The sequence below is a fragment of the Lactuca virosa genome, chromosome 6 (genome assembly GCF_052849685.1).
Source record: "Lactuca virosa cultivar CGN04683 chromosome 6, Lactuca_virosa_CGN04683_v6, whole genome shotgun sequence".
NCBI classification, from domain to species: Eukaryota; Viridiplantae; Streptophyta; class Magnoliopsida; order Asterales; family Asteraceae; genus Lactuca; species Lactuca virosa.
Genome location: NC_136431.1, coordinates 276,670,116 through 276,958,473, shown reverse-complemented (window position 1 = coordinate 276,958,473; position 288,358 = coordinate 276,670,116). Strand labels below are relative to the sequence as shown.

General features: G+C 39.2%; 2 long non-coding RNA genes across 2 annotated transcripts; both read right to left on the bottom strand.

Annotated features, from left to right (window-relative positions):
* Positions 1 to 186,945: 186,945 nt before the first annotated feature.
* LOC145119020 (uncharacterized) lies at positions 186,946 to 188,970 on the bottom strand. Its single transcript, XR_013713596.1, has 3 exons — positions 188,634 to 188,970; positions 188,459 to 188,543; positions 186,946 to 187,106 (listed from the first exon to the last, which is right to left on the bottom strand). It is a non-coding gene; the product is annotated as an uncharacterized LOC145119020 (long non-coding RNA).
* Positions 188,971 to 195,218: 6,248 nt separating this feature from the next.
* Positions 195,219 to 197,180, bottom strand: LOC145120770 (uncharacterized). The gene is made up of 3 exons (XR_013714353.1): positions 196,907 to 197,180; positions 196,732 to 196,816; positions 195,219 to 195,379 (listed from the first exon to the last, which is right to left on the bottom strand). It is a non-coding gene; the product is annotated as an uncharacterized LOC145120770 (long non-coding RNA).
* Positions 197,181 to 288,358: the final 91,178 nt, after the last annotated feature.

Below are 288,358 nucleotides of genomic sequence, written 5' to 3'. Positions count from 1 at the left end.
ATATCATATATGGGGTGGTGATACATGCAACCTTTCCCCACCTACACCATCTCTAATCATTTTCATTTATTTATCTTATCCGCTATATTTTGCCTTTTCCAGACACAATAACATAATAATAACAAAACACAAACCGATTGTGTATTTTGTGAAACACCATAAAATAATAATAATAATAATAATAATAATAATAATAATAATAGAATAGAAACCGATTGTGTTCTTGTAATCTTGGGTACCCACATAAGATCTACCCAGTATTCAAAGACAAAGTTAAAAATATTAAAAATATATTTAGACATATCCTTAATAACCGTTATATCTCAATCTCATAAGTCCCATAAATAATCTATTAAAAGGTTAAAATTTGTTTACTATGTATGTAAATTCTTAGGCGTATAATTTGGCATAAAATTTCTTGCCAATGAGACGAACAATGACGGCTCAATTAGGTTGGGGCTCTAAACGAACCAAAAATATGACGCCTTTTGGTATTTACTATACTTAACGTTATAAACCCTTTTATCCGAACTTGGTACCGACAATAATAAACTAAAAAGTTTATAAATGGCAGAGTTAATTTTTATTATTATCATGTATATGTTTTTTGTGAATCACCAAGACAACTACGAATGAACAAACAAAATATTGGACGTAATGGATTAATGAAAAATACATGCTGCTTGGCAGCCTTGACTCGCTCACTGCTTCCTTGACTTCGTTCCAACCTAAATTCGGAAATTGCAAAAGCAAAATCCACATAGAAATAAGGTTTGACGATTGAAAACATGTATTCTGTAATCAATGTATAATTAAAAATAATTAACCATAACCGGCTAACCCTAATAGATAATGGAAACTGGAAAAAAAATATAACACATACCCTTTGGCGTTGATGATTTGAGCTATTGAGAATCAAGATAGAATAGAAGATAAATGTGACGTTTCAGTTTTCAAGATCGCACTGATGTATCGCATGCGTTTCGTCTTAAAGAATCAAGATCGCTCACTGTGATGTAACCTATCGGACAATTAGTACCGGACTAATTAAGATTTAAGATATATTAATATTGTGTTAAGTTTGGAGAATATGAGACTCTTTAGAATTAAGGGCCGTAAGCTCTAAATTAAAAAAATATAAAGTTAGGCCGCCCGAACCACTTTAATAAACCAATAAAATTAATTAGCGATGAAATTGATATATTTTTTGGTTTTCAAACGAATAATATATGGTGTAGTTGGAGTTAGAAGAATATTATGATATGGGAAATGATTCATACAAAACAGTTTTTACCTATTTGGTTTCTTTATTTAGCTAATTAGATATCTTCCTTTTATTTAAAGCTTTTTTTTTCCTTTCCCAACCATCGTGTCACTTCCACATGTAAATATGAATATATATTTTCCGGTAAATTATATAAATGGTCCTTATGGCTTACAATAATTTGCATATTTAGTCTGTAACTATTTTTTAGCTCGGGCAATCCCTTTAATATGTTTTTTTTGCGTCTATGGTCCCTGTCAAACATAGAAAGTCTATTTTACCTTTAATATTTTTTTTAATTGTTAATTTTATATTTGATAATTGTTATTAGAAATTGAGAAGAATATTAGAAACCACCCACCCTCATGTTACCACCTTTATCCACTCCCCCGTTGAAGTTCATTTCTCCCCAATCTCTTTAACTCTGACGACCAACACAACTCAGCTCCGATGACTGCCATCACCCTTAAAACATTGCCCTTAAATAACAAGTTACAAAACAAAATCATGGATACAAACTAGATATAGAAACAAATTAATATAGAAGATTTAAAATCGAGTTTTTGAGAAAATAGAGTTTCGCTAAGAACTCAAATCAACCATCATATACAAAATAGAAAAAATTCATCGTCCCTAACGCACTACTATAACCAAACACCATGTTTTTCGACGAGCTTGGTGGTAGGGAGGATGATTATGTGATGATACTGTTTAGGAATACATGTAGTGGACTTGTGGATGAGAGGTGGCGTTAGAGTGTTCAAAAATTTTCTTGTTGCCGAGAACAAGAAAAACGTCTAACAAAGGATAAAGAGATAAACAAGAGAGATATGTTTAATGTGCTCTAAGGGAGGTAGTGTAATGGTGATAGTGGGTCTGTGCATTCTAAAACATTAATACTAATTTGATAATAAGAAAAAGAAAAAGATACAAATATTATATAAGGATAAAATAGACTTTTTATGTCGAACACGGATATACTTTTTATGTCGAACACGGATCAAAATTGAAACAAAAACAAACTACATGGATTGTCCGAGTTTAAAAAACATATTTGTGACTAACCATGCAGATTACCCTAAACCACATGGACGATTCATGTAGTTTACCTTAATTATTAAATTAGTTAGTGATTTCGATTTGAACTCATACAAGTCATGAAGTTTTGTTTTGAAAACTGTTTTGTTTTGTAAAATGTTTGGTCTTTGCACTCAACAATGCTTGTCTTTCCCCATTAAATTAGATCTAGTGTCAAGCAAATGAGAGAAAATATGTCATTTTATCTAAGTCTTTTAGTTAAAAACAAATCACATACTTCTCTCATAATTATAAAGTTAGCCTTATCTTCATCACTTTCATCATCTTTATTCTAAAGAAATCAACATATTCTCAATAATAACATAATTAGAAAATCAAATGTTACCAAAATCCAATTAAAGGAAACTTAATTACAAAATAATAAATTCAAACAAAAATAACAATATTGTTCACCGTTGTTGTTTTTCTTATTTAAGCAATAATATTGGTTTATAGCCCCCAAAAGACAAAACCTCAAGCACTAGAATACTATAGCAATCTAAAATTATAAAACTCAATTACTAGAATTATTAGAACAGAATACCGATATGGGTTCATATGTTTCTCTTAATATTTATGCTTCTTAGTGATAAAATTGAAATGAAACAAACTCATTGAGTCTTTTTTTGATAGTTTATTTCACATCCCAGTATTAGGACTTAAGTTTGATAAAGTTTAGCTCAAAACCATTGTTGACACTTCAACTTGAGAATATTCATTTGAAGCTTTTGTTGACTATGTAGTGTCTCTAGCTTTAATGACATCGACAACCAAAATCGGCATTGATTTACTCCTAAAACAACAAACAACTCCCTTTTCTCTCAATTTCTCTCTCTCTCTCTCTCTATCTATCTATCTATCTATCTCTCTCTCTCTCTATCTCTCTCCACCATAGAGATGGGAAACGAGTTGTAACGTCCTAAATTTCAAACCAAATTTTTTATTTTTATAAAACATAAGAAGTGTTTCTAAAAGCATTTTTCATAAAAGACCAAGGTAAAGAATCGTTTTGAAAACATCAAACAGTATTTTAGATATATCAGAATCAACATAAAAACAATGGAAATCTAAATTATGAAACCAACAGTGATGCACCTGCAATACAGTCAAGCTAGGCCATTCAATCTAACAGTAGAAGAACCTGGAAAACATTTAATCCATAACTATAGGCACAAAGCTTAGTGAGTTCTCCAAAATACTACATACTACAATAAATATACAATGCATGCAAACAAATGCTCTCAACTCTAGTGCTGGTCCACCTCATCAATAGCGACTAACGACGTGCATGTATAGTCATCAACGAAGACTAACAACTCTAGTGTATTTCTAGTCATCAGCGACGGTAAACGGCTCTAGTTCACATCTAACCAAAGAAATGAGTATGCTAGGCTCTCAGCTCTAGTGTCGATCCACCACAATCTCCTTAACATAATATGTAAAGATATCATACAATAAATCAATAACAAACAATCAACATGCAGAAGACGATACTAGCCTACTCATCTAACAACATACTATAGTACATCTACATCTTATCATACAAATGATATATATTGTAACCCATAGCATAGAGAGATATCTAACCAAAACACAAAGCTAAAGAATCACAGCTACACTTGCGTATATTGTAACGTCCTAAAATACATAACAAAATTTTCATTTTTAATAAAAAATAAACCATCCTAAAATTTCATTCCAAGATAATTAGGTAACCAAAATATGAGTTTGAAATACCAAAATAAAATATCATAGTAATAAACATAAAGTCATATAGTGTGAAAATCTCCAATGGATGTGATGTAATGAAGCTGGTCCATTCCCTTTGCTACAAGAAGTACCTGAAACATTTAAACTAAAAACTATAAGCACAAAGCCTAGTAAATTCCCCAGATACTGTAGGAAATACGTGTCCAATGTCATAACTGAATGGTATAACTTTGGGAATAATAACAAAGTCATTTTGGGTTGCCCTCAAGAGCTAAAATATATAGAATAGATTTAAGAGATTGAGGAAAATAGTTTATTAAACATGTTTATAAATAACTTAGAAACAAATTAGAATTGATTAGGTTACTTAAAATTAATTTGGAATTAATTGAATTAATTAGAATTAATAAGGAATTAATTAGAGGTGCATGGACTGAATGTTAATTGTTCAATAGTTGACCAGAAAGAACATTATGAAAGTACTCATGGGGTGGACGGTTTTGGGAGCTCTTAGAGCCTTCCAAAATCAATCCAGGTAATAGATAAGGAAAAGATTTGAATCTGGATTAAATCTGACTATCTAAATGATTCAAAACTGCTTTGTCTACAAGCTACCTCAGCTATATAAGGAACCCTCTGGCCTTTAAGAGTTTTGATTGAATTTCTAATAAGGTTGAGATTTTTGGATCTCACTAGCCTTTCTCCTAAATATTATAGGGTTTTAGAATTTTAGGTGTCAACCATTAGAGGCATTCTTATCTTGGGTGCTAGAACTTCCAAGAAGCAACACAAGTATTCGCGATCTTCAAGTGAATACAAGTGTATGCTATTATACTTGATAGGTTAGTATTTTATCTGATTTGTTTATTTATTTTTCATAGTTTTGAAAGTACGTTACCATAACAGTAAAACCTAGATCAATGGTGCATGTACAGTTAGAATTATTATTTGAATGCTTCTGTTGCCTAATTCTAGTGTACAGATGCAAAGAAAATCCAACAGAAGTATTAGAGCCATTAGGTATATATATATATATATATATATATATATATATATATATATATATATATATATATATATATATATATGACATAAGTTTTGAAATACTACAAAGATGGTAAGCTTTCATGACATGTGATTTTTGATAAACATAAAATCATAACATTTTATAGCATGCATCATATGTTAATTTGACTAGTTGTTTCATTTTAAACAACCATAACATGTGTATATATCAAGTTTATACCTAGTTTATTTATATCGAAGTTTTATTTAACAACTAGTCTTAATAAACGAAATGTGTTTTGTTTTGCATAAACGAAATAGTGAGCACATGAATTCCCCCCAAAATATATAAAAGATACAAAAGGGGGCTGTAAGTACTCACCCTTGATGCTTGATTTTGTATTAGGTTCATTTTGTGTAGCTTGTCGTGAGAAAACGTATTTTACACCTTCTTGAATTTGAAATGAACCACCGAGACTATTTTTATAAAATAAAAAGGAATCAGAGTTATTTTGTAATTTAATTAACCAAACAGCATGGTTTTGGTTAATCAAAAAAAATGTGAGGGTTGTTTAGTAAATTAATTAATCACAAGTGACCATTTTTGCTCAATCTTTTCAAATGGGGGGTTGTTTATGTTTAATGGTTCAAACAAAGGGATGATTTGGGTCATTTCATACATATAAATGGTTTTAGGGCTTTTGTGCCCTCATTGGTCGATCAAACGGAAAAGAAACACAAACAAGAGCAGTCAGAAAAAGACGCATGGAGGCAGGAAGGTTTTTTGGTTCGGTGATTGCCGATCGATCGATCGATCGCAAAGAAGGAGTACCTCCGGTGCTTGATAGGTCCGAAGAAGGAAGAGAAAGAACACAACAACGATCGATAGAGGGTTGATTTGTCGAGCAAGGAACGAGCATCCCCGGTACCCTCACTGGTTCGTAAAGAAATGTGAAAGGGAGGGGGAGAGATGGTTCGATGGCAGCAGGGCAGCAGTAACACATCGCAGGTGGGTAGGGGGGCTGCTCCGACGGCTTCCTTTCTTATTCTTCTTTTCTATTTTGGGAAGGAACAACGAGGGAGAGGGAAAGCAGAAACTATGATCCAATGGGTATTTTTGCTACTTAAATCGACAGGAGAGGGACAAATAAAACCAGGTTTGCTACCCCCTTTTTGGCATCGCCAGAAAACAACCCTCCTCCGGTGGTTTCTTTTGACAGGAATGAAGAAGATGAAGGGTGAAGTAGAAGAGTTCACTGGGAAAGAAAACACCCTACTGTGGTGTTTGTTTTTGGCCGATCACAAAAGAGAGGAGGGAGAGATGATAGTTAGAGTGGTTTTATTTTGTGTGTGATTGAGGGCAAATTGAAACATGGAAGAAAACCATAACTATGGTTGTTATATTCCCTATTATTGTGTACCTTGTGATACAATTGAAAGCAATGCGAATGACTTTGGTTGATTTTTGTCTGTCAAATTGAGGAGGCCAAGAGCTCCTTTTAGCCTTAAGCAAGCTTATGCAAGTCACTAGCCATGCCATGCACCATGCATGTACTCTTGGAAAAGTATGCACTCTAACAATTGAGGTAGTGGTCAAAGGCATGGGAGGAAATTGATGGGGAAGGATTTGGACATGGGCAAGGGCAATGGAAGAAGCAATGGGCTAACGTTTGACTCTTCCATGCAAGGTGAAAAATGTTGGGTGATGGCATCAATTCCAAAAAGTCTTTAAAACTTTTCTACATTTGTGTGCCAAAATTCTAACGTCTAATATTTTTTCGAAAGTGGAAAATGTTATAGCCGAGTGAACTGCTTCCAAAAACCCGAATATATTAATTTTTCGAGTTGTAGAACTCTGGAAAATTGCGTTTAAAGATTCGCGTTTAATTGATCCAAAACGTTCGCTTTTTTGACTTTTAAAAATATTTTTACTAAAAATATTACGTGTATGGAATCAAATAATAGAGCATAGTCTTATTCCAAAAATGTTCTTGGAATTTCCATCTAAGGTGTGCAAGTGCTTAAACCGATCGAAACTGTTTATGCAGTTTAAAGAAAACCAGTATTGTACTAGTTTGGTTTCTTATAACGGTCGTATCTTTTGCATATGAGTTCTGTTTTGGACATTCTTTATATTTCCCTACTCAGGTGAACAAGTACTATGAGACTAAAGTGTTTGCATCGCTCACAACTGTTTAATACGGAATTTTAGTTTTTCAGACGTATTAACTAGGGTTACAGTTTATGCTTTATGATTTGTTTGAGATTTTTCACAATTGGAAGTAAGATACCATCTCTATAATGACAGTGTTTATTTTTCAAAATATGCATTAAAGCCCAATAGGTCAGGTTACAAAGAGGTTTGCAGATTGACTGTCTACAGTTTTAGACCTAAATTCTAGGATGTCACATTACCTCCCCGTTAAACGAATTTCGTCCCGAAATTATTTCGTTCCACTAGTGGAGGGAGCACTACTAAACAGTTGCATGTACTTCTGTTTCATCTGATCTTCACATTCCCAAGTAAACTCTGGCCTTCTACAAGAGTTTCATCAGACTTTTACTATAGGTATGCGAATTTGTTTGAGGCTTTTTATTTCTTGATCCATGATCTCCACCGGTTCTTCCACGAAGTGAAGTTTAGTGTTGAACTGGATCTCATCGAGAGGAATAATAAGTTTCTCATCAGAGAGACACTTCTTGAGATTACACTCGTGGAAGGTATCATGAACTTTGTTGAGTTCATGAGGTAACTTGAGTTTGTAAGCCACCGGACCAACCCTTTCCAGGTTTTCAAAAGGTTCGATGTATCAGGGATTTACTTTACCTCGTTTTCAAAATATAATGACACCTTTCCATGGTGCTACCTTTAGTAGGACACGTTCTCCTACTTTGAATTCTAGGGGTTTATGTCTCATGTTAGCATAGCTTTTCTGACGACTATATGCGACCTTTAATCGTTCCTTTATCTAAACCATATTTTCTGTTATTTCATGAATGATCTCAGTACTAGTAAGTAGAGTATCTCCAACATGCTTTCTAGCAAGTTGAGTATTTCCAACTTCTGCCCAGCATATCGGAGAACGACATATGCGTCCGTACAAGGCCTCGAATGGAGCAGCCTTTATTCTAGAGTGATAACTATTTTTGTATGAAAATTTAAGTAGTGGTAAGTGAGTATTCCATGCATTACCGAAGTCTATCACACAAGTTCGGATCATGTCTTCTAGAGTTTGTATCGTCCTTTCACTATGTCCATCCGTTTCAGGATGATATGTAGTACTCATGTCTAGTTTGGTCCCTAAGGACCTCTGTAATGATTGCCAAAATCTGGAAGTGAATATGCTATCTCGGTCCGAGATGATAGATATTGGCACACCGTGCAGTCTGACTACTTCCTTGAGATAGGTCCTGGTAAGTTTCTCTATTTTGTTAGTTTCTTTAGCTAGGAAATGGGCAAACTTGTTCAAACAGTCAGCCACTACCAAAATTAAGGCATAATCGCTTGATGTTCTTGGCAACTTTGTTATGAAGTTCATGGTTATCTATTCACATTTCCATTCCGGGATTGACAGTTGTTGTAGTAGGCTAGATGGCTTCTGGTGCTCTGATTTGACTTTGGAGCAAGTTAAGCATTTACTTACATATGTGGCAATCTCTGCCTTCATGTTGGGCCACCAATAAAGGTTCTTAAGATCGAGATAGATCTTATCTTATCCGGGATGTATCGAATATCTCGACATATGAGCTTCATTTAAGAACAGACTTCTGAATTCACCAAAAATTGGGGTCCAAATTCGGTTCATGAAATATCGTGTTCCATCTTCCTTGAGGTCAGACTATTTTTCCATTCCTTGTAGGTTTTCTTCTACGATATTTTTGAGTTTGAGTGCTTCCAACTGAACATCTTGAATTTGGGTGGTGAGATTGTATTGGATTGTTAGGGTTAGAGCTTTTACACAAAGTGGATTTACTTGTTCTTTCTTGCTTAAAGCGTAGCTACGACATTCGATTTACCAGGATGATAAGAAATTTCACATTTGTAATCATTTAGAAATTCGACCCACCTTTGTGGTCTCATGATGAGCTCCTTCTAATCGAAGATGTGTCGAAGGATTTTATGGTCAGTCAACATGACACACTTTGTTCGGTATAGGTAGTGTCTCCAAATTTTTAAGACAAACACTACAGCTCCCAATTATGAGTCATGGGTAGTGTAGTTGGTCTCATTTGGCTTAAGTTGTCTAGATGTGTATGCAATGACTTTATTTCTTTGCATCAATACGCATCCTATCCCTTGGCGAGATGCATCACAGAATACTACAAAATCTTTTGTTCCCTCTGGAAGAGACAAAATTGGTGCACTGCACAACAATTGCTTTAATTTTTGGAAGGCAGACTCTTGTCTGTCTCCCCAATGAAACATTTTGTCTTTCTGGGTTAGAGCGGTGAGAGGCTTGTCTATTTTGGAGAAATTCTCGATGAATCTCCAGTAATCGCCTCCAAGCCCTAGGAATTGGCATACTTCGGTTGGCATTATTGGTGACTTCCAATCCCTAATTGGTTCGTTCTTTGAGGGATCAACGTGAGTCCCTTTGCTACTGAACACATGGCCGAGGAAATGCACTTCGTTAATCCAGAACTCACATTTAGAGAACTTTGAATAAAGTTTCTCCTTCCTTAACAGTTCCATAAATAATTTCAAGTGTTGGCCATGCTCTTCCTTGGTTCATGAATATATTAATATTTCATCGAATAACATGATCATAAATTTATCCATTTAGGGTTTGCACACTCGATTCATAAGGTCCATGAATACAACTGGTGCGTTGGTCAGTCCGAAGGGCATAACCAAGAACTTGTAGTGACCTTACTCAGTCCTGAATGTTGTCTTTGGAATGTCTGCTTCTTGAACTTTGAGTTAATGATAACCGGATCTCAGATCGATCTTTGAGTAGTATCAGGATCCTTCTAGCTAATCGAACAGGTCATCGATCCTTGGGAGTGCATATCGGTTTTTGATGGTGAGTTTGTTCAACTCTCGATAGTCGATGCACATCCTGAACGACCAATACTTCTTTTTGAAAAACAATACCGGAGCTCCCCATGTTGAGAATCTTGGTCGGATAAACCCTTTGTCAAGAAGTTCTTGGAGTTGACTAGAGAGTTCTTGCATTTTCGATGGATCCAGATGATAAGGAGATCTTGCCACTGGTGTTGCACCCGGGATTAGGCCGATTCGGAATTCGACCTGTCTGACTGAGGTACTCCAACCAGATCTTCTGGAAATACATTCAGGTAGTTGCATAGTTGTAGAATGTCTTTGAATTCCTTACCCTTGCCTTTCACATCCACCACGTGGGCGAAGAAAGCGAAACATCTCTTCTACAAACACTTTCTCACCTTCATGCAAGAGATGACACTTAGATCCTTTCCTGATTTATCTTTGTAAATCACAAGGGCTTTGTTGTTGGTTAAAGGTAGTCGAGTGACCTTTTGTAACATAAAATCTCCGCTCGATGAGGTGATAACCAATCCATTCTGACGATTACATCGAAACTTTCAGTGGTCATAGGCATTAGATCGACGTGAAAGATATGGTTATTCAGGGTGAGAAGGCAATTGGTGAGTATTTCTAAAGTGCTTTCTATATGACTGTTTGCTACTTCTATCGTGTAAACTTCGTTAAGTTTGCATGATTTGTAGCTTATCATTCTTATAAACTCATGGGAAATAAAGATTCTATAGTCATAAATAAGCACGTATGAGTCATATCATAAGATAGTGCATTAGGGTAACTAGTCCTTGAAATCCTACAAATTTCCAAATTATAGAGAGCGATCGATTCCCAAAATCCTATAGATTTCCGAATGATAGAGAGAGAGCGATAGATTTCTGAAATCCTACAGTTTTCCGAATGATAGAGAGAGCGATTGATTTATGAAATCCTATATATTTCCAACTGATAGAGAGAGCGATCGATTTCTGAAATCCTATTGATTTCTAATGTATAAAGAGAGCGATGGATTTCTGAATCCTATAGATTTCCAAATGATAGAGAGAGTGAATGATTTCTAAAATCCTACATATTTCCAACTGATAGAGAGAGTTGAAATCCTTCCGATTTCCAATGATAGAGAGATAACTGAAATCCTATCGATTTCAATTGATAGAGAGAGAATTGAAATCCTACCGATTTCAAATGATATAGAGATAACTGAAATCCTACCAATTACAGATGATAGAGAGAGAATTGAAATCCTACCAATTATAAATGATAGAGAGAGAATTGAAATCCTTCCAATTTGAAATGATATAAAAAGAGAATTGAAATCCTACCGATTTCAAATGATAACGAGAGAATTGAATTCCTATCGATTTCAAATGATAGAGAGATAACTGAAGCTCAACCGATTTCAAATGATATAGAGATAATCGAAATCCTACCGATTTTAAGTGATAGAGAGAGAATTGTAATCCTTACAATTCCAAATCATAGAGCGAGAACTATTAATATTTACGACCTTTGAAACAACTTGATAGGATAAACACTTTTATTCCGGTTATATCTGGTTACACCCAGTTTCCAAATATGGACAGGGTTAGTAATTGAAAAGCTTTGTCCACTGCGAGATATAGCAAGGATAAATGCTTGCATATAATCTCTTTTCCCATGATCCCAAACCCTAACCTAAGGGTACAAATCACCCTAGGTAACCTTGTTAGAGATTTAAAATGTCTGATTAGCATATTGGCTAGCTCCTCGAGTTGATTATGAGTTTCATGTATCTTTTGATTTGTTACAATCGTTTGATACTCAGTCTGCCTTTGGTCAGTTGGCATCTATACTCTAGTGTATAGATTTGTTTTACCATGGGTAACTGTAACGCCCGTAGATCCGGGCTAGTCAATTTAGGGACGATAAGCGTCAAAAAATTACTTTTTGATAGAAGAGTGTTTAGAATAAATAATCTTAACCAAGTTGTAGTATATGTCACAAGGTTTTCGTACATATATAGAACGCTGAAATCCGAGTTATAACGAAGAAGTTATGACCTGTCGAAGTTTTGCGACAGATTCGACACAACGTTGTAGGACGTAAATAGTGAATTTATGATAGAGCAATTTTTAGCCTTAGCGATCTAAACGATGCATAAAAGGAACGTCCAAATCTGACTTCATATGGGGAAGTTATGATTTTTCTAAGTTTCAGCTTTGCAGTATGCAGCCCAAAACTCGATATTTAGATCGAGTGATTTTTAGCCGAAACAATCTAAACGAGAATCGAAGATCTCGTTAATAGTAGTGCACGGTAAAAAGACAGACGAAAACGGACGTCAGATGAAGAAGTTATGAATTTATAACGGACTTTTCCTGTCCCGACCTACTAAAAATATAATATTAAAAATGAATTCAAAATTAGCCGACGGAGTCTAAATGAAAGTTGTAGAGCATAATCTCACCTACGCGTGGATATAAAGACGTCGAAAAAGGAGCTCGTATACGAAAGATATGAATTTCTGAAATTCGGGGCACGGACTTCAACCTGTGTCAGAACTCACGACGTGAACATAGAGTTCACAACGTGAACTCAGTGATTGACACCTTCAGAGCCTGACAGACTGATGTCGCGACTACGCACCTGATGACGACCAAATTCACGATGTGAACAAGCCTGGTTCACGACGTGAATAGCGAAATTCAGCCCTATAAATAGAAATCGAAGGCATCCGGTTTTGGTTACTAATTTCTCAACCTCTCTCCTACTTTTCTCATCATTAAGGCTACTTTTAGCCCCCCGAAGTCCCGATATCATCCCCGACACCCGAAGCAAGTCCTAAAGCCTCGAAGATCCCGAGAAAAAGAGTTTTCGAGCCGAAACTCTGCCCGCGTGAAGATTGATTTTTGAAGATATCCCAGTTTCATCAAAGAATATTACTATAAGAGCTGTAGTGCTGTCCGATCATCGTTTATCAAGTGAGTGTGTAGTCACTTTCATCTAACATATAGATATGAAGTATCTTCTATAAAATACGTGCTATGTGTTTTTATATTATTTGTTTATTTGAGATGGATGTTTATTGAATGATTTATACCTGTTTAGAATGATTTAAACAGTATATGTATTTGTATCTACAAATATGTTGGGTAGAACATGGGTAGATGAAATAATTGATGTGAGATTAAATAAAATAATGAGAAGTTTTGATGATAATGATATTCCAGTTAACTAGTGGAATATAGATGACGACCACAAACTTTTCTAAACAATCCAAAGGATAGTTAACAGGCTCGTAGCCTGTAGGTGTTTTGAACTATATGTTCATTAAGTGATATTGTTCATTAAAGTAATTTTGAACTGAGTATTCACTAGATGTTTTGAACTATGTGTTTACCAGGTATATTTGAACTAAGTGTTCACTAGGTGTTTTTGAACTAGGTGTTCATTAAGTATTTTGAACTGAGTGTTTACCAGCTGTATAAACCTTGGCAGCTATGGATTTAGTGCTTGTTGTATGAACCTTGGGCAGCAATGAACTTTGTGCCAATTCCTTAGGTTAATCCTTAGGAATGAATGAGTGAAGGATGATTGATTCTTAGGGTAAATTCTTAAGAATTAAATGAAATAATGGGGATGGGTAATTGGGTTGATTGTTTGATGATTGAATATAATAATTATATTACTGTGGGTTGAAAACCCTATATGCTCACAAGGCCCCCAAGCCCGACCCACTCAGTTTTTCTTTGTATTACAGGTAGTGGCACCAGTGCATAAGTTGGATGACTTATCAAGATATTTTGGATATAGACCAGTAGTTGTAAATAATTGTTGTAAGGTCTATTTAGTACTGTTTATGCTTTTGGTCTGTATCGGAACATGACATCCCGAGATTTTGTTATTTAATGAAAATACATTTCTTTAAGAAATGTTTTGATAAATTCTTATCATATTTTGTTTTGGGAACAAATTCCGCAACTCTTTTAATCAAAGGATTACTATGATTTTATAAAACAAAGCATAAACAAATCGGTCTTTTCTGGCCGTGAAAATAGGGATGTCACAGTAACAACCTTTCTTTGGTTAATTGACATGATGGCATAGCGTATGGGCAGTGCCATTTTCATCATGTTTTTCCTCCTTGAGTTCTCCGACTCTTTGACCTAGAGTGTGAGTGGCGTATTCTACTACATCCATGTTGCCTATCATGGATTTGATATGATGGCTTAATTTAAACACTCTGTTCTATTAGGAGAAGCACATCGTTATCGACAAACTTGTCGATAAGAGGAACGAACTTGAGGAGTTATGGATGATTTGTCAACTTTGTTCCTTGAAGGTATTAGTTCTCTCTCACAGTGCTCTTGAACTATCCCGACTCTTGTGACGATGTATGCTTCCTTTAGGTGGAAGTATCACATCGGGAATGAGGTGGAATCCTTTCCCTAGGAGTATCCATGTGGAGCGTTCCACCTAAAATTCATCTGTAGAGGTAGTACACTGATGGCGTTTGAATGGTGGACTCTTCATTTGTTAGTCCTTCTCCTTTCATGTTTTCTCCAACTGGTTTCTTATCTTCGATTGTTCCTTTCTCTTCTTCAGATTCATCCTCTTCCGTGGGTTATTTAGATGGTTTATCCTCAGAAGGATCCTTGTCATCTTTGAAAGATAAGGGAGAGAGCAGTTTGGAGACTACCAAATGACCGAGTGGGAACTATGGGTTTCTCTGCTATGAAGGTAGCAGATCAATTGGTTCTTTGTTCTTCTTCGAATTTAGGTAAATCAGGATAACAAACTTGAAGTATTTTTATGATAAAATGAATGTGTTGTTTTGGAGTTGATATAAGGACTCTAAAGTAATAGGTATCTGCAGCGAATCTTGAGAACATTCTTTAATCTCTAAAACTCTCAACCATTATAGCATGTCAAACACCTTGCTCAAGGTTGGTTGTGCACCGGCCTGACGATAAATAATGTAGGTGCACATTCCAGGTTTATTTATGCTATGACCTATGTACGGTACTAACCTTCTTCGAGGTGTCTGACCTAAAGGATTGAGTTTGTAGTTTTAGTTGAAGATATGCTAGAATTTTATTAAGTGTTCTCATCGTGGGTCAAAGTATATATAACTCTTATATATATTGTTGGTGAGATTGACAGTATTATTAGTTTTTGTGTTGTACCTCAAGACTATCAAGTAAGGGTCAGCCAAGTAAGAAGTACCGGAGGGTAGGGCCATTTTGGCGTACAGCCATTCTGAAATCCAGCAACCCAAGAGATAGTTCAAACTAGACACCTCTCCCGTAAGACTTCGAGAAGTAGTGTAATTAATAATAATACTTTTATTAGGAGCCTGCAGCTATAGTTGTTTTCCTCTTTTGAGGATACGAGTTCTCTATAGCCAATTTAGCTTTGATACCAATATGTCACACCCCGGTTGAGGCGGCAAAATATTCCGGGCTATGCGACTTAGTTCATAGATCACAAGCAATTAGATATATAACACAAGTACAATGATAAACAAAACAGTAGTAGTATTTCATCTTGATGTTTGAATACAAGGTTCTTACATATAATAACAGAGTACATGAATTGCCTTAAACAGATAGGCTGATATAACTAATTTAGAAAACTAGGGCTCCTGAAATCCATGACTATCCCGTCATCTGAAATGCTTGTATAGAGATTTTCTGAGAATACATGTAGTTTTGAGGGTCAACACGAGGTTGTTGAGATGTAACGACATGATTTTTCAAAACAAAATTTTCAATTTTAAAACTCATAAAACATATGTCTCATCATAAATTCTCAAAAACAACCAACAAGTTTTCAACACAATTATTCAAATCCAGGATCCTCTAACATTTTCCATCTCGACTGTGTGTGTGTGTACAATCATACCGGCGCCTTCCCGTTATCTCCTGAGGTATCTGAAACACATAACACATAACACGGTAAGCACAAATGCTTAGTGAGTTCCCCAAAATACCACATACAACAAATTCGCCACTCAAGGCTATACTCTGTAGGACCCTCCGACCCATGTGTCTCAGCGGGACCCTCCAGTCCCGTAGCTCGTTGGACCCTCTGGTCCGGTCTAGCTCGTTGGACCCTCCGGTCCGGTTTGATTGAGAACCCCCTGGCCTCATAGTTCGTTGGACCCTCCGGTCCGGTCTAAGCAACAATAATATAGCATACAATACATATCACACAATCATGCATAACTCAACAAGCACATAAGACCCTCTGGTCACACATAACTACCACTCTAGGTAATGTATAGTGAGAAGACTCACCTCGAACTAACTCGGAATAATCTCGGACTCCAATCTCCGGTCTAGCCCCCGCCTAATACATACAAACGAAATTCTCATTTAATAACAACACTCATTAAGCTAGACAACCCTCCCTATGTTCTCACAGAAGGGTAAAAGACCATTTTACCCCTACATGAGTCCAAAAGTCCACTTGTTGCCCAAACCCTAAAAGTCAACAAAAGTCAATGCTTGTGAGTACGTTGCGCGTACTAGATCCTTACGATGGGCGTACTCGACCGCTACGCAGTTATCGGGCTGCTTGACCCCTACGCCCCGCGTACTGGGATTTACGCTCAGCGTACGTCCCAGTTCTACTTTTATCTCACTTATGGTCTTAATCAGTTAAGACCTTACCTCAAAATACAGATCTGGACTCCCTACAGTCTCTTAATCCATAAATTCGAAGACTTTTTGCCTTTGCATGGCTGGTTTGGATTCAAACACTCAAAACCTTCATCCTTTTTCTTCCTTAAGCTCATATCCCATGCATGGCTAGTTCTTAATGACCAAGATTGGATTTTTATGACCTTATAACACGAAATACACTAGCAAGGGACAGATCTCGGTTCTTAGGGCTCATCAACTCACAAAGCCATCAACTTTTGGGACAAAAACCCTAAAACACCTCATATATGTACACACAACGGAAAAGGAAGAAAGTTTGAAGCTTTATACCTCCAAATGAAGCTTCCCACACTGCTAAGCTAAGATCCAAGTGCTTGGGCTCTTACTCCTTCTCCAAAGCTTCCTTTCCACTCCTAAAGCTCAATAACACACCAACAAGCTCTCAAAGGCACTCTCTATTTACAAGAACGAGGATTAGGGTTTTGGATGGACAAGTCTCTGGAAATGGTGGCCAACAATGAGGCCATAACATTCTTTAAATAGGGGGCACATTTAGAATTAGGGTTTCATTCTTGGCCTTGTACGCCCCGCGTACACCTTGGTACGCCCCGCGTACTAGGCAACCTCCGCGTCATGAATACGCTCACGAGTACGCACGGCGTACTCTCTATTACGCCCAGCGTAGTCGATTATCACACAAACTACTCGAGGGCTAAAGTTGACAACTTAAGGAAAGAAGAAGGGCCAAGGAAATATACCTGATTCCGGGATGTTACAATTCTCCCCCACTAGATTCAGACTTCGCCCTCGAAGTCTTGCTCCGCAAATAGCTCGGGGTACTGCTCCCGCATCTCCCACTCCGGTTCCCAAGTGAAATCGGACCCCTTCCGATGCTGCCACTGGACCTGAACCAGGGGTACTTCCTTGTTCCTCAGAACCTTCACCTTCCGATCTAGGATCGCGATCGGCCTCTCGATGTAATTCAGGCTCGCATCCACCTGAATGTCCTCTAATGGTACTACTGCCGTCTCATCAGCCACATACTTCCGCAACTGGGACACATGGAAGGTGCTATGGATCTGGCTCAACTCCTCAGGTAGCTCCAGCTGATATGCTACCTTGCCTAGCCTAGCAATCACCCTGAAAGGTCCAATATATCGAGGCCCCAACTTGCCCCGCTTCCTAAACCGGATTACTCCTTTCCATGGGGAAACTTTCAGAAGCACAAAATCTCCGACCTGGAACTCAAGCTCGGATCGTCGTCGGTCTGCGTAACTCTTCTGATGACTCTGAGCCGTTTGCAACCTCTGTCTGACATGTTGAATCTGCTCAGTCGTCTTCAACACTATCTCAGTGCCGCCCATAACTCTCTGCCCCACCTCTCCCCAACAGATGGGAGTACGACACCTCCTCCCATAAAGAAGCTCAAAGTGAGGCATACCGATGCTCGAGTGATGGCTGTTGTTATAGGAAAACTCAGCCAAGGGTAGGTATGTGTCCCAACTCCCACTGAAGTCCATAATGCATGCCCGAAGCATGTCCTCGAGCGTCTGAATCGTCCGCTCAATCTGTCCGTCTGTCTGTGGGTGGTAGGCGGTACTAAAATGCAATCGCGTTGAACTTCTTCCAGAATCTGGAAGTAAAACGCACGTCCCGATCCGACACTATGGACGTCGACACTCCATGCCGAACTACCACCTCTCGCACATAAATCTCTGCCAATCTCTCAGCATAAGAGCTCTCACTAATAGCAAGGAAGTGAGCACTCTTCGTCAACCGATCCACAATCACCCAGATCGCGTCAACTCCACGCGCCGTTCTCGGTAATTTGGTGATAAAGTCCATCGAGATCTGCTCCCACTTCCACTGGGGAATCTCCAAAGGATGCAATGTACCATGTGGACGCTGGTGCTCTGCCTTGAACCGACGGTAGGGCAAGCACCTCTCTACTACCCACGCGACGTCCCTCTTAATACAGGGCCATAATTGTCTCTCTTCAGATCTAAATACATCTTAGTGGCCCAGGGATGGATCGAAAATCTCGACCTATGCGCCTCCTCCATTAGAGTGCTATGAGCCCCGCCCGTATATGGCACCCAAATCCGACCTCGAAAGGTCATAAGTCCCCAGCTATCCATCACAAACTCGGATACCTGGCCGATCACCCGCTCCTTCCTGTGGTTCTCCGGTCTCATGGCCTCCGCCTGGGCCTATCGAATGGTATCCAATACCGGAGTCATCACTTTCATCCTCATGCATATATCCCGAATCGGGGCACTCTCCGCCTTGCGGCTCAGGGCATCGGCTACCACGTTAGCCTTACACGGGTGATACAGAATCTCACAGTCGTAATCTTTTACCACGTTCAACCACCTTCTCTGGCGCATATTCAGGTTAGGCTGATCCATCAGATACTTTAAGCTCTTGTGGTTCGTGTAAATGTTACACCGAACCCCATACAAGTAGTGGCGCCAGATCTTGAGGGAAAACACCACTGCCCCCAACTCTAAATCATGGGTGGGATACCTCGTCTCATGAGGCTTCAGCTGCCTCGATGCATAAGCTATCACATGCCCTCTCTTCATAAGCACTGCACCTAACCCCGATATAGATGCATCGCAGTAAACCCCGAAGTCCTCCATTCCCTCAGGAAGAGCTAACACTGGCGCTTCGCACAATCTTTGGCGAAGGGTCTCAAACGAGGTCTGCTGATCGGGACCCCAAACAAAAGCAACGCCCTTTCGGGTTAACTTGATGAGAGGAACAACAATATTGGATAAATCTCTGATAAACCTCCGGTAGTAGCCGGCCAACCCCAGAAAACTCCTGATCTCGGTGGGGGATCTCGGCACCTCCCAACTCATAACCGCCTCAATCTTGGCCGGGTCGACTAAAATCCCATTCTGATTAACGATGTGTCCCAAGAACTGGACCTCTCGTAACCAGAAATCACACTTGGAGAATTTGGCATAAAGCCTCTCCGATCTCAATACTCCGAGGACCTCTCTCAAATGCTCCTCATGCTGTTCTCTAGACCTCGAATATACCAAAATATCGTCGATGAACACGATCACCGAACGATCCAACATAGGCCTGCATACCCGGTTCATGAGATCCATGAATGCTGTTGGTGCATTGGTGAGCCCGAAAGGCATCACCACGAACTCGTAATGCCCATAACGAGTTCTAAATGTTGTCTTCTGAATATCCTCCTCACGAACCCTCATCTGGTGATAACCATACCTCAAATCGATCTTGGAAAACCAAGATGCACCCTGCAACTGATCGAACAGATCGTCGATCCTCGGGAGTGGATAACGGTTCTTGATCGTCAGCTTGTTCAACTCCCGGTAATCAATGCACATCCGGTGCGAGCCATCCTTTTCTTGACAAAAAGGATCGGTGCTCCCCACGGCGAGCTACTCAGCCGGATAAATCCTTTTCCCAACAGCTCCTGAAGCTGCGAGAATAACTCCTGCATTTCTGGCGGCGCAAGGCGATAGGGTGCCTTGGCGATAGGTGCCTCCCCTGGAAGCAAATCAATGTGAAACTCCACCTGCCTCTCGGGAGGCACACCCGGTAACTCCTCGGGGAAAACGTCCGGAAACTCGCTAACTATCGGAACCTCATCGACAGTACTCGGTCTCTCCGCAACATCCCACGTATCCGACACATACGCCAGAAAACCCATGCAACCCTGCTTCAAGCTCTGCCTCGCTCAAGCAGCCGAACAAAATGCTGACCTATATCAGGTACCCTCGCCGAATACTGTAAGTACTCCCCCACTAGGGTTTCGGATGGTCACCAGCTGACGCTCACAGTCGATCATGGCTCCGAGTCGGCTCAACCAGTCAATGCCTATGATGACACAGACATCCCCCATCGTGATAGGTACCAAATCTATCGGAAACTCGACTCCAAAAATCTCAAGCACACATCCCCGGATCACATCAGTCGCAAAAACAGCATGCTCATCAGCTATGGAGACTCTCAAAGGTCGACTCAACGCCTCACGTCGGATACTGATGTGACGACTAAATGCTAGGGATACAAAAGATCGACTCGCACCCAAGTCAAACAACACCAAAGCAGGTACATAACTCACAAGAAAAGTACGTAAACATATCCTCCCTATGTTCTCACAGAATAATCTCGGACTCAAATCTCCGGTCTAGCCCCCGCCTAATACACACAAACGCAATTCTCATTTAATAACAACACTCATTAAGCTAGACAACCCTCCATATGTTCTCATAGAAGGGTAAAAGACCATTTTACCCCTACATGAGTCCAAAAGTCCACTTGTTGACCAAACCCTAAAAGTCAACAAAAGTCAACACTTGTGAGTACGCTGCGCGTAACAGATCCTTACGCTGGGCGTACTCGACCACTACGTAGTTATCGGGCTGCTTAACCCCTACACCCCGCGTACTGGGATTTACGCTCAACGTACGTCCCAGTTCTACTTTTATCTCACTTATGGTCTTAATTAGTTAAGACCTTAGTTCAAAATACAGATCTGGACACCCTACAGTCTCTTAATCCATAAAGTCGAAGACTTTTTGCCTTTGCATGGCTGGTTTGGAATCAAACACTCAAAACGTTCATCCTTTTTCTTCCTTAAGCTCATATCCCATACATGGCTAGTTCTTAATGACCAAGATTGGATTTTTATGACCTTATAACATGAAATACACTAGCAAGGGACAGATCTCGGTTCTTAGGGCTCATCAACTCATAAAGCCATCAACTTTTGGGACAAAAACCCTAAAACACCCCATATATGTACACCCAACAGAAAAGGAAGAAAGTTTGAAGCTTTATACCTCCAAATGAAGCTTCCCACACTGCTAAGCTCAGATCCAAGTGCTTGGGCTCTTACTCCTTCTTCTCTAAAGCTTCCTTTCCACTCCTAAAGCTCAAGAACACACCAACGAGCTTTCAAAGGCACTATCTGATGGGTTTTGAGCATTCTAACACTTCCTAAGTGTACATGCAACCCTAATAACCTTGGATCTATGTTTGTCTAATAATCATGGAAAGTTGAATTCCAAGGTTATATTCCTATCTAGCATACATGGGGAACATTTTTAACTTGAATGAAAGATAGAATAACTTACCTTGTTGTTGATTATGATCCTTGAAACCTTGTGAGCCTAGCACCCCAAGTGTTATGCCTCAAATGCTTCACACAACACCAAATGCAAAGGAGTAAACTTTGAGAGAATCTTACACTTGCAAAATCGGCTCTAGCCCTCTTGTTTCTTAGTGTCCCCGATTTTGGTGGAGAACATGTTGCTTATATAGTGTCACATCTAGGGTTACACCATGTAAACCCTAATGTGGCATGACTCTTCATTTCCATGACCCATGGGTTTGTAACTCCCATGGAGCCTCCATGGAGCATTCAATGGGTTTAAACCAACTTGATTATCCATGGAGCCTTTTAGCCCACTATACAAGTTATGGATGATTTACATGATCAACCCACATATTTAATTAGTCATCTTTTGATCACTTAATTAATCCTAGATTAATTCTTGATCAATACTAATTAAATAATACTATTAGAATATTAGAACTTATAATATATTAATAAACCACAAGTGTTATTTCTCTCATTTAGTCTATCCAAATGCATGATGCCATGCAACCCAAATGGACCATGCCGGGTCGGGTCAAGTACATACCAAAAATAGTTATGGACTTAGACACCTTATCCAACAGTCTCCCACTTGGATAAGTCTAATAACTATAACTGTAAGTATGACTTCAGGAACCGATCAGCAATCGTAGCTCTTTTCAAGGTTTCTCGGAACTGAGAAGATGATGATACGCCATTTCAGATAAGTGATCATATAATCCTCTATTCTAGATATCAGCCGGACAAATACATGGAACAGTGTCTTACTTTGTGTCCAACAGTTTGTTTCCCGATTTCCGATTTGTTTGACATAGAACTCAATTGAACACATCAACTTAGTTCTGACCGGGCCCGGTACATAGGTCAAAACAAAATCATCGAGGGGCCCAGATATCAGCTTCTAATCCAAGAAGGAACAGATAAACTTCGACTCATATGTTTGTTCTATCACTCATTGAATTATACACAAGAGCACGTTTTATAACATCGAGTTACCAATGCGTTTTCGTACAATCAATGCATAACCAACTCATAAGTAACAAATCATATATCTAGGTTTGAAGACTTATATGATATTACCGTCTCATGATCACTCGAGATAAATTCCATGAAGTGATTCCAGTGAGCGTGGGTTGAGTCCAATGCTCAGAACTTATGAGCACTCATGAGTGTTGTAGCAATGTCCAACAACTTAGACCTCTGCAACCAATCATGACAGTCTTGATTCATACCTACTTCCGACATATGACCGACTGTGGAGGTTCGAATAATATGATATACCAAACATAATTATTCTGGAAGTCAAAACATGCAAAAGAAATATAGTAAACGATCGACAAGAGATAGCAACACTTTACTCATAAATAAAACACCTTTTATTCATCATCTAATGTCAATTACACTTTACAAATTTCAAGGTTATCTAACTACTAAATCTAATATCATCCTTCAGCCCTATGCTCCGAGCATGCTGGAGATGCTTAACCCGAGTCAGTCCCTTCGTGAGGGGATCTGCTGGATTCTCATCCGATGATACCCTCTTTGCCACGAGGAGTCCTTCTTCTATTCGATGTCTGATGAAATGGTATTTTCTGTCGATGTGTCTGGATCTCCCGTGATCCCTTGGTTCCTTGGCTAAGGCAACTGCACTTTCACTATCACAGAAAATTTCCATTGGCTCTTTAATAGCTGGTACAACTCCAAGGTCTCCAATGAAGTTCTTAATCCATATCGCCTCCTTTGCTGCCTCGCTAGCTGCTATATACTCTGATTCGCAAGTTGAATCAGCCACTGTCTCTTGCTTGGAACTCTTCCAAGAAATTGCTCCTCCATTTAAGGTAAAGACCCAACCTGACTGAGAGCGGAAATTATCCCTATCAGTCTGAAAGCTAGCATCACTATACCCTACAACTCTCAAGTCTTCACTCCCACCGAGGGTAAGGACCCAGTCCTTAGTCCTCCGTAGGTACTTGAGGATATTCTTTACCGCAGTCCAGTGTGCCTTGCCAGGGTTCCCCTGATACCTGCTAACCATGCTCAAAGCAAAGGCTACATCAGGTCGAGTACACGTCATAGCATACATGATCGATCCTACAGCCGAAGCATAAGGTATTCGACTCATTTCTGCTATCTCAGCCTCAGTACTAGGGCTTTGTGTCTTACTCAATCTGGCATTACTCTGGATGGGTAACTCTCCTTTCTTGGAGTCCTGCATGCCTAATCTCTTCAGCACCTTATCCAAGTAGGTACTTTGACTAAGTCCAATTAGTCTTTTACTCCGGTCTCTCAAGATCCTTATCCCTAGAATATAGGCAGCTTCTCCTAGGTCCTTCATAGAGAAACACTTCCCAAGCCAGGACTTAACTTCCTGCAGAGTTGGGATGTCATTTCCTATGAGTAGTATGTCATCCACATACAATACCAAAAAGCTAACTATACTCCCACTAGCCTTAACATATACACAAGATTCATCTTCACTCCTAGAAAAGCCAAATTCCTTGACTTTCTCATCAAAGCAAAGATTCCATCTGCGAGGTGCTTGCTTTAACCCATAAATGGATTTCTCAAGCTTACACACTCTATTAGGGTACTCTGTGTTGACAAAACCCTCTGGGTGACTCATGTAAACATCCTCAGCCAACTCTCCATTAAGGAAAGCGGTTTTGACATCCATTTGCCATATTTCATAGTCATGAAATGCGGCTATGGCTAACAGAACCCTAATAGACTTAATCTTGGCCACTGGAGAAAAGGTCTCATCATAATCAACTCCCGGAGTTTGTGAGAAACCCTTTGCAACCAGTCGTGCCTTATAAGTGTGTACATTACCATCCATGTCGGTCTTCTTCTTGAAGATCCATTTGCACCCTACAGTCTTACGACCTGGTACATTCTCAACTAAGTTCCAAACTTGATTGTCATACATGGACTGTATCTCGCTGTCCATTGCCTCTTTCCACTTGGCTGACTCAGGGCCTGCCATGGCTTCCGCGTAACTGTTAGTTTCATCCAGACCTATCAGTGTCTCATCACTGATAAGTGTATCACCTTCCGCAGTAATATGGAATCCATAGTAATGCTCAGGTGCATTCCTTACCCTTGTGGAACGCCTCAGAGGTACAGACTTGTCAATTGGCTCAACAGAAGTTTCCTCCTCAAGTTGAGTGCTAGGGTTTGAAGTTCCTTCACCACTTGACTCTTGAATTTCTTCAAGGTCAACTTGCCTCCCACTGTCTACTTGGCTTATGAACTCTCTCTCTCTCGAAAGAAAGCCCTCCTAGCTACAAAGACCACATTCTCACTAGGTCTGTAGAAGAGGTAACCAAAGGATTTCTGTGGGTAGCCGATGAAAATACACCTCTCACTTCGAGGTTCGAGCTTATCATGAGTCTCGCGTCTCACGAAAGCCTCGCAACCCCAAATCTTAATGTGGTCTAGTTTGGGTACTTTACCAGTCCACATCTCATGAGGAGTTTTGGCAACTTTCTTTGTGGGAACTAGATTAAGGATATGGGCGGCAGTCTCTAAGGCATACCCCCAAAATGAGATTGGTAGCGAAGCTCGACTCATCATGGAACGATCCATATCCAACAAGGTTCGATTACGCCTCTCAGCTACACCATTCAACTGCGATGTCCTAGGAGGTGTCAATTGTGAGACAATCCCACATTCCCTAAGATAGTCGAGGAACTCTGAACTAAGATACTCACCACCTCGATCGGATCGAAGCATCTTAATGTTCCTGCCCAATTGATTCTCGACTTCCTGTTTAAACTCTTTAAACCTCTTAAAAGTCTCTGACTTATGCTTGATTAAGTAGACATATCCATATCTACTGTAATCATCAGTAAAACTCAAATAATAACGATTAGCATCCCTTGTGGCATGTTTGAAGGGCCCACACACATCCGTGTGTATAAGATCCAACAAACCTTCACCCCTCTCACAAGAACCTGTGAAGGGTGACTTTGTCATTTTTCCAAGTAAGCATGATTCGCAACTATCATCTGACTTTAGGTCAAATGACTCCAATACTCCATCCTTTTTGAGTTGGCCTATGCGTTTCTTGCTTATATGTCCAAGACGACAATGCCATAATGATGCTTTATCCAAGTTATTATCATTAACAGAATCAATACACAATACATTATTTCTTAAGTTATCAACCACAGATACAGTTTCATACACACCATCACAAGGTAATGCTTTAAAATAAAGAACATTATTAAAGAAAGCATTAATCGAACCAACTTCATTATCAAATGAAAAGGTGAAACCTTGTTTATACAACGCATGAAAGGAAATAATATTTCTTGCCATTTCTGGCGAATAACAACATTTATTCAAATCTAAACTAAACCCATTACTTAGCGATAAAGTATAAACTCCAATCTTGGTGACAGGTAAAGCTTTCCTATTCCCCATGATTAAGTTTATTCTTCCATGCTCCACATTCTCACTTCTTCTTAGTCCCTGCAAATCAGAACATATATGAATACCACAACCGGTATCAAGGACCCAAGAGTTAGAATGGGGTGAGTTATTAGATAAGATAGTGTAAATACCTGCATGGTTGGGTTTAACTTTCCCATCCTTCACATCTTGCTGGTACTTTGGGCAGTTCCGCTTCCAATGTGACTTTTCATGGCAATAGAAGCATTCAGCCTCTTTAGGGTCAGAAGAAGGAGTGACAAAACCTTTCTTGGTTCCACTTGAAGAAGAGCCATCAAGGGTCCTAGCCTTGGTACCCTTCGAAGAGCTCTTCCTCTTCTTCCCTCTACCTTTCCGATTGCCAAAACCGGGGCGGAGTTTGGAGTAGGAGTGTTAACAACCGACTTACCCTTAAGACCTGTTTCTGCGGTCTTGAGGAGTCCCTGAAGTTTGCTGAGTGTGACCTCTTCCTTATTCATGTGATATGTCATGAGGAATTGATCATAGCACGATGGTAAGGAGTGCAAAATGATATCTATTGCAAGCTCCTCAGGGAAGTTCACATTAAGCTTCAGCAACCGATCCACATACCTTTGCATTTTCTGCATGTGGCTCGTGACAGATTCCCCGTCTTTCATCATGGTTGTTATGATAGAGCATATGATTTCATACCTCTCTTGTCGTGCACTTTGATGGTATCTTTCCATCAGATCTTGGTGCATTTCAAAAGGGTAGAAGTCCTCATAGGACTTTTGGAGTTCCGCTGTCATGGTGGCCAACATGATGCATGCCACTTTTGTAGCATCCCTTTCATGTGCCCGAAAGTCAGCGATCTCCTGGGGAGTTGCAGTGGTCTCATCAATCTCCTTAAGCTCCTTGTCAAGGACATATTCTTTGTCCTCGTAGCGGGTAATCATCCTGATGTTTCTGATCCATTCATTGAAGTTGGATCCATCAAAAGTGACTTTCCCACACAAGTTCATAAGGGTAAAGGAGCCATTAGGATTAGAGCCAGAAGCAGCATTGTTTGAAGACATCTGAAAGAAGAGAACAAGATTAGTTTAGATATTAAGAGAGTCCTTAATAAAACACCCAAATGTAATATTAAGGCTAGGATCCAATCACAATATATTATAACTTAGAAGAGGTATGCCGTAATCCAAGCTATAACATATTTGAAAGGTAGGTGAATGACGATTCACCAATTTCCACCATGAAAAAGGAAATATAAATATTAGGTTTTTAATTGGTTCTTAGAAATTCCTAGATTCTTTTGAGATTCAATGAACTTTTCAAAGGCATGTTTCAATCTCGAGTGTGCCCTCCAAGTTTTGTGACTGGGATACCGAGGATCACAAAACGAGGTGTGAAGTAACCATGCAAATCACTTGGTACCCTCAAGGTTTATCACTTAATCGATGTGCCGGTAAACCACACACACTCCACTGATGCTATGGTAAACCTTAAGTCACCCTTTACCTACCTTGTTAAGTCCAAGTTAGTGTGCCGGTTAACCACACACGCTCCACCAACGACTTAAACAAAGTGTAAAGTGTAATTTCATGGATTAGCACCTTATTCACATTTTCCTAAAGTAACTAAGATTGAGAATTTAATAAAAGCATTTAGTTACTTTATAATATTCATCATACTTTTAATGAGAATTTATAAGTCCTTGTCTTACCCGTTCGGCTAACGACCCTCCACCGATCAAGGAAGCGGTGGGTGAGAGTGGACACCCATTAAGTTGCCATTTTATAGGCAACAACCTTATACCCCCCTTATGGACCGGCTTCGTGAATGAGGCGTACTAGCGGTAAAATGACTTGACGTTATACATATATATATTAGTAACTTATAATATTATAAAGTATAAGGGTTGAATTTTAACTTTTAAAATTCTAAGGGTTGGAACTAAAGTTTTAATCAAGACTTTACATGTTCCAAAACTTGAGGGCAAGTTTTGTAAACTTCCAAAACTTTTCATTTCTTATAACTTATGAATTAATTAAGTAATAAAAATGAAGACTCTTCATTTTTATAACTCTTGTGTTCTTTTAATGGCTTTAATAAAAGTGAGACTTTTGGTTTTCCATAACTTGAGGACAAGTGATGGACTGCATTAAAACACATTATGATCATGAATTAAACTACCATGAAGGTTACAAACAATTCCTATGATCATCTAATCTTCATAAGTTCAAGAACATGAATATGAACACTTTCAAGAATCAAAAATTACACTTAAAAAAAACTTGTAATTTTAATAATTGCCATTGTAAATGGATTAGCATAAACATTACACCATCTAAAACAAGCTTTAAAACATCAAAACAGTTTAGGGTAATGTTTCTAGTCCATTTACAGCAACAAATGTGCAAACTTTCATACGAGCAGAAAACAGAAAAACGATTTTTTTTCAAGCTGTTTGCACAAAAAAAACAACAACAAACAAACCTAGGCTCTGATACCACTGATGGGTTTTGAGCATTCTAACACTTCCTAAGTGTACATGCAACCCTAATAACCTTGGATCTATGTTTGTCTAATAATCATGGAAAGTTGAATTCCAAGGTTATATTCCTATCTAGCATACACGGGGAACATTTTTAACTTGAATGAAAGATAGAATAACTTACCTTGTTGTTGATTATGATCCTTGAAACCTTGTGAGCCTAGCACCCCAAGTGTTATGCCTCAAATGCTTCACACAACACCAAATGCAAAGGAGTAAACTTTGAGAGAATCTTACACTTGCAAAATCGGCTCTAGCCCTCTTGTTTCTTAGTGTCCCCGATTTTGGTGGAGAACATGTTGCTTATATAGTGTGTCACATCTAGGGTTACACCATGTAAACCCTAATGTGGCATGACTCTTCATTTCCATGACCCATGGGTTTGTAACTCCTATGGAGCCTCCATGGAGCATTCAATGGGTTTAACCCAACTTGATTATCCATGGAGCCTTTTAGCCCACTATACAAGTTATGGATGATTTACATGATCAACCCATATATTTAATTAGTCATCTTTTGATCACTTAATTAATCCTAGATTAATTCTTGATCAATACTAATTAAATAATACTATTAATATATTAGAACTTATAATATATTAATAAACCACAAGTGTTATTTCTCTCATTTAGTCTATCCAAATGCATGATGCCATGCAACCCAAATGGACCATGCCGGGTCGGGTCAAGTACATACCAGAAATAGTTATGGACTTAGACACCTTATCCAACACTCTCTAGCTACAAGAACGAGGATTAGGGTTTTGGATGGACAAGTCTCTGGAAATGGTGGCCAACAATGAGGCCATAACGTTCTTTAAATAGGGGGCTCATTTAGAATTAGGGTTTCATTCTGGGCCTAGTACGCCCCGCGTACACCTTGGTACGCCCCGCATACTAGGCAACCTCCGCTTCATGAATACACTCACGAGTACGCGCGACATACTCTCTATTACGCCCAACGTACTCGATTATCACACAAAATACTCGGGGGCTAAATTTGACAACTTAAGGAAAGAAGAAGGGCCAAGGAAATATACCTGATTCCGGGATGTTACATGAGAGCTACAGGTTTTCTGCTAGTGTAGTAGTGAAACTTTTAAAATGACCAAAAAGTAGTTTCTTTGTAAGTAAAATCATACTTATAAATGAGTTTGTAAAGATCCTTTAGCGAGACTTTTAAAACCAAAAGGTGTTTTTCCATAAGTAAAACCCTATTCATAACTGTTTTGAAGTGGGAAAGAAACCAAATCCTTGGTTAGTAGAGAGACTATCAATGTTTTTAGTGAATTCTATAACCATGCTATACGAATAGAGTACCCTCTACGATGCTTCATTTGAATGTCGTAGAATAGATAAGATAAATATCACCCACTTCAATTTTCCGTCTTCGTTGTAGCTAGCAACCGCATGTGGGGGTGTCAACCCTTATGGATCTATACATATGTATCTCACTCCAATGATTAACGATTATAGTATTAGGGGTATTCTAAGTACTTCTACCTAGGTAATGAATAATGCCTCATTATAAACGCCACTGACAATTGTACACGAATAACCTGCCCTATCTTATACGTGGATAAGCATCTGTGGCGTAATAATCGAGAGTGGAAACCTTTTAATAAAACTTCCTTTTATAGTATAAGGTTTGGAGTTTGATAAGTTTATAAAATCTCAATTTCAAACTTATTCAATTTTAATCGTCGAAATTTGTCGGTATCTAGCTTTAAACGATAAAGCTCATGTTATTGTTGAAACCTTTTTACCATCTCACGTTAAAAGACAAATTTCATTAAAACCATACTCCTTGTGAACATTTTACGTTTAAAATATTATCTAGAATTTTAAAATATAATTATTCGAACATACATAATATAATATAAAAAAAGCATCACAAAGCATAAAACATATGTGAATAAACCAGTCATAAACTAGTGACATTTTACGAGTCATCAAAAAAATGTCAAGTCAATTCCTAAGGGACCAATACTTATTGTAATGTCTTCATACTCCCACTTGCTTCAACACCTTGTAGCAACTTCATTAAAGTAATTTTATAAAGTTTATAAAACTTTAATAAAATTAAGTGCATGAACTTTTGATCTTCAAAATGACCACCATTTTCATTCTTGTTATATATCTTTATAAAAATAAACTATTGTAACTAATCTATTACTTACAAAAAAAAAACTAACTATCTAATTATTACATACAATATGAATAAATAAATATTATAACCATTCTCACAAATCAACACAACTCACATCACAAGAGTTTCGTGGCTAGTTTATGCATATCAAACATTATATATATATATATATATATATATATATATATATATATGTATATATATATATACATATATATAATATTTGATGTGCACAAACTAGCCATGGAACTCTTGTGATGTGTGTGTATATATATATATATATCTATATATATATATATATATATATATATATATATATATATATATATATATATATACACACACACAAAAATGTATAAAACAACACTTTGTTTTTCTAAGATAACTTTTATGACTCATGTAAACTTATAGTCTTAAAAATAATAATTATAATCATTTTAAAGGTATCAAATAAAATATGGATGGTATTTTTTTATAAAAAGAAAATCATGCATGTTTTCTAAAAAAAAAGTATACATAATAATCTAACCAAGAAAAAATGGCTCTGATACCAATTGTTAGGTTTTATTAAAAAAAAATAGTCTATAATAAACTATGAGTTTTGTAAAAGAAGAATTTTAAATGAATAAACTAAAAAACATTGTAACCCACCAAGGATCATTTTACAAATAATGTAAAGATTAAATCAACCATTTAAAGAAAAAGAACTAAAACCCTTGAAGACTCTGATTCTCATGGGAGATTGAAAGTTGATGATGTGAGGCAAAAACTTATAAGTAGAAGCTCTCTATATGTATCCACCAAGCAAGGGTAAACCACCAAAAGATGTCAGTCTTCACTTGTATTATGTAACGCCTGTGTTTCTGGGCTAGTCATTATTGTCGATGTAATAGTCTAGGTTAACCTTTGTAACTCATTTTGAAATAATAAGAATGTATTATTTGAGTATTATGTGTTTTATGCTTAATTGTGTGGCTTAAATGAATTAAGAATAAAAATAAGCGTAAAAAAATAAAATGTTAGATAAAACCGATATCGATACATGAACACGTAATGGTCATGACGAGGTTTCCGAATATATAAAGAATGCTGAAATCCGAGTTATAACGAAGAAGTTATGACATGTCGAAGTTTCACGACAAAACCAACACGACGCTGTATGACGTAAAATATGAATTTAAGATAGAGCGATATATAGCCTTAGTGATCTAAACGAAAGTCGTAGAATACGTTAAACCGAGAGCGTGCATAAAAAGAACGTCCAAATCTGACTTTGTATGAGGAAGTTATGATTTTTCTAAGTTTCAGCTTAGCAGTATGCAACCCGAAGTTCGAATATGAGATCGAGTGAATTCTAGCCGAAACAATCTAAACGAGAATCGAAGATCTCGTCGATAGTAGTCCAACGGTAAAAAGATAAACGAAAACGGACGTCAGATGAAGGAGTTATGAATTTCTAACGGAGTTTTCCTGTCCCGGCCTACTAAAAATAATATAACAAAAAATAAATTCAAAATTAGCTGACGGACTCTAAACGAAAGTTGTAGAGCATAATCTCACCTTCGCGTGGATATAAAGAACGTCGAAAACGGAGCTCGTATGCGAAAGTTATGAATTTCTGAAAGTTCGGGGCGCGAACCCCAAAGCTGTGTCAGGGTTCACGACGTGAAAATAGGGTTCACGGCGTGAACTCAGAGCTGACGTCTTCTGGATCCTGACAGACTAAACATCGCGACTACGCACCTGATGACGTCCAAGGCCACGACGTGAATAAGTGGTTCACGACGTGAAAATCGAAAAATCAGCCCTATAAATAGAATCGAAGGGCAGCCGTCCATGGTTGCTAATTCCTTCACTCTCTCACTCCTGATACCCTCTCTAGCCCTCTTAAAGCACCCTCGAAGCCCCGGTATAATCCCAATACCCGAAGCTCCGAAGATCCCGAGAAGAAAAGAGTTTCCGAGTCGAAGCTCTGCCCGCGAGAAGCCCGGTGTATGAAGATATCCCAGATTCATCTAAGAGTTACTGCATTTAGAGCCGTAGTGCTTTCCGATAATCGTCTTATCAAGTGAGTGCATAGTCCCTTTCATATACACGATTTAATACAAGTATCGATTGAATGTATTAGGTATATGTTTTATGTGAGTGTATTATTGTTATCTTCTAAACGCATAAATATGATTTATTCTCTATGAAATACGTGTTATGTGTATATGTATCATATGTTATTTGGATTGAGTATGAATGAACATGCAATACAGGTTTTAAACTATGTATAAAACAAGTATATTTTATCTACAAATATGTTGGGTAGAACATGGGTAGATAGTGATGTGTGATGAAATAAAAATGATGAGAGGCCTCAATGTGATTGTGATCTAGTCGTCCAGTAGAATATGGATGACGACCACGGACTTTTCTAGACAGTTCAGTGGAACGCTGGCAGGCTCATAACCTGTAGGTGTAGTGAACTTGGGTGTTCATTTGATGTATTCTATCCCCCTCATGGTTGCCTTAGGACATTCATGGCTGAGGAAACCCCTTTGCAGTAGTGTCCGTCCCGATGAAAATCCTAGATTAGGTCTCTTGTAATAGTTGTTGTCATAGGGACGTAAAGTGAGGATAACGGGAATGAGTAATCGGGTTATTGTTGGTTGGTGAAATTAAATATAACTATTTATTGTGGGTTGAAAACCCTATATGCTCACCAGGCTCCCAAGACTGACCCACTCAGTTTCTTTGTATCACAGGTAGTGGCGCGAAAGCATAAGTTGGAGAACTTGTAAATATGTTTTTGTTTATAGACCAGTAGTTGTATATAACTATGTAAGGTCTATGTTTTATTGTTTATGCTTTTGTGTCTGTATCGGAACATGACATCCCGAGTTTTGATATACAATGAAAATACATTTCTTTAAGAAATGCTTTGATCAACCTTATTTTATCATGTATTGTTTTGGGGACAAATTCCGCAACGCTTTTAAATCAATGGATTTACTCTGAAATTATTTTAAAAGCATAAATGAAACCGGTCTTTTCTGGCCATGATTTTGGGGATGTCACATATTATGTACTCCTTAAGCCAATAACTTATACCAGTTAAGCGTTAAATGAGAAGCACATTAAAAAACCAAATCTAGAAAACACTTTGCTAGAAAGAAGAAAGGGAAAGAACACACTTGCTCTCGGTTTTAGAGAGGAAAAAGAGAAGAAAATGACTTGAAAAACTAGTTACAAAGTCTTGCAAATCTTTTCTTTGTACACTTGCATGCATGTAAGAAGGTTCATACCTCTTAATGAATGAAAACATGGTGAAAGGAAGAGGCATGGTGGTGTAAGAGGTTGCTTTACAAGCAAACTCACACATACCATCGGCGACCCATGGTAATGATCACAAAAAATCATAGCTAGTTTGTCTTTTATTCCATATTATTTTATAACATTATATAAATGAACTAAAACTAGTAAAAATAATGTACACAACTTGTAATTCAAACCTTATGAATTATTAGTTGTTTTCTCACTAGAATATATTATTTTCATAAAATAATAATTTCCAATTAAATATTATTTTCTACAATATAATAATTCTCCATTAAAATACAATAGTTTATTATATTTATTAATATTCAAACTTCTTTAAAAAATAATCAATAAGTGCTAACTTGCTATAAGGTGTGACCTTATAGGGCCATATATCATTAGAAAATATCATTCTATAATGACTATGTGATATATATATATATATATATATATATATATATATATATATATATATATATATATATATAAATTTAAACATTTTCTATTTAAGTTCCTTTTGTTAATTCAAATTAACATGTGAGGGCGCGATGTTACTAATTCATATTTAATATTTTAATTTGTAATTTTTATCATAAAAAATATTCAAATTTTATAAGCCTTACTATAAATAATATTTAAATGTAAAAGAGGTATTATCCAAAATTAAAAAAAAACCAGGTTTATTTTTTGCAAGGCAAGTTAAGAAACTTGTGGAGAAAATTAGGGTTTCAATTGGCAAAATCGGGCAGGACACGCTGCACCCTAATGAAATCACGTCGCGTCTGGACGATTTCCAGGTTTCCTTTTCGATTTATTTCTAGGGTTCTGGTAATCAAATCCCAGCTTAGGGCATAAGCAAAACGGAAATTAACCATACATAAACAAAAATAAAACTTTCGCACCCTGAAAACCATAAATCGAAAAACTAAGGCTCTGAAACCAAACAATAGTTAATATGTGTGCATACAACCTAGAGAATCTAAGTTTCATGTTATTATTTCTACTATTAAAAGAAATAAAGAAAAGTACATACCTCTTTGCAAGCTAATGATCTTCTTGCTTGAGATCTAGTTCTTTACAAATTTTCTTGGATGAGAGGACTCAAATCGAAATCCCTCTAATGGTTTACACCCAAGAACAACAACGAGCAAAACAAAAGAAAAAACTAGGAGAGAGGCTAGATCGAAATTTGTAAAAACGCTAGGAGTGTTAAGAAATTTGATCACCTCAAATGAGACGAGGAGAACGAAATTTTCCAAAGGGAATGAGCATATAAGATTTGATCCCTAGCACCTTATTTATAGGATTTAGTTGCTTAGTCGCAAACCAAATCCAAAACCATGGATAAGCCTAGGAATTTCGTCCACCGTATCCCTTTATGGATTATAAAATATTCCAATTAATTAACTTTTAACTAATTAACATTCAACCCATTAAATTAATTAATTTCCAATTAATTCAAAAATAGATGCTTTTTAATTTATCAAGCCATGACAAAATAAGAAACTAATTTCTCCAAAATTCTTTTTGCTTAATGGGTCATAAGGGAAACCCAAAAGGACCCGACTATAATTATAAATATTACCAATAGATAATAACCTTGAACACTCTTTCTGACAATGTCCCCTCATCCTAAAATCCCACTTTTGAGAGTGTGTTCTACAATTGGGTTTATGACAATATCATCCTTTTGTTTGAGATAAACTTGATTAAAGAACTTTGATTTATGAGCTCATTTTCAGTATTTGCTAATTTAATATTTTTTATTTAATTTCTTTTAAGATGATGTTGTTTTTGTTTTGAAGGTCAATCTTTTCATGATGAGATTTCTCAAGATCAAGACAAAGATACTCAAACATTAAATATTTTTCATTATCTAAGTAACTTAAAAATTTTTCTACCTAATAGAGGGAGGAGAGATCCCATTCTGATCTCCATACTTCCTTGTAGCTTGATCAAGATCTGCTTTAAATGAACTTGAACTGCTACTTTCACTGATCATTTCAACTTTAGCTATCAAACACATATTGTATCTGTCAACCTTTCTTCCATCAGTAGAAAGATCTTCTACTTCCTACTACTCTTTTTCTGCAAGCAACACCTCTAATCCAAGATTTTGCTTGTTTAAACTAGCAACCAATCTTTGTATACTTCACTTCATACGATTTATTCTTTTCATCATTTGAATTGAACTTGAAGTCTTTAGCAAAGTATCGAACACTTCCACATTTGAAGCAGCCATCAGGGGATAAATTCTTGTCATTCTTGTGTTTGAACTTCCATGCGTTCCTTAGTCCTCTGAATTGTTTGACAATCAGGGCAGCCTGGGCAGCGAGCTTAGCCATTCGCTAAAACTCATAGTCTTTTTTCTACATCTTCCCCTAATGAGATCTCTTCAAAATCAATGATATCGTCAACTATCTTTGATTCCTTGACCATGAGAGCATCAATTTTTCACTCTTAATATATTTCACCTACTCAGTGCTTTCCCTTCTCTAAGCCTTGCTTTGCTTATGATTCCTCAGATTACCAAACAGACTAGGTGTAACACCTGGTTTGAGCATTGGTTGGAAACTTGCCAATGGAGAAGTTTCATGCATGGACTCGGCAAGTTGGGAGCTCAACTCATCGAGTAGGGTCGTATTTCAGGGGCACGGATCGGAAGTGACTCGGCGAGTCAGAAGGCTGACTCGACGAGTCAGCGTTATTTAATGAAAACCCTAATTTTGAGGGTTTGACCCTATATAATCCTCATTAAACGCTCTTGTAGCCTCCCTTAACATCATAAGAGACTGTGTACGGCCGCAAACTCCATAGTGTGTGAAGTGTGTGCATTTGAGAGCTTGACTTTGGGAATTTGGGAAGGAATCCAAGTTTGGAGAAGAATACTCAAGGGGAAAACACTGGATCTAGCATCTAGTTCGTCTTGGGCTTCAAATTGAGGTATGAATCTTTTACCTTAAGCCTATATTCTATTTGGGAGTTAATGACCAAACTTTGAGGAAATGGAAGCAAGCCTAGATCTAGACCTATCACAAGGGTATGGTTCCAGATCTGAACCTCACTAGGTCCCAAATATCATAAAGTTGCATGCCTTATAAGCTTATTCCCTCTCCATACATGAAAACCTTGTTAGAGGATTAGTTTTGGTGTTTACGGTTATGAAAGGCCCTGTATGCACGTAAAGTTTGTAACTTTATGTGAAATTTATAATAGGAGATGATGGATCTAAAGTTTGGGACCTTAAGTCCCACTGGAAAGGACCGTAATCATGATGAACTTTGGGGGACTCGACGAGTTGTGGAAGTGACTCGACGAGTTGAGAGGGTTTCCTCGTTTACGGCCAAGGGTTTACGACCAAGGGTTTACGGTCAAAGGTGTACGGCTGGTGGTTTACGGCCGTAAACACCAAGGAACTCGACGAGTCCCTCGGGTGACTCGGCGAGTCGGCGAATTAAACAGGGAACCCGACGAGTGAATGATTGTACTCGGCGAGTCAAGGTCAATATGGACTGTTGACCTTGACTATAGACTTTGACTTTGACTAGGGTTGACCCTGTGGATATTTATGGGATTATGCTGAGATAATTACTCATTGATTGTAAACAGTTTGGGAAGAGCAGCACAGGACATACCTTAATCCAGTTTGCCAGTTCAGCCTTTGAAAGGTGAGTTTTCTCACCATGCCAATGGGTCTAAGGCACCAAGGCCGGCCCATCTTGTGATAGTTGGTTTACTTGTTACGTAGAGGTGTGATATGTATGTGTGCATGATATGTGGTAGAGATAGCTTTTGTGGTTAACGGTAGAGATAACCTTATGGCTAATGGTAGAGATGGCCTTAGGGCTAATGGAAGAGACAGCCTTTATGGCTGATGGTAGAGATAGCCTTTGTGGCTAACGGTAGAGATAGCTTCACGGCTAATTGACATGTGATATGTGGTAGAGGTAGCTTTACAGCTAATGTGATAAGTGGTTTGTGGGGGGTATGCTTTGTGGGACTCACTAAGCTTTCAACTTACCGTCAGTGGATTTGTTTCAGGTACTTTGGAGTCCAAGGGCAAAGGCAAGGCGTGATGATGCGGCATGCACTCTATCTCTCATTTCCGATATGGTTTGGGGAACACTCTGATGTTTTGAAAATAATAATGTTGTAATGTTGATGGTTTTGAAAACAATTATTGGAATCATTATGATTTATGAAAAATGGTTGACTAATTAAAAATGAAAATTTTCTTTGTAAAAATTTGGGTTGTTACAAGTTGGTATCAGAGCCTTGGTTTGAGGGATTCAGACATACTCTCAGGTGTGTCGGGACTCAAACTAAGGAAAGGGTAAAATTGTTTTCAAAAAAATAAAAATCTTTTGAAAGAAGGAAAAGATGAGAATGCAACGCGTGTGATCAGCCAAGCCAAGCAAGTATATCCCCAATACTCTAGTCATGCTATTCTGATATTTGAACTTGGATAATCGTATGGAATTTGCTATGTGTATTCTTTTAAAATTTTACACGGTTAGGAGCTTATAGCCTTAGAATGATCGATTTGGACTTACTTCATGTTCCTTGTTTGGTTGTGGGTAGAGGAAATCTTAGAACAACCTAGGATGTGGGTTATGGGGTGGTTGGTAGTATATGGTTTATTTGGGACAAATTGGAATTATCAGGTCGAGTCTTAGGGAAAGGTATAGGTAGGTGCGGAAGGTAGTATTGGGCCCGTACTACTGGAAGCACATGACCTGTACCCAAGCCAATGTTAGATCTGACAACTCCAAGGAGGGCCGTTGTGGAGAGATCCGTTTTATGAAAATCCTGATCGTTATAATTTATGATATTCCAGTTCAGCATGGTAGTGACACGTTTCGGGGCGGGAGGATCAGGATCGGGATCTGGATCTGGAAATGGATCGGGTGACACTACGGACGGCATAGATGAGAGGCTGCACGAGCTTATTGCAGCCGAGGTTACCAGGGGCATCCTTAACGCTACCCCAGTTATGTTTGGGACGGTGAAGGAGGGCATAATGGAGATCATGGAAGAGAGACTCAGATCATTCAGGACTGAGATTGCTGCGGGCCAGTTGGGGGCCCGAACTCCCTCATTTCGGGAGTTCAAGGTGTGTGGGGCGCCGGAGTTTTTCGGGGTCAGGGACCCCATTGTCAGTCGACGCTGGGTGGCGGATATCGAAAATGCCCAGCGCACGAGTTCTTGCCCAGATGTGGAAAAGGTCGGGTTTGCTTCTTGCATGCGGAGAGACAGAGCCCGGGACTGGTGGGGCGAGGTTACTAGACAGGTGGGACCAGCCGGGGTAGCTGAGATGGCGTGGGCCGAGTTTGTTCGGCGATTTGATCTGAAGTTTGCACCACCCATTGAGGTGCAACGTTTAGTGCGAGAGTTTCATGATTTGCAGCAGACCACCGAGACTGTGGCGGAAATCACCGCCAAGTTTCGGGAACAAGCTTTGTTGATTCCACAATACGCTACTGATGAGGAAATGAGGCGAACCCGATATCATTCCATGCTGAGGGATGATATTCGGGGGTTTGTGAGCATTACGGGGTGTAAGACCCTGAATGAAATGGTGGAGAAGGCCCGGAAACGGGAAATGGAGCTCGAGTCCCGCACGAAGCGGAAGCCTGAGCAGGCTCAGGTAGCAGTAGGACAGGCTAAGAAGCCTAAGACGACAGACACTTCCAGCAAAGGCTAGCAGGGTCGGGGCCGATGTGCCAAGTGTAGCCGGGTACATAATGGAGCTTGCCGTATCGCAGGCTCGGGATGTTATGCATGTGGCCAATAGGGCCATATGAGCAGGGACTGCCCCACGAAGGGCTTAATCTGTTTTCACTGCAACCAGACCGGCCATAAGCGAGTCAACTGTCCGAAGTTGCAGGGAGGAGGAGGAGCGGTGGCAGCGCCTGCGCCCGCCACAATGAGGATTACCGATGGTCGCCCGGCTAAGGCGGAAGCTCCAACAGTGAAGAGCCGTGCATTTCAGCTGACTATAGAAGAGGCACGCGCAACGCCAGATGTCGTGGCTGGTACGTAATTATTCTTCCCTGCTCTATGTATCTGTTTCGCTTATGCGTATTATAGGTTTGTATAGGGACCTTTTTGGTCAATGGTATGTCTGCTCATGTCTTGTTTGATTCGGGTGCTACCCGATCGTTCGTATCTCTTGCGCTTAGCTAGAAGTTTCGGGACGTACCGGGAACTTTGGATTCCCGGCTCGAGGTGGAGATTGTAGATGACCGCACCATTAGTGCTGCGGGGGTGTATCGGCACTGTGTCCTGAGTGTGCTCGCTGAGAGATTTTTGTGTCGACCTCATCCCAATACCGTTGCGAGGGCTAAAAGTGATTATCGGAATGGATTGGTTGGGGGCCAACGAGGCCATGATTGACTGTGAGCAGCAGTTGGTGAGAGTTCGAACCCCAACTGGGGGAGAATTGGTAGTACATGGTGAAAGAGCATCGCAGGGGCCAACCCTCTGTTCGGCTGCGAGGGCTAGGAGGTTCCTGCAGCAGGGTTGTTTGGGATTTCTGGCTTATATCTCGGATACAAGAGTGAAGATCACGAAGGATGTGGGCAGTGTGCCAGTTGTTCAGGACTTTCGGGATGTTTTCCCGGAAGAGTTACCAGGAGTGCTGTAACGCCCGTGTTTCTAGGCTAGGCATTAATGTTGATGCAATAGTCTAGGTTAACCTTTGTAACCCGTCTTGAAATAATAAAGATGTATTATTTGAGTATTATGTGTTTTGTGCTTAATTGTGTGACTTAAATGAATTAAGGATAAAAATAAGCGTCAAAATGAAATGTTAGATAAACCCGATATCTATGAAGGATGTGGTAGTGGTCGTGGCAAGGTTTCCGAATATATAAAGAATGTCAAAATCCGAGTTATAACGAAGAAGTTATGACCTGTCGAAGCTTAGCGACAGTACCGACGTGACACAGCGTGACGTAAATAGTGAATTTATGATAGAGCGATATTTAGCCTTAGTGATCTAAACGGAAGTCGTAGAATAAGTTAAACCGAGAGCGTGCATAAGAAGAACGTCTAAATCTGACTTCGTATGAGGAAGTTATGATTTTTCGAAGTTTCGACTTAGCAGTATGCAACCCAAATCTCGAAATAGAGATCGAGTGATATTTGGCCGAAACAATCTAAACGAGAATCGAAGATCTCGTCGATAGTAGTCCAACGGTGAAAAGATAGACGAAAACGGACGTCGGATGAAGAAGTTATGAATTTTTAACGGAGTTTTCCTGTCCCGGCCTACTAAAAATAATATAATAAAAATAAATTCAAAACTAACGGACGAAGTCTAAATGAAAGTTGTAGAACTTAGTCTCACCTACGCGTGGATATAAAGAACGTCGAAAACGGAGCTTGTATGAGGAATATATGATTTTCTGAAGTTTTTAAATAATTAATATACATAAATTTTATTATATATTCAGATAATATCCGAATTGGTGACTCGTCCGATCTGATTCGAAGGGTACGCCCAGCGTACCTAGGTGTACGCCCCGCGTACATGTCGACAGCAGGTTACGCCCCGCGTAATCTTTGGTTACGCCCAGCGTAACCTCGAAGTTCATCCCTATAAATATGATGCGAGACCTCCGGGTTTGTTGCCCAATATTTCTTCTCTCCCCCCTTATATTTCTTTCTTCTTGGCAATTTATGCCCCCGAAGCCCCGGTATCAATCCCGAGACCCGAAGCAAGTCCCGAAGCCCCGAGGATCCCGACAAGTAATGTTTCTGAGCCGAAACTCTGCCCGCGTAAAGCCTGGTTTTGGAGAAAACGCCTCGTTTTATCGGAAAAGATTATTTTAAGAGACGAGGTGCTGTCCGATCATCGTCTTATTAAGTGAGTGTGTAGTTACTTTCCTCTAACACATAAATATGAAGTATTCGGTATAAAATACGTACTGTGTGTTATGTGTTATTTGAAATGAGTATTGATTGGATGTTTTATACATGTGTTATGTTGTATGCATATATTTTTATCTACAAAGATGTTGGGTAGAACATGGGTAGATAGTGGATGTGTGATGAAATAAAATGATGAGAGGCCTCGATGTTGTTGTTGTTGATCTAGTCATCTAGCGGAGTATGGATGACGACCACGGACTCTTTCTAGACAGTCCTGTGGAACGCTGTCAGGTTCATAACCTGTAGGTGTTGTGAACGATGTGTTCACCGGTGTACTCTATCCCCCTCATGGTTGCCTTAGGACATTCATTGCTGAGGAAACCCCTTGGCAGTAGTGTCCATCCCGATGAAAATCCTAGATTATGTCCCTAGTAATAGATGTTGTTTTAGGGACGTAAAGTGAGGATAACGGGAATGGGTAATCGGGTTATTGTTGGTTGGTGAAATTAAATATAATTAGTTATTTTGGGTTGAAAACCCTATATGCTCACCAGGCTCCCAAGCCTGACCCACTCACTCTTATTTGTATTACAGGTAGTGGCGCGAAGGCATAAGATGGATGAATCATCAAGTTGTTTTGTTTATAGGCCTGTAGTTGTATGTAACTGTTGTAAGGCTTATAATATGCCGTTTATGCTTTTATGTCTGTATCGGAACATGACATCCCGAGTTTTGATTATCTAATGAAAATACATTTCTTTACGAAATGCTTTGATAAATATTATTTTATCATATTTTGTTTGGGAACAAATTCCGCAACTCTATTAAATCAATGGATTTACTCTGAAATTACTTTAAAAGCATAAATGAAACCGGTCTTTCTGGCAGTGATATTGGGGATGTCACAAGTGCCTCCGGAGAGGCAGGTGGAGTTTCGCATCGATTTAGTGTAGGGTGCCGCTCCAATGGCAAAGGCACTATATCTGTTGGCACCACCTGAGATGCATGAGTTATCTACACAGCTTCAGGAGCTGTTAGACCGAGGGTTCATATGTCCGAGCTGTTCCCCGTGGGGAGCACCAATTCTTTTCGTGAAAAAGAAGGATGGATCCCACATGATATGTATCGATTATCGGGAAATAAACAGGCTAACGGTGAAGAACCGTTATCCGTTGCCAATGATCGATGATTTGTTCGATTAGCTGCAGGGTGCGTCTTGGTTTTCCAAGATTGATCTTCGGTCGGGATACCATCAGATGAGGATTCGGGATGAAGATATACCGAAGACGGCTTTCAGGACTCGGTATGGGCATTATGAGTTTGTAGTGATGCCGTTTGGGCTCACCAACGCCCCATCAGCGTTCATGGATCTTATGAACAAGGTGTGTAGACCGATGTTGGATCGGTCGGTGATCGTTTTTATTGATGATATTCTGGTTTATTCTAAGACCAGGGAGCAGCACGAACAACACTTAAGGGAGGTGCGGGAGACCCTAAGGGCAGAAAAGTTGTATGCCAAGTTCTCAAAGTGCGATTTTTGGCTGCGAGAGGTACAATTTCTGGGGCATATCATCAATCAGAAGGGTATTTCGGTGGATCCAACCAAGGTTGAGGCTATGACGCAATGGGAAGTACCGAAGAATGCATTAGAGATTCGTTGCTTCTTGGTATTAGCGGGTTATTACCGAAGATTTATCCAAGATTTCTCCAAGATTGCTGTGCCATTGACCCGGTTAACCAAGAAGAATGTGACGTTCCGGTGGGGCTCGGATCAGCAAGGGGCCTTCGAGACCTTAAGGCAGAAGTTGTGCGAGGCACCAATCTTTGTATTACCCGAGGGCTTAGATGATTTGGTGGTGTACTGTGACGCATCGATTTCCGGATTAGGCGCAGTACTGATGTAGAGGGGGCATGTGATAGCATACGCCTCGCGACAGTTGAAGCCGCATGAGGCGAATTACCCAACTCACAATCTGGAATTGGGTGCAATGGTGTTTGCCCTCAAGATTTGGAGGCATTACTTGTATGGAGTGTGGTGTACCATTTACACCGACCATAAGAGTCTAAAGTATTTGATGGACCAACAGAACCTCAACATGCAACAAAGAAGGTGGTTGGACGTGCTAAAAGACTATGATTGCAAGATCCTATACCACCCAGGGAAGGCCAACGTAGTGGTCGATGCCTTGAGCCATAAGACGGCAGGTTCTCCGATCGGGAATGTGTGTATGAGGATGACGGTGATCTATCCATTGTTGGAGATGATCAAAGAGGCTCAGGTCGAGGGAGTGAAGAAAGAGAATTGGAAGGTAGAGAGGATCCGAGGACAATATCCTCTGTTTGTTAAGGATAGTCGTGGTCTCTTGACGTAGTGTGGCCGAGTGTGGGTACCGGTGACCGGGGGAGTGAGACAGAAGTTATTAGAGGAAGCACATAAGTCCAAGTTCTCTATACATCCAGGAGCTACGAAAATGTATAGGGACTTGAGGCTGAGTTACTGGTGGCTATGCATGAAGCGGGAACTGCTTGGTTTGTAGAGCGGTGCTTGACTTGCAGGAAGGTCAAGGCCGAGCATCGGCGGCCTCATGGTAAGGTCCAACCGCTACCCATTCCCATGTGGAAGTGGGAGGAGATCACAATGGACTTCATTACGAAGTTGCCAAGGACGGCGAGGGGTGTGGATGCCATATGGGTGATTGTGGATAGACTGACGAAGAGTGCCCATTTCATTCCGATATCTGAAAGTATATCCGCAGAGAAGTTGGCTGATATTTACGTGCGGGAGGTGGTGGCTAGACATGGGGTGCCTGTGTCGGTAGTTTCTGACCGTGATGTTCGGTTTACATCTAGGTTCTGGAAGAAATTCCATGAGGAGCTGGGCACTCAGCTACATTTTAGCACGGCGTATCACCCCCAGACCGACAGACAGAGCGAGAGGACAATACATACACTAGAAGATATGCTGCGGGCATGCGTGTTGGATTTTGAAGGAAGTTGGGATACATATCTGCCACTGGCAGAGTTTTCGTATAATAACAGTTATCATGCCAGTATCGATCGAGCTCCGTTTGAGATGTTATATGGTCGGAGGTGTAGGACCCCGGTTTGTTGGGATGAGGTTGGACACCGAGTCATGGGGAGCACTGAGGTAGTGCTCAAGACTACGAGACTAATTCAGCAAGTGCGAGACCGACTGCGAGTTGGGCAGAGTCGCCAGAAAAACTATGCTGACCGACGATGGTCAGACATAGAATTTTAGGTGGGAGATTTCGTGTTATTGAAGGTGTCACCTTGGAAGGGAATCATCAGATTTCGAAAGAGGGGTAAGCTAGTACCCCGATATATTGGGCCGTTCAGGATATCGACACGAGTGGGTAAAGTGGCCTACCGTTTGGATTTACCGGAAGAGCTTAGCCAGATTCACAACACATTCCATGTGTCGCAGCTTCGGAAGTGTGTCACCGACGAGGCCGCGGTCGTCTCTCTAGGCGATATCCAGGTGGATGAGAGTTTGAACTATATTGAGAAACCCGTTGCGGTGCTGGATAGGAAAACCAAGGTTCTTCGCAATAAAGAAGTAAGACAGGTGAAAGTGCGATGGCAGCATCGGAGAGGCTCCGAATAGACTTGGGAGCCGGAAGAGGAGATGCGAGAGCATTACCCAGATTTGTTTGGGTCAGCAGACTTCGAGGACGAAGTCTAGTTCAAGTGGGGGAGATTTGTAACACCTGGTTTGAGAATTGGTTGGAAACTTGCCAATGAAGAAGTTTCATGCATGGGCTCGGTGAGTTGGGAGCTCAAATCATCGAGTAGGGTCGTATTTCAGGGGCACGAATCGGAAGTGACTCGGCGAGTCAGAAGGCTGACTCGACGAGTCAGCGCTGTTTAATGAAAACCCTAATTTTGAGGGTTTGCCCCTATATAAGCCTCATTAAACGCTCTTGTAGCCTCCCTTAACATCATAAGAGACTGTGTACGGCCGCAAACTCCCTAGTGTGTGAAGTGTGTGCATTTGAGAGCTTGACTTTGGGAATTTGGGAAGGAATCCAAGTTTGGAGAAGAAGACTCAAGGGGAAAACACTGGATCTAGCATCTAGTTCGTCTTGGGCATCAAATTGAGGTATAAATCTTTTACCTTAAGCCTATATTCTATTTGGGAGTTCATGACCAAACTTTGAGGAAATGGAAGCAAGCATAGATCTAGACCTATCACAAGGGTATGGTTCCAGATCTGAACCTCACTAGGTCCCAAATATCATAAAGTTACATGCCTTATAAGCTTATTCCCTCTCCATGCATGAAAACCTTGTTAGAGGATTAGTTTTGGTGTTTACGGTTATGAAAGGCCCTGCATGCACGTAAAGTTTGTAACTTTACGTGAAATCTATAATAGGAGATGATGGATCTAAAGTTTGGGATCTTAAGTCCCACTGGAAAGGGCCGTAATCATGATGAACTTTGGGGGACTCGACGAGTGGTGCAAGTGACTCGGCGAGTCGAGAGGGTTTCCTCGTTTACGGCCAAGGGTATACGGCCAAGGGTTACAGTCAAAGGTGTACGGTTGGTGGTTTACAGCCGTAAACACCAAGGAACTCGACGAGTCCCTCGGGTGACTCGACGATTCGGCGAATTAAGTAGGGAACCCGATGAGTGAATGATTGTACTCGGCGAGTCAAGGTCAATATGGACTGTTGACCTTAACTATAGACTTTGACTTTGACTAGGGTTAACCCTGGGGTATTTATGGGACAATGTTGAGATAATTACTCATTGATTGTAAACAGTTTGGGAAGAGCAGCACAAGACATACCTGAATCCAGTTTGCCAGTTCAGCCTTTGAAATGTGAGTTTTCTCACCATGCCAATGGGTCTAAGGCACCAAGGCCGGCCCATCTTGTGATTGTGAGTCCCCAATCTGCTTGTGTATCAATCAGATCCGTTTGATGGTGCGGTATCCCAATCAAACGGATGATGCCAGATCAAATAGAAGAGAAGGAGAAGAAGAATAATATGAATCTTGTATGATATGATTAGAATGAAGTTCATTACAAGATTCCCACACTCAAAATACTATCTTTTTCTCTCTAGTTTCTCTCTCTAAAACACCTTGGATTAGACACACTTAAGCTCCTAAATCCGTACACTCATATGCACTCCTCACCTTATATATATGAGACATGGGCCGTGAACAGGTTCACGGCCGTAAACCCGTTCATGGCCGTAAACACAACCGTAAACACGTATATAGCCGTAAACACTGAGTTGTTTATAGTCCTAGACATAAAAATACATTTTCCTAGAAAAGTAAAGTATAAACCATATTTTTACAAGATTCCCACACTCAAAGTACTCTCTTCTTCTCTATAGTTTCTCTCTTTAAAACACCTTGGATTACACACACTTAAGCTCCTAAATCCGTACACTCATATGCACTCCTCACCCTATATATATGAGACATGGACCATGAACAGGTTCACGGCCGTAAACACAACCGTAAACACGTATACAGCCGTAAACACTGAGTTGTTTACGGTCCTAGACATAAAAATACATTTTCCTAGAAAAGTAAAGTATAAACCATATTTTTGAACTAAAAATCTCCCCCTTGGTTTATAACTTTCTTTTCTAATTGACCCAACAAGCTCCCCCTAAAAAGTCGTTGGCTTTTCTTGTTAATCTTCATTGGGAGCTTGGCTTCAGCATTAATCTTCAAATTCTTTGCAGCTTCAAGATGAACTTGATGAATCTTCAATGAATGACTTCATCTTGAGCAGTTGGGAATTTCTTCAAAATTTGACATTGAACGCACATTGGGTGAGGAGGCTTCTTGATAAGATTCTTGAAAGATAGCGCTTTCAACTTGATAATCTTCAGAGAGAACAAATCTTATGGATCACTTCAGCAGGTTCATAGATAGCAACAGATTGATTGAGGAGGCTTCAATGCAATCCGTCACATAATCTTCAAGTAGAGCCTCATGTTGCTTCTGGGGTTGAAAGATTGAATGTTGGAAGAATAATCTTCATTTCTTGCGCCTTCGAATGAGAATTCTTCGATGCTCACGGATGAAGCCTTGGCTCAGAAATTTTCGACACAAACTCCATGAGTTTCATCTACATCTGAATTCACTTTTCAAGACAACACAAAACTAAAAGAAAACTTAGCACACAATATTTTTGGATTTTTCATATTTTCTGAAAAAAAATAAAACAGAAACAAAAATATTTTTGGATTTTTGATTTTTCTTAACAAGAAATGAAACAGAATATAACACTATTTTTGGACTTTTTAATTTTCTGATTTTTTTTTTAATTTTTTTTTAATTTTTTTTAAATTTTCTTTTAGTTCTCCCCCTAAAATTTGTGCATAGAGGAAACTATGGACAAATTTAACAAAAACAAAAATATTTGGGATCAAAGTTGTGAGACAGTCTTAACTTTGTTTATCAGTACCTTCACCTTCATGAATAGATCTGGTCAATTGTCGGTATTGTGGTCCACTTAAACACGAAGGATATTGACAAACTTTTCCAAATATACCATTTAGCTGACGACGACCACGAGTATTGTTGTCCACTTAAATTAAGCAATGAGATCTACAGGCAACCTCTAAATGGTTCAATTTTAGTTGCACTAGAACATGTTCCCCACTTCCCGATATACCCTGGTTATCAAGAACTTCCTAAGGACTCCTTACTTTAGGTGAATAGACAATTATTAAGGAGGAAGTCAGATTTAGAAATAGGTGCATATATTGTGTCCTAGGTCGGATCTCTTTCAATCACGCAGAGGGGACACCATATGACTAAGAGAGATAGAGGGATTGAGAGGTAGAATGTTGCATATGCTGTGTTCCAAGTCGGATCATTTCAATCACACAGAGGAGACAACATATGGCTAACAGATAGGAAGAATTTCTTAGATAAGGAGGTGCATAGAAATAGAGTTGCATATGTTGCAATCCAGGTCGGATCTCTTCTAATCACGCAGAGGAAGCAACATTTGACTGACAGATAGAAAGCAAGAAAATAATTTCCTACAGACCTACTTTATCAGAACCCCCCAGTCGCCCTATCAGAACCCGAATTAAGGACATAAGTTCGTACATCAAAGAAAAGTTGAACCACTGTTCTAGATGCGTTTTAATTTAGTGTATCCCGTGGGTTCTCGTGTTTATCTCAATGCTCAATCTACCCGAGCGTCATACGGTCAGTCCAAACAATCCTATCTAAATCTACACTGTCAAATCCTTCGTGCCTACCAGCACATTGAACACAGAGTCTAGACAATTCAGATTCAATCCCTTACACATGTTTTAGACTGCCCGTTATCACTTTATCTTTATATCACTTCCCAAAAACGCCTACTAAAGAAAGACATATAAGGAAATTAAAGAAAAATGTCTTTGAAATGAAACAATGTAAGATAAACTCAGGAGTATAGAGAAGAAAACTCAAACCGTAAGTCACCGATTGAATTTGCATCCAGAAGGTCTGAGAATAGCACGCATAATCTCAGAAAATATCCGAAAATTCTTCACATCGTTAAGCACAAACCCCAATGTGTGATCCCCTCCTTTCTTCCTTTCCCGCAAAGGACACATACTCTCAAACAAAGTTTCAAGTGTTGCACAGTTGAGAGATGCCTCCTATCATGTGCATGGAACAACCACTACCAACAAACTGAAGTCTAATGATATGCCTCCATAGCTGCTCCAGCACAGAGCGGGATCAGTTGGTCTTTGGAACCCAGTCTATTTTGAAACTGGGTCGACATTTGTCATCTTTGCAAGGTACTCTCTCCCATTACATATCCTACTTTTCACAAACAGAAGATGTAGAAATATTAGAAGCATTAGGAGATTTGGGAGAGTGAACCTTCGGAACCCATCTGTAGTTGGGTTTAACCTATTTCTTTTTCGATCCGATGGGTGCCTCGGCACTTGCATTTGAACTTGTAGTCGGCTGTCGAGATGACTTTGACCTAACCGGTCTTGGCTTCACAGGAGCATCTCTTGAACTTGACTTCTTGGCCGACATTCCCTTCTTGTTCTTGGGAGTTGGATTCTTTGCCTTGTGGGTTTGATTCATGGACTTCTGCGCATTCCAGTCACCATTGTTTGAACTTGGCCTCAGATGATTTCTTTTGTAGAATCTCCCACTTTGCGCGTTTTGCCAGCCTTGTGCGTAGTAAGGAAAATATGCACTGTTAGGACAATTTCTGGCAATGTGTCCAGGTGTTCCACAGTGAAAACAAGTCTTTTTCTTCACTGGGAATTTGTTTCTTCCTGCCCCTGGTGGCGTATCCATGCCTTGTCTCTTGTTGTTCCTACAAGCACAATTACAGCAAGCACTTTGTTTCGCTTGTTTTGGTGGCCTGTATTTCTCAACAGCAGGTTGATCAGAAGCAATTGAGTTCGAAGCAACAGATTCAAAGTTCAAGGAGACATTGGTTTGTTCAATAGTTTTCTCCTTGTTCTCATCTTCCATTACTTTACCTGCACACGAAGCAGAAGCATTAGAATCGTTCAGCTCAACACTTTCTGGTACAACCACGGCAGAATTATCAAAGATATCATCAAATATATCAAAAAATTTAAGTCATCAGACTTTGACACAATTTTATTATCAGTTACACTCTCTTCAGCTGCTTGCTTGGATTGACTTAAAGATTGATCTGCATGAGAAGTAGAAACATTAGTATTTTCAACCTGAACACCTCCTGACACAAATTCAGCTGGTTTGCCATATTTGAGATGTGCCTCTCTGTCCATTTCCTCTTTTGTCAAAGGGTTATACTGATAGGTGTGATTAAAAGGAGGAGGCACTTTATCATATCCTAGACCCTTTGACTGATTATCTTTAAATCTCAAACTATTTTCCATCATTGATGCAACTACTTCACTCGACGCATTAAATTTTCTGAAATTAAAATCTGCATTTTCAAACTTATTTTTCAATGTGTCAAGTTCAACAGTTAACTCAGCAAGTTGTTCAGTCATATATCTATAATTTTCACATTTATTGCTATACATTTCCTGAAGCTTCCTAAAGTCTTTGGTTTTTGCTTCTAATTCAGCTTTAAGAGGTTTTTGTCCTTTCTTGAGTTGATATCCTTCGTATTTTAGGTCCTCAACTTCCCTTTTTAGCAAATCATTATGTTCACGAAGAAATTTAATCGTTGCTTCACAAGATGGAGTACATAAAACTTCATTGACCAGGACGTTTGAAGAACTCATTGTTTATCAAAAATGCCCTTTGACTAAAAACTCAAAAGTCAACCTTAAAAGTCAAATTTAAAAAGTCAAACTTAAAAAGTCAAACTTAAAAGTCAAACCGAAAAGCTAAATTTGAAAATTTGAAAGTCAAACGAGAAAGTCAAAGTTTAAAGTCAAAGGTTAAACTTGGAAGTCAAAGTCAAATTTTAAGGTCAAAAGTCAATTTAGAAATTTAAAAATTAAAAGCTAAATTTTTTGGAAGAAAATAGAATTTAAAAATAAAAGAAATTTGAATATTGGGCTAAATGTGTCAAATTTGTGAAATTAGTCGAACTGGAGAAGCCTTTTGAATTAAAACACAAAGGTTTAAATCAACAAGCAGTCTAGCCCAACTTGTAAGACGCCTTTGTTGTGGATGCAGGTGACCAGGGTTCGAAATCTGGCACCCCCAAAATTGGTTCCCCTTTTTTTTAAATGAACACAATGCGAACTTCAGACCCTATGCGAGGATGAGATGCAATGCGAGGACGAGGACCGCTAACGAGCAGGCCGTAAACTCCGAAGACCGTGAACTTCGAGGGTCGTAAACTCCGAGGCCGTAAACTCCGACAACAAACTCTTCGGAAACCCTAGCTGCTGGCCATACACGCCACCACCCCCTCGCTGGTTACGATCAAAAACAGCTTTTTTTCGACTTTGTAGCTCCAAAACTCGATCAAAAACCCTTTTTTTTTTTATCAAAAACACGAAGAACAAACCCCCCTTATTTTGCCAAGATCTATCCAAAAACACAGAAATCCTTCAAAAATAAGATCAAATAAGCTCCGTATCTGACAAAATTGATTGATACAACTAAGCTCTGATACCAATTGTAAGTCCCCAATCTGCTTGTGTATCAATCAGATCCGTTTGATGGTGCGGAATCCCACTCAAACGGATGATGCCAGATCAAATAAAAGAGAAGGAGAAGAATAATAATATGAATCTTGTATGATACGATTAGAATGAAGTTCCTTACAAGATTCCCACACTCAAAATACTCTCTTCTTCTCTCTAGTTTCTCTCTCTAAAACACCTTGGATTACACACACTTAAGCTCCTAAATCCGTACACTCATATGCACTCCTCACCCTATATATATGAGACATGGGCCGTGAACAGGTTCACGACCGTAAACCTGTTCACGGCCGTAAACACTGAGTTATTTACGGTCCTAGACATAAAAATACGTTTTCCTAGAAAAGTAAAGTATAAACCATATTTTTGACCCAACAGTGATAGTTGGTTTACTTGTTACGTAGAGGTGTGATATGTATGTGTGGATGGTATGTGGTACAGATAGCCTTTGTGGCTAACAGTAGAGATAGCCTTATGGCTAATGGTAGAGATGGACTTAGGGCTAATGGTAGAGACATCCTTTATGGCTGATGGTAGAGATAGCCTTTGTGGCTAACGTTAGAGATAGCTTCATGGCTAATTGACATGTGATATGTGGTAGAGGTAGCTTTATAGCTAATATGATATATGGTTTGTGTGGGGTATGCTCTGAGGGACTCACTAAGCTTTCAGCTTACCGTCTGTGGATTTGTTTCAGGTACTTCGGAGTCCAAGGGCAAAGGCAAGGCGTGATGATGTGGCATGCACTCTATCTCTCATTTCTGATCTGGTTTGGGGAACACTCTGATGTTTTGAAAATAATAATGTTGTAATGTTGATGGTTTTGAAAACAATTATTGGAATCTTTATGATTTATGAAAAATGGTTGACTAATTAAAAATGAAAATTTTCTTTGTAAAAATTTGGGTTGTTAGACTAGGTCGATCCATAGTTTCTATCTTCTCACTATTTTCTAAGATATCCACCTGATTTTCCCAACTATCGTCGAGAGAATCAAGGAACTTATAGACCAACACATCATTTTCCTTTGTGATATTAAAATTTCTAAAATCATTTATTAGATAGTTAAGACGATTGAAAGTATTAGTAAGAGACTTATTCTTATAAGCAAATAAGTAATCATACTTACGAATCAGTGAGTTCTTCAAGTTGTTTTTTACTTCATCATTCCTTCATATGTGACTTTGAGCATTGTAATGATCTCTTTTGTAGAGGACTTTCATGATGCACATCCATCCTTTTGGCAGCCGGATAGGGGTAGTTTACCAATCTTCACTAGAGATCCAACAGAAAGAAATTCGTCAATGTTGAAGAAAAAAAGGGAGATCCGGAACAGCTAATCTTGGAACTTGCAATAAAATTAAAGATATTAGAATTTTATGATAACATGAAAAAAAGCTCTTTGATTCTCACTAGTTGACATCTTAAGAGATGAAAGCCTGTGAAGCAAGTGACGAATAGCGTCTTCCTCATAGCTATGTTCTCCAACAAGTTTGAAGACCATCTTCTCCTTAGGTAAGGCTAAGAATTTAGTCAATCTACAAATCTTTTCTACATTGTCCTTGCATTGCATGAATAAATCCTCAAATTCAGGAACTGTTGTAAACATGTCATCAATTAGTATTCCATATTCAAAATATAAAACCCTAAAGAAAAAAGAACCCTAACCAAACTAATCCAATCAATATGTAGAGAATCCCTATTTTCAAGAGATTACCTAGCAACAAAAAAAATATTTTCTTTGCAACCAACTATTATGGCAAGATGTGCTAACAACTTGATTATTTTTCCATGCTTTATTCTAAAGATAATTGATATGACTTAACTATGTATTTTAGACAATTATACTTATATATATATATATATATATATATATATATATATATATATATATATATATATATATATATATATATATATATATATATATACGAGTAAACATGTTATATTTTAAGATATATGGTACTGAAAATGCTTTGAAATGTTCAATTACAGTTAAAATGAGAGTTGGGATGCAAAAGGAGGAGCAATGAGCTGAAAAAGACGCAAAACTGATATTGTTGGCATATTGACCTATCGTTAGTGTTTTCGCCATATCTCATGAAAATTAACTCTGACTAACGAGATTCAAAATATTTCGGAAACTATACAAAATTTCGGACGACTTTTGTGTTTATGAAAAAATTATGATTTCTAGTTCCCACGTCGTTGCAAAGCCATTTTCACGACATGGTGACATCAGAAAATTTTGTGGACGTGAAGAATCCACGTCGTGGCGACCATGAAACCCATAAATAGAGCCGGAAATTATCCCTAATGACATATCTTCAACCCTAATTTGTTCCATACGAAAATAAACCCCAAATGGAGCGAGGATCTGAAGGATTAAAGAACTGATTCATGTCAAGAACCATTTGGTTTTATTTTCTGATCACGATTAGTATTCCAATTGTGTTCCTACTGTGTTTATTTTCCGAATTAGGGTGTTAAAACCTTTTTCTTTCGTTTGGAGATAGGAACATCGATATTATGCATTGAATTCAATAATTTGGGTTTTATTAGTTTGGTTATTAATTGTGTTTGATTAATCGCACCACCTATCATGTTAAAGTTATGATTTTTATTGCCTATTATTGAGTTATGTGTAGTTTAGATGAACAATCTGATTACATTGACTTGAATCTTAACTGTTTTATGGTTATAAATTGTTAGATCTAGAGATCAAACAAATCCTAGGGTTAGGTAATATTAATTGATGATTTTGACTATGTTAGAGAGTTTAGATATCTATTCTATGCTTTGATTTGTTGGCATGACCATTGATGAGAAATCACTAGATCATATCTTTCATATTTCGAATATACACCAAATTATGTGTTCACTAATTACATGATCATTGTGTTGGTTGTTCATTAATTATTAGTACTAGAAATCCGATGAAGATACTAATCAAATTAGAAAGAATATGGTAACCAATTAATAAATCCATTGCACTATTAACAAAGTTAATCATGATTTTGAGAAGTAATTCAATCTAAACTTGAGTACCAAAAGTGATTTGTTTCCAGTCAGTTTATCTGTTTAGGTTAGTTATTGGTGTAATTGAGTTTTAATAATCAAAACCCCCCAGTTTATTACTTTCTTTAATTTAGTATAACCTGTAATCAACTATTATGATGTTAATTCAATACCGTTCCCCTTAAGTTCAACAACCTTGCTTATCAAAACTATATTATACTCGATCAGGTTCACTTCCTGTTAGGTGTGGTTTATATGAGATAGACTTGGAATTGTAAATAAAAAACTAGTGCATTAAAAATACACATGAAGTTTTTGGCACCGTTGTTGGGGAATGATTTTCAATTAAGTTAGTTGATTTGATTATTCATTATTTGTATTTGCATTTCTAGTTTTATTTTTTATTTTCTTTGATATTGATGTGTATATAAATGCACTAGTTTTAGTCCTACTTCTAAGATATAATTTAGACACACAAAGGCAGCGGACCTGTCAATTGGTGGTATAGTTGAATAAGCAGGGTATCGAACACAGGGAACAATAATTAAACTAATGACTAGAATTAACTAAAACAAGTAATAAAAGTAAAAGGTTTTCTCTAGTTTTGCAAGACTAGAAACTTAAACAATTAACTAATACGCTAATTAAGTAACTAACAGCTAAAGCAAGTAGAAACCAACTAAATTCAATAGTAAGGAGACTTCTGTTTAGGTTCGAATCATTTACTCCTATGGTTGATTTTATGGAAAGTGCAATGGATTAATTGTTATTGGCTACCGATTAAAGTGATTAGGTTCACATTCGCTATTACCAATCCTTAGAAAACAGATTAATTTAAGTAGTGATCAAGTGATAAACTAATGAATTTCCTAGTTTATTTGTTCGGCTTAGATAAGACTTGTAGTTAGCTAATCAAATTACTAATTCAATTAACCTCTTGTTGATGGTTTATCACACGAGCTCACACACTAATTTACCCATTTTCTAGTTAACCCTAGTTTCACGTTCGCTATTCCTAGGCACATAACAATGTTTTCACATAAATCATATGAGATAAGCAATTAAGAGATGTTCATGCAGCTTAATTACTTGTTAATTAACGGAAAATAGTTGCGGTTAATGCATAAGGTTCTTTAACAAGCTTAATAAAACAAAACTCACCAATAAACAATTAATCCAACCATAAATAAAGCCATAGTTATAAATTTATCTACCCTAAGCATAAGATATAAGGCTTAGCTCATAATTACAGCAGAAAGTAACTCACAAACAAGATCTAGTAGTTCACACATGGTTCAAACAAGAGATAAAGTAAAGAGTAAACTTAGATTGCCTTTAATCTCCTTAAAATCGAAGTTTAGGGTTTTCTCCACGAATTCCAGAGCTCCAGCTACACCTTTAGTCACAAATTAATCCCCAAGGGTTCCAAAGAGAGATTTAGTTTCGGTAATTGGCTTCTATTTATAGACTTCAGAAAACATGGGCTACTCGCCGAGTAGATAACCGACTCGCCGAGTCCCCTATTAAAAATCCGTATACGGAAAGGATTTGTATTTGCTTCGCGAACATTCGTGTGGACTCGTCGAGTAGACATCCAACTCGCCGAGTCCTTCAGGATTTTTACTCTTTTTTCTCCTTTATTCAATTCCCGAGTTCCCGATTGCATTTCCTGCTTCCTTTTGCTTCTGAGCACATCTGTTAGACTGAAAATACAATTTAAACATAATTAAGTACCATTTGTCCATCAATTGCAATGAATTAAACAAAAAGTAATAAAATTCTAATCGAAATATATAGCTAAATATGCACATATCAAAATACCCCACACTTGACTTTTACTTGCCCCCAAGCAAAACTGAATTTTATACAAACTAGCATCACATAAAACAATCCCAATCGAACCCAACCATTATGCCAAGACTGCAATGCATGCATTTGTGTCTAAAATTTTTCCTAAGGACCCCCTCAATTCAAAATACTCACAATCCTCACAAACACTCGCCCACTTCTTTTGAACAACGCTCATTTTATGCATCCCTCTCAATCCATCAGCAGAAAATTCCTAACCTCAAGGCATTTTTGGTTTAGCAACCCAAGCATACATAATCTAGACAATTACAAATTTTTGATACCACTATGGAGCTCTTTAGAATTCTTCATTTCTTTGATAATTTGATCTTGATTTCTTTGAATTCGCCACCTTTTTGTTTGATTTTTTGGTATCTTCAATTTTTGAACTTTGATCTTTTGATCTTCACTTTGATTGCTCCAAAATTCTTACAACTTTTCTTGTAATTCTCTCCTTTTTTTCATGTATCTCACTTTTTTTTTCACTCAATACCTACATGCTTAAGCAGGGGGCGCTCAACTTCAACCTTTATTGGTTAAAGTATTAGTCTTCCTGGATACATTTCAAGTACACGATGCTAAACATGTTGCATCCCTCAAACTAAGCGAGGTTGTGTTTTTGTCCCATGATTTCACTAGAATAAAGGAGGTCACAAATTCATTATAACGTATATAGGCTCACCTAAACATTTGGGTCTTCAAGAAATCATCAAACATAATACTAGCATGGAGTTCTAATTGCTTTACCAAAATTTTCTAAATTAATCCTAGCAATTTTAATGCAAAAATTTCAAAATTATACCTAAATTAGGATTATAATGTAACTAATATGATCAACCCCCTACCCCACACTTAATTTATGCAATGCCCTCATTGCATATTATGCATGATAAAGAAAATGACAAAATAAAGAGGGAATTGGAACAAACTCCCCTGGGATAGTAGTTGCGGGGTTGATGTTCTTCATTTAAAGCTCCATCTTCAATTGACTTTAGACATGGGAACAACTCATCCATGCCTTGGGTGTCATTCGTCTTGGGTGGTATAGCTCCAATTATGCAGGAAAAGTCTCAGAAAATGCTTGGAAAATGATCCTCAAAGAATACCATCAATGGTCGTGCCAACTATTATCAAATCATCAGCTTGATAGTAGAAGAATGAGTAACTCGTCGAGTAGGTATGGGAACTCGCCGAGTTGTAGCGTAATTGGCAGAAAAGTTGTGGATTTTAACTTGGACTCGTCGAGTCCATAAAGTGCACTCGGCGAGTAGACCGCTGAGTGAAAAAAAATGTATTCTGCCCAATCCATTTCTGATGTATGTGGGGAATACTAGACTAATATTTTCCCTCATTTTGCTTCAGTAAATAATCACTTAATAACTCCTCTCTCAATCGGACTCATAACATGACACAAAACTTCGTTTTCTCTCTCGCCTAGACTCGATTTCTCACTTGGTTAGCCTTGACTCTAGACCCTTGCATGCATCCCTGAACCTCAACTAAAAAGATCAAAAACAAAACAAAAGGGATAGGAAAGGAAAACAATAAAAATTCCTACTTAATCCTAACTACTAAAAGTTTAAACATCAACCAAACACACAAAAACAAATAAAAACAATTGTCTTTAATCAAACCAAACAAATAAAAATCAAAAGATATCAATCTTTATCTTCATCTTCAGCTCCTCCAACTCCGCTTCCTCCGGCTTGATTTTGGTGTTGACTAATCCGCTCATCCCAGCTTCGCACATAAGGATACCCCGGTCCATCGTTGCAAGATTCAATTGATTGAACAAGTGAACGAATGACTCATTTTGATAGTTCATGCTTCGCCCGAGGTCATCTTGGTACCTACGTAGCTCCATGTTGTACCAATCCATGGGGATTTCGTCATCAGCCGGAATTATCGGCGGTTCCTCTCGGACATGTTCTCTTCGTGGCCTCACCCGTCGTCCCGGCTGATGGGTTTTGCGCATTTTAACACTCCTAAGTGTACATGCAACCCTAAATACCTTGGATCTATGTTTTCTCTATTATACATGCAATTATGAACTTTCCAAGGTATTACCCTATCTAGCATACAATACTTGATACTTGGGTAATCAAATGGATATAATACATACCTTTGTTTGATGTAGCTTGTCTCCATGAAGCTTGAGTGCCTAGTGCCCCAAGTGTGACACCTCAAATGGTTCACACAACACCAAATGCACATGGAATGACTTGAGAGAAATGGAACACTCCTTGAAATCGTCTAGCCCTCATATTCACACATTAGTGCACGATTTCTTGAGCCATGGGATTCTTTTATATGGTGGCTATTAGGGTTACACCACGTAACTCATAACTTTACCCATTCCTTATGCTCCATGGATTTTAACCTCCATGGAGTATCCATGGGTCACCCCATGGACTTAGTCCAACATAAGAAATCTTGGATCACAAGCCCACATATATAAGAATGAATGATTTACACAATCAACCCATATATTTAATTAGTCTCCTTTTGATCACTTAATTAATTCCAAATTAAATCTTGATCAATACTAATTAAATAACCTTATTAATATATTAGAACTTATAATATATTAACCAACCTTAAGTGTTATTTCTCTCATTATAGTCTATCCAAATGCATGATGCCATGCAACCCAAATGGACCATGTCGGGTCGGGTCAAGTCTTACCAATTATAGTTATGGACTTAGACATTAATCCAACAGTCTCCCACTTGGATAAGTCTAAAACTATTATTGCGTATGACTTCAGGAACCGATCAGCAATCGTAGCTCTCAAAAGCTTCTATCGAACTCTGAACTCTGACCTTTGTCAATGACTTGTCCATTAGATAAGGGATCATATATTCCTCCATTCTAGATATCATATGGACTGAGACATGGATTATCAATCATTCTCTCTGTCCATTTGTTGTTTCCCAATTTCCGATTCATGATGACTGACTGATTGAACAAATCAAATCAGTCCTGGCTTGGCCAAGCACTCACATGTATCATCTTTAAATCATCGAGGGGCTCACAGATATCGCTTTTATCCCGAAGGTAAAAGGAATGGATAAACTTCGACTCATATGGCTTGTTCTACTACTTGTTGAATCATACACAAAGGCACGTTTTATAACATCGAGTTACCGAATGCGTTTTCGTGCAATCAATGTACAACCAACTCATAGTAACAACTTATATCTCTAGGTTTGAAGAATATAAGATATTATCGTCTCATGATCACTCGTGATAAAATCCATGAAGTGATTCAAATGAGCGCGGGTTGAATCCAATACTCAGAACTTATGAGCACTCATGAGTGTTGTAGCACCACTTTTTCCACCAACTTGGACCTCTACAAACCAACCCATGACAGTCTTGATTCATATCTACTTCCAACATATGACCGACTGTGGATGGTTTGAATAACTTAATCATTCAGGAAGAGCGACTTAGTTATTCTGGAAGTCTATGCAAAGTGAAACACAAGAATAAATGAATCAAATATGGTATCAAACCCTATGAATATAAATAAACACTTTTATTTATCACCATACTGATTACTCATTATTCATTGTTTTGGTTTTATCAACTTTATACTTGAATTAAAAACCCTAGTTGTCCCATGCTCCAAGCATGTACACTATGTTTTTCTTAAACAATAGCTTTGCCATACACCAAGTATGTACTCTATGTTTGTCTATGATCCTTACTTTGTGAAATAAACCAATTGAACATAATTTCAATGATTCTAATTTCACACTCCCAAATCCTTATCGAAAAATGTGAGAATTTCAAATTCCTATCATTTATCGAAATCTGTTTAGATTTTAATCTTATATGCACTGACCCTCCTGTAATAAATATGTACAAAGTCACAAAGACTTGTCAACAGTCATTATAAGGTATTCCAATGGAGATCAACTCCATGGAAACTAAGTCTCATATTCAAAGTACATTGCTTTGGACATGCTTCTTGCATTAAGTTTTCTAATCTTACACAGATAACTTCCACCTATGGAGACAACTCCATATTATCATTTTGACTATCACTTCTGAATAAGAGATGCCTCTTTTCAGAATATGTCAATATGGTCCTTCCAAAATTAGCACTATACTTCCAACTGTCCCTGAGCAACCAATCTTTGGTAAACCTCAAATTGTCCTCGACAATTGCTTAATCATTTTAGTCATATCCAATTCTAGACCTTTTCCCTTCTTAATGCCTCTGGGCATTTGGAAAAATTTAGAAATGACAAATATTATAGCACATGCAATCGATCCTGTACCTAAAGCAAATGGTACATGATTCATGATGTCTCACATAAAGACATGATTCTAGACCAGTCTTTTGCTACAATATTTTTATTTGCCATGTTTTCAAAATTTGACTATGAAGAGGGATGCCGTAATCATAATCGAATTTTGAGAACGCAATATATAGAATTTCCTTAAGTTGAACCAATCCAACATGAAATTCATATATATATTCTTGACTAAAGATGATTAAGGTCTCAATCTAAGGCTTTAGAACTGAAATGAAGTATATCCTCTCCCTTAATTATAGCAAAACAACTCTTTCAACCCCTGCAGCCTCACGAATTGAAACTTTTGTTTTCTATAATTAACATTGCTAACTTGCAACACTAACAATAATTATCATGCTCCCACTAACATGATGATTATTAGCATAACACTTATGCTCCCACTAGCTTTGACACATAGTCAGAAATCAACTGGACTTCTAGAAGTCAATACTTTACAGACTTTCTTACCAAAGTTCAGATTTTTGAGACGAGATTGCCTTGATAAGACTTTATCAAAATCATACACCTTTCCTTAGATAGCATGCATGTGTGTCTAAACAATTTCAGAACTATGAAAAGGGATGTCGTAATCATAGTCTCAATTGTTTAGACCTTTTGCCATCTACTTCAAATCTACTTGGTGGAAGTGTTTCCTCACCATCATTTTCATGAATAAAAGAGAAACCTTATGACCCTTAGATTTTATGGTGTATGTGTTCTTATCCATGTGAATCTGTCAAAACCATAATCACAAGACAAGGTCAGTGACAAATCCAAACTCATATGGATTGAACTAAATCTTAATTTCTTGCCACCTGGCAGCACAAGGGCCTGCCATTGCTTCCAAGTTGTTATGCAACCAATTGAGAACTCTAAGAACTCATATGCAAAACCAACTTTAACTGGAATGGGCACAGAAATAGAAGTATGTCAACACGATAGGTTATAAACCTCAAGTCGTGTGCTAGTGAAGAACCTCAGGTTTTACTCTTGATTAGTTCTTGAGACTTTCAAGACCTTTAAGACTCCCACTGTCCTCTTGACATATAAGACTCTCTTGTCAAATATTCAAGGGATAGTGCAGATTCTTTATCAAGACAAACACTTCACACAATTGGCCTTAGTTGGTCTTTGTTTAATCCAAAACATCACAACTTACCAACTTCAAATGTACAAGAGTAGGAGACTTTTACTCTTACATTTGCCAAGTGTTATGAACCTTTCTTTAAGATATGTCACTCAACTTATAGTCATAAGAATGCAATAAGATGTCCTTAGTAGACCAATTGTGATGTGGTTCTTAAATCATTAAGATGATCACAAAACATGATACTAAAGTACCCTCCCATCTTTTCAGATTTGAGAAACTTTTATCTTTCTGCCTAATTTGATTCTTCTCATTCGTTCTGCCATACATCGAGACTTTTCCAATGTTTCAGAATTATACTTAATCTTGTAAGTATAACCATATTTACTAAACTATAGTAAATCATGACGAATAGTCTATCGATCTTTGTGGTGGACTTGACCAGTGCACAAGAATGTGTACTCGATCCCTTTAGTCCTTTACTTGATTCACACATCCATGTGAACAAGTCTTAATTTTCCAATGCTTGAAAGTTCACATTCATCATACTATTCAACTTGCATGATTCCAAGTTTCTATCCAACTGAAGCCTTGGGAATGATAATCTTTCCTTATTTGGTAAATTATGACACTACCACAAACGAAAGAATCAAGTCCATTTTTTTTCTAAATATTGCTATTAATGGAATCATATAAACAACCATTTTTCACAAATGCCACTTGTAAGGATATTTTAAAATAAATATAAAATTAAAACCTTTTATTTTATTTCAAAACTTTGCGGAAAAAACTTATCCTTACAGTGCAAATGCATATGAAAAACTTGTTGTTATCTATTCCTAAGCAATATATCATAACTCCTAAGTAACAGCTTCAAAAATTCTGATCACTGAACCATGCGATTGAAATCCATCTTCGCGATCAGAATCAGCATATACTTCCTTTAAGTTTCTTCACTTTTCTTTGATTCTTAAAACATCAACATGTGACCCAGTCACATCATGTAATAAGAATCTCAAAATAGAAACTTAACAGAGTTAGATAGTGGACTTTTACCTAAAGTAGAGTCAAACTTCTTGACTTGATCAACCTTATGATCTTTCAGGTAAATAGGCACCTTCGCAATCAATGTCCCTTCCTTTGGCAAGATAAACATATGGACTCTTTGGTAATGGGACTATCTCAGACTTAGCCTTTCTCTTTACCATTTGGTCAACCGGGTTGACTATGACCAATCCCTTTCCATTGGGAAGAGAATGCTTTTTCTGGGTATCCAACGTTACCATTGTCAATGTCCATTGAGAAGTTGATCTCCTAATCAGATTTGCTCTGCCAGTGCTCCAAATCATTGCTGATTAAGCACCCCAAAGCAAATAGATAAGATCATTCTGGGTCATGTCATAGTCCTTTACATGGTAGTTCATAAGGAACTTACTATGTGACTTAGAAAGTGATTGAGCATCCAATTTTCTCAAGACTTTGACACCCAACTCTCCCGGCTTGTCAATATGTGACTTCATCTCCAAGATGTGATCACACATAGACCTTGCTTGCCAATAGGGCTTGAGTGACCTTAAATTTTTCAAGAACTTGTGGGTTAGGGAGAATAATTGGAGGAGGAGAAGGAAGTGAAGTTTCAAGAGATTTGGGAAGATCATAGATGTCTGAACTAGACATCTTTTGGGAGATATTCAAGATAGTTGATTTAAGTCCTTAATATAACACCCAATATGAGATATTAAGGCTAGGACCCAACACAATATTTTATAACTTGGAAGAGGGATGCCGTAATCCAGGCTATAAAATATTTGAAGGTAGGTGAATGACGATTCACCAATTTCCACCACGAAAAACGAAATGTATTATTAGGTTTTAATTGGATTTGAAACTCCTAGATCTTTTGAGATTCATTGAACTTTTCAATGGCATGTTTCAATCTCGAGTGTGCCCTTCAGGTTTTGTGACTGGGATGCCGAGGATCACAAAACAAGGTGTGAAGTAACCATGCAAATTACTTGGTACCCTTAATATTTACCCCTCAATCGATGTGCCGGTTAACCACACGAGCTCCACCGATACTATGATAAATATTAAGTTACCCTTTGCCTACCTTGTTAAATCTAGGTTAGAGTGCCGGTTAACCACACACGCTCCACTAACGGTTTAAACAAAGTGCAAAGTGTAATTTCATGGATTAGCACCTTATTCACATTTTCCTAAGTAACTAAGATTGGGAATTTATAAAAAGTTTAGTTACTTAGTATTTATCATTAATACTTTTAATGAAGGGAGAATTATAGTCCTTGTCCTACCCGTTCGGCTAACGACCCTCCACCAGTCAAGGAAGCGGTGGGTGAGAGTGGACACCCATTAAACTGCCATTTTATAGGCAGTAACCTTATACCCCCCTTATAGACCGGCTTCGTGAATGAGGCCTACTAACGGTAAGACTGACTTGCTCTTATACATATATTTATTATTAACTTATAATACTATAAAGTATAAGGGTTGAATTTTAACTTTTAAAATTCTAAGGGCTAACTTGGAATTAAAGTATTCATGGGGAAAACTTTACAAATTCCAAAACTTGAGGGCAAGTTTTGAAAATATTCAAAACTAATTAATTCCATAACTTATGTGTTTAAAGTAGTTTTAATTAAAAAAAAACTCTTCAAGTTCCATAACTTGAGGACAAGTTATGGAAGACTTTAAACTAATAAAAGAACGTAACTTTTCTTTATTTTTGTAACTTATGGAACTAATTAAGGTTACACATTTTATCATTTAATGAAGTGACTCTTGAACCTCCATAACTTGAGGACATGTTATGTAGTCATAAAACCATTTAATGAGGACAAGACTCTTCATTTTTGTAACCATTGCCAACTTTTTATGAGTTTTATGAAACTTAAATGTGACTTTTCATATAACTTGAGGACAAGTTACAAAAACACATTTTAGAATCAACTCTTAGATTAAAATGGATTGAAAACACATAATCAATTAACTTTTCTATTAATCTAATAAACTCATATGTATAAAGATAATTCACATCAAATTTTTTTCAAGTAATTAGCATAACTTTTAAACTAATACAATTCGATTTTTCAGCTAATTTTGCAAGTATAACAAGAAAACAAGCCTTGGCTCTGATACCACTGATGGGTTTTGCGCATTCTAACACTCCTAAGTGTACATGCAACCCTAAATACCTTGGATCTATGTTTTCTCTATTATACATGCAATTATGAACTTTCCAAGGTATTACCCTATCTAGCATACAATACTTGATACTTGGGTAATCAAATGGATATAATACATACCTTTGTTTGATGTAGCTTGTCTCCATGAAGCTTGAGTGCCTAGTGCCCCAAGTGTGACACCTCAAATGGTTCACACAACACCAAATGCACATGGAATGACTTGAGAGAAATGGAACACTCCTTGAAATCGTCTAGCCCTCATATTCACACATTAGTGCACGATTTCTTGAGCCATGGGATTCTTTTATATGGTGGCTATTAGGGTTACACCATGTAACTCATAACTTTACCCATTCCTTATGCTCCATGGATTTTAACCTCCATGGACTATCCATGGGTCACCCCATGGACTTAGTCTAACATAAGAAATCTTGGATCACAAGCCCACATATATAAGAATGAATGATTTACACAATCAACCCATATATTTAATTAGTCTCCTTTTGATCACTTAATTAATTCCAAATTAATTCTTGATCAATACTAATTAAATAACCTTATTAATATATTAGAACTTATAATATATTAACCAACCTTAAGTGTTATTTCTCTCATTATAGTCTATCCAAATGCATGATGCCATGCAACCCAAATGGACCATGCCGGGTCGGGTCAAGTCTTACCAATTATAGTTATGGACTTAGACATTAATCCAACACCGGCTCCTTGGGTACCAAAACCTCATCCTCATCTGGAATGCCAATGTGTCCCCCACCATAGTCTTTTATGATTCGCGCCCTCCTATATAGTGTGACTCTAAAAGTTGGTGTGGGTACCATTGTCAAAAATTTTCCGGCCCCCCTTTCCAAGATACCATACGACCTTGCCAACCGGGTCACAAACATTCCACCGTTGATTTTGGACGTGATTCTGTCTTTAACCGCCCCTTCCCCCAAGTATTTTGCCAAATAGTAAGGGATGTTGCAAAACACATATGGTGTAATAATACTCCAAAAGTAAAAGACATTAAGTGTCGGAACCTTGTCATCATCCTTGCACATGTTTATGGAGCATGCGATAAGACGATGGATCAAACGGTGGATTGGTGAGAGGATACTTCCCTCCTGGGCGGAAGATGGAATGTACAACCGGTTAGCAATAATATTCCACCAAGTGGAAGTAACTACACCATCGAGTAAATCTTTGTGGTAATGCTCCAAAAAAGTACCAAACTCTTCAGTCATGACCAAAGATTGGTCATAAATTGATGGGTTTTAAGCATTCTAACACTCCTATGGTGTACATGCAACCCTATAAACCTTGGATCTATGTTTTCTCTATTATACATGCAAATATTCAATATTCCAAGGTTTCATCCTAACTAGCATAATATGAAGCAACTCTACTACAAAAGCCTAGTTAGATGACATACCTTTTGATGGAGCTTGAAGTCTTGATCTTTAAGAGCTTAGCCCCAATAGTGTGGAAGCTTCAAGTGGAATCACAAATCACCAAAAACACCTTGAAAACTTGAGAGAATAGAATGCACACTAGAAATTGGCCCACTCTTGTATCCTCACACACTAGTGCCATTTCATGTGCCAAAGACCTCTTTATATAGTATGGAGGATTAGGGTTACATTCATGTAAACCCTAATACCCATGACCTTTCATTTCCATAGGATCCATGGGTTAAAAAGTCCATGGACTATCCATGCAAGCTTAGTCCAACCTAAATGAACTTGGCCCATGCTATATATATAAGAGTCCATATTTAATTAGTTCCTTTTTTTATCACTAAATTTATTCTAAATTAATTCTTGATCAATACTAATTAAATAATATGATTCCATATTAATATATTAGAACTTATAATATATTAATATAAATCATAAACATACTATTCTCAAAAGTCTATCCATATAAATTGTTCCAGTGAAGTGCAACCCAAATGGACCATGCCAAATCGGGTAAAGTAAATACCAATTTTAGTTATGGACTTAGACACTAATCCAAAAGTCTCCCACTTGGATAAGTCTAAAACTATTATTGTGTATGACTCCAAAACCCGACTAGCAATCATAGCTCTTACAGCCGCTGTCGAACTCTGACCTAGTCAAGGACTTGTCCATTAGATAAGGGATCATATATTCCTCCATTGTAGATATCATATGGACTGAGATATGGATTATAATCATTCGCTCTGTCCATTTGTTGTTTCCTGATTTCCGATTTATGACGACTGACTAATTGAATAAATCAAATCAGTTCAGGCTTGGCCAAGCACTTAGGGGTGTCGTCACTAAATCATCGAGGGGCCCACATATATCGCTTTTATCCCTTCAAGGGTAAAAGGAATGGATAAACTTCGACTCATATGCTTGTCCTACTATTTGTTGAATCATAAACAAAGGCACGTTTTAGAACATCAAGTTACTGATGCGTTTTCCTGCAATCAATGTATAACCAACTCATAGTCAACAAGTCATATCTCTAGGTTTGAAGAATATAAGATATTATCGTCTCATGATCACTCGTGATAAAATCCATGAAGTGATTCAAATGAGCGTGAGTTTAATCCAATACTTAGAACTTATGAGCACTCATGAATGTTGTAGCAACTCTTGCTATGTCCAAAACCTTAGACATCTACAAGCTAGCTTCATGATAGTCTTGCCATAATACCTACTTCCAACGTATTATCGACTGTGGATGGTTTGAATAACTTAGTCATTCGGGAAGAATGACCTAGTTATTCTGGAAGTCAAAACATGCAAAGTGAAACACAAGAATAATCAAATCCAATATGGCCCCAAGCACCTTTGAGAGTAAATAGAACACCTTTTATTCAAACACCATATCGATTACTCATTATTCATTGTATAATGTTTCAAATAATCAACTTTATACTTGAATATGAAACAATAGTCATGCCATGCTCTAACCATGCACACTATGTTTATCCACACTATAGTTATGCCATACACCAAGTATGCACACTATGGTTTTCTATGATCTTTAATTTGTGGAATAGATTAATTGAACATAATTTCAATGATGCTCATTTCACAAAACCAAATCCTTACCATAAATGTAAGAATTCTAAATTCCTGCCATTTACCAAAATCTATCAGATTCTAAATTTATATGCATTGATCCTCTTGTAATGACTATGCACAAAGTCACAAAGTGTAACGCCCGCAGATCCGGGCTAGTCAATTTAGAGAGAATAAGCATTAAAAATGAATTTTTGATGGAAGATTATTTAGAAGGATTAATCTTTTCCAAGTGTTAGTAAATGTTACAAGGGTTTTGTGCATATAATGAACGCCGAAATCCGAGTTATAACGAAGAAGTTATGACCCGTCGAAGTTTTTCGGCAAAACCAGCACGACGTCGGGAGACGTAAATAGTGAATTTATGATGGAGGACTTTTTAGCCTAAGAAATCTAAACAAAAGTTGTAGTATATGTTAAACCGAGAACATACAAAAAAGAACGCCCAAATCTGACTTCGTATGAGGAAGTTATGAATTTTCTAAGATTTGGCATAACAGTGCATGACCCGAAAGTCGAATTTTAGATCGAGCGGTTTTTGGCCTATGTGACCTAAATGAGAATTGAAGATCTCATTAATAGGAACTCAACGGTAAAAAGATAGACAAAAACGGAGTCCGTATGTAGAAGTTATGAATTTTACACGGACATTTAACAGTATAATCTCCTCGTACTGTTAAATTAAGATCGGTCGAGAATTAGCCGACGGAGTCAAAATGAAAGTTGTAGATCTTATTTTTACCTACGCGTGGATATAAACAACGTCGAAAGTGAAGCTGGTATGCGAAAGTTATGAATTTTTCAAAATTGGCTGATTTCCACCTTATGTGCAATGCCACGTGTCAGCACCAGGCGAAGCCTTGGAGCCTACGCATGTTCATGACGTGAATTGAAGTTTCGTGACGCGAATTCGCCCCAGACAGCCTATAAATAGAGGGTCGGAGGTAGCTCATTCCTCACACTTTTTACTCTCTCTTTCTCTCTCTAAACTCTCTCTCTCTAACCCCCACCCCCCCCCCCCCCCCAAACCCCCTAAAAGCCAAGGTAAACCCCCTAGCACCCGAAGGAAGCCCCGAGGCTCCCGAAGTCTCGAGAAAAGGAGCCTTTCGGCTCGGAAACGCTGCTCCAGCGAAGTCCGGTTTTGCAAAAAACCGGCTGTAAGTGAGCTACGCCTACCCTATCTTCTAATATAGTAATGTTATTAGGACCTTATAATGAGTATTTGGGCTATTATTATGAGTTATATAAGTGTCGTTATAATATCTTTTTAACCACTCACGGTACGGGGAATCTGGTTTAAAGGGCCACATAGGGTTGTTGGATTTCAGAAGTGATATATGCCAAAATGGTTTTGCCCTCCGGTGTTTTATGTCTAGCCCTGTCTGTATATACTGGTTGAGAAATATTGTTTCGTGCTTCTATAATAGTAATAATAGTAAGACTATTAATTAGTTTCGGTGAATATTAGACTAAACTCTAGTGGTAATGATACTAGGTTTTGTCAAAGGAAAATTGTGTTAAGAGTAACGAAGTGCTGTCCGAGTGCCGAGTCACCACCTTTTCAAGTGAGTGCATAGTTACTTTCATCTTACACATAGATATGAAGTATTTTATATAAATTACGTGTTATGTGTGCATATTATCTGAATACTTGCTGTCTATGTTGGATGAGTGATTTTATATAAGTTTTATATGATTTAAACTGTATATGTATTTATATCTACGTAATATGTTGGGTAAAACATGGGTAGATGAAATATGAGTTGGATGATGAGTTGAGAGGTGATAAAGACCATGAGGTAAGGGTGAGAGGTTGACGATGTGAGAAGCCTTGTTCCCAAATGCTGACCCCGTCATCTAGCTGATTATGGATGACAACCACGGACTATTCTAGACAGTCCAGTGGAACACTAGCATGCTCGCAACCTGTAGGTGTTGTGAACGATGTGCTCACCGATGTACTCTAAAAACCCATTGACATGTATTGCGAGTGGAATCTCGAAAATGATACTTTCAGTAAACGAGATAAACCCGGGCGACTATGCAGACTTAGTGCCCGAATCCTGGCGACTATGCAGACTTAGTGCCTAAACCCCGGTGACTATGCAGACTTAGTACCTAAACCCTGGCGACTATGCAGACTTAGTGCTTGTTGTATAAACCCTGGCGACTATGCAGACTTACTGACTAAACCCCGTGACGATGGACTTCGTGCCAATTCCTTAGGACGATCCTTAGGAATAAATGAACGAGGAATAGCTAATTCTTAGGGTAGATCCTTAAGAGTAAAGAAGATAATGGGGATCGGTAATTGGGTTGATTAATTGTTTGAAGATTAAACATAATAATTATATTATTGTGGGTTGAAAACCCTATGTTGATATGAAGTTACATTACACTGAGAGATTAAGGAGATATAAATCACTAGTGATAATGAATGTAAGTTCTGTTTATGCTTATGTTTCTGTATTGACGATGACATCCCAAATGTTTTTAGAAGAATAAAAATAATTTTCTTCGGTAATGCCTTGATAACATATTTATCATGTTTTACTGGGAACAAATTCCGCAACTTTTTTATTAAAAGAGGTACTCTGATTTTTATAAAACATAAACAAAATCGGTCTTTTCTGGCCGTGAAAATGGGGATGTCACATTTGGTATCAGAGCATTAGTTTAAGCGAACTAGGAATAAGGATTTATTTCTAGACTTAAACTTAGAATGCTAAGCGATGATCGTGAGAAGTGTGTCTAATATATTTTAGGTGGTACACCTGAATAGACACAAGCACTAGCTTATTAAGGAAAGATGTCTAAAATGCTTTTATGTGCTAAATGATTTGTGATGCTTTGTGCTATCGTCTGATCGGATCTATGGTCTGTTGCCAACCAGATCTGGAAATTTTATGTGTTCAGATTTCTAAACGTTAAATTACAGTATTAGAACTGGCATGTAACTTTTCGGAGTAATAAGGAGATTTTCACGTCAATCGTAAATAAAGTCTTTCCTATCTAACTTCTCGTCACTGGACACCGAACGTCTGAATCGGTGTATAGATCGACATGGTGAGAACTCGAAGCGGATTGGGAAGCGGTAACCCGCAGCTTGAGCCACAAGTGATTGAGCGTGCGCCAGAAGTAGCAGCCACACCCGAGCCAATCACTATGGCTGGGGTAGAAGCAATGATCCAGATGATGTTAGATCGTCAAATAGAAGAAACAAGGCGTTTGCTTCAACAGAATCGAGATGAACCTACGGTGCCTGTTGAGCAGCCCGAACTGAATGAAGAGTTATCAGAAGAGGGAAATTACAGTCGTACGGTGAGTCAAGTTGGACCCCGAGCAGTTAGGAGAAACGACCCGGACAGAAGGATTGACCAGGATGGGCGCATGTATAAGAACTTCTTGAGTGCCAAACCACCAAGTCTTGCTGGAAGCACAAAACCAGTGGAGATTATGGACTGGATCTCCGATATGGAGATGGTATTCGAGAGCTGCGACTGTAGCGATAAGCAAAAGACGGTCTTTGCAGTCAGACAACTAAAGACTGGAGTGCTAAGTTGGTGGAAGTTGTTGTCGGATACAATGACACGAGGAGAAGCCATGCGAATGTATTGGGAAGCATTCGTGGAGCAGTTGAACATGCAGTACTGCTCAAAGATAGATCTGATAGACCTAAACAACGAGTTTCAGAACCTGAAGAAAGTGAAGATGAGTGTCGATGAGTATGCCACCGCATTCACCGAGAGGATGAAGCTGTTTCCCTACTTGGTGCCTACTGAACTCTCCAAGATAGATAAGTTTGCTAACGAACTACCAATAGACTTTGGCCCAACGGTTAAAATGGCAACTACTTTAAAGACAGCCGTTATAGCAACTAAGAATGTAGAGACCCAGATAAAAGAAAAGGGTCTAGAAAGGGATAAGGCGGGAGAAAAGAGAAAGTTTGAAGGATCTTCAAAATCCAACAAAGAAAGAAAATTCTCAAAATCTAAAGGAGGAGGAGGAGGTGAAGCTAAGTGGTGCGGGAAGTGTAAAAAGAAACACTTCGGGAAATGTAGCGAGGAGGTGACTTGCTACACATGTGGAAAGACAGGGCATTACGCCAGCAAGTGCACGTCCAACAAGAAGGTGTGCTACGGATGTAACAAAGAAGGGCATATTTCTAGAGTTTGCCCAAAGAAAAACGAGGCAGCAAGGCCAAACACGCCACCAAGGCCAAGGGAATTCCACATGATCCTCGACGAAGCAGAAAACAACGCGAGGAATCGAGGATGAGGACTTCATATCCAAAGATCGAGTTATGCAGTAGCCGTGTCGATAGTATCGTATGGTGTAGCCTATTAGAAGCATAGTCTAGGGTGAACTTGAACACCTATGTAATCGTTTCAAGGAATAATAAAAAACCTTCATTTTGTTATCTGGTGTGTTAAGTTGTTATGTGCTTTTCTTCTATGATGACTTGGAAAACTGCGAGACAATACTTGGGACGAGTATGAGTAGGTGTGAATGGTAGTAGAGGCCTATACTACCGGAAGCATAGGACTCGCACTTGGATCGGGGAAAGTCAGAAGGTTACCAAGGCACTAGAAATTGATTTTGTTTTGTTCATGTCTGTCGTTACCATCGTTTCGGTAATGACTAAGAAGATTGTTGTTATTCCGACCCTAGTGGTCATATCATATCGAGTCCAACTAAGATGAGTATCTTACGTGGTTCAGAGAACCAAGTTTAATTGTAGCATCCGACTTAAGCCAGAAGATTGAAGTGAAAGATAATCAAAGCGATTGTGATCGTTGTTAAAGTAAGAAACTTGTAGCTATAAATGCTACATGCTAAAAGGTGATTATATCACATTAGAACATGAAGGAAGGTATATTCCATTTGACTCTAAGAGTGCTGAGTCTAAACGTTGCATCATACGATGAGAGGTCATTAGGACATGACCCATCGGTCTATTGTGGTAATCAAAGAACTTATCATAAGTTTGTTAAGAAGAAGGAGTCTCCAATAAGGAATCAAGATTGTGACTCGAAGGTCATGATTGGAAGAATAACGTGAGATAGAGAGTGGGTGCACAATCGAGTACTACTTGCAGCCAATAAGTCCAAGAGTTAGATACTCATTCGAAGGAATAAAGAAGTTACGATTATTACCTAGGATGAATAGATAACGTATGGAGTCATTATACTGCCCTGTTTCGTTGATGATTCCGGGACATAATTATCCTAAGGGGGAGATAATTGTAACGCCCGTAGATCCGGGCTAGTCAATTTAGAGACAATAAGCATCAAAAATGAATTTTTTATGGAAGATTATTTAGAAGGATTAATCTTTTCCAAGCGGTAGTATATGTTACAAGGGTTTCGTACATATAAAGAACGCCGAAATCCGAGTTATAACGAAGAAGTTATGACCCATCGAAGTTCCGTACATCTAATATTAATTCACTATCATTCCACTTGAGTTCGACACCCTTTCTTATCAAAACTATATTATACTCGATCAGGTTCACGACGTGTAAGGTGTGGTTTAGATGCGATAGACTAGTAATTATAAATAAAAAACTAGTGCATTAAAAATACACATCAATAATACCAAAAGATCCAAATTTTTTAAGATCATAAATACTATAAATTGTTGGTAAACCAATATCAAGATCCTCGATTTTGTTAAGATAGTTAACCCAAAAAAAATATATGCCAAACCATTGGCATGGTTTGGGCATAGGGAAACTGGGTCATATAAAAAAAATAGTAATCAAAGATGGAAAGGAAAAATAAAACCCAATCTGAAAAGGTAGTTAATAAAAACAAATCCATGCTGAGGACAAAATACTGGGTTTTAACTTCACATCATAAGGTTTCAAAATAGTTTGAGGAGGAAATTTCTTTCGGAATAAAACAAATCCATGACGTGGACTCAATCGTGGTATTCGAAAAGTTACAAGCTTCCTTCTTGCCTTAAGAAAGAATACCTGAATCAATAAAATCTTAATAGATGAACCCCACATTATCAACTTTGGAGATAGTTTTATCCATTACTCTAAAGAAAACAAAAGCAACAAAAAAAGATTTACCTAAAGGATTAATTGATCATGAAAGTGAGGAAGAATGAAAGATTATCAGATCAACTTATAATACATAAGCCAATGGGATGATATGAATTCAATTTTCCTGGGAAATCGAACAGTCACCCTGTCCCTTCAGTATATAAAGGCTAAGTTTCAGAAATCTCCAACGTCCAGGGTCATGGATTGAAGATTTTTGGGGGGAAATGTTATGGGTACAAAAAGTTACTCCTATTTTTATTATCTTGAACTTATGATAACATCTTGGGTTGCCTAATATCTTGGATTTAACCAATATCTTGGGATTGTCATTGTGTTTCTTGTTATCTTTTATGAAGGTATTAAAGACTTTACCAGAAAGGAAGAGACTAGGTCAAAGGAACATGGTCAAAGCACAATACCACTAAAATCCTTCGAGAATACCAGGTCAATCATGGATCAAGGAAGATCCCTAGAATTTAGGAATGTTTGTTATACACACATGTATAAATAAGGCTAGCTGTTCCACTACTCACACACATGTTGTAACATTCAAATTTTGGTAAGTTTCACTTTTAGCCCTTAATGCAAATTTGTTATCAATTTGGTCCCTTGTTAGTACGTGTGGCGTACTAGCCCATTGTTGGTCACGGATTCCACCCACGTACGTGGGGCGCACGTGGAGTACGAATGGTGTACGTAAGGCTGGGACAAAACCTAATTTTAAGGGTTTGTGCTCTATTTAAACGACTTATTCATCTCGTGGACACTTTAGACTAGTCTCCATCTCCCTTTTCCTTGAAATCGAAACCGTAGAGTGATTTTGTGAGTTTTGAGCTTGCAAGAGTGTTTGTTGGTGGTTTGTGAAGGAAAAGAAGAAAAGGAACACTTGTAGGAGTGGCTTGAGCTTGTAGATCCAGGATTACCTTCTCATTTGCAAGATTTTTGAGGTAAAAATCTCACACCATGATGATTATTTATGTTAGATCTACTTTGTGATGTTACTTGGGCATTTTTGGGTCTTATAAACAACAAATATAGCTTTTGATCTACTCTAGAAGTACTGGATGTCAGATCTAAGCTCCATTTAGGCCCTATGTTCATAAAAATGCAAGCTTTATGGATGTTTTTGGTCCATGCATGTATTAAGACCTTTGTTAAGCTCTTTTTGAGATTTTGAGTCCCATTAAGCCATGCATGTATGTAAAGTTGCCAACTTTACGTGATAAGTCCCCCTTTAGGATCATATCTGAGACTTTTGACTTAAGGTCTCAACCGATTAAGTGCTTAATGGAGTTGGTGGCAAACTGGGGAGTACGTTGGGTGTACCCAGTTGGTACGCTATGCGTACTAGCCCCAGATGGAGTAAGCTAAGCGTACGAGCTGAGAGTTCCCTGCTTACTTAGTATATGGGCTTTTGTGCTTGACGTTCACGATATTGGGCCATAGTTTGGGTTTGTACGTTTGAGCCTTGTTGGGCCATTAGACTTTTGTTTTGGACTTCGGTCTAACATGTTGGCCTTCCTTAGATTTAGGCCCATGATGGGTTTTGGTCCCAATTTGGAATATTGGGCCATATATTGGGCTTTGGGTTGCCATTAAGGATTTGGGCCTTTTGAGTGGTTGAGTTGGGCCTTGGCTTTGGGCCAAGTTACATAAAGGGTAAAATGGTCTTTTACCCTCTTTATGGGACAAGTAGCTTAGACTTTTGGTTATGGGTCGGAATCTAATTAATAATTGGATGTTATTGATTTTGATAGTGTGGGGATTTTCTGGGCCAATAGTCAGAGATTCATTCGAGTGATTCAGTAGGTAGAGGTGAGTTTCCTCACTGTGTTTAGCGGGTCGAAGGCAGCAATGTCGTCCCATGGTTTGCTATGTTAGAATTCTAGATGTCTACGTGACTCTTGCATGTTTTATGGTTTTGTATGTTTATCGGGCAGGCCCAATGCCGGGCGGGGCCCGATGATCATTTTGTATGCTATTTATCTTTGTGGTTATTGCATGTGTTATGTGTTTATCTGTTATGTGATTATATGTATGACGGGCGGGGCCCATTATGTGTTTATTATGTATGGTATGTGGTATTTTGGGGAACTCACGAAGCTTTGTGCTTATGATTTTCAGTTTATGTTTCAGGTACTTCTGGTTTGAAAAGCAAGAGCCCAAAATGATTGCAGTGCACACACGACCACGTTCCATATTTTATTATTTCTCTGATGTTCCATGATGTATTTGATACACTTTGTTTGATCTTTGTTTTATGATGATTTTTGGATTACAGTTTTATTAATTTAAAAACAAATATTTTTGGTCTTAATTTTTGGGACGTTACAAGTTGGTATCAGAGCCTTAGTTTGCGGGATTCGGACGTACTCTCGGGTATGTTTGAACTCAAACTGAGGGTGAGGTAAAACATTTCAAAAATAAATGTTTTATGAAAAGAGTTTCAAATAAAAGAAATGGGTGTGGTGCATGCAATCGACCAAGCTTAAGTAAGTTTTCCAAATATACCCATACATGATTTATGATATGCTTTGATTTATGAATCTGTGAATCACATGCTAGTTAGGGCTAAGGATATGCTCAAGATTTGCATGATAGAATGCTAGGAGAGATGCCTTTATATGCCTGCTGTATGAGCTTGTAGACTTACATGCTAGTACTGATCAGTTAGTGATAGGATGACGTGATTAGGTTATGCTTGATTCCGATTACTCAATGCTCGAATGCTGCTTGCTTTGTTCTTTTTAGGAGTTCTCACTAACTTCAGCTAACTAGTAAGCGAATATGTTAAGTTACATATTACGAAAACTAAATAATTTTAGAAGGTTAGGTTTTAACTCTATTGCACAGCTCTTGTTTGAGTCCAACCGTTGTAGTGTGAGACCTTTCATTCAAAGAATTATCTCGTGTGAGTGATATGTATTTGTATTCGTGAGCTAGTTAGAGGGTGCTGGTAGGAGTTCCTTCCACAGCTGATGGCGGAGAGTGGTGTGGCGGTTGCCTTAAGAAAACCTAGGAAGAGATTTAGTGTTGTGAGCCTTGTCTTGTGTAGGATTACTTGTGTGGATAAGGAGTGACTTGGGGGATTCAAAGCGATCCTTGAGGAAAGTATGAATAGATGTGGAAGGTAGTATGGGCCCGTACTACTAAAAGTAGAGGATCCGTACTCGAGTCAAGGAGAACTGCAATGAAACTAGGGAGCTTCTAGAGTATGAGACTCCTCGATAAATATATATATATATATATATATATATATATATATATATATATATATATATATATATATTGATGCGTATTCTTTTGGTTTATATGGTCTATTTTCAATATGGTGACTCTTCGAGGCATACCTGTGGTTCTGGAGCTGGTGAGGGCTCACGCTCAAGTTCTGTTGTGACATCCCCATTTTTACGGCCAAAAAACACCGATTTTGTTTATGCTTATTTGAAAACCAAAGTATCTTTTTTGAAAAATAGTATTGTGGTATTTGTTCCCCAGAAAACATGATAATGGTATTATCAAAGCATTTCCGAAGAAATGTATTTTTATTTTTATTAAAACATGGGTATGTCATCGTCAATACTTCTACATAAGCATAATGAAATATTACAAGCCTTACAATAATTAAACTAGTTGCCTATTACTCATTGAATATCTCAGCAGAATGTATCTTTCATATAGCCACCTGTGATATAATAAACTGAGTGGGTCAGGTTGGGAAACCTGGTGAGTACATAGGGTTTTCAACCCACAATAATATAGTTAATATTTTTCTTCACATATTTCATGTCAAACAATTAACCCGGTTACCCATCCCCATTTTCTTTATTTAATTTTCCCTAAAAATTAATCCTAAGGGTCATCTCCTACATCTTATTTACCTCTCAGCTCCTTACATCGCATTTCCTTATATGTTTGTTCCTAAGGACTTTTCCTAAGGATCATCGCCTACATCGCATAGATAGTACTGATTCGGGGATTACTCCCCCAACACGTGTCCAATAAGGGTTAGAGTATCATCGCATGAATAAGTAGTTACTATATCTCCTGAAATCGTAATTCATCACCTACAGGTTATGAACCTGCCAGTGTTTTGACATGAGTTGTTTAGATTAGTCAGTGATCTCCATTTATACTCTTGTAGATGACTACATCGCAACATCGTAGGTCAAGGTTATGTCATCTCCTAATCATCTCTTAACTCGCATCACCTATTCATCATCGCATATCTATCGTCGCCTAGTTATCATCACCTATCTCTTATCATCCGTCGCTACTCAATACAGATTTGTAAGTATATAATACATATATGATTAAATTAGTTAAACACCATCACATAATATCTTATCTAACACATAATATCACGACACAGATAATAAGCACATAAGCATGTAATTATCCAGATACTTCATATCTATGTGTAAGACGAAAGTAACTATGCATTCACTTGATAAAGTGACGACTCGAAATTCGGGCAACGCTTCGCTTCTAACAATTGTCTTTTCCGTTGACGAAACAGGGTTTTAGCGAAAACTTAAAACTTCGTGGTCAGAACTTCTTCGCTGAATCTTTTTTCTAAAAAGATTCTTGTAGCGCTTCGGCGCTCACTTTACTATACTAAAATGACAGAAAGAGAAGTTGAATCATGAGTGACCGAAATGCTTGAGGATAAGAAGAGAAATACTCTTGAATCAAGAGAATGGTGCAAGAAATATGAGAACCTAGAGGCTCTTATTTATAGTAATTGAATTTTCAAAAACCGCCCTCTATAGTTACTTAAATGACCATATAATTATTTAAAGGACTAAACACTCATTTATAATACTATTTTAAATAGGTTTAACGATATTTGTATTAAACTAATGTCGAAAGTACTCAACACTAGTCTTATAACGACCATCGTCAATACCTTTCTAATGACATATATATATATATATATATATATATATATATATATATATATGATTTATACTTTATTTTAATACGTATATATGATTTATACTTTATTTTAATACGTAAATATGCTATTATAAATTTATAACTCGTTCATACGAACTTCGTTTTTGACGTTCTTTATATCCATGCGTTGCTATCGACGAGATCTACAACTTTCGTTTAGACTCCGTGGGCTAATTTTGACTTTATTTTTTGTCCATATTTTTATAAAATTAAATGATTTTGCTAAAATCATAACTTTCTCGTACAAACTCCGTTTTTGACATTCTTTTTTTCTCAAAATTCTCATTTTAAAGAGCACTACAATTTTCTTTGTGGTGGCTTTAGCTAAAAGTCAACCATTCTCTTCGTAGCTTTTTACGTCATACATTCATTGTGCGGCTGACTTTTATATCTTATAAAAATCATATCTGATTAATACTGGGTTAGATTTTTATATGAAATTTATATTTTCGGGATCGAGAAGATGTGTACTTTCTATATATATATATATATATATATATATATATATATATATATATATATATATATATATATATATATATATATGTTTTGGCGCACTTATTTTTACGATTTACGGACGATTCGACTGATTTTTCCTATTTTATTATATTATAATAATCATGAAACACATAATATTCATATAATTCTTCATTATTACGTCCAATAGGTTACAATTGTTGACCCTAACTATTACATTGGTTAAGATTATTTATCCTAGATAATCTTCTATAAAAAATCAGTTTTAAAGCTTATTATATCTTAATTGACTAGCCCGAATTTGCGGGTATTACATCTGGAGCCGGACAGTTGGATGATCAGACGCAGGAGTTCATTTCGTCTGATATTACCCGCAACATACTTGAGCAGACTCCTGTGATCTTTGGTACGGTCAAGGAGGGTATCATGGAGGTTTTGGAGGAGCGTTTGGGCTCTTTCCGTTCTGAGATGGTAGCTTTGATTGGGGCACGTCCACTGACCTTCAGGGAGTTTCGGGCATGTGGAACCGGATGTGTTTCTGGAGGATTTGCTTGTGATGCCTCCGGAGAGGCAGGTGGAGTTTAGGATTGACCTGGTTCCTGGTGCGGCTCTCATAGCTAAGGCACCGTACCGTTTATCTCCTTCAGAGATGCAGGAGTTGTCTACACAGCTGCAGGAGCTGTTAGACAAGGGGTTCATTCGACCGAGCAGTTCGCCATGGGGAGCACTGATCCTGTTTATGAAGAAGAAAGATGGGTTTCATCGGATGTGTATTGATTATCGGGAGTTGAATAAGCTAACGGTGAAGAACCGTTATCCACTCCCGAGGATTGATGATTTCTTCAGGGTGCATCTTGGTTTTCCAAGATTGATCTGCGTTCGAGTTACCATCAGATGAGGGTCAGAGAGGAGGATGTACATAAGACGGCCTTCTAGACTCGTTATGGTCATTACGAGTTCTTAGCGATGCCCTTCGGGCTCACCAATGCTCCAGTCGCGTTCATGGACCTCATGAACCGCGTATGGAGGTTGATGTTGGATATGTCTGTGATTGGATTCATTGATGATATCATGGTCTATTCCAAGACTCATGAGCTGCATGAGGAGCACTTGAGAGAGGTGTTAGAGACTATGAGGAGGGAGAGACTTTTTGCGAAGTTCTCCAAGTGTGAGTTTTGGTTGCGTGAGGTGCAGTTTCTGGGCACCTTGTCAACCAGAACAACATTCTAGTCGATCCCGCTAAGGTCGAGGCCATGATAGGGTGGGAGTTTCCGAGGTCTCCCTCAGAGATTCAGAGTTTCCTTGGGTTAGCAGGTTATCATCGGAGATTCATCCAAGATTTCTCCAAGATAGCGGTTCCTCTGACTCGATTAACGAAGAAGACCGTCACTTTTCGCTGGGGGCCTGAGAAACAGGTAGCTTTTGAGACCCTTAGGCAGAGATTATGTGAGGCGCCGATTTTGACCCTGCCGGAGGGTGTTGAGGACTTCTTGGTTTATTGTGATGCTACAATCATGGGTTTAGGGGCAGTTCTGATGCAGATGAGTCGCGTGATCGCTTACGATTCAATGCAGCTGAGGCCTCATGAGGCAAACTATCCGAAACATGATTTAGAGTTGGGGCCTATGGTTTTCTCCCTCAGGATGTGGCGACATTACCTCTATGGGGTCCGCTGTACTATTTACACGGATCACAAGAACCTGAGGTATCTGATGGATCAACTGAATCTGAAGATGAGACAGCGCCGATGGTTGGATGCGGTGAAGGATTATGATTGTGAGATCCTTTACCATCTGGGGAAGTCGAATGTGGTGGACGATGCTCTCAGTCGCAAGGCGGTCGTGACTCCAATCAGGGATATTTGTTTGAGGATGACCGTGATTACTCCGCTTCTAGAGCGGATTCGTGAGGCTCTGATCGAGGCTATGAAGGAACAACACCGGAAGAGTGAGCGCATAGTGGGTCATATGGCTTCCTTTGATTATGAAAGTCGAGGGTTGTTGAATCTTCATCGGAGAGTATGGGTTCCATATTGGGGTGGTGTACATCAGGTTCTGATGGAGGAGGCACACAAATCGAGGTTCTCCATTCATATCGGGGCGACGAAGATATATAGAGATCTTCGTCCTGATTATTGGTATCCTTGCATAAAGCAGGATGTAGCTTGGTATGTGGAGAGGTGCTTGACTTGCTGGAAAGTCAAGGTCGAGCATCAGTGACCTTACGGCAAGATGCAGCCATTGGATATTCTCGTTAGCATGGATTTCATTACAAAGTTGCCTCGGACTGTGCATAGTGGATTTGATCTGGGTCATCGTGGATTGATTGACCAAGAGTGCGCATTTTATTTTGATTCAGGAGAGTATCTGTTGGAATAGGTGTCTAAGCCCATAACTATAATTGGTATGTACTTAACCCAAGAGTAGCATGGTCTATTTGGGTTGCATATCACCAGGACAGTTTGATAGGATGGACTTTTCAGAAGAGGTTATGTATGAATTATTAATATATTATAAGTTCTAATATATTAATATGAAATCATATTATTTAATTAGTATTGATCAAGAATTCATTTAGAATTAATTTTTTGATCAAAAGAGACTAATTAAATATATGGGGATTGATTTGGTAAATCATTCATTCTTATGGTGTGGGCCAATGATCCATGATTCTTTAGGTTGGGCTAAACCAATGTCACAACCCATGGATGACCGATGGGGGTTTAAACCCAAGGAGCCTAAGGAATATGGAAGGTCATGCACATTAGGGTTTACATGGTGTAACCCTAATCTTGCCACACTATATAAGAATCCCCTTAGCATCCAAAATTGGCTACTAGATACACTAGTGATCTTTGGGGTCCATGAGCCGATTTTTGGTTGCTAGAATATTCTCTCAAAAGTCTCCTTTGTCCAAAGGTGTGTTGTGATTCCATTTGAGGTGTAACAGTTGGGGCACTAAGTTCTTAAAGGCCAAACTCAAGAAGTTCTACAAGCTACAACAAAGAGGTAACTCTATAACTCTCTTTTATATTGATTATATTATTTTGTATGCTAGTTGTAGACTTAATGCTTTGGAAACAATATTGCATGTATAATTAGAGAAAACATAGATCCCAAGCATTTAGGGTTGTATGTGCACCATAGGATGTGGTAGTATACTAAAACCCTTCAGTGGTATCAGAGCCTAGGATTGTTTTCCACTATACTTGATGTTTTATTGGTTTTCAAAGAAAAAAAACGAATTTTCTGCATTCTGGACAGTGAACTTGCCGAGTCCACTCAGAAAAAGTCCAACTCGACGAGTCCAGTTCATGTACTCGCCGAGTTGGTGCTCCAGTGGGCAGATTTTCGAGTTTTTTTTAGCCTATTTTGGATTAGAATCATTACCACAAAATGTTTTAGTTCATAAAATCTAATTTTGTTGATATGGTAATGATTATTCTCATCTAAATAAAAGATAATTGTCAAAGTTTCATGATTTGTATTAGTTTATGTGATTAGGCTAATTTCTTGAAACTTGTTTGATATGAATTATCTTAACTTATGAGTTTAATTAGATCATAGGCAAATTGTTTGATTTTGTTAGTTGGACTTTTTGATCTAATTGTTTTTGATGAAATCCATAACTTGTCCTCAAGTTATGGAAAATGAAAGGTCTCCTTTTAAATGTCATCATAAAATGGTTTTAAGTCTTCCATAACTTGTCCTCAAGTTATGGAACTTGAAGAGTCTTTTACATAAAAGTTTTTATGAACTCCATAACTTGTCCTCAAGTTATGGAATGTCAATAGGCTTTTCATAAAACCTATATTAAACTCATAAGTTACGGAAACCAAAGTTTTTGAATAGTTCAAAACTTGCCCTCAAATTTTGGAATTTATAAAGTTTCACTTTTGAATACTTTAGTTCCAAACCCTAGAATTTTAAAAGTTTAAAATTTAACCCTTATACTATTATAATATTATAGGTTTAATATTTATATATATGTATAAGAGTAAACTCAGTCTTACCGTTAGTAGGCCTCATTCACGAAGCCGGTCTATAAGGGGGGTATAAGGTTACTGCCTATAAAATGGCAGTTTAATGGGTGTCCACTCTCACCCATCGATTCTTTGACTGGTGGAGGGTCGTTAGCCGAACGGGTTTGACAGGACATTTAAATTCTCATTAAAAGTATAATGAAATACTAAGTAACTAAACACTTATAAATTCCCAATCTTTGTTACTTAGGAAAATGTGAATTTGGTGCTGACCCATGAAATTGCACTTTGCACCTTGTTAAGTCGTTAGTGGAGCGCGTGTGGTTAACCGACACACTAATCTGGGACTGACAGTGCGTGGCAAAGGGTAGTTTGATGTTAATCATAGATCAATGGAGCGTGTGTGGTTAACCGACACATTGATTAGGTGGTTGTAACATTGGGTGTACCAAGCTAATTTGCATGGTTATTTAGACCTTGTTTGTGATCCTCGGCATCCCAGTCACAAACTTGAAGGGAACAATTGAGATTTTAACATGCCATTGAAAAGTTCAATGAATCTCAAAGGATCTAGGAATTTCAATCCATTTAAAACTTAATAATCAATTTCGTTTTTCATGGTGGAAATTGGTAAATAGTCATTTACCTACCTTCAAATATTTTGCATTCGGATTACGGCATCCCTCTTCTGAATTGTAAAATATTGTGTTGGGTCCTAACCTTAATTGTAACATCCCAAAATTTGAGGCCAAAAATTTTGTTTTTAACTTAAGTAAATCATAATTTATGTTACCAAAACATTGTCACTATTTCATCATTCATAAAATCATAAAATCATGTCTCGAAAACCATATCATCAGGAACAATGAAAATCAGAGTATAATCCCAGAAAATCCGATGCGGAAACCATGTGTGTGATGCGCTGCTACGCCCCCGACTCCTTCCCCTTGGACGAAGAGGTACCTGAAACCAAAACTGAAACTGTAAGCACAAAGCTTAGTGAGTTCCCCCATCATACCACATACCACATAACACCATCAGTATCTTTCAACCGGTAACTGCCATCGGTATCTTTCAACCGGTAACCATCATCGGTATCTTTCAACCGGTACACACCATCGATATCTTTCAACCGGTAACTGGGGACTATCTTACCCCCTAGCACTAGCATGCCGTAACGAGAGATAATCATACAGTCAGGCATAGCTGGGTAGGGAAAACTAATCCCTTCTACACACATAGCATATCATACAAGCATATCTCATGACCATAACACATTAGCATACCAAGATAATTATAAAAAAGACAATCATCCCAAACATAACTACTCACTAGTGGGCCGACATTGGTGCCTTAGACCCACCCCTACTGGAAGGTAACTCACCTCGTAGTAGTAGCTGCCGATCTGTGCAGGAACTCTCCGTCTGCTGCTGCTGCTCCGGAAATCTTCCGGCTATAATTCCCACAAAACACTCAATCAGAGTCTGATAACTACTCTTATGGAGGAATGACTATTCTACCCCTGGCCTAGTCAAAGTCAAGCCAAAGTCAACTTCCAGCTGACCTGACTCGCCGAGTTGGGCCGCCAACTCGTCGAGTCCTTATCCATCTAATTGTCCTCATTTCCGTCCCTACTCGTCGAGTTAGGCAATGACTCGATGAGTTCTCCTCCTATTCGAACATCGAATGATCCTTCATCCGACTCGCCCATTTTTATGAACAACTCGCCGAGTTCATCTTCATCTGAAGAACAAGTCCTGTCCTTGACTCGCCGAGTTGTATGAACAACTCGTCGAGTTCATCTTCATGTGCTCGGAGATTGCCTTGGAGGCGCCGAGTCTGTTCATGTACTCGCCGAGTCCCATGAACTCCAGGTCTAAGGCTAAGTCCAATACATTGGGTCACTCCTTTGGATCCTCTAAAACTCTTACATCACCCAACTGAGTTCCTTCGAACCCTAACAGAAAAAGGGAGTCAAGTCTCAGACTCGCCGAGTCCCAAGAATGACTCGCCGAGTCGATAACGTCCAACTCTATTTCTTCGATTTCTGGTGTGCAACTCTTGTCGAAATGATAGATCTATGCCCCTAAGATCGATCTAGCACGTAAAGTTACAAACTTTACGTGCATGCATGGGACTTTGAGCCTAGAATGCCCAAAAAGAAGCTCTTAAGATGCATGGAGCCTTCCATGGGTGCAAAAGCAACCCCTAACTGCCTTGAGACCCCTCCAAGGTCCTAGATCCGAAGCCTTGACCCCCCAACCATGCTTGCAATCATGGTTGGTTACAAAATATGGCTTAAAAGCCCTAAATCTCCCCAAAAAGGGATCTAACAAAAGAACAAGCAAGGTATAGACTTTATACCTTCTGGAAACTGCAAATGATGAACCAACAAGGACTCCTTTGGTCTTCTCTTGATCCCTTTATGTTCTTCCTTCTTCCTTGTGATCAAAACCACCAAAAATCACCACAAATGCCTTAGATTTTCACACACACAATTAGGGTTCGCTATGGAGGGTTTCTGGAAGCAATAGGGACGAGTGGAGGCTGAATGAGATGATTAAATAGGGTGCAAACCCTCAGATTAGGGTTTTGTCCAGTCAGAGTCTACTCGTCGAGTCCGGACGCCGATTCGACGCGTCCACCACTTAAACCCCGGGTCTAAACCGCTTCTACTCGACGAGTTGGGCCGCTAACTCGCCGAGTCCCAGGCCAAAATGCAAAATTCTTAATTAAAAGAAATACATACCAGGAACTAGGTGCTACAAATCTCCCCCACTTATTTTAGACTTCGTCCTCGAAGTCTGCTGCTCGTTCCTGGAAAAGCTCTGGATAATGCTCCATCATCTCATCCACCGGCTCCCACGTCCATTCCGAGCCCTTCCGGTGCTGCCATTGCACCTTTACTAGCTCGACCTTCTTGTTCCTCAAATCGTTCGACTTCCGGTCGAGGATCGCCACATGTCGCTCAATGTAATTCAGGCTGTCATCGACCTGAATATCCTCCAGGGGCACCACTGCTGAGTCGTCCACCAGGCACTTCCGCAGCTGTGAGACGTGAAAGATGCTATGAATCTGACTGAGTTCGGCTGGCAGATCCAGCCTATACGCCACCTTGCCCACCCGGGCTATAACCTTGAAAGGTCTAATATATATAGGGCCCAACTTGCCCCGCTTCCTGAATCGGATGACTCCCTTCCATGGCGACACCTTCAGGAGAACCCTATCCCCGACCTGGAACTCCAGGTCTGATCCGCGCTTATCGGCATAACTTTTCTGCCGACTCTGTGCAGTCTGAAGCCTGCTCCAAACCTGCTGAATCCTCTCTGTCGTCTTGAGCACCACTTCGGTGCTCCCCATGACCCTCTGGCCAACCTCACCCCAGCATATCGGGGTCCTGCACTTCCTCCCGTATAGCATCTCGAGGTAAGTATCCCAGCTACCCCAGCATGGTTACTATTGTTGTAAGAGAACTCCGCCAATGGGAGGTAAGTATCCCAGCTACCACCAAAGTCTAGCACGCACGCCCGCAACATGTCCTCTAGAGTCTGGATGGTCCGCTCGCTCTGACCATCCGTCTGTGGGTGAAAGGCGGTGCTGAAGTGCAGACGAGTACCTAACTCGTCATGGAATTTCTTCCAAAACCTAGAAGTGAACCGCACATCCCTATCTGAAATCACGGAGACTGGCACTCTGTGCCGAGCCACCACCTCTCGAATGTATATGTCGGCCAACTTCTCGGCCGAGATACTCTCCTGGATCGGTATAAAGTGAGCACTCTTGGTCAACCGATCCACGATGACCCAAATGGAATACACTCCCTGCGTGGTCCTGGGAAGTTTGGTGATGAAGTCCATAGTAATATCTTCCCACTTCCAAAGAGGAATATCCAACGGCTGTATCTTGCCGTATGGCCTCTGGTGCTCGGCCTTGACCTTCCTGCAGGTCAAGTTCCGCTCCACGTACCATGCTACATCCCGCTTCATGTAGGGCCACCAATAGTCTAGACGAAGATCTCTATACATCTTCGTCGCCCCGGGATGAATGGAGAATCGGGATTTGTGCGCCTCCTCCAACAGCACCTGGCGTACACCCCCGAGGTACGGTACCCACACCCTACGGTGTAATGTCAATAATCCCCGGCTATCATAGTCGAAGGAGGAAACCTGTCTCACAATCCGCTCACTCTTCCGATGTTCCTCCTTCATGGCCTCCTGCTGGGCCTCCCGAATCCGCTCCAACAGCGGAGTCACCACTGTCATCCTCATACAGATATCCCTGATCGACGCTGCCTTGCGGCTAAGCGCGTCGGCCACCACATTGGCCTTCCCCGGGTGGTAGAGGATCTCACAATCATAATCCTTTACCACATCAAGCAACCAATGCTGCCTCATATTCAAATTTGGCTGGTGCATGAGATACCTCAGGCTCTTGTGGTCCGTGTAGATAGTACAACGAACCCCATATAGGTAGTTGCGCCAAATCTTGAGGGCGAAAACAACAACCCCCAACTCCAAATCATGTGTCGGGTAGTTCGCCTCGTGAGGCTTCAGCTGCCTCGAAGCGTAAGCAATAACATGCCCTCTCTGCATCAATACTGCGCCCAAGCCCGAGATGGACGCGTCATAGTATACAACGAAATCCTCCATGTCCTCTAGCAGGGCTAAGATTGGCGCCTCGCACAATCTCTGTCTCAATGTCTCGAATGCAGCCTGTTGCTCAGGCCCCCAGCAAAAGACCACGGCTTTCCTCGTCAGCCTGGTCAGGGGCACAGCTATCTTGGAGAAGTCCTGAATGAATCTCCGATAGTAGCCTGCCAATCCCAGGAAGCTCCAAATCTCGGATGGAGACCTCGAAACCTCCCACCTCATCACGGCCTCTACCTTGGCCGGGTCAACTGAACTCCCGTCCTGGTTGACGAGGTGCCCAAGGAATTGCACCTCGCGCAACCAGAACTCACACTTGGAGAACTTGGCATATAAGCTCTCCCTCCTCAAGGTATCCAGAACCTCCCGCAGGTGTTCCTCATGCTGCTCTCTCGTCTTGGAATATACCAAGATATCATCAATAAAAACTATCACAGACCGATCCAACATCGGTCTGCACACGCGGTTCATGAGATCCATGAATGCGGCAGGAGCATTGGTGAGCCCGAAGGGCATCACCACGAACTCATAATGGCCATAGCGCGTCCGGAAAGCAGTCTTCTGCACATCCTCCTCTCTGACCCTCATCTGATGATACCCCGAATGCAAATCAATCTTGGAGAACCAAGATGCTCCCTGTAGCTGGTCAAAGAGGTCATCGATCCTCGGCAGTGGGTAACGGTTCTTTACCGTTACCTTATTCAGCTCCCGATAATCTATACACATCCAGTGCGGCCCGTCCTTCTTCTTCACAAACAGAATCGGGGCTCCCCAGGGTGAACTACTCGGTCTAATGAATCCTTTGTCTAACAGCTCCTGCAGCTGTGTAGACAACTCCTGCATCTCAGGAGGAGCCAACCGATACGGTGCCTTGGCTATTGGATCCGCACCAGGGACTAGGTCGATCCTGAACTCCACCTGCCTCTCCGGAGGTATCCCAGGCAACTCCTCGGGGAATACATCCGCAAACTCTCGCACCACGGGTACATCGCCCACCGTCACCTTACCCGCCTCCCGGGTATCCATAACATAGGCGACATATCCTGCACAACCCTGCTGGAGGTAGCGCCTAGCCCTCGCTGCCGAACATAAAGTTGGTCCTTGCTCTGGCCTCTCGCCCTGAACCACCAGCTCTCCCCCACTTGGGGTCCTGATCCGCACTAACTGTTGCACGCAGTCAATCACTGCCCCATTGGGGCTTAGCCAATCCATACCAATAATAACTTTGTTCCCCTGCAAAGGTATGGGAACCAGATCTACCAGGTAACACTCCTCGAACAGCCTCAAAACACAACCTCGGTAGACCTCTGATGCTCGCACTGACCGGTCGTCTGCAATCTCGACCTCAAGGGGGCAATCCAACATACCCGAAGACTCAGGAAACTTCTTGCTAAGCGCAAGAGAGACAAACGATCGGGTAGCACCCGAATCAAACAATACCTGAACTGGGATACCGTTCACATGAAACGATCTTAAACAGAACACATACATATAACATATCAAAATCATGACAACATAACATAAACGATCTGGGAGGAGAAATCATACCCGTCGCCACATCGGGTGCAGCGCGTGCCTCCTCGGCTGTCAGCTGAAATGCTCGGCTCCGCACCACTGGAGCCTCCGTCTTGACCTTCCGGCCATCCGTAACCCGCGCAGTCGCCGGAGTTGGCGCCACTGCCCGGGGCCGTGCTGCTCTTAATCTGGGGCAATTGGCCTTTTTATGGCCCCTCTGATTGCAATGAAAGCAAATCAGGTCTGATGTCTGTATCGCAGGACTAGGGTCAGTACAATCTTTGCCAAAATGCCCAATCTTGCCACACTTATAGCAGTCGGAGCACGACCCAGTGCGGCAAACACCCTCATGTGACCGACCGCATTTCCCACAGCGGTCCTGTCCTGACTGGCCCTTCGGCCTAGCATCGGAGCCCTTGGGCTTCTTCCCCAAAGCCCCTGCCGTTTGTGCCTCCTCTACCTTCCTCTTCCGTATGTGCTCCAGATCAATCTCCCTCTCCCTTGCCCTGGCAATCATGGAATCCAGGGTAGGGCAGGCTGAAAAACTGACATGCTCCCTGATATCGGCTCGTAGCATGTCATGGTAGCGGGTCCTCCTCATGTCCTCATCACCCGCATACTGGGGCACCAACAAAGCCCTCTCCTGGAACTTGGCGGTGATCTCCGCCACAATCTCCGTAGTCTGTCTCATATCCAAGAACTCCCTGGCCAGCTGTTGGAGCTCCACAGCTGGCACAAACTCGGCCCTGAATCGGGTCACAAAATCTGACCACGTCATAGCCTCAATGGCAGGGGCTCCCAACGTATCACCAATCAACTCCCACCAATCTCTGGCTCGATCCCTCAAACATCCCGCAGCGAAACGGACCTTCGACCCTTCCGGGCAGAAGCTCGTCAACTGCGCAGATTCAATCTTTGCGATCCATCTCCTAGCAGTAATGGGGTCCTTCACCCCATGGAAATCCGGCGCAGCACTCCCTCTAAAGTCCTTAAAGGACAATGTGCACGTACTCGCCTGGCTAGACGCCAAATCACTCCTGAATGATCGGAGGCGATCCTCCATTAGCTCGATGATCCCTTCCTTGATTGACCCGAAGATGACCGGGGTCGACTCAAGGATACCTCTCGTGATCTCCGACGCGATGAACTCGCGTAGTCCACCATCCACCTGCTCGGATCCTTCACCCGAGCCCGAACCTGATCCTGACCCCGAGCCTCCCGCTCCATGTCGCGTGGTCACCATACTGAAAACAAACATACAAACATCAGGATCATACATACTCCCGAGAGGTCTCACACATTCTCCAAGTCCCCTGGTTCCATCTCAGCCCTCCTTGACTTGAGTATGGATCGACTGCTTCCAGTAGTACGGGCACATACTACCTTCCACATCTATCCGTACTTTCCTCAAGGATTACTTCGACTTCACCGAGTCCCTTTTTCTGATACCCTTTCCACTGATCTCATACTAGGATTTCCTAGGGCACTCTTCGACCTACTCTCCGCCTTCAGCTGCACTAGGAGTCCTTACCAACATTCCCTAACTAGCTTGCGGATATTGTTACATATCCGCTCACTAGTTAGTTAAAGTTAGTCAGGACCCCTATAGCACAAAGCAAGCAACATTCGTGCATTGAGTAACCACTTCAAGCATAACCTAATCAGGCTATCCTACTGCTGACTAGACAGTCCTAGCATACAGCTCATACAACAAGCAGTCAAGGCATCCTCCTAGATCCTTAGCCCTAGTCTAGCATGCAGTTCTCAAAATCATATATCAGGCATACAAGGCATCCCCCTAGATCCTTAGCCCTAGTCTAGCATGTAATTCTCAAAATCATATATCACATGACATAACATAACAAGTATGGGTATCTTGGGGAAAACTTACTTGAGCTCGGTCGGTCGCACACATCACATACCTTATTCTTTCTCCAAATTCCTTGACTCAGATTTTAGAAAATTGTTTTCTTTGTGAAAAATCTTTTAATCCCTCGGTTTGAGTCCAGACACCCCCGACGGTGTGTCCGAATCCCTCAAACCAGGGCTCTGATACCAACTTGTAACATCCCAAAATTTGAGGCCAAATTTTTTTTTTAACTTAAGTAAATCATAATTTATGTTACCAAAACATTGTCACTATCTCATCATTCATAAAATCATAAAATCATGTCTCGAAAACCATATCATCAGGAACAATGAAAATCGGAGTATAATCCCAGAATATCCGATGCAGAAACCATGTGTGTGATGCGCTGCTACGCTGCCGGCTCCTTCCCCTTGGACGAAGAGGTACCTGAAACCAAAACTGAAACTGTAAGCACAAAGCTTAGTGAGTTCCCCCATCATACCACATACCACATAACACCATCGGTATCTTTCAACCGGTAACTGCCATCGGTATCTTTCAACCGGTAACCATCATCGGTATCTTTCAACCGGTACACGCCATCGGTATCTTTCAACCGTTAACTGGGGACTATCTCACCCCCTAGCACTAGCATGCCGTAACGAGAGATAATCATACAGTCAGGCATAACTGGGTAGGGAAAACTAATCCCTTCTACACACATAGCATATCATACAAGCATATCTCATGACCATAACACATTAGCATACCAAGATAATTATCACAAAGACAATCATCCCAAACATAACTACTCACTGGTGGGTCGGCATTGGTGCCTTAGAGCCACCCCTACTGGTAGGTAACTCACCTCGTAGTAGTAGCTGCCGATTTGTGCGGGAACTCTCCGTCTGCTGCTGCTGCTCCGTAAATCCTCCGGCTATAATTCCCACAAAACACTCAATCAGAGTCTGATAACTACTCTTATGGAGGAATGACTATTCTACCATTGACCTAGTCAATATCAAGTCAAAGTCAACTTCCAGCTGACCTGACTCGCCGAGTTGGGCCGCCAACTCGTCGAGTCCTTATCCCTCTAATTGTCCTCATTTCCATCCTTACTCGTCGAGTTAGGCAATGACTCGACGAGTTCTCCTCCTATTCGAACATCGAATGATCCTTCATCCGACTCGCCGAGTTGTATGAACAACTCGCCGAGTTCATCTTCAACTGAAGAACAAGTCTTGTCCTTGACTCGCCGAGTTCTATGAACAACTCGTCGTGTTCATCTTCATGTGCTGGGAGATTGCCTTGGGCTCGCCGAGTCTGTTCATGTACTCGCTGAGTCCCATGAACTCCAGGTCTAAGGCTAAGTCCAATATGCTGGGTCACTCCTTTGGATCCTCTAAAACTCTTACATCACCCAACTGAGTTCCTTCGAACCCTAACAGAAAAAGGGAGTCAAGTCTCGGACTCGCCGAGTCCCAAGAACGACTCGCCGAGTCCCAAGAAAGGCTAAGTCTGAGGTAGTCCCGTGTACCATTCCCAAAGAGTCCATATGTTTCTGTTGCCAAGAGAAGGGGCATTTGTTGCGAAGTTGTCATATTTACCTGAAAGATCGCAAGGATGGTAAAGTCAAAATTTTTACTCTACTTCAGGTAAGTCTACTGTCTAACTCTATTAAGTTCCTATTTGAAGATTCTTAATACATGATGTAATGCAATTACATTTTGATGTTTTATAGAATCAAAGGAAGCTTAAAAGAAGAGTAGGCTGAGTCTGATCGTGATGAAATGGATTTCGATCGCATGGTTCGATGATCAGATTCTTGAGCTGCTGGTTAGGAGTTATGATAGATTTCTTAGAAATATTTAGAAACGTAGTTTCATTTGTAATTGCATTGAAGGAAAAGTTTTCCGCGTTTTATAAATAAATAAAATTTTGATTTTGTTTTATTTTATATCTCCTGACAATGGCTTTTGTGAAAATTGATGTTTATGTATATTCTAGCAATGTTCAATATGGATTTGATTCTTTCGTTTGTGGTAGTGTCATAATTTACCAAATAAGGAAAGATCCTCATCATCCAAGTTTCAGTTGGACAGAAACTTGGAATCATGCAACTGGTATTGTATGATGAATGAGAATTTTCGTCTTTGGGAAATTAAGAGTAATTCCTTGTTCACATGTATATGTGAGTCAAGTGAAGGACTAGGGGATCGCGTACACTGGGTGTGCGCTGGTCAGGTCCACCACAAATAATGATAAGACAATTCGTCATGATTTACTAAAGTTTAGTAAATATGGTTATGCTTACAAGTTTAAGTATAATTCTGAACATTGGAAAAGTTTCAATGTATAGCAGAACAAATGAGAAGAATCAAATTAGGCAGAAAGATAAAAGTTTCTCCAATCTGAAAAGATGGGAGAGTACTTTAGTATCGTGTTTTATGATCATCTTAATGATTATGAAAAACCATATCACAATTGATCCTCTAAGGTCATCTTACTGCATTTCTATGGCTAAGAAGAGGAATCGTGAATTGTTGGAATGGTTAAATCAAAAAGGTGAATCATACTTCGTTCCAAATCGAGTCTTAGAGTCATACTCCAAGATTGAGCCTTGAGTGACATAATCTTAAGAAAGGTTTATAATAGTTATCAAATGTAGAGTAAAATGTTTTTTACTCTTGTATATTTGAAATTGGTAAGTTGTGATGTCTTGGATGAGACAAAGACCAACTAAGACCAATTGTGTGAAGTGTTAGTGTTGATTAGAATCAGCACTAATTCTTGAATATTTGTTTGTCAAGTAATGTTCCTTGACAAAGTGAATCTTATATGTCAAGAGGTCAGTAGGAGTCTTAAAGATCTTGAAGGTTTCAAGAACTAATCAAGAGTAGACCGATTGTTAAACACTAGTACACGACTTGAGGTTTGTAACCTATCGTGTTGACATATCCTTGTTTCTGTACCCATTCCAGTTAAAGTTGAATATACATGTGAGTTCTATGAGTTCTAAATTGTTTGCATAACAACTCGGAAGCAATGGTAGGCCCTTGTGCTGCCAAGTGGCAAGAAATTAAGATTAAACAAGTTCAGTCCATATGGGTTTGGATTTGTCACTAACCTTGTCTTGTGATTATGGTTATGACAAATTCACATGGATAGGAACGCATAAACCATAAAAGCTAAGTGTCATAAGGTTTCTCTCAAATTCATGAAAATGATTATGAGGAAACGCTTTCACTAAGTAGATTTTAAGGAGATAGCAATTGTGGTATTTGCATTCTCAAATTCGATTATGATTACGGCATCCCTCTTCATAGTTCGAATTGTGAGAAATGGCAAAGGGTCTAAACATTTGAGACTTATTGCTGTAAGTTCTAAAATTGTTTATGATGGGTTTAGGCCATAAGAACATCCTATGTGCTCATGCAAACCCTAATGCTTGGATCTAGGTTTCTCTATTGTACATGCATTCATCCAACACTATAAACCCTAGATCTAGCATGTGATAATCAATATTAACATATGAATTAGGGTTTAGATCATACCTTAATTGTTATGTAGCAATAACAATCTCAAAAACTCCTTGTAATGGCTTTAGAAAGCTTAGAGTCACAAATGTCACTCCTCTAATGGTTCACAAACACCAAGAGCAAGAGGATGAAGAAGAGAAGAGAAGGAGGCTACCAAAAACGTGTGGAAACCCTAATCAACAAGTTCACCACGTTTTTGAGTCATAAGGGTCCTTTAAATAGAGAGACTATTAGGGTTATCAAACAAGGAAACCCTAATTTGGATGCTTAAGCCCTAAGCAACCCATGGACTCCTTCCTTAAAGGCCTAGGACGATTTCTAATGGGTTTCCCCATAGAATTCGTCCACCCCTTTAATATGTAGTCCATTAGCTCAATATTCAATTATCATACAATTGACAGTTCTAGTCCCTTAAGTTTAATTAATCTCTTTTAGCCACAAAACTAATTACCAATTAATTCTTGACTAATATTAATTAAACAATATGATTTCTCCTTTAATATATTATTCTCATGATATATTAATAAATCATATTTAATCCTTTCTCTCCATAATTCATCCTATCAAGTTGCTTTGGTGAAGGCAACCCAAAAGGACCATGCACCATCGGGTCAAGTACATACCAAAATAGTTATGGACTTAGACACTAATCCAACAGTCTCCCACTTGGATAAGTCTAATAACTATTTTGCGTATGACTTCAGATCCTGATCTGCAATCGTAGCTTTCCAAAGCCGCTGTCAACTCTGATCTTATCAGATACGCGTGTCCTTTAGATAAGGGATCATATATTCCTCCATTCTAGATATCGTATAGACTGAGACATGGATTTAAATCATTCTCTCTGTCTATTTGTTGTTTCCCGATTTCCGATTTATGACGACTGACAACAGACTACAATTGAACACATCAAATTAGTCCCGGCTTGGCCAAGCGCTTAGGTGTCATCACTAAATCATCGAGGGGCCCACAGATATCGCTTTCATCCTACTTTGGATAAAAGGAACGGATAAACTTCGACTCAATGCTCGCTTGCACTCACTCACCGAATCACACACAACAATATGTTTTATGACACCAAGTTACTGGTGCGTTTACATATTATCAATGTGTAACCGACTCGCAAGATACAACTCACACATCTCGGTTTCAAGAATATAAGATGTTATCGTCTCACCAATCACTCGTGATAAAATCCATGAAGTGATCCAAGTGAGCGTGGATTTAATCCAATGCTCAAATCATATTCATAAGCACTCATGAACGTTGCAGCAAACATTTGATTATGTCTAATACACTTTAGACAATCTACAAACCAATTCATGACAGTCTTCATTCATACCTACTTCCAACATATGAACGACTGTGGACCATTTGAATAATTTGATTATTCTGAAATAATTTAATTATTCAGGAAGTCAAAACATGCAAAGTGAAACACAAGAATAATACTAATCCTATATGGTCCCAAACCTTTGAGTATAAATAAAACACCTTTTATTTATCACCATATCGATTACTCATTATTTGTTGTTTCGGGTAATCAACTTCTTACTTGAATTATTACTACACTTGTTCCATGCTCTCAGCATGCACACAATGTTTACCTACGGTCCTTTCTTTGTGAAATAGATCAAATGAATACATTTCCAATCATACTCATTTCACAACTTCCAATCCTTTTCATAAGTATAAGAATATCAAATTCTTGTTACTTATGCTAGATTCTAACATTTTATGCAATGATTCTTTCGTAAAGTCATAGCTCAAAATCATCAAGACTTGGCCAATCTCTATCAGAAACAATTCTATAGATATGATGTCTCTCACTCAAAGTACATTCCTTTGAACATCCTTCTTGCATAAAAGTTTCTAATCTAGACATAGATTCTTAATATCCAACTCCCAATATGGAAACATTTCCATATTTGGCATATGGCAATTCATTCTTAATAGAATCTTATCTATTCATATTAATGTCATCCAATACCATACTTCCAACTACTCACAAGCGACCAATCCTCAGCGAGCTTTGGATCGTCCTTTGATAGTTGTTTAATTATTTTAGTCAAAACCGATTCTAGTCCTTTTTCCCTCTAAATGCGCTAGACATTTTTGAAAATTTTAGAATGGTCAAATATTATAGCACTTGCAATCGATCCTATACCCGAAGCATATGGAACACGATGCATAATGTCTTACATAAAGATATGATGCTTTATCCATCTTCTGCCATAATATTTTATGTGTCTCGTTCTTACAATTCGAACTATGAAGAGGGATGCTGTAATCATAATTGAAATTTAAGAACACACTATGTATCCTTTGACTATTTTTATTAAAATTTCTCAATCTAAGCTTTAGATTTTGAAACGAAGTACAATATTCTCTCCCTTAATTATAGCAAAACAACTTTTCAACCCTTACGACTTTGCAAAGTATAACTATTGTTTTCTATAATTAATATTGCTAACTTGCAATACTTGCCTTAATAATCATACAAGCACAACATTTATGCTCCCACAATCATGATGATTATTATCGTATAAGCATAACACTTATGCTCCCACTAGCTTTGACATGTTTTAGAAAACAACTGAACTTCCAGAAAACATTACTTATTGAATTTCTGAAGTTCATATTTCTAATACCTAATGCTTTGATAATCCTTTATCTAAGCTTCTTAAACTTATACACCTTTGCCTTAGATAGCTCATATGTGTGTCTAAACAATCTAGACTTATTGCCAAATCTCACAATCGAATTATGGAAAGGGATGCCGTAACCATAATCGAATTCGAGAATACAATTTCACAATCACTATCTTCTTAAAATCTCTCTTAGTGAAAGCATTTCCTCACAGTCATTTTCATGAAGGAGGGAATCTTATGACACTTAGATTTTAATGGTGTATGTGTTCCTATCCATGCGAATTTGTCAAAACCAAAGTTTGCGACAAATCCAAACTCATATGGACTGAACTTTCTCAATCTTGATTTCTTGCCTTATGGTAACACGAGTGCCCACCATGTCTTCCAAGTAGTTAAGCAGCTCACCCTTTCAAATGAGAACTCATAGAACTCACATGCATAATTAACTTGATTGGAATGGCACAGAAACAAAATAATGTCAAAACGATAGGTTGTAAACCTCAAGTCGTGTGCTAGTGATGATCGATAAGGTTTATTCTCGATTAGTTCTTGAAACTTTTCAAGACCATTAAGACTCCCACTGACTCCTTGACATATAAGATTCTTTTGTCAATAAACATTTCTCGACAAACAAATATTCAAGAGTTAGTGTAGTTTTATCAAGACAAAACACTTCACTAAATTGGCCCTAGTTGGTCTTTGTCTTATTCAAGACATCACAACTTTCCAATTGTGCAAGAATAAGAAAACCTTTTCAAATTTCACATTTGATGAATGTTATAAACCTTCTTAAGACTTGTCACTCAATTCACAATCTTAACTTTAAGACTTGGTTTTGGAACGAAGTATGATTGACTTCTTGATTTAACCATTTCTTCAATTCTTGATTCCTCTTCTCAGACATACAATTGCACTAAGACTCACTTAGAGGATCAATTGAGATATGGTTCTTAATCATTAAGACCTATCATAAAACATAATAAAAAGGTACTCTCCCTTCTTCTTAGAATAGAGAAACTTTTATCTTTCTGCCTACCTGATTCTTCTTATTCGTTTTGCTATTTATTGAAATTCTTTCAATCAATTGAGAATTACACTTAATCTCATAAGTATAATCATATTTACTTGACCTTAGTAAATCATGACGAATATCTTTGTTACTCTTGTGGTGGACTTGATCAACACACAACCTTGTGTACTCGATCTCCTAGTCCTTCACTTGACACTTTGTCAATGAATTACTCTAATTTCCAAATATGAAATTTCTCATTCATCATGCAACCCTGTTGTATGATTCCAAGTTTCTGTCCAATTGAAACTTGGGCGATGAGAAACTTTCCCTATTTGGTAAATTCTTGACCTTTCCACAAATAACATAATTAAGAATCAAATCCATTATTGCTAATAATAGAAACTTACATCAATTTTTCATACACGCCATTGCAAGGATAAATAAATAATATAAAATCAAAATTTATATTATTGCGGAAAAATTTGTCCTTACAATGCAATTCAACTGAAAAACTATGTTGTTAAATATTCCTAAGCAATCTATTCTAACTCCAAGTAGTAGCTTAAGATTCTAATCTTCAAGTAATGCGATCAAAATCCATTTCTTCACGATTAGATTCCGCTCACTTCTTCCCTTAAGATTCCTCTCTTTTCTTCGATCCTACAAGACATCGAAATGTAATCTTATCACATTATGTATTAAGAATCTAGAATAGGAACTTAAAAGAGTTAGTTAATGGATTTTACCTAAAGTAGAGCCATACGTTTTGACTCTCCCATCTCTTAGATCTCTTAGGTAAATAGCGCAGCTTCGTCTCCAATGCCCCTTCTTTTGGCAATAAAAGCAAATTGACTCTTTTGGAACAACACACGGAACTACTTCTGACTTTGCCTTTCTCTTATGATCAAACTTTTCGATCATGGCATGCCTTTCGTTGCCATTGTCTATATCCATAGAGGTCTGGAAGGCAGATTCACCAATCAACTTTGCTTTTCCAGTGTGCCAAATCATTGCTGATTCAGTAGCAATAAGCATATAGGTGAGATCGATGAGGGTTACGTCGTGGTTCATCATATAGTACTCTCTTATGAACTCACTATATGAGTCAGGAAGTGACTGAAGGACCCAGTCAACAGCCAGCTCCTCACAAACAACAGACCCCAACATTCTTAACTTATCAATGTGCGACTTCATCTCTAGGACGTGTGCACACACTGACTTTCCTTCTTCATGTTTACTTGCCAAAAGGGCTTGAGTGAGTTTGAACTTTTCAATCTTTTGAACTTGTGGGTTAGGGAGAACAATAGGAGGAGGTGGAGGAAGTGAAGCATGATCTCGTGTTCCTTGATCGAATCGTGGAATATCATCTTCATGTGAAAAGCTTTTTCCACGGGATTTGGGAAGACCATAGTTGTCATACTTTGACATCTACAAAACGGGAGAAAAATTCAAGTTAGTTGATTGATTGAGTCCTTAATAAATCACCCAAATGAGATATTAAGGCTAGGACCCAACACAATACTCTACAACTTGGGAGAGGGATGCCGTAACCCAAATTGCAGAACATTTGAAGGTAAGTGAATGACGATTCACTAATTTCCACCATGAAAACCGAAAAAAAAAAGTTTTAAATCTGTTGAAAATTCCTAGATCTTTTGAGATTCATTGAACATTTCAATGGCATGTTTAAATCTCGATATGCCCCTCGATTTGTGACTGGGATGCCGAGGATCACAAAACAGGGTGTGAATAACCATGCAAACTTACATGGTGCCCCCACATGTTACAGTCACCTATTCGATGTGCCGGTAAACCACACACGCTCCATCGAACTATGACAAACATTGAGTCACCCTTTGCTACCTTTGCTTGGAACCATTTAGTGTGTCGGTAAACCACACACGCTCCACTAACGTCTTTGCAAAGGTATAAAGTGTAATTTCATGGAATTGCATCAATTCACTTTTGCCTAAAGTAACTAAGATTGGGAATTTGTAAAACATTTAGTTACTTTTGTACTTCATTATACTTATAATGGAAGGTTTCTGTCCTATCCTACCCGTTCGGCTAACGACCCTCCACTAGTCAAGAGTACGATGGGTAAGAGTGGATACCCATTCAATCGCCATTTTATAGGCAATTTCCTTAAACACCCCTTATAGACCAGCTTCGTGAATGAGGCCTACTAACGGTGAGACTGACTGTTTACTCATACATATATAATACTAGACTTTTAATGTTATATATAGTATAGGGTGTATTTTATACTTTTAAAATACTTGGTGGTCAAATTTAATAATTACACTTTTAATTTAATTAAATTGTAAACCAAAACTTTTATGGATTTATTAAATCTCTCTTAATTATACACTTTAATTAATTAATAAAACCATAAGGGTGTGAATTGAACTTTTCAAAACAATACTAGGGTTTTAGAATTTAACATTTCAAAATTAAACTTTTAATCAACTTTTAAATTCCAAACTTGAGGGCAAGTTTTGAAACATTTCAAAACATTAGGGTTTAGAATTTAAATATTTCAAATCAAACCTTTTAATCAAAATTTAAATTCCAAAACTTGAGGGCAAGTATTTGAAACATTTCAAAAACACAAGGATCAAATAGCAAATAATTTAAATTAAACAATTAATTTAATGATATCTAAATTTGACTTAATTTCAATTTCTTGCAAGATAAGTTACCCAATTAATACAAATAATTAATCTTTAATCATATAAGGAAGTTATTATCTAATCAATTGGTAATTATCTTTTGTTTAATCAAGGATATACTCAAAATATGTTTAAAATCAGATTTTAATGACCCAAAACAGTTAAGGCAAGTATCCTCAAGCAAAACAGCAAGAAATCCCGAATTTCCCTCTTTCTAACGCTCGAACTCGCCGAGTTCCTCTATGGACTCGCCGAGTTGGAGCAACTCGCCGAGTCCACATTGGAACTCGCCGAGTTCATCAGTCAGGGAGCCAAAAAATCGATTTTGAAGCTTGAACAAATAACCAAGGCATCAATACAATAGAAACCAATCAAGGCTCTGATACCACTGATGGGTTTAGGCCATAAGAACATCCTATGTGCTCATGCAAACCCTAATGCTTGGATCTAGGTTTCTCTATTGTACATGCATTCATCCAAGACTATAAACCCTAGATCTAGCATGTGATAATCAATATTAACATATGAATTAGGGTTTAGATCATACCTTAATTGTTATGTAGCAATAACAATCTCAAAAACTCCTTGTAATGGCTTTAGAAAGCTTAGAGTCACAAATGTCACTCCTCTAATGGTTCACAAACACCAAGAGCAAGAGGATGAAGAAGAGAAGAGAAGGAGGCTACCAAAAACGTGTGGAAACCCTAATCAACAAGTTCACCACGTTTTTGAGTCATAAGGGTCCTTTAAATAGAGAGGCTATTAGGGTTATCAAACAAGGAAACCCTAATTTGGATGCTTAAGCCCTAAGCAACCCATGGACTCCTTCCTTAAAGGCCTAGGACGATTCCTAATGGGTTTCCCCATAGAATTCGTCCACCCCTTTAATATGTAGTCCATTAGCTCAATATTCAATTATCATACAATTGACAGTTCTAGTCCCTTAAGTTTAATTAATCTCTTTTAGCCACAAAACTAATTACCAATTAATTCTTGACTAATATTAATTAAACAATATGATTTCTCCTTTAATATATTATTCTCATGATATATTAATAAATCATATTTAATCCTTTCTCTCCATAATTCATCCTATCAAGTTGCTTTGGTGAAGGCAACCCAAAAGGACCATGCACCATCGGGTCAAGTACATACCAAAATAGTTATGGACTTAGACACTAATCCAACAGTTTAGACACACATGTGAGCTGTCTAAGGAATAGTGTATGATTTTGAGAAGCCTAGATAAGGTCTTATCGAAGCATCTCGTATCAGAAATCTGAACTTTGGTAATCAAAGTCAATAACTATTGATTTCTAGAAGTCCAGTTGATTTCTGAGTACATGTCAAAGTTAGTGGGAGCATAAGTGTTATGCTGGTAAGTTAATAATTATTATTCTAGTTAGAGCATAATTAATATGGAATGTGTTGCAAGTTAGCAATATTAATTATAGAAAAACAAAAGGTTTCAAATCGCAAATGTGTAGGGTTTGAAAAGTTGTTTTGCTATAATTAAGTGAGAGGAATTTATATACTTCATTTCAAAATCTAAAAGCTTAGATTGAGTTTTAATCAAATTTAATCAAATATATATGAATGCTATGTTGGAATGGTTTAACATAAGGAAATTCTATATATGAAAAGGTTAAATGTGTTCTCAAAATTTGCTTATGATTACGGCATCCCTCTTCATAATCAAAATTGTGAGAACATGGAAAATAGAAATATTGTAGCAAAAGACTGGTCAAGTATCATGTCTTTATGTTAGACATTATGAATCACATCCCATATGATTCGGGTATAGGATCGATTGCATATGTTATAATATTCTCGCGTTCTAAATTTTCCAAATGCCTAGGGCATTAAGAGGGAAAAAGGACTAGAACTGGATATGACTAAAGTGGTTAACAACTATTAAGGACAATCTAAGGTTCGCCAAGGATTGGTCGCTTGTAGTTGGAAGTATAAAATGGATGGACCATATTGACATATTCTGAAAAAGAGGCAACTCTTGTTCAGAAGTGATTGTCAAAATGGGAATATGGAAATGTTTCCATGAGTGGAAATCATTCTTTAAATTTGTGTAAGATTACGAAACTTAATGCAAAAAGGATGTTCAAAGGAATGTACTTTAAATTTCAGACTTCGCTTCCTTGGAATTGCTTTGTTATCAATCTCGAGTGGAAAGTTTTGTAATTTGGTACCATGACATTACAAAGGCTGCATTGCATGATAGTTTAGCAGTGACAAGAATTCGGAATTCTTACACTTGCAATAAAGATTTGGAATTGTGAAATGAGCATCATTGAAATGTTTTTCAATTGATCCATTTCACAAAGTCAGGACCATAGACAAACATATTGTGCATTCTTGGAGCATGGCATAGCTATTGTTTTAATTCAAGTATTAAGTTGATTATTCGAAACATCATACAATGAATAATGAGTAATCAATATGGGACTCAAAAGTTTTGGGGCCATATAGGATTAGTATTATTCTTGTGTTTCACTTTGCATGTTTTGACTTCCTGAATAACTAGGTTATTCAAACCATCCACAGTCGATCATACTTTGGAAGTAGGTATTTGTTGAATCATGAAGTGACCCTCTTAACTTAGTCTACCGCAACCCTCAAGGATCCGCAGTCGAACTCTCATCAGCAGCCTCATCCGAAATCATCTATCCAACCGCAGTCTTACTTACTTTACTTAGTTTAATTTTATCTATCTCTTACTCTTTATTGTCCAGTATGCCTTGCATGGCTACTCTTAGAGATTTGATCAAATGTAATTCTTGAGTCTCTATATATAGAGCTCATTCTTTCACAGTTAAGATATCAATCTGAACAATCTTCAAGTCTATCAATTACATCTCTCTATTACGCATCTCATATCTCTTCTTACTCTCAAAATCCTCTAGAACATAACTGAATATTATTCCTCTTCGGAGCAAGTCATTCGTGACTTTATCATTAAGCTTGATCTCACTCACTAACTTGGTTTGAATGCATTCCATGTTATGAATCAACTTATGTGTTTACTTGATATATCACCTGCTGTCATTTATATTTCCTTACATTTCCGCAACTAACTATCTAACTATCTAAGTCGTTAACTTATTATTGTTGAGCTTTTAGATCCTTTGAGATTAACTATTCCGCAACTATACTTGTTCTAATGTTTGTTCAAGTGTGTCTCAATTTTTTCTCTCAACAATTGGTATCAGAGCCATAGTGGTTGCTTTTTGAAAAACAAAACTCTGATATTCAAAGGGCCTTCTATACCACTGAAGCTCATTTCTTAAAACAAAAAAAAACAAAAAAACAAGGAAAAATGGCACAAGCACTATCTCTTAATGTTTCCAACAGTGTTGGTGGTTCTAATCGAACTCCAATATTGGTGGCAAATAAATACCATCACTGGTCTCAGAGAATGGAAAGGTACTTAAGGAGACTTGGTAGAGATGTATGGCGATCTGTTGAAGAAGGACCACATGTCCCTGTTCTTACACCAGTTCAAACTGATGGCGCCACAGCCAGACTAGGAGGAGGACAACCAGTCATGAACCGTCCCACCAAAGATGATCTCGATAAAATGGAAAATGATGTTGTTGCTTTTTATGAAATCTCTTTTGGAGTTGCTCCTGACAACTTCGACATTATCATAAACTATAAATCAGCAAAAGAGATCTGGGATGTTCTCAAGAATTTGTACGAAGGATCAGAACAAGCTCAAGATAAGAAGCTCACAACTGCACTCAATGAATTCAACAACTTCAAAGCTCATACTGGCGAAAGTTTAGAAGATTCCTTCAAAAGGTTCAATCTAATAGTCACCAAGTTATCGAATGTTGGCACCATCCGCAGTAACCATGAGACAAACCTTCAATTTCTCAACGGTTTGGGAAGACATTGGACTACAGCTAAGATGATAGTCCAAGGGGATAGAAAGATTCATTCATTGTCTCTCTACAAGCTCTATGGGGAAGTGCAAGCATAAGAATCCATCGTACTCAAAGACTGTGTTGACTTCGGAGGACCACTTGCTCTTGTAGCACAAGCTCCACATAATCAATCTTACTCTCCCTCGTATGACACTACACCGCAGTCGTACGAAGCTGACTCAGAGTATGATGATGAAGAAGAATTTCAGAAGGCTATTGCTCTTGTTAGTAAACAGTTCAACCGGCTACCACCTTCCTCTTTTCGCAAGAATCAACAATTCAACAAACCTCCTTTCAACCGTAACTTTAACCCACAAAACAATCACTCTCATTATCCTAAAAGTTCTCACTCACCACCGCAATCTCAAAATACTCAACCAAAGGAGGCACCGCAGTCCATTCAAACCTCTGACTCTGGTACTCCCTCAGAAGACAAAAGTGATGTTGTAATATGTCACAAGTGCATCAAAGAGAATCATTTTGCAAAATATTGCAAAGCAAATGTGGTGAAAGATAGAGAATTCTACCTTAGAATGGCTCAAGAATTGGAGGAAAAGGAAAAGGCTAGGGCATACGTGGCCCATGTCAAAAGAGACCATCAAGTTTGGTCATCCGGAGATGAAGAAGAAACCATCAGCAATATCAAAGGAAAAGGCAAAATCTGCATGCTAGCAACTGCTGATGATGATGGGTCTACAAAGTTGGAAAGGAACTACTACTACTTGGCAAAAGATGGAACTCTAAGCATCGTCGAACAGGTAAAACTCATGATTCAAACTCTAAACTATAACATGCATGACTGTCAACCCTTCATAGACAATCTTAATGACACATGTGCTGCCGTCCTTACAGACTACAACAAAGCCTTAGATGAGAAGAACATAGCTTCCCAAGAGATGTTTCATGTGAAAGGACAACTGGACAACAAAAGACTCAAAATGGCCATGTTAGAAAAGGATTTAGAGTTAGAAAAAGATGCAAGAATGTTGAGTGAAACACAACTAGAAATAGCTTTGAACCAAAGAGATTTAGCTCAAAGTGAGATTGTACGCTTAAATCTATTAATAGAAAAATTGTTCAATGAAAGTGAAGCTATTGAAAATTTGGTTAATAATGGAACTGTGGACAATACGTACAGTTGGGGTTGGTCCAATGGATATCCTACCGCAAAGGATTCCTCACCCCGGTTTAACAAAGATCGACTATATGTACCTCCGGACCAAGAATTTCATTTCCCAGTCAATGACAAGACTTTTCCCGAAGATATCAGAACCCACTTCGGTAGACTTCACAACCTAAGTAATAATTGTGTCATTGAGGAAATTGTGACTGAGGTTTCCGGTCATACAAGTGATCAAACTCCTATATGTGGCACGATCAACTCAAATTCTCCGCCCTCATCTGTTGTTGATGAAGAAATTGTCATAGAAAGTCCCGAAGTCTCACAAGACTTTCCACCTTTGTCCTCAGACCGCAGTGCCTCTCACTGCAGTCATGATCCTCAGAAAAATCCCACTGAAGTCACGACTCAGACTTACGCTACGGTAGCTAAGTCTTCCTTACCACAGTCCACAATAAAAAGCTCTGTGACTCTTCAACCAATTCACCATGAACTTTGAAGTAGGTCAATGCTCTCAAAACCCTGAATCTTCAAGTTTTGATGAGTCAAGCCCTCGTTGTCAAAACTTTTCAAAGGTTTCCAGGAAACCGCAGTTGAACACTAATGACTGCGGTTCTCCAAAAGTTTAGCTAAAAAGGCTTTTAAAGAGGATATTCGATCCGAAGGCACAAATCGACAAACCTTTTCTAAAAATAAAAGACATATCAGATTTCTAAAATCTAAGAGTCCAGAAAAGTTTGTTTTTGCTCACTATTTTTCAAAAAACTCTCCCATCAAGAAAACAAGCAAAAAGGAATGTACAGTTTCAACATCCATTCCTAACTCATATGACACAACCCAAAAGAAAGAAAGGTCTTTTCGAAGCAATGGTTTTCAAATCTATTCCTCATATGATCCAAAATGGAAGGGTATCTTACCCATTCCAACACTTTTTAAATCACATCAAAATTTCAACAAGTGGAAGGGCATTTTACTAAATCCTAGAAAAAGGTCCAAAGAATTTACACATGCTAAATCTTTTTTGAAAAGAACTTTTTCAAATTCCAACAGCTCAAATGTAAGATTCTACCAACCTCGGACCAGTCACAAGTCTACCTCATCCTTCCACCCGCTGACCAAACAAAGTGTCAAAACAAAAGACAAAATTTCAGCTTGTCAATGTCAATGTAGTTGTCAGAAAAGGTTATCTCATGTCAAAACTGATCCTTTTCAGAAACCTCGTAACTTTTCAAAAAAAAAAACGCAACACTCCAAAAACTCACAAACACCCAGGACTAGGATTAAAAGTTGACACGAAACCATTCCCTGCAACCTCGATTCATGCATCAATCAGAAACTCATCTTTTGTCCCAGGCTCCAAACTAGTTTGGATGCCTAAACTAACCGTGTAATTTTCAGGCCTTGTGCAAGGAGGAACAAGAAGAAGAATGGTTAATCGACAGTGCCTGCTCCTTGCACATGACGGGAAGGTTAGAATACCTTCGAGATTTCAGGCCAATTTGCAACGGTGGAAATGTCACATTCGGGAACAATGCGAATGGGATAATCCGAGGTTATGGTGTTCTTACTACAGGAAACTTCTCTATTCAAAAGGTTGCTTATGTAGAAGGCCTTAAACACAATCTCATCAGTGTTGGTCAACTATGTAAAGCAGGCCATCGTGTTGAATTTGATGACCAATTTTGCTATGTAATGACAAGCGATAGGAGCACTTGTCTGATCAAGTCCAGATCCGAAGGTACTATGTACCCTCTGGATGTATCTCTGATCATAGGCAAACCGCAGTTATGCTTCCTATCCAAAGCAGTATCCAAAGTCAGCTGGCTATGGCACCACAAGCTCGCTCATCTCAACTTCAGATACATCAACAATTTGGTCACCGGAGAACTAGTCAGAGGTCTTCCAATCCTCAAGTTCAGCAATGATACTCTATGTCCTGCATGTGAGTGTGGAAAACAATTCAAGGCAAGTCACCCCACAGTGATTGACTCCTCAATTTCTGAACCATTGGAACTCTTGCACATTGATCTCTGCGGTCCATCTACCATAGCCAGTCTTCATCACAAGAAATACATACTGATCATAGTGGATGACTTCACACGTTTCACATGGGTCTTCTTTCTTCGACTCAAGTCAGAAACACCGCAGGTGTTGATCAACTCCATCAAGGAAATTGAACTTCAGATCAAGCTACCAGTTAGACATATCCGCAGTGATAATGGAACCGAGTTTACTAACCATCTCCTAAATAGTTTCTTGGTTTCAAAAGTCATTACTCACAACTTCTCAGCTCCTTACACACCGCAACAAAATGGGGTAGTAGAGCGAAGGAACTGCACTCTAGTAGAAGCTGCCAGATCTATGCTCAACTTTGCACACCTTCCTCTTTACTTCTGGGCCGAAGCAGTGGCCACAGCCTGTTTTGTACAAAACCGAAGCATTGTGTGCAAACGTCTCAACAAAACACCGTATGAAGGCCTTAACAACCGCAAGCCAAATGTTCGATTCTTTCATATATTTGGGTGTAGATGTTTCATAATCAGCAACAGAGACCACCTCAACAAATTCGCACCAACGTCTGATGAAGGCATCTTCCTTGGCTACTCCACTAACAAGGTTGCTTATCGAGTTCTCATTAGACGCACAAGGTTGATAATTGAAAGCTTCGATGTGAAATTTGATGACTATCACATCCGCAACACCGCTCCATCAACCGAAACCACAGCAATTCTAGAAAGTGATATTCTTGTCTCTTCGGGTCCATTAAATCTAGTTAAAGTAAACTATGACGATCTCTTCGATCCGGTAGATACAACCAAGTTTTCCGAAGTCCTTGTGTCCCTGGAAGCTCAGCAGCAGCATGCTAACGTATCTGGTCCAACACTATCCGATGAAGTATCTCTAAATACTTCTACCTCGCCGGTTGAGAGGAAAAACTCAACTCCGGACCAAACAACAACCATCGGGGTTCCAGTACTAGTAGATGCTGCTCCAACTATTATTCACAGAGATTTTCAACCATCAAACGTTTCTTCGGATTCGGATGATGAAAACATATAAAATATTGACACAAGAACAGATTCAAGGATTTTCACACTCCCGTCCGCAATCCAGGGGGAACCTTCGCAGGTTCAAGGGGAACTCCCGTCTGCACTCCACGGGGAACCTTCACCATCTGCCCAAGAAAACTCTGATCCCTCCTTCCCAGTTCATGACAATTCAGCAGGATGTTCTCAAGTCCATGGGGAACTGCCATCTCCAACCGCCGAGTCTTCTGATATTGAAGATATTCCCTCCACCGCAGCTGCTGATCATCTGCAACCCCGTCTACATGTTTGGACGAAAGACCACCCACCAGGTCAAATCATCGGCAACCCACCCGTAGGAATCCAGACTCGATCATTCAAGGACTTATCTGGTCACTGTCACTACGCAGTGTTTCTGTCCTCGGTCGAACCCCGAACGATCAAAAAAGCATTACTAGAACCAGACTGGATTTCCGCAATGCAACAAGAGCTAGAAGAATTCAAAAGAAACAAAGTATGGCAGCTCGTTCCGAAGCCGCAAAGTCACACCATTGTAGGTACCAGATGGGTGTATAAGAATAAGTTGGATGAATCTGGTGCGGTCGTCAGAAACAAGGCAAGATTAGTTGCCAAAGGATATAGTCAACTTGAAGGTATTGACTATGATGAAACATATGCTCCGGTAGCACGAATGGAATCCATCCGGATCTTCTTAGCATACGCAGCTCACAAGAACATCAAGGTTCATCAAATGGATGTGAAAAGTGCTTTTCTCAACGGAGAATTAAAAGAGGAAGTCTATCTTCAACAACCACTGCGTTTCGAAAGTCTTGAATTCCTAGACCACTGCTACAAGCTTGAAAAAGTAGTCTACGGTCTAAAACAAGCCCCAAGAGCATGGTACGAGACTCTCTCTGAATTTCTTGTCTCGTCCGGATACAAAAGAGGAGTGATTGATCCCACTTTATTTAGAAAAGCAAATGGTGATCATCTAATGCTTGTACAAATATATGTGGATGATATCATTTTCGGCTCAACTGATCAAAAGATGGTAAATGAATTCGCTAAGCTCATGACCAACAAGTTCCAAATGAGCATGAATAGAGAGATTAATTTCTTTCTAGGACTTCAAGTGAAACAAGTCCCTCAAGGGATATTCATTCATCAAGAGAAATACACCTCTGAACTGTTAAAGAAATATTCAATGGACAACTGTTCTTTGGCTAAAGTCCCCATGGCCTTCGGATATAAGATATCTGTTGATCCCTCAGGCGAATCTGTTGATCACAAGACTTATAAAGGTATTATTGGCTCATTGATGTACCTCACCGCAAGCCGGCCAGATATCGTCTTTGCAACAGGTGTATGCGCAAGGTACCAGGCTGACCCGAAAATGTCACACATGACCGCAGCCAAGCAAATTCTACGGTACTTAAAGGGTAGCAAGACTCTAGGCTTATGGTACCCCGCAGGGAACGACTTCGTCAAGCATTAACAGATGCGGATCATGCCGGATGTAAACTGGATCGTAAAAGCACCTCAGGTAGATGTCAATTTTTGGGTGGAAGACTCGTCAGCTGGTCATCAAGAAAACAAAATTGTGTGTCATTGTCTACCGCAGAAGCTGAATATGTGGCCACAGCCAGTTGTTGCTCACAAGTCTTATGGATGAAAACACAACTATTGGACTACAGATACAGAATGCTGTGGATACCAATCTACTGTGACTCTGAAAGTGCTATAGCAATTTCTCACAATCCAATTCAACACTCCAAGACCAAGCATATTGAACTACGGTATCACTTCATCAAAGACCACATCCTGAAAGGTAACATTGAACTAATTTTTGTCCATACTCATGAAGAGATTGCTGATGTATTCACAAAGGCACTTGACTCTACAAAACTCAACAGTTTCTTACAAATGTTAGGAATGATGAATCCGGACCCACAATTCTTTTTGAATTGATAGGTACCGCAAACCATCCTTGGTCTCTGTTGCGGTCCTAGTTGAAGTTATCTATGATAGATGGTTTTGATATATCATATGTACCGCAACCATATATCATACTGATACTTCAATGGTCCTTACTGTTTTTTATTACTAATCTTTGTTCAAGTGCTCTCCTCGGTTCTTCTACCGCAGTCATCCATCCGATGGCAAATGATCCATCCGCAATGAAGTTTCAATCCGCAGTCACTTTAATTGATTTTCAAACTGTTTCATTTTTTTTTAAATCATGGTGTGCTATTTAATGATCCTTCATTAAATAGAGAAAACATTAAAAAAACATTCTTTGTGTAACTGTCCCATTCTTTTTGAATAAACCTCGTGTCAGACCTATTTTAGGTATGATGACAAAAAGAACGATTTCCCAAAATCAAATCCTTTTTAAACTGTCTCTTCCTATTACCCCAAAACGTCTAATCCGTTACAACTTCCCCTTTACATAACGGATGAATCCCACCCTCACCACACGTTCTTCAGACGTGGTGTTGAAGCCTAACATTTCATTAAATGCCAACCCTTTTTGGTAAATCTCAAAAATATAGATTAAACCTTTTTCTTAATCTGTGGCTGAGATTATCTCTCTTAATCCAAGAAGAACACCCAAACGTTTTACCTAATTTCACTTAGGGTAAAATCGTTTCCCGCTCCATATTAGCCACTATAAGAACCCCTTCTTCTTCCCCAAGAAAAGTTTACGCTTTCTGAACCTCGAACCTTTCTTGCACTCTGTTTTTCTCTTGCACAACTTCTTCAACTCCTAACAATGGTGAAATCAGGCATCTCCAAGAAACACTCCAAGGCATCTGGATCAGTAAACCCTACTGGTTCAGACTCTGCTTCAAGACACCCAACGCCAACGATTGCCTCAAGCAATTTTAGGGCTGTGTTCGAAGAGCATTCCTTCTACAATGCTCCAACCAAGTTGATGATCAAGTTTCTGTCCAATCACCCACTGTTTGGACCCTTCGATTCATTCATAGATGTGGTTCCACTTTCAACCCTCTTCAAATGTGCCTTCTCAGCGTATCGACCCCTTGAGAATCCTCAAGAAGTGCATCTGAATCTTGTAAACCATTCTTTGGTCATTCTGACTAAAGAAAAGTTCCTCACTGCCATCTACCTTCTTGTTCATCCTTCAATCAAGGTTTTCACTCTAAGCATGGCGGACATCCTTTATGCACTTTACCAGATGGGTTATCAAAAGAAGATAAAGGCATAGGAGAATTCAAGAAAAATCAGCTGCCTGCGGTATGGCAATTTATTTGCCACTTTGTGATCCGCAGTCTGTCCGGCAGAACCGGAGGCACGGATAATATGGGTCTCAAGATCCTGGAGTTAGTGTGGAGCATCTTCACTGGCCATGATGTCAACTATGGTTAGATTCTATGGGACGACTTCTTGCAATACATTCCCAAGGAAAGTCCAAGAGAGAACCCTACCGAACTCACGTTTGCCAGGTTCTGGTCTCTATGCATCCCAGATCTCCATGTGGATGCAGGACTTAGCATGGGCAACAACATCAATCTCTTCGTCACTGAAGATCTCAAAAGGTACAATCCCTCTTCTGATCAATCTGCTTTTGGACCTATCAGACGACTATCAATCCACTTTCTCTCTACTCTTGGTCTTGAAACTGCTGATGCCTCAGACCATATTGAGGCTACGGAAGGTATTGCCCCATACCTTCCTACCCCGCCTCTACAAACCCCATCCGCACTCACTGTCCCTGGTAGTACCGCAATCCCATCTTCCACCACTCTTTCCAACTTGTCTTTATCACAAAGACGTAAGCAGTTAGCCTCAGCTCATCAAGGCCCCCGCCACACCAAGAAACAAGGCACTCCTAAGAAAAAGCATGCTCCCAAACAAGCTAATCCTTCAAAGAAAAGAAAAATCATCCAGTAGTGATTCTGATGAGGACGATCAACCCATCTCAATCCTCAAGAAAAGAAAAACCAATCCCACGGGCCAAATGCGTGACCGGACTGATACCTCAGCCTCTCAAAAGGCTCCAGTAGTCCTTGGGGTGGCCGCACACCCATTCGAATCAACCATCCAATACCACTCAGACGCAGATGGTGCGTCTGTTTCACCGCAACGTGGAGATTCACCCCCAGGTCATTCCCAAGAGGATGGAACTGGCTTCCGCCCTAAGGTCTCCAGGGCTTCCCGTCTACACTTCTTTTCCCCTGAGGAGTTGAAATCCATTCTTTTGTCTGTTACCCAAACACTTCAAACACCTCCCCAACCGCAAGGCGATTCTTCAGCCATTGCCAGAACTGAGCCGAGGCCAAACTTGACCCTAGGTCAAGGAGACCGAGGAAGCTCAGGAAATCCTACTCTGCTTACATCTGTTACAGGTGGTTTAGGCACGGTGAGCACCAATGTGCAAGGATCCGTGAACCCGAGGGACACCTTGGTGCGTTTTGAAGGAATTGACGAAATTGACCTCAACGATTCATGGAGCAAGTATCAACCAACAAATGAAGCCGAAGCCAAGAAATATGCCGCTTTCCGTAGGGCATTTCGAGCAAGAAAGGCACGCCAGACAAAGCAGCTTCAACAAAAAACAACAAGAGATTCATTCTGTAGCGAAGTATTGGGCAGACGCAATCAATAATGCCAATACCGTATCTACAATCTGCAAAGTTCAAGCTTTGACGGACGAAATGGCTGATACAATCCGCAAAGCTCAAGATGCAACTGCTGATCAAACTCCCTCAAAGCCCCCTCCAAGTCCAACTGCTAAAGATTCTCAAGAGGAAGGCACCACAATAGAAGTTAGCTCTGCTCCCACCTTCGAATTTGATGATGTTGATCTAAATGAGGTTAATCAGCCTAATCCTTCGGATGATGACCTAATGATGTTTGATGAAGAAGAGGAATCGAGTGGTTCTCAACACTCTACCTCTAAGCCCAAGGAGAAAAAGAAAAAGAAGAAGATGGCTATTTTTAGAAAAGAATTCTTGAGTCTACAATCCAAAGTAGATCAAGTTCTTGCCGCGGTCAAGTCCACTTAACCGCAATCTGAAGAGAATCCAGTACCGCAGTCCTTGATCGAAAGGATTGAAAGATTGGAGACTAGGGAACGTCTAGCTGCTAAGAGGATTTCTCTCAAAGTGGAAATAGGGATTCGGTCCCTCGACAACACTTGCCAAGCAGATCACAAGGAATTCATGGCTGCTGCGGAGCGCCTCATCTTTGAGGTATCCGCAATCAAGGAAAATTTGCAAACAACCATTGCGGACCAGTCCACTCTTTCACAAAAACTGATAGTTGAGACTCACACTGCTTATGAGTCCACTATCTCAGTCCTTCATGCAACCATCAACAGACTTCAACGATCCCTATCGTCCAATTTCCATGGTCTTGAAATTCTGCAACTCACAAAGGAGATTCATCGCCTACTCTTCAACACCACCATCCTAGACAATCAGCAACTGGTTGATGTTCTCAAAGCTCACTTTCAGGAGGTGTGTGCGAAGGTCGATGGTCTCAAACAATGGCTTGAGGAGGCTCTGGGTCTGAACTCCTCAAGAGGGGGAAGTGAAGAAGACCATCGTGAAGAACATCATAATGAAGAAGACCATCAATCCAACAGTGCTTCTCATCATAGAAGTCCCCCCATCACAACTGAGAAAATTCCTTCACCGCAACCATCTATTCACCAGACACCACCGCAACATCCCTCTCCCTCTCAACATAAAATTTCTCCTGAACGACCTGAGACTCCCCTTCACTTCAAGAATCTAGCTCCTGACATGTCTTCAGCAAGCTCCAATGACTTTCCTGTCACAAAACAGAAGAAAGCTGAATGGAAAGCAGCTAAGTTTGCTGAACTCGTATGGAGAGAATGCGGTTTCGACACTGTCATGGATGAATCCTTGATAAACTCTTGGATCAATCCCCACCGCAGACTACTGGACGATGACTACAAACCCTACCTTACCTATGCTGAACCCCCCTCTGATGGCTACTAGGATGTTCCAATCTCCCCAAATGCTAAATACTTCACGGTATTTGAGCAGTTTGACCGTAGCCTACCGGATCACAGAAGACTGCCTATGGAATTCGAGAGACTCAATCCTTTCCATGCCAAACATGCCTCTTCCATAGAGAAAATCTGGTCTAACGATAGACCATCCGCAGTCAAGAACTTCAAGCCCCGAAAATTCATGAAGGCTGACTTCGTTCAATACACACTTACAAGAAGGAATCAGGACTATGTCCGCACCCAAGCTGACTTCCCATGTATGAATCCAGAAGAAGTCTTTCTAATAGCAAAGGTGTTCCAAAACAAATTTGAAAAGTATCCAAAAATGAAGATAGCACTTGAAAGGGCAAGCATTTTTCTGAAGGAAATCGTCTGCGACTTCGCAAAGATTGATGCGGACATCTACCCAACAATTGCCAAGAAGTTCGATCTACCACCACTAGATCCTGCACCAATGCCTACCGAAGGTTATCAAGAAAGATCCCTAGGTGCAACAAACTTCCATGAACTTTGGAGTCATCTTCAAAAGGAAGGTCGATCAGGTCAAATACTTCATTCTCATGACCTCCATGAATCGTCTTACAAAGAAGCAACTTGAAATCTGTCGAACCGCAGTAGAAAAATCAAAACACACGACTGTCGAAATCAAGTTTGAGATTTTAAGAAGGATCACCTGGTTGGAAAATATCAGGAAGTTTTGGTGGATTCTGATCAAGTTCCTTAAACTTGATAAGTGAAGAAAAGTTAAAGAGGTCACTTAGGGGGAAATTGTTGAATCATGAAGTGACCCTCTTAACTTATTCTACCGCAGCCCTCAAGGATCCACAGTCAATCTCTCATCAACAGCCTCATCCGAAGTCATCTATCCAACCGCAGTCTTACTTACTTTACTTAGTTTAATTTTATCTATCTTTTCTGTAATACTCTCTATTGTCTAGTATGCCTTGCATGGCTACTCTTAGAGAGTTGATCAAATGTAATTCTTGAGTCTCTATATATAGAGCTCATTCTTTCACAGTTAAGATATCAATCTGAACAATCTTCAAGTCTATCAATTACATCTCTTTATTACGCATCTCATATCTCTTCTTACTCTCAAAATCCTCTAGAACATAACTGAATATTATTCCTCTTCGGAGCAAGTCATTCGTGACTTTTATCACTAAGCTTGATCTCACTCACTAACTTGGTTTGAATGCATTCCATGTTATGAATCAACTTATGTGTTTACTTGATATATCACCTGCTGTCATTTATATTTCCTTACATTTCCGCAACTAACTATCTAACTATCTAACTCGTTAACTTATTATTGTTGAGCTTTTAGATCCTTTGCGATTAACTATTCCGCAACTATACTTGTTCTAATGTTTGTTCAAGTGTGTCTCAAGTTTTTCTCTCAACAGTATTGAGGCAAGACTGTCATGAATGGGTCTGTAGAGGTGTTTTAGTCATAGCACAAGTTTACTACAGTTTTCATGAGTGCTCCTGGAATAAGATTCGAGTATTGGATTCAACCCACGCTCATCTGAATCACTTCATGGATTTTATCACGTGTGATTGTGAGACGATAATATCTTATATTCTTGAAACAGAGACATGTGAGTTGTAGTTACAAGTCGGTTGCACATTGACATATGTAAACGCATCAGTAACTTGGTGTTATAAAACATATCGTTGTGTGTAATTTGATGAGTAAGTACAAGCAGGCATTTGGGTTGAAGTTTATCCTTTCCTTTTACCCCATGTGGATAAAAGCGATATATGTGGGCCCCTCGATGATTTATTGATGACACCCCTAAGTGCTTGGCCAAGCCTGGACTGATTTGATTTGTTCAATTAGTCGGTCGTCATAAATCGGAAATCGGGAAACAACAGATGGACAGAGAGAATGATTATAATCCATGTCTCAGTCCATATGATATCTAGAATGGAGGAATATATGATCCTTTATCTAATGGACGCGTCATTGACTAGGTCGGAGTTCGACAACAGCTTTTAAGAGCTTAGGTTGCTAGTCGGGATTTTGGTGTCGTACTTGCAATAATAGTTATTAGACTTATCCAAGTGGGAGACTGTTCGATTAGGTGTCTAAGCCCATAACTATAATTGGTATGTACTTGACCCGAGAGTAGCATGGTCCATTTGGGTTGCATATCACCAAGACAATTTGATAGGATGGACTTTTGAGAGGAGGTTATGTATGATTTATTAATATATTATAAGTTATAATATATTAATATGAAATCATATTATTTAATTAGTATTGATCAAGAATTCATTTGGAATTAATTTTTTGATCAAAAGAGACTAATTAAATATATGGGGATTGATTTGGTAAATCATTCATTCTTATGGTGTGGGCCAATGATCCATGATTCTTTAGGTTGGGCTAAACCAATGTTACAACCCATGGATGATCCATGGGGGTTTAAACCCATGGAGCCTAAGGAATATGGAAGGTCATGCACATTAGGGTTTACATGGTGTAACCCTAATCTTGCCACACTATATAAGAAGCCCCTTAGTATCCAAAATTAGATACTAGATACACTAGTGATCTTTGGGGTCCATGAGCCGATTTTTGGTTGCTAGAATATTCTCTCAAAAGTCTCCTTTGTCTAAAGGTGTGTTGTAATTCCATTTGAGGTGCAACACTTGGGGCACTAAGTTCTTAAAGGCCAAACTCAAGAAGTTCTACAAGCTACAACAAATAGGTAACTTTACAACCTCCTTTTATATTGATTATATCATTTTGTATGCTAATTGTAGGCTTAATACTTTGGAAACAATATTGCATGTATAATTAGAGAAAACATAGATCCAAAGCATTTAGGGTGGTATGTGCACCATAGGATGTTGTAGTATACTAAAACCCTCCAGTATCTCTACGGAGAAGTTGGTTGAGGTATACATCAGGGAGGTTGTAGCGCGGCATGGGGTGACGGTTTCGGTGGTTTCAGAAAGGGATGTCCGGTTCACTCTCAGATTTTGGATGAGGTTCCATGACGATTTGGGTACTCATCTCCATTTCAGTACGGCCTTCCATCCACAAACTAACGGTTAGAGCAAGTGAAATATTCAGACTTTGGAGGATATGCTTCGGGCATGTGTTTTAGATTTCGGTGGGAGTTGGGATATGTATCTTCTGTTAGCAGAATTTTTGTATAACAGCTATCACGCCAACATCAATCGAACTCCTTTTAAGATGCTCTATGGAAGGAAGTGCAGGTTCTTGATTTGTTGGGGTGAGTTCGTTCAGCGAGTCATAAGGAGTACCGAGGTGGTACTTAAGACCACTGAGTTGATACAATAGGTTCGTAGTAGACTCCAGACAGCTCAGAGTCGGCAGAAGAGTTATGCTGACAAGCATCGATCAGATCTAGAGTTTCAGGTTAATGACATGGTTCTCCTGAAGGTGTCACCTTGGAAAGGTGTCATCCGATTCATGAAGAGGGGAAAGTTGGGCCCCGGGTAAATCGGTCATTTCAGGGTTTTGGCCCGAGTGGTTTATCGCTTGGATCTTCCCAAGGAGCTCAGTCAGGTCCACAAAACATTCCATGTTTCTCAGTTGCAAAAATGTTTGATGGATGATTCTGCGGTGGTTCCATTGAAGGATATTCAGGTGGATGATCAGCGGAATTATATCGAGAGATTGATAAAGATTCTTGACCGGAAGACAAAAACCTTGAGGAACAAGGTTGTTGAGTTAGTGAAAGTCCAATGGCAGCATCACAAGGGTTCAGAATGGACATTGGAGTTGGAAGACGAGATGAGGGAGCAAGACCCACAATTATTTGAGGCAGCAGACTTCGAGGAAGAAGTCTGAGTCAAGTGGGGGAGAATTGTAACAATCAAGTTTTGGTAAGTTTCTCTTTTAGCCCTTAATGTAAATTTGTTATCAATTTGGTCCCTTGCTAGTACGCGGGGCGTACCCTATGAGTACGCTTAGCGTACTAGCCCATTGTTGGTCATGGATTCCACCCACGTACGCGGGGTGTACGTGGAGTACGCATGGCATACGCAAGGCTGGGAAAAACCCTAACTTTTAGGGTTTATACCCTATTTAAACGACGTAAACTCATTTCTTGGACATTTTAGACCAACCTCCATCTCCCTTTGCCTTGAAATCGAAACCCTAGAGTGATTTGGTGAGTTTTGAGCATGAAATAGTGTGTTTTTAGTGGTTTGTGAAGGAGAAGAAGAAGAGGAGTGGCTTGAGCTTGTAGATCCAGGATTACCTTGTCATTTTCAAGCTTTTTGAGGTAAGAAGCTCACACCTTTATGATCATTTATGTTAGATCTACTTTGTCATGTTTCTTGGGCATTTTTTGGTCTTTTGAAGCAAAGATGAGCTTTTGATCTAGTCCAGAAGTAATGGATGCTAGATCTAAGCACCATTTAGGCCCTATATTCATAAAAATTCAAGCATTATGGATGTTTTTGGTCCATGCATGTATTAAGACCTTTATTAAGCTCTTTTTGAGCTTTTGACTTCCATTAAGCCATGCATGTATGTAAATTTGCCAACTGTGTGTGATAAGTCCCCCTTTAGGATCAGATATGAGAGTTTGGCTGGAGTCTCAACCGATTAAGTGCTTAATGGAGTAGGTTGGCAAACTTGGGAGTACGTTGGGCGTACCCAGTTGGTACGCTACGCGTACTAGCCCTAGATGGAGTACGCTAAGCATCTGAGTTGAGTACACCGCACGTACTTAGCATATGGGCTTGACATTCTCGGTATTGGGCCATAGTTTAGGTTTGTAAGTTTGGGCCTTATTGGGCCATTAGACTTTTGTTTTGGACTTCAGGCTAGCATGTTGAGCTTCCTTGGATTTATGCCCATGATGGGTTTTGGGCCCAATTTACAAGATTGGGTCATATATTGGGCTTTGGGTGGCCATTTAGGATTTCGGCCTTTTGTATAGTTGAGTTGAGCCTTGGCTTTGGGCCTAGTTAGATAAATGGTAAATTGGTCTTTTACCCCGATTATGGGCCAAGTAGCTTAGACTCTTAGTTATGGGCCGGAATCCAATTAATAATTGGATGTTATTGATTTTGATAGCGCGGTGATTTTTCGGGCCAACAGTCAAAGATTCATTCGAGTGATTCAGCAGGTAGAGGTGAGTTTCCTCACTGTGTTTAGTGGTTCGAAGGCACCAATTCCGACCCATGGTTTGTTATGTTAGGATGCTAGATGTCTGCGTGACTCTTGCATGTGTTATGTGCTTGTAGGTTTACCGGGCAGGGCCCGATGACCATTCTGTATTCTACTTATCTTTGTGGTTATTGCATGTGTTATGTGTTTATCTGTTATATGATTATATGTATATTGGGCGGGGCCCTATGACTAATAGATCTGTATACCGAGCGGGGCCCATTATGTGTTTATTATGTATGGTATGTGGTATTTTGGGGAGCTCACTAAGCTTTGTGCTTACAATTTTCAGTTTATGTTTCAGGTACTTCTAGTTCGAAAGGGAAGAGCTCGGGATGATTGCGGTGCACACACCACCTCATTCCGCATTTTATGATTACTCTGATGTTCCATGATGTATTTCATACACTTTGTTTTATCTTGGTTTTATGATGATGTTTGGATTACAGTTTCATTAATTTAAAAACGAAATTGTTTTGGGACGTTACACATGTTCTTGCTTCTACTCTCACCTTCTAGCTGGATACACTTGAGCTCTATTACATTTACAACATCATCAACTAACACTTGTAATCCTATTTTATTAATTTAAGTTCTAAGGCATGTGATTTCTTTACCTCCGTAGGTTTTATACCGGAGATCCAAAATGATTAAGGGATTTCCTCATTTATTCTTATGTTCTTTCACTTTTTTTTTATTATTATTCGTGATTTGATTTATTTCTATACTTACAAACTTTTTCATAAACGTTTATTCAATTATATCATCATTTATTTAATTATGAATTCAAGATACCCTATGATATCCTCGTCCTTTATTGAATATCTTAAGATTTATTCTTTGAATTCACCAATTTCACAACTTTAACACTGTTTTTGTCTCAATTATTTCAAATACACATATTTACATTTCAAAACAAAATTACATTATCAAACAATTTTCTAAATATCATTGTTTTCTTCTCAGGATCACAGGTATAACCAAGATCTTCTACATATTTTAAAATCTTAAGCATTTCACAATTTAACATTTTATTCTTAACATCACACCACACTTACTAATTTGGTTACCAAATTAGTTTATTAATTTTTTACAAAAACAATGGTTATGCCAATCATTATCCCCAACATGATCAACAATTTTTGTAACATTTCTTGATCAACTTTCACTAACCCAACCCCAACCCCTTATTGCGCCTTCAATTTCAAGCCAACCCCTCCTACACGAGACACAAACCCAAACCGACTTTGTACAAGAAACTCAAACCTCCCCCCCACCCAAAGACACCTAGGAGAACCAACCCCATCCATGCTACAAATAAAAAGAAGTAGTGCCAATTAAAATGAAAGTATCCTCTAAAGGTTGGACTCTGAGGGAATAATTGTTATCGACACAAGCATGGTTTGACATATCAAACGATAAAGGAAAGAAATACATAATCTATTGGGCATTTAACTATGTATTGCTAAAATATTTCTCGCACAAATAGTGCACGGTGACTATCATACTTAACACCAACTCAAGAAAAAGTAGGGTGAATGTGGCTATTGTACTTAACACCAACTCAAGACAAAGTAGGGTGATATCGCCAAACATGTTATAGAGATGAATGATTTGTACAACAACCTAAAAAGCCAAATGAAAAGCAAACAAACCGAGGAAGAAATTATCAAAGAGGCATATCAATTGTTTTGCAGTGGCAACAATAGATGACCATTCAAATATAATGACTCTTGGAAAGTTTTATCATGTAGTCCGAAAAGGAAAATTCTCCTTAACAAACAGGTTGAAGTAGTAGCAAGGTAAAGAAAAAAACATCGTCCAAGAATTACACAACTTCTTTTGATGCTTGTGTCAGGTTAGATTTGAAAGAAAATGACTAGCTCGAGTTAGAAGAAATTGTCTGCCGATGGGTAGGGACAATGCAACAAGGAAGGGGGAAGTGATCTTCTTCAAATGCATTGGAATGTAACAATGAAATAAAGGAAATACAAAAAATGACAACGAGCTTCGAACAATATAAGTTGAATTTTATCGACGTTTGACATTTGAAAAAGATTTTTTTTCAAAAAAAGTGTGCACGGAAAAACCATGCGTAGAAGATATGTAATTTTTAATGCAAAACATTGACCATATTTCGGGAGACAACCTCTAAATGGTCTTAATGATAACTGAGGAGATTAACTCGGAAGGTCCTTACTGTTTGTTTTTGTTACACGTTTGGTCTCTGTCTTTCCTAAAAGGACTATTCTGCCTTTATTTAAAAAAATTAAAATAGTCTTTTTAGATAGGATAAGGTGAGATGGGGTGATGTTGGAGGTATGTTTATTCAAATAAATTTAAAAATCAAGGGCAAAATAGTATTTTTAGGTAAGACAGGGACCAAGCGCGCAACAAAAACAAACTATAGGGACCTTCCGAGTTAGAAAAATAAGTTAATGACCAAACGTGCAGAATACCCCAAACCATAGGGATCATGTCAGAACTAGCATTTTAGCTAGGAAATTCTATTCCTACATAATCATTCATCTATTGTAAATCATATACTCTAAGTAAATCTCACATAATGCTCATTAGATTCATCAATCATGTTTATCAAAGAGACTAAAAAAACACTAAAAATCCCGATTTAAGTCCATATTGGACTAGGAGTTCCTTATTGGGCCTAATGGACCAATAAGCACCCAACTCAACTTTATTGGACTTAGAAGCCCTAATTGGATCCTAATTGGACCTAATTCATAAATCCAAAACATTTTGGACTAATTGGGTCTAGAATGATTCATTCTAACCCTAATGGGCCTAATTGGGCCATAACTAATCCAATTGACCTTAGTGAGCCATAAGCCCATTCTTTTACTCTAATTGGGCCGTGAATGCTTCCAAGGGCCCAATGGGCCGAAAATTTTAATGTTTAGGATCCAAATATCCTAGCTAAAGTTAATGGGCTCAATCTACTCCATCTTTTCTTCTTGGCACAAAATCTCGGCCCATGTATTAAAAAAAAGGAAGAGAATTAAGGGAGGGTTGACTTTGGAGGTGCCACCTCCATTTTGTTCATCATACATCCATGTAAGGACCACCATGCAACCAAGCTAGTCACCTCACCCCTCTCTCTCCCCTCTCCTCTTCTACTCTCGGCCGAGAGCCAAAACACACACACACACACACTTGAAAATTCTATCCAAACCTCTCAAAGATCATCCTCATCCTTCCTTCAAGATCTCAAAAATTTGCTGGGGTTCTAAGGATTCTTCTTCAAGCCATTCGAATCTTTGGTAAGTTATTGTCAACCACAAGTATCTTCTTTCATCTTAATATGAAAAACTCCTTCTTACATGGTTTTTATTCCATGATCACACCTTAGAAGCTCCATAAACTCGAGATCTACATCAAAGGTGTGCTAAGACCAAAAATCTTTCCACTTCTTCTTCAAAAACCGAACATCAAGCAAAAAGGTGAGTTCATACCCCCTTGTTTTTGGTTTTCATATGATTATTGGGGGAGAATGCAGGTAAAATGTGTAGATCTATGTGTTATATGCATGTTTTGTGTGAATTCTTAGCTTATTTGGTGATATTGTGTCAGATCTTAGCAAATCTCGAAATTTTAAACATTATATAGCAAAGATCTATGAACTATGACATTATATACATCACACTATCAAGCCAAAATGATTTCATGTTCAAGATACAAAAGATTCCAACAAAAATTTTGTTTAAGGTCAAAATTGTCAAGAAAACAAAAGATAAGGGCAAAAAGTGACATTTATGTTTTTATAAGGGCCAAACAGGTCCTACATGTATAAAAAGGTTTTTTTTATGTTAAACATACTTTAAAAAGGGCCAAAAATGCAAATTTAAGCTTATTGGGCCAAAACTATTGGGCCTCACGGTTTTGGGCCCAATTTGCGAAAAATAATGAAGTCTGTGGTTAAAAATGTTATTTGGTCAAAGTTTGAGTCATAAATGTAAATAAAACAAATTAGGGGTGAAAATAACATTTATTTTCAAATTGGACCAAAAATGTGAAATTTTCCAAAATTGGGCCGAAAGTTTAAACTTTTACAAATAAGGGGCTGAAAATGCACTTTTCTGCAAAACAGGGTACTAAATGTTAAAACATAACTTTTTGGGCAAAAACCATAAATTTTTAGTCATTTGGGGCAAAATTGCAAGTTTTTATAACTTATGGACTAAAGTGTCATTTTTACAAAACTTTGGGTCTTAATTAAAATTGGAGGATTATTAGCCAAAAATGTCACTTTCACAAAAAGAAAACTTCTTATTACCAATCTAGTAAACCTTGAGTCAAAACAAACAACAGAACAAAACGAATGAACGAAATACGTCGATAACTATTTATTGGGCTTGATATTCATGTTACTTGGCCATTGGACCCTAAGGGCCCAATTAAGTGTATATTGAGCCCAATGTTTTCCATGACGTGTTTATTGGGTCTTGTGACCCACTTACATGTTAATTTGGGCCTAAGTTATGGACTATATGTTTATTGGGCCTTTATGGCCCATGTACATGTCTATTGTGCCCAAATTACCCTCGTCCATGTTATTAGGCCCTTGTGGTCTAATTACATGCTAATTGGGCTTGGAATGAAATTCATATGCTAGTGGATCATAAATATACCGTTGCATAATCATTAAACTTCGTATACTTAAATATGTACCGTTTGAATACAAAAACATACTACATAACGTTAAACATTAAACATAGTACGAAAGGGGTTGAGAATCTAGTGAGGCATGTCCGTTGGCACCTCTAAGTGTACAATCGTAGCCTATAGTTATAATCAGAGTTTCCTGGTAGGAAAGCAGGAGTTTGTGTATAGATCTATACGGGGTGACCCCCCACACCTTAGCTGTTCGCTACAGCTAGACTAGGCCAGTCTAGGGCGACAAAATCCTTAGCAAGACCGGCATTTGGAAAAATACCAAGACGGGCGACCTAGTCATTATCATGCATGGTTATAACAGATCATATAGGGATTCGATACCAAAAGATTAACCTTTTGAAGATAAACTCTTTAATTGTGTCAATGCAAAACGACTTACTTAACGATACAAGAACCTAGACGTTGTTATAAAACAGAAAATATCAGATTTTCTGGGGAAATTATTCATATACACTTATCATTTATTCAAAATACAATGAATCTAAACCACACTCGTATAAGTTATAACTACAAAATTCATACATGCATTTATACTTGATTTTCACATCATTTTTTTAAACATTTTTCAGAAAATATCGGATTTTCTGAGTTTTTATGAAAGATACAGAGACTTATACTCAAACATACTTATGAACTCACCAACATTATATATGTTGACCGTTTTCAAAATAACTTGTATTCTCAGGTAATCGTGAAGCCGGAAGATTTGCAAGTGTGTATAGTTTCGTTTATGTAATAGCAATTATCGTACTTTTAACAATTTGAATTTATGTATTTTAACAATGTACTTGATGTGAACAATGCTAGTTGTATTATGTAATGTTGGTGATGATTGTGTTATGATTCATGTATATTCATTGTGATGATTATTCAATTGTTAGTCACACGAGCCCCCGGACGTTTCTGCCGTCTGGTTCGGGGGTGTGACAGGTTGGTGTCAGAGCAATGTTTATAGTGAAATAGCATATCTAACCATACATGATATGCAACTATAAACACAATGAGAGTAAATAACTCTGAACAAAACAAAAATTTCACACTTATGTGCGTATATTAGGATAATAACCTAACAATACTTAATAAAAGCTTCTGGAGGAAATTGAACACTATGATTAAACCTGGGCAGGTATGTAGTTATATTAGGGATAAATATAGCCTGATCAACTATATTTATTCAGAATATGACCAACATGTGTTCGGGAGTGATCACAGCGGGAGATGAATCCAAAAGCCTACCCCACTCTCCAATAACTCTAGGGAACCCAAAACACAAATAACTAAAAATATACTATAGGAATAATCAAAACATGACTTGCTCCCGCATCCCCATGCAGTCACCATGGAGGATGATCAGCAAGAGGCGCACTTCTACCAAGCACCAGTGGCTCAAGGAGTGCTTGAGGAGGATCCTGAAGGGGAACAAGGGGGAGCCCATGATGATAGGCCCGACGAGTACGCCGATACCGACTATGAGTTTGAGGGGTCTGAAGAAAACCCCAAAGGAGACCCTGCCATGGGTCCGGAGGTGGGACCCGAAGTGGAACCGAAAGAATATGTGGTAACTAATTACGAGTATGGCGAATCTGACCAGGAGTTAGATGAAGGAAAGGACGTTGAGGAGACACGCAGTGAACCACACCTATCGAAAGCCCCATCAGATCCACGCACGGTTCAGAAGGGTGATACAGACCATCTACGCTCTCTCGAGGAACAAATTGTTGGATTAGTGTCTAAGTCCATAACTATTTTGGTATGTACTTGACCCTATTATGAGCATGGTCCTTTTGGGTTGCCTTCACCATAGCAATATGTAGGATGAATTAAGGAGAGAAAGGTTTAATTATGATTTATTAATATATTATGAGAATAATATATTAAAGGAGAAATCATATTGTTTAATTAATATTAGTCAAGAATTAATAAAGAATTAATTTTGTGGCTAAAAGAGATTAATTAAACTTAGGGGACTGGAATTGTAATTATAAGATAATTGCAATTGGGCTATGGATCACCTTGGAATAATAGGTTGGACGAATTCTATGGGGAAGTTCATTAGAAATCGTCCAAGGCATGTTCCAGAAGGGGTCCATGGGCTGCTTAGGGCTTAAGCAGTCAAATTAGGGTTTCCTTGTTAGATAACCCTAATTGCCTACCTATTTAAAGAACCCTTGAGACCCAAAAACGTGGCTAAGTGTTCCTTTAGGGTTTCCAGCCGTTTTGGTGTCTCTCCTCTCTTCCCTCTTCATCCAAGTTGCTTAGTGGTGTTTGTGACTCCATTAGAGGTGCAACACTTGAGGCACTAAGCTTTCTGAAGCCAATCAAAGCAAGGAATTGATTGTTATTGCTATATAACAATCAAAGGTAATTCTCTAAACCCTAATTCAGTTTATAATATGTTAGATCTAGGGTTTGTGGCTTTGGATAATCAATTGCATGTTCATTAGACTAACTAGATCCAAAAGCTATTAGGGTTTGCATGTACACCATAGGAATGATGTATTGCTCAAAACCCATCAGTGGTATCAGAGCATAGGGCTGTTTGTTAGTGAATTGATGCTTATTTGATAGTTTATTGGCTGAAAAATCGTTTTTTTCCTTCTGCTTGACTGACTCGGCGAGTCAGTAGATGAACTCGGCGAGTCAGGCTGACTCGGCGAGTCCAGTCTCTGACTCGGCGAGTCCGAGGGTCTGGCAGCGTTTTTTGGCGATTTTCTTGCTGTTTTGGCTTGGGATACTTACCATAAACGTTTTTAATTAATAAAACCCGATTTTTATTGATTTTGGGTGAATATCCTTACCAAAATAGTAGATAATTACCATTTAATCAAATATTTGTTACCTTATAAGATAATGTTTAATTATTTGAGTTATTTGGTGAATTATCCTGCAAAATATTTGACTAGGTCAAAATTAGATAATTGCCTTATTTGAATAGTTTCAAATTACTCCCTTTTAAGTTTTATAGTTTAAATTTGAACTTAAAAGTTTTGTTTTTGAAATTTAAATAGTTAAACCCTAATGTTTTGAAAAGTTTCAAAACTTGCCCTCAAGTTTTGGAATTAAATTTTTGATTAAAAGTTTAATTTTGAAATATATTTAAATTCTAAACCCTAATGTTTTGAAATGTTTCAAAACTTGCCCTTAAGTTTTGGAATTTAAAAGTTAATTAAAAGTTTAATTTTGAAATGTTAAATTCTAAAACCCTAGTATTTTGAAAAGTTCAAATTACACCCTCATGGTTTTGTTAAGTTAATTAAAAGTTTAATTAAAAGAGAAAGTTAATAAAACCACCTAGTATTTTAAAAGTGTAAAATACATCCTATACTATATATATGTAACATTAAAAGTCTAATATATATATATATATATATATATATATATATATATATATATATATATATATATATATATATATATATATATATATATATATGAGTAAAGAGTCAGTCTTACCGTTAGTAGGCCTCATTCACGAAGCTGGTCTATAAGGGGTGTTTAAGGAAATTGCCTATAAAATGGTGATTGAATGGCTATTCACTCTTACCCACCGCACTCTTGACTAGTGGAGGGTCGTTAGCCGAACGGGTAAGATAGGACAGAAACCTTCCATTATAAGTATAATGAAGTACAAAGTAACTAAATGCTTTTACAAATTCCCAAATCATAGTTACTTTAGGCAAAATGTGAAATTGTATGCTAATCCATGGAATTACACTTCGTACCCTTGTCAAACGTTAGTGGAGCGTGTGTGGTTAACCGGCACACTAATTTGGGGATGACATTGGTAGCGAAGGGTGGCTCGATGCTTATCATATATCAATGGAGCGTGTGTGGCTAACCGGCACATTGATTAGGTGATAGTAGCATTGGGTGCACCACGTGATTCGTATGGTTATTCACACCTTATTTGTGATCCTCGGCATCCCAGTCACAAATAGAAGGGCATAATCGAGATTAAACATGCCATTGAAAAGTTCAATGAATCTCAAAAGATCTAGGAGTTTCAATTCATTTAAAACTTAAACTTCCTTTCGTTTTTCATGATGGAAATTGGTAAATCGTCATTTACCTACCTTCAAATATTCTGCAACTAGATTACGACATTCCTCTTCTAGGTTGTAGAGTATTGTGTTGGATCCTAGCCTTGATGTTTCATTTGGGTGTTACATCAAGGATTCTAATCAACTTAACTTGAATTTTCTCCCGTTTTGTAGATGTCTAGTTCTGACAATCATGGTCTTCCTAAATCCCATGGAACAAGCTTTCCAAATGAAGATGATGTTCCACGATATGATCAAGGAACAAGAAATCATGCTTCACTTCATCCACCTCCTCCAATTGTTCTCCCTAACCCACAAGTTCTAAGGCTTGAAAAGTTCAAGCTCACTCAAGCCCTTTTGGCAAGTAAACACGAAGATGGGAAACCTGTGTGTGAACGCGTCTTAGAGATGAAGTCACACATTGATAGGTTAAGGATGTTGGGTGTCGAGATTTCAGACAAGTTGGCTGTTGACTGGGTTCTTCAGTCACTTCCTGAATCATATAGTGAGTTCGTAAGAGAGTACTATATGATGGATCACGACGTGACCCTCATTGATCTCACATATTTGCTTATAGCTGCTGAATCAGCAATGATTTGGCGTGCTGGTCAAGCAAACTTGTCTGGTGAATCAAACTCCCAAACTTCAATGGACATTGGAAATCCAGAAAAGGTAAACTCTGAGATAGTTCCTTGTGCCATTCCAAAAGAGTCCATTTGCTTTTATTCCCAAGAGGAGGGGCATTGGAGACGAAGCTGCCCTATTTACCTAAGAGATTTAAGAGATGGGAGAGTCAAGACGTATGGCTCTACTTCAGGTAAAATCCATTAACTAACTCTTTTAAGTTCCTATTCTAGATTCTTAATACATGATGTGATAAGATTACATTTTGATGTTTTGTAGGATCGAAGAAAAGAGAGGAAGCTTAAGGGAAGAAGTGAGCTGAATCTAATCGTGAAGAAATGGATTCCGGTCGCATTGCTTGAAGATTAGATTCTTGAGCTACTACTTGGAGTTAGAATAGATTGCTAAGAAATATGTAATAACATAGTTTTTCAACTGAATTGCATTGTAAGGACAAATTTTTCCGCAATAAAATGAATTATGATTTTATCTTATTTATTTATCCTTGCAATGGCGTGTATGAAAAATTGATGTTTGAAGGTTTCTATTATTAGCAATAATGTATTTGATTCTTAATTATGTTATTTTTGGAAATGTCGAGAATTTACCAAATAGGGAGAGTTTCTCATCGCCCAAGTTTCAATTGGATAGAAACTTGGAATCATACAACTTGGTTGCGTGATGAATGAGAGACTTCATATTTGGAAATTAGACTAATTCTTTGACAAAGTGTCAAGTGAAGGACTAGGAGATCGAGTACACTAGGTTGTGTGTTGATCAAGTCCACCACAAGAGTGATAAAGATATTCGTCATGATTAACTAAAGTTTAGTAAATATGATTATACTTATAAGATTGAGTATAATTCTGAGTTGATTGAAAAGGTTTAAATAAATAGCAGAACGAATAAGAAGAATCAAGTAGGCAGAAAGATAAAAGTTTCTCTATTCTAAGAAGAAGGGAGAGTACCTTTTATTGTGTTTTATGATAAGTCTTAATGATTAAGAACCATATCTCAATTGATCCTCTAAGTGAGTCTTACTGCATTTGTATGTCTAAGAAGAGGAATCGAGAATTGTGGAAATGGTTAAATCAATAAGTCAATCATACTTCATTCCAATATCAAGTCTTAGAGTGATACTCCAAGATTGTGAATTGAGTGACAAGTCTTAAGAAGGTTTATAACACTCAACAAATGTAGAATTTGGAAAAGTTTTCTTATTCTTGCACACTTGAAATTGGTAAGTTGTGATGTCTTGCAGAAGACAAAGACCAACAAGAACCAATTGAGCGAAGTGTTAGTCTTGATAAAAACTACACTAACTCTTGAATATTTGTTTTGTCAAGGAAGGTTTCTTGACAAGAGAATCTTATATGTCAAGGAGTCAGTGGGAGTTTTAATGATCTTGAAAATGTTTCAAGAACAAATCAAGAATAAACCTTATCGATCATCGCTAGCACACGACTTGAGGTTTCCAACCTATCGTGTTGACATTATTTTGTTTCTGTGCCATTCCAATTGAGTTAATTATGCATGTGAGTTCTATGAGTTCTCATTTGAATGCATAAAGACAAAGCACCTTGATCGATGGAAAGTACACTGATATGTAAGGATAAGTTGCTAAACTACTTGGAAGACATGGTGGGCACTCGTGTTACCATAAGGCAAGAAATCAAGATTAAGAAAGTTCAGTCCATATGAGTTTGGATTTGTCGCAAACTTGGTTTTGGCAAATTCACATGGATAGGAACACATACACCATAAAATCTAAGTGTCATAAGATTCCCTCCTTCATGAAAATGACTGTGAGGAAATGCTTTCACTAAGAGAGATTTTAAGAAGATAACAATTGTGACAATTGTATTCTCAAATTCGATTATGGTTACGACATCCCTTTCCATAGTTCGAATTGTGAGATTTGGCGATTAGTTTGAACATTTTGGACTTAGTAACATAAGTTCTGAATTGTTTAGACACACATATGATCTATCTAAGGCAAAGGTTTATAAGTTTGAGAAGCTTAGATAAAGGATTATCGAAGCGTCTGGTATTAGAAATATGAATTTTGTGGAATTCAATTAGCATTGTTTTCTGGAAGTTCAGCTGTTTTCTGAATACATGTCAAAGCTAGTGGGAGCATAAGTGTTATGACAAAAAGGAAATAATCATCATGTTAGTGGGAGCATGATTATTATGGTAAGTATTGCAAGTTATAAATATTAATTATAGAAAAACAAAGATTCACTTTGCAAAGTCGCAAGGGTTGAAAAGTTGTTTTGCTATAATTAAGGGAGAGAATATTATACTTCGTTTCAAAATCTAAAGTTTAGATTGAGAAATTTTAATAAATTTAGTTAAAGGATACATAGTGTGTTCTCAAATTTCGATTATGATTACGACATCCCTCTTCATAGTTCGAATTGTGAGAACGTGACACATAAAATATTATGGCAGAAGATTGATAAAGTATCATATCTTCATGCAAGACATTATGCATCGTGTCCCATACGCTTCGGGTATAGGATCAATTGCATATGCTATAACATTTGACCATTCTAAAATTTTCCAAATAATCAGCCTCAAACTTCAACTTTTTACAGCCGAGGCAAGAGCTGTACGAGCTGTGAGAACAAAATCTATGCGCAGGGACAAGGTTTGAGAACTCAAACCTTGAATGAATGCTTGATATCAATGTCTGCTTAATAATGGATGTTCAAGTCTAAACTGGAAAGACCAGTCAAGTCTTAGATAATCAACTCAACCAAATGATCAAGACATTAATTAAGAACAAGTGAATAGTGATCAGAGTAAAGTTAATAAATGAGGAACAAGAGGAATGTTTGAATGTAATAAGAGTAAATGCCAAAAATGAGAGAAAAGATCTGTAGTTGACTTGTATTGAATGCTCCTATTTAAAGGAGAGAATGTTACATCGAATTAACCCAGGTGTTTACATAGGACCGGACAAAGGATATAATTCTTACATTCTGATTGTCCTAAATCAACATTAGACTAACTCCTATGAAACGTTACATCAAAATACAAGACAAACGTAATAAATGCATAACAAACAAATTAACTTCATTCCGGATAAGTGATGTTCCAGAGATGAAGGTTTGGTTCCAGATCGATAAGCATTATGGACATCAGGATCAGTTCCATAATGCATTCTTCACTCCCTTTCTACAGCTCCGGACAGGTTCCAGATCACATCTTCCTTCGGAACCAACAGCCTTCGGAATATGTACTTTGGATTGCTAGAGGTTCACTTTCTGGTTCCAACAATCTCCCCCTAAGTGAACTTAGCAATCCATCAAGCTTAGTTCATTTCTTCCTTGATGAAGGTGAATGCTCGGAATAACCATTCTCGCACTGCAATGTACCAAGTCAGTTGACTTACAAACTTTGCTTTAACCTGTTCCGGAGCATCAGACTTGGACGCCCGGGAAATGAACTTTTGGAGAGATTTGGTGGGAACTAGGTGTTTGTCAAGGACTCGGAAGAAGTCCTTCTTATTTGTTCTCCTGGTGGTGTAGACAAACCCTAGAACCGGTTCTTCGATCGGACCATCTGCAAGAATTTCAGCTTCCGGAAGAACAAAGTCGATTTTTGCTACAATTTGTTCGGTTCCGTAGAGGTGAGCAAGTTCGTAATCACATCTGCAAAACTCAGCAACATAGTCTTTGAGAAAGCTGAGAGCAGAATGATAGGCACCCATACTGATGTCATCCTTTTGGTTTTCTCTGAAGTACGCAGCAAGAGTGAGGATGTCGTTCGGATTCATAGAAGGAAAATCCGCATCAGTAACAGTCATTGGAGTTGGTTTGTTCCGGAGAAGATGGAAACGGAACAGAGGACAGTTCAGCTCAAATTTTACTAGGATTTTTCTTCCGAAGCCATGAACCTTAGTGATCCTCTTTCTTATCCATACCTCCTTGAAGGGCAGAGCATTCTTGGCATAAAAGGTTTTAAGCCTTTCGCGTTCGGTCCGGATGATCATTTCCGGGTTGTCGTTGGGGTGGAGTGGAGCAAACTTTGTGTAGAATTGGCCGAAGGGAGAGAGAGGAAGATCCAGTTGATCAGTGTCATGAGAGGGAAGGTCATAGTAGAGAGTTGGGTTGATATCCTTTGCTTGAAGAATGCCTTCACGACACAGAGGAGAAATGTCACGCATCGGATCGGGATGATCTTTCAATGCTTGAATCAAGATGCTATCCTCCAGTGCCTTTTGAATTTCTTCCTCAGACCATCCAAATTTTTGTTTAGGGGGAGGTCCGGAATGAAAGGCTTTTTGTTCCGAAGTCATTGGTTTCTTCCCTTTGTCTCTCTGAAGAGCTTCAATAGTCATCTTCATTTTTTCATCAATGACGAATTCCGGAGTAGGAGTTGGAAGTGGTTCTTCCGGAATGTCGTCTGGAGTGCGAAGAGGAGAGCCTTGATCAATAGGGCTATTTTTGGTTCCAGAATGGGAGCAGGAGGAGTCATGGAGGGAGTGGCTCGGAAGGCTTCGGAAGTAAGGAAGGATTTTGCCTTAGCCATTTTAACAGCCATTTCGAAAGCATCCGGAAGAGAGGATGGCCATGCAACGGCGGACCAAATCCTCTTTTGTTCTTTTGTCAACACTTTCGGAGCAATCAGCTTTGGGGCTTGAAGACCAAGAATCCCTTTGGGAGCTTCATCCGAAATGTAGACATCGTAGTCTTCATCTTCTTCGTTTCCTTCAGTAATGCCCAGGATTTGGACATTATCTTCGGAATCGAGGTCTTCATCCCGGAGTGAGAATTCCGAGGCTGGCTTCCATTTCCTGCTTGGGCCTTCTCCCCCTCTTGCATCGGTGACCCTGGAGACCGGTGCAAGAAACAAGTCTTCCTTGATGACATCAAGCTTGGAGAACACCTTCTGAATACCGGTGGAGAGTTGAAGAGTCAGGGTGTCATAAGCTTCAGAGGTGGGAGCTTGAGCGGACAGATGCTTGAAGGTGCTGCTAAGGATTTCGATCATCTCATCAAATTTCCTGTTCGAAACATCAACAATGTTCCAAGTTGAGCGCAGGAGTTTGATGAGGACTTGTTGGATGATCAGGTTCATCTCATCCTTGTTCCGGATTTCCTTCTCTAAGCGTTGAATTTGTTTCTCATGATGAACATGAGTCTGCTTGATTAGATCGTTGGTAGCAGACACAAGGTCGTCATGAACATTGAGCATGGAAGAGATGGTATTGAGGTAGTTGTCGACCAGAGCATCATATTTGGAATCAATTTGTTCAACGGTATGTTTCAACCGGATGGAGATCAACTGGTCAAGATGGGCTTCTCTCTCTACTGTGGATGGTCCGGATTGTTGTGAAAGAGACTGAAGGATGGCGTCAAGTTTTGAATCAAGTCCGGAGACTTTTTGATCCAGTTTCGAATTCAGCTCAGCGACGGAAGTCTCTACAGAGGACACTTTAGCCATAGTGTCACAGACATTGGTGCGGATCTCCAGTAGGGCAAATGGATCAACATGATCACCAGCGGAAGATTCGGAATCGGAGTCTGAATGTTGCAGAGGGGGCTGGTGAGTATCCGGAAATGAGGAAGGACCCGGTTTAGCAGCATCATCGTCGTCTTGAAGTGGGGAGTTGGGGCCATCGTCTGGAGTGGAAGTAGAAGAGGTTACGAAGTCAAAAGCGGACTTGGATACAGAGGCTTTAGACTGATAATGAATGGAGGTACTGAGATGAGCATTCGGAACTTTTGTTGCTTCTTCCTCCAACATAACTTCTTTAGAGATCTCTTCTTCCGGATCAGTATGGAAGATGCTTTTGGGAATGATTATTGGGGGTAGTTCCGAAGTAAGTTCCTTGATGGCGTCATCGTCTGAGGGAAGAACATAGGGCATGTTGCTTTGAATAGCCCGATTCCTCATGGAGATAAGAGTGGATTCAACTTGAGCTCGAGTCAGATCCGGACGCCTTGATGCTGCCCTGTTCACATAATCTTCCCACAAAGGGTCATTAGAACCTGGTTGTCCTGTACGCCTTCCGGGTATCAAACCAGTTGTGGCATCGGAAGTTGGAGGGACTGCTCCTTCTTCCGGATGCTTGGGTTCCGGAACAACGGTTCCGAAGTGTATGCGTGTGGAAAAAATAATAGGATTATCAAGAGTGACACGTGGGTGTGTTCCAGGGGGCTGCAAGGAACTTTGTTCAACACCGACAACACCCTTTTGGGAGGGAGAGGGTGGAATATGTGTAGACTCCCCGTGAGTGTGTGCTTGTGAAGATGAAACATTGAGGGGTACCTCAGATGAGTGGACAGGTGGGGTGTGCAGATGGCCAGAATCAGCCGGAATTGCATGAGTGTCCTCCTGTTGAGAGGGGGCACCGACTTTGGTTTTCTTTTTGGCCTTGGGTTTGGTGGGAGAGGCCTTGCGTTTGGCCGGTTGCTTAACCTTTGGTCCGGACTTAGTGTGAGTGGCCTCTTCCGGAATAGGCTCAACTGCGACCGGGGCAGGTTGTGTTGGGTCGAACACAACCGAAGTCTCAAGATGGTGTTTCAAATAAGGGGATTCAGAAGGAATGAGGGCCAACATATTGTCCGGAAGTCGTCTGACTGGACCAAAAGATGATTGGTCCGGAATTCTATAAGACTTAACAAGTTTAAAGGATACACATACCTCCGGAGGAATGGTGCTCACCGGAATAGGAATGTTAAGTTCCTTGAAGATTTGCTCAATCGTCAGGGCCCAAAATCTAGGGCTCGAAATTTCATTCGACTTCCTCTTGATGGCAGATTTGCAAAAGTCTTGCCATAGAATTTCTGGAAGATCGACTGCGTTGTTGCGTCCGGAATAGATGCTGAATACCACGTTCAGCCAGTACTTGCTAAGAGTGTCAGTGCCGCCATGCTTGCCTGATAGACCACGAATGATAAAGTGCATGAGAACGGTCCAGAGCCCGGAAACTGCAGTCTTCTTGAAATCCTTTGCTCGATAGTCTTGATTGTACCCAATGAAATTAAGAAACGTCTGAAACTCTTCAGCTGTTGGTTCTACCACTTTGAAACCAGCAGGGTTGGGAGAAATTCCAATGGCCTTGAGGAAGGTCGCTTTATAAATGGGAATGGGGCGATCATCGATGATTGAAGCCAACAGAACATCATCTTCAAGTTTTATGCTTGTGAAAGCACGATGAAGATGAGAAAGAGGGAGTGGAGGCTCTGGGATTTTGGTAAGTGGAATGGAGAGAGGATGATGAGCAAGGAACTCAATCATGATCCTGATTGATTCATCGTAGTCAAGGGGATTCAGTGAAAACAGTTGAGTGGTGTCACGAAGAAAAGGTTCTTGATCAGCCGACGACGATGAACCTTTCGATCCTTTCGAGGATTGCTTCCTGGCAATGGATTTCTTTGGGGTTTGAGCAGTAGAGGCTTGGATTTTGGAGGATTCCATTGTTGAAGATGATGAGAGCTTGAAGAACACGAAGAACTGTGAGGGTTTTAGAGAGGTTTGGGAATCGAGAGATCGTAAAGTGGTAAAGGTAATTTGTGAAAAGGTATTTATAGGTAGGAAAAGTCGGGTCGGGTTGGAAAAGGTAATGATGAGGATCCGAGATCCATCGGGTTGCATTTAATGTTGGGAGGAGGAGATTAGACACTTGAAGTGAAAGGGGAAAGCAATTGGTCTAAAAGTGGGAAATGTAACCGTCAATTCGTTTTGCATTTTAGAGGGCGTGCAATCGTGTCACGCAAATCGAGGAAGATTGGATAAGGATCTTCCTAAAAAGTAACCGTTGAGAAAAACCGTTTCACCTTATTGCCTCTTGGTATTCCAGATGAATAGTTCCGGACAGTGCATAATTCGGAAGATAAGAGAGATGTTCCGGAATAAGTATGATAAAAGAGGTTTTCCAGAACTATTTTGAAAATTTCTGGAGCAAATTAAGATTCTGGAGCAAATTTGGATTCCGGAGCAAATTTTGAAAAATTCCGAAGCATTTTGAAATTCCGGAGCACTTTTGAAATCCCGGAGCAAATTTGAAATTCCGGAGCATTTTGAAATTCCGGAGCAAATTTTGAAATTTCGGAGCATTTTTTGAAATTCCGGAGCATTTGAGATTCCGGAGCACTTTGAAATTCCGGAGTGGATTTTGAAAGTTCCGGAGCAAGTTTAAAATTCCGGAATAGATTTTGAAAGTTCCGGAGCAAGTTTAAAATTCCGGAATAGATTTTGAAAGTTCCGGAGCAAGTTGATGATGGTCGATCCAGATCGTCGTGAAGTAGAGAATAAACTGTACAGTTTAAGAAACTCAAAGGATAATTAGTAAAAGAGACAAGTAAAAGGATCCTATGTATTTAGAAGAAAAGTAGTTCCGAAGCAAAATAATTGAGTTCGGAGCATATTTTTTGGCTGACTACTTCGATCAAAGAGAACATGTCTCCTGAAAGAATTGAGGATCAGGCATCATCATACCCATTTTGTTCAGAAAACCATTAAATTTGGTTTCGTCTAATGCCTTAGTAAAGACATCAGCAATTTCATCGTCAGATGGAACAAAAATAAGTTCGATGTTACCATTTAGAACATGATCTTTAATAAAGTGGTACCGAATGTCAATGTGCTTCGTCATGGAGTGCTGAATTGGATTGTGTGAGATGCCAATGGCACTTTGAGAATCACAGTAGATAGGAACGCGTTGAAATCGGTAACCATAATCCAAGAGTTAAGATTTCATCCAGAGAACTTGAGAGGTACAACTGGCAGCAACAATGTATTCAGCTTCAGCTGTAGAGAGAGCAATGCAGTTCTGTTTCTTGGATGACCAGATGACTAAACGACAACCTAGGAATTGACATCCTCCTGATGTACTTTTCCTATTGAGTTGAAGACCACCATAGTTCGAATCAGAGTAAGCTTGCAGAAGGAAACTTTCATTTGCTGGGTACCAGATTCCGAGGTTCTTTGTACCTTTGAGGTACCGGAAAATTTGTTTCACAGCTAAAAGATGAGACATCTTCAGATTGACTTGAAATCTGGCACATAAGCATGTTGAGAACATTATGTCCGGATGACTTGCAGTGAGATAGAGTAAGGATCCAATCATTCCCCGATATTTCTTTTCATCTACTGAAACACCCGAAGGGTCGGCAAAGATTTTGTGACCGAAGCCCATAGGTACCTTGGCTGAGGCACATGTGTCCATAGAGTATTTCTTAAGAAGCTCAGAAATGTACTTCTCTTGGTGAATGAAAATACCTTTGTTAGTCTGTTTGACTTGAAGGCCAAGAAAGAAGCTTAATTCTCGATTCATGCTCATTTGAAAGCGACTGACCATCAGTTTGGCAAAATCAGCAACCATAGATGAATCGGTAGATCCAAAAATGATGTCGTCCACATAAATTTGTACCAGCATGAGATGTTTTCCATTTGATATTCGAAATAAAGTGGGATCCAGTATACCTCTTTGAAAACCTGAGCGCTTGAGAAAATCAGTGAGAGTCTCGTACCAAGCCCGAGGAGCTTGCTTGAGTCCGTAGACATCCTTTCGGAGTTTGTAACAGTAGTTTGGAAAGGAGAGATTAATAAATCCGGGGGGCTGTTGAAGGTAAACTTCAGTGTCAAGCTCACCATTTAGAAAAGCACTCTTAACATCCATTTGAAAAACTTTGAAACCTTTGTGGGCTGCGTAAGCAAGAAAGATTCTGATAGCTTCAAGTCGTGCAACAGGAGCAAATGTCTCGTCGTAATCAAGACCTTGAATTTGAGTGAAACCTTTAGCTACCAACCTTGCCTTATTTCGGATGATAACTCCTGCATCGTCTAGTTTGTTGCGAAATACCCATCTTGTACCAACAATAGGGTGATGTTGAGGAGGAGGTACGAGAGTCCAGACTTCATTGCGGTCAAATTCTGCCAGTTCGTCTTGCGTGGCTGTAATCCAATCAGCATGCTCTAATGCTTCTTTGATGGATTTGGGTTCAACCATGGAAATGAATGAAGAAAAATGACATTCATTTTGAATGTTGGTAGCTGAGCGAGTTTGAACACCAACATTTGGGTTGCCAATCACTTGGTTTGGAGGATGATCCTTCGTCCAAACATGCAATCGAGGGGGTTCTTGCACAGCGGAGGATCCTATATCAACAGTAGAATTGATTTGCTCCCCCTGAACGATTTAAATATTGGAATGATGCTCCCCCTGAACTTCTGAACCAGAACCAAAGAGGTTTACATCATCATCAGAGGGAAACTCAAATAAATTCTCATTTTCGTCAATGTTGAGAGGATTTGAGTCATCGAAGTCAGCAGCTGCATCTTGGAAGCCATCCACATTTGATTCAAGAGAGGGATTGGCATTATTCTCCCCCTCAACCTGTGAAGGTTGGAACGGTTCGGAATCAAATGGAGGTAGGCTCGGAAGAGGACCGGAGAGGTTGTGAGAAACTGGGGCTTCCGAAGGTGGAATTGGAATCAGAGATGGACGTGATCGTGATTCGGAATCAAGAGATGTTTCGGAAGGACCAAAGAGAGTTTCAAAGTCAACCTCGAGAATGGTTTGAGAGTTCGGACATCCTGGCGGAGGAGCATCAGACTCCATGATGTGAGTAGTGATGTGAGTGGGGCCAGAATTCCGAACAAAGTTGCCATCAAAGGTAATATCGAAGCTTTCTTCCAGAACACGAGTTCTTCGGTTGAGAATTCTGTAAGCCTTGGATTTGGAAGAGTATCCTAAAAAGATTGCTTCATCAGCTTTAGGTTGGAACTTTGTAAACTGACCACGATTGTTTTTGATGAAGCATCTACATCCGAAGATATGTAGGAATGAGATCGTTGGCTTTCGACCATTCATTGCTTCGTATGGTGTCATGTTGAGCCGTCGATTGATGATGCTTCGGTTTTGAGTGAAGCAAGCGGTGGATACAGCTTCAGCCCAAAGATAGAGTGGAAGGTTTGCATAATTCAGCATGGATTGAGCAGCTTCAACGAGTGTTCTATTACGTCTTTCAACTACACCATTTTGTTGTGGAGTGTACGGAGCTGAGAAGTTGTGATCGATTCCTTTTTCTGTGAGGAACTTCTCAATGGTGGAATTGACAAATTCCGAGCCATTATCACTTCGGATTCTCCTGACCGGAAGTTTGATAAGAACTTCTATTCCTTTGATAAAGTTGATGAGCTCAGAGGCTGTTTCGGATTTCAGCCTTAGAAAGAAGACCCAAGTGAACCTTGTAAAGTCGTCAACAATCACAAGAATGTATTTCTTATGATGAAGACTCTCTACAGTGGATGGTCCACAAAGATCAATGTGTAGGAGTTCTAAGGGATCCGAAATGGATTTTTCGATGATAACAGGATGACCCTTCTTTGATTGCTTACCACACTCGCATGCAGCACATAAATGATCATTTTCAAACTTGAGAAGAGGTAAACCTCTTACCATTTCACATGAGACGAGATCATTCATGTACCGAAAGTTTAGATGTGTGAGCCTTCGGTGCCATAGCCAACTAACGTCCGGAACAGCTTTGGAGAGAAGGCAGAGTTGTGGTTTGCCAATGATCATATTGATGTCGAGAGGGTACATGTTTTTGTTGCGAAGAGACTTTATCAAACATTCTTTTCGGTCTTCAGTCATCACATAGCTATATTTTTTGCAGAATTCCACACATCGGCTTGAGTCGGTAAGCTGAGCAACACTTATCAAATTATGTTTCAAGTCAGCTACATAAGCAACATGTGAAATAGAGAAGTTTCCATTGGTGAGAGTTCCATAACCACGAATTTGAGAATTTGAGTTGTTGCCATACGTCACGTAACCAGCATTTGGAGAGAGCTTTAAATCTCGCAGAAAATCCTTCTGCCCCGTCATGTGCATGGAGCAAGCACTATCAATATACCATATTGTTTCTTGCTCCGAAGCACAAAGTGCCTACAAAAATTAATGAGCAATGGAGCTTTTAGGCTCCGAGTTAGACTTTGGGACGTAGCCATGGACTTTGGACTGTGATTGTGACTTTGGTACAACTACGTGTTTCTTGGTGAGATTACTTGAGGTCTTTGGAAACAGACAGAATGCTAAAGTCTTTTCATCTATCCAGTAGTCATATTCAACTACATATGGGTCCGGAGCTAATTTTTTCAGAACGGGAGTATCTAAAGGATTGACACTTTTTGTTGTCTCCGAGTCAGTTGTTTTGTTAACAGATGATTTGATTTTCCACACAAGATTTTTGTTTGAAGATTTTGAAACAGTAAAATTTGAGCTGGCGGATTTGTTTGATGACACATTGTTCTTAGAGATTTTTGGTTTAAAAATTGTGCCATCAGATTTTGCAATAAAGACAGATGGGACATTTTGAGGCGCTGATGAAGTGTTTCGGATGGTTTTGACATTAACATGAGCTTGAGGAGATTTGGAGCTAAAGACTTCCTTTGGTTCCGAACGAACAGGAGGTTCGGAAGGTCTTTTTAGAATTCTTGTTGGAACAAACGAATTTTGACTATGGTGTTGACACAAGGACTTCCTTGTGTTGTTCCGAGATGAGTTTGGTTAAGAGTTGGCAAGGAACCTGGAATTTTGTGTATCCTTAATTTCCTTTTTGTAAGCATTCCTAGCTTCTACCTTGGGATCTACAACATCCTTTCTATTCAACATTGATTTTCTCTTAGGGTGAGGAGAGGATCCAGAGGATTGACCTTTGGATGGATTTGAAAACTTGGGAGAAATGGGAACCAATTTGGATTTTGAAGGAGCTACAGAGTCCGATTCACATGAGTCAGAGGACATATTGCTTGATACTTCAACTTTATCATCTAGAGATGCCCATGCAAATTTCGAGGTATTGACTTCAGTTGTTTCCGGAATAATTTCCTCAATCACACAGTTATTGACGTGATTTATAGGAACATAGTTTACACAATTTTGAAGACTATGATGATATTCCGTGGTCCGATTCAGGTCCAGGTTTATCAGAGGCGGAAGAGGTGTATAATCAGGACATTTAACAACTATCGGTTGAAACTCAGGAATTAGGGACTCAAAGGATCTTTTAGTCTCCGGAAGGGGTGACAATGGAGAAACAGGAGTGTCCGAATGTTTAATGTTCGGAACCTCTCCCATGAATGTAAGATTTTGCAAATCCTTTAGGGGACTAACAATTAGTTTCGGATACTCGCTTCCGAGACCAGGAGCTTTGGACCATGGATGACGAAAATTATGAGTCATCCGAATGTCAGCTTCAAGCATGTCAACTGAGTTATGCAAAGCATCTATTTTGGCATTGAGACATTTGTTATCAGAAATCAAAATATTTCATTCGGAATAAGTGATTTGACATTTATCTTTCAAAATGATACATTCATCTTTTGAAATTACAAGTTAATGCTCTAAAGACTCGATTTTCAATTTCTTATCCTCAAAACGTAATCTAAGACGACTTAGTTCACAGTCTTTCTTCCCACTGGCTTCTATGGCTGACTCATAGGCTTTATAGATAGTGTTCATATCTGTTTGAATCTGGATCAGATAAGGTTCACATAAAGTCAAATCAAAATTATTATCAGAGATCATGGATTTTACCTGCTGAACGATGCTTCGACCTGGTGGATCGTTAGTGGCCATGTAGCAGTAGTTAGGTTCAGCAACATCTTCTTCATCTTCGGATCCAGAAGACCAATAACCTTCATCACATACAATGGTTTGTCTAGCCATCAAACACATGTTTCTTCCAGTTTCTACATCATCATCATCTCCGGATGACCAGTATCCTTCGACATCTCTTGAAATAGTAGTAACAAATGCTTTCTCACTTTCAGCCATTTCTTGTGCTTTTCGGACATAATAAGCTGAGTCCTTGATTTTTGGTTTTTGTGGAGCATCAGCTAGACAATCTTTGGCAAAGTGGTTTGCATGACCACATTTATGACACAATATCTTTGGTTTTTCTGAGTTGGAATTTTTTGAAGATTCTGGGGCTGAGTTTGGTTTAGTGAGGTTAGGCTTGTATGCAGGAGGATTTTCGGAGGTTTGTTTTGGTTCCGAAGCAGTATATGGTTGAGGATGGTTTTGGTGAGGAGCGCTGAATATGTTTTGGTATGGTTTGTAAGAAGAATTGAAAGGTCGTTTGTATTTCATGGAGAGTAAGGCAAATTCTTGTTGGAAACGGAGTTCAGAATCCAGGGTTTCGGAATCATCATTAGGATAGTTGTGGGTGGGAAAGGAAGTCAAGGATGGCTGAGGTAATGGAACTAAGGGTTTGTAAGGTTCCGAAGCAAGTGGGTTCGGAATGGTTGACTCAAAAGAACTGACTAGAGCAAGTGGTCCTCCGGAAAGTTCTCTAATGGTTTGAGCAACGTTTGATTCATGTCCTTGAAGCTCATCAAAAAGTTGATAGAGTTTCAATTTTTTAAGGAACCATTACTTTGAAGACAGGACTTTACATTTCCCCATCCCTTACCAAGACTGTTAATGAACTTGAGATTGTACTCGAGAGGAGTTCGAACAATCCCGTGAGCAGTCATGTTGTTGACAACGATTCGATATCGGTTGGAGGCTAAGGCTACAGATTCACCTGGAGTGGTAGTGAAGGTGTCAAAGTCATTGACAACGGAGGTGAGACGTTTGTCCTTCATATTTTCTGAACCTTCAATCAGATCCTGAAGAGTGTCCCAAATTTCTTTGGCTAATTTGCATAACTTGATGTGCTCAAAGAGTGATGAAGGAACACCAAACACCATTTCAGAGAAGGCAACTTGATCAGCATGCAGTTTCTCAATATCATCAGCAGTTAGAGGAGCTGGACGAACTTCATCTTCTCGCATGAGTTGAGCAGCTGCATCTCTACTGTTCTTACAGGAACATGAGGACCTTCTGTGACGAATCTCCAGATTTGTTCACCTTTCTCTTTGGCCAGTAAAAACCTTTCCATTCTAACTTTCCAATGATCATATTCTTCCACAACTTAGCAGTGGGGCACGTGTAGGGCCACCGACGCTATTTGCGATTTGCATTGAAATCATTTGTTGAGGATTTGAAGCAGCCATTAAAGTCAAGATATCTTCGAGCTTAAGTGGTATATAGAAGAACTTTTATCCTTAACACAGAAATGGTTGAATTTCCAAGGAAAATTCAAACCAACTATAATCTGATCTTATGGATTCAAAGGACAACCACTCGAGCTCTGATACCAATTGTAAGAACAAAATCTATGCGCAGGGACAAGGTTTGAGAACTCAAACCTTGAATGAATGCTTGATATTAATGTCTGCTTAATAATGGATGTTCAAGTCTAAACTGGAAAGACCAGTCAAGTCTTAGATAACCAACTCAACCAAATGATCAAGACATTAATTAAGAACAAGTGAATAGTGATCAGAGTAAAGTTAATAAATGAGGAACAAGAAGAATGTTTGAATGTAATAAGAGTAAATGCCAAAAATGAGAGAAAAGATCTGTATTCGACTTGTATTGAATGCTGCTATTTAAAGGAGAGAATGTTACAGCGAATTAACCCAGGTGTTTACATAGGACCGGACAAAAGATATAATTCTGACATTCTGATTGTCCTAAATCAACATTAGACGAAGTCCTATGAAACGATACATCAAAATACAAGACAAACGTAATAAATGCATAACAGACAAATTAACTTCATTCCGGACAAGTGATGTTCCGGAGATGAAGGTTTGGTTCCGGATCGATAAGCATTCCGGACATCAGGATCAGTTCCGGAATGCATTCTTCTTCAAAATTCTTCACTCCCTTTCTTCAGCTTCGGACAGGTTCCAGATCACATCTTCCTTCGGAACCAACAGCCTTCGGAATATGTACTTAGGATTGCTAGAGGTTCACTTTCTGGTTCTAACACGAGCCGAGCAAAGGGTAGAGGTAATCACCCAAGAGGCGAATGAACATGCTGAACTCCTGATATGTCAGCTCGACGATTGAGTGTTATCGTCATCATTACTGATGGGACTTGCCCTACTACTTGCTATATAGGTCTCACCATATGTAGACTAGCCGTACCTATCGTTAGTATTATGATTATGTGATCTATGCTATGTACTATCGACTTTATGTTTAAGTGATTACACTACTCATAGGGTCGTCATGCTGCCGGATTTTATAGTTCTATGTACTGTATGCCTTCTGGAAAATTTTCATGTATCAAAACTATTAGTATTAATGAAAATGCTTTATGTTTTATCATGACATTGTTATCTGCTATGTGTTTTACTTCCCTGTTTTATGTCAACGTGTGAAATTACTTAAGTACATGCTATACCCCTAGACTATAGGATCACAACTCGCAAAAACCATAGGCACTCAACATCTTTCCATTCCATGGCAGAAAGATGCCTCAAAGACCCAACCGCGGAAACAACGCAACACCAACCCCGCCGGAAATAAACTCGGTTGCATTCCAGGAAGCAGTGTCCGCTGCGGTCACTGTGGCACTTGCACAAATTCGCAATGGAAACAACTGAGAAAGCAACGGGCAGGGAGCCGGAAGCACAAATCAAGGGACAAACCACGAAGCCGCACGACCATGCACCTACAAGGATTTCACCAACGCCAAACCTCAGACCTTTAATGGGACGGGATGCGTCATAGCCATGAAGAGATGGATTGAGAAAGTAGAGTCTGTCTTCGAAATATGTGGATGTACGGATGAGTGTAAGGTCAAGTTCGCAGCCTGCACGTTCATTGACTAAGCTCTCTCCTGGTGGAATGGCCACGTAGAGGCCATGACACTCCCGGTGGTGAATGCGATGCCCTGGGAAAAACTTAAGGAGATGATGTTGGCAGAATACTATCCTAGAGGTGAGATTCAGAAGATGGAACAAGAGTTGTGGAACCTCACAGTCCAAAATTCCAATATCGACGCATACATATCCAGGTTTAGTGAGCTATCTCTTCTGTGTCCCGAAATGATCACCTCAGAAGAGAAGAAGATTGAAAGGTTTATCTGGGGACTGACTGAACCTATCCAAGGGAATGTCATTGCAGAAAACCCTAAGACGTTTGATAGTGCCAAGAGATTGACCAAGAAACTGTACGATCACGGCAATAAGAAGGGTGCCAAGACAGTGGTAGCGGAGGTTAAGAAGGAGGAAGAGAACAAGAAGGGGAAAAACAACAAGCGAAAAGGGAATCAAAACTCAGAATCATCTAAGAAGCAACAAACAGTGTTTGTCCATGCTGCAACACAAGCTACTGCCACACTACATGCTCCAGCCTCATCCACACCAAATGCTTCCAAGCAGTACTCGGGAAATCTCCCCAAGTGTAACAAATGCAACTTCCACCATCACGGGGAGTGCAGAGAGATGAGTTGCACAAGGTGCAATCGGAAAGGCCATACAGCGAAGTATTGTAGGACTCAGCTTCAACAGAACCATATGACAAACAACAACAACAACAACAACAACAAAAACAACACCAATACTGGAGCTAGCTATACCTGTTACGGATGTGGGAAAATGGGGAATATCAGGTGAAACTGCCCCAACGCAAACAATCAAGGGACAGGAGCAGCAGGGAGAGTACTGACAATAGGTCAGGGTGAAGCAGTGCAGGACCCAACCGTTGTCACCGGTACGTTCCTACTTAACGACTCGTATGCATGCATCTTATTTGATAGCGGAGCGGAACGAAGTTTTGTGAGTAATAAGTTCAAATACTTACTAAAACAACAATCCCAAAAGCTTAATGAAGCCTTCATGGTGGAAATGGCTAATGGGAAGACTGAATCAACTAAGGATATCTATGTAGGGTGTACACTAACTCTAAACAATCACACCTTCCAAATAAACTTAATGCCTGTAAATATTAGGAGTTTTGATGTGATCATCGGCATGGATTGGTTAAGCCCCCATCATGCCGATATTATGTGTCACGAGAAGGCTGTTCGCCTTCATCTTCCTAACCACGAAACCCTAATAATCTACGAAGATAAACCTGGCGCAAACCTTCGCCTTATCTTGAGTATCAAGGCGCGCAAGTGTCTACAAAAGAAGAACTGCGCATTCCTTGCTCACTTGGTGGATAAAACCAAAGAGGAAGCGAGCATTCATGACATCCCAGTGGCGTGTGATTTCCCGGATGTGTTTCCAGAAGATCTTCCGGGAATACCCCCAGAATGACAAATCGAATTCCGAATCGACCTAGTACCTGGAGCCACTCCAATCGCCAAATCACCCTATAGGTTAGCTCCTGCAGAAATGCAAGAATTATCAAGCCAACTGAGCGAACTCCTGAATAAAGGATTTATCAGACCCAGCTTCTCGCCGTGGGGAGCTCCGGTTCTTTTCGTTAAAAAGAAAGACGGATCCTTCAGGATGTGCATCGATTATAGGGAATTAAATAAGCTCACCATCAAAAACCGGTATCCACTTCCACGAATCGATGATCTATTTGACCAGCTCCAAGGAGCTAGTTACTTTTCTAAGATAGATCTGAGATCCGGTTATCATCAACTCAAAGTCTAAGAAGAGGACATTCCTAAGACTGCTTTCCGAACTCGTTACGGTCATTACGAATTTGTCGTGATGCCTTTCAGTCTAACAAATGCCCCCGCTGCATTTATGGACCTCATGAATCAAATCTGCCACCCATTCCTTGATAAATTCATAATCGTTTTCATCGATGACATTCTCGTATACTCTCGAAGTGAAGAAGATCATATCCAACACTTCCGATAGATTTTTGAAACCCTAAGGGCTGAAAAGCTGTATGCGAAATTCTCCAAGTGAGAATTTTGGCTCCGCAGTGTAAACTTCCTGTGCCATGTAGTCAGTGAAGAAGGAATACACGTGGACCCATCCAAGATCAAAGCAATCGAAAGCTGGGTAACTCCGGCAACGCCAACGGAAGTTCGCCACTTATTAGGTCTCGCAGGCTACTACCGAAGATTCATTCAGAACTTCTCCAAGATAGCCAAACCCCTCACCACATTGACTCAGAAAGGCATACCTTTCAACTGGACCGAGAAGCAAGAAATTGCCTTCCAATCTTTGAAGCAAGCCCTCTGTAGTGCTCCAGTGCTATCCTTACCAGAGGGAACCGAAGACTTCATAGTTTATTGTGATGCTTCGAATCAAGGATTAGGTTCTGTCCTCATGCAACGAGAGAGGGTAATTGCTTACACATCCAGACAACTGAAAACGCATGAAGTAAATTACACCACACATGATCTTGAACTGGGGGCGATGGTCTTCGCCCTAAAAATTTGGAGGCACTACCTCTATGGTACCAAGTGCACCATCTTTACAGACCACAAGAGCCTCCAGCACATTCTAAATCAAAAGGAACTAAACATGAGGCAACGGAGATGGGTTGAACTGTTAAATGATTATGAGTGTGAAATCAAATACCATCCAGGCAAGGCTAACGTAGTAACCGATGCCCTGAGCCGAAAGGAGTATTCAAGTCGTCGTGTGAAGACCCTGTCAATCACTATCCAATATCATCTAGCCTCACAGATCAAGGAAGCCCAATTGGACGCATTGAAACCAGAGAATGTCACCAGTGAATCGCTACGAGGAATGGAGAAGGAGCTCGAAGTAAAAGACGACGGAACCTACTACTTCATGAATAGAATTTGGATTCCCAAAATTGGGGGATTTAGAGAGGTAGTCATGCATGAAGCCCACAGGACGCGATATTCTATTCATCCGGGGTCAGACAAAATGTATTTGGATATCAAGCAGCAATATTGGTGGCCTAATATGAAGGCAGAAATAGCCACTTTCGTGGGCAAGTGTCTTACTTGCGCCAAAGTGAAAGTGGAATACCAAAAGCCCTCGGGACTGCTACAACAACCAGTGATACCCGAGTGGAAATGGGAGAGGATTACTATGGACTTCGTGACCAAATTGCCAAAGACAACAGACGGACTAGATGCTATCTGGGTAATTGTCGATAGATTAACAAAATCCGCTCATTTCCTGCCAATAAAAGAGTCCTACAAGATGGAAAATCTGACCCGAATCTACCTCAAGGAGGTTGTGAGACTCCATGGAGTGCCAGTATCTATTATCACGGATTGAGATAGCAGATTTACTTCAAGATACTGGCAATCTCTTCAGAGAGCAATGGGAACACAGCTAGATATGAGCACTGCTTACCACCCACAGACGGATGGTCAGAGTGAGCGTACCATCCAGACACTCGAGGATATGCTCCGAGCTTGTGTGATTGACTTCGGAAAATCATGGGATGCCCACTTGCCACTGATCGAATTCTCTTATAACAATAGTTACCATACGAGCATCAAGGTTGCTCCCTTTGAGGCTCTCTATGGTCGTAAATGTAGATCGCCCCTATGCTGGGCCGAGGTGGGTGAAATGCAACTAGCAAAAGGGCAATCGCCAGCCAGTAGTCTTACAGGACCCGAAATCATTCGTGACACAACTGAGAAGATAGTCCAAATCAAAGCTCGACTTCAGGCATCGCGAGACCGACAGAAGAGCTACGCTGACAAGCGGCAAAAGCCACTAGAATTTCAAGTCAGGGATCGTGTGCTATTAAAGGTCTCTCCATGGAAGGGAATGATTCGATTTGTGAAGAGAGGAAAATTGAACCCGCGATACATTGGACCATTCGAGTTTATTGCCCAGATTGGTCCAGTAGCTTATAAGCTGCAGCTACCCGCCGAACTCAGCAACGTACACCCGGTGTTCCACGTCTCGAATCTGAAAAAGTATCTATCAGATGAAACCCTTGTCGTCTCATTGGAAGAGATTGAGTTAAACGAAAACCTCCTGTTCGTCGAAGAACCAGTCGAAATTATAGATAGGGAGGTAAAGTGTACGAAGCAAAGTCGCATCCCGATCGTGAAGGTTCGATGGAGCGCAAAACATGGACCAGAATTCACATGGTAACGTGAAGACCTGATGAAGCATAAGTATCCTCACTTATTCCTTCCTTCACAAATATAATGACTCTTGGAAAGTTTTATCATGTAGTCGGAAAAGGAAAATTCGCCTTAACAAACAGGTTGAAGTAGTAGCAAGGTAAAGAAAAAAAAACATCATCCAACAATTACACAACTTCTTTTGATGCTTGTGTCAGGTTAGATTTGAAAGAAAATGACTAGCTCGAGTTAGAAGAAATTATTTGCCGATGGGTAGGGACAAAGCAACAAGGAATGGGGAAGTGATCTTCTTCAAATGCATCGGAATGTAACAATGAATCAAAGGAAATACAAAAAATGACAATGAGCTTCGAACAATATAAGTTGAATTTTATCAATGTTTGACATTTGAAAAAGATTTTTTTTCAAAAAAGTGTGCACGGAAAAACCATGCGTAGAAGATATGTAATTTTTAATGCAAAACATTGACCGTATTTCGGGAGACAACCTCTAAATGGTCTTAATTGATAATTGGTATTAACTGATGCTCTTCTCATTAGTCATAAGGGTATAAATAGTACAAGAATATCCCTACAATATAGGAATTGATATACATCACAATATAATTTACATAAATAAATATAGACTAATATATTCTCTTAGAGTCCCCCTCAGTCTGATCGGGAGGTTCACAGACGCTTAGACTGGAACGAAAGTCAAGGAAGAGCTGTCTTGGTAGTCCTTTGGTGAAGATGTCAGCGTATTGGTAGGCAGAGGGAATTACTTCGCTGTTTGGTGAGAGCTTGGAGAGCAGGTTTATCTTGTTTAGCCCTTCGAGTTTCTTCAAGGATGAGTTGAGAGCTAGCTTTGTTAAAATAGGGGAGAGGGTTGGTTTGCTGGATAAGTGTAGCGATTGTGTCATACTCACCACGGGGAAGACCTGAAACAAGTTGCAAAACCATCTTGGTGTCACTAATCGGGTTACCAACATTGGTGAGTTGGTCTGATAGAGAATTGAGGCGGTCACAGTATTTTGTGACGCTGGAGAAGGCCTCAAGTCAGGTGGAATTGAAGATTTCCTCGAGGTATACGGCTCGAGTGGCAACATTATCTTGGAAGATTTCTTTGAGTCGGCTCCAAAGTTGGAAGGCAGTAGCACCGGGTTTCATAATCGTGTGAATGAGCTCCTGCGAAATAGTGCTGTAGATCCACTATTTTACAATTGTATCCAGTCGATCCCAAGTAGCAGAATCGATATCAGTGGCTTTGGGGTGGGTTTTGTCTATGTGATCAAGGACATTGAAAGCACAGGCATGAATCTGGAACAATTCAACCCATGAAGAATATCGATCATCATTGCGATTGAGGGTGAGGGGGATTGAGTTCTTGATGTTATTGACTGTGATAGTCGGATGGAAGAGAGGTTTTGTGACTTCGTCGGTGGTTGCAGGAGGCATGATCGATGATTGAGAGATGAAGGGGGAAGAGAAGGGATCAATTGATTAAGGAGCCGCCGGGAGAAAAAGAAAAGAATTAAGTAGGGTTTATTGAGGCTCTGATACCATGATAATTGGTATTAACCGATGCTCTTCTCATTATTCATAAGGGTATAAATAGTACAAGAATATCCCTACAATATAGGAATTGATATACATCACAATATAATTTACATAAATAAATATAGACTAATATATTCGCTTAGATTAATGATAACTGAGGAGATTAACTCGGAAGGTCCTTACTGTTTGTTTTTGTTACGCGTTTGGTCTCTGTCTTACCTAAAAGGACTATTTTGCCTTTATTTAAAAAAATTAAAATAGTCTTTTTAGATAGGATAAGGTGAGATGGGGGTGGGGTTGGAGGTGTGTTTATTTAAATAAATTGAAAAATCAAGGGCAAAATAGTATTTTTAGGTAAGACATGGACCAAGCGCGCAACAAAAACAAACTATAGGGACCTTCCGAGTTACAAAAATAAGTTAAGGACCAAACGTACAGATTACCCCAAACCATAGGGATCATGTCACAACTAGAATTTTAGCTAGGAAATTATATTCCTACATAACCATTCATCTATTGTAAATCATATACTCTAAGTAAATCTCACACAATGCTCATTAGATTCATCAATCATGTTCATCAAAGAGACTAAAAAAAACCCTAAAAATCCCGGTTTAAGTCCATATTGGACTAGGAGTTCCTTATTGGGCCTAATGGACCAATAAGCACCCAACTCAACTTTATTGGACTTAGAAGCCCTAATGGGATCCTAATTGGACCTAATTCATAAATGCAAAACATTTTGGACCATTTGGGTCTAGAATGATTGATTCTAACCCTAATGGGCTTAATTGGGTCATAACTAATCCAATTGACCTTAGTGAGCCATAAGCCCATTCCTTTACTCTAATTGGGCCGTGAATGCTTCCAAGGGCCCAATGGACCGAAAAACTTTATGTTTAGGATCCAAATATCCTAGCTAAAGTTAATAGGCTCAATCTAATCCATCTTTTCTTCTTGGCCTAAAATCTCGGCCCATGTATTAAAAAAAAAGGAAGAGAATTAAGGGAGGGTCGACTTTGGAGGTGCCACCTCCATTTTGTTCATCATACATCCATGCAAGGACCACCATGCAACCAAGCTAGTCACCTCACCCCTCTCTCTCCCCTCTCCTCTTCTACTCTCGGTCGAGAGCTAAAACACACACACATACACTTGAAAATTCTATCCAAACCTCTCAAAGATCATCCTCATCCTTCCTTCAAGATCTCAAAAATTTGCTAGGGTTCTAAGGATTCTTCTTCAAGCCATTCAAATCTTTGGTAAGTTATTGTCAACCACAAGTATCTTCTTTCATCTTAATATGAAAAAATCCTTCTTACATGGTTTTTATTCCATGATCACACCTTAAAAGCTCCATAAACTCGAGATCTACATCAGAGGTGTGCTAAGACCAAAAATCTTTCCACTTCTTCTTCAAAAACCGAACATCAAGAAAAAATATGAGTTCATACCCCCTTGTTTTCGGTTTTCATATGATTTTTTGGGGGATAATGCAAGTAAAATGTGTAGATCTATGTGGTATATGCATGTTTTGTGTGAATTCTTAGCTTATTTGGTGATATTGTGTTAGATCTTAGCAAATCCCGAAATTTTAAACATTATATAGCAAAGATCTATGAACTATGACATTATATACATCACATTATCAAGCCAAAATGATTTCATGTTCAAGATACAAAAGATTCCATAAAAAAATTGTTTAAGGTCAAAATTGTCAAGAAAACAAAAGATAAGGGAAAAAAGTGACATTTATGTTTTTTATAAGGGCCAAACAGGTCCTACATGTATAAAAAGGTGTTTTTTTGTTAAACATACTTTAAAAAGGGCCAAAATGCAAATTTAAGCTTATTGGACCAAAACTATTGGGCCTTACGGTTTTGGGCCCAATTTGCGAAAAATAATGAAGTTTAGGGTTAAAAATGTTATTTGGTCAAAGTTTGAGTCATAAATATAAATAAACCAAATTTAGGGGTGAAAATAACATTTATTTTCAACTTGGACCAAAAATGTGAAATTTTCCAAAATTGGGCCGAAAGTGTAAACTTTTACAAATACGGGGCTAAAAATGCACTTTTCTGCAAAATAGGGTTCTAAATGTGAAAACATAACTTTTTGGGCTAAAACCATAAAGTTTTAGACATCTGGGGCAAAATTGAAAGATTTTATAACTTATGGACTAAAGTGTCATTTTTACAAAACTTTGGGCCTTAATTAAAAATTGGAGGATTATTAGCCAAAAATGTCACTTTCACAAAAAGAGAACTTCTTATTATCAATCTAGTAAACCTTGAGTCAAAATAAACAACCGAACAAAACAAATGAACGAAATACGTTGATAACTATTTATTGAGCTTAATATTCATGTTACTTGGTGATTGGACCCTAAGGGCCCAATTAAGTGTATATTGAGCCCAATGTTTTCCATGACGTGTTTATTGGGTCTTGTGACCCACTTACATGTTAATTTGGGCCTAAGTTATGGACTATATGTTTATTGGGCCTTTGTGGCCCATATACATGTCTATTGGGCCCAAATTACCCTCGTCCATGTTATTGGGCCCTTGTGGTCTAATTACATGTTAATTGGGCTTGGAATGAAATTCATATGCTAGTGGATCATAAATATACCGTTGCATAATCATTAAACTTCGTATACTTAAATATGTACCGTTTGAATACAAAAACATACTACATATCCTTAAACATTAAACATAGTACGAAAGGGGTTGAGAATCTAGTGAGACATGTCGGTTGGCACCTCTGAGTGTATAATTGTAGTCTGTAGTTATAATCAGAGTTTCCTGGTAGGAAAACGGGAGTTAGTGTATAGATCTATACGGGGTGACCCCCCACGCCTTAGCTGTTCGCTACAGCTAGACTAGGCCAGTCTAGGGCGATAAAATCCTTAGCAAGACCGGCATTTGGAAAAATACCAAGACGGGCGACCTAGTCATTATCATGCATGGTTATAACGGCTCATATAGGGTTTCGATACCAAAAGATTAACCTTTTGAAGATAAACTCTTTAATTGTGTCAATGCAAAACGACTTACTTAACGATACAAGAACCTAGACGTTGTTATAAAACAGAAAATATCGGATTTTCTGGGGAAATTATTCATATACACTTATCATTTATTCAAAATACAATGAATCTAAACCACACTCGTATAAGTTATAACTACAAAATTCACACACACATGCATTTATACTTGATTTTCACATCATTTTTTTTAAACATTTTTCAGAAAATATCGGACTTTCTGGGTTTTTATGAAAGATACAGAGACTTATACTCAAACATACTTATGAACACACCAACATTATGTTGGATTAGTGTCTAAGCCCGTAACTACATTTGGTAAGTACTTGACCCGGTTGTGCATGGTCCTTTTGGGTTGCCTTCACCATAGCAACTTGACAGGGTAATTTATGGAGAGAGAGAGAGAAGATATTATGATTTATTAATATATTATAAGAATAATATATTATAGGAAAAATCATATTATTTAATTAATATTAGTCATAAATTAATTAGGATTTAATTTGGTGACTAAAAGAGATTAATTGAATAAAGGGGCTTAAACTGTCAAATGTTTGATAGTTGAATTTTGGGCTGGGAAACCTAATGGATAAAAGGATGAACGAAATTATGATGGGAGCCCATCATATTTTCGTCCATGGCCTTATTCCAGAAGGTTCCATGGGCTGCTTAATGTTTAAGCTATCCATTAGGGTTTTGACTGAAACCCTAGCTGCACACAGTATAAATAGGACCCCTGGGTTACAGAAATCGGCCACTGCTTCTCCTAGAACCCTAGAGCCGATTTTGTGTGCCTCCTCCCTTCTCTCATATACTACCCTCTTGCTAGTTGGTGTTTGTAAGCCATTAGAGGAGTTACATTTGTGACTCTAAGCTCAAGGAAGAAGAAATATCAAGAGTTATTCAAGAGGTAATCATCTAGATCTCATTAGTTACATTGATTTTGTAATATGTATGCTAGATCTAGGGTTCCAAATCTTGGATGAATTGCATGTTCAATAGTGAAACCTAGATCCAAGTATTTAGGGTTTGCATGTACACATAGGAATGTTCTTATGGCTCAAACTCATCAGTGGTATCAGAGCTTGATTGGTTTCAATTGTATTTGATGTTAACATATTCGTTCATTGCTTGATTTAAAAATAGTTTTTCTAAAAATACCCAGCTCACGACGTGACTCTCTGAATTCACGATGTGAGCCTAGTCTGTCAGACAGACTCGACGAGTGCAGTTAGCTACTCAACGAGTCTGTGGATCAGATGGCTCAAAATTTGGATTTTTGGCTGTTTTTGTGTTTGGATAATTACCAAAATTGTTTTTGAATTATAAAATTCGATTTTTATATATTTGGTTTGATTATCCTCACCAAATTAAAAGATAATTACCATTTATTTGAATAATAAATTAATTATGTGATAATATTTGATTATTTAATTTATTTGGTGAATTATCTTGTAAATAAATTGGATTAGGTCAAATTTAGATAATAATTAAATTAATTGTTTAATTTAAAATTATTTGCTATTTGATCCTTGTGTTTTGAAAAGTTCAAAACTTGTCCTCAAGTTTTGAAATTTAAATTTTGTGATTAAAATGTTTAATTTGAACTATTTAAATTTCAAACCCTAGGATGTTACAAGTTTAAAATTCAACCTTATACTTTATAAGATTAATATATATATGTATAACCTAAAATGCTAGTCTTACCGTTAGTAGGCGGCATTCACGAAGTCAATCTCTAAGGGGGGTATAAGGTTATGGCCTATAAATGGCCATTTAATGGGTGTTCACTCTCACCCACCGCTTCCTTGATTGGTGGAGGGTCGTTAGCCGAACGGGTAGGATAGGGCAACCCTTTCTCATTAATAAGTATAATGAATTATTAAAGTAACTTAACGTTTTTACAAAAAATTATCAATCTTAGTTACTTTAGGCAAAGTGAATTGATGCAATCCCATGAAATTACACTTTGTACCCTTGCTAAGACGTTAGTGGAGCGTGTGTGGTTAACCGGTACACTAATTGGGTCTAAGCAAAGGTGGCATAGGGTGACTCATTGTTTGTCATAGTTCGATGTAGCGTGTGTGGTTAACCGGCACATCAAATAGGTGACTATAACAATGAGGGCACCATGTACATTTGCATGGTTATTCACACCCGCTTTGTGATCCTCAGCATCCCAGTCACAAACTTGAGGGGCATATCGAGATTTAAACATGCCATTGAAAGGTTTAATGAATCTCAAAAGAATCTAGGAGTTTTCAATACATTTAAAGCTTAATCTTCTTTTGGTTTTTCATGGTGGAGAATTAGTGAATCGTCATTCACTTACCCTCAAGTTATTTGCATGTTAGATTACGGCATCCCTTTTCTAATATCAAAATAATGTTGTTGGATCCTAGCCCTAATTTCTCATTTTGGGTGTTTAATTAGGGATTCATTTCTAATCAAACCTTGTTCTTTTTCCTTTTCAAATGTCGAACATGAGCAACAACAACGCTTCCGGCTCAAGTTCCTCCGGGTCATTCTCACTCATGAACTTATGTGTGAGGGTGATATTCGACGTAAACAATTTTAGCGATTGGATCCGTAACATTAGAATGGTCACCCGTTATGAGGACAAATAGTATGTCCTAGATAAGGAGCTGAAGGAGATCGACATGAACACTGCTACTCCCGAAGAGATCGCTGCCTTTGAGGCCCATGAGCGTGATGCCACGAAAGTCCATTGCATCATGCTGGCGACAATGACTTCCGAACTTCAAAAGTCCTATGAGGACATGTATCCCTATGAGATGCATCAAGACTTGTTGGACCGGTACCACCAAAGTGCGAGGCAAGAGAGTTATGAGATCATCACTTCGATGATCACTACCCGAATAGGTAGTGGAGAGTCCCTTATCGCTCATCTGCAAAAGATGCAGAGATATGTTGATCGTCTTCTCAAGTTGAATGTTAACTTTGATGAAGAGCTGGCGATTGGCATCATCCTTCACTCCCTACCTCCCTGCTACAACCAGTTCCGCATGACCTACCATATGAATCAGGAAGAGGTCACCTTGAGCAAGCTTCAAGGCTTGCTTAGGACTGCTGAGAGCAATCTCAAGGATAAGTTTGTTGCATCAACTCCCACTCCAACTGCTGCCCCTGTTTTGGCAATTAGGAAAGGGAGGGGTAAGAAGAGGAAGGCTCCCTCAAAGAGCAACCACAAGGGTAAATCCCAAGATGGTACCTCTTCTAGTGGAACCAAAGTTGGTTCTGCTAAACCCAACTCTAACCCGAAGGAGGAAGAGTGCCACCACTGCCACAAAATAGGGCATTGGAAGAGAAGCTGCCCAGAATATCTGCAGGCCATCAAGGATGGAAAGATCAAGCCATCCTACGCAGGTATTTACACAATTAAATCTAATGATTCATCACATTCCATTTCTTGGGTACTTGATACAGGATGTGGTTTTCACATTTGTTCTGATTTGTAGGGCCTAAGAAGAGATAGGGATGTGGAGCATGGGAAGATAAATTTGATCATGGGGAACAGAAGATCGTCGCCTGTAACCAAGATCGGAATTTACTCTTTAATGCTTAATAGTGGATTAGGATTAGATTTAGACAATTGTTGCAATTCGCCAGATATGGCAAGAAACATCATTTCATTTCATGGTTTATATAGACAAGGTTTTAGATATTCATTTGATAATGAAAAAGGTTCTATTAATGCTTATCTTAATGGTGTATTTTATTTTGAAGCATTGCCTTGTAATGGAATATATGAAACTGTGATGGTTGTAGATAACTTAGGAAATGATGTGTTGTGTGTTGATTCATCCAATGGTTTGGATAAAGCATGCTTGTGGCATTGTCGTCTTGGACATGTCAACAAGAAACACATAGCCCAACTCCAAAAGGATGGAGTGTTGGAGTCATTCGACCTTATGGACGATGACGTGTGCGAGTCTTGTTTACTTGGAAAGATGACCAAGTCACCCTTCACTGGCACTTGTGAGAGGGGTGAGGGTCTATTGGATCTCATACACACCTATGTGTGTGGGCCCTTTAGATCAACCACAAGGGATGCGAGCCGCTTCTACGTGACTTTTACCGATGATTATAGTAGATATGGGTATATCTACTTAATCAAGCACAAGTCAGAAACCTTTGAAAAGTTCAAAGAGTTTAAACAAGAAGTGGAGAATCAGTTGGGCAGGAAAATTAAGATGCTTTGATCCGATCGAGGAGGAGAGTACCTAAGTCTTGAATTCCACGACTATCTTAAGGAATGCAGAATCGTTTCGCAATTGACGCCACCTAGGACACCGCAGTTGAACGGTGTGGCTGAAAGGCGTAATCGAACCTTGTTGGACATGGTTCGTTCCATGATGAGTCGTGCTTCACTACCTATCTCATTTTGGGGGTATGCCTTAGAGACTGCCACCCATATCCTTAACTTAGTCCCTATGAAGAAGGTTGCCAAAACACCTCACGAGATATGGACAGGGAAGGCTCCCTCATTGGCACATATAAAGGTTTGGGGTTGCGAGGCTTTCATAAGACGAGAGACTCTCGACAAGCTCGAACCTCGTAGTGAGCGGTGTATTTTCATCGGCTACCCACAGAAATCCTTTGGATATCTTGTAACACCCCGAATTTCAGGTGCGTCTCTTAAACCCTTCTCCTTTCCAAGATTGTCAAGTTAAACCCTTAATTGAAATATTAAGGCAAATGAGTACGCTGGGCGTACTGAAGAGTACGTTGCGCGTACTCATGCGCTTAAGTTGGACGCGGACTTGCCTAGGTACGCTGGGCGTACCCAGGGTTACGCTGGGCGTAGCGGGCCCAGATGCAAACCCTAATTTGTGGCTTGTAAACTATAAAAGGGATGTTAAGGCCTTATCCTCAGCCACCATTTCAGAGAGTGAAACCCTAAGAGAGCATTTCCTTCGTCCTAAAGCTTGTGTGTGAGTGTTTTGAGCTAAAAGTGCCTTTGTGTGTTAGTGAAGAAGAAGGGGGGTGCTTGTGGAGGCTAGGGTTTGGAGTTCAAGCTTGGATCTGAGTTCTTCAGAGAGAGGAGCTTCACTTAGAGGTAAAAACTTCAGAACTTTCCTCTTTATTTTGGTTTGGTGTTGCATGGTCCATTTTTTTGGGGTTAAAGTCCCAAAGGTGGAGACTTTATGAACATAAGGGACTCCATGGACCTAGATCTGTCCCATTTCAGTGATATATGTGTTGTAGATCCATAAAAATCCCAACTTGGTCGTCATTATGGAGTCATGCTTGATTTATGGGCTTTTAAGTGTTGGAAATGGAATGATATGGGTGTTGGTGACTTTTACAGCCATGCAAAGGCTTAAAGTCATCGACTTTATGGATTAAGAGGCTTAGGGACAGTCAGATCTGGAAGTTGGACGTGTGTCTTAACCGTTTAAGACCCAAAATCAAAAGGAGTATGAAACTGGGAGTTACGCGGAGCGTAATCCCAGTACGCGCAGCGTAAGGGGTCACGTTCCCCAATTCTGTGAAGTCGCCGGGTACGCCCAGCGTACAGATTTGGTACGCGCAGCGTAACCCGGAGGGTTGACTTTCGTTGACTTTTAGGGTTTTGGTCAACATTTGGACTTTTGGGTCAGGGAGGGGTAAAAAGGTCTTTTACCCTTCTGTGGGATTGTAGGAATGGATTTAATCTAGCCTTTGAGAGCCATTATTTATTAGTATTGATTATGTGATTAGGCGGGGGCTAGATCAGTGTTCTTGTGTGCGAGATTATCCGAGACACCCGAGGTGAGTCTTCTCACTATACTGTACCTGGAAGGGTACCTATGTGTGCCCGAAAGGTCTTATATGCTATGAGATGTATGTGCTATATGCTGATATGTGATATGTATGCGTTATGTATGCTATGTATGATAAGGACCGGAAGGTCAAGATGATATGGACCGGAAGGTCAAGATGACATGGACCGGAAGGTCAGGAGGTTACGGACCGGAAGGTCGATACGGGTAGGACCGGAATGTCTACCGAGATTCGGGACGGAAGTCCCCTCAGACACTTGGACCGGAAGGTCCCACAGAGTTATGGCCTGGAAAGGCGTATATGTTGTATGTGGTATTTTGGGGAACTCACTAAGCATTTATGCTTACAGTTGTTGTGTTGTGTGTTTCAGGTACTAGCGAGGACCGTGGGAAGGCGCCGGCATGATCCGTACACACTGAGAGGATTTATGTATTTGAGATCTTGGGATTTGTTTTGTTATGATAACATTCGATACATTATGTTTTGATATGGTTTTGATGATTAAAAGAATGGTTTAAAAATGAAAAATTGTTTTGGAAATTTACGTTGTTACATATCTCTTCTATAGACCGAGTGACAATGTTGTCTTCGTTGCGAGGAGAGGGGTTTTTCGAGAGAGAGAACTCATAAGCCAAGGGAACAGTGGTAGGCAAATCGATCTTGAAGAGATTCAAGAGTCGAGCGATGAAGGAACCTCTAACACTGGCGCTCAACCCGAGGAGGAAACTCCGGTTGAACCGATTGACGAGTCCTTACCTCTTAGACGTTCCGAAAGAGTTAGAGTTCAACCCCAGTTATATGGTTTTCATATTACTACAAAAGGGGACACGTATATTAGTGATAGTACACTAATAAATCTAGACGAACCTAACAGCTATAAGGAAGCCATGGTAGGCCCAGAGTCTGCGAAGTGGAAAGAGGCGATGGACAGCGAGATTCAGTCCATGTATGACAACCAAGTTTGGAATTTGGTTGACCATGTACCCGGACGTAAGACGGTCAGGTGTAAGTGGATCTTCAAGAAGAAGACCAACATGGATGGGAATATGCACACATATAAGGCGCGATTGGTCGCGAAGGGTTTCACTCAAACTCCCGGAGTTGACTATGATGAAAACTTCTCACCGGTCACCAAGATAAAATCTATTAGGGTGATGCTGGCCATTGCCGCATTTCATGATTATGAAATACGGCAGATGGATGTCAAAACCGCTTTCCTTAATGGGAAGTTGGCTGAAGATGTTTACATGGCTCAGCCGGAAGGCTTTGTCAATGCGAAGCATCCCAACAGAGTGTGCAAGCTTGAAAAGTCCATTTATGGACTTAAGCAAGCGTCTCGCAGATGGAATCTTTGTTTCGACGAGAAAGTCAAAGAGTTTGGTTTTCTACGAAGCGAGGATGAATCATGTGTGTATGTCAAAGCTAGTGAGAGTATAGTTAGCTTCCTCGTATTGTATGTCGATGACATACTACTCATAGGAAACGACATCCCGACACTGCAGGAGGTTAAGTCCTGGCTCGGGAAGTGCTTCGCTATGAAGGACCTCGGAGAGGCTTCCTATATTTTGGGAATAAGGATAGTGAGAGACAGAAGTAAGAGACTAATAGGACTTAGTCAGAATACTTACTTGGACAAGGTACTAAAACGTTTTAGTATGGAGAATTCTAAGAAGGGAGAGTTACCGATCCAAAGTAATGCCAAGTTAAGTAAGACTCTATGCCCGAGTACCGAAGTAGAGATAGCAGAAATGAGCTGAGTACCATACGCTTCCGTAGTTGGCTCGATTATGTATGCTATGACTTGTACTCGCCCTGATGTGGCCTTCGCTTTGAGCATGGTCAGCAGATATCAAGGGAACCCTGGCAAAGCGCATTGGACCGCAGTCAAGAACATTCTTAAGTACCTTGGGAGGACCAAGGAATGGTTTCTAGTCCTCGGTGGGAGTGATGACTTAAAGGTGCGAGGGTACAGTGACGCCCGTTTTCAGACCGACAGGGACAACTATCGTTTGCAGTCAGGCTGGGTCTTTACCCTTAATGGAGGAGCAGTGACTTGGAAAAGTTCCAAGCAAGAGACCGTGGCTGATTCAACGTGCGAATCAGAGTACATTGCAGCGAGCGAAGCGTCAAATGAGGCGATATGGTTGAAGAACTTCATTGGAGACCTTGGAGTTGTGCCAGCCATAAAGGAGCCCATGGAAATTTTTTGTGATAATGAAGGAGCGGTTGCCTTGACCAAGGAACCGAGGGATCACGACAAATCTCGACATATCGACAGAAAATACCATTTTATTCAACATCGGGTGGAAGAAGGACTCCTCGTAGTAAAGAGGGTATCGTCAGAGGATAACCCAGCAGATCCGCTTACGAAGGGACTGAGCAGGGTTAAGCACTTGCAGCACGCTAGGAGCATCGGGCTGAAAGACGATATTAGTTTAGATTAGATAGTTTAGAAACATGTAATAGATAAACTGTAATTAATATTTGATGATTAAATAAAAGAGTATTATTTATTAGTAATGTTATTGTCTTATGTTAATTGTTTACCTATTGTTTCATTTTGCATTTTTTGACTTCCTGAATAATAAGAATTATTCGAACCGTCCACAGTCGTTCATATGTTGGAAGTAGGTACGAATAAAGACTGTCATGAATTGGTGTGTAGATTGTCTGAAAGGTATTAGACATAGCTAAAGTTTGCTACAACGTTCATGAGTGCTTATGAGATTGATTTGAGCATTGGAATAAACCCACGCTTGCTGAAATCACTTCATGGAATTTATCTCGAGTGATCGCAAGACGATAATATCATACGGTCTTAAAACCAAGATATATGGTTTAATGTTTGGTAATTGGTTATGCATTGATGATGCGAAAACGCATCAGTAACTTGATGTTATAAAATGCATTGTTGTGTATGATTTGATTAGTGGATAATAAATGCATATAAGTCGAAGTTTATCTGTTCCTTTTATCCTAAGAGGGTAAAAGCGATATCAGGGCCCCTCGATGATTTGGTTTGACTTATGTGTCGGGCCCGGTCGGGACTGAATTGATGTGTTCAATTAATTTCTATGTCAAACGAATCAGAGATCGAGAAACAAACTGCTGGACAATAAGTATGACTATGTTCCATGTAATTGTCCGCACGATATCTAGAACAAAGGACTATACGATTCCTTATCTAAAGGACATGTTACTGATAAGATCAGAGTTTGACAGTATCTTCGAGAGCTACGATTGCTAATCGGATTGTGCTTACATTTGTAGTTACTAGACTTATCCAAGTAGGAGACTGTTGGATTAGTGTCTAAGCCCGTAACAATATTTGGTAAGTACTTGACCCGGTTGTGCATGGTCCTTTTGGGTTGCCTTCACCATAGCAACTTGACAGGGTAATTTATGGAGAGAGAGAGAGAGAGAGAAGATATTATGATTTATTAATATATTATAAGAATAATATATTAAAGGAAAAATCATATTATTTAATTAATATTAGTCATAAATTAATTAGGAATTAATTTGGTGACTAAAAGAGATTAATTGAATAAAGGGGCTAAAATTATCAAATGTTTGATAGTTGAATTTTGGGCTGGGAAACCTAATGGATAAAAGGATGAACGAAATTATGATGGGAGCCCATCATATTTTCGTCCATGGCCTTATTCCAGAAGGTTCCATGGGATGCTTAATGTTTAAGTTATCCATTAGGGTTTTGACTGAAACCCTAGCTGCTTAGAGTATAAATAGGACCCCTGGGTTACAGAAATCGGCCACTGCTTCTCCTAGAACCCTTGAGCCGATTTTATGTGCCTCCTCCCTTTTCTCATATACTACCCTCTTGCTAGTTGGTGTTCGTAAGCCATTAGAGGAGTTACATTTGTGACTCTAAGCTCAAGGAAGAAGAAAGATCAAGAGTTATTCAAGAGGTAATCATCTAGATCTCATTAGTTACATTGATTTTGTAATATGTATGCTAGATCTAGGGTTCCAAATCTTGTATGAATTGCATGTTCAATAGTGAAACCTAGATCCAAGTATTTAGGGTTTGCATGTACACATAGGAATGTTCTTATGGCTCAAACCCATCACATTATATGTTGACCGTTTTCAAAATAACTTGTATTCTCAGGTAATTGTTAAGCCGGAAGATTTGCAAGTGTGTATGGTTTCGTTTATGTAATAGCAATTATCGTACTTTTAACAATTTGAATTTATGTATTTTAACAATGTAGTTTATGTGAACAATGCTAGTTGTATTATATAATGTTGGTGATGATCGTGTTATGATTCATGTATATTCATTGTGATGATTATTCAATTGTTAGTCACACGAGCCTCCAGACGTTTCTGCCGTCTGGTTTGGGGTGTGACAGATCATTCGTGTAATTTACTAAAAAAAAAATATATCGACCAGACTTGATCACGTTTTGTTTTCTTGGTTTGGTTTTAATATATGTACTTTTCTTTTTCCAAGAATCAAATGCTATGATTTTTAGTAATTTTGTGTTAACTAGACATTTATTATTTATTAAATTATAGTTTTTTAAATTATAATAATTTAAAAAAAAAGTAAAAAATGAAGTGAAGTGAAATGTGACAATTTTGTGGGTTTTGAAAAATGAAAGAAAACTAATATGACGTTGATATAACACAGATAAGATGAAAGGTAAGCAAACCCTCTGGCTTAATAGTCTTTCTTGAAAAATCACAAAATAATTCATGAGTCAATGGGGTTACTCAACCATATATTTCATATGTCCAATTTTAATCATCATAAGAACTTTTTTTCTTTTAAATCAAGCAAAAAAGAAAACAATTTTCTGATGGCTTACAAAGATGTGGAAGATAGAGTAAGGAACCCATTGACATTGTTAGAATCTTAGGAGCTCCATTCACGGGTGCCAAAGAAGAAGGGTTTGCAACGCAGCTCCATAGAGGTATCTTAGCATTATCGACAAAGACGAGCCCCTCCTCATAACCTCGAAATCAAAGAAACCAGTATGTTGGCAGACCTTTTTTTTTTTAAATTACAACAAATATATTTATTTATGTACATTTTCCATAATTGTGTGGATATTTTTATGATTATTCTTTTTAAATTTATGTGAAAGGAAGTGGTAATAAAGAGATGATCCACGCGTAGTCCGCTCACCGTCCATTTGGTTTGGTCATTTCTCTACTTGAATCAGCACCAACTCTTGGCTATATTTTGACCACATGTCTGAATATCAATCTCAGGTGCAAAAATTTAATAACAGACCCATCTACAGCTTTAAATATGTAGTCACATGCTCCTATTATATTGCATCTCCGGTTGGATAAAGACTTTTTCTTATATACTTATTTATTAATATTTACTATAATTTATTTAATAAGTTAATGTTGAACTGGTTAATGTGTTGAAAAGATGATATAGATATTTGATTATTTATAAAATGATACTAACAGAAATTGTGGACGGTGATTATCATTTAATGATGATAAATCGGTCGACTCTTTTTAGTTGTATACAAAAATGCATCCTCCTTAATAAATGAGGTTTTTTTGCCACATGTCAATCTCTCATGAGTTTTGATACTTGTCATTCTATAGTATTTTTAAAATAAATATTATCTACTTGTCAATTTTTGATTTGTTTCAATTTTTAAAATTAAAGTCATATATTTATATATATAAAGTATTAAATTGCAATAAATACGTTTCTTTCTTTCTTTCTTATTTTAAAGTTGTACATTAAAAAATATTTTCTGTTTACATTTTAATGTTTAATATTTTTTTAAATCAACCCGTTTAATATACGTGTCTTACACCTAGTTTTTATTATGATGTATGAATTGTTAAGTGAACTTAACATAATGCATATTAAAAGTCTGGTTTTAAAGACTTTACTCTTCTTTTATAAAAAAAGTTTGTCCAGATCATAATAACTCTTATCTTTATTTGTCGTACCAAATACATCTTTATCAGAAAAAAAAAAAGGAAAAAAAAAACCGTTCCACGGTATTCACGTGGATGAGCTAACCCACTTTTAGGCACACACCACAACTCACCTTTAAATTATATTTTATGTCAATTTCAGCCCCTTACAGTTCAACATTAAACATATACCGACAATATCATTTACTGAAACGAGGGAGGTTGTGTAGGTGTGTGATTTGACTGTGAGGAATGCAGACGATGCTAGAAGTAAGGGTGAGCATTTGGATCTTTGCATCGGACCAGATCGTGACTGGACATGGATTTGGACCTGGTAAGCCTCAACATGTACGGTCCAAAGTTTACCAATTTCTCCAAAACTGGTCTGGTCTAAGAGTCGGTCCGGTCCAAATACTCACCCTTACAATCATAATAGATAAACTAACTTTTTGTAGGGCTTCAACGAATTGTACCGTAGTCACATAAAGTTGTACCGATCCAATACGTACAAGAACAAGAAAACCCAAACCCGGACCTAGACTTGGTAAGTCTCAACAGGTCTGGTCCAAAGTCTACCAATTTCCGCTCACCCATGGTTGGAGACAAACGAAGAAAACAAAGCATAGCTAGCAATACAAAACTGACAACTTTACATCACCCATATATAAAGACACACACATATTTTGTCAACATAAATGTAAAGAAGTTATATGACATGATTTTTTTATGAATGTATTTTGTCATCGACAAGATAAAAGAAACCAAATTTAGAGTTATTTTTTCTCTTCGCCGACATTTATTTTATGTCGGAAGGTGCTCAAGAATTGTGGTGGATTATTCTTCCCTCTCTTTTGATGTATTTGTATGTGTGTTGCAGTTGTAGTTGATTTTAGGCCTCATAAAGTTTTTATCAAAACAAACCCCAAAAAACGAAAGATGATTTTAGGTTCTTTTTCGATGCAATTGTGATTTTACCCATTGTGTTGCAGCGGCAATAATAGTCAATATGAGGAACTCTTTCGGTATCAGAAAAAACTTAGGAGTACTTACTTTGTCAAACCATAAAAGTCATGGACCACAACCATGTATAGAAACTTAGGAGGACTAAAGTTGCTAAAGCACAAAAGTCATGGACCGAAGCCATGCCAAGAAAAATGTTAAAAAACAAACACGAAAAAGTAAATATAACAAATATTATGTTAAAACATACACAAACTCGAATTTATATCGACAAGTAAATAAAAAAACAAGTTTTTTAAAAAAAATTAACGAAAAACGTTCTAAATTTATATCGAAACGTTTACCATCTTGAATTTATATCGACACATGCATAAAAATAAACACATAAACTTTTTTTCACTTAACGGATTTATAAATTTTAAGGTCGAGGGTTCAAATTAGCATATATATATATATATATATATATATATATATATATATATATATATATATATATATATATATATATATATATATATATATATATATATAGGGCTAGGTTATAATGTGGATGGACAATTATTGAGTGGACGTGTGGATAATGCTATTTTATGAAAATTACTAAGAGAATATGTTGTTTAGTAATGTGAATACATTCAATCTCACAGAACTATTGTTATTTTAATGGATTGTTACCAATTTTAATTCAATTTTGTTCTCACTCATCGTTTTTTATTTATTTTAAATCTTACAGAATACGACTCAATAAACATCCTCATAACATTCTGACAGAATGAGAATAATTAAAAAAAAAGTGTATAATAACCTTATAGACGATTTAATTAGTGAAAATGCTTAATAATTAAAATAATTATATAATATTGAACGTATTCATATTATCAAACAACATATTTTCTTTGTAATTCTCACAGAATAGCATTATCCACACGTCCACACAATAGATGTCAATCCACATTTGAAACTAGCGCTCTATATATATATATATATATATATATATATATATATATATATATATATATATATATATATATATATATATATATATATATTGTGGGGTAAACACAAAAAGTAAAGAGTGAAAAAATAGATGGGTCGAAAATATCATTTTAAAAGTAGAGGGTGTCGTTTGTCAGTGGAAACATCCACCGGTATTGCCTTTTAATATATATTAAATTACCCCATCCCCCCCCCCCCTCCCCCAATTATATGTGACCCGACTCATAATAGGAAGCATACATAAATAAAAGCACAAAAACATTAAAAAAAATCCTCGGAACATAGACAAACTAGAATTCATATATACTATGGGGGATAAACACAAAACTTTAGAAAATAAAGGTGGTTTAAGTGATATTTTATAAAGTTCAAAGTTGAAAGAGTTAAAGTGACATTTTTAAAAGTAGAGGGGTGGAAAAATGTCATTTTATAACCTATGAAAAATTAGAGGGGTTGAAAATGTCATTTTACAACGTACTGAAAAAATAGATGGGTCGAAAATATCATTTTAAAAGTAGAGGGTGTCGTTTGTCAGTGGAAACATCCACCTGTATTGCCTTTTAATATATATTAAATTACCCCCTCCCCTCCTTCCAAAGACGTAATTTATAAAGTTTTTATTAGAAACATACCACTTTTGTATATTTTTAAACATATGAACCATTTCTATAAACAAAAAAACTATATAGAAACCTTTTCTATTGATTATAGATAGAGTTTTTGTAATATATTTTTTATACATGGTCCAAACATACAAATATATAAAAAAAATATGGCCCAAATCTTAAATCTAAAAAATTATTATGCCTAAAACACTTGTTTTTTATTATGTATAATATATATATATATATATATATATATATATATATATATATAATATTTACTAATATATCTTTGAAAATAAGATTTACTAAGATGATATTTACATTACTTCATTGGTGTTAGATCAAAGGTAACTTGCTTATCGGTTGGATCTACCTGTGGAGCTTAGTCAGATCCACAACACCTTCCATGTTTTCCAGTTGTGCAAGTGCTTAACTGACGATTCCGCAGTGGTGCCTTTGGATGACATTCAAATTGATGAGCGTCTGAATTATGTGGAGCGACCGATTGCTATTCTTTATAGGCAGACAAAGGCCTTGTGCAATAAGGTGGTGGATTTGGTTAAGGTGTAATGGCAGTATCGAAAAGGTTCCGAATGGACTTGGGAACCCGAGGAGGAGATGAGGGAGCATTCATCCGAGTTGTTTGCAGTAGCGGATTTTGAGGAAGAAATCTGATTCAAGTGGGGAAGAGTTGTAACATCCATAATTTCAGGTATTATTCTTTAAGTTATCTAGTGTCTTGAATTTGATTTTGTGTATTTTGACCTTACCACAACATGGTGTTTAAAGCACCACAATATGGTAGTTCCACCTTCACCAGGGCGTGGTCATAAACAGACCACGATGTGGTGCCTCTATTTCCATAAAACCCTAAGTTTCGAGCTTTGGGCACTATATAAGGATTATGAGCGCTAGGGTTTCGACCACCCTCAGCTTCCATTACCTCAGAATCATCTCATTCAAACCCTAATTCACTCCTCTCCATTTTTGAGCTCATTTGGTGGTTTTGTGGTCTTTGAAGGAAGTATGATATGATAGTGGAGCAAAAGATCAGAAAGAAAGCTTCACCTCAACCTCTTGTGATGCGTTTCGAGCCTATCAAAGATCAACGATTGGGCAACAGAAACAATAAATAATTATGATCTAAGACTCGAAACAAAAAGATCTAACTCAACTAATCTATGCAGCCTATAAAACACAATATAATAGAATCATACCTTTTCTTTCTTCGTAGTTTTCTTCTTTAGACAATCCATTTGAATAGACTAGAGAACCCAACGTAAAGTTCCTCTTCTGAAATCGCTCCCAAGATACAAGATAGAAGCAGATCTAAGCAACCATCGAACTACGAGATTCAAACAGAACTGAAATCTTGATTCTATGATTGACCACGACGTGCAAACTGCACTTCAGTATTTCTTAGAGTTTTGAGGATTCCAAACTTTTGAGGCTAATAGGTATTTTATTCATGTGTAACATCCCAATCTCTAGGTATGAATTTAAAAGCATATATATGTGTTTTCAGGGCAACTCGACGAGTTGGAAGGCTCCAACTCGTCGTCTAGAGTTTAATGGTCGCACATTTTTCAGAGTCTACTCGACGAGTTAGAAGGCCCCAACTCTACGAGTTGACGGCTGTTTATGAAACCCTAATTTTTAGGGTTTTTACACCCTTTTTAAGGACCTTATCACTCATTTGTGGCTTCCCTCATCATCCCCTCAGTCCAAAGAAAACCGTAATCATGCCTCTTTCCCCATTTTGAGTGTTTGTGAGCTTAAAGAGTGTTATTTGGTGCATTTATTGAAGAAGCTTGAAGTGATAAGTGCATAGCTGAAGGAAGAGGTTGTAGATCCAACATTTACACTATGGTAGCAACCATTTAGAGGTAAAAAGTCTTTACCTTGACCTTTTGTTTCTTAGATCTTCTCTTATGGAAGTTTAGTGCCTTTCTAGCCCATTTTGGAACCATTTTTGCAGTTGAGCATGACTTCAATGGTGACTTCAGATCTGGACACCTCTAGGCCTCCTTGGGCCTAAATATTTAAGCTTTATCAAGCTTTGGCCATCCTCCATGCCCTAAACCCCTTATTAAGCTTCATATGAGTGTTTTAACCCCTTTGATGCCATGCATGGACGTAAAGTTAGCAACTTTACGTGGTATCTTAACCCTAGGGGACTAGATCTGTAGTTTGGAGCTTTGGATTCGACTGGAAAGGACTGAATATGAAAAGGTTGAAGGAACTCGACGAGTTCCTTAGCCAAATCGACGAGTTGAGTCGGGTTTTCCCGCTTTCTGGATTCTAAATAAACTCGGTGAGTTGATAAGATAACTCAACGAGTTAGTTAGGGTTTTCCCCGGTTTTCTGAGTTCTGAAGGAACTCGACAAGTTACTAGCTGCACTCGACGAGTTGGGTCAACATGGACTGTGACCTTGATTGTTGAATTTGACTTTGACTAGGGTTGACCAAGTTTGACTTCTGAGGATATTTTGGTAATTTGGGATTTTAATGGAACTAGTCATATGGTGGTTACAAGCAGTTGAGTTTGGAGCTGTGAGTTGGGATTCAATTTTATCGGTTCATCACTACGTGTGAGGTGAGTTTTCCTCACTATGCCAACAGGGTCGAAGGCACCAAGGCCGACCCTTTTTGGATTGTTATCCTAGTTATCGCATGATGTTGTGTCTAGTGATCTGTTAGATTTGTATCCTGGTATATAGGATGATGCTATGTTTAGTGAGTTGTTAGGTCAGTATCCTGGTATATAGGATGATGCTATTATTAGTGATCTGTTAGATTTGTCTGACTTTTTGTACATGCTAGATAGCGTTTGATATCTATATGTTGATTGTGTGTTTGCGGGTGGGTTGAGGCGGTCCTGCTTTGTGCTCTAGGCCAATAAAACCATGGTGGCCCGGATAGACTGAAGGCCCAATGGGGCGTACCAGTCAGGCCAAAGGCCCGGAGAACGGTTCAGACAGGCTGAAGGCCCGGTAGGGCGGACCAGACATGCTGGAGGTTCTGAGAGTTGGCCAGATAGACTGAAGGCCCGGTGAGGGCGGTCCAGTCATACTTAAGAATCTGTGTGCATGTTGTTTGCTATGATATTGTTCTGGTTTGTATGGTGTTGGTATTTTGGGGGAAACTCAATAAGCTTCGGGCTTACAGCTTTGGATTTTGTTTCAGGTACTTCGGATGATCGCGGGAAGGCGAAGGCTTGATCGTGCACTTCCTCACATTTTATGATTTTGATTTTTTGGATACTCTGATATGAAACTATTTTGAAAACATTTTGTAATAAGTAATGGTTTTTGGATGCTTGAAAAAGTTTTAAATTTTTATGAATTTATGGATGTTACAAGTTGGTATCAGAGCCTTGGTTTGAGTGAATTGGAGGAACACTCGTGTGAATCCAGTCTCAAACTATGGAAAATATTTTCAAAATGATTTTCAAATGGTTTTCAAAATACTAAAGGAGGATGCGAAGTGTACGATCAGTCGGAGCCAGTAAGTAGACCCCAAAATACCATACACTTATTTGATATTATGATATGTTAGAACAACATGCTAGTAATAGACTAGGGATCTTCAGGAATTGATAGAATTGCTCGATTAAATGATGCCTGATAGCCTAGGGTTTTCCTTAGATGAAATTGACATCATTAATCTAGTTGCTTAGTGTATGCATCATAGTTGTACATGACTAAGACCTTATAGTCTGAGAATGTTCTGTTTGGCCTTATTTCCTGTTCTTGTTTGATGAAGGGATTAGGGTAGGATCAGATATTCGAATGTTTATAGGGTCCACCTTTATGTATGGCTAGCATACACGAGTGCTGTAGGGTTGGTGGAAGTTTCATGGATGAGTCGTGCGGGGTCAGTCGACTAGTTGTGAGATGTTTAGCCTTCCTCTAGGAGTGAGGATTAAGCGTCCGCCTATGCTTATGTACACTGTTAGGGTGTTGTGATGATCCTTGAGAGAAATATGGGTAGGTGTGGAAGGTAGTATGGGCCCGTACTACTGAAAGCACAGAACCCATACACATAGCAAGGAGGTCACAACCCATAGGGTTTAGTTGGGAGTTGGTTCCCCGTTATGATATGGAGTATCTGATAACTTTCTGGTGTATTTTCAGAATGGTGATTAGGAGGCGATTTGAGACCGGATCCGGATCAGGATCAGGAGCTGGCAGTCAGGGCGGACTAGCGGCAGTGACAGGGACCACTGGTCAGATGAGACCGGAGGAGTTGGATGCTAGAATTTGGGAGATCCTGTACGATGAGGTTGCTAGAATTTGGGAGATGTTTGGGTCTGTCAAGACCGCCATGTTTGAGTACTTTAGTAAGCGTTATGCAGCCATAACTGAGAAGGCTGCCGCTGCAGCCTCCGCAGCCATAGCAGCTGCAGGTACGGGGACAGGTAGAGCCTTTCAGTACCGGGACTTCGATAACACGAAGCCCCCGACTTTCGATGGGATTCAGGATCTGGTCATAGCCATGATGTGGCTATCTGATATTGAGGGATGCTTTTTCACATGCTCATGTCCTACTGACCAAAAGGTCAGGCGTGCTCTGAACCTGCTGAGGTCCGGAGCAAAGGACTGGTGGAGATTGATGACATGGTCGTATTTTGATGAGCAGAGAGTTGTAGTTACTTGGGATCAGTTCAGGGAGATGTTTCGCACTCGCTACATTCCACGGGTTGAGCAAGAGCGACTGGCACAAAAGTTTTTGGATTTGAGACAGGGATTGGAGTCGGTGACGGAGATCACCCGTATGCTTACTGAGAGGGTGATGTTTTGCCCGAAGTTTGCTTCCGAGCAGGCTTAGATGACTCGTTATCTGAGAATGCTCAAGACTGACATCAGACAATTCGTTGCTACCTAATGTTATGATACATTACTGGAGTTACAGGAGGTCGCTAGGCGGCATGAGCTTGAGATTGAGCTGCAGTTGAGAGAGCCGAGGCAGGCCCCGACGCAGTCACAGCCTGCACAGAAGCGGTCCAAGACCGCCGATTCTAATCCTGGAGGCCAGCGCGACTACACTTTTGGGAAGTGCGGGAAGGGTCATTCTGGAGTTTGTCGATCCAGTGGTGTGTGCTGCAAGTGCGGAAAGGAGGGACACTTTTTGAGGGATTGCCGCTAATTAACCCCGGTTCAGGATATGAGGATTTACTACCACTGCAACCAGGTTGGTCACGTGAAGACCAACTATCCATTGCTCCCTGTTAGGCCAGTGTAGGCTCCAGCGCTGGCTACACTGAGGATTACTGACGGGAGTCAGGGTAGAGAAGAGCCCCTAAGGGCTTAGGGACGCGCCTTCCAGCTCACAGCCGAGGAAGCCAGGGCAGCATGAGATGTGGTGGCTGGTATGTTTCTTTTCCTTACCTTGTTGATTATATTTATTTTATGCTCATATGTGTTGTACCTATGTTAGGTACGTTCTTAGTTTACTCCTTACCTGCTCTGGTATTGTTTGACTTCGGGGCTTATGTGGTGGATATGTGGGTCAGGGATCAGGTATCGGTTTCAGAGGTTCAAGTCGTCAGAGAGTTTGCTGATGTGTTTCCGGAGGAGTTGCTCGGAGTGCCTCCGGAGAGGTAGGTCGAGTTCAGGATCGACCTTGTGCCAGGTGTGGCCCCTATTGCCAAGGCGTCGTACCGATTAACACCGCCTGAGATGCATGAGTTGTCATTTCAGCTGCAGGAACTGCTAGGAAAGCAGTTCATCCGTCCGAGCAGTTCTCTGTTGGGAGCGCCGATTCTCTTCGTCAAGAAGAAGGATGGTTCACACTGGATGTGCATAGATTACCAGGAGTTGAACAAATTGACGGTGAAGAACCGTTATCCACTTCCACAGATTGATGATCTCTTTGATCAACTATAGGGAGCATCTTGGTTCTCCAAGATAGACTTGAGGTCCGGATATCATCAGGTCAGGATGAGGGAGGAGGACGTGGAGAAGACCGTGTTCTGGACTCATTATGGACATTACGAGTTCATGGTGATGTCGTTTGGGCTCACCAACGCGCCAGCTGTATTTATGAACCTGATGAATCGGGTATGCAGACCGATGCTCGATCGCTCAGTCATTGTGTTTATAGATGACATCTTGGTGTATTCCAAGACCAGAGAGTAGCATGAGGAGCATCTCCGTGAGTTACTGGGAGTCTTGAGGCGAGAACGGCTGTATGTCAAGTTCTCAAAATGTGAGTTTTGGTTGCGAGAGGTTCAGTTCCTTGGACATCTTGTTGACCAGGAGGAGATTTTGGTCAATCTGGCGAAAATCGAGGCGGTTATGCAGTGAGAGGTTTCGAAATCTTGCTCGGATATCAGGAGCTTCTTAGGATTGGCAGGGTACTACCGGAGATTCATACAAGATTTCTCCAAGATTGCAGTACCCCTCACTCGTCTGACGAGGAAGGGGGTGGATTTCTGATGGGGCCCTGAGCAGTAGATTGCATTTGAGACTCTACGACAGCGACCCTGCGAGGCGCCAGTTTTGACACTCCGTGAGGGAGTTGAGGATTTCGTGGTGTTCTGTGATGCATCGATCACCGGATTAGGAGCAGTCCTCATGCAGAGAGGACGGGTGATAGCCTATGCTTCGCGGAAGTTGAAGCCACATGAGACGAGATATCGCACACACGATTTGGAGTTTGGAGAGGTGGTATTCGCTCTCAAGATTTGGAGACATTATCTCTACGTGGTACGATGTACCATATACACGGACCACAAGATTTTGAGACATATCATGGATCAGCCGAACCTGAGCATGAGGCAGCATGGGTGGCTGGACGTAGTTAAGGATTATGATTGCGAGATCCTTTACCATCCGGGTAAAGTGAATGTTGTGGCGGACGCCCTGAGCCGCAAGTCGGCTGGATCTTCTGTTCCAACAACATGTATGAAGATATCATTGGATTCTCCACTAGTGAGCTTGATCAGGGAAGCTCAGGCCGAGGGTGTGTGACAGGAGAACTGGAAGCTGGAGAGGATTAGGGGCGAGATCAACAGGTTCATGCAGGATAGTCAGGGATAATTGATCCGTTGTGTTCGGGTATGGGTTCCGATGTCTGGTGGGGCCAGACAGATTGTACTGGAGGAGGATCATAAGTCTCGTTTCTCTATTCACCCGGGGGCCACCAACTTGTACCGAGATCTGAGACTGAGTTACTAGTGGCCGTGTATGAAGACAGAGATAGTCTGGTATGTCGAGAGGTGTTTGACATGCAGGATGGTCAAGGCCGAGCATCAGAGGCCGCATGGCAAGATGCAGCCTCTAGAGGTTCCCATATGGAAATGGGAACAGATCAAGATGGACTTCATCACCAAATTGCCGCGAACGGAAAAGGATTTCGATGCTATTTGGCTCATCGTGAATCAATTGACCAAGAGTGCCCATTTTCTGCCCATTCGGGAGAGCTCGTTAACCGAGAAGCTGGCCGATGTGTATATTCGCAAGATCATTGCTCGCCATGGGGTTCCGGTGTCACACCCCCAAACCAGACGGTGGAAACGTTCGGGGGCTTGCGCGTGACTTCATCTTGTAATATCATCACAATTGTATATAATTGAAACTAGACAACACCATCATCATACATATCAAAATACAACCAACATTGTTTACATCAAGTACAGTATCATAAATTACATGTCCAATATATTAACTGTATGATGATAAAAAATATAACAAATTCTGCATTTCCTGCTGACTTTTCCGCTTAACGATTTCCTGAGAATACAAGTTATTTTTTAAAAAAAACGTCAACATATATAATGTTGGTGAGTTCATAAGCATATTCGAATGAAAAGTTTTGAATTATTTGTAAAACTCCAGAAAATCCGATATTTTCTAAAATAAAATGTTTGATCGTGATGTATCGAAATCAAGTATTTATGCATGTGTGCTTTCAGTATTTGGAATGTATAACAATGTAATCCAGATAAAAACCATGTATTTTCTGTAACAAGTAAAAGATATTGTTTAACTGTGTATTACCCCAGAAAATCCTATATTTTTTGTTTATAAAAGTGTTGTGGTCTCAACCCTAAGACCGAACAACATTATGTGTATGTTTTTGTATCCACAAGATTTTATAGGTATTCCATAAAATTATGTTGGAGAGGATTTCTAAGTGAGCTGTTTTAACCATACTTGATTATGACGAATTCGCCTATCGTGGCGTCCTTAGGCACCGGCTTGATTTACGGTAAGGTTTGTCACCCTAGACTGGCCTAGTCTAACTGTAGCGAACAGCTCAGGTGTGGGGTGTCACCCCGTATAGATTTATACACTAACTCTCGCTCTCCCTCCAGGAGACTCTAGTTATAACTACAGGCTATGATCATACACTCTAGAGGTGTCAACCGACATGTCTCACTAGCAACCTTGACTGAGTTTACGCGATTATTGTATTATGTCAGATAATGTTTGCTTGTGTATTCTATGTTTTTAACAAAATATTCGACGAGTATGTAAATGAGTGTACGAGGCCCAAAAGACATGTAGTAAGCCTAATATGGCCCAGTAAACACGTAATGTATAGTTGGTTCCAATAAGCATATATAAGGGCCACTAAGGCCCATTAACTATATAATACATAGTTTAGGTCCAATTTAGCATATATATGGGCCACTAAGGCCCATTAAACATGTAATACATAGTTTATGTCCAAATAGCATGTATATGGGCCACTAAGGCCCATTAAACATGTAATACATAGTTTATGTCCAATTAGCACGTAAATTTACATCTTTAGTCCAATTGTATGTAAGTTGACATTTTTTTGGCCCAAGTAACCATAAATTGATGTATTCGACCCATTAATATAAAAATTTACATCTTTAGCCCCTTTTTAAAATAAAATGACTCTTTTGACCCTTGCAAAAACCGTAAATGTGAAGAAGGTCTCATTTTTTTTTGTTTATTTGTCAAAAATGGCCCTTTTTCAAGATTTTGTTTAGTTTCATATGAATCTTCACATGTTTAACACATTTATCTTTATAGTAAGTTGTATGAAGTGTTTTAGTTTACAAATATCACATCTTTTGGTTGTAATTTTCGAGATCTATAGTGTTTCATCACATAATCACAACTTAAATCAAGAGAAACACACATAACATGCATAAATACATAGATCTAACACATAGCAACTTATATTCTCCCCCAAAACATGTTAAAACCGAAAACAAGGGGTATGAAACTCACTTTTCTTTGAAGTTCTTGGTTTGATGAAGAGATGGAAAGAGATGATGTGATTCTCGGCTCTAGCAAGCTTATTGAGATGATTTTTGAACTTAGATGGTCCTAGTGAAGTATGATCCACAGTTTGGAGCAAATGGGTAACAAGTTTTAACAAAATGGTGAAGTTAAACTTGCTTGAGTAAGAGTAGATTACCAATTATGGATGAGGACTTGATGCAAACTTCTTAGAAGCACCCTCCAAAGGTCACGAAATTTTGAGGAGTAGAGAGGAGATCTTGAGAGAGTATTGGAAGTGTTTGAAAGAAAATGGGAGGTGGTGGGAGGGTGTGTTTCGGCCGAGAGGTAGAAGAAGAGAGGGAGAAGAGATAAGGAGTTTTGCATGAAGGGTAATAATCTCCTTGGGGCATGTGATTTTCTAGATACATGCTAGATAATTATGTGTTGTCAAGGTTTAATCAAACCTTCTTCCATTTCATTATTTTTTTTGTTTGTTTTGTGCCGAGAATTGGGCTAGGAAGATGGAAATGGAATAGTTTGGGCCCATTCTTGGTTTTTGCTCGATTTTTATGAACCTTAATAATATTTTTCGGCCCATTGGGCCCCTTATTAAGGTTCTCGGCCCAATGAAGCCCAATTAAGGAGTTTGCGGCCCATTAGGGCAAATGCAATCATTTATGGCCCAACAAGGCCCATTAGAGATAAGATGTATTATTATAGGTTCACATGGTCCAAAATGCTAAGGTTTCATGAATGTGGGTCCAATTAGAGCCCAATTAGGGTTCCTAGGCCCAAGATAGTCAAGTTGAAGGTTTATTGGTCCATTAGGCCCAATAAGAGAATCCTAGTTCACATTAAACTTGAAACAAAATTTTTAGGGTTTTCAACACATAATTGACTATAAGAGATGTATTGTATAAGATTTTGAGCTTTACTGGAGAATGTTGATTAGGTTTGTTGTCATTGAATGAGCATAGGTTATACTATCAAATTAGGGTTACAAGTATCACAGTAGAGGATGTTTACATGAGACTAGAATTTCCTAACCAAAATGCTACTTGTGACATCCGGTCTCTATCATTTCAGACCGTGATGTTCGGTTCACCTCCCATTTCTAGCAGAAGTTCCACAAGGAACTGGGCATGCGGCTGCATTTCAGTACAACTTATCATCCGCAGACAGACGACCAGAGTGAGCGGACCATACAGACCCTCGAGGATATGTTTCAGGCCTGCGTTATTAACTTTGGTAGAAGCTACGACTCCTACCTACCTCTTGCAGAGTTCTCCTACAACAACAACTTTCGTTCCAGTATTGGTGCTCCACCATTTGAGTTGTTGTTTGGACGGAGATGTCGTACCCCAGTCTGTTGGGTGAGGTTGGTCACAGGGTGATGGGTCATACTGAGGTGGTTCTTCAGAATACCGAGATGATTCAGCAGATCAGGCAGCGGTTGCAGACTGCTCAGTCGACGAAAGATTTATGCCGATCGGCACCGATCTAAATTGGAGTTTCAGGTTGGTGACGTGGTACTACTGAAGGTCTCACCCTGGAAGGGTGTGATTCGCTTCAGGAAGAGGGAGAAGTTTGGTCCCCAGTACATTGGACCCTTTCGGATTATTGCCAGGGTTGGCAAGGTGGCGTATAGACTGGATCTTTCGGAGGAGCTCAATCAGATGCATAGCACTTTTCAGGTCTCGTAATTGCGAAAGTGCATATTGGATGAGGAGGCGATTGTACCATTGGATGATATACAGGTCGACGAGCGCCTGAACTACATAGAGAGACCAGTGGCTATTTTGGAAAGGAAGGTGAAGATTCTACGTAACAAGGAGATGCCTTTGGTAAAGGTACAGTGGCAGCATCGGAGGGGATCCGAGTGGACTCGGGAGCGGGAGGTAGAGATGTGGGAGCATTATCCGGAGTTGTTCACCGCATCAGGCTTCGAGGACGAAGCCTAGTTCAAGTGGGGGGGGGGGGGAGTTGTAACATCCCAATCTCCAGGTATGAATTTAAAAGCTTATATATGTGTTTTCAGGGCAACTCGACGAGTTGGAAGGCTCCAACTCGTCGTGTAGAGTTTAATGGCCGCACATTTTTCAGAGTCTACTCGACGAGTTGGAAGGCCCCAACTCGACGAGTTGACAACTATTTATGAAACCCTAATTTTCAAGATTTTTGCACCCTATTTAAGGACCTTATGACTTATTTGTGGCCTCCCTCATCGTCCCCTCAGTCCATAGAAAACCCTAAGCGTGCCTCTTTCCCCATTTTGAGTGTTTGTGAGCTTAAAGAGTGTTATTTGGTGCATTTCTTGAAGAAGCTAGAAGTGATAAGTGCATAGCTGAAGGAAGAGGTTGCAGATCCAACATTTACACTGTGGTAGCAACCATTTAGAGGTAAAAAGTCTTTACCTTGACCTTTTGTTTCTTAGATCTTCTCCGATGGAAGTTTAGTGCCTTTTTAGCCCATTTTGGAACCATTTTTGGAGTTGAGCGTGGCTTCAATGGTGACTTCAGATTTGGAAACCTCTAGGCCTCCTTGGGCCTAAAGATTTAAGCTTTATCAAGCTTTGACAATCCTCCATGCCCTAAACTCCTTATTAAGCTTCATATGAGTGTTTTAACCCCTTTGATGCCATGCATGGACGTAAAGTTAGCAACTTTACATGGTATCTTAACCCTAGGGGACTAGATCTGTAGTTTGGAGCTTTGGATTCGACTGGAAAGGACTGAATATGAAAAGGATGAAGTAACTCGACAAGTTGCTTAGCCAACTCGACGAGTTGAATCGGGTTTTCCTGCTTTCTGGATTATGAATAAACTCGGCGAGTTGATAAGATAACTCGACGAGTTAGTTAGGGTTTTTCCCGATTTTCTAAGTTTTGAAGGAACTCGACGAGTTACTAGCTGCACTCGACGAGTTGGGTCAACAAGGACTATTGAAACACAAAAAGTAAAAGAGTGAAAAACGAGTGAGTAAAAACACATTTTAAGAAATAAAAGGGTCGAAAATAAAGGATTTAACACAAATAGGGGCGAAAGCTACTAAATAGAAAAGTCCATCCAATTTCCTATTTAGTGTATAAATAACTAGAAATTGTTCTTCCACATTCTGCGGAGCATGTAAGTGTTGGATTAGGTGTCTAAGCCCATAACTATAATTGGTATGTACTTGACCCGAGAGTAGCATGGTCCATTTGGGTTGCCTTCACCAGAACAATCTGATAGGATGGATATTTGAGAAAGAGGCTATTTATGATTTATTAGTATATTGTAAGTACAATATATTAATTGAGAAATCATAATATTTAATTAGTATTGATCAAGAGTTAATTTGGAATTAATTTAGTGATCAACAGAGACTAATTAAATTAACGGGAACTGATTATGTAAATCAGTGACATATATATTGTTTAGGCTATTGACCCATGATGGGTTAAGTTTATGTAAGTACCCATGAAGAGTTAGCCTACATGAGATATGGATCATAACCTAAGTGTATGGATTAGGGTTTACCCATGACCCTTGGAATCCTACACTATATAAATGTTACCCCTTAGTCAAAATCGGTCGCCCTAAGTATTCTAAGAGAATCATAAACGATTTTAGAGTGTCTAATCTCTCTCAAAGTCCTCCTTTGTTCATGGTGTTTGTGAACTATTTGAGGCATCACACTTGAGGTGCTAAGCTCTTGAAAGGCCAAAACTACAAGCTACAATAAAGAGGTATTCTTCTCACTTGATTTTATGAGTTATATGTCAAAATTGTATACTAGTTGTAGGCTTCATGCTTTGGAAATTTTATTGCATGTATAACTAGAGAAAACTTAGATCCAAAGATATTAGGTTGTATGTGCACCATAGGAGTGTTATAGTACACAAAACCCAACGGTGGTATCAGAGCCATGTGTAGTTTTCTGTTATATATTTGCATTATTCATTGTTCAAAGTTGAGGCAAACTGAAAATGGCCTTCTGCCAGACTGAACTCGCCGAGTCCATAGATGAAATCGACGAGTCCAAAGCCTGGCTCGACGAGTTGCACTGGCAGATGGCAGATTTTCGGGTTTTTTTGGCCTATACTAGATTAGGATCACTGCCACAAACCGTTTTGTATCATAAAATCTGTTTTTTCTGATATGGTAGTGATTATACTCATCCCATGAAAAGATAATTGTCAAAGTTTTAAGATAATTGTTGGTTATATGATAAACAAAGCTACTTGTAAATTGTTGATATGAATTATCTTGCTTTATGAGTTTAGGAAGATCGATCATGAATTATATGATAATTTTGTTTGTTGGAATTAATCTAAATGTTTTTTTAATGACTTCCATAACTTGTCCTCAAGTTATGGAACATGAAAGGTTTCATCCATTAAAATGACATTAAACCCATAAGTTATGAAAATGAAAAGGTTTTCAAGAGTTACAAGACTTGCCCTCAAGTTTTGGTATTTGAAAAGTCTCAAATTATGAAAACATTAACTCTAGTAATTGAAAGGTTTCAAAAGATGCATCTCTTGGGTTCATAACTTAAAATTTAATTAAATAGTTTTAATTTCGAATTTTTAATAACCTAGATTCTTTGAATAGTTCAATTACACCCTACGGACTTTATTACATTAAAAGTGTTTAATTAAAAGAGAAGTTTAATAAATCCATAATAACATGGTTTAATATTAATTAAATTAAGAGTATAATTTATTAATAGATTAAACCACCAAGTATTTTAAATGTGTAAAATACACCCTTATACTATATAAAATTAAAAAGTTTAATATATTATATGTATAAGTAAAAGGTCGGTCTTACCGTTAGTAGGCGTCATTCACTAAGCCGGTCTATAAAGGGGGTATAACGTTACTGCCTATACAATGGTGGTTTAATGGGTGTCCACTCTCACCCACCGCTTCCTTGACTGGTGGAGGGTCGTTAGCCGAACGGGTAGGATAGGACATTAATTCTCATTAAAAGTATAATGAAAATACCAAGTAACTAAACACTTGTAAATTCCCAATCTTAGTTACTTAGGAAAAATGTGAATTTGATGCTAACCCGTGAAATTGCACATTGCACCTTATTAGTCGTTAGTGGAGCGTGTGTGGTTAACCGACACACTAATATAGGACTAATGAAGGATGTCAATGGGTAGCTCGATGTTAATTATGGATCAATGGAGAGTGTGTGGTTAACCGGCACATTGATTGGATGATTTGTAACATTAAGTGTTCCAAGCTAATTTGCATGGTTATTCACACCTTGTTTGTGATCCTCGACATCCCAGTCACAAACTTGAAGGGCATAATCGAGATTAAACATGCCATTGGAAAGTTCAATGAATCTCAAAAGAATCTAGGAATTTCAATTCATTTAAAACTTAATAATCAATTTCGTTTTTCATGGTGGAAATTGGTAAATCGTCATTTACCTACCTTCAAATATTTTACTATTGGATTATGACATCCCTCTTCTGAATTGTAGAATATTGTGTTGGGTCCTAGCTTTAATATTTCATTTGGGTGTTATATTAAGGACTTAAATAAACTAAACTTGAAATTCTCCCTTGTAGATGTCTAATTCAGACAACTATGGTCTTCCCAAATCTTTTGGAAAAAGCTTTCCTCATGAAGATGATTTTCCACAAGACAATCAAGGCGAAAGATTAATCCCTTCTTCGTGCTGTGGTGGAACTTCACTTCCTCCACCTCCTCCAATAGTTCTCCCTGACCCACAAGTTAAAAGACTTGAAAAGTTCAAGGTCACTCAAGCCATATTGGCTAGAAAAAACCAAGATGGAAGGTCTGTGTGTGTACATGTCTTAGAGATGAAGTCACATATTGACAGGCTGGGAATGTTAGGAGTCGTTGTGTCAAGGAAGTTGACTGTTGACTGGGTTCTTCAATCACTTCCTGAGTCATATGGTGAGTTCATTAAAGATTACTATATGACAGACCGCTACATGTCCCTTATGAATCTTACATATTTGCTAATTGATGCTGAATCAGCAATGATTTGGCGCACTGGTAATGCAAATTTGATTGGACGATCTACTTCCCTAACTTCCATGGACATTGACAATGGAAACGTTGGAAATCCCGTGTACCATTCCCAAAGAGTCCATATGTTTCTATTGCCAAAAGAAGGGGCATTGGTTGCGAAGCTGCCCTTACTACCTGAGAGATCTAAGATATGGTAAAGTCAAAATGTATGACTCTTCTTCAAGTAAGTTCATTATCTAACTCTATTAAGTTCTCACTTATAGATTCTTAATACATGATGTGATAAGATTACATTTTGATGTTTTGTAGGATCAAAGGAGAGAAAGGAAGCTTGAAAGAAGAGTAAGCTGATTCTGATCGCGAAGAGATGGATTTCGGTCGCATGGTTCGATAAATTTTGAGCTGCCACTTAGGAGTTATGATAAATTGCTTAGAAATATGTAGTATCATAGTTTTTATATGTATTTGCATTGTAAGGACAAGTTTTCCGCATTTTATAAATAAAGAATAAAATTTTGATTTTATCTTATTTATATTTCCTTGCAATGGCATTTGTGAAAATTGGTATTTGTATATTGTTAGGAATATTGAAAATGGATTTGATTCTTTCGTTTGTGGTAGTGTCATAATTTACAAAATAAGGAAAGATTCTCAAGTTTCAATTAGACAGAAATTTAGGATCATGCAACTTGTATTGCATGATGAATGAGAATTTTCATCTTTGGGAAATTAAGACTAATTCCTTGTTCACATACAAAGGTGAGTCAAGTGAAGGACTAGGGGATCGGGTACACTTGGTTGTGCATTAGTCAGGTCCACCACAAAGAACGATAAGACTATTCGTCATGATTTACTAAAAGCTTAGTAAATATGGTTATGCTTACAAGTTTAAGTGTAATTCTGAATCATTGAAAAAGTTTCAATGTATAGCAGAACGAATAAGAAGCATCAAATTAAGCAGAAAGATAAAAGTTTCTCCAATATGAAAGGAAAAGAGAGTACTTTAGTATCATGTTTTATGATAATCCTAGTGATTATGGAACAATGTCACAATTTATCCTCTAAGGACACCTTAGAGAATTTGTATGGCTAAGAAGAGGAATCAGGAATTGTTGAAATGGTTAAATCAAGAAGATGAGTCATACTTCGTTGCAAGATCAAATCTTAGAGTCATACTCCAAGATTGTACATTGAGTGACATAATCTTAAGAAAGGTTTATGTCACACCCCCAAACCAAGGATGGCGGAAACGTCCGGGGGTGGAGGACTTCATGTATAGTATCATAACAGCAATTGTAATAGTAATTCAAGCAAACACAACCAACATATATATAATTGAAAAAATATTACATCATTGTATGAATTACATGTTTACGAATCAATTACAATATGTTGATAAAATATGAAATAGTAGACGCCTTAGCGTCCCATCCTCAAAAGCACTTGATTACCTGTTTAATGATTTCCTGAGAATACAAGTTGTTTGAAAAAGTGTCAACACAAAGGTTGGTGAGTTCATAAGCTTTTCATTTGTAAAAGTAGTATTTGTGTTAGAAAAATCCAATATTTTCCTTAATGTGTAAATGTAGTCTTAAAACCCAAAGACCGAAATGTACAAGTAATTTGTCATATTTATAGTAAAACAATGCAATTTTAAATCGACATAAAATCGTTAAATTTTAATGAAGTTCCCGTAAATTCCAATGTTTGTTAATACTTTATGTGAGTTTATTATAACCATACTATGACCAAGGTTGCCTAAAACGACGTTCTTCAGGCGTCGGAAATGTTATGACATTTGTCACCCCAGACCTATCGGTCTAACTGTTGCATGCAGTTTAGGTGTGGGTTTGTCAAACCCAATATAGATCTATACACAAGTATCACGCTCTCCCTCAAGGAGACTCTGGTTACAATACAGGACTTAATGGTAATTTGAAGTAATTGTCTCACAAAGTCATTAACGGAATTTCGTGTTATGAAAACTTGGTACCGTATGGCCGTACCTTGCTTAATGAAAATATCCTTTGTATAAATGTACCCTTTTTAAATGTATGTGTTATGTAATGTATCATAAACTATACCTATTATAGTTTATCAACCAAGGGTAGTACGTGGTAATGTATGCAAACTATATTCAAAATAGTTTATTTAATGTTTGAATGTATCGATTGTACTTTGATTATAATCACTTGTTATTCTTTATATTTTATATGACCAAATCCATTTGTAAACTGATGTGTGTCTAAATATTAAGATAAAATGTCATATATTGCAGTAACATATAGTCACATAAAGATATACACCTTGCTCAACATGTTACAAGATGAAATGAAATTAACAGCAACTTTTCGTTAAAAACAGTTTCTGTTACCGTTCTTAGAAAATTTATAGAAAAATCATCACAGCTCTAAATCCAAATCCGCAAATTTTGAGAGTTTGGAATATGAGTCTAGTTTGTTCGTGAATTTTATCATGATTTTTAGTGATCTCTAACAGAGGTGAAAATGTTCATAATCACAGACTGGTCGGGGTTTGCCTCTGAAATGACAGGCAGTTTTGTAAAAATCACCATTAATTGTAGAAAAATCATTTGGAGGTGTGCAAGTAGTCATTTTAAAGCTAAGAGTTTGAACTACTTGCATCTGAAACAGTTTTGAAAACTAAAATTTTTAAGTTAGCCAAAACAGTCCGTGATTAACGTCCATCTTTTCTGATGCAATCTGTTAGAAAAAGTTTAATTGTGTTCTTGATGATTTTACTTGTATTCCCCCCTTAAAACTTAAGAAAAACATGTAAATGTATGGTATGAACTCACTTTATGTGGTTTCAGTGGATGAAAGTGAGAGAGAGGAAGTGTTCAACTCAAGAACACTAAGAAGATGTCTTGATGATTCAAAAATCTAACACCGAATAAGATGGAACTTGTGTAAGATATCAATGATTTGAGTAGAATGGAGTTTAATAATTATGTGAATGATGAAGATACTTACTAATTGAAGCAAGAAATCCCTGGAGAAAGCCTTGAAGTTCTTGAAGTTGAGAGAAAAGATGAGAGAATTTTGGAGAGTGTTCTTGGTTGCTAAGTGTAGAATGAAAGAGTTTTTATGGAGGATGAGGAGAGAGGATCAATCCTCCAGCTCTTAGAACGTGGGAAGAGCTGGAGATTGGTTGTAAAGGTCCACTAAGGAGACAAGGAGTAGTGGGAAAGAGTGGATGATCATAGAGTGAGGTGGTGGTGGCTTGCTTTTGTCATAAAATAAGGAAAAGCAAATATTCCCTCAATAATTAGTCCAACCACCAATTCTTTTAATACATTTTTATAAAAACCCTGGAGATTTATATATTTTGGGGCCTTAGTTTATAAAATAAAGTTTTGGGTGAAAATCCCACGTTAAAATAATGAAAAACGGAGTTAAAACGAAGTCGTAGTCGAAAAACCGGAAAAATTATGACACGCAAACATGCATGTCGTCTTCTTTTATGACAGGGGCTTCCTTGATACTCATTGCGTGTCCTAAACACGCGAGTCGTAAGTTTACGACAGACAAATGTGTGTCGTCTTCCTTTATGACAGGGACTTCGGTCCTGAAGCTTCAGTTTTGGGTCCTTAAGCCTATTTTACCCGTTTTTACCCCGTTTCAAGTGGTTTTTGACCCAGTTAAGGGTCGGGATGGCCCGAATGATTACAAAAAATTAAAGGAACTTTTGAGAGAGATTTGGGAGAGATTTGGGAGAGATTTTAATAGAGAGAGGTTGAGTGAAAGAGATTGTGAGAGGTTTCGTTTGTGATCTTTTTGAGTGTCCGGCTTCGCAACGAAAGGTCCATAAACCCCGTTAAGCCATGATTTAGTGTCTTACACAATCCCGATGATTGTGCAATAGTGTTTTATCGCTTTGGTTTGTTGTTTAGCATTGTTAAGGCTAAGGAAAATCAAACACATGAACTTTCCAAATGATGATTTCTCATTAAAATAGCGAATTGTATAGTGATTACATAACGTAAACCCTAGCATACAAGGGTTATTGGAGCTGACCGGTTTGACTTGTTGACTTTGAATTGACCGAAATTTGACGGTTGTCACATCATCCCCCCGTTAGAAGGAATTTCGTCCCGAAATTTTCATTTTGACTGGGATTTCAAGAGTTTGGGAAGAGATGTGGATACTTTTGTTTCATCTGATCCTCGCGTTCCCAGGTGAATTCGGGTCCTCGTTTAGCGTTCCAACGTACCTTCACGATGGGAATACGACTTTGTTTCGTTCGTTTGATTTCCCGGTCCATGATCTCCACAGGTTCTTCCACGAAGTTGAGGCTCTCATTGATCTCGATTTCCTCGAGTGGAATAATGAGAGTCTCATCGGATAGGCACTTTTTCAAGTTCGAGACGTGGAAGGTAGGATGCACATTACTAAGTTCGCGGGGTAGATTGAGTTTGTAAGCTACGGGGCCGATTCTAGCGAGAATCTCAAAAGGTCCTATGTATCTTGGATTCAGCTTCCCACGCTTTCCGAAGCGTATCAAGCCTTTCCAGGGTGAGACTTTCAAAAGGACTCGGTCTCCCACCTGGAATTCCAAGGGTTTCCTCCGCTTGTCCGCGTAGCTTTTCTGTCGGTCTCTTGAGGCTTTAAGTCGTGCTCGGATTTGTACGATCTTTTCGGTGGTTTCGCGGATGATTTCTGGACCGGTGAGAGTGCTATTAGAGACTTGCCCTCTAGCTAGCTGTGTATCCCCCACCTCAGCCCAACACAGGGGTGATCTGCATTTGCGACCGTAAAGAGCTTCGAATGGAGCGACTTTGATGCTAGTATGATAGCTGTTATTGTAGGAGAATTCGATAAGCGGTAGATGGGTATCCCATGCTTTACCGAAGTCTATCACACAAGCTCTTAACATGTCTTCCAACGTTTGAATGGTTCGCTCGCTCTGTCCGTCGGTTTGTGGGTGGTAGGCCGTACTCATGTCAAGCCTAGTTCCCAATGATTTTTGTAGAGACTGCCAAAACCGTGAGGTAAATCTACTATCTCTATCGGAGATAATGGATATCGGCACACCATGGAGTCGTACAATCTCTCTGATGTACGTTCTAGTCAGCTTCTCCATCTTGTCGGTTTCTTTTATTGGAAGAAAGTGTGCTGATTTGGTCAATCTGTCTACAATTACCCATATTGTGTCAAGACCGCCCGATGTCTTAGGCAGCTTGGTTATGAAGTCCATTGTTATTCGTTCCCACTTCCACTCAGGTATATCCGGCTGTTGTAATAGCCCGGATGGTTTCTGGTATTCGGTTTTGACCTTAGCGCAAGTCAGGCACTTGCTCACATAGGTAGCAATCTCAGCTTTCATGTTCGGCCACCAGTATAATTTCTTGAGGTCCAGATACATCTTATCCGACCCGGGATGGATGGAGTATCGAGTCTTGTGTGCTTCATTCATGACGACATCTCGGAGTCCACCGAACTTCGGTGTCCAAATCCGGTTCATGATATAACGTGCTCCATCCTCCTTGACTTCTAAGTTTTTATCCATTCCCCTTAATGTCTCTCCTGCCACCTTTTCTGGTTTCAAAGCTTCCAGTTAAGCTTCCTTGATTTGTATGGTCAGGTGGGAATGGATTGTCATTGTTAAGGATTTTACTCGGCGGCCCGAGTACTCCTTCCTGCTTAGAGCATCGGCCACTACATTGGCCTTGCCCGGATGATAACGAATTTCGCACTCGTAGTCATTCAGCAACTCCACCCATCTCCTCTGTCGCATGTTGAGCTCTTTCTGATTGAGGATATGCTGAAGACTTTTGTGATCAGTGAAGATAGTGCATTTCGTGCCGTAGAGGTAGTGTCTCCAGATCTTCAAAGCGAATACCACTGCTCCTAATTCCAGGTCGTGCGTAGTATAATTAACCTCGTGCGTCTTAAGCTGTCTCGATGCATACGCGATAACCTTCCCTCTCTGCATGAGCACACATCCGAGGCCTTGATTCGAAGCATCACAGTACACTACGAAGTCCTCGGTTCCCTCTGGGAGAGACAAGATCGGTGCGCTGCATAGGGCTTGTTTTAACGTTTGGAAAGCAGTTTCTTGTTTATTATCCCACTTGAATATCACACCTTTCTGCGTCAAAGTGGTGAGTGGTTTCGCAATCTTGGAGAAGTTTTGTATAAATCTTCGATAGTAGCCAGCAAGCCCAAGAAATTGTCGAATTTCGGTTGGCGTCTTGGGTGCTGACCAATTCTCGATTGCCTTGATCTTGGAGGGATCCACATGTATGCCTTTCTCACTTACCACATGTCCAAGGAAATCCACTTCTCTAATCCAGAATTCACACTTAGAGAACTTAGCATAAAGCTTCTCCGCTCTTAGCGTCTCTAGCACTTGGCGTAGATGTAGGCGATGCTCCTCCTCGCTTCGCGAGTAGATCAAGATATCGTCGATGAATACGATTACAAACTTGTCTAGGTAGGGTCGACACACTCTATTCATTAGGTCCATGAATACCGCAGGTGCGTTTGTTAAACCGAAGGACATCACCACAAACTCGTAGTGTCCATAGCGAGTTCTGAATGCAGTTTTGGGAATATCTTCTTCTTGAACTCGTAGTTGATGGTAGCCTGACCTTAGGTCGATCTTTGAGAAGAAATTTGCTCCTTGGAGTTGGTCGAAAAGGTCGTCGATTCGGGGCAGAGGATATCGGTTTTTGATGGTGAGCTTGTTTAGTTCCCGATAATCGATGCACATGCGAAAGGATCCGTCCTTCTTCTTTACAAAAAGGACTGGTGCTCCCCAAGGTGAGAAGCTTGGTCTGATGAACCCTTTGTTCAAAAGCTCGGTTAATTGACTGGACAACTCCTGCATTTCTGATGGTGCGAGGCGGTATGGAGCTCTGGCTACGGGGGTAGCTCCGGGTATTAAGTCAATTCTGAAATCGACTTGTCGTGCGAGTGGTACACCAGGAAGATCCTCTGGGAACACATCCGGGAAGTTACACACTTCGGGGATGTCCTTGATGTCTTTCACGTCTTGTTTCTTGTCTACTATGTGGGCTAAGAAGGCGTGGTACTCCTTCCGGAGATACTTTTGGGCTTTGATGCATGAGATGATTTGTAAATTCGCACTAGGTTTGTCACCATAGATAAGAAGGGTTTCGTCATTTGGTAGATTGAGGCGAACGACCCTTTCGTAACATAGAATGTCGGCACGGTGAGGAACTAACCAATCCATCCCGATGATTACGTCGAAGCTTTTTATGGTGACTGGCATCAGGTCAATTTTAAATGTATGGTTGTCTAGAGTGAGATTACATTCTGAGTATATATCGCTAGTGCTTTCTACTTTCCCATTTGCCATTTCTACTACATAAGTATCCTTTAGTGATTGGGGATTTTGTTCAAGTAAATGTTTATATTGGTGGCTCACGAAACTCCTCTCCGCTCCACTATCAAATAGTACGCATGCATAAGAGTTATTGAGGAGAAACGTACCGGTAACCACCGTGGGATCCTCGACTGCTTCCCCGTGTCCTATTGCCAGGACTCTTCCTACTCCACCAGCATTAGGGGCTTGTGCTTTGGGGCAGTCTCTTTTGAAGTGACCTGCGTCTCCACAGTTGTAGCAGGTCCGGGTTGCCCCCGTACTGGCGACTTGGTTGATTGGTTGAGCCGGCGCTTTACAGAAACGAGCAGTGTGCCCCTTCCTGTCGCAGTTGTTACAGTGCATCTCCCTACAAGCACCATTGTGGTGAAAGTTGCACTTGTTGCACTTAGGTAGTTTTCCCGCATATGGCTTCGGTGGTGCTGGAGTGGTAGCAGTAGTGGCAGCATTAGTGGCAGCATGGACAGCAACAATTTGTTGCTTCTTAGCGGGGTCCTGTGCTGGTTGGCTCTTCTTTTCGTTCCAGAACTTCCTTTTGTTGTTTCCCCCTTTTGATTTATCAGTGGTGGTGGTTGTAGTATTATGACCGGCTCGGTGGTCAACAAGTTGTTGTGCCAGCTCCCTGGCACTGTCAAAAGTAGTTGGCCTTGAAGCCAGGACACTACTTTGCACGTGGAGAGACAGTCCCCAAAGGTATCGCTCCACCTTTTTCTCCTCCGGAGTAACCATTGTTGGGCAGAGGAGAGCCAATTCATTGAATCGGGTGGTGTAGGTTTCAAGGTCAGAGCCCGTCATCCTGAGGTTCCAGAGTTCTTGTTCCAGCTTTTGAATTTCACCTCTCGGGCAGTACTCCTTCATCATCAACGTTTTTAGTTCTGCCCAGGTTATGGAGCTAGCCACTTCGAGAGTAAGTGACTTAACCCGGCAGTTCCACCAAGTAAGGGCCCGGCCGGTGAAGGTTAAGGTTGCGAACTTAACCTTGCTCGCTTCGGGGCAGGAGCACACCTGAAAGACTACTTCGGTCTTTTCAAACCATTGCATCAACGTGATGACTCCCCCGCTTCCATTGAAGTTGTCGGGTTTGCCATTTGTGAAGTCCTTGTATGAACACTCTTTTGCACGCCACATACTGTCTCCGTGGATAGAGTGTGTAGCTCCCGATCCCGAACCACCAGCTCCGTTGGTCCCTATATGTGACATTGCGGCCGCTACGGCTGCTGTTACTGCAGCCTGGAACATCACGGGATCAAACTGTGGAGGCGGCGGCGGAGGAGGTGTTGCTGTGTTGCTGGAAGGTCTTGGTCTTCTTCTTGGCGGCATGGTTCTGTCATAAGTCGTAAACCAATGTACTTTTAGTAAAAGTGTATTTATAGGGAGAGAAATCTTTTATACATAAAGTATATTATTACGTTGTTTTCCGGTATGTTTACGATACATACGATTTTATACTTTTTATTGACCCAATACATTGGGTTATGAGGTAAAATGAAAGTATAAAATATTTTTATTATAGTAACACAAAATACTCCTATAGTATTTGTAAATGTTTAGTTTTGAGTTTTTAAAGCATTTAGTTACTTTATAATATTCATCATACTTTTAATGAGAATTTATAAGTCCTTGTCTTACCCGTTCGGCTAACGACCCTCCACCGATCAAGGAAGCGGTGGGTGAGAGTGGACACCCATTAAGTTGCCATTTTATAGGCAACAACCTTATACCCCCCTTATAGACCGGCTTCGTGAATGAGGCGTACTAGCGGTAAGACGAGTTTGTTAGATTTGTTGTCCATCCTGACCATCCCCCGGTATATGCAAGTCAATTCCCGGACAGATATAGTTGATCAGGCTATATCCTTCCCAGACTTGATTTACATATACCAAGGCATACCCATAATGTACAACTCCTCTTCTTTTATTTTATGTTGTTGTAGTTATGACACTATGTGAGCATGTATGCATGTATTTATACTTTTTAATAAAAAGAATCATTTATTTTCTAAAAGTATATTTATTTGAAAAATGCACAAATCAGAGACTATTAGTCCCAATTGTGTTTATAGTTTGTATATCTTATGTGGTTTGATATACTTAATTCACTATAAACTGCGCTCTGATACCAATCTGTCACACCCCCAAACCAAGGATGGCGGAAACGTCCGGGGGTGGAGGACTTCATGTATAGTATCATAACAGCAATTGTAATAGTAATTCAAGCAAACACAACCAACATATATATAATTGAAAAAATATTACATCATTGTATGAATTACATGTTTACGAATCAATTACAATATGTTGATAAAATATGAAATAGTAGACGCCTTAGCGTCCCATCCTCAAAAGCACTTGATTACCTGTTTAATGATTTCCTGAGAATACAAGTTGTTTGAAAAAGTGTCAACACAAAGGTTGGTGAGTTCATAAGCTTTTCATTTGTAAAAGTAGTATTTGTGTTAGAAAAATCCAATATTTTCCTTAATGTGTAAATGTAGTCTTAAAACCCAAAGACCGAAATGTACAAGTAATTTGTCATATTTATAGTAAAACAATGCAATTTTAAATCGACATAAAATCGTTAAATTTTAATGAAGTTCCCGTAAATTCCAATGTTTGTTAATACTTTATGTGAGTTTATTATAACCATACTATGACCAAGGTTGCCTAAAACGACGTTCTTCAGGCGTCGGAAATGTTATGACATTTGTCACCCCAGACCTATCGGTCTAACTGTTGCATGCAGTTTAGGTGTGGGTTTGTCAAACCCAATATAGATCTATACACAAGTATCACGCTCTCCCTCAAGGAGACTCTGGTTACAATACAGGACTTAATGGTAATTTGAAGTAATTGTCTCACAAAGTCATTAACGGAATTTCGTGTTATGAAAACTTGGTACCGTATGGCCGTACCTTGCTTAATGAAAATATCCTTTGTATAAATGTACCCTTTTTAAATGTATGTGTTATGTAATGTATCATAAACTATACCTATTATAGTTTATCAACCAAGGGTAGTACGTGGTAATGTATGCAAACTATATTCAAAATAGTTTATTTAATGTTTGAATGTATCGATTGTACTTTGATTATAATCACTTGTTATTCTTTATATTTTATATGACCAAATCCATTTGTAAACTGATGTGTGTCTAAATATTAAGATAAAATGTCATATATTGCAGTAACATATAGTCACATAAAGATATACACCTTGCTCAACATGTTACAAGATGAAATGAAATTAACAGCAACTTTTCGTTAAAAACAGTTTCTGTTACCGTTCTTAGAAAATTTATAGAAAAATCATCACAGCTCTAAATCCAAATCCGCAAATTTTGAGAGTTTGGAATATGAGTCTAGTTTGTTCGTGAATTTTATCATGATTTTTAGTGATCTCTAACAGAGGTGAAAATGTTCATAATCACAGACTGGTCGGGGTTTGCCTCTGAAATGACAGGCAGTTTTGTAAAAATCACCATTAATTGTAGAAAAATCATTTGGAGGTGTGCAAGTAGTCATTTTAAAGCTAAGAGTTTGAACTACTTGCATCTGAAACAGTTTTGAAAACTAAAATTTTTAAGTTAGCCAAAACAGTCCGTGATTAACGTCCATCTTTTCTGATGCAATCTGTTAGAAAAAGTTTAATTGTGTTCTTGATGATTTTACTTGTATTCCCCCCTTAAAACTTAAGAAAAACATGTAAATGTATGGTATGAACTCACTTTATGTGGTTTCAGTGGATGAAAGTGAGAGAGAGGAAGTGTTCAACTCAAGAACACTAAGAAGATGTCTTGATGATTCAAAAATCTAACACCGAATAAGATGGAACTTGTGTAAGATATCAATGATTTGAGTAGAATGGAGTTTAATAATTATGTGAATGATGAAGATACTTACTAATTGAAGCAAGAAATCCCTGGAGAAAGCCTTGAAGTTCTTGAAGTTGAGAGAAAAGATGAGAGAATTTTGGAGAGTGTTCTTGGTTGCTAAGTGTAGAATGAAAGAGTTTTTATGGAGGATGAGGAGAGAGGATCAATCCTCCAGCTCTTAGAACGTGGGAAGAGCTGGAGATTGGTTGTAAAGGTCCACTAAGGAGACAAGGAGTAGTGGGAAAGAGTGGATGATCATAGAGTGAGGTGGTGGTGGCTTGCTTTTGTCATAAAATAAGGAAAAGCAAATATTCCCTCAATAATTAGTCCAACCACCAATTCTTTTAATACATTTTTATAAAAACCCTGGAGATTTATATATTTTGGGGCCTTAGTTTATAAAATAAAGTTTTGGGTGAAAATCCCACGTTAAAATAATGAAAAACGGAGTTAAAACGAAGTCGTAGTCGAAAAACCGGAAAAATTATGACACGCAAACATGCATGTCGTCTTCTTTTATGATAGGGGCTTCCTTGATACTCATTGCGTGTCCTAAACACGCGAGTCGTAAGTTTACGACAGACAAATGTGTGTCGTCTTCCTTTATGACAGGGACTTCGGTCCTGAAGCTTCAGTTTTGGGTCCTTAAGCCTATTTTACCCGTTTTTACCCCGTTTCAAGTGGTTTTTGACCCAGTTAAGGGTCGGGATGGCCCGAATGATTACAAAAAATTAAAGGAACTTTTGAGAGAGATTTGGGAGAGATTTGGGAGAGATTTTAATAGAGAGAGGTTGAGTGAAAGAGATTGTGAGAGGTTTCGTTTGTGATCTTTTTGAGTGTCCGGCTTCGCAACGAAAGGTCCATAAACCCCGTTAAGCCATGATTTAGTGTCTTACACAATCCCGATGATTGTGCAATAGTGTTTTATCGCTTTGGTTTGTTGTTTAGCATTGTTAAGGCTAAGGAAAATCAAACACATGAACTTTCCAAATGATGATTTCTCATTAAAATAGCGAATTGTATAGTGATTACATAACGTAAACCCTAGCATACAAGGGTTATTGGAGTTGACCGGTTTGACTTGTTGACTTTGAATTGACCGAAATTTGACGGTTGTCACAGTTTATAACGCTAATCAAATGTAGAGTAGAATTTTTTCTTACTCTTGTACATTTGAAATTTGTGACAACCCGAAATTACTATTCTGTACAACCATTCACTTCAATAGAAGTCAAAACTGTTTCTGCTAATTTTCAAGCTTTTTGGAATAAGTTTGAGTGTTTTAAAGTTAGTACTTTAGGAGATATCAGGAAAGAGGATGCCCTAGGGTTTATTGTGCAACAATAAAGTCCCAAAACTCCAAGAGTTTGGAGTTTACGGCCTAAACAAAGGTGTTTACGGCCGTAAACCCAAAAAGGGGGTATAAATATGACACTTAGTCATTATTTACCACTTTTTCACATTTTCAAGATCCAAACTCAAATCCTCTCAAGTAGCATCCCAATTTTCCTTCTTGATCTTCAACTTGTAAGTGTTTCTAGTCGTAAAAAGTTGATATCTTACTTAATCTAGTGATCTTACACACTTACATCCGTGAAATCATTCCAAAAGTGTAGATCTTCAAGTTTCACCAAGAACACACACTAGTGTTCTTGGACTTTTAGCACCTTTTCAAGCTTCCACCTAGTAAGTACTCCTACCCTAGTGTATTATAAGACTTGTTACACTTCAAATCATCAAGAAAACACCAAAGAAACACAAGATCAAGGTGTTTACGGTCCAAGATGTTCTTGGACCGTAAACCCTAACAAAGGGGCCAAAGTGGCCCTAGTCTCTTACCAAGCCTTGGAAACTAGCTTAGATCCCTTCCTTGATGTGCTTAGTACTTGAAACAACAAAAAGACCATAAACCATTTGGGTTTACGGCCGTAAACCCAAAGAGAAATGGTCCAAGGACCGTAAACTCCCCAAAGGAGTGAAATGGTGCCCTAATCTCTTCCAAAGGCTTAGACATGAAGTAGGAATGCTTCTTATGACCTTCTAAGCTTCAAAACTCAACATGGTAAAGAAAACATGAGTTTACGGCCGTAAACTCATGGGTTTACGACCGTAAACTCAAGGGATTGTGGTCACAAAACCGTAAACTCAAAAGAGGTTTACCCTTGAACCCTAAACTCAAATGCAAGGTCCTACCACCCTTAGATGCAATCCTTAGGACTTATAGCACTTAAATCAAGTGTTTTACTTGTCTTAGGATGTCTTAAACTCGGTTAATTAGTTGTTTTATGACTAATTGAATACATATATGTGTTATTATATGTTAAATAGGATCATTGTGTGTGTACAAGTCTTCACTTGACACTTAGCATCCTATACATTCCGTTCATCCAAACCACTCACTACAGGTGAGTTCATACCCCTTAATTAACCTTTTAAATGTTTTTAAATGCTTTTATGGGGGGGAAATACAAGTTGAACAATTGGAGCTATTATATCAATCACATGTGATTAATAACTACCAAACAAGTGGATTTCTTACTTTCCAAACTGTGTTATCAAACTGTTTTACTTCAAACTGTTTTACTTTAAACTGTGTTACAAACTCTTTTATATATCAAATGCTTTTACTTAAACTCTTTTAACTTATATTCTGTGTATCTATGTAGATATAGTTATATAAGTAGGATTGAAAGGACTTAGGACTGATAGCCTACCTTACTTCCTGTTCCTTGTTTGGTTGTGGACTTAGGGTATCAAGGTTATTTGTCCGAAGGTCGTTTGAATCCTAGTTATATATTATGTATATGTATATAGATATAAAAGGTTACTTCTTTCATTCAGTTCAATACCTTTGGGTAGCAAAGGTATACACACATGTTCATATACACAAACCACATTACTAGTAAACTATAATAGGTATAATTTAGGGAAACACTAATACTATTACTAGAACAATGAAACATACAATGAGTCAGTTCATACATGAGTCATAACAAACAAACATAATACATAGTGATGAGAAATAAACATAATACATAGTGAGGAGAAACAAACATAATACATAGTGATGAGAAACAAACATAATACATAGTGAGGAGAAACAAACATAATACATAGTGATGAGAAACAAACAATACAGGCTAGACAGAGGAAGAACACACAATACAGCTGGCACATACATTACATATACATTATTATAGTTATGTGAGCCACTAAACGGGGCATGACACTACCTGTCATGACCGTTTTTGTATCCAGAATCTTCTTAAGTGGGGAGTGTATGAGTTTGTTTATAGATCTATACTGGATTGACTATCCTACACCTTGCTTCTCGCTACAGTGGGACTTGCAAGTCTACGGGTGCCAAACGTCATTTCTTACGACGTCTTACATCGTCGTTTTTCTATGAGTCGGTAGCAGGGTACAGGCCGATCACATGGTACTTTAAATAATAATTAGTTTAAGGTAGTTAGTACATCAGTAGTTACTTAATACAACACTACAGTACTATTTCATTTTCCCATTACATTCACTTTGTGAACATTCACACAATGCACTGTAATGTAAAAACTATATTTTTGGTTAATGATAGTCAGATTTGGGAAAATACATACTCTTACAAGAGACACACACACAGACACTAGATGCCTTGGTAGAAGGCTACTTTTAGTAGGAAACATAGGGTTTTCTAGGAGAGTTCAAAACGTCTTACAAAACATCTTACAAAAACCTCTTACAAAACATCTTACAAATACTTTCGTACAAATACAGACACTAATTTACTTATGATCTCACCAGCTTTAAAGCTGATACTCGCTTTCAAAATAACTTGTATTCTCAGGTTACTAGTAGACAGGTACCGGAGCCAGGTTTTGGGAAGATGGAGCTCGTTCAAGACTCATCTTTCATTTTGAATTATATTTTGGTGTCTATTAAATTTGACAGAACACACTTGTATTAAAATTATACTATTAATGCAATGGATGATGTTGTTTCTTGTTTACTACTTTGCATTGTTGTGATACTGTACATGACGTCCTCCGCCCCAGAACGTTTCCGCCGTTCTTGGTTTTGGGTGTGACAGATTGGTATCAGAGCATTGTTTATAGTGAATTGAGTATATCAACCCATAAAAGATATACAGACTATAAATACATTAGGGATTAAAATACTCTGATAAAGAGTTTATACTTTTAAATAATAAAATATTTAATTAAGTATACATGCCTGCATTCATACTAAAATCAGTGTCACTAGGACAGAACAAAAGTATTACGATTGTTAGGCAGCACAAGTAGACTTAGAGACATATAGTCAAAACTGGGAAGATATAGCCTGATCAACTATATTATCCGGGGGTTGACTAGCATGTGCCTAAGTGTGGTTGTGAGGTTGCAACAAGTCTAAAAACTTACCCACAATACCACAATGAGAACAATAGAACATAAACCTAAAATACTATAGGAGTATTTTGTGTGTTACTATAAACTACTTATGTGTTAGATTCTTATATCCCTTTTCTCGCGTAGATAACATGGTTGGATTCCATCCCCACCACAACTTGTACTTCCCTAACCAAGGTAATGATGGAGGGTTTGAAGCAGAGCCAGAAAATGATCACCCAATCCCTATGGATGGTCACCAGGCTGAAGGCTTTGCAGATGGTTCTGACTCCGAGCCTGAAGTTGAGAAGCTACCCCCGATGGCTCCTGTCCCAAATCCTAACCCTCGTCCGGCTTTTCAAGGCCCGACACCTCCATGGGTGGAAAGCTTGGAAACATGGAGCCAAGGGCAGGATCAGCCCATGCCATTTAATGGAAACCAAAGCTTTTATGACCCGAGCGAAGGGGGCTCAGCAGACAGAGTCTTGTCAATCCTGGTCCGCAGAGTGGCCCGAAATGAGATTCAAGGCAGGACAGCTGTCCATCAAATCACGGAAGTTGTCACCAATGCGAGAAAGCATACCCTCCGAACCATTCGTCTGGAAGATGCTCGTGACAGATCTAGGGGAGACCATGAGACCCTGCAACAAGAGCTAGCTGAAACTCGGGCTGAAGTCATAGAGCTCCGAGTACGCCAAAGGGTGTACGAGAGATACTTACTTGATATGGAGCGTCTGCTGGCTGAACTGAGGGTTCACCCAAGGGATAACCGTCCCCAGTAGGAGATATTCTCCCTTTATTTCCCTGGTTGAAAGAATAGTCTTCCTAGCTTTGCTCTAAGTACTACCTTTCTAAGTAACTAACTTTGTATTGTAAGTACCTACTAGTTAGGCGAGTATGCCGTCAAAACTTTTGTTACTTCGTATAAGATGTAAGACCTACTTCAAGGTCATTTTCCCCAAACGTATTACATCTTAAATATTAATGATATTGCCAGTCGGCTAATTACTGTGTCAATCTTTGTTCAAATACTTTCATCCCGCTATCGCTAGAATTTATCTGAAACTCACTCTAGTAAAAAATTTGAGCTTTAGTAAATTAGCTCAAGGATTTCTTCCAATTTTTGTCAAAAGTTGGATCTTGTTATCCACCAACCAATGATAGTCTAGTGCAAAATAGCAATTGTCTAGTAACCATTCTATGAACTTACTTCTACTCTTCACTAAGACTGCATCATAGGGATGCAGGTCAAACCCTCGAGAACTTACTCCTACTCTTTACATAAATGGTCGAAATACTCCTAAGTTCAACCATCATCACTCACGAACTCATTTTCTTTTCCATATCAGAATCATGTCGTCACCCAGAAATAACAAGCCGAGCAACGAAACCCCTATCCTTCACATCGACGTCGCTACTTTCCAAGCCGCGGTATCAGCTGCCGTGGCAGCTGTCCTTGCAAACCTCAACGCTAACAACGCAAGCAAGGCTGACAAAGGGGCGGATGAATCCAACCGTTGTATCAATCCGGGAAACCAACAAATGATAACAGTCGCAGACTTGCAAAGTAGTAAAACCGAGAAAAGAAAACGAAAGCGCCAAGCCCAAAAGGAGCGCAAGCGATCCCAAAGACTTGCCATACAACAGCAACAAGTGGCAACCCCTGCCATCCCAGTACCGATCAGACCATACGAGGGAAAGCTTACAAAGTGTGACAAGCGTAGCTTTCATCATAATGGGGCTTGCCATGAAATGCAATGCTGCAATTGCCACAAAATAGGGCACCATGCTCGTAACTGTGGAGCACCGGCACGACCCATCACTCCAGTCCCTGACACCGGAGTCAGCCAGGCTTGCTTTGGTGGCGGTAAAATTGGACACCTTAAGAGGAATTGTTCGAAAAGGAGGAGCAGCGAAAGCGACCGTGTCCACGTAACTCTGACCCGACACATCACTCCCACCACCAATGCAGGTGCAAGCCAGATATGTCACCTATGTGGTGAGATAGGACACCTCGAGGAGGATTGTCCAATAACAAAGAACTCCGGTGCAGACGGGAAGATTCTAAGGATCACAGCTGCAGGAGAGACTACTCCGGAACCACGTTGAAATACTAGGGCGTTTCGTAATAGTAGACTTATAAACTGTTAAAAACTAGTGCAACTAGAGTTTAGTCTTTTGCGAGATCCCGTCAGTCAAGGGACTCTCGTGCCGCGTGTACTCGCTTTTTGTAGTATACCCTGTTCGCAGCAGTAGCCATTTAGATAAAACTAAAATACTTGGACTCTGTAAGAGTTGCACCGTTATGTTTTGTAAAACTTTTATTATCCAGTCTAACGCATTTTATTCCGAGTAGTCCGACATTAATGTTCAACTTGAGTAAATTCGATCCTCACAATGCCAGTTTCATGCCTAGATTCTTTTCTCCGAAATCGCCTTTCTAGCGAAGCCATCATTACAGAACTCCGAGGTACTCATGCAGAGAGTACCTTATGTCTCGTATCCTTCCCGAAGACACTTCAGCAAACCTCCCCGGAGTACCACTCGTACAGTACGTCAAGTTCAACCCAAAGACCCATACGGTTGATCTATCGCTGAAGAAGGTATACGCAAGGGTGGTATATAATCAAGGTTCTACAGGCTTAGAATTGGTAATTCCGCTTCAACTTCTTTTCCTTGTTTGGCTGTGGGCTTGAAGAAGAATTATTTATTCGACTGCCTTTTCAGTCTTAATTATATACGACTCGTATACACGAAACTGTGATTGATGAACCAAATATGGCTCCTGATATGAACTTTAGGACGGAGAGTGCCCAAGACTACGAGTGAGGGTACTACCATGAGGATAAACTTAGAATCCAATCAAATCTCCCTATCGCCTAAAACCTGCAGAAATGCAAGGACTGTCCTGTAAACTTAACGAACTGCTCAGCAAGGGCTTTATAAGACCAAGCTTTTCACCCTGGGGAGCTCCGTCTTGTTCGTCAAGAGGGCGGCCTTCCGAACTCGTTACGGACGCAACGGGTTTGTAGTAGTACCATTCAGATTGACTAATGCGCCCGAAGTATTCATGAAGTTAATGAATAGGGGATGCCATCCTTACTTGGATCAGTAGTCATCGTCTTCTTAGATGACACACTTATCTACTCTCGTAGTAAGGAAGAGCATAGTAAGCATCTACGTCAGGATCAGGTAAGATATATCTTGGTCTTAAAAAGCTATACTGGTGGCCTATCATAAAAGTAGAGATACTACCTTCATAAGTAAATGTCTTACTTGCGTCAAGGTCGAGGTCGAGTACCAGAAACCCTCAGGACTACTACAACAGCCGGAGATACCGAAATGGAAGTGAGAGCGGATCACTATGGATTTCATAACCAAGTTGCCCAAGACAACGGGCGGACTTGATACCATGTGGGTCATCGTCGATAGATTGACCGAGTCCGCACACTTCCTGCCTATCAAAGAAACAGACAAGATGGAGAAACTTACAAGAACTTACATACGAGAGATTGTACGACTGCACGGTGTTCCCATATCAATTATCTCAGACAGAGATAGTAGGTTCACTTCGAGGTTTTGGCAGTCGCTACATATTCCCCTAGGAACTGGGCTGGACATGAGTACAACCTACCATCCACAGACCGACGGGCAAAGTGAGAGGACTATCCGAACCTTGAAAGATGTTGCGAGCCTGTGTGATAGACTTTGGGGAAAGCATGGGATACTCCTTTACCCCTTGACGAATTTTCCTACAACAACAGTTATCATACGAGCATAAAGGCTGCTCCATTCGAGGCCCTCTATGGCCGAAAGTGCAGATCCCCTCTGTGCTGGGCTGAGGTAGGGGATACCCAGTTAGCTAAAGGATGAGTTCCTGACAGCACTCTCACAGGTCCGGAAATCATACGGGAAACGACAGAGAAGATCGTTCAAATTCGTGAACGATTGAAAGCCTCTAGAGACCGACAGAAAAGCTACGCTGATAAACGAAGGAAACCATTGGAATTCCAGGTGGGCGACCGTGTTCTATTGAAGGTCTCACCCTGGAAGGGCTTGATACGCTTCGGAAAGCGTGGAAAGCTAAATCCAAGATACATAGGACCTTTCGAGATTCTTGCCCGAATCGGCCCTGTAGCTTACAAACTTAACTTACCACGCGAACTCAGTAACGTACATTCTACTTTCCACGTCTCGAACTTGAAAAAGTGTCTGTCCGACGAGACTCTTGTAATCCCACTCGACGAGATAGAGATCAACGAGAGCCTCAACTTCATGGAAGAACCTGTAGAGATCATGGACCGGGAGGTCAAGCAAACGAAACAAAGTCGTATCCCGATAGTGAAGGTTCGTTGGAACGCCAAGCGAGGACCTGAATTCACTTGGGAGCGAGAGGATCAGATGAAACTGAAATATCCTCTTCTTTTTACTTAGTTATTTGTAACTACTTATTTGCTTAAACTCTAATTTCGGGACGAAATTCCTTCTAACGGGGGGATGATGTGACAACCCGAAATTTCTATTCTATACAACCATTCACTTCAGTAGAAGTCAAAACTGTTTCTGCTAATTTTCAAGCTTTTTGGAATAAGTTTGAGTGTTTTAAAGTTAGTACTTTAGGAGATATCAGGAGAGAGGATGCCCTAAGGTTTATTGTGCAACAATTAAGTCCCAAAACTCCAAGAGTTTGGAGTTTACGGCCTAAACAAAGGTGTTTACGGCCGTAAACCCAAAAAGGGGGTATAAATATGACACTTAGTCATTATTTACCACTTTTTCACATTTTCAAGATCCAAACTCAAATCCTCTCAAGTAGCATCCGGATTTTCCTTCTTGATCTTCAACTTGTAAGTGTTTCTAGCCGTAAAAAGTTGATATCTTACTTAATCTAGTGATCTTACACACTTCCATCCGTGAAATCATTCCAAAAGTGTAGATCTTCAAGTTTCACCAAGAACACCAAGAACACACACTAGTGTTCTTGGACTTTTAGCACCTTTTCAAGCTTCTACCTAGTAAGTACTCCTACCCTAGTGTATTATAAGACTTGTTACACTTCAAATCATCAAGAAAACACCAAAGAAACACAAGATCAAGGTGTTTACGGTCCAAGATGTTCTTGGACCGTAAACCCTAACAAAGGGGCCAAAGTGGCCCTAGTCCCTTACCAAGCCTTGGAAACTAGCTTAGATCCCTTCCTTGATGTGCTTAGTACTTGAAACAACAAAAAGACCATAAACCATTTGGGTTTACGGCCGTAAACCCAAAGAGAAATGGTCCAAGGACCGTAAACTCCCCAAAGGAGTGAAATGGTGCCCTAATCTCTTCCAAAGGCTTAGACATGAAGTAGGAATGCTTCTTATGACCTTCTAAGCTTCAAAACTCAACATGGTAAAGAAAACATGAGTTTACGGCCGTAAACTCATGGGTTTACGACCGTAAACTCAAGGGATTGTGGTCACAAAACCGTAAACTCAAAAGAGGTTTACCCTTGAACCCTAAACTCAAATGCAAGGTCCTACCACCCTTAGATGCAATCCTTAGGACTTATAGCACTTAAATCAAGTGTTTTACTTGTCTTAGGATGTCTTAAACCTGGTTAATTAGTTGTTTTATGACTAATTGAATACATATATGTGTTATTATATGTTAAATAGGATCATTGTGTGTGTACAAGTCTTCACTTGACACTTAGCATCCTATACATTCCGTTCATCCAAACCACTCACTACAGGTGAGTTCATACCCCTTAATTAACCTTTTAAATGTTTTTAAATGCTTTTATGGGGGGGTGGGGGGGAAATACAAGTTGAACAATTGGAGCTATTATATCAATCACATGTGATTAATAACTACCAAACAAGTGGATTTCTTACTTTCCAAACTGTGTTATCAAACTGTTTTACTTCAAACTGTTTTACTTCAAACTGTGTTACAAACTCTTTTATATATCAAATGCTTTTACTTAAACTCTTTTAACTTATATTCTGTGTATCTATGTAGATATAGTTATATAAGTAGGATTGAAAGGACTTGGGACTGATAGCCTACCTTACTTCCTGTTCCTTGTTTGGTTGTGGACTTAGGGTATCAAGGTTATTTGTCCGAAGGTCGTTTGAATCCTAGTTATATATTATGCATATGTATATAGATATAAAAGGTTACTTCTTTCATTCAGTTCAATACCTTTGGGTAGCAAAGGTATACACACATGTTCATATACACAAACCACATTACTAGTAAACTATAATAGGTATAGTTTAGGGAGACACTAATACTATTACTAGAACAATGAAACATACAATGAGTCAGTTCATACATGAGTCATAACAAACAAACATAATACATAGTGATGAGAAATAAACATAATACATAGTGAGGAGAAACAAAAATAATACATAGTGATGAGAAACAAACATAATACATAGTGAGGAGAAACAAACATAATACATAGTGATGAGAAACAAACAATACAGGCTAGACAGAGGAAGAACACACAATACAGCTGGCACATACATTACATATACATTATTATAGTTATGTGAGCCACTAAACGGGGCATGACACTACCTGTCATGACCGTTTTTGTATCCAGAATCTTCTTAAGTGGGGAGTGTATGAGTTTGTTTATAGATCTATACTGGATTGACTATCTTACACCTTGCTTCTCGCTACAGTGGGACTTGCAAGTCTACGGGTGCCAAACGTCATTTCTTACGACGTCTTACATCGTCGTTTTTCTATGAGTCGGTAGCAGGGTACAGGCCGATCACATGGTACTTTAAATAATAATTGGTTTAAGGTAGTTAGTACATCAGTAGTTACTTAATACAACACTACAGTACTATTTCATTTTCCCATTACATTCACTTTGTGAACATTCACACAATGCACTGTAATGTAAAAACTATATTTTTGGTTAATGATAGTCAGATTTGGGAAAATACATACTCTTACAAGAGACACACACACAGACACTAGATGCCTTGGTAGAAGGCTACTTTTAGTAGGAAACATAGGGTTTTCTAGGAGAGTTCAAAACGTCTTACAAAACATCTTACAAAAACCTCTTACAAAACATCTTACAAATACTTTCGTACAAATACATACACTAATTTACTTATGATCTCACCAGCTTTAAAGCTGATACTCGCCTTCAAAATAACTTGTATTCTCAAGTCACTAGTAGACAGGTACCGGAGCCAGGTTTTGGGAAGATGGAGCTCGTTCAAGACTCATCTTTCATTTTGAACTATATTTTGGTGTCTATTAAATTTGACAGAACACACTTGTATTAAAATTATACTATTAATGCAATGGATGATGTTGTTGCTTGTTTACTACTTTGCATTGTTGTGATACTGTACATGACGTCCTCCGCCCCAGAACGTTTTCGCCGTTCTTGGTTTTGGGGTGTGACAAAATTGGTAAGTTGTGATGTCTTGGATAAGACAAAGACCAACTAAGACCAATTATGTGAAGTGTTTTTCTTGATAAGAAACCGCACTAACTCTTGAATATTTGTTTGTCAAGTAATGTTTCTTGACAAAGAGAAACTTATATGTCAAGAGGTTAGTGGGAGTCTTAAAGACCTTGAAAAGTTTCAAGAACAAATCAAGAATAAACCTATTGTTAATCACTAGCACACGACTTGAGTTTTGTAATATATCGTGTTGACATATTCTTGTTTCTGTGCCCATTACAGTTACAGTTGACTATGAATATGAGTTCTATGAGTTCTTAGTTGTTTTCATAAGGCAAAGCACCTTGATCAGTGAAAGTTCATTGATCAGTAAGGGTGCTCAACAACTTGGAAGACATGGTAGGCCCTCGTGCTGCCAAGTGGCAATAAATTAAGATTGAACAAGTTCAGTCCATATGAGTTTGAATCTGCCATAGACCTTATATAATGATAATGGTTGGAAATAACAATTTCACATGGATAGGAACTGAAAGACCCTCACTTTCGTATTTCTGAAAGACCCAAACTTTCATATTTGACAATATAGTTACTTCAAAACATGCTACTTGCATATTCATAAAAACAATATTTTACATTGATAAAGAGATTACAAATGACTGGATACAAACCGACTATTACAAAGTGTAATATATTACACAACTACCCAGGATACTATACATTTATATATACATGACCCTAAATACAAAAGTAATATTACAACTATTCTAAACCTTTCGACAGTATATGACTATACTGGTTATTTATCTCCTGCAAATTTGTTAAACATTGAGAGGGTAAGCGGTGACGCTTAGTGAGTTCACTAATAGATACAATATAACGTTATGCTATATATATACTTCAATATGGCAGAAGCAAAGAGAAACAAGGAACAACAAAGGCATATGTGAATCATGTGTTAAGCTTTCCATTTCAATCATTGATTTGATTCAAAGATATACAATCAATGAGACATAACAATTTCCATACTTGATATACATCAATAAAGCTTCGGCCCAAGTGGCACAGAAGACATAAGATTTCTGATTAACATCTTGGTAGATTTCAGGCTTATGGCCCTGTCTAACCATTTGCCAATGCCATAGAATAGAAGTCATTCTCTTACGGAGACATGCTCTACATGGCTAGAGGCTACGTACTAGTACCAATGTGAATCTAAGTCCTTTCACTGATCACATGGTCAAAGGTATTACTTTTGCTATTAAAATAGCAAATAAAATAACACGGGAAAATAACCCAGAATAATAACACTGAAAAGCACATAGCACATATAACACATAACATACAATTGTTCCTATATATTGAACTCACCTTGAATTAACCGGGGTCAAAATAGTAATTTGGGCAGCACTTCGGCTTTAAATATGACTTTCTATGTTGAAAACCAGGAGCTCTATTGAAAACCGGGCTCTGTGAAGGTAGAGCTTCAAAACCGAAAAGATAAATTTTTCGGGCTTCACGGGCACTTCGGGGCGTGTTTCGGGTGTTAGAAATGACACCGGGGCTTCGGGGGATGTCAAAATAGTGAAAATATTGAATTAGGGGTGAAAAAGGGCAATTTCTCAAAATTACCCGAGAAATCTCGCAGGTCTACTATTTATAGGGGTGAGGTCCGAAGGTCGGCCGAGAAGAGGCGGTGCCAGCGAGGGGCTCGGATGCGACACGCGTTGCACAAGCGAAGCCAGCAGGTGGCAGGTGCGAGCTTCGGACACGCAAGGAGGCAGGTGGCGTAGAAGCGAGGCTCGGAAGCAACACACGTCGCACCTCGGACGCGGCACGTCTCGGTGACGTAGCTTCTTCGTGCGAGGTGACGTGGCTGCTTCGTGCGAGGTGATGTGGTCGGTACTATTCATGCGAAAATTCTCGGAAAATGTGCCCCGAACTTCTAAAATCCATAACTTTCGCATACGGGCTCTGTTTTTGACGTTCTTTATATGCACGCGTAGGCGGGAATATATTCTACAACTTTCGTTTAGATTTCGTCAGCTAATTTTGACTTTATTTTTAATATTATTATTTTTAACAGACCGGGACAGGAAAATTCGTTAAAAATTCATAACTTCTTCATCCGACATCCGTTTTCGTCAGACTTTTTTACCGTTGTACTACTATTGACGAGATCTTCAATTCTCATTTAGGTTGTGTCGGCTAAAAATCACTCGATCTAAAATTCGAGTTTTTAGTTGTCTACTGCTAAGCTGAAACTTAGAAAAATCATAACTTCCTTATACGAAGTCAGATTTTGGCGTTCTTTTTATCGAACTTCTCGGTTTAACGAATACTACGACTTTCATTTAGATCACTAAGGCTAAAAAGTAGTTTATCAAAAACTCACTTTTTACGTCATTCGGCACCGTGCCGATTTTGTCGCGAATCTTCGATTGGTCATAACTTCTTCGTTATAACTCGGTTTTCGATGAGGTTTTCGCCTAAATGTTTCTAACGAGATTATCTACAACTTTCAATAATAAAATTTTACTTATTCCAAAATTTATATTTTCGCTAAATTTCACTTTTTGGCTTTTAATCGGAATCTCATAAGACTTCCAATATTTTCCGAGTGATTCTAAACATAGTTTTACTTCATTTCTAGTAAAAACTATCTGTTAGAATTTAATACTCAAATTCACATAGTATTTCACAATATTATTCATTATAAAACACGATTTCAAAACGTGTATGTTACAGGAACACATACACCATAAAGTCTAAGTATCATAAGGTTTCTCTCTGCTTCATGAAAATGATTGTTTGGGAACACTTTCACTAAGTAGATTTTAAAGAGTTAGCAATTGTGATATTTGCATTCTCAAATTCGATTATGATTACGGCATCCCTTTTCATAGTTCGAATTGTGAGAAATGGAAAAAGGTCTAAACATTTGAGACTTATTGTTGTAAGTTCTAAAATTGTTTAGACACATATGTGAGCTATCTAAGGAAAGGTGTATGAGTTTGAGAAGCCTAGATAAAGCCTTATTGAAGCGTCTCGTATAAGAAATCTGAACTTTGGTAAGAAAGTCAACAAGTATTGATTTCTAGAAGTCCAACTTATTTCTGGGTACATGTCAAAGATAGTGGGAGCGTAAGTGTTATGCTAGTAAGATACCAATTATTATGCTAGTGGGAGCATAATTATTATGGTAAGTGTTGCGAGTTAGCAATGTTAATTATAGAAAACAAAGGTTTCAATCCGCAAAGTTGCAGGGTTTGAAAAGTTCTTTTGCTATAATTAAAAGAGAGGAACTTATACTTCATTTCAATTCTAAAAGTTTAGATTGAGATTTTAATCAAATTTAGTCAAGGACATATATGAATGTTATGTTGAAAAGATTCGACATAAGGAAATTCTATATATGGAAATGTTAAAGCAAGAGACTGGTAAAGTATCAGGTCTTTATGTAAGACATTATGAATCGTGTCCCATATGCTTCAGATATAGGATCGATTGCATGTGCTATAATATTCCCCTGTTCTAATTTTCCAAATGCCTAGGGCATTAAGAGGGAAAAAGGACTAGAACCGGATATGACTAAAGTTATTAAGCAACTGTTAAGGACGATCTGAGGTTTACCAAGGATTGGTTGCTTGTGGATAGTTGGAAGTATAGTAATGAATGGACCATATTGATATAATTATGAATAGATAGGATTCTGTTAAGAATGGATAGTCATATGGAAATTATGGAAAAGTTTCCATAATGGGAGTTGGATATCAAGAATCTATGAGTAAGTTAAAAACTTTTATGCAAGAAGGATGTTCAAAGGAATGTGCTTTGAATACTAGACTTCGTATCTATGGAATTGTCTTGTAACAATCTCCAATGGAAAGTTTTGTAATTGGCAAAGTCTCTGTGACTTATGTACATAGTCATTACAAAAGGATCACTGCATATAAGCTTAGAATCTAACAGATTACAGTAAGTGGCAAGGACTTAGTATTCTTACACTTGCGATAAGGATTTGGAATTGTGAAATGAGTGTCATTAGAAATGTTTATAATTGATCTATTTCACAAAGTAAGGACCATAGGTAAACATAGTGTGCATGCTTGGAGAATGGGATAGCTATTGTTCTAATTCAAGTATTAAGTTGATAAATCGAAACATTATACAATGAATAATGTGTAGTCAATATGGTGATTAAATAAAAGGTGTTTTATTTATATTCAAAAGTTCGATATCATATTGGATTCGATTATTCATGTGTTTCACTTCGCATGTTTCGACTTCCCGAATAATAAGATTATTTAAACCATCCATAGTCGACATACTTTGGAAGTAGGTATTGAGGCAAGACTGTCATGAATCCGTATGTAGATTGTCTAAAGTTTTTTAGACATAGCACAAGTTTGCTACAGTGTTCATGAGTACTTCTGGAATAAGATTCGAGTATTGGATTAAACCCAAGCTCATCTGAATCACTTCATGGATTTTACCACGAGTGATTGTGAGACGATAATATCTTATATTCTTGAAACCAAGACATGTGAGTTGTAGTTTAGAAGTTGGTTGCACATTAACATATGTAAACGCACCAGTAACTTGGTGTTATAAAACATATTGTTGTGTGTGATTTGATGAGTAAGTACAAGCAAGAATTTGAGTCAAAGTTTATCCATTCCTTTTACCCAATGTGGGATAAAAGCGATATTTGTGTGCCCTTCGATGATTTAGTGATGAAAACCCTAAGTGTTTGGCCAAGCATGGACTAATTTGATTTGTTCAATTAGTTAGTCATCATAAATAGAAAATCGAGAAACAACACATGAACAGATAGAATGATTATAATCCATGTCTTAGTTCATACATGTAACACCCCGTTTTGAAAGTACTCGGTTATGGTCTCGGAAGCCAAAGGGTAGGGTTGATTCGGTCTTTTACGGGTCTCGGGCTTTATCCAAAAGTTTTTAGGCTTTGGGGGGTGGCAAGGAGTGTTGGATTAGTGTCTAAGTCCATAACTATAATTGGTATGACTTGACCCGACCCGACATGGTCCATTTGGGTTGCACTTCATCGGAACAATTTGTATGGATAAACTTATGAGAAAAAGGATATTTATGATTTATTAATATATTATAAGTTATAATATATTAATATGAAATCATATTATTTAACTAGTATTGATCAAGAATTAATTTGGAATTAATTTAGTGATCAAAAGAGGCTAATTAAATATGGACTCTTTTATATATATATATGGAATGGGCCAAGGTTTATTTAGGATGAGCTTTGGTAAGAAAGTCAATAAAGTATTGATTTTAAGAAGTCCAACTGATTTCTGGATACATGTCAGAGCTAGTGGGAGCATAAGTGTTATGCTAATAATCATCATGTTAGTGGGAGCATGATTATTATGTTAAGTGTTGCAAGTTAGCAATGTTAATTATAGAAAACAAAAGTTTCAATTCGGGTTTGTAAAGTTGTTTTGCTATAATTAAGGGAGAGGATTTTATACTTCATTCCAATTCTACAAGCTTAGATTGAGATTTTAATCAGCTTTAGTCAAGGTTATATATTAATGTTATGTTGGAATGGTTCAACATAAGGAAATTCTATATATGTGGCGTTCTCAAAATTTGATTATGATTACAGCATCCCTCTTCATAGTTCGAAATGTGAGAACATGGCAAATAAAAAATTTTATAGCATGAATCGTGTCCCATATGCTTCGGGTATACGATCGATTACATCCATTCTAAATTTCCCAAATGCTTAGAGCATTAATAGGGAAAAAGGAATAGAACCGGATATGACTAAAATGATTAAGCAATTGTCGAGGACAATCTGAGGTTTACCAAAGATTGGTTGCTCGTGGACAATTGGAAGTATAGTGTTAAACTTTGGAAAGGACCATATTGACATATTCTGAAAAGAGGCAACTCTTGTTTAGAAGTGATAGTCACAATGGTAATATGGAATTGGTTCCATAGGTGGAAGTTATTCTCTGAATCTGTGTAAGATTAGAAAACTTAATGCAAAGAAGGATGTTCAAAGGAATGTACTTTGAATATGAGACTTCATTTCCATGGAATTGATCTCCATTGGAATACTTTGTAATGTCTGTTGCTAAGTCTTTGTGACTTTTGTGCATAGTCATTACAAGAGAATCATTGCATATAAGTTTAAAATCTAACAGATTACAGTAAATGGCAAGAGTTTGGTATTCTTACATTTACAAAAGGGATTGGGATTGTGAATCGAGCATCATTGGAGTCGTGTTCAATTGATCTATTTCACAAAAGAAAGGACCATAGGTAAATATAGTATGCATGCTTGGTGCATGGCATGACTATTGTTTCAATTCAAGTATTAAGCTGATAAATCGAAACAATGAGTAATGAGTAATCAATATGGTGCTTAGATAAAATGGTTTTATTTACACTCAAGAGTTTGGGGCCATATAGGATTGAGTATTATTCTTGCGTTTCACTTTGCATGTTTTGACTTCCCGGATAACTAAGTTATTCAAACCATCCACAGTCGGTCATATGTTGGAAGTAGATATAAATCAAGATTGTCATGAATCTGGCTTGTAAGATTTGTCTAAGGTGCATTTGATATAGAAATGGTTGCTACAACATTCATGAGTGCTCATAAGTTCTAAGTATTGGATTAAACCCACGCTCATTTGAATTACTTCATGGATTTTATCACGAGTGAATCATGAGACGATAATATCTTATATTCTTCAAACCTAGAGATATGAGTTGGTTATACATTGATTGCACGAAAACGCATTGGTTACTCGATGTTATAAAATGTGCCTTTGTGTATGATTCAACAAGTAGTTAGTACAAACATATGAGTCGAAGTTTATCCATTCCTTTTACCTCATAAGGGTAAAAGCGATATCTGTGGGCCCCTCGATGATTTAGTGATGACACCCCAAAGTGCTTGGCCAAGCCTGGACTGATTTGATTTGTTCAATTAGTCAGTTGTCATAAATCAAAAATCAGGAAACAACAAATGGATAGAGAGAATGATTATAATCCATGTCGCAGTCCATATGATATTTAGAATGGAGTAATATATGATCACTTATCTAATGGACGCGTCATTTGATTTGTTCAGAGTTCGACAGCGGCTTTAAGAGCTACGATTGCTAGTCGGGTTATGAAGTCATACTTGCAATAATAGTTATTAGAATTATCCAAGTGGGAGACTGTTGGATTAGTGTCTAAGTCCATAACTATAATTGGTATGACTTGACCTGACCCGGCATGGTCCATTTGGGTTGCACTTCACCGGAACAATTTGTATGAATAGACTTATGAGAAAAAGGATATTTATGATTTATTAATATATTATAAGTTATAATATATTAATATGAAATCATATTATTTAATTAGTATTGATCAAGAATTAATTTGGAATTAATTTAGTGATCAAAAGAGGCTAGTTAAATATGGACTCTTTTATATATATATATATATATATATATATATATATATATATATATATATATATATATATATATATATATATATATATATATATATATGGAATGGGCCAAGGTTTATTTAGGATGGGCTAAAAGTATATGGAAGTCCATGGATAGTCATGGAGCTTTTAACCCATGGATCCTTTGTAAATGAAAGGTCATGGGTATTAGGGTTTACATGGATGTAACCCTAATCCTCCATAATATATAAAGGGGTCCTTGGCTCACAAAATTGGCACTAGTGTGTGTGAAAGAAAAGGTGGCCGATTTTAGTGAGCTCCATATTCTCTCAAGTTCTTCCAAGTTGTTGATGGTGATTTGTGATTCCACTTGAGGCTTCCACACTATTGGGGATAAGCTCTTAAGGCTAGATACATCAAGACTTCAATCTCCACTATAAGGTATGTTATCCTAACTAGTTTCGTTTGTGGTATATGTCAATTGTATGCTAGTCATAGGTTTAATACCTTGGAAACACCATTGCATGTATAATTAGTGAAAACATAGATCCAAGGTATTTAGGGTTTCATGAACACCTTAGGAGTGTTAGAATGCTCAAAACCCAACAAGGAGCGTAGGGCTTCCACCCATCTTTTCATGGATATCAAGTTCGTCGGAAACGGACTTAGAATGAAGGAGTTATGGCACTTTGAAGTTATTGTCAATTTTAGCCCCTAATGGAGTTTTGTGACAAGGAATGCATGCGTGTGTATAGCTGGGTATGCCCAGCTTATAAGTTCACATGTCGCGGGCGTAGAGAGGCATACGCCCAACGTACGCTTAGAGTCCCCAAACCCTAATTTTTAGGGTATGTCACTAAATAAAGAACATTATACCCTCAAGAACCAGCCTGCTTCTCATCTCTCGACAGCCACCATGAAACGCTAATCTTCTTTGAGTGTTCTTGGAGCTAAGAAGGCCATTAGAGATCATTTTGGTGTTGTGAACCCATTTTCCAAGAAAGTGAAGAGCATAGCAAGGTGGGAGATCAAAGGAGAAGTAGTAGATCCAAGATTTTGGTTCCATTTCAGATCATTCTTAGCTCGAGGAGTCGAGAGATCAGCAGTTCGGGGATCCGCCAGCCAGCAACGAGAGGTGTATCCGCAGGGTTCTGCAGTCAGCTCGTGAGGTGAGTGTCCTCACTATTTGAATGGGTCTAAGGCACCACTGATGACCCATTTAGTTTATGTATGATAGGAAGACCTGGGGATTAGCCCTAGGCATTATGCATGAAAGAGCAGAAGGCGGCTCCTGACACACAGTATGTTATTATGTATGGTAGGAAGACCCGGGGTTAGCCCTAGGCAATATATATGAAAGACCAGGAGGTGGCTCCTGGCGCACTGTATGCTATTATGTATGAAAGACCAGGAGGTGGCTCCTGGAACACTATATGCTGATTACCTAAGTAGAGTAGTATGTATGCTAGTTGCCTTTGTGATGCTTGCATGGAAGACCAGGAGGTGGCTCTTGGCACTTGTCTGTAAGACTGAGGGGGTGGCCCCAGGCTTGGCAAGAAAGACCACGTGTGGCCCGTGGCATAATGGAAAGACTATGTTTGGCACATAGCACCATACTTGATTATGGATATGTTTGATATGTATGGCTCACAGTATGTATGGCATGTATGGCCCAGTTGATATGTATGGTATGTGGTATTTGGGGAGCTCACTAAGCTTCGTGCTTACGATTTACAGTTTTGGTTTCAGGTATCTTCAGTTTTCAAGAAAAAGGAGCTCGGGACGATCACAACGCATTAACCCATGTTATTCCTGTAGAGTTTTGAGCATTCTAACACTCCTATGGTGTACATGCAACTCTAGAAACCTTGGATCTATGTTTTACTATGATACATGCAAATTTGTCTTTCCAAGGTTCTTAACCTAACTAACATGGGATAGGGGAACTTTAAAGCATAATAAGCTAGTAGAGTTACATACCTTTTAGTAGTGGATGATTGCTTGGAGGTTGAGAGCCTAGCACCAATAATGTGGATGCCTCAAATGGAAGTCACAAATCACCACAAACCTTGGAAACTTGAGAGAATAGTAGCACTCCTCTTGAAATCGGCCCTCTTAGTTTTCACACAAAAACTAGTTTTATTTCAAGTTCCAAGGACTCCTTTATATAGTGTGGTAGATTAGGGTTACATCGATGTAAACCCTAATACCCATGACCTTTCATTTCCATGAGATCCATGGGTTAAAGCTCCATGGATTATCTATGGACTTACCATGCAAGCCTAGCCCATTCTAAAGAAGCATTAGCCCACACTATATAAATACAAGAGTCTAATATTTAATTAGTCACACTTTTGATCACAAAATTAATTCTAAATTAGTTTTAGATCAATACTAATTAAATACTATGATTTCTTATTAATATATTAGAACTTATAATATATTAATAAATCATAACTTATACTATTCTCAAAAGATTATCCATATAAATTGTTCGGGTGAAGTGCAACCCAAATGGACCATGCCGGGTCGGGTCAAGTACATCTCAAATATAGTTATGGACTTAGACACCTTATCCAACAGTCTCCCACTTGGATAAGTCTAATAACTATAGTTGCAATTATGACTTCAGGAACCGACCGACAATCGTAGCTCTTAAAACTCTGTTGAACTATGAAGCGCCATTTTAGATAAGGGATCATATAACCCTCTTTTCTAGATATCAGTCGGACAAATACATGGAACAATGTCTTACTTATTGTCCAGCAGTTTGTTTCTCGATTTCCGATTTATTTGACATAGAACTTAATTGAACACATCAACTTAGTTCTGACCAGGCCCGGTACATGGGTCAACACAAAATCATCGAGGGGCCCAGATATCGCTTCTAATCCAAGAAGGAACAGATAAACTTCGACTCATATGCTTGTTCTACTACTTGTTGAATTATACACAAATGCACGTTTTATAACATCGAGTTACCAATGCGTTTTCATACAATCAATGCATAACCAACTGATAGGTAACAAGTCATATCTCTAGCTTTGAAGACTTATATGATATTACCGTCTCACGATCACTCGATACAAATTCCATGAAGTGATAAAGTGAGCGTGGGTTGAATCCAATACTCAGAACTTATGAGCACTCATGAGTGTTATAGCAACACTTTGCAATGTCGAACATCTTAGACATCTACAACCAACTACATGACAGTCTTGATTCATATCTACTTCCGACATTTGACCGACTGTGGAGAATTTGAATAATATGATATACCATAACATAATTATTCTAGAACTCAAAACATGCAAATTGAAATGATAGTAAACGATTGACAAAAGATAGCAACACTTTACTCATAAAATAAACACAACTTTTATTCATCATCAAATGTCAATTACACTTTACACATTTCAAAGCTATCGAACTACTAAAACTAATATCATCCTTCAGCCCTATGCGCCTCGCATGCTGGAGATGCTTAACCCTGCCCAGTCCCTTCGTGAGGGGATCTGTCGGGTTCTCATCCGATGATACCCTCTTTTCCACAAGGAGTCCTTCTTCTATTCAATGTCTGATGAAATGATATTTTCTGTCAATATGACTAGATCTGCCATGATCTATTGGTTCCTTGGCTAAGGCAACCGCACTATTGCTGTCATAGAAAATCTCCATAGGATCCTTTATAGCTGGTACAACTCCAAGGTCTCTGATGAAGTTCTTTAGCCATATAGCCTCCTTTGCTGCCTCGCTTGCCGCTATATACTCTGATTCGCAAGTTGAATCAGCCACTTTCTCTTGCTTGGAACTTTTCCAAGTTATTGCTCCTCCGTTTAAGGTAAAGACCCAGCCTGACTGAGAGCGGAAATTATCCCTATCAGTCTGGAAGCTAGCATCACTATACCCTACTACTCTCAAGTCATCACTCCCACCGAGGGTAAGGACCTAATCCTTAGTCCTCCACAGGTTCTTGAGAATGTTCTTTACCGCAGTCCAGTGATCCTTGGCAGGATTCCCCTGGTATCTGCTGACCATGCTCAATGCAAAGGCCACATCAGGACGAGTACAAGTCATAGCATACATGATCGAGCCTACAGCGGAAGCATACGGAACTCGACTCATCTCTGCTATCTCAGCCTTTGTACTCGGGTTCTGAGTCTTACTCAGTCTGGCGTTACTCTGGATCGGTAACTCACCTTTCTTGGAGTTCTGCATGTTGAATCTTTTCAACACTTTATCCACATTGGTTCTCTGAATAAGTCCAATTAGTCTTTTACTCATGTCTCTCAAAATCCTTATCCCTAGGATATAGGCAGCTTCTCCAAGGTCCTTCATAGCGAAACACTTCCCAAGCCAGGACTTTACTTCCTGCAAAGTTGGGATGTCATTTCCTATGAGTAGTATGTCATCCACATACAATATCAAAAAGCTGACTATACTCCCACTAGCCTTGACATATACACAAGATTCATCTTCACTCCTCGAAAAGCCAAACTCTTTGACCTTCTCATGGAAGCAAAGGTTCCATCTGCGAGGTGCTTGCTTTAATCCATAGATGGATTTCTCAAGCTTACACACTCTATTAGGGTACTCTGTATTGAAAAAACTCTCTGGCTGACTCATGTAAACATCCTCAGCCAACTTTCCATCAAGGAAAGCGGTTTTGACATCCATTTGCCATATTTCATAATCATGAAATGCAGCAATGGCTAACATAACCCTAATAGACTTAATCTTTGCTACTGGTGAAAAGGTCTCATCATAATCAACTCCCAGAGTTTGAGAAAAGCCCTTTGCAACCAGTCGCGCCTTATAAGTGTGTACATTACCATCCATGTCGGTCTTCTTCTTGAAGATCCATTTGCACCCAACTGTCTTATGACCTGGTACATTGTCAACCAAGTTCCAAACTTGATTGTCATACATGGATTGTATCTCGCTGTCCATAGCCTCTTTCCATTTAGCAGCCTCAGGGCCTGCCATGGCTTCCGTGTAGTTGTTAGGTTCATCCAGACTCAGCAGTGTGCTATCACTGATAAGTGTATCACCTTTCGCAGTAATATGGAAACCATAGTAATGCTCAGGTGCATTCCTAACTCTCGTGGAACGCCTTAGAGGTACAGACTCTTCTGTCGGATCAACATGAGTTTCCTCCTCAGGTTGATTGCTAGGGTTTGAGGTTCCTTCACTGCTTTACTCTTGAATTTCTTCAAGGTCAATTTGCTTCCCACTGTTTCTTGGCTCATGAATTCTCTCTCGCGAAAGACTCCTCTCCTTGCTACAAAGACCACATTGTCACTAGGTTTGTAGAATAGGTAACCGAAGGATCTATGTGGGTAGCCGATGAAAATACACCTCTCACTTCGAGGTTCGAGCTTATCGTGAGACTCGCGCCTCACAAAAGCCTCGCAACCCCAAATCTTGATGTGGTCCAAATTAGGAACATTACCGGTCCACATCTCATGAGGTGTTTTGGCAACCTTCTTTGTATGAACTAGATTAAGAATATGAGCAGCAGTCTCTAAGGCATACCCCCAGAATGAGATTGGTAGCGAAGCTCGACTCATCATGGAACGAACCATATCCAACAAGGTTCGATTGCGCCTCTCAACCACACCATTCAGCTGTGGTGTCCTGGGAGGTGTCAATTGTGAGATAATCCAACATTCCTTAAGATAGTCAAGGAACTCTGTACTAAGATACTCACCACCTCGATCGGATCGAAGCATCTTAATGTTCATGCCCAACTGATTCTCCTCTTCCTGTTTGAACTCTTTGAATCTTTCAAAGGTCTCTGACTTATGATTGATTAAGTAGACATATCCATATCTACTAAAATCATCAGTAAAAGTCACATAGAAGCGGTTAGCATCTCTTGTGGCGGTTCTGAAGGGTCCACATACATCAGTATGTATGAGGTCCAACAAACCCTCACCCTTAGCACAAGTACCAGTGAAGGGTGACTTTGTCATTTTCCCAAGCAAACAAGATTCACAACTATCATCTGACTTTAGGTCAAATGACTCTAAGACTCCATCCTTTTGGAGTTGGCCTATGCGTTTATTACTTACATGTCCAAGACGACAATGCCATAATGATGCTTTATCCAAACTAGTGGAAGAATCGAAACACAATACATTATTTCCTAGGTTATCAACAACCGACACAGTTTCATATACACCATCACAAGGTAATGCTTTAAAATAAAAAACATTATTAAAGAAAGCATTAATACCACCACTATCATTATCAAATGAAAAGGCAAAACGTTGTTTGTACAAACCATGAAAGGAAATAATATTTTTCGCCATTTCAGACGAGTAACAACACTTATTCAAATCTAATACTAATCCGCAACTTAGAAACAAAGAATAAACTCCAATCTTTGTGACAGGTGAAGCTTTCCTATTCCCCATGATCAAGTTTATCTTCCCATGCTCCACATTCTCACTTCTTGTTAGTCCCTGCAAATCAGTACATATGTGAATACAACATCCTATATCAAGGACCCAAGAATTAGAATGGGGTGAATTATTAGACAATATAGTGTATGTACCTGCATGGTTGGCTTTCACTTTCCCATCCTTAACATCTTGCTGGCACTTTGGGCAGTTTCGCTTCCAGTGCGACTTTTCATGGCAATAGAAGCATTCATCCTCTTTAGGGTTAGCAGAAGGAGTGACGAAACCTTTCTTTGTTCCACTTGAAGAGGACCCATCAAGGGTCTTCCCCTTGGTGCCCTTCGAAGGGATCTTCATCTTCTTTCCTTTTCCTTGCCCGATTGCCAAGACAGGGGCCGTGGTAGGAGTAGGAGTGGTAACAACCGATTTACTCTTAAGACCACTATCCGTGTTCTTCAAGAGTCCTTGAAGTTTGCTAAGTGTAACTTCCTCCTTGTTCATGTGGTATGTCATACGGAATTGATCATAGCATGAAGGTAAGGAGTGAAAAATGTTGTCAATTGCCAACTCCTCGGGGAAGTTCACATTCAGTTTCAGCAAATGGTCCACATACCTTTGCATTTTTTGCATGTGGCATGTGATGGATTCACCATCCTTCATCCGGGTTGTTATCATAGAGGAGATTATTTCATATCGCTCTTGACGAGCACTCTGATGGTAGCGGTCCATCAAATCTTGGTGCATCTCAAACGGATAGTAGTCCTCATAGGACTTTTGGAGTTCGGCTGTCATAGTGGCCAGCATGATACATGCCAATTTGGTAGCATCTCTTTCATGTGCCTGATATTCAGCGATCTCCTCAGGAGTCGCAGACGGCTCAAGTTCCTTAAGCTCTTTGTCGAGGACATATTCTTTGTCCTCATACCGAGTGACCATCCTGATGTTCCTGATCCAATCCATAAAGTTGGATCCATCAAAGATGAATCTCCCACAAAGGTTCATGAGAGAGAAGGAGCCGGTAGGGTTTGAGCCAGAAGCAGCATTGTTGGAAGACATCTGAAAAGATGAAAGACAAGTTTAGATTAGATACAAAAATAGTCCTTAATAAAACACCCAAATGTAATATTAAGGCTAGGACCCAACACAATATTTAATAACTTAGAAGAGGGATGCCGTAATCCAAGCTATAAAATATTTGAAGGTAGGTGAATGACGATTCACCAATTCCCACAATGAAAAACGAAATAAATTATTAGGTTTTAATTGGTTTTGAAACTCCTAGATTCTTTGAGATTCATTGAACTTTTCAATGGCATGTATCAATCTTGAGTGTGCCCTTCAGGTTTTGTGACTGGGATGTCGAGGATCACAAAACAAGGTGTGAAGTAACCATGCAAATTACTTGGTACCCTTAATATTTACCCTCAATTGATGTGCCGGTTAACCACACGCGCTCCATCGATACTATGATAAACATTAAGTTACCATTTGCCTACCTTGTTAAGTCCAGGTTAGTGTGCCGGTTAACCACACACGCTCCACTAACGACTTAATCAAAGTGCAAAGTGTAATTTCATGGGTTAGCACCTTATTCACGTTTTCCTAAAGTAACTAAGATTGGGAATTTATAAAGGCATTTAGTTACTTTATATTCCTCATACTTTTAATGAAGTGCAACCCAAATGGACCATGCCGGTGGGTGAGAGCGGACACCCATTAAGCTGTCATTTTATAGGCAGCAACCTTATACCCCCTTATAGACCAGCTTCGTGAATGAGGTGTACTAACGGTAAAACGACTTTTTCTTATACATATATAATTATTATTAAACTTATAATATTATAAAGTATAAGGGTTGAATTTTAACCTTTAAAATTCTAGGGGTTGGAACTAAAGTTTTTAAAGTGACTTTACATGTTCCAAAACTTGAGGGCAAGTTTTGTAACTTTCAAAACTTTTCATCTTTCATAACTTATGAGTTAATGGTTTAATAAAATGAGAGACTTTTCATTTTATGTAACCTATGTGTTTCTTTAATGGACTTTAAAAGGATGACTTTTGGTAATCCATAACTTGAGGACAAATTATGGATTCCATTAAAACACATAATGATCAAGAATTAAACTAACAAAGAAGTTACAAATAATTCCTATGATCTTCTAAACTCATAAGTTCATGAACATGCATATCAACAATTTCAAGAATCATAAAATAACCATATAAAACTTGAAATTTTGATAATAGCCATTGAAAATGGATTAGCATAACCATTACACCATCTAAAACAAGTTTTATAACACCAAAACAGTTTAGGGTAATGTTTCTAGTCCATTTCCAGCAGCAAAACTCGAAAATCTTCATTCTGGGGCTCATACTCGTCGAGTGCACGGACCTACTCGACGAGTAGGTTGAATTTACTCATGGACTTGTCGAGTCCCCCCATGGACTCGGCGAGTTCATGCTGCAGAATGCAGAAGACTTGAGTTTTTTCAAAAATTTGCGTCAAGTATCAAATAAACAAGCCTAGGCTCTGATACCACTGTAGGGTTTTGAGCATTCTAACAATCCTATGGTGTACATGCAACCCTAGAAACCTTGGATCTATGTTTTACTATGAAACATGTAAATTTGTTTTTCCAAGGTTCTTAACCTAACTATCATGACATGGGGACTTTAAAACATAATAAGATAGTAGAGTTACATACCTTTTAGTAGTGGATGATTGCTTGGAGTTTGAGAGCCTAACACCAATAATGTGGATGCCTCAAATGGAAGTCACAAATCACCACAAACCTTGGAAACTTGAGAGAATAGTAGCACTCTTCGTGAAATAGGCCCTCTTAGTTTTCACACAAAAACTAGTTTTATTTCAAGTGCCAAGGACTCTTTTATATAGTGTGGTGGATTAGGGTTACATCCATGTAAACCCTAATACCCATGACCTTTCATTTCCATGAGATCCATGGGTTAAAGCTCCATGGATTATCCATGGACTTACCATGCAAGCCTAACCCATTCTAAATAAGCATTAGCCCACACTATATAAATACAAGAGTCCAATATTTAATTAGTCACACTTTTGATCACTAAATTAATTCTAAATTAATTTTAGATCAATACTAATTAAACAATATGATTTCTTATTAATATATTAGAACTTATAATATATTAATAAATCATAACTTATACTATTCTCAAAAGATTATTCATATAAATTGTTCGGGTGAAGTGCAACCCAAATGGACCATGCCGGGTCGGGTCAAGTACATCTCAAATATAGTTATGGACTTAGACACCTTATCCAACAATTCTGCATTATGTGATCTTTGGGATTAGAATCTGATATTTGTTTTTATTGAAATGTTTTCAATGTCCGGAACAATGTTATTAAAGGTTTTCTTATATTAAAAATGAAATTTTTGGTCTTAAATTTTGGGATGTTACAAGTTGGTATCAGAGCCTTGGTTTGAGGGATTCGGGCACACTCTCGGGTGTGTCTGGACTCAAACTGAGGACTTGATATGAAAATTTTCAAAAGAAAAATCATTTTTTATAAAAGAATTTTGAAAGGAATTTGAAAAGAGAAAGAAACTTTGAAAAGAAAGGGGTGTGATGCGTGCAATCGGTTGAGCTCAAGTAAGTGGTTCCCAAAATACCAATACATGGTTGTTATCTGACATGATTATGTGATTCGCATGCTAGATTAGAGCTAAGGATCTAGGAGAGATGCCTTTGTATGCTTATATGAGCTTGTGGATTTGCATGCTAGTACTGGTCAGCCAGTGGTAGGATGGCCTGTTTAGGTTATGCCTAATGATATGAGCCTTGTATTGTATGATACTTGCTTTGTGCTTTGTGGGACTCTGAGTGACGGGAGTTAGCCATTAGTTGAATACGTCAATTCATATGTGATCAGGGTTGAAAATATCAGAGTGCTGGATTTGGCCCTATTGTGCAGCTCTCATATGAGTCTAACTGTTGTAGGGATGAGTCCTTTACTCGAAGGATTATCTGAGCCTCGTCACATGTGATGGTATTCAGGTAGTGGCTAATTGGCATTACGAAGATACCTTCAGTAGCTGAGGATTGGGTTCGGGTTGGAGGTTACCCTAGGGCAAGCCTAGGATGAGAGTAGTGCTGAGAGCAGTCGTGGCAGTAAGGGACTTGGTGAAGTCGAAGCAATCCTTGAGGAAAGTACGGATAGATGTGGAAGGTAGTAGGGGCTCGTACTACTGAAAGAAGAGGATCCGTACTCGAGTCAAGGAGGGCCGAGATAGAACCAGGAAACTGGTAGAGTGTATGAGAACTCTCGAGATTTTGGATAACCCTTACGATTATGTGTTTCGTTTCAGTATGGTGATGATTACGCGTCACGGAGCAGGAGGATCAGGATCAGGATCAGGATCAGGTTCAGGTTCGAGATCCGAACCAGTTGATGAGAGTCTGCGCGAGTTCATCGCGTCGGAGATCACGAGAGGCATCCTTGAGGCCACCCCGGTGATTTTTGGGTCGATCAAGGAAGGGATTGTCGAGTTGATGGAGGATCGCCTCAGGGCGTTCAGGAACGATATGGTATCTGGCCAGACGGGGATACTCACACTCTCCTTCAAGGACTTCAGGGGATGTGGTGCGCCAGACTTCCACGGGGTGAAAGAGCCCATTGTTGCCAGGAGATGGATTGCAGACATGGAGTCTGCTCAGTTGATTAGCTTCTTCCCTGAGGGGTCGAAGGTCCGGTACGCTGCGGGATGTTTGAGAGACAGAGCTAGAGATTGGTGGGAGTCAGTTGGTGACTCTTTGGGAGCCTCAGCCATTAAGGCTATGACTTGGTCAGACTTTGTGGCCTGGTTTAGGGCAGAGTTCGCGCCGGATGTGGAGCTTCAGTAGCTGGCCAGGGAGTTCCTCGACATGAGGCAGACGACATAGACAGTGGCGGAGATTACCACTAAGTTCCGGGAGAGGGCCTTGTTGGTGCCTCAGTATGCGGGAGATGAGGAGATGCAGAAGACCCGCTATCATGACATGTTGAGAGCTGATATTCGGGAGCATGTCAGCTACTCGGCATGCCAGACCTTGGATTATATGATATCCGGGGCGAGGGAGAGGGAGATTGATTTGGAGCACATGCGAAGAGGAGGCCAGATCAGATGTATACTTTGGAGTGTCCCGGGAAGAAACCCCAGACTTCAGATTAGAAATTGGTAGGTCGGTAGGGCCGAAGTCAGTGCAGCACGTGCGGGAAACTACATGAGGGAGTTTGTCGTTCCAAGGGTCCAGGCTGCTACAAGTGTGGCAGGGATGGTAACGTCAGCAGGGACTGCCCACCGGGGGCAAGCCCATTATGTTGTCACTGTGATCAGGTGGGTCACAAGAAGGCCGACTGCTCGACGATGAGGGGAGGAGGAGGGAGTGCGTCTGCCCCGACTACTTTGAGGATTACGAATGAGCGAGAGGGAAGGGCCTTGCAGTGACAGACGAGGGGAATCCGGATTATAGCAGGAAATGTTGCAGGTATGTATCAATTGCCCTTTTCGATTCTATCTGTATTATGGTTGTTCTTGCATCGGTCTCGGGTTATAGTATGTATGAGTTATCTCCCTGCTTGTATTCGGATTGTATTTGCTAAAAATGTCATATGCCAATTGCATACTGGGAATTATTAGTAGCTAGTGTAGGGTCATTTCCCTTTTGATTCGAAGGGTTCAGTGTTATCTCGGTTACGGCCGAGATCAGTTCAGGAGCATCTTGAGAAATCTGCGGTCAAGATTTAGCAGGAGGGTTATCCACCATCGTCAGAATTCAGTGAAGTCCAGTCCTTGTGCTAGGGATAGCTTTTGGAAGCATCAAGAGAGGTAGTCTATCGCTAAAGGTGTTGCTCTGAGGATCGGCTAATTGGACTTTAAGGTTGAGAGGGTCATCAGGTTAAGGTTTTGGGGTCATTAGGGTGGGGATTTCAGAAAGCGTTGATCTAGTCTTCAGTGATTGTGCGATCTTTGGAGTGGGCTATTGATGGGTTGCTAGCAAGATTAGGCATTGGTAGTTAACGTGTCTATCGTGTAAGGGAGGAAGGAATGGAAATCCTCTGATTTTCACGTGTCGTGAAGACTTAGTCGAAGCTAAGTGGGGGAGAAACGATCATGTACTCAGAAACAGGAACGGTTTTGAAGATGGGATAAGTTTCGAATCCTTGTTAGGAAGAAAGACGGTCTAAGCCGCTGTATGGATTGAGGATAGTGTGAATTGGAAGTTCGGAAAACTTGCCAATAGTGAGACCGCATTCTCGGGATGCCTGATAGCAGGTTTCAGAAAAATTAGGTTGGGAATTTCAGTCAGGACATGAGTATAGCTTGGAGTAATAGATCGTGCTTGTATGCTCGATTATGGGTGTGTTCGGATTAGCAGTCAGAGAAAGGCCATGGTCAGCGTGGAAAGTGTTGTAAGACTGCGGGATAGCCGTAACATTCACTAATAGCCAGTCAGCGTGGAAAGTGTTGTAAGACTGTGGGTTAGCCGTAGAATTGGTTAGCAGATAGTGTAGAAGTCTTGTAAGACTATGGGGTGGCCCGTAGCGTTCACTAGTTGGCAGATAGAGTAGGAACATTGTAAGACTGCGGTGTGGCCCGTAGCATTCGTATATCAATATAGTAAGACTGCGGTGTAGCCCGTAGCATTGGTATAGTAAGACTGCGGTGTGGCTCGTAGCATTGGTATTGTAAGACTGCGGTGTGGCCCGTAGCACTCGTTAGTTAGCTAGTAGTATATTGGTATCGTAAGACTGCGGGGTGGCCCATAGCACTCTTCAGTTAGTCGTTAGTATAATGGTATAGTAAGTCTACGGGGTGGCTCGTAGCATTTATTAGTGGTCAGTTAATATGGAAGCATGAGACTGCGGGGTGGCCCGTAGCATTCGCCGGTCCTTATTCGGCAGTGAATGTATCAGATGTGTGACTCGCTTATGAAGTTCTACAGATAGTTTAAAACTGGGCAGGGTAGCCCACATGAATGTGAGTAGGCCACACCATGATTGGGTTCGGTAACCGGGCAGAATCTGGTATTCCTAGTTAGTCGATAGGAAAGATGGGACCTAGGAGGTCTCGGTTCATCCAGAAAGCGGATAAGAGACAGCAAGATCTTCGGGCAAGAGCAGTGATAAGAGAATTCGTGCATGTTATAGTTAGTTGACCGACAGGTGCTAAGTCACTCACAGCAGGATTAAATAATCTCAGAGTAAGCGATTTGACTCTGTTGCGCAACTCTCGTATGAGTCTAACCGTTGCAGGGATGAATCTCTTACTCGAAGGATTATCTGACCCATTCTCTGGGTTGGGTGTTCGGCATCGGGTCATAGTAAGTGGAAGCATTCAAGTGGGTAACAGCGAAGGGACCAGCACTGGGAGTGGCTGGAGATTTAGTGGCAGGGAAGGATATGTCCTTCGTAGAGACAGGAAAGGTGTCGCTTATGTACAGTTACCTTGGGAAGACCATCGGTTGCGCAGGGTAATGGTTGGACCCTCAGGATGTCGAGTGTAGCGGTCCTTTCAGGGATCAGACTGAGCAGATGTGACATCCCCATTTTCATGGCTAGAAAATATCGATTTTGTTTATGCGGTATTTAAAAATCAGAGTAATTTAAATAAAAGTGTTGCGGAATTTGTTCCCAAAAGAAAATATGATAAAGATTTATCAAAGCATTTCCGAAGAAATGTATTTCATTAAAAACCTCGGGATGTCATGTTCGATACAGATCAAAAGCATAAACAGTACAATATAAGCCTTACAACATTTATTCATATCTACGGGCCTATAATCCGTAATCCCTCATCCAAACATCACATCTATGCTCGAGTGCCACTACCTGTAATATAAGAAACTGAATGGGTCAGGCTTGGGAGCCTGGTGAGCACATAGGGTTTTCAACCCACAATAAATAAGTTATTTAATTTCATCAACCAACAATAACCCGATTACCCATTCCCGTTATCCTCACTTTACGTCCCTAAAACACCTATCATAAGGGACCTAGCCTAAGGATCATCATCGGGATGGACACTACTGCTAAGGGGATTCCTCAGCAATAAATGTCCTTAAGGCAACCATGAGGGGGATTGAGTACACCGGTAAACACATCGTTCACAAACACCTACAGGTTGCGAGCCTGCTAGCGTTCCACTGGACTGTCTAGAAGAGTCTGTGGTCGTCATCTATACTCCGCTAGATGACTGGATCAACATCAACATCGAGGCCTTTCATCATTTTATTTCATCACACCCATCTATTACATCTACCCATGTTTTACCCAACACATCTTGTAGATATAAAATACATATACAGTTTAAATCATTTAAAACATGTATAAAATCTCTCATCCAGCATAGACAGCAAGTATTCAGACAATATGCACACATAGCACATAATTTATATAAAATACTTCATATCTATGTGTAAGATGAAAGTAACTATGCACTCACCTGTTAAGGTGGTGATTCCGAACTCAGACAGCGCTTCGTTACTCTTAAAACAATTTCCTTCGACAAAACCTAGCATCATTACCACTAGGGTTTAGTCTAATATTCACTGAGACTAATTAATAGTATAGCTATTATTACTATTATATAAGCGTTAAACAATACTCTGCACCCACTATGTAGAGACAGGGGCCAGACATAAAACACCGGAGGGCAGGACCATTTTGGCATATAGCACTTCTGAAATCCAACAAACCTATGCGTCCCTTTAAACCAGATTCCCCGTACCGCGAGTGGTTAAAGAGATATTATAACGACACTTATATAACTCATAATAATAGCCCAAATAATTATTATAAGGTCGTAATAACGTTACTATAATTAATTAAAAGTTATATTAAAAATAGCGTAGGCGTAGCTCACTTACAACGTGTTTTATGGAAAACCGGGCTTCGCTTGGAGCAGCGTTTCCGAACCGAAAAGCTCTTTTTCTCGGGACTTCGGGAGCCTCGGGGCTTCCTTCAGGTGCTAGGGGGTTTACCTAGACTTAGGAGGGGGTTAGGGAGGTAGTGAGAGAAAGTTGTGATAGAAGGGGTGAGAAAGCCGGCTGCCCTCGCAGCCCTTCTATAGGCTGGTCCTCAGACGTACGCTGGGCGTACAGGGCCTCGGACGCGGGGCGTAAGTCGGATAAGATCACAGGTGTCATCGCTTCGGTGGGGCGACGTGGATGATGCTGGGCCGAGGAAAGCAACTGTACGCGGCGCGTTCCGAGCTTGGACGTTGGGCGTATGCGAAGGCGACGTGTCACGATCCGAAGCGAGCTCTATGATTAGCATCGGACGGTTGGGATTCGGCCACGTTATCGAGTTTGCATCAGGCTTCGCAAATTCATACTCCGACTTCAAAATTTCGTATCTTTCGCATACGAGCTCCGTTTTCGACGTTCTTTATATCCAAGCGTAGGCGGGACCGTACTCTACAACTTTTGTTTAGATTCAGTCGGCTAATTTTGAATTTATTTTTAAAGTTATATTTTTAACAGGCCGGGACAGGATTGGTCCGTAAAAAATTCATAACTCCTTCATCCGACGTCCGTTTTCGTTTCTATTTTTATCATTACGCTACTATTAACGAGATCTTCGATTCTCGTTTAGGTTGTGTCGGCTAAATATCGCTCGTTCTAATATTCGAACTCCAGGTTGTGTACTGTTGATTCGAAAGTTAGAAAAATCATAGCTTCCTCATACGCAGTCAGATTTGGGCGTTCTTTTTATGGACACTCTCTTTAACATATTCTACGATTTTCGTTTAGATCACTAAGGCTAAAAATTGTCCTATCATAAATTCACTATTTACGCTTCCCGGTGTCGTGTCGATTCCGTCGCGAAACTTCGACGGGTGATAACTTCTTCGTTATAACTCGGATTTCGGCGTTCTTTATATCCTCGGAATCCTTGTTTTGACCACTAAAAGTTTATGTAAAGATATCAGGCTTATCTCTTACTTTAATTTTGACGCTTGTTTTTATTCTTTATTAATTATACCTTTATAATTAAGTATAAAACACATAAATTCACATAATTCACATAATAATCAAATATTTCATCTTTATTACTTTGAAAAGAGTTACAATAGTTGACCTTGACTATTACATCACTGCACTAATGCTTAGCCCAAAAACACGGGCGTTACAGCAGACAAAGGTTAGGCGTTGTATAAGAATTGTTGGGAGTGTTCAGGCTAGTTTGGAGTAACTACTGCGTCCCATGAGAAGTATCCGGGATAGGAATCCACAGAAGACTTCGAGGACGAAGTCTAGTTTAAGTGGGGGAGAGTTTAACAACCCGTTTTGAAAGTACTCGGTTGTGGTCTCGGAAGCCAAATTGTAGGGGTGATTCGGTCTTTTACGGGTCTCAGGTTTTATCGGAAAGGTTTTAGGCTTGGGGTGTGGCTAGGAGCATAGGGCTTCCCGCCACCTTTTCATGGATATCAAGTTCGTCGGAAACGAACTTAGAATGAAGGAGTTGTGGCACTTTGAAGTTATTGTCAATTTTAGCCCCTGATGGAGTTTTGTGACAAGGCAGCCCCATCCATGCAAGGAATGCATGGTTGTGTATAGCAGGGTATGCCTAGCGTAAGTTAGGTTACGCCCAGCGTATAAGTTCACATGGTCGCGGGTGCGGAGAGGCGTACGCCCAACGTACAAGAAGTACGCCCAGCGTATGCTCAGAGTCCCCAAACCCTATTTTTTAGGGTATGTCACTATATAAAAAACATTATATCCTCAAGGACCAGCCTCCTTCTCATCTCTAGACAGCCACCACGAAACCCTAATCTTCTTTGAGTGTTCTTGGAGCTAAGAAGGCCATTAGAGATCATTATGGTGTTGTGAACCCATTTTCCAAGTAAGTGAAGAGCATAGCAAGGTGGGGAATCAAAGAAGAAGCAGTAGATCCAAGATTATGGTTCCATTTCAGATTATTTTGAGCTCGAGGAGTCGAAAGATCAGCAGTTCGGGGATCCGCCAGCCAGCAGCGAGAGGTGTATCCACAGGGTTCTGCAGTCAGCTCGTGAGGTGAGTCTCCTCACTGTTTGTATGGGTCTAAGGCACCAATGCCTGCTCATTTATTTTCTGTATGATAGGAAGACCCGGGGGTTAGCCCTAGGCATTATGCATGACAGACCAGAAGGCGGCTCCTGGCACACAGTATGTTACTATGTATCGTAGGAAGACCCGGGGGTTAGCCCTAGGCAATATGTATGAAAGACCAGGAGGTGGCTCCTGGCACACTGTATGCTGTTATGTATGAAAGACCAGGAGGTGGGTCCTGGCACACTATATGTTGATTAGCTAAGTAGAGTAGTATGTATGCTAGTTGCCTTCGTGATGCTTGCATGGAAGATTAGGAGGTGGCTCTTGGCACTTATCTGTAAGACCGAGGGGGTGGCCCCAGGCTTGGCAAGAAAGGCCACGTGCGGCCCGTGGCATAATGGCAAGACTATGTTTGGCACATAGCACCTTACTTGATTATGGATATGTTTGATATGTATGGCTCACAGTATGTATGGCATGTATGGCCCAGTTGATATGTATGGTATGTGGTATTTGGGGAACTCACTAAGCTTCGTGCTTACGGTTTACAGTTTTGGATTCAGGTATCTTTAGTTTTCAAGAAAAAGGAGCTCGGGACGATCGTAGCGCATTCACCCATGTTATTCCGCATTATGTGATCTTTGGGATTAGACTCTGATATGTGTTTTAATTGAAATGTTTTCCATGTCTGGAACAAAGTTATTAAAGGTTGTCTTATATTAAAAATGAAATTTTTGGCCTTAAATTTTGGGATGTTACAATACGATATCTAGAATAGAGGAATATATGATCCCATATCTAATGGACGCCTCATTGACTAGGTCAGAGTTCGACAACGACTTTTGAGAGCTACGATTCCTAGTTGGGATTTTGGAGTCGTACTTGCAATAATAGTTATTAGACTTATCCAAGTGGGAGACTGTTGGATTAGGTTTCTAAGCCCATAACTATAATTGGTATGTACTTGACCCGAGAGTAGCGTGGTCCATTTGGGTTGCCTTCACCAAAACAATCTGATAAGATGGATATTTGAGAAATAGGCTATTTATGATTTATTAATATACTATAAGTACAATATATTAATTGAGAAATCATAATATTTAATTAGTATTGATCAAGAATTAATTTGGAATTAATTTAGTGATCAAAAGAGACTAATTAAATTAACGGGGACTGATTATGTAAATCAGTGACATATATATTGTTTGGGCTATTGATCCATGATAGGGTAAGTTTATGTAAGTACCCATGAAGAGTTAGCCCACATGAGATATGGATCATAACCTAAGTGTATGGATTAGGGTTTACCCATGACCCATGGAATCCTACACTATATAAATATTACCCCTTAGCCAAAATCGGTCGCCCTAAGTATTCTAAGAGAATCATAACCGGTTTTAGAGTGTCTAATCTCTCTCAAATTCCTCCTTTGTTCATGGTGTTTGTGAACCATTTGAGGCATCACACTTGAGGTGCTAAGCTCTTAAAAGGCCAAAACTACAAGCTACAATAAAAGGTATTCTTCTCACTTGATTTTATGAGTTATATGTCAAAATTGTATGCTAGTTGTAGACTTCGTGCTTTGGAAATTTTATTGCATGTATAACTAGAGAAAACTTAGATCCAAAGCTATTAGGTTGTATGTGCACCATAGGAGTGTTATAGTACACAAAACCCAACAGTAAGTGTGTTCGTCGATTATCAATGAGAGGTTTGGTCATGTGGATTTTTCAGTTCATCATGTTATTGCTTTGGACTTCCATGACTAACTTCAATTTATACCGTCGTATGAAAGATATATTGTATTTCACTAAAGTCCTACGTAGGAAAAATACATAAAAATAATCACGAAAACGTATGCAAAATTTACTTCGAAACATAAAGAAACTCGAATTTACAACGTACATGAAAATAAGTAAATAATTTTTTTAAGTTAACTAACGGAAGTTAAAATAATAAAAAACACATTATATGTGACCCGACTCATAATAGGAAGCATACATAAATAAAAGCACAAAAACGAAAAAAAATAAAAATAAAATAAAATAAGAAATCGTCGAAACGTAGACAAACTAGAATTCATATGTACTATGGGGGACAAACACAAAACTTTAGAAAATAAAGGTGGTGAAAGTGATATTTTATAAAGTTCAAAGTTCAAAGAGTTAAAGTGACATTTTTAAAAGTAGAGGGGTGGGAAAATGTCATTTTACAACCTAGAGGGGTTGAAAATGTCATTTTACAACGTACTGAAAAATAGATGGGTAGAAAATATCATTTTAAAAAGTAGAGGGTGTCGTAGTGGAAACATCCAACGGTATTGCCTTTTAATATATACTAAATTACCCCCTCCCCCACCCCCTTTCCAGGGAAGTAATTTATAAAGTTTTTATTAGGAATAGACCACTTTTGTATATTTTTAAACATATGAACCATTTCTATAAACAAAAAAATTTATATAAAGACCTTTTCTATTGATTATAGAAAGATTTTTTGTAATATATTTTTTACACATGGACCAAACATACAAATATATAAAAAAATATATGGCCAAAATCTTAAATCTAAAAAACTATTATGCCTAAAACACTTGCTTTTTATTATGTATAATATATATAATAATATAATATTTACTAATATATATATATATATTTGAAAATAAGATTTACTAAGATGATATTTACATTACTTCATTGGTGTTAGATCAAAGTTAACTTGCTTATCTGTTGGATCTATTTGTGGAACTTAGTCAGATCCACTACACCTTCCATGTTTTCCGGCTGTGCAAGTGCATAGTTGACGATTCCGCAGTGGTGCCTTTGGATGACATTCAAATTGATGAGCGTCTGGATTATGTGGAGCGACCGATTGCTATTCTTTATAGGTAGACAAACGCATTGCACAATAAGGTGGTGGATTTGGTTAAGGTGTAATGGTAGTATCGGAAAGGTTCCGAATGGACTTGGGAACCCGAGCAGGAGATGAGGGAGCATTCCTCCGAGTTGTTTGTAGCAGCGGATTTTGAGGACGAAATCTGATTTAAGTGGGGGAGAGTTGTAACATCCATAATTTCAGGTATTATTCTTTTAAGTTATCTAGTGTCTTCAATTTGATTTTGTGGATTTTGACCTTATCATGACATGGTGTTTAAAGCACCACAATATGGTAGTTCCACCTTCACCAGGGCGTGGTCATATAATAACCACGATGTGGTGCCTCTATTTGCATAAAACCCTAAGTTTCGGGCTTTGGGCACTATATAAGGATTATAAGGGCTAGGGTTTCGACCACCCTTAGCTTCCATCACCTCAGAATCATCTCATTCAAACCCTAATTCACCCCTCTCCATTTTTGAGCTCATTTGGTGGTTTAGTGGTCTTTAAAGGAAGTACGATATGATAGTGGAGTAAAAGATCAGAAAGCAAACTTCACCTCAACCTCTTCTGATGGGTTTCGAGCTTATCAAAGATCAACGATTGGGCAATGGAAACAATAAATAAATATGATCTAAGAATCAAAACAATAAGATCTAACTCAACTAATCTATGCAACCTATAGAACACAATATAATAGAATCATACCTTTGCTTTCTTCGTAGTTTTCTTCTTTAGACGATCCATTTGAATAGACTAGAGAACCCTTGTCAGCAAGAAGCGCATAGGCAAACTCCAAAAGGCTGGATTTTTGGAGTCATTCGACTTAAGGTCAGACGACACTTGCGAATCTTGTTTGCTTGGAAAGATGACCACGTCACCCTTCACTGGTACTTGTGAAAAGGGTGAAGGTTTGTTGGATCTCATAGACACAGATGTGTGTGGTCCCTTCAAAATTGCTAAAAGGGATGCTAACCGCTTCTATGTGACTTTTATTGATGATTACAGCAGATATGGCTATATATACTTAACCAAACATAAGTCAGAAACCTTTGAAAGATTCAAAGAGTTTAAACAAGAAGTGGAGAATCAGCTGGGCAGGAAGATAAAGATGCTCCGATCCGATTGGGGTGGTGAGTATCTTAGTATCGAGTTCCAAGACTATCTTAAGGAATGTGGGATTGTTTCACAATTGACGCCACCTAGGACACCCCAGCTTAATGGTGTGGCTGAGAGGTGCAATCGAACCTTTTTGGACATGGTTCGTTCCATGATGAGTCGAGCTTCTTTACCTATGTCATTCTGCGGGTATGCCTTAGAGACTACCGCACATATCATTAATCTAGTCCCAACTAAGAAGGTTGCCAAATGTAACGCCCGTAGATCCGGGCTAGTCAATTTAGAGATAATAGGGGTCGAAAATGACTTTTTGACAAAAGATTATTTAGAATAAATAATCTTAACCAAGTTGTAGAATATGTCTCAAGGGTTCCGTACATATAAAGAACGTTGAAATCCGAGTTATAACGAAGAAGTTATGGTACGTCGAAGTTTTACGGCAAAACCGACACGACACCGGGAGACGTAAATAGTGAATTTACGATGGAGGACTTTTTAGCCTTATAAATCTAAACAAAAGTTGTAGTATACGTTAAACCGAGAACATACAAAAAAAACGAACGTCCAAATCTGACTTCGTATGAGGAAGTTTTGAATTTTCTAAGATTTGGCTTAACAGTGCACAGCCCGAAACTCGAATTTTAGATCGAGCGTTTTTTGGCCTACGCGACCTAAATGATAATTGAAGATCTCATTAATAGGAACTCAACGGTAAAAAGAAAGACGAAAACAGAGTCTGTGTGTAGAAGTTATGAATTTTACGTGGACATTTAACAGTATAATCTCCTCGTACTGTTACATTTAAGATCAGTCGAGAACTAGCCGACGGAGTCAAATTGAAAGTTGTAGATCTTATTTTTACCTACGCGTGGATATAAATAACGTCAAAAACGGAGGTCGTATGTGAAAGTTATGGATTTTAGAAGTCGGAAGTGTGCTGTGCGAAAATGGGTGATGTGGCACAATCTTGGCTATTATTTTCTCCCCAAGTCTTGCCACTAGATGGTGACATGTGGCACCAAGTTCAGTCATTTTTCACCCTATAAATAGAACCTCTCTCACCCTCATTTTCTTCACACATTTCCCATTCTTTCTTCTCTTTACTCTCTCTCTAGAACCTCTCTCTAGCCCCGAAACACCCCGAAAAACCTAGGGAACCTCCCTAGCACGAGGCGGAAGCCCCGGAGTCCTCAACGGCTCCGAGAAGAAGAGCTTTTTGGCTCTGGAATGCTGCTCCAAGCAAAGCCCGATATTCTATAAAACCCGCTGTAAGTGAGCTATACCTACGCTATTTTTAATATAGCTTTTATTTAATTATAGTAACGTTATTAGGAACTTATAATAAGTACTTGGGCTATTATTATGGGTTATATAAGTATTTTTTAACGCTTATATAATAGTAATAATAACTAGACTATTAATTAGTCTCGGCGAATAATATACTAAACTCTAGTGGTAATAATACTAGGTTTCGTCGAAGGAAATTATTTTTAAGAAGCGAAGCGCTGTCTGAGTTCGGAATCACCACCTTTTCAAGTGAGTGCATGGTCTCTTTCATCTTACACATAGATATGAAGTATTTAATATAAATTACGTGCTATGTGTGCATATTGTCTGAATACTTGCTGTCTATGCTGGGTGAAATATTTTTATACACGTTTTAAATGATTTAAATTGTATATGTATTTTACATCTACAAAACGTGTTGGGTAAAACATGGGTAGATGTAATAGTTGCTGTGTGACCAAATAAAATAATGAGAGGCCTCGATATAGATGTTATTGATGATCCAGTCATCTAGCGGAGTATAGATGACGACCACGGACTATTCTAGACAATCCAGTGGAACGCTAGCAGGCTCGCAACCTGTAGGTGTTTATTTGAACTGTGTGCTCACCAGCAGTACTCCATCCCCCACATGGTTGCCTTATTTGACATGAATTGCTGAGGAACCCCCGAAGCATGTGTTGTCACCCCGATGAAAGTCCCTTAGACTAGGTCCCTTGAGTTAGATGTTATAGGGACGTAAAGTGAGGATAACGGGAACGGGTAATCGGGTTTGTTTGGTTTGATAAAGTTAATAAACTTTTCTATTGTGGGTTGAAAACCCTATGTACTCACCAGGTTTCCCAACCTGACCCACTCATTTTATTTATATCACAGGGGTTGATATGAAGTCACATTACACTGAGAGATTAAGGAGATATAAATCACTAGTGATAATGAATGTAAGTTCTGTTTATGCTTATGTTTCTGTATTGACGATGACATCCCAAATGTTTTAAAATGAATAAAAATATTTTTCTTCGGAAATGCTTTGATAACGTATTTATCATGTTTTACTGGGAACAAATTCCGCAACATTTTTATTAAAAGAGGTACTCTGATTTTTAGAAAGCATAAACAAAATCGGTCTTTTCTGGCCGTGGAAATGGGGATGTCACAGTTGGTATCAGAGCATTAGTTTAAGAGAACTAGGAATATGGATTTATTTCTAGACTTAAACTTAGAATGCTAAGCAAGGATTGTGAGGAGTGTGTCTAATAAAATTTAGGTAAAGCACCTGAATAGACACAAGCACTAGCTAATTTAGGGAAAATGCCTAACATGCTTGTATGTGCTAAATGATTTATGATATGCATTGTATGATCGGATCTATAGTTTGTTGCCGACCGGATCTAGAAACTTTATGTGTTCAGATTTCTAAACGTTTAATTACGGTATTAGAACCGGCATATAACTTTTTGGAGAAATAGGGAGAATTACACGTCGATCGTAAATAAAATCTTTCCTATCTTAATTCTCGTCATTGCACACCGAACGTCTGATTTGGTATATAGATCGAAATGGCAAGAACCCATAGTGAAGCCGGGAATGTAAATGGGAATAGGAATCAACCACCAGTGATTGAACAAATACCTGTTGTAGCAGATGCTCCTGAGCCAATTACAATGGCCGGAGTACAAGCCATGATACGGGCTATGTTGGCTGAACAACGGGAATAGATGAGGCAAATGTTGCACGAAAATAGGGACGAACCTACAATGCCAGTTGAACAGCCCGAATTGAACGATGGGCAGTCAGAAGGAGGGAACTACAGTGGGACCATTGGTCAAGCCAACCCACCAATAGTTCGACAAAACAACCAGTATGACGGAGTTGAGAGGAATGGATGCAAGTACAAGGATTTTCTGACTTGCAATCCATCGACTTTCACTGGAAAGGAAGATCCGATCGGAGTCATGGATTGGATCTCGGAGATGGAGTTAGCTTTCATGACGTGTGGTTGCTGAGGCAAGTTACAGACCACCTTTGCAGTACGTCAATTCCGAGGAGGTGCTGTGCACTGGTGGAATACTCTGGGGAAGACACTGAGCCCCAATGAGCCCCTGCAACTGACATGGGCAGAGTTTTTGGTGCAGTTCAAACGCAAGTACTGCTCAGCCCAAAACCTGCTCGAGCTAGAGAACCAGCTCCTGACCTTGAAGAAAGGAAGCATGTCAATTGATGAATACACCAACAACTTCACAGAGAAGATGGAGCTCGCCTTGCGTCTTGTTCCGGATGAGCTGACGAGAATCGACAAGTACGCAAAGGGACTTCCATGGGAGTACGCGGTGCCAGTGCGTCAGGCACCTACTCTGGAGACAGCTATCTGGGCTGCCAAGGCTGTGGAGGATATGATTAAGGGAAGAGCTGCCAACAAGATTGAGGTTGGCGAAAAGAGGAAGTTTGAGGGGTCTACGAGGCCCAATAAGAAGATCAAGTCTGGTTCAAAGGAGTTTAGCGGAGGAGGAAACAAAGTGAAATGATGCGAGAAGTACAAGAAGAAGCACTTCGGGAAATGTAGCAAGGAAGTGACTTGCTACAAGTGTGGGAAGACCGGACATTACGCCAATGAGTGCACCGCCAGCAAAAGGGTGTGTTATGAATGCCGTGAAGAAGGGCACGTTGCTAAGGATTGCCCGAAGAAGAAAGAGGCGGCAAGACCAAACATTCCACCAAAACCGAAGGCAAGAGCATTCCATATGATCCTTGACGAAGAAGATGGAAATGAAAGGGATCAGGAATGAGGATCTATGAAGTAGTCGTGTAAATAGTACCACGTGGTGTATCCTATTAGAGGCATAGTATAGGTTGAACTTGAACACCTATGTAATCGTTTCAAGGAATAATATAAAACCTTCGTTTTGTTATCTAATGTGTCAAGTTGTTATGTGATTTTCTTGTATGGTGACTTGGGTGAACTGCAAGACAATACTTGGGACGAGTATGAGTAGGTGTGAAAGGCAGTAGAGGCCTATACTATCGGAAGCACAGGACTCACGCTTGGATCAGGGAAAGTCACAAGGTTACCAAGAAGCTAGTAATTGATACCATTTTATTCAAATATGTCGTTACCATCGTTTCGGTAATGACTAAGAGGATGATTGTTATTCCGACCCTAGTGGTCATATCGAATTGAGTACGACTACGATAAGTATGTTACGTGGTTCAGAGAACCAAGTTTGATGTAACATCTGACTTAAGTCGGAAGATTGAAATAAAAGATAATCAAAGCGATCGGTAGAGGTATCACAATAGTTGCTTGTAGCTAGAAATGCTACCTTTTAAGATGTGAACATGAAGAAATGTATAGTATGTTCTGGAAGACTCTAAGAGACCTGAGTCTAAGCGTGGGAACATACGATGATAAGTCATTAGAATATGACACATCGGTCCATTTTAGTAATAAAATAACTTATCTTACGTTTGTTAAGAAGAAGAAGCAGTCTCCAGTAAGGATCGAGATTGTGACTTGAAGGTCATAATTTGGAGTCTAATGTGAGATAGGGAGCAAGTGCAAGATCGAGCACCGCCTGCAATCAGGAAGTCTTAGAGTTAGATATTTGTTCGAAGAAACATCAAAGTTACGGTTATTACTTAGGATGAAGAGATAACGTATGAAGTCATCATGTGAGCCCTGTTTCGTTGATGATTCCGGGACATAATCATCCTAAGGGGGAGATAATTGTAACGCCCGTAGATCTGGGCTAGTCAATTTAGAGATAATAGGGGTCGAAAACGACTTTTTGACAAAATATTATTTAGAATAAATAATCTTAACCAAGTTGTAGAATACGTCTCAAGGGTTCCGTACATATAAAGAACGTTGAAATCCGAGTTATAACGAAGAAGTTATGGTCCGTCGAAGTTTTACGGTAAAACCGACACGACACCGGGAGACGTAAATAGTGAATTTACGATGGAGGACTTTTTAGCCTTAGAAATCTAAACAAAAGTTGTAGTATACGTTAAACCGAGAACATACAAAAAAAACGAACGCCCAAATCTGACTTCGTATGAGGAAGTTTTGAATTTTCTAAGATTTGGCTTAACAGTGCACAGCCCGAAACTCGAATTTTAGATCGAGCGTTTTTTGGCCTACGCGACCTAAATGATAATTGAAGATCTCATTAATAGGAACTCAACGGTAAAAAGAAAGACGAAAACAGAGTCTGTGTGTAGAAGTTATGAATTTTACGTGGACATTTAACAGTATAATCTCCTCGTACTGTTACATTTAAGATCAGTCGAGAACTAGCCGACGGAGTCAAATTGAAAGTTGTAGATCTTATTTTTACCTACGCGTGGATATAAATAACGTCAAAAACGGAGGTCGTATGTGAAAGTTATGGATTTTAGAAGTCGGAAGTGTGCTGTGCGAAAATGGGTGATGTGGCACAATCTTGGCCATTATTTTCTCCCCAAGTCTTGCCACTAGATGGTGACATGTGGCACCAAGTTCAGTCATTTTTCACCCTATAAATAGAACCTCTCCCACCCTCATTTTCTTCACACATTTCCCATTCTTTCTTCTCTTTACTCTCTCTCTAGAACCTCTCTCTAGCCCCGAAACACCCCGAAAAACCTAGGGAACCTCCCTAGCACGAGGCGGAAGCCCCGGAGTCCTCAACGGCTCCGAGAAGAAGAGATTTTTGGCTCGGGAATGCTGCTCCAAGCAAAGCCCGATATTCTATAAAACTCGCTGTAAGTGAGCTACACCTACGCTATTTTTAATATAGCTTTTATTTAATTATAGTAACGTTATTAGGAACTTATAATAAGTACTTGGGCTATTATTATGGGTTATATAAGTATTTTTTAACGCTTATATAATAGTAATAATAACTAGACTATTAATTAGTCTCGGCGAATAATATACTAAACTCTAGTGGTAATAATACTAGGTTTCGTCGAAGGAAATTATTTTTAAGAAGCGAAGCGCTGTCTGAGTTCGGAATCACCACCTTTTCAAGTGAGTGCATGGTCTCTTTCATCTTACACATAGATATGAAGTATTTAATATAAATTACGTGCTATGTGTGCATATTGTCTGAATACTTGCTGTCTATGCTGGGTGAAATATTTTTATACACGTTTTAAATGATTTAAATTGTATATGTATTTTACATCTACAAAACGTGTTGGGTAAAACATGGGTAGATGTAATAGTTGCTGTGTGACCAAATAAAATAATGAGAGGCCTCGATATAGATGTTATTGATGATCCAGTCATCTAGCGGAGTATAGATGACGACCACGGACTATTCTAGACAATCCAGTGGAACGCTAGCAGGCTCGCAACCTGTAGGTGTTTATTTGAACTGTGTGCTCACCAGCAGTACTCCATCCCCCACATGGTTGCCTTATTTGACATGAATTGCTGAGGAACCCCCGAAGCATGTGTTGTCACCCCGATGAAAGTCCCTTAGACTAGGTCCCTTGCGTTAGATGTTATAGGGACGTAAAGTGAGGATAACGGGAACGGGTAATCGGGTTTGTTTGGTTTGATAAAGTTAATAAACTTTTCTATTGTGGGTTGAAAACCCTATGTACTCACCAGGTTTCCCAACCTGACCCACTCATTTTATTTATATCACAGGGGTTGATATGAAGTCACATTACACTGAGAGATTAAGGAGATATAAATCACTAGTGATAATGAATGTAAGTTCTGTTTATGCTTATGTTTCTGTATTGACGATGACATCCCAAATGTTTTAAAATGAATAAAAATATTTTTCTTCGGAAATGCTTTGATAACGTATTTATCATGTTTTACTGGGAACAAATTCTGCAACATTTTTATTAAAAGAGGTACTCTGATTTTTAGAAAGCATAAACAAAATCGGTCTTTTCTTGCCGTGGAAATGGGGATGTCACAGTTGGTATCAGAGCATTAGTTTAAGAGAACTAGGAATATGGATTTATTTCTAGACTTAAACTTAGAATGCTAAGCAAGGATTGTGAGGAGTGTGTCTAATAAAATTTAGGTAAAGCACCTGAATAGACACAAGCACTAGCTAATTTAGGGAAAATGCCTAACATGCTTGTATGTGCTAAATGATTTATGATATGCATTGTATGATCGGATCTATAGTCTGTTGCCGACCGGATCTAGAAACTTTATGTGTTCAGATTTCTAAACGTTTAATTACGGTATTAGAACCGGCATATAACTTTTTGGAGAAATAGGGAGAATTACACGTCGATCGTAAATAAAATCTTTCCTATCTTAATTCTCGTCATTGCACACCGAACGTCTGATTTGGTATATAGATCGAAATGGCAAGAACCCATAGTGGAGCCGGGAATGTAAATGGGAACAGGAATCAACCACCAGTGATTGAACAAATACCTGTTGTAGCAGATGCTCCTGAGCCAATTACAATGGCCGGAGTACAAGCCATGATACGGGCTATGTTGGCTGAACAACGGGAATAGATGAGGCAAATGTTGCATGAAAATAGGGACGAACCTACAATGCCAGTTGAACAGCCCGAATTGAACGATGGGCAGTCAGAAGGAGGGAACTACAGTGGGACCGTTGGTCAAGCCAACCCACCAATAGTTCCAAAAAAACAACTAGTATGACGGAGTTGAGAGGAATGGATGCAAGTACAAGGATTTTCTGACTTGCAATCCATCGACTTTCACTGGAAAGGAAGATCCGATCGGAGTCATGGATTGGATCTCGGAGATGGAGTTAGCTTTCATGACGTGTGGTTGCTGAGGCAAGTTACAGACCACCTTTGCAGTACGTCAATTCCGAGGAGGTGCTGTGCACTGGTGGAATACTCTGGGGAAGACACTGAGCCCCAATGAGCCCCTGCAACTGACATGGGCAGAGTTTTTGGTGCAGTTCAAACGCAAGTACTGCTCAGCCCAAAACCTGCTCGAGCTAGAGAACCAGCTCCTGACCTTGAAGAAAGGAAGCATGTCAATTGATGAATACACCAACAACTTCACAGAGAAGATGGAGCTCGCCTTGCGTCTTGTTCCGGATGAGCTGACGAGAATCGACAAGTACGCAAAGGGACTTCCATGGGAGTACGCAGTGCCAGTGCGTCAGGCACCTACTCTGGAGACAGCTATCTGGGCTGCCAAGGCTGTGGAGGATATGATTAAGGGAAGAGCTGCCAACAAGATTGAGGTTGGCGAAAAGAGGAAGTTTGAGGGGTCTACGAGGCCCAATAAGAAGATCAAGTCTGGTTCAAAGGAGTTTAGCGGAGGAGGAAACAAAGTGAAATGATGCGAGAAGTACAAGAAGAAGCACTTCGGGAAATGTAGCAAGGAAGTGACTTGCTACAAGTGTGGGAAGACCGGACATTACGCCAATGAGTGCACCGCCAGCAAAAGGGTGTGTTATGAATGCCGTGAAGAAGGGCACGTTGCTAAGGATTGCCCGAAGAAGAAAGAGGCGGCAAGACCAAACATTCCACCAAAACCGAAGGCAAGAGCGTTCCATATGATCCTTGACGAAGAAGATGGAAATGAAAGGGATCAGGAATGAGGATCTATGAAGTAGTCGTGTAAATAGTACCACGTGGTGTATCCTATTAGAGGCATAGTATAGGTTGAACTTGAACACCTATGTAATCGTTTCAAGGAATAATATAAAACCTTCGTTTTGTTATCTAATGTGTCAAGTTGTTATGTGATTTTCTTGTATGGTGACTTGGGTGAACTGCAAGACAATACTTGGGACGAGTATGAGTAGGTGTGAAAGACAGTATAGGCCTATACTATCGGAAGCACAGGACTCACGCTTGGATCAGGGAAAGTCACAAGGTTACCAAGAAGCTAGTAATTGATACCGTTTTATTCAAATATGTCGTTACCATCGTTTCGGTAATGACTAAGAGGATGATTGTTATTCCGACCCTAGTGGTCATATCGAATTGAGTACGACTACGATAAGTATGTTACGTGGTTCAGAGAACCAAGTTTGATGTAGCATCTGACTTAAGTCGGAAGATTGAAATAAAAGATAATCAAAGCGATCGGTAGAGTTATCACAATAGTTGCTTGTAGCTAGAAATGCTACCTTTTAAGATGTGAACATGAAGAAATGTATAGTATGTTCTGGAAGACTCTAAGAGACCTGAGTCTAAGCGTGGGAACATACGATGATAAGTCATTAGAATATGACACATCGGTCCATTTTAGTAATAAAATAACTTATCTTACGTTTGTTAAGAAGAAGAAGCAGTCTCCAGTATGGATCGAGATTGTGACTTGAAGGTCATAATTTGGAGTCTAATGTGAGATAGGGAGCAAGTGCAAGATCAAGCACCGCCTGCAATCAGGAAGTCTTAGAGTTAGATATTTGTTCGAAGAAACATCAAAGTTACGGTTATTACTTAGGATGAAGAGATAACATATGAAGTCATCATGTGAGCCCTGTTTCGTTGATGATTCTGGGACGTAATCATCCTAAGGGGGAGATAATTGTAACGCCCGTAGATCTGGGCTAGTCAATTTAGAGATAATAGGGGTCGAAAACGACTTTTTGACAAAGTATTATTTAGAATAAATAATCTTAACCAAGTTGTAGAATACGTCTCAAGGGTTCCGTACATATAAAGAACGTTGAAATCCGAGTTATAACGAAGAAGTTATGGTCCGTCGAAGTTTTACGGTAAAACCGACACGACACCGGGAGACGTAAATAGTGAATTTACGATGGAGGACTTTTTAGCCTTAGAAATCTAAACAAAAGTTGTAGTATACGTTAAACCGAGAACATACAAAAAAAACGAACGCCCAAATCTGACTTCGTATGAGGAAGTTTTGAATTTTCTAAGATTTGGCTTAACAGTGCACAGCCCGAAACTCGAATTTTAGATCGAGCGTTTTTTGGCCTACGCGACCTAAATGATAATTGAAGATCTCATTAATAGGAATTCAACGGTAAAAAGAAAGACGAAAACAGAGTCTGTGTGTAGAAGTTATGAATTTTACGTGGACATTTAACAGTATAATCTCCTCGTACTGTTACATTTAAGATCAGTCGAGAACTAGCCGACGGAGTCAAATTGAAAGTTGTAGATCTTATTTTTACCTACGCGTGGATATAAATAACGTCAAAAACGGAGGTCGTATGTGAAAGTTATGGATTTTAGAAGTCGGAAGTGTGTTGTGCGAAAATGGGTGATGTGGCACAATCTTGGCCATTATTTTCTCCCCAAGTCTTGCCACTAGATGGTGACATGTGGCACCAAGTTCAGTCATTTTTCACCCTATAAATAGAACCTCTCCCACCCTCATTTTCTTCACACATTTCCCATTCTTTCTTCTCTTTACTCTCTCTCTCTAGAACCTCTCTCTAGCCCCGAAACACCCCGAAAAACCTAGGGAACCTCCCTAGCACGAGGCGGAAGCCCCGGAGTCCTCAACGGCTCCGAGAAGAAGAGCTTTTTGGCTCTGGAATGCTGCTCCAAGCAAAGCCCGATATTCTATAAAACCCGCTGTAAGTGAGCTATACCTACGCTATTTTTAATATAGCTTTTATTTAATTATAGTAACGTTATTAGGAACTTATAATAAGTACTTGGGCTATTATTATGGGTTATATAAGTATTTTTTAACGCTTATATAATAGTAATAATAACTAGACTATTAATTAGTCTCGGCGAATAATATACTAAACTCTAGTGGTAATAATACTAGGTTTCGTCGAAGGAAATTATTTTTAAGAAGCGAAGCGCTGTCTGAGTTCGGAATCACCACCTTTTCAAGTGAGTGCATGGTCTCTTTCATCTTACACATAGATATGAAGTATTTAATATAAATTACGTGCTATGTGTGCATATTGTCTGAATACTTGCTGTCTATGCTGGGTGAAATATTTTTATACACGTTTTAAATGATTTAAATTGTATATGTATTTTACATCTACAAAACATGTTGGGTAAAACATGGGTAGATGTAATAGTTACTGTGTGACCAAATAAAACAATGAGAGGCCTCGATATAGATGTTATTGATCATCCAGTCATCTAGCGGAGTATAGATGACGACCACGGACTATTCTAGACAATCCAGTGGAACGCTAGCAAGCTCGCAACCTGTAGGTGTTTATTTGAACTGTATGCTCACCAGCAGTACTCCATCCCCCACATGGTTGCCTTATTTGACATGAATTGCTGAGGAACCCCCGAAGCATGTGTTGTCACCCCGATGAAAGTCCCTTAGACTAGGTCCCTTGCGTTAGATGTTATAGGGACGTAAAGTGAGGATAACGGGAACGGGTAATCGGGTTTGTTTGGTTTGATAAAGTTAATAAACTTTTCTATTGTGGGTTGAAAACCCTATGTACTCACCAGGTTTCCCAACCTGACCCACTCATTTTATTTATATCACAGGGGTTGATATGAAGTCACATTACACTGAGAGATTAAGGAGATATAAATCACTAGTGATAATGAATGTAAGTTCTGTTTATGCTTATGTTTCTGTATTGACGATGACATCCCAAATGTTTTAAAATGAATAAAAATATTTTTCTTCGGAAATGCTTTGATAACGTATTTATCATGTTTTACTGGGAACAAATTCCGCAACATTTTTTATTAAAAGAGGTACTCTGATTTTTAGAAAGCATAAACAAAATCGGTCTTTTCTGGCCGTGGAAATGGGGATGTCACAGTTGGTATCAGAGCATTAGTTTAAGAGAACTAGGAATATGGATTTATTTCTAGACTTAAACTTAGAATGCTAAGCAAGGATTGTGAGGAGTGTGTCTAATAAAATTTAGGTAAAGCACCTGAATAGACACAAGCACTAGCTAATTTAGGGAAAATGCCTAACATGCTTGTATGTGCTAAATGATTTATGATATGCATTGTATGATCGGATCTATAGTCTGTTGCCGACCGGATCTAGAAACTTTATGTGTTCAGATTTCTAAACGTTTAATTACGGTATTAGAACCGGCATATAACTTTTTGGAGAAATAGGGAGAATTACACGTCGATCGTAAATAAAATCTTTCCTATCTTAATTCTCGTCATTGCACACCGAACGTCTGATTTGGTATATAGATCGAAATGGCAAGAACCCGTAGTGGAGCCGGGAATGTAAATGGGAACATTAATCAACCACCAGTGATTGAACAAATACATGTTGTAGCAGATGCTCCTGAGCCAATTACAATGGCCGGAGTACAAGCCATGATACGGGCTATGTTGGCTGAACAACGGGAATAGATGAGGCAAATGTTGCATGAAAATAGGGACGAACCTACAATGCCAGTTGAACAGCCCGAATTGAACGATTGGCAGTCAGAAGGAGGGAACTACAGTGGGACCGTTGGTCAAGCCAACCCACCAATAGTTCGACAAAACAACCAGTATGACGGAGTTGAGAGGAATGGATGCAAGTACAAGGATTTTCTGACTTGCAATCCATCGACTTTCACTGGAAAGGAAGATCCGATCGGAGTCATGGATTGGATCTCGGAGATGGAGTTAGCTTTCATGACGTGTGGTTGCTGAGGCAAGTTACAGACCACCTTTGCAGTACGTCAATTCCGAGGAGGTGCTGTGCACTGGTGGAATACTCTGGGGAAGACACTGAGCCCCAATGAGCCCCTGCAACTGACATGGGCAGAGTTTTTGGTGCAGTTCAAACGCAAGTACTGCTCAGCCCAAAACCTGCTCGAGCTAGAGAACCAGCTCCTGACCTTGAAGAAAGGAAGCATGTCAATTGATGAATACACCAACAACTTCACAGAGAAGATGGAGCTCGCCTTGCGTCTTGTTCCGGATGAGCTGACGAGAATCGACAAGTACGCAAAGGGACTTCCATGGGAGTACGCGGTGCCAGTGCGTCAGGCACCTACTCTGGAGACAGCTATCTGGGCTGCCAAGGCTGTGGAGGATATGATTAAGGGAAGAGCTGCCAACAAGATTGAGGTGGGCGAAAAGAGGAAGTTTGAGGGGTCTACGAGGCCCAATAAGAAGATCAAGTCTGGTTCAAAGGAGTTTAGCGGAGGAGGAAACAAAGTGAAATGATGCGAGGAGTACAAGAAGAAGCACTTCGGGAAATATAGCAAGGAAGTGACTTGCTACAAGTGTGGGAAGACCGGACATTACGCCAATGAGTGCACCGCCAGCAAAAGGGTGTGTTATGAATGCCGTGAAGAAGGGCACGTTGCTAAGGATTGCCCGAAGAAGAAAGAGGTGGCAAGACCAAACATTCCACCAAAACCGAAGGCAAGAGCATTCCATATGATCCTTGACGAAGAAGATAGAAATGAAAGGGATCAGGAATGAGGATCTATGAAGTAGTCGTGTAAATAGTACCACGTGGTGTATCCTATTAGAGGCATAGTATAGGTTGAACTTGAACACCTATGTAATCGTTTCAAGGAATAATATAAAACCTTCGTTTTGTTATCTAATGTGTCAAGTTGTTATGTGATTTTCTTGTATGGTGACTTGGGTGAACTGCAAGACAATACTTGGGACGAGTATGAGTAGGTGTGAAAGGCAGTAGAGGCCTATACTATCGGAACCACAGGACTCACGTTTGGATCAGGGAAAGTCACAAGGTTACCAAGAAGCTAGTAATTGATACCGTTTTATTCAAATATGTCGTTACCATCGTTTCGGTAATGACTAAGAGGATGATTGTTATTCCGACCCTAGTGGTCATATCGAATTGAGTACGACTACGATAAGTATGTTACGTGGTTCAGAGAACCAAGTTTGATGTAGCATCTGACTTAAGTCGGAAGATTGAAATAAAAGATAATCAAAGCGATCGGTAGAGGTATCACAATAGTTGCTTGTAGCTAGAAATGCTACCTTTTAAGATGTGAACATGAAGAAATGTATAGTATGTTCTGGAAGACTCTAAGAGACCTGAGTCTAAGCGTGGGAACATACGATGATAAGTCATTAGAATATGACACATCGGTCCATTTTAGTAATAAAATAACTTATCTTACGTTTGTTAAGAAGAAGAAGCAGTCTCCAGTAAGGATCGAGATTGTGACTTGAAGGTCATAATTTGGAGTCTAATCTGAGATAGGGAGCAAGTGCAAGATCGAGCACCGCCTGCAATCAGGAAGTCTTAGAGTTAGATATTTGTTCGAAGAAACATCAAAGTTACGGTTATTACTTAGGATGAAGAGATAACGTATGAAGTCATCATGTGAGCCCTGTTTCGTTGATGATTCTGGGACGTAATCATCCTAAGGGGGAGATAATTGTAACGCCCGTAGATCTGGGCTAGTCAATTTAGAGATAATAGGGGTCGAAAACGACTTTTTGACAAAGTATTATTTAGAATAAATAATCTTAACCAAGTTGTAGAATACGTCTCAAGGGTTCCGTACATATAAAGAACGTTGAAATCCGAGTTATAACGAAGAAGTTATGGTCCGTCGAAGTTTTACGGTAAAACCGACACGACACCGGGAGACGTAAATAGTGAATTTACGATGGAGGACTTTTTAGCCTTAGAAATCTAAACAAAAGTTGTAGTATACGTTAAACCGAGAACATACAAAAAAAAACGAACGCCCAAATCTGACTTCGTATGAGGAAGTTTTGAATTTTCTAAGATTTGGCTTAACAGTGCACAGCCCGAAACTCGAATTTTAGATCGAGCGTTTTTTGGCCTACGCGACCTACGTGACATGTGGCACCAAGTTCAGTCATTTTTCACCCTATAAATAGAACCTCTCCCACCCTCATTTTCTTCACACATTTCCCATTCTTTCTTCTCTTTACTCTCTCTCTAGAACCTCTCTCTAGCCCCGAAACACCCCGAAAAACCTAGGGAACCTCCCTAGCACGAGGCGGAAGCCCCGGAGTCCTCAACGGCTCCGAGAAGAAGAGCTTTTTGGCTCGGGAATGCTGCTCCAAGCAAAGCCCGATATTCTATAAAATCCGCTGTAAGTGAGCTACACCTACGCTATTTTTAATATAGCTTTTATTTAATTATAGTAACGTTATCAGGAGCTTATAATAAGTACTTGGGCTATTATTATGGGTTATATAAGTATTTTTTAACGCTTATATAATAGTAATAATAACTAGACTATTAATTAGTCTTGGCGAATAATATACTAAACTCTAGTGGTAATAATACTAGGTTTCGTCGAAGGAAATTATTTTTAAGAAGCGAAGCGCTGTCTGAGTTCAGAATCACCACCTTTTCAAGTGAGTGCATGGTCTCTTTCATCTTACACATAGATATGAAGTATTTAATATAAATTACGTGCTATGTGTGCATATTGTCTGAATACTTGCTGTCTATGCTGGGTGAAATATTTTTATACACGTTTTAAATGATTTAAATTGTATATGTATTTTACATCTACAAAACGTGTTGGGTAAAACATGGGTAGATGTAATAGTTGCTGTGTGACCAAATAAAATAATGAGAGGCCTCGATATAGATGTTATTGATGATCCAGTCATCTAGCGGAGTATAGATGACGACCACGGACTATTCTAGACAATCCAGTGGAACGCTAGCAGGCTCGCAACCTGTAGGTGTTTATTTGAACTGTGTGCTCACCAGCAGTACTCCATCCCCCACATGGTTGCCTTATTTGACATGAATTGCTGAGGAACCCCCGAAGCATGTGTTGTCACCCCGATGAAAGTCCCTTAGACTAGGTCCCTTGCGTTAGATGTTATAGGGACGTAAAATGAGGATAACGGGAACGGGTAATCGGGTTTGTTTGGTTAGATAAAGTTAATAAACTTTTCTATTGTGGGTTGAAAACCCTATGTAATCACCTGGTTTCCCAACCTGACCCACTCATTTTATTTATATCACAGGGGTTGATATGAAGTCACATTACACTGAGAGATTAAGGAGATATAAATCACTAGTGATAATGAATGTAAGTTCTGTTTATGCTTATGTTTCTGTATTGACGATGACATCCCAAATGTTTTAAAATGAATAAAAATATTTTTCTTCGGAAATGCTTTGATAACGTATTTATCATGTTTTACTGGGAACAAATTCCGCAACATTTTTATTAAAAGAGGTACTCTGATTTTTATAAAGCATAAACAAAATCGGTCTTTTCTGGCCGTGGAAATGGGGATGTCACACCAAAACACCTTAAAAGATGTAGACAGGGAAGGTTCCCTTGTTAGCACACATCAAGGTTTGGGGTTGTGAGGCTTTCGTGAGACGCAAGACTCACGACAAGCTCGAACCTTGTAGTGAGCGGTGTATTTTCATCGGCTACCCACAGAAATCCTTTGGATGTCTCTTTTATAGACCGAGTTACAATGTTTTCTTCGTTGCGAGGAGAGGAGTCTTTCGCGAGAGATAACTCATAGGCCAAGGAGACAGTGGGAGGCAAATTCACCTTGAAGAGCTTCAAGATTCAAGCAGTGAAGGAACCTCAAACACTAGCAATCAACCTGAGGAGGAAACTCCCGTTGAACCAGTTGACGAATCCGTACCTCTGAGGCGCTCCAGTAGAGTTAGTGTTCCACCTGTGTTATATGGTTTCCATATAACATCTGAGGGTGACACATTTATCAGTGATAGTACTCTGGTAAATTTGGATGAGCCTAAGAATTACAAGGAAGCCATGGCAGGCCCCGAGTCTGCAAAGTGGAAAGAGGATATGGACAGCGAGATTCAGTCCATGTATGACAATCAAGTTTGGAACTTGGCTGACAATGTACCGGGTCGTAAGACAGTCGGGTGTAAATGGATCTTCAGGAATAAGACCGACATGGATGGGAATGTACACACATATAAGGCGCATCTGGTTGCGAAGGGCTTTACTCAAACTCATGGAGTTGACTATGATGAGACCTTCTTACCAGTGGCGAAGATTAAATCTATTAGGGTTATGTGAGCCATAGTCGCATTTCATGACTATGAAATATGGCAAATGGATGTCAAAACCGCTTTCCTTAATGGGAAGTTGGCTGAAGATGTTTACATGAGTCAGTCAGAGGGTTTTGTCAATGCAAAGTACCCTAATAGAGTATGTAAGCTTGAGAAATCCATTTATGGATTGAAACAAGCATCTCGCAGATGGAATCTTTGTTTCGATGAAAAAGTCAAAGAGTTTGGATTTTCGAGAAGCGAGGATGAGTCTTGTGTGTATGTTAAGGCTAGTGGGAGTACATTTAGCTTTCTGGTGTTGTATGTGGATGACATACTACTCATAGGAAATGTCATTCCAACCTTGCAGGAGGTTAAGTCCTGGCTTGGGAAGTGTTTCACTATGAAGGACCTTGGAGAAGCTGCTTACATCCTAGGGATAAGGATATTGAGAAACGGGAGTAAAAGACTAATTGGACTTAGTCAAGGTACCTACTTGGACAAGGTGTTGAAACGATTCAGCATGGAGAATTCCAAGAAAGGTGACTTACCCATCCAAGGCAATACGAAACTGAGTAAGAGTCAGAGTCCGAATACAGAGGCTGAAATAGTTGAGATGAGTCGAGTACCATATGCTTCTGTAGTTGGCTCGATCAAGTATGCTATGACTTATACTCGCCCTGATGTGGCCTTTGCTTTGAGCATGGTCCTAAAATATCAAGGGAATCCTGGTAAAGCTCATTTGACTGCAGTAAAGAATATTCTTAAGTACCTACGCAGGACTAAGGACTGGGTCCTTACTCTTGGTGGGAGTGACGACCTAAGAGTCACAGGGTATAGTGGTGCCAGCTTTTAGACCGACAGAGATAATTTTCGCTCTCAGTCGGGCTGGGTTTTTACCCTGAATGGAGGAGCAATAACTTGGAAAAGTTCCAAACAGGAGACTGTAGCAGATTCATCGTGCGAATCAGAGTACATAGCAGCAAGTGAAGCGTCGAAGGAGGCGATATGGCTGAAGAACTTCATCGGAGACCTTGGAGTTGTACCAGCTATAAAGGAGCCTATGGATATTTTCTGTGACAATGAGGGTGCGGTTGCCTTAACCAAGGAACCAAGGGATCATGGCAGATCCAGGCACATCGACATGAAATATCACTTCATCAGACATCGGGTGGAAGGACTCCTTTTGGTAAAGAGGGTATCATCATATGAGAACCCAACAGATCCCCTCACAAAGGGACTGAGTAGGGTTAAGCATTTGCAGCATGCGAGGTGCATTGGGCTGAAGGATGATATTAGTTTTAATGATTAGATAGCTATTTTGAAACTTGTAATAGATAAAATGTAATTGACATTTGATGATTAAAGAAAAGGTGTTTTTTATTTATGAGTAAAGTTACTATCTTGTGTCAATTGTTTACTATTGTTTCATTTTGCATGTTTTGACTTCCAGAATAATTATATTATTCAAATCGTCCACAGTCGATCATACTTTGGTAGTAGGTAATGAGGCAAGAATGTCATGAATTTGGCTTGTAGATTGTCTGAAGTGTGTTAGACATAGCAAAGTTTGCTACAACATTCGTGAGTGCTCATAAGGTGTGAGTATTGGATTAAACCCACGCTCACTTGAATCACTTCATGGAATTTATCACGAGTGATTGTGAGACGATAATATCATATAAGTCTTCAAACCAAGATATATGAGTTCTTGACTATGAGTTGGTTGTACATTGATAGTGCGAAAACGCATGAGTAACTTGATGTTATAAAATGCACTGTAGTGTATAATTTGATGAATAGTTAGTACAAGCATATAATGTTGAAGTTTATCTGTTCCCTTTAATTCTTGTAGGATTAAAAGCAATATCTTGGTCCCCTCGATGATTTTGTTTTGACTTATGTGCCGGGTCCTGTTGGGACTAAATTGATGTGTTCAATTAAGTTCTCTATCAAACAAATCATAAATCGAGAAACAAACTACTGCACAATAACTATGACATTGTTCCATGTATTTTTCCGACTGATACCTTGAAGAACAGAGGATTATATGATCCCTTATCTAAAGGGCGCGTTACTGACTGGGTTAGAGTTCGACAACGACTTTTAAGAGCTACGATTTCTAGTCGGTGTTTTAAGTCGTACTTGCAGTTATAGTTATTAGACATATCCAAGTGGGAGACTGTTGGATTAGGTGTCTAAGCCCATAACTATAATTGGTATGTACTTGACCCAAGAGTAGCATGGTCCTTTTGGGTTGCCTTCATCAATGCAAATTGATAGGATGGACTTTTGAGAATAAGGTTATTTGTGATTTCTTAATATATTACAAGTATAATATATTAATATAAAATCATATAATTTAATTAGTATTGATCAAAAATTAATTTGGAATTAATTTAGTGATCAAAAGGGACTAATTAAATATACGGGGACTGATTTGGTAAATCAATGATTCTTATAGTCTGGGCCAATGATCCATAGTTATTTAGGATGGGCTAAACCAACATGGATAGTCCATGGAGGTTAACCCATGGAGCCTAAGTAATATGAAGAGTCATGGTGCATTAGGGTTTTCATGGATGTAACCCTAGCACTTGTCATACTATAAAAGGAACCCCTGGAGCTAAAATCGGTGGCCATATACATTCTTGGAGAGTGTGAATCGCTTTTGTGCTAAGTAACTTATTCTCTCAAGCCTCTTTTTGCACTTGGTGTTTGTGACACATTAGAGGCATCACATTTGAGGTGCTAAAGCTTTTGAAGGCCAATAACTACAAGTCCTATTAAGAGGTAAGTTATCTAACTAGTTATTTTGTTCAATTGTATGCTATTTAGGATGAATGCTTTGGAAAACAAATTGCATGTATAATTAGAGAAAACATAGATCCAAAGCATCTAGGGTTGCATGTGCACCATAAGGTTGTTAGAGTGCTCAAAACCCTTCAAAAGTACCATTCAAGAAAGCATTAATAGAACCAATTTCATTATTAAACGAAAATCTAAAACCTTGTTTATACAAACCATGAAAGGAAATAATGTTTCGTGTCATTTTTGATGAGTAGAAACAATTATTCAACTCTAAACCTAACCCACTACTAAGTACTAAAGAATAAACTCCAATCTTGGTGATAGGCGAAGCTTTCCTGTTCCCCATGGTCAAGTTCATCTTCCCAAGCTCCACATCCCTACTTCTTCTTAGCCCTGCAAATCAGAACAAATGTGAAACCCACATCCTATATCAAGGACCCAAGAAATAATATGTAATGAGTGATTAGATTGAATAGTATAAATACCTGTGAAGGTGGGCTTTATCTTCCCATCCTAGATGTCTTGCGGATATTTCAGGCAGCTTCATTTCCAATGCCCTTTGTCGTGACAATAGAAGCACTCTGCATCCTTCAGATTGGAAGAGGGAGCAACAGGACCACCTTTGGTTCCACTAGAAGAGGTTCCATCATGAGACTTTCCCTTGTGGCTCTTAGAAGGAGCCTTCATCTTCTTCCCTTTCCCTTGTCTAATTGCCAAGACAGGGGCAGCAGCAGTAGGAGTAGACGCAATAGATTTGCCTTTCAAACAACTCTTAGCAGTTCGCAGAAGGCCTTGGAGCTTGGCTAAAGTGACCTCCTCCTTGTTCATATGTAGTTCATACGAAACTGATTATAATAGGGAGGCAAAGAGTGGAGACTGATATCTATGGCCAACTCTTCATCGAAGTTTACATTTAATTTCACCAAGCGGTCCACCTACCTTTGCATCTTTTGTAGATGGGCGGTGATGGACTCTCCATCCTTCATCTTGGTGGTGATCATGGAGGCGATGATCTCGTACCTTTCCTTCCTTTCACTTTGATGGTACCTTTCCATCAAATCTTGGTGCATCTCATAAAGATAGTAGTCCTCGTAGGACTTTTGGAGTTCCGCAGTCATGGTTGCGAGCATGATACATGACACCTTTGTCGCATCCCTCTCATGAGTATCATATTGAGCGATTTGCTCGGGAGTAGTAGTGTTTTAATCAATCTCCTTTAGTTTCTCATCGAGAACATACTCTTTCTCCTCGTAGCGGGTGACCATTCGAATGTTGCGAATCCAATCATTAAAATTGGATCCATCAAAGATTACCCTCCCACATAAGTTCATGAGGGAGAAAGAGCCAGGCGGGTTCGAGTCAGAAGTGTTGTTGTTTGAGGTAGACATCTGAAAAAGAAAAGGAACAAAGTTTAGATTAGATAAGAATCCCCAATTAAACACCCAAATAAGAAATTAGGGCTAGGACCCAACACAAATATTTACAATTCAGAAGAGGGATGTCGTAATCTAATTGCAAATAATTTGAAGGTAGGTAAATGACGATTTACCAATTTCCACCATGAAAAACGAAAAAGGATTTTAAGTTTTAAATGAATTGAAATTCCTAGATTCTTTTGAGATTCATTGAACTTTTCGATGGCATGTTTAAATCTCGATTATGCCCTTCAATTTTGTAACTGGGATACCGAGGATCACAAACAAGGTATGAATAACCATGCAAATGTGCTTGGTACTCTTGATGTCATTTATCACCTAATCAATGTGTCGGTTAGCCATACAGGCTCTATCAATCTATGGTAAACATCGAGCCACCCTTTGCTAGTCCCAAATTAGTGTGCCGGTTAACAACACATGCTTCACTAACGACTTGGCAAAGTACAAAATGCAATTTCATGGAATAGCATTCATTTTCACATTTTTCCAAAAGTAACTAAGATTGGGAATTTATAAAAACGTTTAGTTACTTTATATAATCATTATACTTATTAATGAGGAATTAGTTGTCCTATCCTACCCGTTCGGCTAACGACCCTCCACCAATCAAGGAAGCGGTGGGTGAGAGTGGACACCCATTCAACTACCATTTTATAGGCAATTTCCTTATACCCCCTTATAGATCGGCTTCGTGAATGAGACCTACTAACGGTAAGACTGACTCATCTTATATATATATATATATATATATATATATATATATATATATATATATATATATATATATATATATATATATATATAATTATTAATCTTTTAATATTATAATAGTATAAGGGTGGAATTTTAAACTTTTAAAACTCTAGGGTGTAGAATTTAAATATTTCAAAATTAAAACCCTTTAATTAAAATTTAAATTCTAAAACTTGAGGACAAGTTTTGAAACTATTCAGAACCTTCTAGATCAAATTAAAATAATTTAATTAATCAAATAATTTGGCATTATGTAAAATTGACCTAATTCAATTTATGGCAAGATAATTCACATCAAATACAAATAATTATCTTTATCATATAGACTAATAATTATCTTACGGATCGACAATTATCTTCTAATTGGATTAAGATATGCATTACCATAACAGATAAAAACGAATTTTAATTAGAGAAACAATTTATGGTAATCCTCCAAATCCAATCTTTGCCAAAATCCGGAAAATATGCATTCTGACTCGCCACCATGTCGTGGCAAGCTATGCCACGTCGTGGTCATCAGGTAGATGCAAAATCGAAAAACTTTTGCTTTGAACAATTAAGCATAGCATCAAATACAATAGAAAAAACGACCTAGGCTCTGATACCACTGATGGGTTTTGAGCATAACAACAATCTTATGGTGCACATGCAAACCCTAAAGCTTTGGATCTAGTTTTTCTAATTGTACATGCAATAATCATCCAAAGCTTATAAACCCTAAATCTAGCATATAAAACCGAAAAACATAACTAAAACAAAGTTAGGATGTTACCTTTCAATTGTAGCTTGATCTTTAACCTTTGAGAGCTTTAGTATCACAAGTGTAATACCTCTAATCGATCATAAACACCAATAAGCAAGTTGGAGAATATGAGAGAGAGAGGAGGAGGCTCAAAATCGGCTCTGAGATCCTTTTAGGGTTTCTGGTAGCCAATTTTAGGTGCCCAAGGGGTTCCTTATATAACTGAAGAATTAGGGTTTCAGCCAAATACTTAATCTGGTTGCTTAAGCCCTAAGCAGCCCATAGGATCCTTCCAGAACCTTACCCTTGGACGAAATCCTTATTGGCTTCCATAAGATTTCGTTCATCTCTTATCTAAGAGATCCTCAACCCATTTTGCAACTATCTTATAATTACAATATCAGTCCCCTAAATTTAATTAATCTCTTTTGACCACAAAATTAATTCTAAATTAATTCTTGACCAATATCAATTAAATAATATGATTTCTCTTTCAATATATTATTCACATAATATATTAATAAATCATAATTAACCTCTTTCTTCATAATTCATCCAGTCAAGTTGCTTTGGTGAAGGCAACCCAAAAGGACCGTGCAACAATCGGGTCAAGTACATACCAAATATTGTTATGGGCTTAGACACCTAATCCAACAGTTTCATTATGGGCTCTACATGTTGTAAAGATATTATCCATAACTTAGTGCAACTTTCCTTGCCCAAGCTTGCCTCACCAGCGAGTCTATTGTTTCATCCCAACAACATTTTTTCTACACATTAACAATATAAACATAAGTTTAAATGTAAATGTTTACCAAACAACAATTTATCACATATAGTTAACTACCTGGAACTCCTCCAAATATAATTTGCGCATTTCTTTGGTTACTTTTCCCCAAGTGTACCCTTGTGGATCTACTCTTTGTCAAAGGACCGACTAATAAAGTGTGCAGAAGGGTCTGGTGGCATGAGCCTGCAAATAATCATGTGATCGTTTTAGTTTTGAATTGATCTGTATGTGTAATCCAAAAGGTTATACATAGAAAAAGCTATAAGATATGATTGGTAACTCATGTTTTTTTTTCAAACATGAACAGTTAAACATCCATCTAGTCCACAATATTCATAGGAATTGTTTTCACCTTCTACATTTTCCATAACGGATCCATTCATGGTTGGTTGTGTTTGTGATGGGTAGATTCTGGGATAAGTATTGTTGATGGGGTATATTTTGGGGTAGGGGTTGGGATAGATGTATATGTTGAGGATGTGGTAGTTCCTTTACTTAAGGAGGATGTGGTAGTTACTGTAGTTGTGGAGGATGGTAGTGTAGATGCAGGTTTTGAGGTTGTGGTAGTAGATATAGGTGTTGATGATGTGGTAGTGGATGTCAGTGTTGAGGATGGTTTAGATGATGTAGGTGCTGAAGTTTTGGTTATTGATGTAAGTGTTGAGGATTGTATTGTTCCAGTTTCTGAACTTTTGGATGTATTTATTGAGGATGGAGTGGATGTTGTAAGTGATGTTGGGGAAGTGGTAGTTATGGTTGGTGTTAATGATTTAGGTTTAGGGGTTTTGGTGCTAGATGTTATAGGTGCATTGGATGTGGTTGCTGGTATTGGGAAGTCGATTACTTCATCTTGTAATTGTCTGCTTATGAATTTTGAAGTTGAAGTCCTGTTGCAGTTCAAAACCTATGGTGCAATGAATTTAGTTGGCTTCAAAGCTGATGCTCCTTTTGGTTTCAAGTTCGGCATCTTTCTTGCTTAAAAATAAACAAAAAAAACTATAGTCAATAGCAATGTATTATAGATGAAGGCATTACTACGCATGCAAACTATTGAATACAATCAAAACCAATTTAGTTGTAATTTAAGATGATAATATACATGAAGATCATCATAAATTAAATAAAAATAAAATTTAGATGAGTAACAACCTATATCGCCAAAGTCAGTGCACAAACGTAATGAACAAAGATTTCAATCAATTAGCCGCCAGAGATGATTACAAAAAATGTAAACCCTATTTCTAATCAGTAAATTTACCCTAATATGCAGCCTAAACGTGTGTAGGTTGGAGGGAAAGGAATTGCGAAATATTTTGAAGCTCCGCTAATGAAAAACTCGAACTGTGGTAATTAGCGCTAAATATTTAGTAATTTAAATTTATTAAAGTTGTTTCTGATTGATAGAAAGGGTATATACATATAACGTCAAGAAAGAACATAGACTAACGAGGTGTTCATAGCATAATTTTAATTTAAAATTATAAACGAGAATTAAACAATAATAAACTATACATCTTTATGTTGTTATGTTTAAACCAAAATTCATATATAAAAGACGTACGGGTCATTGGTCAACATGGTAGTTGCTTATAGTGTCATGGTAACACCCATGGATGACATACGAGTCATTGGTCAACATGGTAGTTGCTTATAATGTCATGGTAAAACTGATGGATCACATACAGGTCATTGGTTAACATGGTAGTTGCTTATAGTGTCATGTTAACACCTATGGATGACATACGGGTCATTGGTCAAGTTGATAGTTGCTTATAGTGTTATGGTATACCCATGGATGACATACGGGTCATTGGTCAATATGGTATTTCCTTATAGTGTCATGGTAACACCCATGGATGACGTATGGGTCATTGGTCAACATGGTAGTTGCTTATAGTGTCATTGTAACACCCATGGATGACATACGGGTCATTGGTCAACATGGTAGTTGCTTATAGTGTCATGGTAACACCCATAGATGACATACGGGTCATTGGTCAAGTTGATAGTTGCTTATAGTGTCATGGTAACACCCATGGATGACATATGGGTGATTGGTCAACATGGTAGTTGCTTATAGTGCTATGGTATACCCATGGATGACATACAGGTCGTTGGTCAAGTTGATAGTTGTTTATAGTGTCATGGTATACCCATGGATGACATATGGGTCATTGGTCAATATGGTAGTTGCTTATAGTGTCATGGTAACACCCATGGATGACATACGGGTCATTGGTCAGGTTGATAGTTGCTTATAGTTTTATGGTGTACCCATGGATGACATACGGGTCATTGGTCAAGTTGATAGTTACTTATAGTGTCATGGTATACCCAAGGATGACATATGGGTCATTGGTCAAGTTGATAGTTGTTTATAGTGTCATTGTAACACCCATGGATGATATACAGGTCATTGGTCAATATGGTACTTGCTTATAGTGTCATGATAACACCCATGGATGATATATGGGTCATTGGTCAACATGGTAGTTGCTTATAGTGTCATGGTAATACTCATGGAGGACATACGATTCATTAGTCAACATGGTAGTTGCTTATAGTGTCATGGTACCACCCATGGATGACATACAGGTCATTGGTTAAGTTGATAGTTGCTTATAGTGTCATGGTATACCCATGGATGAAATATGCGTCATTGATCAATATGGTAGTTGCTTATAGTGTCATGGTAACACCCATGGATGACATATGGGTCATTGGTCAACATAGTAGTTTCTTATAGTGTCATGGTATACCCATGGATGACATATGGGTCATTGGTCAATATGGTAGTTGCTTATAGTGTCATGGTAACACCCATGGATGACATATGGGTGATGGTAACACCCATGGATGACATATGGGTGATGGTAACACCCATGGATGACATATTGGTGATGGTAACACCCATGGATGACATATTGGTGATGGTAACACTCATGGTTGACATATGGATGATGGTAATACCCATGGTTATGACATACGGGTCATTGGTCAACATCGTAGTTGCTTATAGTGTCATGATAACACCCATGGATGCCATATGGGTGATGGTAACACCCATGGATGACATATGGGTGATGGTAACACCCATGGATGCCATATGGGTCATGGTTGTGATGGTAACACCCATATATGACATATGGGTCATTGGTCAATGTGGTAGTTGCTAGATTAAAAAGGCATATATCAATTGTGTCGGTTGTGTTTTAAAATAGATTGATTTTTCTTTTAATTATGATTTTTTTACAAAACTACCCTTACTAATCAAATATGAGTCATTGTATGTATGAGGACAATTTGGTCAATTTATAGTCAACATCTTGTAGGCGCCATAATTTTTCCGACGAATCACGTCGTTTCAGTTCTTCGGTCTTATTTCAGTCATTTGCAAACAAACCCAATTTCAAAATTCCGTCTGTCAAAAAAAACCTAAAATCATTTTTGCAAAATCGTCACTAGAGAGTATCTCTCTACACTTACTCGAAAGAAGACCCGCATTAGCAAGTTTACTATCACCTGATTTGCCGATAAAAATCTCAGGAAACAAATCGTCCCTGGAGTTGGATGAATTTCCATGCATAACTTCCTCCATGAAAATAATTCTTTCAATTTCAGTTGAAATTCGATGCTCGTTCTTCCAGTAGATATCTTGAACATCATTAGACATACAAATTAGATCAATTACGAAAGTAAGAATCAATAGCTGGGAATTTGAGAAAGAAAATATAACAGGAAGATTGGTCGTTGTGCGCTGTTGGGTTTTTTGAGCAAATCCAATTATAGGTGTTCAATGTAAATCAAAAGGTCGTAAAGTGCATTGTTGGTGGGTTTAAGTAAGGCATGCTTTGAGGATTATCTTCATTCAAATAGAGATTTTGGGCTGATGTTTCAATGGAAGAAGATGAAATTCTAAGAAGCCAATTTTGCTGCCCACCAAGTGTTTAATCAAATGCCTAAACCAGTTTTTCTCGTGCTGCAGCCTTGTTGTTCAAGATAATGTAGTTTACTTAGTTTGGATGCTTCTTGTGCACACCAACATTGTGTTGGTGTGCCATTTCCTTCCCTTCCTTGTTAAATATTGCTTCATAGTTTTAGCTTCATCTCGAGGCTTGTTCTCTTGTATGGCTTCTTCTTCAACAAGTTCGAGTGATATTTGTCTGTGCCCGTTCAGAAGCTTCCATTGTTGCCCAAACGGTGAAGTGTGAAGTAAAGGGATTGGCCGTATGATTTCACACATCAAAAGGCATCATTTACCTACTGAAGACCGTAAAGGTGTGTTACGTGAAGCTCTTTCTAGTGATGTTGGTTTATTTATGGCAGTGGAAGAAACTTTGAAGGCCTTTGGTCAATGGATGTGTGGGAAGTGTATGACTTTGCAGGCTCTTAGCCATTATTGTCATCACCCGGATGGTCGTGTGAGGTTTGTTATAGGGGATGACGGCTCGAGTCGTTATATTGTCGGTATTCTAAAGCCGTCAACCAAAGAGTCGGTGACAAATGCTCTTGGAGGTTTGGTTTTTGATGTTGCGCTCCTTGATCGTGTTTTTAAAGAGCCTATCACTACTGTCAAGAGTATCCCCCATAGTTTTCGTCTTGCTTTCTCTCAGGCTTTGAAGACCGATCTTTACATGGTGATTGCCCAACCTGGCTCGGTTGAGGCATGTATGTGTTTGTTACTTCTTCCTCGATGCACACTGCAGGTGTTTAGACCCAAAAATAGACAAGAATGTAGGTCTGGGAATAGAAAATCTTTACAGCAAAGCTCTATCCTGAAGTCCTTGGATACATGGGGGAAAGAGGGTGGTATCACGAAGTTAGTTCAAAATATGTTAGACAATCCTGAGGTTGGAGCTATGAGGCAGAGTGGAGGCATCCTTCAGAAGGAGGCTACATCAAGTAACACCAACATCAGACAGTGTCTCCGTAAGGTTGCTGATGGTCATTTTACCGCAGTAGTGAAAGTGTTATGCTCATCGGGTGTTGCACCATATAATGGTGATACTATTAAAGCTTTGGAGGACAAACACCCTTTCAGACCACCCCCATCCATGCCGAGCCCTATAGTTTCTGAACCTCCCCTTGTAGCAGACTTTGACTGTGTATTTGGTTGCATCAAATCCTTCCCTAAAGGAACTTCCTGTGGGAGAGATGGATTGAGGGCTCAACACTTACTAGACACCCTTTGTGGAGAAGGGTCTGCTATTGCCACAGATCTTATACATGCTATCACTTCAGTTGTTAATTTATGGTTAGTGGGAAGATGTCCAACCATTTTGGCAGAGTTTGTTGCATCGGCTCCTCTCACGCCTTTACTTAAACCTGACAACGGGATCCGTCCGATTGCAGTAGGCACTATATGGAGACGTCTGGTTTCCAAGGATGCCATGAAAGGTGTGGGTAAAGAAATGGCCAAGTACCTAAATGATTTTCAGTTCGGGGTTGGTGTATCTGGCGGTGCTGAGGCTGTGTTACACAGTGCCAATAGGGTGTTGAGTGAACACCATGCTGATGGGTCTCTTATAATGCTGACTGTGGATTTTTCGAATGCCTTTAACCTGGTGGATCGATCAGCATTGCTCCACGAGGTTAAGAAGATGTGCCCTTCTATTTCTTTGTGGGTGAATTTCTTGTACGGGCAAGCAGCGAGACTTTATATCGAAGACCAACATATATGGTCTGCCACTGGGGTGCAGCAAGGTGACCCCTTGGGCCCTCTTCTTTTTGCCCTCGTTTTGCACCCGCTTGTGCACAAGATTAGAGACAATTATAAGCTCCTTCTCCATGCTTGGTATCTAGATGATGGGACTGTCATTGGGGATTCAAAGGAAGTGGCTAGAGTGTTGAACATAATTCGGTTGCATGGTCCAGGTTTGGGTCTTGAGTTGAACATCAAGAAAAGGGGATTTTTTGGCCCTCATGTGATGGTAGGAAGCTTCGTGCCGATTTATTCCCAACGGATATAGGGAGACCTTCTTTGGGGGTGAAGCTCCTTGGGGGGCTGTTAGCAGAGACGCAGGGTTTATTAGCGGGCTGGCCATGAAGAGAGCGGTCAATGTTGTTGATTTGATGGGTCTTCTTCCACAACTATGTGACCCGCAGAGTGAGCTCCTTTTGCTTCGATCATGTATGGGCATTGCAAAACTTTTCTTTGGTTTAAGGACATGCCAGCCGGTACACATAGAAGAGGCAGCGTTATTCTTTGACAAAGGATTGCGCAGGTCTATCGAGGATATGGTGGTATGTGGAGGCCCCTTCTTTGGAGACATTCAGTGGCGCTTGGCTTCCTTACCTATTCGTTTCGGTGGTTTGGGTTTGTACTCGGCCTACGAGGTTTCCTCCTACGCATTTGTAGCCTCGAGGGCCCAATCTTGGGCATTACAAGACCACATATTACGTGACAGTGGCATATGTGGTATGGACTCGGATTACCTATGTGCTATGACTCGTCTTCGCGATACGATTCCGGTATTTGACTGTAGCGGTTTCACTAATAAGGACACCGCCCCCCCTAAATCCCAAAAAGCTTTGGCGTGTGCCCTTTTTAGCAAAATCGTCCAAGATATGGAAGTCGACTTCGACATGACTGTCAGACAGAAAGCAGCCTTTGAGTGTCTGCGGGCACCTCATGCTCAGGATTTTCTGCTAACTATCCCTATTGATAGTCATGTCCAGCATATGTCTCCTGTGGAGTACCGAACTATCCTTCGTTACCGCCTCATGATTCCCATATTCCCAATTGACGAGATATGCCCAGTTTGTCGCAAGGCATGTTTGGATACCTTTGGGGAACACACGGTTCATTGTAGAGAGCTCCCTGGTTTCAAGTATAGACATGATGTGGTTCGGGATGTTCTCTTTGATGCTTGTCGGCGTGCTGGTATTTATGTGAAGAAAGAAGCGCCAGTGAACTTTTTGACGGACCCGCAGGATGGCAGGTCCACACTTAGACTGGCCGACATTTTGGTCTTTGGATGGATAGGAGGGAAGCATGTGTGCGTGGATCTTACTGGGGTCTCTCCTCTCGTTGGTTTGGGGAGCGGGGGTTTCACAGCTGGGCATGCCGCTTTGAAAGCCGCTGCGTGCAAAGTGGTAAAGCACGAGAATGCATGTATAGAAAATCAACATGTGTTTGTTCCTTTTGCATTCGATACATTTGGTTTTCTCGCACCAGAGGCGGTGGAGCTCCTTAATAGAGTCCAACGGGTCATGCATTCTAATGTCATATCTCCTAGATCCACAAATGTTGTTTTCAAAAGAATTGGTTTTGCCATCCAGAAAGGGCTAGCGGCGCAGCTTGTTGCCCGTTTGCCTTCAATCAATATGTATTGAACTATTAAGATTTCAAAACAGTAATTGTCAAGGAATAATAGTATGGAAGCCAGTACTTCTTCGAAGATGCAACCAAGAAATCAAATTAAATCGCTAACAGACATGCCATTGGAAGTGATTGAGAAGATAATAGTCGACTTGGAAAAAAATTCAGCAATCGACACTTTCAAGATGAAGAGTGTGTAAGTTTTGTCTTTGATCCTTCTATTTCACGAGTGTATTTGATTTGTCCTTACATTTTGGGGCCAATATTGTGTTTCGTTTGCAGTTGCAGAATCTGCAACGAGGTAGGAAAAACAGAAGAAGTATACAAACAGATGGAGGTAGATGGATTACGATATCGTCGTTGGTCTGACCAGAAACATGCAGTTGTCAACAAATGCAAAGAGATGAGAAACCCAAATCTTCTGTTCAGGGATGGATTGGTACGTTGTTATATGCATAGTATTATTAATTTGTTTCTTGTTTTGCATTACTTTAATTAGAAATTATGTGTTTAATGTTTTTTTTTTCAGATGAAGTTATTTTTCTTGGAAGCTGATCATGAAGGGAAAATGATGCTTGAAGAAGCATCTGCATTGGGACATTTGGATTCAACATTTGTCCTGGGAATGATGCTGAAGGCAGAAGGCAGACATAGGAAGCAGGAAGCTTTGGACATGTTGAACAATGCTTACCGCAGAACAAAAGGTACGTGGAATCTTAAAGCAACTTGTTCCAAGGTTCATCTCCACTTAAATAGGGAGGGGAGAAAACATGTACACTTCCATGGCTTCCATAGAACTTGTGTAATGCATAACTCTGTGATTAGTGTGTCAGATGCTCTTGTGAATGGATACAAATGGGTGTTTAGGTGTGAAATTTGTTTGTGGGGTGCTTGTTTCGTTAGGTTTACTAGGGAGTTTGGGATCATTTATGAGTAGTTTGTTGATATGTACTTTAATATTATGACAATTAATGATATGAACATTCTTTTGGTTTAATATATGAATATATAGTAATTTACTTGATAAGTAATTACTTGATGTTGTTACTTGATTAGTAAATATGTTGTGTTGTTAATAAGTGACTAAATTAGTAAAAGTTTGGAAAGTCGTGTGTCAAAATGAAAGTCAACAAAAGTTTACTATTCCTAACTTGGTCAAGTTATATATATATATATATATATATATATATATATATATATATATATATATATATATATATATATATATATATTAGTGGTTATATTATGTTAGTAAAGTTAATTGGCTATGTTATAATGATCAAATTTTGACATATATGCTAATTTATATACGTTCCTTTAAAATTAAATGGTTGTGTTATAATTATCAAATTTTGAGATATATGTTAACTTAGTAAAATTAAAATCACCATTTTAGTGTGTGATTAGATTGAAAACACCATTTCCATGGGTAAACATCACCATTTTAATGTTTTCCCAATGGAGTTGGTCTAATAAGTTGAGTATAATATGTGAAACGATTTGTAGTAAAGATACCTTACCTATATTTATCTTGTACATATATAATTACTTCAAATATCATGTATTAATTCGAATCCACATTAACAAAGATAATATTAAAGTTATTCAATTGTGAGAAACATAAGTAAGCTTAGTGTATGTTACTTTAATGAATCTGGGTGAATTTTGTACATAATTGTTGAGGTTGTTATTTTGTGTTAATAAGTATAATAATGTTTCTATATTTTTTTATAATCTGTAATTATGAATACATAATATTAAAGTTATACAATTTTAAAAAATATATGATACTTTAGTTCAGCTGGATGACGCGTCTTTCTTCCTTCCCGAATTCGCAGGTTCGAATCCTACTACCTTCAATATTTTTATTTAACTAGTCAAAGTTCCACTTTGACCTATAAAAGGTTATAATGTTTGAATAATGTGTTTTGACACAACTGCCCTTATTTATCACATATTTGGAATGATTTCAAGGGAACTTTGGTCTTTTTGCACTCTATATCGTTTAGGCGTCATGATGTTTCTGATGTCATGTCGACGTTTCAGTTCTTCAACCATTCAGAACGTCACAAATCTTCCCGACGATAAAACTGCAGACGAACACTTAAACCCCCAAATCGTCGAAGGGTAATCATTCTTAAAATCGATTTTCTTCGATAATAGTGACTCCTGTATTTAGTCCTCGCGACCAGAGCATCATAAAGTAAGTTTTTTTTCCATACCCTGTTACACTGTTTTTCATAATTACGCCTAATTTTTTTAAAAAAATTGAAATCAAATACTCCAATGTGTATTTTGTAAGTAGAATGTCGAATACAAGAAGTTGTTGTTCGTTAGATGATCTTCCAATAGAGATTTTGAGTCGGATTATTGTAATAGTAGGGTCAGAATCTACGAAAGACATCAAGTAATGAATGTATATTTGATGAAATACAAATTTATTTATTACTTATCTCCTATGTATTTAAATTTTTGAAGTTCAAAGAAGATGTATGAAGCGGGGGTGATCCTCAAGTGTTCAGCACAGCATCCCTTCACATGATTGAAGGAATGGGTCCCAAATATCTGAATGCTGATTCATTTATACGCACATGTGCTTTGCATAATAACATTGAATCCATGTTTATACAAGGAATGGTATGTGTAATTTCAGTAATTATATGTAATCTATTCCATTTATTAATATTTAGTTTCATTGATGTTAATGATATTGTTATTCTGTCAACAGGAGGAGTGTTTTTGCAATGACAATTTTGATGTAGGAATGACTTTGTTGAGACAAGCAGCAGATGAAGGACTTTGACCAGAGTAAGGTCAACCTGGAAGGTTGACTTTGACCCGGACTTTGACCTTGAGAAGGACTTTGACCAGAGTTGACTTGGTTTGACTTCTGGAGGACAGTTTAGGGCTAAGTGTTATTTTGGTATTGGTAGCTCGGGGAGCTAGAGGAGCAGCAGTTCGGAGAATTGTCGAATAGCAGCCAGAGGTCTCAGCCAGTCTTCAGCAGTGCAAGGTGAGTTATCCTCACTATACTCAAGGGTCTAAGGCACCAAGGTCAGCCCTTTGAATTGTTAGTTGGGTTATGTTATGCTAGTACGATCTGTTAGATCGGTATCCTAGACGGTAGGATGATATTATGCGATATGTGGTATGACATGTTAGTTCGGTATCCTAGAGGGTAGGATAATATTATGTGGTATGTGGTATGATCTGTTAGATCAATTGTTGTCTATAGACTGTTATGTGATTGTATGTTATATGTGCACATGTTTGTTTGGCGATTGAGGCTTATCTGCTTTGTGCGAAAGCCAATAGACCTGGGCATTCCAACCTGTTGGTTGTGGGCCGTGAGTATTCCATCCCGAGGATGATTGGACTCATAGTATGTGGGCATTCCAACCTGTTGGTTGTGGGCCTGGGGTATTCCAACCTGATGGTTGATTGGACCCATAGTGTGTTGGCATTCCAACCTGTTGGTTGAGGGCCTGGGGTATTCCAACCCGATGGTTGATTGGAACCATAGTATATTGTTTGTGATTATATGTGTATTGTTGTGGGTATGGATATTTTGGGGTAACTCACTAAGCTTTCGAGCTTACAGTTTCAGTTTATTGTTTCAGGTTCAGCGGATGGCCATGGGAAGGCGAAGGCGTGACCGTACACTTCCTCGATTGATGAATATGATTTCTGGGAACTCTGATGTTTAAACTACTTAAAAAAAACAACAAATTGTAATAACTGAGTGGTTTTAAATGATTTAAAAGTTTTAAATTGGCTCGAATTTCGTGGGTGTTACAAGTTGGTATCAGAGCCTTGGTTTGAGTGAACTGGAGGAACACTCGTGTGAATCTAGTCTCAAATCAAGGAAAGATTTTCAAAATGATTTTAAATGGTTTTCAAAATAAGTAAAAGAGGATGTGAAGTGTAGGATCAGCTGGAGCCAGTAAGTAGACCCCAAAATACCATACGGTTATTTGATTATGTGATATGTTAGAACAACATGCTAGTAATAAGATAGGGATCCTCAGGAACCGTATGATAGAATTGCCTGATCTTTGATGCCTTATCTTATGTAGAGTACCTCATTGATTATTGTATGACTCTTTCGTGTGTGAAATAACTATTGGGTGAATACTCCAAGTCACATGCTACATGGGTTAAATGATCTTAGGGTAAGGGATTTGGTTCTGCTGCGCAGCTCTTGTCTGAGTCCAACCGTTGTGGGATTAAATCTTTTAGTCTAAGATTGTTTAAGCCGTGCGGTATGTGATTGTATTCATGCAATAGTTAACTGGCACCAATGGAGGGTCGTGTGGCAGTTGGTGGATGGGTGGGTAGTGAGAGGCCGGGAGGCCAGTTATGAGATATTTAGTATTCCTCTAGGAGTGAGGATTGAGCGCTCGCTATATATATGTTTATTGTGAGGGTGTTGTGGTGATACATGAGACAAATATGGGTAGGAGTGGAAGGTAGTATGGGCCCGTACTACTGAACGCACATTACCCATATGTGTATCAAGGAAGTCACAACCTCTAGGGTTGGGTTGGGAGTTGGTTCCCTGTCTCTATATGGGTTATCAGTGATCCTTCTGCTGTTTTACCAGAATGGTGGTTACGAGATGTCTTGAGACCGGGTCCGGGTTAGGATCGCGAGCTGGCCGCCAGGATAGATCAGCATTGTCAGAGGACCGTGTCAATGAGATCATCCGGGAGGAGGTGATCGAAGTTGTCTGGGGACAGTTGTCGGAGATGTTTGGGTCTATTAAGACCGTCATGGTTGAGTATTTCGACGAGTGCTATGCAGCCATTGCCGAGACAGTTGTTGCGGCAGCTATAGCAGCTGTAACGACGACAGCGGAACGAGCTGGTCAAGCTTTCCATTATCGGGACTTGTTACTGGGACATTTTCTGATGAGCAGAGGGCTGCAATTACGTGGGATCAGGGAGATGTTCTGTACTTGTTACATTTTGCGGGTTAAGCGGGAGAGTCTAGCACATGCGTTCTAGATTCGAGGCTTCGGGGGTTTGCTCGAGGCCGGAATGTGAGTCGCGGGGACTCCGGAAAGGAGTAATGATTATGTTCAGTTGGAGTTATGCAGCTGGAATTAGAATGGTTAATTGGTTGGATTAGAATGTTGTTTTTTAGGGCAAGGAATATGCCCTTTCAGTTTACGGGCTCGAAGGATTGAGCAAGCTTGTGACCCCAGGATCAGGTTTTATTCTAGCTCGGGGTTAGTTGGTCGCCGGGATTGGCGACAGTAGTTTAGCGCTGGTAAGCGCAGGTGGGTCGACGTGGCATAAGTATTTTGGAGGTCCATTTCTCCTTGGACCTCTTGTATCGGACGGTAAGGATCGATTGTGCGATCAATTGCACTTTCGGGATTGTATACTATGTCTTGGGAGTGATTGTAGCCTGGTTTAGGGCAAAGGTTATTTCAGCTACTGCAGTTCAGCTGTGGATGACTGTGCTGGTGAGCAAGTCAGGGAGCGAGACCCTGAATGATATGATTTCTAGAGCCGAGAGCGGGAGATTTGTTGGAGCACTTTGGGAAGAAGGGTATTATATGGGAGGTCTGCAGAAAGTGTCCCACAGGATGGTTATTCAGCATTGTCAGGATTTAGTGGTTTTAGTAACCGTTATTGATTGGCGGAGGAAGGCGCAAAGGGGAGCAGCTCGTTGTTGAGACATTAGTTGGGGCATCTATCTTTGGTCTATAGGACTTGAATGTGAGGTCATTCAAGCATTAGCGACTGTCGGTTTCACTGGGATTCAGGAAGTGTTCATCTGGTTCTTAGAAGTGTGTGATCAATTAGGACTGGCTAGTAATAGAGCGCTAGTTAGAAGAGTTGGTTGTTATCGGATCGATCGTTGGAAAGTAAGAAAGATTAGGAATTCTCCAATTTTCATGTATTGTGAAGGCTTAGTCGAATCTAGGTGGGGGAGAATCGTCCCAAGATACAGAATCAGGAGCGGTATTGAAATGGGATAAGTTTCGCATCTTTGTCAAGAAGGAAGACAACCTAAGTGGCTGTTTGGTTTGAGGGATTTTGGATTGACAGGTTGAGGGTTTTGTTAGCTGCCAGCGCTCGGCAGTACTTCCAGCACGGGTGTGCGGGTTATTTAGTGTATATGGTAGATACGCGGGTCAAGGAACAGACCACGGATTTCCAAGAGGGTGGACGATCGACATTAGGCCTAGGGTTAGGCCGGGGCTAGAGTCCACAGAAAAGATCAGGAGTTCGGAACCCCAAGTGATGACAGCAATGTCGATAGTTTATCGGGAGCATTCCAGTCATGAGCTGAGGGCCGGAGAGGACATACCAGACTCATGATGTGGGCTCAAAGGCAATCCAGACCTATCTTGAGAACCATGTAAGGGTATTGCTGTCAGAGGTTGTGGGCATGGAGATTGTGTTGGTTATGTCTATTGTAAGAGCGCGTTCAGAATGGATGTATTGTTAAGATTCAGGGGAGTTGCACTCGGTTGTGACGAATCAGAGGATGGTGGATGAGGCGCGCGGATAGATCCTTGGATCTCAAGTTATGAGTAGATCCAAGTTACATTCATAGAGGTATTCCAATCTAGGGAATTCCATCCTGAGGATGACCGGACCCTATGATTGATTGGACCTGATACGTTTGGCATTCCAACCTGAGGGTTGAGTGGGCCAAACATGTGTGGGATACGAGGGTATTCCATCCTAGGGATGACTTGACCCGTTGTAGGCATGCCTGGCATTCCAACCTGAGGCTGATTGGGCCAGGCATGAGTGTTCGTGTTTATTAATGGATTGATTTTGTATGATATTTTGGGAGCTAAAGGATGCATTATCCTGTCAGCACAAAGGGGTTCGCTTCAGGAAGAGGTAAAGTTGGGTTTCCGATACTTTGGATCATCAGGATTTTGTCTTGTTGGCCGGTAGTGGTAGGTATGTTGTTGGTGGTAATCGCTTGCGGGATTGTATTCTATGGATGTGGTGGACGACAAGGAGCAACATGGTAGATTATCGTCGGTAGTTTGTGGGCGTCTTATCCGGATGGTCTATTAGGTGGCATGTTGTGCATGATCAGGCTGAGGCGGTCCTGCTCTATGCAGTAGGCCAAGATACCCGGTGTGGGCCGACGGTAAGTCGTAGGCTCGGGGGTTCAACAAAAAATGATCCATGGTTCTATTTTCAGGAAGGAACCTTTGGATTCCAGGGTTGAATAGTCTGTTAGTAGTGTTGGGAAGAGAACTAACGATGGTTAATATGAGTGGTCTATCAGGGAGCCAGACCGAATTCAGGTTTCCAGATTGTGGGTTTAGGCAGAGTAAGGTTGTGTGTTGCATGGGTTTATTGATTCTTCTTCTTTGGAACGAAAAGATTTCTATCGGATTTAGTCTCCTTCAAAAATCGTCGGATGTCATCGGTATGAGGTGCCCTCAGGATGTCAGGTTGCCGGGGATGGTAAGGTATGATTTCTATTGGGACATTACAAGTCGGTTGCGTTCTGCGGATCAGTAGCTTTGGATATGGGTATTAGTAAAAAGTGATTTTGAGGACGAAATCTAAGCTAAGTGTGGGAAAGTGTTGTAAGACTACGGGATAGCTGTAGCATTCATTAGCAGTTTAGTTAGAGGGTGTGGGCGGGGGCCCGTATCTCCTAGTTAGCCTGATAGAGATCGAGAAAGGATAGTACGTTGAGGATTCAGGATGGTTTTGGACCCGCATAGCCTAGATAGGTGAGACCTGGGGGCAGGGTCACTTACTAGTATGGGTTGGGTGGGACCCGTGGGCTAGGCCTGTGCGATAGTAGCTAGATAGGTGAGATCAGAGGGGAAAACCCGCTCTAAGTTATAGTTTGGGTAAGACCCGTGGGCGAGGCCCGTGAGATTATGGCAGCGCAGGTGGGACCTGGTAGAGACCTTAGGGTCGAGATAGGGGATCGAGGATCCCAGGACTTGTAGAGCCAGAGTGGCAGGGTAGATAAAGGAGTTCTAGATAGCCGAAGTTTCCTTCGGGAGTCGCTGGGAGCGATTGAGCGATTGGGCTTGGGTTCAGTAACTGGTGGGAGACCGGTAACTCAGTTAATGGCAAGTAGTTGGGACCAGGATGGTCTCGGTTCATCCGGTAGGTGGATAAGAGACAATAGAATTTTCAGTCAGGGGCAGTTGTGAGAAGAGAAGTTTTGTGTGGGAAGACGCCTTGGGAAGGCCAGTGAACGCGCAAGGTAAAGGGGATGAAACCCCAAGGATGTCCAACATAAGTACTCGGGGAGTGCCGAAGGGATTGTCGGTTGGGTAAGAGCTGTGTTTTCAAGTTTGTTGGTGAGTAGAGTGCTCATGAGATTTCTATTTGCAAGGACTAGTTTTAGCTGAATAACCGAACGGAAGGTCAATAGAAGTGATTCCGCGAGGATCGGACCCAGTACGAGATGTACTCACTGAACGGGGATGTGGTGAGCAGATTGCAGGATAGTTAGTCGTAGCAGACTTCGAGGACGAAGTCTTGAATAAGTGGGGGAGAGTTGTAACACCCCTAATCCAGCAGCACCAAGAAAAGGAAGGGAAAGCCCTAAGTCAAAGGGGTCAACTCGTCGAGTCCAAGGAGGAACTCGACGAGTCGGAGCGAGTTCCGTGTCGCATATTAAGTGGCCGACTCGGCGAGTCGGGGGACTGACTCGGCGAGTCAGGTCTGGGTTGGGAAACCCTAATTTCGGGACTTGGTGCCCTATTTAAGCATCCTATTCTCCTCTTTAGGGTTTCGTTTACAGCCTCTCTCATCCAGAACCGAAACCCTAGCCACCCAACTTCATTTCTTGAGCTTTTGTGAAGATTAAGGTCCATTTGGAGTGCATCTTGAAGGTTTGGGAGAAAGGATCAAGGAAGGAAGTGTAGATCCAGCCTCTACCTTGGTTTAACAGCTGGTAGAAGGTAACAAGTCAATACCTTGAGTGTTCATTAGATAGATCCCCTCCTTAGCTTAGATTTTGTCACATTGGGCCATTTCCAAGGCCAATCCGAACATTTAGCCTTTGAGGACGAAAATGACTTCAGATCTGGGCAATTCTGAGCTTTAGGGGCTCTAAGTGGGTAGCTTTACCCAGCTATGGCTTCATTCCTTGATGTAGACATTCATTTTAGCTTAGATTAAGTGTTTTAGCTTCATATCACCTTGCATGCACGTAAAGTTAGCAACTTTACGTGCAATGCTAGCCTTAGGAGCCCAGATCTACGAGTTGGAAGCAATGGAACGGACTGTGATGGACAGATTGGAGATGTCACAAAGTGGACTCGGCAAGTCGGTTCATGGACTCGGCGAGTCGGGCCGCAAACCCTAATGTCTTCTGGTTATGAGTCAGATCAGCGAGTGAGTGGTGACTCAGTGGGTTGGACAGGACTAGGACTCATAGATTGAAGGACTCGACGAGTCATGGGGTAACTCAGCGAGTCAAGTCACGAGTTGTAGGATTTCTGGAGGTTATGAACTCGGCGAGTCATTAGGCTGACTCGGCTAGTAGGGTCAACCTGGAAGGTTGACTTTGACCCGGACTTTGACCTTGAGAAGGACTTTGACCAGAGTTGAATTGGTTTGACTTCTGGAGGACAGTTTAGGGCTAAGTGTTATTTTGGTATTGGTAGCTCGGGGAGCTAGAGGAGCAGCGGTTCGGAGAATTGTCGAATAGCAGCCAGAGGTATCAGCCAGTCTTCAGCAGTGCAAGGTGAGTTATCCTCACTATACCCAAGGGTCTAAGGCACCAAGGCCGACCCTTTGAATTGTTAGTTGGGTTATGTTATTCTAATACGATCTGTTAGATCGGTATCCTAGAGGGTAGGATGATATTATGCGATATGTGGTATGACCTGTTAGTTCGGTATCCTAGAGGGTAGGATAATATTATGTGGTTTGTGGTATGATCCGTTAGATCAATTGTTGTCTATAGACTGTTATGTGATTGTCTGTTATATGTGTTGGGTTTTGAGCATTCTAACACTCCTAAGTGTACATGCAACCCTAAATACCTTGGATCTATGTTTTCTCTATTATACATACAATTATGAACATCCAAGGTATTATCCTAATCTAGCATACAAAATAATAAATATAACAAGATAGAATACATACCTCTTTGATGTAGAATGTCTTCATGAAGCTTGAGTGCCTAGTGCCCCAAGTGTGACACCTCAAATGGTTCACACAACACCAAATACACTTGGAATAACTTGAGAGAAACTTGAACACTCCTTGAAATCGTCTAGCCCTCACACTCACACATTAGTGCACGATTTCTTGAGCCATGGGATTCTTTTATATGGTGGCTATTAGGGTTACACCATGTAACTCATAACTTTACCCATTCCTTATGCTCCATGGATTTTAACCTCCATGGAGTATCCATGGGTCACCCCATGGACTTAGTCCAACATAAGGAATCTTGGATCACAAGCCCACATGTATAAGAATGAATGATTTACACAATCAACCCATATATTTAATTAGTCTCCTTTTGATCACTTAATTAATTCCAAATTAATTCTTGATCAATACTAATTAAATAACCTTATTAATATATTAGAACTTATAATATATTAACCAACCTTAAGTGTTATTTCTCTCATTATAGTCTATCCAAATGCATGATGCCATGCAACCCAAATGGACCATGCCGGGTCGGGTCAAGTCTTACCAATTATAGTTATGGACTTAGACATTAATCCAACAGTCTCCCACTTGGATAAGTCTAAAACTATTATTGCGTATGACTTCAGGAACCGATCAGCAATCGTAGCTCTCAAAAGCTTCTGTCGAACTCTGACCTTGTCGATGAACTCTGACCTTTATCAATGACTTGTCCATTAGATAAGGGATCATATATTCCTCCATTCTGGATATCATATGGACTGAGACATGGATTATCAATCATTCTCTCTGTCCATTTGTTGTTTCCCGATTTCCGATTCATGATTACTGACTGATTGAACAAATCAAATCAGTCCTGGCTTGGCCAAGCACTCACATGTATCATCTTTAAATCATCGAGGGGCCCACAGATATCGCTTTTATCCCGAAGGTAAAAGGAATGGATAAACTTCGACTCATATGGCTTGTTCTACTACTTGTTGAATCATACACAAAGGCACGTTTTATAACATCGAGTTACCAATGCGTTTTCGTGCAATCAATGTATAACCAACTCATAGTAACAACTCATATCTCTAGGTTTGAAGAATATAAGATATTATCGTCTCATGATCACTCGTGATAAAATCCATGAAGTGATTCAAATGAGCGCGGGTTGAATCCAATACTCAGAACTTATGAGCACTCATGAGTGTTGTAGCACCATTTTGTCCACCAACTTGGACCTCTACAAACCAACCCATGACAGTCTTGATTCATATCTACTTCCAACATATGACCGATTGTGGATGGTTTGAATAACTTAATCATTCAGGAAGAGCGACTTAGTTATTCTGGAAGTCAAAACATGCAAAGTGAAACACAAGAATAAATGAATCAAATATGGTATCAAACCCAATGAATATAAATAAACACTTTTATTTATCACCATACTGATTACTCATTATTCATTGTTTCGGTTTTATCAACTTTATACTTGAATTTAAAACAATAGTTGTCCCATGCTCCAAGCATGTACACTATGTTTTCTAAACACTAGTCATGCCATACACCAAGTATGCATACTATGTTTGTTTATGATCTTTACTTTGTAAAATAGATCAATTGAACATCACTCCAATGATTCTCTTTTCACAGTCCCAAATCCTTACTGCAAATGCAAGAATTCCAAATTCATGCCATTTACTGAAATCTGTTAGATTCTAAACTTATATGCATTGATCTTCTTAATGATTATGCACAAAGTCAGAAAGACTTGACAACAATCATTACAGAGCATTCCAAAGGAGATCAGCTCCTTGGAAACATCCTTCTTTCATTAAGTTTCCTAATCTTACACAGATTGAATAATTTCTAACTTTGAAACATTTCCATATTCCATTTTGACTATCACTTCTGAACAAGAGTTGCCTCCTTACAGATTATGTCAATATGGTCCTTCCAGAATTAACATTATACTTCCAACTGTCCTTGAGCAACCAATCTTTGGTAAACCTTAGATTGTCCTCGACAATTGCTTAATCATTTTAGTCATATCCAATTCTAGACCTTTTCCCTTCATAATGCCCCAGGCATTTGGAAAATTTTAGAAAGGATGAATATAGCACATGTAATCGATCCTATATCCGAAGCATATGGGACACGATTCATGATGTCTCACATAAAGACTAAACCAGTCTTTTGCTATAATACTTCCATTTCAATTTGCCAAGTTCTCAAAATTCAGATTATGAAAAGGGATGCCGTAATCATAATCGAATTTTAGAACGCAAATAATGGACCCATATATAGAATTTCCTTATGTTGAGCCATTCCAACATGAAATTCATATATATATCCTTGATTAAATACGATTAAAATCTCAATCTAAGCTTTTTAGAATTGAAATGAAGTATAATTTCCTCTCCCTTAATTATAGCAAAACAACTTTTTCAACCCCTGCAACCTCACGAATTGAAACTTTTGTTTTCTATAATTAACATTGCTAACTTGCAACCTTTGTCATAATTATCATGCTCCCACTAACATGATGATTATTAGCATAACACTTATGCTCCCACTAGCTTTGACATGTACTCAGAAATCAGCTGACTTTCTTACCAAAGTTCAGATTTCTGATACTAGATTGTTTTGGTAAAACTTTATCAAAATCATACACCTCTCTAAGATAGCTCACATGTGTGTCTAAACAATTTTAGAACTTTGAAAAGGGATGCCGTAATCATAGTCTCAATTGTTTAGACCTTTGCCACTTCTCACAAGTCCATGTTAGTGTGCCGGTAAACCACACACGCTCCACTAACGACTTTGAGAATGCAAATATCACAATTGCTATCTAGCTAAAATCTACTTAGTGAAAGTGTTTCCTCACCATCATTTTCATGAATCGGAGAGAAACCTTATGACACTTAGATTTAATAGTGTATGTGTTCTTATCCATGTGAATTTTTCAAAACCATAATCACAAGACAAGGTTAGTGACAAATCCAAACTCATATTGATTAAACTTGTGCAATCTTAAATTCTTGCCATTTGGCAGCTCAGGTGCCTGCCATTGCTTCCAAGTAGTTGTGCAACCAATTGAGAACTCTCAGAACTCCTATGCAAAGCCAACTTGAATAGGCACAAAAATTTCAACACGATAGGTTATAAATCTCAATTCGTGTGCTAGTGAAGGACTTTAGGTTTTATTCTTGATTAAGTCTTGAAACTTTCAAGAGCTTTAAGACTCCCACTGTCCTCTTGACATATAAGACTCCATTGTCAAATATTCAAGAGATAGTGCGGATTCTTTATCAAGACTAACACTTTACACAATTGGCCTAAGTTGGTCTCTGTTTTATCCAAAACATCACAACTTACCAATTTCAAATGTACAAGAGTAGATAACCTTACATTTGACTAGTGTTAACAAACCCTCTTTAAGATATGTCACTCAAGTTACAATCTTGGAGTATGACTCTAAGAATTGTTTTGGAACGAAGTATGACTCATCTTTTTTATTTAACCATTTCAACAATTCATGACTCCTCTTCTTGACTTTAGAGGACCAATTGTGATATGGTATCTTAATCATTAAGATGATCATAAACATGATACTAAAGTACTCTCCCATCTTTTCAGATTTGAGAAACTTTTATCTTTCTGCCATACTTTGATTCTTCTTATTCGTTCTGTCTCACATTGAAACTTCTCCAATGCTACAGACTTATACTTAAACTTATAAGTATAACCATATTTACTGAACTTAAGTAAATCATGACGAATAGTCTTCTTGATCTTTTGTGGTGGACTTGACCAGTGCACAAGAATGTGTACTCAATCCCTTAGTCCTTTCCTTATTCACATAAGGAATTAGTCTTAATTTTCCAAGCTGAAAGTTCTCATTCATCATACTATACAACTTGCATGATTCCAAGTTTCGGTCCAATTGAACCTTGGGTGATGAGAATCTTTCCTTATTTGGTAATATTAGACACTACCACAACCGAAAGAATCAAATCCATTTTTCCAATATTGCTATCAATGGAATCTTATAAGCAACAACTTTTCACAAATGCCATTGTAAGGATACTTAAAATAAATAAAATCAAAACCTTTTTCTTTTATTTTAAAACTTTGCGGAAAAACTTATCCTTACAATCCATATGAAAACCTTGTTGTTATCTATTCCTAAGCAATATAAATATCATAACTCTTAAGTAATAGCCCAAAATTCTGATCACCGAACCATGCGATTGAAATCCATCTTCGCGATCAGAATCAACATGTACTTAATAGAGTTAGACAATGGACTTTACCTGAAGTAGAGCCAAACTTATTGACTTTAACATCCTTAGGTAAATTTGGCAGCTTCGTAACCAATTCCCCTTCCTTTGGCAATAGTTACCTATGGATCCTTGATAATGGGACTATCTCAGACTTCGCCTCTCTCTTTACCATTGGGTCAACAGAGTTGACTATGGTCGATCCTTTTCCATTGGGAAGAGAGAGCTTTACTGGATATCCAATGTCATCATTGTCAATGTCCATAGCGTTTTAGGAAGTTGATCTTAGCAAATAGATAAGATCATTAAGGGTCTTGTCTTAGTCTATTTCATAGGATTCCCAAAAGAACTCACTATGTGACTTAGAAAGTAGTTGAGCCACCAACTTTCTCAAGACTTTGACACCCAACTCTCCCGGCTTGTCAATATGTGACTACATCTCCAAGATGTGATCACACCTAGACCTTGCCTTGCCAATAGGGCTTGAGTGACCTTAAACTTTTTAGGAACTTGTGGGTTAGGGAGAATAATTGGAGGAGGTGAAAGAAGTATGATATCCATGGGACAACATCTTCATTTAGGAAAGCTTGTTTCAAGAGATTTGGGAAGATCATAAATGTCTAGACCAGACATCTTTTTGGGAGATATTCAAGATACTTTATTTAAAGTCCTTAATATGACACCCAATATGAAATATTAAGGCTAGGACCCAACAAACTATTTTATAACTTAGAAGAGGGATGCCGTAATCCAAGCTATAAAATATTTGAAGGTAGGTGAATGACGATTCACCAATTTCCACCATGAAAAACGAAATAATTTATTAGGTTTTAATTGGATTTGAAAGTCCTAGATCTTTGAGATTCATTGAACTGTTCAAAGGCATGTTTCAATCTCGAGTGTGCCCTTCAGGTTTTGTGACTGGGATGCCGAGGATCACAAAACAAGGTGTGAATAACCATGCAAATATACTTGGTACCCTTAATATTTACCCCTTAATCAGTGTGCCGGTTAACCACACACGCTCCACCGATACTATGATAAATATTAAGTTACCCTTTGCCTACCTTGTTAAGTCCAGGTTAGTGTGCCGATTAACCACACACGCTCCACTAACGACTTAAGCAAAGTGCAAAGTGTAATTTCATGGGTTAGCACCAAATTCACATTTTCCTAAGTAACTAAGATTGGGTATTAATAAGAGTTTAGTTACTTAGTATTTATCATTAATACTTTTAATGAAAGGAGAATTATAGTCCTTGTCCTACCCGTTCGGCTAACGACCCTCCACCAGTCAAGGAAGCGGTGGGTGAGAGTGGACACCCATTAAAGTGACATTTTATAGGCAGTAACCTTATACCCCCTTATAGACCGGCTTCGTGAATGAGGCCTACTAACGGTAAGACTGACTTTACTCTTATACATATATATATAAATATTATTAACTTATAATATTATAAAGTATAAGGGTTGAATTTTAACTTTTAAAATTCTAAGGGCTAACTTGGAATTAAAGTATTCATAAGTGAAAACTTTTCAAATTCCAAAACTTGAGGGCAAGTTTTGAAACTATTCAAAACTAATTAATTCCATAACTTATGAGTTTAAAGTAGTTTTAATTATAAAAAAAAAAAAAAAAAAAAAAAAAAAAAAAACTCTTCAAGTTCCATAACTTGAGGACAAGTTATGGAAGACTTTAAACTAATTAATAAAAAAAAATAACTTTAAATGTGACTTTTCATATAACTTGAGGACAAGTTACAAAAACACACTTTGGAATCAACTCTTAGATTAAAATGGATTGAAAACAACTATTTCACACAACTTTTCTATTAATCTAAGAACCTCATAAGAACAAGATAATTCAAATCATCAATCTTCAAGAAATTAGTATGAACATACAAACTAATACAAATCTTGAAATTATGACAATTATCTTAGAAATTGGATTAGCATGAACATTACCACATCAAAAACAAGTTTATAAGTCCAAAAACATCTTAGGGTAATGTTCCTAGTCCAATTCCAGCCAAAACAATCGAATATATGCATCCAACTCGATTTTTCAGCTACTTTTGCAAGTATAACAAGAAAACAAACCTGGGTCTGATACCACTGTTGGGTTTTGAGCATTCTAACACTCTTAAGTGTACATGCAACCCTAAATACCTTGGATCTATGTTTTCTCTATTATACATACAATTATGAACATCCAAGGTATTATCCTAATCTAGCATACAAAATAATAAATATAACAAGATAGAATACATACCTCTTTGATGTAGAATGTCTTTATGAAGCTTGAGTGCCTAGTGCCCCAAGTGTGACACCTCAAATGGTTCACACAACACCAAATACACTTGGAATAACTTGAGAGAAACTTGAACACTCCTTGAAATCGTCTAGCCCTCACACTCACACATTAGTGCACGATTTCTTGAGCCATAGGATTCTTTTATATGGTGGCTATTAGGGTTACACCATGTAACTCATAACTTTACCCATTCCTTATGCTCCATGGATTTTAACCTCCATGGAGTATCCATGGGTCACCCCATGGACTTAGTCCAACATAAGGAATCTTGGATCACAAGCCCACATATATAAGAATGAATGATTTACACAATCAACCCATATATTTAATTAGTCTCCTTTTGATCACTTAATTAATTCCAAATTAATTCTTGATCAATACTAATTAAATAACCTTATTAATATATTAGAACTTATAATATATTAACCAACCTTAAGTGTTATTTCTCTCATTATAGTCTATCCAAATGCATGATGCCATGCAACCCAAATGGACCATGCCGGGTCGGGTCAAGTCTTACCAATTATAGTTATGGACTTAGACATTAATCCAACAATATGTGCACATGTTTGTTTGGCGGTTGAGGCTTATCTGCTTTGTTCGAAAGCCAATAGACCTGGTCATTCCAACCTGTTGGTTGTGGGCCGTGAGTATTCCATCCCGAGGATGATTGGACTCATAGTATGTGGGCATTCCAACCTGTTGGTTGTGGGCCCGGGGTATTCCAACCTGCTGGTTGATTGGACCCATAGTGTGTTGGCATTCCAACCTGTTGGTTGAGGGCCTGGGGTATTCCAACCCGATGGTTGATTGGACCCATAGTATGCTGTTTGTGATTATATGTGTATTGTTGTGGGTATGGGTATTTTGGGGTAACTCACTAAGCTTTCGAGCTTACACTTTCAGTTTATTCTTTCAGGTTCAGCGGATGGTCGTGGGAAGGCGAAGGCGTGACCGTACACTTCCTCGATTGATGACTATGATTTCTGGGAACTCTGATGTTTAATCTAATTTAAAAAAAACAACAAATTGTAATAACTGAGTGGTTTTAAATGATTTAAAAGTTTTAAATTGGCTCGAATTTCATGGGTGTTACAGTCATCAGTCGAGTTATCGTGTCATGGCCAACACCATGGCCATGTTGTGGTGGCTAAGGCTATAATGATTGCGAGTCTCTTCGCCAAGGTGTTGTGGTAATTAGGTTGTCGCATCGTGGTAACGTCCATTTCCAACTTAATCCATTAAGGTCTTAACCATTATTTGCAGAGCTCTGATTTGGATCAATTTATAGGCCATGCATGGATACAATTTCCAATTTTATCCATTTCCAAACCTCTAGGAGTATAGATCTTAAACCCTAACACAAAAGAAGCCCAAATGACCTAAGAGATCAACGCATGACTAATTTTTGAGCACGATTGCAACTTTATGGGATCCTAAGGTCCAAAAACTAGTATGATTCTCATCCAAGACCATGGAATTGATTCAAACTCCAAGGTTTCACTTTCATCAACCAAAAAGGGACTCAAAAACATCAAAAGCAACTCCTAAGATGAAAAGGTTTGAACTTTATACCTTATGGGGCCTAAGGATGATTATAGAAGCATTCCTCAACAATAATAACTCCCATAACTAGCTTTAATCACCTCGTCTTCCTCTATAAGCCTTAAAAAGCCAAGAACACCTACACACACACACACTCCAGGGTTGGATTAGGGGGATGGAGGCGGATTTGAGAGCAAACCCTCATCATAAGGTTCCTTAAATGTGACTCAAGGCCCGTGACTTAGGATCTTAGAACCCAACAGCTACCGTGACGTGGCAAATACATGACCGTGTCACGGTCATTAAAAATGTGTGTCCCATTTAGATGACGTGACCACGTCATGGTGATCTTCATCACCACGATGCAGTCAATCAAAATCCTTTAAAACTCCAAAATTAAAAATATTGAATCCGAAGAGCAATACCAGAAAAGTAGGTGTTACATAAGGGGAAGGAAAAGAGAAGTCCGAAATTTCTAAGCTAGTGAGCAAGAAGGGTTTGATCCCTATCGCCCTATTTATAGGCTAGAGTTACTTAGTCTAAAAGTAACTCTCATCCTATGTGGGATATATTCAACTTTCGTCCCTTTCCTAGTCCTTATGGGATTCTGGAATATTCCAATTAACTAACTTTTAATTAATTGTTATTCAACCCCTTGAATTAATTAACTTCCAATAACTGTAAAATAGTTTTCTTATTAATTTATCAAACCGTGACAAATTAATAAATTAATTTTTCTCCTTAATTTCTCTTCTTTTTAATTCCTCAAATAGTTCATGAGGGCAACCCAAAAGGAATATTTTGTTATTACAAATATTACCAACAGTTAATGATTTTGAACACTTTTTCCAACAATGATTTAAGGGGGTATGGGTTATTGTATTCAATGTTGAACTGTTCATTCTAACCACAATAGAATAAATATATATTGGGATCCTAATTGATTACATGTTGATAGAAAATATGTATTTATATCTATTTAAGGTTTGATAGTCAATCAGTCTGACCTATAGTCACCATATATCTATAATGAGAAACTATATGCTTGAACGTAATAACTAGATGAAAATTCCATGTCTTTTTATTCATAATAGATATCAAGAACAAGGATGTGTGTGTGTGTGTATATATATATATATATATATATATATATATATATATATCACTTATCTGGGGTTGGATCGAACCCAAAGATTCAGATGATCTAAATTGTTTGGAAGATATAAATTGTGTGAAGTTATGCGTTGGACCATAGCAATGTTGTGATGTGTGCAAGTGTGATTCTGTTGAAGATACGCCCACTACATAACATGTTGGTCACACAAGTTGGGTTTCAAGGGCTTGTATGAGTTACACACCTGACCCAAGTAGAAATTAAGAACAAACAAATAAATAGATAGGAAATTAATTTTTATTTAATGAGTGTCAACAAATAAATATGAATTAATTGGACTGAATTATTATTTATTAACATCTTAATAATTAAAAATTAATGAAATAATTGTTAGGGGTTAAGA